General features: G+C 40.5%; 21 protein-coding genes and 1 pseudogene across 41 annotated transcripts in view; 10 read left to right on the forward strand and 12 right to left on the reverse strand.

Annotated features, from left to right (window-relative positions):
• Positions 1-9,170: 9,170 nt before the first annotated feature.
• On the reverse strand, positions 9,171-13,864 carry LOC135936446 (D-ribitol-5-phosphate cytidylyltransferase-like). Of its 2 annotated transcripts, XM_065479254.1 has the most exons (7): positions 13,725-13,864; positions 13,282-13,384; positions 10,599-10,694; positions 10,350-10,545; positions 10,048-10,292; positions 9,843-9,993; positions 9,171-9,779 (listed from the first exon to the last, which is right to left on the reverse strand). In XM_065479254.1, the coding sequence occupies exons 2-7, from the start codon at positions 13,333-13,335 to the stop codon at positions 9,367-9,369; spliced, it is 1,155 nt and encodes a 384-aa protein (XP_065335326.1). In that variant the 5' UTR covers positions 13,336-13,384; positions 13,725-13,864; the 3' UTR covers positions 9,171-9,366. The 2 variants fall into 2 exon arrangements, with proteins under 2 accessions (XP_065335326.1, XP_065335327.1); XM_065479255.1 differs by lacking the exons at positions 9,171-9,779; positions 9,843-9,993; positions 10,048-10,292; positions 10,350-10,545; positions 10,599-10,694 and adding exons at positions 10,774-11,631; positions 12,388-12,988.
• Positions 13,865-15,661: 1,797 nt separating this feature from the next.
• On the forward strand, positions 15,662-16,770 carry Vha14-1 (V-type proton ATPase subunit Vha14-1). The gene is made up of 4 exons (XM_065479931.1): positions 15,662-15,819; positions 15,875-15,956; positions 16,022-16,104; positions 16,356-16,770. Exons 1-4 carry the CDS (start codon positions 15,769-15,771, stop codon positions 16,506-16,508), a joined length of 369 nt encoding a protein of 122 aa, XP_065336003.1. The 5' UTR covers positions 15,662-15,768; the 3' UTR covers positions 16,509-16,770.
• A 71-nt stretch (positions 16,771-16,841) lies between these two features.
• LOC135936919 (solute carrier family 25 member 35-like) lies at positions 16,842-20,927 on the forward strand. Of its 3 annotated transcripts, none has more exons than XM_065479928.1 (5): positions 16,842-16,918; positions 17,671-18,054; positions 19,797-20,015; positions 20,075-20,189; positions 20,252-20,927. In XM_065479928.1, exons 2-5 carry the CDS (start codon positions 17,677-17,679, stop codon positions 20,428-20,430), a joined length of 891 nt encoding a protein of 296 aa, XP_065336000.1. In that variant the 5' UTR covers positions 16,842-16,918; positions 17,671-17,676; the 3' UTR covers positions 20,431-20,927. The 3 variants fall into 3 exon arrangements, with proteins under 3 accessions (XP_065336000.1, XP_065335999.1, XP_065336001.1); XM_065479927.1 differs by having other exon boundaries at positions 16,863-16,954; XM_065479929.1 differs by lacking the exon at positions 16,842-16,918 and adding an exon at positions 16,972-17,463.
• A 429-nt stretch (positions 20,928-21,356) lies between these two features.
• On the reverse strand, positions 21,357-23,168 carry LOC135936917 (retinol dehydrogenase 11-like; annotated as a pseudogene).
• Positions 23,169-23,374: 206 nt separating this feature from the next.
• Positions 23,375-26,375, forward strand: LOC135936914 (mitochondrial outer membrane protein SLC25A46-like). 2 transcript variants are annotated; one of them, XM_065479922.1, is made up of 8 exons: positions 23,377-23,613; positions 23,739-23,842; positions 23,915-24,093; positions 24,155-24,211; positions 24,281-24,426; positions 24,478-24,614; positions 24,677-24,798; positions 25,778-26,375. In XM_065479922.1, the coding sequence occupies exons 1-8, from the start codon at positions 23,388-23,390 to the stop codon at positions 26,211-26,213; spliced, it is 1,407 nt and encodes a 468-aa protein (XP_065335994.1). In that variant the 5' UTR covers positions 23,377-23,387; the 3' UTR covers positions 26,214-26,375. The 2 variants fall into 2 exon arrangements, with proteins under 2 accessions (XP_065335993.1, XP_065335994.1); XM_065479921.1 differs by having other exon boundaries at positions 23,375-23,613; positions 24,281-24,614.
• On the reverse strand, positions 26,275-28,698 carry LOC135936916 (triadin-like). The gene is made up of 6 exons (XM_065479925.1): positions 28,512-28,698; positions 28,289-28,420; positions 28,074-28,229; positions 27,953-28,027; positions 27,069-27,895; positions 26,275-26,567 (listed from the first exon to the last, which is right to left on the reverse strand). Exons 1-6 carry the CDS (start codon positions 28,575-28,577, stop codon positions 26,402-26,404), a joined length of 1,422 nt encoding a protein of 473 aa, XP_065335997.1. The 5' UTR covers positions 28,578-28,698; the 3' UTR covers positions 26,275-26,401.
• A 3,972-nt stretch (positions 28,699-32,670) lies between these two features.
• Positions 32,671-47,518, forward strand: Nedd4 (E3 ubiquitin-protein ligase Nedd4). 5 transcript variants are annotated; one of them, XM_065477903.1, is made up of 17 exons: positions 32,671-33,049; positions 39,739-39,818; positions 39,876-39,957; positions 40,014-40,213; positions 40,520-40,685; positions 40,740-40,870; positions 40,977-41,118; positions 41,229-41,519; positions 41,638-41,694; positions 42,412-42,694; positions 44,593-44,717; positions 44,774-45,003; positions 45,054-45,175; positions 45,226-45,466; positions 45,524-45,752; positions 45,809-45,978; positions 47,143-47,518. In XM_065477903.1, exons 1-17 carry the CDS (start codon positions 32,861-32,863, stop codon positions 47,243-47,245), a joined length of 2,841 nt encoding a protein of 946 aa, XP_065333975.1. In that variant the 5' UTR covers positions 32,671-32,860; the 3' UTR covers positions 47,246-47,518. The 5 variants fall into 5 exon arrangements, with proteins under 5 accessions (XP_065333975.1, XP_065333977.1, XP_065333980.1 ...); XM_065477906.1 differs by lacking the exon at positions 32,671-33,049 and adding an exon at positions 33,327-33,349; XM_065477904.1 differs by lacking the exon at positions 32,671-33,049 and adding an exon at positions 37,219-37,393.
• Positions 47,519-49,342: 1,824 nt separating this feature from the next.
• Positions 49,343-55,424, forward strand: LOC135936910 (sodium-coupled monocarboxylate transporter 2-like). The gene is made up of 13 exons (XM_065479917.1): positions 49,343-49,680; positions 51,565-51,724; positions 51,773-51,838; positions 51,896-51,947; positions 52,004-52,071; positions 52,128-52,282; positions 52,335-52,475; positions 52,531-52,639; positions 52,688-52,797; positions 52,850-53,033; positions 53,094-53,180; positions 54,446-54,844; positions 55,284-55,424. Exons 1-13 carry the CDS (start codon positions 49,493-49,495, stop codon positions 55,353-55,355), a joined length of 1,791 nt encoding a protein of 596 aa, XP_065335989.1. The 5' UTR covers positions 49,343-49,492; the 3' UTR covers positions 55,356-55,424.
• On the reverse strand, positions 55,410-58,816 carry LOC135936918 (uncharacterized). Its single transcript, XM_065479926.1, has 7 exons — positions 58,413-58,816; positions 56,903-57,070; positions 56,692-56,846; positions 56,522-56,639; positions 56,315-56,395; positions 56,099-56,257; positions 55,410-55,760 (listed from the first exon to the last, which is right to left on the reverse strand). The coding sequence occupies exons 1-7, from the start codon at positions 58,449-58,451 to the stop codon at positions 55,563-55,565; spliced, it is 918 nt and encodes a 305-aa protein (XP_065335998.1). The 5' UTR covers positions 58,452-58,816; the 3' UTR covers positions 55,410-55,562.
• Positions 58,817-58,952: 136 nt separating this feature from the next.
• On the reverse strand, positions 58,953-61,910 carry LOC135936921 (zinc finger SWIM domain-containing protein 7-like). Its single transcript, XM_065479930.1, has 3 exons — positions 61,579-61,910; positions 60,138-60,284; positions 58,953-60,061 (listed from the first exon to the last, which is right to left on the reverse strand). Exons 1-3 carry the CDS (start codon positions 61,658-61,660, stop codon positions 59,805-59,807), a joined length of 486 nt encoding a protein of 161 aa, XP_065336002.1. The 5' UTR covers positions 61,661-61,910; the 3' UTR covers positions 58,953-59,804.
• A 2,592-nt stretch (positions 61,911-64,502) lies between these two features.
• On the reverse strand, positions 64,503-68,201 carry LOC135936034 (endoribonuclease CG2145-like). Of its 2 annotated transcripts, XM_065478714.1 has the most exons (6): positions 68,060-68,201; positions 66,048-66,209; positions 65,720-66,002; positions 65,127-65,323; positions 64,825-65,063; positions 64,503-64,769 (listed from the first exon to the last, which is right to left on the reverse strand). In XM_065478714.1, exons 1-6 carry the CDS (start codon positions 68,115-68,117, stop codon positions 64,536-64,538), a joined length of 1,173 nt encoding a protein of 390 aa, XP_065334786.1. In that variant the 5' UTR covers positions 68,118-68,201; the 3' UTR covers positions 64,503-64,535. The 2 variants fall into 2 exon arrangements, with proteins under 2 accessions (XP_065334786.1, XP_065334785.1); XM_065478713.1 differs by having other exon boundaries at positions 65,720-66,209.
• Positions 68,202-68,291: 90 nt separating this feature from the next.
• On the reverse strand, positions 68,292-72,084 carry Lsm12a (LSM12 homolog a). Its single transcript, XM_065478715.1, has 5 exons — positions 71,920-72,084; positions 71,452-71,585; positions 71,276-71,385; positions 71,052-71,220; positions 68,292-69,163 (listed from the first exon to the last, which is right to left on the reverse strand). Exons 1-5 carry the CDS (start codon positions 72,038-72,040, stop codon positions 69,047-69,049), a joined length of 651 nt encoding a protein of 216 aa, XP_065334787.1. The 5' UTR covers positions 72,041-72,084; the 3' UTR covers positions 68,292-69,046.
• Positions 72,085-74,664: 2,580 nt separating this feature from the next.
• LOC135936915 (orexin/Hypocretin receptor type 1-like) lies at positions 74,665-188,787 on the reverse strand. The gene is made up of 7 exons (XM_065479924.1): positions 188,612-188,787; positions 176,707-177,105; positions 115,321-115,468; positions 109,542-109,811; positions 85,954-86,119; positions 76,940-77,052; positions 74,665-75,184 (listed from the first exon to the last, which is right to left on the reverse strand). The coding sequence occupies exons 1-7, from the start codon at positions 188,765-188,767 to the stop codon at positions 74,994-74,996; spliced, it is 1,443 nt and encodes a 480-aa protein (XP_065335996.1). The 5' UTR covers positions 188,768-188,787; the 3' UTR covers positions 74,665-74,993.
• On the forward strand, positions 88,390-91,137 carry LOC135936913 (uncharacterized). 2 transcript variants are annotated; one of them, XM_065479920.1, is made up of 7 exons: positions 88,390-88,497; positions 88,574-88,653; positions 88,797-88,943; positions 89,000-89,134; positions 89,190-89,311; positions 89,631-89,835; positions 89,884-91,137. In XM_065479920.1, the coding sequence occupies exons 2-7, from the start codon at positions 88,579-88,581 to the stop codon at positions 90,877-90,879; spliced, it is 1,680 nt and encodes a 559-aa protein (XP_065335992.1). In that variant the 5' UTR covers positions 88,390-88,497; positions 88,574-88,578; the 3' UTR covers positions 90,880-91,137. The 2 variants fall into 2 exon arrangements, with proteins under 2 accessions (XP_065335992.1, XP_065335991.1); XM_065479919.1 differs by having other exon boundaries at positions 88,400-88,497; positions 88,559-88,653.
• On the forward strand, positions 93,384-95,512 carry LOC135936911 (uncharacterized). The gene is made up of 6 exons (XM_065479918.1): positions 93,384-93,513; positions 93,645-93,788; positions 93,838-93,978; positions 94,034-94,155; positions 94,215-94,419; positions 94,467-95,512. Exons 1-6 carry the CDS (start codon positions 93,400-93,402, stop codon positions 95,457-95,459), a joined length of 1,719 nt encoding a protein of 572 aa, XP_065335990.1. The 5' UTR covers positions 93,384-93,399; the 3' UTR covers positions 95,460-95,512.
• A 3,537-nt stretch (positions 188,788-192,324) lies between the features above and the next one.
• Fer3HCH (Ferritin 3 heavy chain homologue) lies at positions 192,325-199,838 on the forward strand. 3 transcript variants are annotated; one of them, XM_065477774.1, is made up of 3 exons: positions 192,325-192,525; positions 199,118-199,336; positions 199,391-199,838. In XM_065477774.1, exons 1-3 carry the CDS (start codon positions 192,418-192,420, stop codon positions 199,583-199,585), a joined length of 522 nt encoding a protein of 173 aa, XP_065333846.1. In that variant the 5' UTR covers positions 192,325-192,417; the 3' UTR covers positions 199,586-199,838. The 3 variants fall into 3 exon arrangements, with proteins under 3 accessions (XP_065333846.1, XP_065333844.1, XP_065333845.1); XM_065477772.1 differs by lacking the exons at positions 199,118-199,336; positions 199,391-199,838 and adding exons at positions 193,057-193,275; positions 193,340-193,600 and having other exon boundaries at positions 192,327-192,525; XM_065477773.1 differs by lacking the exon at positions 192,325-192,525 and adding an exon at positions 196,850-197,062.
• A 33-nt stretch (positions 199,839-199,871) lies between these two features.
• Ufm1 (Ubiquitin-fold modifier 1) lies at positions 199,872-202,824 on the reverse strand. 2 transcript variants are annotated; one of them, XM_065477770.1, is made up of 4 exons: positions 202,669-202,824; positions 202,498-202,557; positions 200,591-200,721; positions 199,872-200,146 (listed from the first exon to the last, which is right to left on the reverse strand). In XM_065477770.1, exons 1-4 carry the CDS (start codon positions 202,671-202,673, stop codon positions 200,070-200,072), a joined length of 273 nt encoding a protein of 90 aa, XP_065333842.1. In that variant the 5' UTR covers positions 202,674-202,824; the 3' UTR covers positions 199,872-200,069. The 2 variants fall into 2 exon arrangements, with proteins under 2 accessions (XP_065333842.1, XP_065333841.1); XM_065477769.1 differs by lacking the exon at positions 199,872-200,146 and adding an exon at positions 200,830-201,928 and having other exon boundaries at positions 200,587-200,721; positions 202,669-202,818.
• An 81-nt stretch (positions 202,825-202,905) lies between these two features.
• Positions 202,906-206,665, forward strand: Edem1 (ER degradation-enhancing alpha-mannosidase-like protein 2). Its single transcript, XM_065477605.1, has 9 exons — positions 202,906-203,173; positions 203,243-203,353; positions 203,406-203,591; positions 203,652-203,933; positions 204,413-204,705; positions 204,767-204,858; positions 204,914-205,078; positions 205,138-205,327; positions 205,796-206,665. The coding sequence occupies exons 1-9, from the start codon at positions 203,070-203,072 to the stop codon at positions 206,560-206,562; spliced, it is 2,190 nt and encodes a 729-aa protein (XP_065333677.1). The 5' UTR covers positions 202,906-203,069; the 3' UTR covers positions 206,563-206,665.
• Positions 206,657-209,269, reverse strand: LOC135935342 (protein tumorous imaginal discs, mitochondrial-like). Of its 2 annotated transcripts, XM_065477607.1 has the most exons (9): positions 209,042-209,269; positions 208,774-208,982; positions 208,451-208,714; positions 208,230-208,398; positions 208,046-208,177; positions 207,405-207,598; positions 207,137-207,350; positions 206,942-207,073; positions 206,657-206,884 (listed from the first exon to the last, which is right to left on the reverse strand). In XM_065477607.1, exons 1-8 carry the CDS (start codon positions 209,214-209,216, stop codon positions 206,967-206,969), a joined length of 1,464 nt encoding a protein of 487 aa, XP_065333679.1. In that variant the 5' UTR covers positions 209,217-209,269; the 3' UTR covers positions 206,657-206,884; positions 206,942-206,966. The 2 variants fall into 2 exon arrangements, with proteins under 2 accessions (XP_065333679.1, XP_065333678.1); XM_065477606.1 differs by lacking the exon at positions 206,942-207,073.
• Positions 209,270-209,858: 589 nt separating this feature from the next.
• Positions 209,859-216,004, forward strand: wal (electron transfer flavoprotein subunit alpha wal). The gene is made up of 7 exons (XM_065477608.1): positions 209,859-209,912; positions 213,781-213,948; positions 214,010-214,162; positions 214,398-214,662; positions 214,714-214,929; positions 215,462-215,613; positions 215,718-216,004. Exons 1-7 carry the CDS (start codon positions 209,874-209,876, stop codon positions 215,892-215,894), a joined length of 1,170 nt encoding a protein of 389 aa, XP_065333680.1. The 5' UTR covers positions 209,859-209,873; the 3' UTR covers positions 215,895-216,004.
• On the reverse strand, positions 210,927-212,243 carry LOC135935344 (uncharacterized). The gene is made up of 5 exons (XM_065477609.1): positions 212,153-212,243; positions 211,616-211,828; positions 211,357-211,557; positions 211,214-211,297; positions 210,927-211,160 (listed from the first exon to the last, which is right to left on the reverse strand). Exons 1-5 carry the CDS (start codon positions 212,198-212,200, stop codon positions 210,939-210,941), a joined length of 768 nt encoding a protein of 255 aa, XP_065333681.1. The 5' UTR covers positions 212,201-212,243; the 3' UTR covers positions 210,927-210,938.
• An 850-nt stretch (positions 216,005-216,854) lies between the features above and the next one.
• Positions 216,855-281,097, reverse strand: part of LOC135936132 (methyl-CpG-binding domain protein 5-like) — a 76,012-nt gene continuing 11,769 nt past the window's right edge. For 2 of the 7 annotated variants that reach the window (XM_065478833.1, XM_065478832.1), the window contains exons 4-13: positions 247,076-247,199; positions 241,304-241,463; positions 227,401-227,639; positions 225,914-226,939; positions 224,564-225,256; positions 223,922-224,197; positions 223,592-223,876; positions 222,202-222,634; positions 220,470-220,710; positions 216,855-219,480 (exon numbers count right to left, since the gene is read on the reverse strand). In XM_065478833.1, coding sequence (XP_065334905.1) covers positions 219,381-219,480; positions 220,470-220,710; positions 222,202-222,634; positions 223,592-223,876; positions 223,922-224,197; positions 224,564-225,256; positions 225,914-226,939; positions 227,401-227,639; positions 241,304-241,463; positions 247,076-247,199 — 3,577 coding nt within the window. In that variant the 3' untranslated portion in view covers positions 216,855-219,380. The remainder of the gene's footprint in view (positions 219,481-220,469; positions 220,711-222,201; positions 222,635-223,591; positions 223,877-223,921; positions 224,198-224,563; positions 225,257-225,913; positions 226,940-227,400; positions 227,640-241,303; positions 241,464-247,075; positions 247,200-281,097) is intronic. The other 5 variants (XM_065478835.1, XM_065478834.1, XM_065478837.1 and 2 more) reach the window with 5 other exon arrangements.

The following is a 281,097-nucleotide window of genomic DNA, read 5'->3' on the forward strand; positions in this document are numbered from 1 at the left end:
CAGTGCAGAGGGGAAAGTTTTTCATGGAAAATGTGATTACAATAGAAATTGACCTGCGCCCTGTCAGTCAGTTGCAGCTAACTCTCTTTACAATTGTGCCGGTGCGCAGTGACTACTAACAAAGTCAATTACGAACTGGAACGTAGAGCCAGCGAGAGAGATGAATTATAATCGCGCCAGGCCAACACAAAGGGCACAATTATTTTGCAATACATGCGTGCGCGCGCGCGTCGGTTTGCAAACGCAAAACGCAGCCCATCATCGGCCAGTAAGCATAGTAAGTGGCTTCGATCGCACGCGGCGGCGAAAATTAGCTGCAAACACAAAGCTACACTCCGCGCACTAATCAGCATGCGCGCAGCCGGAACTTTGGAAACGCCGAGCCGGAAAGAGAGAGAGAGAGAGTGTGTGTGTTTTCCCGGTTCCCGGTGTGCGTTGGCCGAATTTCCAGCATCTGGCCACATCAAACATGCCGCAGCACAAGCAGCAACAGAGCGAGAGAGAGAGAGAGAGAGAGAGAGAGAGAGAGAGAGAGCATCCCGGCATTAACGCAAATTTCCATCCGGCCGGACCGAAAAATACGCTGCTGCTCCGGAGCGAGAGAGAGAGAGAGAGAGAGGCTCTATTTGAATTTGGCCAGAGAGCCGCAAAATGCCGCATTGTCGCGGCGGCGGCGGTGGCAAAAACGCACTTGAAGCACTTGGGCGCGTGGGTGCCATCACGATGTCTCGCCGTCGACCTACAGTGTACGTTTTTTTTAAATTATTGGTACTTTAGAAGTTAAAACCAGCTTCTACCTTTTATTTTTTCTATATTTTCTTACAATTAGCAAATGATATTGTCTTTTATAACGAATAAAAAGTGCAAATTCGCCATTTGCGAAAGCCCTGTGGTTACTTTCAATTTTAATGCACTCCCGCTGCGATTTAAGACGCAATAATGTGTTACAATTACTTGCAATTAAGGCTAACTGTTCTACTGTGCATTCTTCCCTAAAATGATTTCTCTAGCCAAAATCAGTGCAGCCAAACGCTGTAGAAATGCCGTGAAAGATATTTAGAAATATTGTTTTCCCGGCGTTTCTTCGGTGATTGGCAGGACCACCACAATTTTGGTTTTCAACGCATCAAAATAAATCATTTTAAGAGAAGAACGCTCAGTGGTAGGACTGAGTGTTTAAATCGAAAGTATTTATTGGAGGCTTCCGGAAAATCTTTTCCTATCATAAAAATTTAATGAATGATCCAAACAATCTTTCAAGAATGTTCGCAACTCGAATCGCGGCCCGGAATGATTGCGAGGCGAGCAGCAGTCGGAGTCCAAGTTTGAATGTATAGAAAACGCGATGGCGGTAGCGGTATGCATTATCAGCGCACGAGATAGTGTATAGACGCGCAGCCGACTATAAATAAAGCGGCATGACGAGTGCTTTGCTCCGGTCAAAGCTGCAAAGAATGGTGCGTGTGCTCAAAATAATGGACCGATGATTTACGCGCCATGCAGCCGGCCGTTTTTGCCGCTTTTTCCATTATTAATCGAGATTGCCAGGCCGAGAGTGCGCTGATTTATGGCGTGTTTCCCGCCCAAACTTTTGCTCGACATATAACGAGTTGCGAATGTCTTTCCCCGCATCTCTAAAACACATACCTACAAAATTGTTTTTGCAAGCGAAAATCTATTCAAACGCGCAATAAAAAAACGCTTCATTGGCGTACTTTTTGAGGCTGCAAATCGACACTGCATGCGGGATAAATTTCAATTTAAACTCCTTATTTTGCAATCTCTAAATTCGTAATTGTTAAAACCTGGCTGACTGGTCGACTTTGCTGAAATCGACATCTTTTTGCCAAGAAAATGAAAGATGGTCCATGGCGCGCGGGCAGTGGCGTGAAACCACGTGCGCGGGAACTTGAGAAGAGCGAATAAGAGGCATATATTGATTGCTTCTCGACGCCTGGCGGATTTGGTGGATTCCGGAGATGCCCCTCGCAGACGTGCCTAGCCTAGCAATGCGAAATCGCGGCTGTTTCCAATTGCAGCGTTCGTGTCTCCGCCGGCGAGTGCAAGCCAAGGAGACAGCTTGTTCCAATTTCCTCTCGTCATTCATCCCTCTCTCTTTAATCAATACGGTCCAGTCCAGTCGACTAAAATCTGCTCTGCTCTGCTCGCGGCGAACATGATGATCATAACTTCTAATAGATTATGCAACCGTTCAATTGGAATGGATTATCCAATTTTATCCTTTAAATTCTACTGAAACACTGTTCGGCAGCACAGTAATTCCTCCGCATGCAAGGCGTTGCCCTTTATCCTTGCTTTGGGATACTAATTATGAGAATAAACATACATATACGAGAAGGGGATGTTTTCCTGGCTGCTAAAGAATGAAATTATGTTAAGTAAGAATTTTGACGGCTTTCCGGATAAGACTGGCAAAGTGCAAATCGTGATTTTGTTTTGAACCCAAAATAAGATTAACAAAAGCTATGCAGTTTTTTTTTATTTTTTAAGATGGTTGGGCGAATATTATAAATAAACTGGACTGGAACAAGTGAACGTGTGGATTGCTCAAATTTCGCATCCCTATATTCACATCTCTCTGACGTTTTCAGAAAACTCAATAATAACCATCACGAGAAATTACATCGCCACCCTCGCCGTACGAATTCGGAGTAGAAAGAGTTGGAAAGAGAGACAAAGAGCGGCTCATGAAATAAGCATCGGACGGGGAGGGAAAAGCTGGGCTGCGCATCCCGGCAGTACATTTTCCATCATTAGAGTCATAGCCATGGTGACCATGCGGCAAAAGCGGCAGGCAGGCAGGCAGGCAGGGAGGGAGGGGGTGGCAGCGGCGGCGTAGGGGTGGCGTCTGTGTAGTAGTAGTGTGTGCGCGCGATGTGATGTGATGATGCTAGACCGCTAGAGAGAGAGCGAGAGAGAGAGAGGGATCGATCGTTTTTCGTCTGGGCCGGCACGGGCAGGAGCAGGGGCAGGGGCGGCACCGCTCGGCAGCCGGGGCTCGCATGCAGGGGCGGCAAAGATGCTGTGCCGGCGCGCTGCATGCATCTGCCACTCGGCGGGCGCGTACGCTGGCAGGTGCACGCGGGCCGAGTACGCTCGCTCGGGGTCAACAAACTGCGCGCCGGGCCGCTGCTGCATGCACCCCCTCGCAGGGGGGACACACCCATGCAGCGGCCGGCGGAGGCAGCGGATCTGGTGCATCCGATCCCCGCCCGCCCGCCCGCCCGCCCGGCCGCTCTGCAGACTCTCCCAGCGGCGGCGGCGGCGGCGGTAGCGGCGGCAGCGGCGGCCCGGACGCTCTTCCCGGCAGCCTTTGAGCTCGCCCGCTGCCGGGGCTGCCGCTGCTTTTTTCCCTATGTTTCCCTTTTCGAAACGCGCGGAATTTCGCGAGGGGCGTCTGCCTGCACGGCCTCTCTTTGCTTTGCTCTCTGCACGCGGGGGAGTCCGATCGTCGCACCGCACCCCCATATACATAGTTATGTCTGCAGCCTCTCAGATTCAATTTTCTCTCGCTCCGCTTAAAATTCTTTGCTAAATACAAAATTGCCATCACACAGCGGAGTAGACGAAAATAAATATGGTTACTTTTTGTTTGCTTGCGTGAGAGGCGCCCTTGTCAATAATTTGAATTCATAAAATAACAGCACGAGTTTTAAATCACGTATACGCATTTTGAATATTGATTATTTTCTAATGTCTCTGCTAAATCAGTAATTTGATAACGGAATTGAGATTTCAGCTGTTAATTTTACGATTTTCCCGCTCTTTGTGACACGCCTTATTTTCTAGTTTTCCGGGGAACCACGTCCCCATTTCAAAATTCCCGCGAGTAACGCCCTCATCCAGGGGTAAATTTTCACATACAGTATTATTATTGCTCTTTTGTTGAACACTATAATCAATCATTAACACATTAAAATTGCAATTTACCACTTGCATCCTGATTTGCATATTGCACCCCGTCCAGAGATTGATGATTTCAAGTGTTGTGACCTCGCCAAAAGTGAATAAATTAAGATCAATTTGAATACTTCCCTTAGTTTCCTTGGAAAAGATACTGACCGCATCGAGCACACGGTGTGAGAGCTAATTAACCAGATTTCTTTGATCGCGTAAATGAATTTTCGCATGCAGCTGCGGCTCAAAACTCGAGCTGAAACCATTTAGGTAGAACACGTATAGCTGCGCACACAATAGCAAGCAATTAAAACGAAAAGTTGACAGCTCATTGCGAGAAATAGACTTAGCAGTCGGTTTAATATGCTCGTATACCCGGCGAATAGTGCAAATTTCGCGCGCAGAGGCGCAAGAACCCACTTTGCTTTCCACTTGCTCCGACTGACTAATGAATTTCTCGTTTTAACGCCTGCTTCGACTTGCGCCTCCGCCCTCTAATCACGATTTATTAGCACGAGACACTATGGCCAAATTTCTCTCGCGCGCGGCACGGCCACGGCATTGTTACACACCCCGTTATTAATGTCCCATTTTCGCATTTAGGCTGCTGATGTCGGGCCGTCTTACCATCTCATAAAACTAACGAGTCCAGAGGCCGGGAATGTGTAGAAAAATTTGCACGCAAATGTACAATTTTGCCTGCGGTTGCCGAAAAAACAATAGCAAGTTTTCCCTTTGAAGCCACGAAATTCAATCAGCCTTGAAAAAGAAATACAAGAGAGTAGCTTTTTATCTTTTCTCAGCAAACAATTCACTAAAACTGCAGCCCATCCACGAATGTCGAGAATTTCTTTCGGACACGAGAATGTGTCCCCTTGCTGCAGAGTCGATTATTAAATAGCGATTTTGTTTAATACGTCTGGTAATGTGTGTTTGTAGCGAGACGTAACTCGACAGGGCTGGCCTTATGGCAAGAGAGAGAGAGAGAGTATAAAAGCATAACCGCCTATGCTCTTGGTATACGCGCGCGTCTTGTGCGCCAATGTGTATACATATATGTAGACGCGCGCGGCCGGGCGTCCTTCAAGGGTGGTTCTCTTAATTAAGGAGTTTGCTCGCGTATGCTCGGTCGGTCGGCGTCATAACAAGGCATTGCAGCGAGGCACGCGTAAAATTGACTGCCGCCCTATCGTCATTACGTACACTCGCCGACTTCACACTGCAACGGAACGAACTTTTAATCAAACCGAACAGAATTAATTTCAACAAACTTTTCTGATGATGTCAAATTTAATAAGGCGCACAGAGGGATGCGTGTGTGTCGAGTTTCTCGCGCGCATTATTGGCGAGCAGACGGCTCGAGCAAGATATTTTAATTATTATCGCTTGCGCACTGCGAAATTATGAACATTTTGATTAGAATATTTTTTAAATGTCACGGTTCGGAGAGCAAAATTTGCATGAGGCCAAAAAAACTCAACGAAATTTACACAAGATGTTTTTCCTTGCTATACTAATAATAATAATAATCTTTATTGGCTTTTGGCGAGGTCATTTAAATCAGATATGTTACATTATAATAATATGCCCCCCAATTGCAATGCACACACAATAATACAAACAAAAATCAAAGCTTTGTTTTAAATGCAAAGAGTTCACCCGAATCGTAAAATTTCTTTAAGTGAAGAAATTCAGTCAAAGATATTGCGCCATACATTATGTTTCTTTATCTTCTTTGTTTCATTTAATTTTGTGTGACATGATTTGTAAATACGCGATAATAGGAACTGAGGAGCTTCAATTTCTGTATCGTTGTACAAATATAATAAAAAATAAATAAATAAAATGTGTTCAGTGTCTGGAATGTCTGGATGTTTGAAATTTTAAAATGTGCTTAACAGGTTCTCCATGGCATGTGTGAACTTGTGTGAAACTTTCATAGTGGTGATCATGTCTGTTTCCGAGAAATTGCACTTCAAAACTGAAAAAAAACTTTTTCAAGCTTTGCAAATATTGTCAACTCCAAATCTCGGGTTGCTATTGTCAGAATTGCAAAACCAACCAGACCTTCCTTGACCTGCTGAAGTGTCTGAATTGTATGACCTCGCCAAAAGACAATAAAGAGATATAATAATGTTAAGGGGGGGGGGTGCTCAACCTCCACCCATTTTTACTAATTTAGGCATTCTTCCTGAGTGCTTCAGATTATTTTGAATTATCTTAAAGTTATTCTAAATTGCCACCTCTTGCCTTATTTAAAAATTTGAACTGTATATTTTTAAATAAAAGGCAAATTTAAGAAAATAAATTCAAGCGATGTATAAATTTCTCAAATTTTTTACACGAGAGTTGAAATACAGCAATTTGGGGGGAGGTTAACACCCCTAAAACCCTTCAACTGGTCAGGGTTAGTCGAGACGCTTCTAACGGTGTGCATTTTTTGCTATTCTGATGGTTAGAACCCGAGATATAGAGATCGCAATACTTGTAAAACAAGAAAAAATCTTAAAATCTTAAGTTTTTTAGTAATTGATTAGAGGTGTCAGCCGCGAGATTTAAGGCGGCGGCTGGCGCGGCTGACAATGTTTTAATCGTGGAGTTTGATAGTGCTTCACGGCCCGAAATGTTTTTCTCCTGTACTTTTTAATGTTTTGCCCCTTCTCACCGGCGGCTGGTGGCTGCCCACGTGACCCAAAATTTGCCGGCTGGCGCGCCGTAGCGCGGTTGACTGAGACCTCTGCAATTGACGAGCTATACCCATCACAATTTAATTTAAATTAAAAATAATCCCCCACATTTGGAGACTGGATTAACAAAACAACACAAAAGATGAAAGTGGTTGTTTTTTTATCGTAAATTACAGCAAAATAAAATTCTATTCATATAGGGTTTATGGCATTTCTCGGCCGCGTTCCGATCGGCAGCCTAGGCTAATTGGCAGTTGCTTCCTCGGCGTTCACAACAAGACATTTATTTTGTTCCAATAAGACGAAGGTCGCGGTGATTGTATGTGCGCGCGCGGTCGGGGCAATAAAATTTGCGTAATTAATAAGCGTAGATCCTGCGCGCGCGGAGAGCCCATAAAATATCGCATTCACGATATATCTGGTGTGCGCTCACGTGCCGCAAATGAAATTATGTGTGTTCGCCCGCCGCGCGCGATGTGCACTCACGCCGCGCTCCCATTATAAGTGTGCTGACGGCTGACGGACGAAGAATTCTCTTTAAAACTTGCTTCGAGTTGATTTGGACACGGAAAAACGCCTGGAAATGAGGGCAAAACGATTTTTCGAGTCACCCTAAGCAACATCCAGTCCCCATCACTGGACACGAATGCGTTGCGTGTTTCAGGGTTAATTGAGTTGGAATTTAATTTCCAATATGGTTGTTAGCATATAGGTAAATAGTTCTGAAGACCTTGACAGGTCTGAAGTGTGTTTTTGCGCCTTTGTTTCTCAAAATCATCCGTAGGGGAGCCGTTTTGAAAATTGACTCTTATTTAGTTAGCCAATATAATAATTAGCTGTAGTTAGGTTTATTTTGACGTATTTTAATAAGTCACCAATGTAAATATTGAATTAAAGAAAATAAAAACTATCTGAACTGAGGCTTTGAGTATATCTTGGAAAAAAATTAAAACTCTACTACAGGCCGTGATTTTCCAAGAGCACATTTCCTTAAGAAAATGTTTGAAAATCTCACCAACTTATTTAGCACAAGTATGAAAATGACACATTCGATTTTTTTTATGACTTCAACCTGATCTATTTTGTAGTGACATGCCGTAAGTTAAATTAAGATGAATTAAATTGAATGAACAAAGTTTATTGAAATTCGACCACTTATTTTCAAGACATTATGCGTCCGAACTTTCATAAAATTTTAATTTTTAATTACGGAAAACATTCCTTTTATTAAGGTGAAAGAACTTTCGGCTCCCCCTCTGTTGGTTCCAAGTGTCGAAAATGAACTTGGCAGGCGAGCATCCAATGAAGTAAATACTTGAATATTTAGCAGAGCCAATTGCAATGTGCAGCACGCAAAAATCAATCGGATCGCAATTTAGTGGAACAGGTAGGCCGCGCGTCGCATGAAAAATTGATGTTTGCAACACTTAAGAAAGAAGGCATGCCCCCCCGCGGGGCGTTGCTTCGGATTTGAAATCCCCTGGCTAATTCCGCAGACTGAATCGATCCAGGTGAGAGCTGCCGGCCGCGTGTGTGTGATTAAAAATGCATTTTTTTTCTCTCTCTATCTCGCTCCGAGTGAGGCGGCGGGCGGTTCTCGTCCGAGCCCTCGCTCGAACCAAATCTCATTACAATGGAAGGTTGGCTGGTTGTTCATCTTAATAATCTCACGAAAAATGGGTCAACCTGCTCGGCGCGATTATTTATAATCCGAGGGACATGCACGTATGCACAAAGCATGCCGCGTATAATTTTAAAACATCCCCTGCCGTCGAAAATGTGTGTATATATACGGACGCAGGGCAATAATTTGCCTCTGCGTCTCCTTGAGCATCGAATTTGAATAGCGAGTCACGCCAGCCGCCACTCACAAACTGACTCGATCGCCAGACACACACTCTTTTATTTTATTTCAACTCTTTCGAACATGGCAACGCGGCGGGATGTGTGTTTCCATGGTTGTGGCGGGAATGGAAAATACGGAGAGAGTGGCTGGCAGCCCTCGCTCGGCACAGCACACACGGCGAGGGCGCAGACTCTGGCGAGCGGGAATCGATTGCTCTCCGCGCCCCACCGCATCCGCAGCCCATGTTCGAGCCAGCCAGCCAGCCTCTGCCAGCGCCGGTCGGCCGGCCGGGCAGGTAGACACCGCCGACAAGCCATGTACATGTGTGCTCACTGACACATTCAACTCGGTCTATGTGCACTTCAATGAAGGATCTGATTCACGAAAAGCTGCCTGCTCAGCACATCACATATATAATTTCCAAACTCGACGAGCAGGCCCGACAAAAGGTCCGAGGCTAAATTTTCCTCACGCAATAATAAACGCAACGAAAATAGTTTTATATTTGTTGAAATGAGAAACCATTTTGAAGTGGAATTTTTGAAATAGTAATGCGCTGATGCTGAGATTTTGGTTTATTTTCAATTTCCTCCTGCGCGTTCCTCTGATGAATTAAGACTTCTTTTCAATGAACTTCACACTTTCCCGCGAAAACCAAGGCAAGCAGCAAGGGCAAGCCATCTATCTCAGGGCAAAGATATTAAAACTCCAGCGCGGGATTAGCCTTAACTTCGAGTTTTATTTTGCAAAAGGCAATTGTATTTTAATAAAGTTGACACTCACTCGAGCAAGAGAGCCGAATGAACTTTTCTTATATATACAATTTGATGAACACGATTGAGGTAACGTTATAAAAATCGTCTGAAAAGAGTATTAAAAAAGCAGTCCGATTTGAATTGAAGCCAGAGATTCATTCTAACATTTCAATACTTGTCCGTAAAAAGCGTTTGGATACTTGATAATACTGGCAACGAGCTGAGTCAGACACTCTGTTTGTCCGAGATTGGGCGCGAAAATTGCGGCACATTTGTTTTCTTTCAAAACGTCAGATGTGCTAAAAATTGTCGCAATTTCGCCACGACTTGCTAACCTCAAAATGAACACGGTGATTCCACTCTGACGTTGGTAGCTTTTCAACGCTGAGTTTAACATTTCCAAGGGGAGGAAAATGATTTGCCTGCTGGAGAAGGTGTTTGTTAAATCTTCTCGATATGTCGGCTCGGATTTTGTTTTCCAAAAGAGGCCTGCGGAGAGCGCTTTCGCCGCTAGCGACACCTCTTCACCGCCTTCGCAATCCAGGTTGACTATTTCCAAATCGCAATTCAGCGCTGCAAACATGGCGAACGAGTTTTGTAAAAAGGCGACAGCAAGGTTAGGTGAAATTTGCGAACCAGAGAGGGTGCCTTCGCACACGTGGAGATCCCTGGGGATGGTGACCTTCCAGAGGTCGCTCGGACCCGGCACCAATTTGGCGCGAACATTGCAGTGCCGGTGCACCAGGTCGAGGCACTCCGTGCCGTTGATCCGTTCCTCGTCAGACATCTGAAACACACACACATTATTCTCAGTGGTTAAGTTATTTCGCTGGCTGCTTACCTTGGAGTAAGCAGCTTTGAGGATGGCTGCAGAGAAGGCCTGCGGGGTCTCCGAGTTGAGGAAATTTTTCCGCACCAAGGTCGCGTGCAAAAAGCCATTCGGATCAGGCTGGACAACCGTGGATACCAGAGGCCTGGTGAGGCCGGCCGCTCCGTGCTCTGCTGCTTCGAGGACGAGCCCCTTCCACACTTGTTCCGACACGATCGGACGAGCTGCATCGTGCACGATCGCAATCTCGCATTCGTCTGAAAAAAATCTCAAAACGATTGGGACAATTCTTTGTTTTTGGTCGTGTCACTCACCTGGCAAGACCTTGAGCGCCCGGTTGATCGACTCGTGCCTGGAAGTGCCACCGAGGGTGACCACAACTTTGGACGGGTCGTCGAGTCTGCTCAAAAAGTGGCGCATAGTGGCGACGTCGTCTGCTGCCAGCACCACCGTCTTCACCCACGAGAACGAGATCAGTTGTTCCACGGCGTACAGAAACAAAGGCTTGCCCTGGAAACGCGCCTTCAGCTTTCTGCTGCTGCCAAGCTCAAATGAACAATTACCAAAATTGGAATGTACTGCTTGGGAACGGCGCTTCCAAGTCGCTCTCCGCTTCCGGCTGCAGGGAGGACCACGCCAACGCGACTCATTATTTCCTGCTGCACCAATAATTTCCATCACCATTCCAAGCATTTTATGGTTTTCATTTCGTTTTGTCAATACGAATTATATGCTAAGGAGTTAATTTAAGTCTGCATCTTTATTTGATGGGCATACAGCGATTATACATCTTCTATAATTCCCGTCAGTTTTATAAAAACCCGTTTCAATCTGATTACGGTACATTCGACTTCTACTGAAGGAATCATTTAAGTGCGCTTTTAGCTTACACATTTTTTCAAAAGTGCAAAAATTTCCAAATGCCTTTGGCTCGAAATTATCTTGCACGCAGATAGAAAACGGTTCAACAGCAACAAGGACAAAGTTCCAAAGTGAACGAGAACACGTCATGAGATAAACAAGAGTAAAAATGGTAACGACTGGAACTGTGCAGTTCTGGTTCCGTAACAATCTGGACGATTTTCTCAATGATCACAATAATCGTAATAAGGCGAATAAAGACCTCCAGTCTTTACTTAGTTTGCTCGATCCTCCGCCTTTTCTCTTTTGAATCAACTCTGTCGGCACTGTGGTCTCTTTTGTTGCTGCCCGCGATGTGCGCGACTCTGACATTGGCCTTCAAAAAGTCCAGAGCCATGGGGTCGACGTCGATGTTGTGATCGGTGTACACCGCTCGGTGCACTTGCACCGCGATCGGCCCGTCAAACTGGATGTTGCAAGTGTTGCACGTTTCTTTCAGGTGCGTCCGCAAGTGCCGCTCGAGTTCTTTGACGGAGCGCAGCACCTCAGCGCACTCCTTGCGGCCGCACGTGTAGCTCGTTGCGTCCATCTCCTGCCTCCGGTTTGCGCCACTCGTCGACGGCTCACTCGTTTTCGCCGTCATAATCACGTCCACATCAATCGGCTTTGAACCGGCAAGTTTGGTGTGTGGTGTCTCGTCCGACATGTCCTCTACCAGGTCAATGAGCGGAGTTTCTGCAAAATCGCATTCTTTGTGAGATAACAGTGTCTCGTTTCAATATAGAAAAAAATAAACACTCGCGCTGGAAATTCAGAAAAAAATTCCTCTGCTAAAAAAAACTGGTTGGAAATGTCCAATATTTGTCGTTGCTCCATTTTGATTTTTCCATATGGATATTTTTCAGGGTGTTTCCTGGGCACCCTAGTGGCTTCTAAAGAATCGAATTGGACATGTTATACTGAAAGCTCTCGACTTGGCCGTTACATCGGTGTGCAGATCTTGCAAATCGATTCAGGGCCAGTCAGGCGTCGTTAGAAAGGCCATTTCATAAAATCGATCGTGTTAGAGGGCTACCCTGACGCCAGGGTTCGATTTACTACCTGTTCTGATGGCCTTGTCCGGCTCCAGCATGTTCCGAGGGTAAAAATCATCCAATCATTTTGATTTTCTCAAAATTTACCTGAACTCAAAATTAAACGTTTTTCAACCTTTGACCTTGCTTGTCACTTTTGTGTCTCGGAAAACTTCAAATTTTTTTCACCCAAAAGATTTCCAAAGAATATTATACTAAACACTATGGACAACCTTTTGTAATTCGGAAAAATTTATTCAAAATTAAAACTTAGCAAATGGAAGAAAAAATTGTCCCAAATTTAAATTTCAGCCCGATTGTCCTGGTGATTACGCGCGAATCATCAAATTGTGGCAACAACAAGAGTTTTAAATCGTGCTGGAAACAGGCAAAAGACGTTTAGAACGGAAATAGTCACCTTGGTCGCTGGGATAATTGTGGTGGACGTCGAGGGGCGGGTGTTGTCCTGGGAGCGCGAGCATGTCGTCGAGGGAGCAGAGCAACGAGCGGCAGACGTGCTGCTCGACTTGCGTGTCGTGGGCGGCGGCGGCGTTGAGCTCGTACCTGTCGCCGCACAGCAGGCACACCATCCACGACTTGATGCTGCGCTCGGCCAGCAGCCTGGGGATGCGGTGCGTGTCGATGACGTGCTTGAGCATCAGCTCGCGGTCGTCGCAGTGGTCGTGGCAGCTGCCGCACAGGTTGATGCTCACGATGGCCGAGAACTGGCCGCAGTGCATGCGCTGCATGTGCAGCTGGAAGTCGCGCAGCTGGTACGACCTGTCGCAGTGGTAGCACCGCACAGTCACCGTCCGCATGTAGCGGAACGCCGCGTCAGGGTGCGCCACCTGCATGTGCTCGAGCAGCTTGCTGAAGCTGCACGTGTGGAAGCAGAACGCGTTCCGACCCGCCGCGGCCCCCGTGCCTGGACGCGTGCCGCAGTACGCGCACAGGTAACGCATGCTGACGCAGAAGTCGCCTCGCCGACGCTCCTCCTCTCCGTCCGGCTCCGCTTCCTCCTGCACCGGGCAAATCGCGCTTTAGCCCTCGCGTAAAATATCAACACCATGCAAAGAAACGACCCAACAGCCAGCCGGAGAGGAAGGAGGACAAGCACACCACCACCAGCCAGCAACCGACACCATGATGGCGAAAGAAATTCACAGGCATTATTTGGAATTAACTCTCTCGCCTTCCAAGCATTCCCTGGCTAGTAAACAAAATTTACTAAGCCCCCTGAAATACCTCATCAACGACTATGTGTGTGGTATAATTATCGATTGTTGGCGCAAGAGGTAAAGACAAAAATTACCTTTTTAACCGAGTCATTTGAAAAAGTGGCAGGAGGATGGTCGATTTCCATCATATTAGCTTCGTTCAAACGTCCCGCGGCTTCGGGTTACAAGGCAGCAGTCCTGCGAAGAATGGCCAAAACAAAAATTTGAAGCAATTAAATCAGATCATAATAAAAAGCATACACATACCACCCAACTAAGTAAACCATTTTTTATATCCGTGGTCAACACTTAAATTACCTGGTGCATGATAGAAGTGGAAAACTCGCTCAACTACAATTAATTTGCATATGTACATAATTATGTATGGAAAAGTTAAAGTTGTTGTTCTCGCCGAGTTACAGTTTTCGCCTTTCAATGTTGTATAGGGACAGCAGATTTGATGCGTGTAAATGGTAAAGTCGGCGAGAACTGTACCTTTTCCATATTTATGCTGCAATAAAAACTTGAAGCAATTTACCCTCCAATCTTCTCGATCTTCAAGGTCCTTCCTCGACAGGTCCGGAGAAGCAAAACAAATCTGTTCGGAATTTGGTGTATTGCGGCTGCTGCTGAAGCTTTTGAGTTTGTTTATGTTTATCGTACAGACAAGCCCTCTCATGGAACGGTATAATGAGTAATGAGCAAGAAGTACTGTGAGCACTCGTAGGAGGCGCGTCGGTCACGGTTACTTGCGTTGAATTAGCGTTGAACCACTAGAAGAAGTGGGGGAAACTACCACGAAGTATGCGAAAAGGGGGTGTAGCCGTGACCGACGCGCCTCCTACGAGTGTTCTCAGTACTTCTTAGTTCTTAGCATACTCACGGCTGCTCGATGGGAGTGAACACGAACAGGAGCTAGCACAAAATTAAGTTTCAATCGTCTCTGATTGGTCAGAGGACTGTGCGCGGGAGCAGTGTTTCTCTGCTTCTCCACGACGTGACTCGAAATAGATTCAAACATTTTATTTATTTTTGATTTCTCTATCTTTATGTCATGAAAATGAATATATTAAAATTCGTGTCTCCTCCGTTTTGTACGCCTCGCTCCACTTCTGCTTTGCTGCTACCAAAACCACGAAAGATTGAAGTAATGTTATCAAAAATATTTTATGGAATATAAAAATACTAAAAATATGAATATAATTCTTCTTAATTTTCCCCTATTCAGAATTAAAAAAGTTTGCGAATTGAAAAACCACCTTTGTTCTAATTCTAATTAACGCGATAATCTAAATTAACATTATTTTTTCCTGTTCAATGAAAATTTGAATGAAGCTCTCTATTCGATTCAACCCTAAAAGAGAAAAAAGCCCCGAATAGAATGCTTTGAAAAAATAATAATATTGGAACTCTACATAATACTTTGGTGCAGCTGACGTGACGCCATTCAGGTGGAGGCACTACAATACATTTATTGGCGTCATTATGACACAGAACGAAACAACACCAGAAATTAAATACAAATGAAATTTATTCATTAATCTTTGAAAGAATAGTGTAATAGTATCACTTAAAAACCTACAATTAGCTTGGGAGAAAATTTACACGAACTATAATTTTGTTCGTATCAGATCAAGCTTTGCAGCTAAAAAGTTATTTTCAGCATTGGAACATTATTTTTTTGTTGTGCTTGTGTGTGGTGTAACACACACGCGCGCGCGCGCAACACTGAAGATTCGTATAACACTGATTTGATTCGTATAATACCATCTTGCTCCAAGATGAAATCTTTTCAAGGCGTTCGTATGACACAAAAGATAGATTGAGTCACGGAGAAGCATTGCTCAAATTTTTGCTCTCAGCGCTCATCTCGACCACGACACGGGCCAACACGTCTGGATTCGCCCCTTGTTCGATCAGTTTCACGCAAGTTGCGAGCACTTCCGGTTCCATGCCGGTATGCAGAATGTCGGCGATCTCCCTGATGACCCTGAAGGCCTCCCTGATGTCCGCGATGCTTTTGTGGCTGTTGTCGTTGCTACGGCTCATCTTTCCGACCGGCTAAGCAAACACAAAGACGGGTTGATTTTTAAAATGAACTTCACGGCATAAAAAATCATGATGCCTTACCAATGTACAGGGTCCGAAATGATCGAAAATTGGTCTGAAACCGGCTTTTCGGGCTTTTCAGTAATTTCAAGCAAGTATTCCAAGTATTATCATTTATTTTGTTTATGTTTGATAGATTTTGGTAGTGTTCGCTAGATGTCTCCTTACCAACAGTGATATTGGAAAGGAGTTAAAATTATTTTGTAAAAGTCAAAGCAAAAATGAGTAAAATTGAAAGATAAAAGTTCAATAAAAGTCTAAGTACTGTTTTAAATGCAAAAATGTAATTGATACTGTACATACGAGTTTCTTAATCGTGAATTTCCGATTTTTCGTCAAGTATTCGAGCACTACCAGTTGACCTTCGGTGAATTGACCACGCCCCCTTATTTAATCAATCACCTGACTCGACTCTGACTTAAAACTTCAGTTGCAGCTACTCGTCGATCCCATATTTTGGCCAGTTTTTGACCATGGCCATCCACGCAGCCCGCGGAAAACTAGTGTCCGTCATCGGAGATGAGGTTTGTTACCAACCGAGCATAAATTATCTAAACTGAAGCGAAATCGTGCTTGTAGGACACTTGCGTCGGATTTCTTCTCGGAGGTATCGGAGAGACAAACAGGGAGCGCAAGACCAACTTTTTAGTAGTCGAAAAGAGTACGTTTCATCGAGAAATATAATGTTATCTCAGTTATTCACTCAAACACTGTCTTTTTCTGTAGATACGAGCGTGAGTGAAATTGAGGAGACCTTCAAGAACTTCGTCAAGCGGGATGACATTGACATCATCCTCATTAACCAGAACGTAAGCATGACAGAATAACGTTTTTCACTTTAAAAGAGTAAAAACAATGAGCTATTTAGAAGATAGTTTGGGATGTTGTGAACATTCTTTTAATTACTCTGTTTTCCAACTGATATAGATAATATTAATTGTAACCTCATATTTGGACGGTGTTCATTAAACCAATCGTTCAGAAAATGACATTTCTGATTCGAAAAAAATTTATTTAACATAAATGATAAATGCTCTAATTTTGGAATGATTGGTTTCAGATTGCTGAGATGATTCGGCACGTGATCGACAACCACACTCAGCCGATTCCTGCCGTTCTCGAGATTCCCTCGAAGGACCACCCTTACGACCCCAGCAAGGACTCGATCCTGCGCAGAGCCAAGGGAATGTTCAGCGCCGATGATCTCAAATAATTTCCTCAGCTCGTTATCCTGACTGTTCCCTCACTGTATTGTTTGTTGAAAATGTGATCAAAGTAGAGCATTTTAGATTGATGGGTATTTAAGGGCCAAACGTTTCAGGAAGGGATTATTTTGGTTAATCTTCTGACGAGGGGATCTATAAAATATGAGAATATTGTTTTTTTCTGTAAATATGGGCGTTGATTCTTCAAACATTTAAACGAGTTATCATAAATGTAGGTGCACATAAATTAAATAAACACGCATTCCTCGATTTCACTGATGTTTCATTCAAAAGTCGGCAACAGCCAGTCAGCCAACAGCCAACCAGTTTGCTAGAAATGTGGGCGTGTCTCTCGCAGGCAGGTGTGGAGTGTTTTCCCTGTGATCGGACAATGAGAGCTGATAAAATGCCTCATAAAGTAAGGAAATTTGCAAACATTTTATTAAGGCAGCAGGTACGCAAATATCTACAAACACATTTGATTTCTTAATTTTCACAGCTGAAAATCTGTTTCCACGGGCCGTGTTGTCGTATGTTTGTGGCGCAGAAACGTGTGTGTTATCAGGGCTCTGGCGGGCGTGCGTTACCGTTTCACCCCGCTGTTCCGCACAAGCTTTTGTTAGAGCGATTCAAGCTGCTCCCTGTCTTGTGTCTTCTCCATTTATTTACTTAAATTGTTTGAGGCGTGCAAGTTAGTCAGGAAATACCTAGCCTAATTATTTAAAAAAAAAAACTATAGAGTTGTGCATTCGCACAACATGCGGAACAAACCCGAACAGGTCCTGTTATTCGCGGCGCAGATAAGGATGATTCCCAAACATATATAATCCGTAATCCGCTAGCGTGTGCTTCTCCTTTGTATTATATAACGCGCTCTAGATAGATCTGCCAGCATCCCTCTACCTAGAGCCTTAGATTCTAGCAGTTTGTGAATATGCTGCACACCTTGGTACATGCGAAAAGGTATTATGCTGATGCTGCTGAATATTTTTTTGTTTACGCGGTTGTACAACAACGTACATACATACATAACCTGTTCTGAACTTTGATTTTTGTGTTTTGCGTATTTGCAATTGGATGACACATAAGAAGATGTTGTATGTGTAAATATTTATCTGTTATGGTGATGCCAAAAGACAAAAAATAATTTCAGTTCCAAAATTCAAACAGTGAATAATGGAGTTCCTGCTCGGAGGGGTGGCCGCTGTGTTAGCCAACGTAGTCTGCAACCCACTGGATGTGGTGAAGATCCGGATGCAGCTGCAGGGCGAGCTGCTGGCACGGGGCGAGTACAAGGTGCACTACAAGAACGTCTTCCACGCCTTCTACGCGATCGGCAAGGCGGACGGCGTGCTCGCCCTGCAGAGGGGCCTCGTCTCCTCGTCGGCGCACCAGTTCATCCTCAACGCCACCCGACTCGGCGCCTTCCACTTTGCTGAAGTCCGCGGCTGGACCACGGACGAGACCGGAATGCGTACCTCGCTGCCCAAGAGCGTGCTCGTTTCCTCGGTGGCAGGAGGCATCGGTGCCATTGCAGGAAGTCCGTTTGATTTGGTAAGATGCTTCCAAGGCGCCTAGCTTTTTCTCCCATAGAAATTTATTGTGGTAAAAGGTGGTGTTGCAGTGCCGACGAAGCACGGAAGCCTAAGGGGAAAGGTGCTTTTCTCACGCAAACGCAGGGTTTGGCAAACTGCAAATTAAAATCAACTTCAAAAGGGCACAATTTTAATTTGTTAAATATTAAATATATAATTAAAACCAATTTTAATCTTAAACGAACCATACTTTGGACATATCAGCAGGTGTTGCCTGAACGAGAGTGCCCTTTCATGGCGTCCAAAGGGTCGAGTTGTTGTATTATGAAAGCTCCCAGCTTGGTCTTACAATTTGAATCACTACAGAGCCAGTCAGGCGTCGTTAAATTGGCAACAAAGGGGAATTGAGCGATTTCAAGGGCTACCCTGACGCCAGGGTACAATTTCTTACCTCTCCCGATTGGTCTTGTCTCACTTCAGGAGGGGTACTCAGGGGCAAAATTTAGTACCACGTACTTGAAATAAATAATATAATTTTACACCATTTTTAAGAGACGGTCAAAAAAATTACTCAAATTTGAAAAATTCCAGATACTTTGGTTTTTAGTTAAAATTTTGAAAGCTTTCTATAATATGTTGGGCATCTTTTGGCACAAAGTTGAATGTTCTAGCCGTTCTAGCGTTATTTTCATTTAACCTGTTTCAACAGATTTCACCTAAATTTTTCGGAAAAGTGCATTAGATTAGATTAGATTGATTTAGATTTTTCCAGAAAACTTTGTTATTACGACACCTCTATAGCAACCTAACAACATACCAAAAAAATCAAGATGGTGGTCGAACAATTATTATTAAAACTTGCAGACCATGTATATACAATTTTTCATGGAATCACCCAATCTGCGGATTTTTTTATTCTCCGGATAATTTTACAGTAGTTTTTATTCGTGTCACAAAATGGCTCTTTTTTCGGTGAAAAAAAATACTGAACAAACAGAACCTGTGCCTTAGACTCTCCATTTGTGAGAACACGCATTTTACCCTTGGCTGGACTGCTTTTTCTTTCGCATCACAATTATAATATTATATATTTCGCGATGAGCACACACGTAATTTTCTCTCTCCTTTTAGCATGGATGCTGTCGCTTCAGCTCCTGAAAAAGGTAACCTTTAGCTGCTGAAATAAGTCTATACTCTTTGTATTTCATATATTCATATATGTCACTAATTTCCCCAGATTCATGACAACACCTACCTAGATTTTTGTCAACTCTGTATAGATAAATCTCTTAATTTTAACAGTCTCTTAGCACGAGTTACATGGTTTTATAGGGCAATAAAAAAATATATATTTGGATCGCGATGGAAACAAACAAAAAATTAAATCTTTCCTGGACCTTTAAAAATTATGAAATGTCATCCTATCAAAGAAGCTGTAGAAATGGCATTTTAATATATATATATATTTATATATATATATATATATATATATATATATATATATATATATATATATATATATCCTGTGCAAATAAAATTCAAGTGTCTGAATGTCATGCACCTAATTTTATCTAAAATTCGGATTCCGGTTTTGAGAAAAAAAAATTCTTGTTTAAACTAGAATAATGCAGCATAATTACTACTTTTTTGCTTCAAAGCAGAGTTAAAATAATATTTATGTTCAAAATGAAAATTTAACCCAATTTGTGAAACACCATATTACTTGATTTTCTAGTATTGTTTTTTATCCTGGTATTTCAGGTGAAAACGCAGATGCAGTCTTACTCGAACAGTAATATCGCAGTCGGCCACCAACACAGGCACCTCGGGATGGTGTCCACTTTTAGACAGATTTACTGGGAACACGGCCTAAAAGGTCTGTGGCGCGGCGCCAACAGCACCGTGCCCAGGATGGCCGTCGCTTCGGCGGCTCAACTCACTTCGTTCGACATTTTCAAAAGACACTTGAACCAAACAAAGGTAAAAAATAATCTTTTTGCAGCCCGTGCGATAATTTTCCTCTTGAATTTGCACGGCAGCTCTTGTCGGACGAAGTCAAAATCAACTCGTTGGTGTCCAGCGTGCTGAGCAGTGTTGTCACCGTCATAGTGAAAACGCCTTTCGACATCGTCTCAACCAGAATCTACAACCAAGGTACGCTGCTAACGAATTCATTGCAATTTTCTGTTGATCTGTATGGCATTAAAATATTTTAGGAGTGGACGCTCGAGGAAGAGGTCTGCTGTACTCGGGGGTTGTCAACTGCTTCGTCAAGATAATAAAAACTGAAGGATTTTTCGGCCTGTATAAAGGTGGGTCTGCTGCCTACTTGAGACTCGGCCCGCACATAGTCTTAAGTCTCGTCCTTAGGGATTGGTTGAGACCGTCGCTCTAAACAATGCTCTGATTTTATCTGATGCCGGAATTTCTCCGCTGAGAGTACAAAGAACTGACAGTTCAAAATATGCCAGGTTGCAACAACTCTTTTAGCAAAAATATTTGAAACTTTTAAATCGCAATTGAGCAATTTTGTATTAAAAAAGTATTGTTTTGAAAGTATTCCAATAGTATTAATTGCTAATGTCACGCTTGCACAGTTAATACTTCTGAAGGCTCTTGATTTTTTTTTAAATGAGATGGAGTGCATGTGAGAACATCATCACCTCAGTGTACTGCCATGCTGAACGCCAAAATAAATTTGAATCTCTTAAAATTGAATACAACCTTTAAAAACACATGCGATTGTGATCGGCGTCATGCAAGGGAGGATAATTATTAAAAGTGAATTAATCTGAATTTGATTGCTAAAATTGTATCACTTTAAAGTTGTTTTAATCCTCTGTGCGCTTGTAAGCAAATAAATTATTATCCTAAGAAATCGAATAGGGAATACTCACGCAGGTTTAATTTAAAACTCTCAGACCATATCCAATCTTTCATGGAATCACCAAACTGTCTGCGGAATGTTTCTATTCTCCAGATAACCGCAGGGCAGTTTTTTTTTAATTTAAAACAGGAAGGGATTGTACTGGAGCTGGAGAATCTGGGAATTGCTATTTTTTATGTCATTTATCGGTTTTCCATTTTTTATAAGTTCAATATGCGACCCGTTTTCTTCTATTTGCTGCAGTGTTTGAATTTATATGCGTCGCGTATCATTGCCCCTATTTTATTATTATTAATAAATAAGCAATAAACTCCTATCACTCATAATGAATTGTAAGCGCTTATCAAGTGAGGAGAAATTTATTTTTAGACCCGTCCCTGCTTTTATCTCTACTCTCACCCATTTTTGATGCAAAATTATAGTCGAAGCGGTGCTTCTTTTAATTTTCTTATTGCATTATTTGGCTTATTAAATGTACAACTTTATTTCTCCTGGGGTTAGCTTGACCAGCTGCAGACACTCGCCCCACAGCTTCTTGGCTAGCTCTTGGTTTTTAGCGTTCTCTGACATTTCCGATTCCTGCATCCGAGTAAAATCAGTGCAAATCAAGAATAAAAGAAGCACACGAACCTTGCAGTCGACGAAGTATCTGCCAGTAACCCCCTGCACCTCGTCTGACACGGCCAAATGGATGCTTGTTTGGGCTCCTTCGAACGCGTTCTGTTCAATATAAATTTTATTGAAAACAAGGCAGTGTTAATTTAGCTAGAATTTTAATGTACTTTGAAGAAAAACGCCGTCCCGTAGCCGAGGAGCTTGTAAATTAGGTAAGGCAATCTGCGGGCGATTTCCGTTTTCACTGCCCCTGGGTGCAGACTGTTGCTTGTCACGCCTGGAAAAAATTCATGAGAATGCGATTATATTCTTCCGAGTCAATTAATTACCTGTTCCCTCCAATTTTCTGGCAAGTTCGTTTGCAAAGAGGACATTGGCCAATTTGGCATTAGAGTAGAGTTTAGTTCCTCCTGGGAAGGACTTTTCGCAGTTCAGGTTGTCAAATTCGATCTTGCCCATTTTGTGTGCTAGCGAAGACACGGTGATTATTCTGCTCGAGCCTGTTTTCTTTAAAACGTCTGAAAATTAGCAATAATTAGTTTAGCCATCAGTTGCATTTAATATCAAAATCACCCAGTAGGAGAATGGTGAGCAGGAAATGGGCCAAAGTGGTTGATTTGCATTTCCTGCTGCAGTCCGTCCCTGGAAAGTTTGTTTTCCAAACCAGTGGCAGCGGCGTTGTTGACGAGCACGTCCAATTGTTTTTCCTTGGAGAGAAACTGCTGCACAAATTCGCGCACGGACGCCAGCGATCCGAGATCTAACTTGAGGACCTCAACTTGGTGGTTGCCCGTACTCTCAATTATTTCCCCTAGAGTTTTTGAAAATAATTATATAAACTTGCAAGTTCTTTTTCTCAATTCAACATAAGCTTATTATATTAAGTTCAGTTAAATATTACAAAAGGATGAAAGGAGAAAAAAGGAGAAAATTTGATAAATTTATGTATGATTTTACTTTGAGCTGCTTTTCCTCTGGAGAGATCTCTGCAGGCGAGGTACACGCGAGCGCCTCTCCTCGCCAGATCCCGCGCGGTCTCCTTCCCGATTCCTGTTACAATTAATTCTTTTCATTTGCACACCCGCGATGCCTTGTCTTTAGAATAAGAAACCTGTATTGGATCCTGTGACAATGACCACTTTGCCATCGGAGCGGCGCGTGCTGCGGCACATTCCCATGGTGCTTTGGTACCAGACCTTGAGGGCCAGCATGGCCAGCCCCAGCACCACACCCACGGATGCCAGCAAGCCCTGAGAAAACCTTTTAAACGAAAAAAATCTAATGGGCATTCAAAGCTTTATTACCATATTACTGCTGCTGGCCTGAGCCTGGAGAGAAATTAGTCCTTACAATTTAAATAATTATACGCGACACGTTTTAGTGCAGATAATAAAATCGTTCGCTATCTCTTTCGAGTTGAATTTTTATCTTACAATATGATCGTGTAGTCGCTGCGAAGCGAAACCAGCGAATGCGGCTTTAAATTGTTTTGGCGATATTAATAAAACGCTTGTGCGCTTGCGGGAAAGGAGCTCGGGGCCCTCGGGGGCGGCCAATAGACATTTTTTGTTTGACACTTTTTGGTAAAGGCGCCATCAAATGATGCGGCCGCTTTAAAAGTTGACTGAGATTATTTTATACTCGCACTTGCAAATTATAGTCGAAAGCGAGTGCTTCTTCTATATTTTTAATTTTTATTGCAATATTTGACTTATTATATATATTTATGTACATGCAGCTTTATTTCTTCTATTTCTATCTGCCAGTGACAGAGTGACAGTGACCCCCTGCACCCTGGATGCTTCTATTGGCCTTCATTATTTTTTTCTGAGCCCGCGCGTTAATTTAAAATGGTAAAATCCAATATGGCGGGTATAGAGGATTATCAGATGTATCTGGCTCATCAATTGTCCCAAGAACAGCGCGAAGAATGGGAGAAAAAGCACGAAGCGGAGATACAGTTGGACAGAGGAAGACCCCGAAACCTCCGTCTGCAAATGCAACCCCAGACTCCGTTGTTATCACGACAGCAGCTTCTTCAAGAGGTTGCCCTTGCCGAGGCGGAGCTACAGGATGGTTTGTGTTTTGCTTAATTATTGCGACTTAATTATGCTTATTTGCAATTCGTAACATCACTTGAAACTAACAGCACTGACTAAATCAATACTTAAACATGCAAAATCATGTAACAATCATTTCAGAGTTGGTTGTCAAGAAATATGTCGGCATTGGGGTCGGTTGGGCCAGTTTGATAACAGAACATCTGCTCAGCCATCCGTTTGTGGTTTTAAGACGACAATGTCAGGTACGAACTATAAGCACAAAAATTTACTATTTATCATTGCTAACTATAATATATGTATTAATTGGTTTGAAGGTCCACAACAACTCAATTCGATACCACTTAGTTCCTCTTACGCTCATCCCAGTCATCTTAAGGCTTCACCAAAGACAAGGAATTACCACCCTTTGGAAAGGTATTGGCAGCGTCCTCCTCATACGAGGGGTCAACCTGGCCATTGAGGATATCATATCAAAATTCACACCCTGGCCAAAGTAATTGTCATTTTTTTAATTCGCGCGGTATTTTTAAAATAAAGAAAATTATTATTTCCAGGGAAATAACCGTGAACAGTTCCCTTCGTTCCGTGGGACAACACATCATGCTTAAATGGTGATATACATAAATACATAATATATGTTATTTCATATGGGATTGTAGTTAACATTTGAATTTCTACAGCATAAGCTTCGCTCTTGTCACCCCCTTCTATTCGGCCAGTTTAGTGGAAACAGTTCAAAGCGAAATCGCGAGCGAAAGACCAGGAGTTTTTGACGTCTTCAAAGAAGGAGCGTGCAGACTCTTAAGCTGGGGCAGTCCTCAGAATGGTGAGACCCTGACGCTGGTCCGAACCACAAGCTCATTTAAGAAAAATGTAGGTCGGATGCTCCCTGTTTGGGCGTTGGTACTGCCTACCGTCACCTACTGCGTACTCAAGTATTTGTTTGGACTCGTCATCCAAGGGGCTACCAGCCGCATTCTGGAGGTGACCCAAAAGAAGGAGCAAAAGAGAAGGGTAATTTTTTTGTATTGTGATGCGCGTGCTGTTTATTTGATTTGTGTGTACAATTTGTCCAGGGTGCTTTTCCAAAGGATCTCACCAACCAACCTCCAAACCAGGATATTGAACTGGCGTCCTGCCTGGTTAGGGACGTTGCGTCAGATATTGTTTTTTATCCTTTTGAAACAATCCTTCACAGGTAATTCAATTTATTATTACTTTCCGAAATATGCATGATGTGAATTTAGAGAAAATTATTTGTTTGAGGAAGAAAATTGCTAAAGTTTTCAAACTAGTTTTAAAAATTCAGTTTTTGCTCAATTTAGAAAAAAATTGAGCATTTAGACACTGTTTAATGGTCCATCGTCGTTGAAAAAAAAACTGAAATCAAAAGCTGATAAGATGTTGTATTTTTTAATTGATATCCAATTTTATCGCAGTAGATGAAAATTATCTGATGTGTCCCTAATCTCGTTTCTGAGCACCCTGATGTTTTCCAAAAGTTCAAATTGCAGAACATATTCCTGGCCGTTCCATCAGCTTGCAGATCAAGCCAATACAGAGTCCATTAAGGCGTCGTTAAAAGTGGCAGCACAAGGGAATAATTAATTGGTCACTCAAGGATTACCCTGACGCCAGGGTTCGATTTCTTACCTGTTCTGAGCAGTGTTCGCCAATTTTGTTCTGAGCAGTGTTCGCCAATTTTCAATGTGCAAAAATGGTCCACTGAATTTTTGCGCAAAAACCAGCTGGAAAAACCCACCAGTTTCGGGTTTTCCGCACTTATCCGAATTTAACTCTGAAAAGGTCACATTTCGCGCCAAGAAAGTCAGAAATTTGGAAAATTACGATTAGTGTTAGAATTTTTGGTCTTTTGTTGAAACCAGAGACATTTTTTACTGATTTGTAAAAATCCCAATTTTTGATCATCCATCATGCCAATTTTTTATTTTCAGTAAAAGTGCATTTGTTTTGGAAAAATGCGCGAAATTGCAGAAAAATCTGCAAAAACAGTTTTTTGCAATGCAGTGGGTTTTTCTTGAAAAATGCGGGTTATTGCAAACCCTGGTCCTGAGGGTCCTCGGGAGAGACCCATGAGATTTGAATTTAATGACTTAAGTTTTTGATTTAGCCTGAAATATAGTACAATGGTCTTAATTATTTATTTAATTGTCCAGGTTGCATCTGCAAGGGACGAGAACCATAATTGACAACCTGGACAGTGGCTACGAAGTGATACCGATCCTGACGAGCTACCTCGGCACCAAGGACTGCCTTGAGACGGTCCAGCACGAGGAAGGCGTGTCTGGCCTGTACAAAGGGTTTGGCGCCCTGCTGCTGCAGTACGCGGCGCACTTTGCCGTCGTGAAGGTCACCAAGCTCGTTTTGACCGAACTCACGACGCTGCTGCGTTCTTCCAAGGGCAAGCAAGAAGATGGCTCTCCGGTGCTGCAGGGTCCACCCTCGGTCCAGATAAATAGGGGCGTCCCACCTGGCTACCCTGGCACTCCCGCTGGCTACTCTGGCACGCCGCAGTACGTCGAAACACCGAGAACGCCTCGCACACCGTACGGATTGTCTAATGACGAAGTCACATATTTCTATCCTGAATAGACTGTTCTTTCTCATCCGAACAAATTAGCAACTTGTGAACTAGTCTTTCGTTGGGAGATTGGAAACTGTTATGCACCAGGCAACTCGAATCGACTGTTTTTTTATAACTACTGGATTTTTTGGTTCAATGTTACTCAATTAAAATAACATGCTTAAAGAGAATCGACGTTTTTTAATTAACATTAATATTAGTCAAACTTGATTTTCTTGTTGGTTGGAGCAGAGTCGATTTTAATGGCACTCTGCTTGCGTTTTGCCTCCCACGATGGATGCAGCTTCTCTGGTTCTGGATCAAATGACCTCTCTGGCTTTGAAAATTCCTTCTTGCCCGATTTTGGTCTTTCGTCTCCAAAGCTGTAGAAGACAACCATTAGGATTAAATTGTATGAAAATTATTTATTAGGGCTGTGAATTTATAACAGTTTGGTGGTATACAGTCCACAATTATTAATCAGATTTTGGCTCAGTTCACAAAAATGTGACTCTTAAAAAAACATGTTAATATCACACATAACCTGATATCAGCAATAGAAAATATGAAAAAAAATAACGAAAGAATAATATGCTACAAGAAATGGTTATTAGCGAAAGTTTACGAGGAATAAATATTATAATTCAATAATACGTAAGCAAATCATTAATTTGAAATTTAAAAAAATTTATTTTTTCCTCAAAATTCTGAAAAATTCTAACATTATTTTAAATTTTAGAACTCAACAATTCAGTTGATCACGGACTTTGGAGCCAATTTAGGTTATAATAAACGTTGTAGGTGTGGTTTTAAATTTAAAATTAAATGTTTCACCAAAAACTGAGTTTCCTTGTCGGAGAAAATAGTGTTCATTTCACACATACCTTTTCTTTCCCATTTTCCTCTGCGGAGTTTCTCTTTCCTGGAATTTGGCTTTACGGCTTTTTTCAGCTGACTTTCCATTGAATCCACTAACTGTCTCTTCTCTGCTCCTCATGTGGTACTTTCTGCTCACGTAAGATTTGTCCTGGAACTCTTCTTCACTTTCAGACGCCCCCTCTTCAGCCTCATCCTCGCTGGACATTTCTAGGCCGTCGGATGACAGGAAAAATGAGTCTTTCTTGTTGGTCTGAGCAGGCTCTTTGTCAGGAACCAAATTGGTGGGCTTTTCCAACTCAACCAGGTCGTTAAGGCTTGCCAGCTTTTTCACAACAGCCGTTTGGATGGTTGTTTTGACTGCCGTGGCAATCTGGAGCTTTGGCGTTTTGGAAAGGTTGTCTGATTTGGGCTTTTCCTTCTGCTGCGCTTTGACGACCGGAATCTCAGCCTCTTCCTCGATCTGCTTTGGAATTTTTTCTGCTTTGGGTTTCTTGATTGGTTTAGATTCCTCAGCTTTCTTCTCTTTTGGTGCTGGAGCAGATTTGGTCTCCACTTTCTCCTCGCTATCCTCGACCTTTTCAGTTTCCTCAGGCTTCTTCTTCTTCTTCTCTGCTTTTGAGGTTTTGATGCTGTTGGATTTCTCCTTATTTTGCAGAGCCTCCCTGAATTTCATCCTTTTGGCCTTCCTCTTGGCACTCTTGGCTCCTGGGTAAAACTTTGTGATCATCTCATCCCAGTTTTGGTACTTCTTAGCCAAGGCTGCGATACATTCACGGACTGAGTTTGTATTGGCTACTCTCGCCATGGCAACGTATTTCTTCGCAGCAGTCTCCTAGAGAAAAAATTACTATCTCAAATTTAATTTAAAAAAAAATCAATATTCACTCACTGTGCTGATGATGCTCATGCACTCTTTCTCATCAGTAATGATGGCAAACTTGACTGTCTCGTCCAAGCAGAGTCTCTGTTTGAGCTCAATTAATTTGATTCTGGAAAATTTTGATTCCTACCTTCACAGCTTCAAGGAGTGCAAGCTGGTTGTCAGCCTTCTCCTTGCTTTTAGGTCTAGTGGCTTCCTTAGCACTTTTCAATTTTTGGATTCGGCGAATAATTGATTGAATAGTTTGCATCTTAATTCTCTTCAAAGTCTTCCGTAATTTCACAACCTGAAAAATTAAACGACGTTGTTAAAATTTGCGTTGAAATTTGATTTAAATATACAAACTTCAATATTGAGCTGCTCGTTGGTCAGAATTGAGCTGCCAGTGTTTTTAGAAGACTTCTTTTTCTGCTCCTTGGGAGCAGATTTATGGATGGACAATTTCGCACTGCCATTAGCCTTCGAATCGTTTTTCGACTGCAATCCAATAAAAAAAAGATTTAAGTGAACACTGCATTTTATTTCATTGGCATGACATTTTTTAACCTGCAAATTAAAATCTACAAACCTCTCTGCTGCTGGATGGTACCTCCTCCCCATCACTTGAATCACCACATTCTTCGTTTTTGGCCATTTCCCGCGGATTTAATTGATGACAATAGCAAAATGTATTGTTTTAAATCCACAAAAGAGTGCAAATGGATACAGTATGATGTGCTGTCTACTGCTTCTTCACATCCACATGGGTTTGTTGTCGTTTGCTCTTTGCTCACGATCCCACCTGACTTGTTTGTGACGTCATCATCTGAACGACCAATGAGAGGAATGTCTGGGGATAAAGGCGGCAAAATTGTTTGGGATTCTTTTGACTTTGTTTCCTATTTCCTATGGATGAGAATCGAAAGGAAATTCTACCCTGCCAAAAATCTTCATTAGCCAATAATACCAATGATATTTCAATCATTAGCTTTGTTGGAATAATATTAATAAATGATGAATGAAAAATGATTGCAACACAATGTTGCAGTAATATTAAAAAATAATGAAAAACAAATATAAATACTTTTATTATCTTAATCTTGTTTTAATATTACACCAATGTTAATCCAATGATATCAGTGCGCATGCGTGAATGCGTGCGCATCCACGAGTCGCACACTCTGTCACTCTGTCCGCCATCACCGCATAAAGAAACAAAAACACCGAGCGGCTAACGGCCAGTCGACTACGCGCAATTTTCGTTTTGTCTTCGTTCTGCGAGTCGTTTGTCTGCTCTTAGAGTTTAAAATACACCCATGTAAGGATCCTTGAGATTATCAACACACGCACCGTTCAGCAGATATCACAGGTAATGAGAATTATTCGTTTTTAACTTCGTTTTCATTCCAATTCGCGGCTACAAATTTTTAATGCTCCAAGCATAAGTTAGAAAATGAGTCATGACTTTGATAGAACATCGAATTTTGATGCAATTTTTCGTTGACAGGCCGGGCGAGGATGGCTTTGACCCTGTGGAGCAGACGATGAGCGAGCTGAAGAGTGACATTGAGCGCGGCTGCGCAAGAAGATGGAGAAGTTCGTCGGTTTTGAGCCGGGCCGCTTTTCACGTCGCCGCCCAATGCCCAAGGACATCCACGACTCGCACCCGTTTATCTTGTGGACTTTCTCTTTATGTTTGCAGCTCTAATCGTCTTATCTGATCGAGAACTACCCTGGACTACTCCTGACATCCACCTTACATGAAAAGGACCCCACGTACCGCCGCACCACATTACTATGGAACTCTTAATTAATTTTATGTCCTTGTCATGCATCCTTGCAGAATTGCATTTGTTTTCACCCTGTATTTTTCTCCACTACTGGTTTTTTACTGTTTGAGCAAATCAATTTTTATCAATTTCTTGCGCATGAAATGAACTTTTGTCATTTCCTCCTAGGAATTAAGATATGAAATTAGAGGTCGGAAGTGGTCAAATTTTACATGCAGTATTTTCCTTTTAAATTTTCATTTGCTGCCTCAATTTCAATAAATTTATCTCCGAATTTTTCTAGTCGCATGAGCAATTAATTAGAAAAATATTGAAAACTTAAGTGCGAATTTGGCCTGCAAGAAACTTGTAAAAATTGAAAAAAAGTTATTTCCACTTCACTGCATAATTTTAATTTGGATGTTTTGGAACCTTTTGTCCTTGACTTTAATAAAATATTAATGACTTATGAGCACTGGCACGAAAAAGGGCGGCCAGAAATTAATGAGGGACGTGATTCATGTGCTAATGGCCTGAGCTTTATTTTATACAGAGCCGTCATTATTGTTTCCCATTTTTGTCACTGTCAATGCGACCCATCGGGCCGAACGATTCGACAAGCTTAAAAGTGGCACACAAATTAAAATTAATTTTGCATTTAAAAATATTCAAAATTCGTTAATAACAAAGCTAGAACTGACAATTATTATTAATAAATGCAAAATTAATTTTAATTAGTGTGCCACTTTTGACTTTGTCGAATCGTTCGGCCCGATGGGTCGCATTGACAGTGACAAAAATGGGAAACAATAATGACGGCTCTGTATAAAATAAAACTCAGGCCATTAGCACATGACACACGTCCCTCATCAATTTCTGACCGCCCTTTTTCGTGCCAGTGTCGCTGTGGCTCGCCGGGACGACCATTCGATTAAGTGGCCAACATGTTGTATTGTCTAGTGCTGATTATAAGTATTTCCCTACTTAAACCCAACTTTGTCTCAATCCCTGCTGTACGCTGAATGTATAATACAAACAACTGAATGCTGTGACTGTAATACATAAACCCAACTGCTTATATAATGTAAATAATTTTTTATAAGTTTTAAATTACTCTTGTGACTCAGGTGGTAAAAAAATATGTCTTGATATATAAATAAAATTTAAAAAATCAATGAAACAATTTTTCTAATTCAAAAAACCCTAAATTACCAAAATTCTACGGAAATTAGGAGATCATTTGATTTTCATTGGAAATTAATAATAATGCAATGATAGCGGTCAATATTTGTGGCCAATATTAATACAATGTTAAAAAGCGTCACATTTTCACATTGATGCAATATTAAATACCAATATTAAAACAATAATGATCATTGGGAAAAAACAATGGCCTAATATTAAAACAATGAAGATTTTTGGCAGGGTATGCTTTGAATTTCTGAAAAAATTCACAATTTATTTCCCAACTTATTTTGTAAGGGAATGTTCCTCATAGATTGCGACGAGAGAACTATTAAAATCCAGAGAACGCAATAATTGAAAACACGATCGTTTTATATTTTTTAGTATTTTATAAAAAAAACATTCTAAGCAATGTCTTTTTTCTACAGTGCATAACTCTAAACACTGAATGAGAAAAATGTTGAGCCTGAAATGAGCTGTCATTTATGGTAAAAACATAAATAAAAGAGTCAGCACATGAAAACACCAACAAGGTTTCGCACTCGCACACCATAATATAATCTGCATATGCAATTTAAAACCTTTCGACGTAACGTAACAACAACATAGTTAAAATAGTAGTTCAAAGCCGCAAGGTCTGCTGTCAGTAAGTATAGCGCTGCATTATGATATTTATTTCCCTTGTGGCGAGATATAAATTAATGGAAAAGCGCTATACCGTATAAGGGATTATGTGTTCATATAGCCGCGAGTATGTTATGCCGGCAAGGGCTCTCGCGTCGCGCGATCGAGGGGGCAGTTGCAGTTGGTGGTGCGAAAATCGATGACGTGCGCCGAGTGACCGATATGTGACATGTGTGCGTTACGCCGTGTGCCAATTGTGTAAGTGCAGACTCAGCGGAATAACACATAACACCTATATATATCATGGCTCTCGCAGGCGTGGGTGGCGTGTTACACAGTGTATGTCCATCACAGCCAATATACCTAGAGGGAGGCCATTTTCCGGATTTCCCAACGTAATATTAATTTTTAGTAGAGGTCTGACTGAGCCGCGAGATTTAAGGTGGTGGCTGGCGAGTGCCGAGCCGGCTTAGCGGAATTTTTTGTCCGGCGGCAGCGGCTGGCCATTTTCACCGGCGGCTGGCGCGGCTGACCATATTTTAAACGGGAAGTTTGATGGTGCTTAACGGCCCTAAGACATTTTTTTCTCCTACACTTTTAATATTTGACCCTTTTTCATCGGTGGCTGGCACAGGTTCATAATAGCGGCTGCCCACGTGACCTTAATTTGCCGGCTGGCTCGGCGTAGCGCGGCTGGCTGACTGACTGAGACCTCTAGTCGGATTTCAATCATCTTTACATTTTTAATCTGTAAATCGAAATAAACCGAATGATGTATTATTTTCATAATTTTGTAAATATTAATTATTTTGTCATTTTCAACCCTCCTATTATAGCGTGCCGTCAAATTGATGGGCATGAAATTTTGAATATTTTAGAAAACAAATTTAAATTAAATTCACCCAAAAAATCGGGCAATTTTTAAAATTTTGATCTGAAATTTTCAGGTGGGCCGTTTGGGTTTACTAGGGCAGCACCCCCACCAAAAATGACTGGTTTGATAAATGGTAAAATAATCTGAACTCTCGGATATAAAACAGCCTGAAATCCTCTAAATTCGCAACCCCTTGTAAAATACACCGAGGTCCGAAATCGGCCGGCCGGCGGTCTCTGCGCCGACGCCGCGCAGCAGTTGAGGGAGAAGAGAGAGAGAAGAAAATAACAAAAAGTAGCAGCTGCGGAGAGACGGAAGAAAGCGAGCGACGTCAAGTGTCGCAGTCCAGTGAGCCAGGCGAGCCCGAGAAGACGCAGCCCGTGCCTCACGTTCCGTGCAAAATGACACAAAATTTGCGCAGATCGGCTGAGCACTAGAGCCCCTGGAGAGCAGACCTCATCGTCAGCGCAGTGGTGTTGTGAACAAATGAACACTGACGCCGAGATGGAAGTTGGCATAGTGGAGCCGGCCGAGTACCCCAACCCCATGGCCACGCAGGAACGCCGCAATTCCTCCTCGTCGACGCACCGCACGCGCGTCAACTCGTGGTCGCGACGCAGGTCCAGCCTGCTCGGCTGGAGGATCCCCGTCACCCAGATCAGGGAATACGGACCGGTGAGCGGATTTTTTTTCTTAATAATTCAAATATTTTTTGTTTGGTGGATGAGTTTGACTTATACTAATTTATTTCGTTTATGTTTTTCTGCGTGAGAATAAATTGCATCACTCTGGCTAATTTGCCGTCAGTTCGGGCAAACAGCACTTATAGGGCGTCATGCGGACAGTCCATCCCAATTACATGAGCGACAAGCTTCGTGTTTTTCTGTCAAGGCTTTTCTATGTTTTTGCCCCGCTCAGTCGCGATTTTTGCTTCTGCCTTGACACAATCATCGCTGAATCTCTCGCCTAAGTACGGTAATGATCTCAATTGTGCAGCTTGCGATATTGATTTTGTGGCCCGGTGGGTTTCAATTACTTGCACCAGCCGCTCTCGTGATGTGTATGTGCACTGAAACGCTTTTGCCTCTTTTAATGTGCTAATTATACCTGTGTGACTTGTGCACGACACTCCGCTGCTGCTTTGTTCTATAAATTTGTCCCTTCTGTTTGTGTGCCATCACGACACACCACGCGCACACCGAACACTGAAATAAATTCAATTAGGCGCGCTGACGGTGTGGCCGCGGCCGACCCACACACCAAAAATATAATAGCTGCTATACAAAGCGAAGGAATTCGCGGTAGTTCTAATTTTAACTATCGTGAAGTCGGTGGGAAAATATTTTTCATCTCTTCAAATTTTTATTGAGCTAACAGAATTTAAATAATTTTTAATGCACTTATTGCGTGACTTGTGTGTAGAATGTAGCTATTTTAAAATTTGTCCTTCATTCTAAAGCAAATCTCACTGGATATGAGATCGAAAAATCGTTTGAGACTAAAAAATCGTCTCAATACGAGAGGGAAAATTTTCACTTCTGATTTTTCGATCCCATTGTAGGGATGTTTTTATACTTTAATCATATGATAAGTAGTGTAAAAAAGGGACATTGAAACAAAAAGCCATAATTAATTATCTGGATTTGTTGAAGGCAAAGGCAATCAATTTAATGACACAGCTACGTTTATTTTCCTCATTATTTGGCGATTCTGTTATTTATGCTTTGCGGTGTACAATCCGATGCAGCCATAAATTTATCTTTATGGTCTCCCGAGTCGCAATTCTCTGATATGAAGCTCAGTGGTGTGTCGGGTGTCACGGATGTGAACTGAAAAAACAAAACCACGCGTGTTCTACATCATTGCGATAAAAGTATCACGTTTTAAGCAAAAATTGTCTTGTTTAAACGGTTGTTGACAATAATGAAATTCTATATAAGATTCACAAAATTCACCAGAAATTTTAAAAAGGGAAAAGGAACATGTAAAATCCATTTAAAAAGAGGATTCATACTGCAAAATCCTGGAAAATGCTTGTTTCCAACATGAACTCATCCATTGGGATTCAGTTGAGGCCAAATTTGACCTAATTAGCAGAGAGTATTTTTGAGAAAGTGGCTGCAAAGTTAGAATAATACTTTTCAAATGGTGAGGTATGTCTCCTTATTTGAAATCTTATTTTATTTTAAAACAAAAAGTTTCCCTAAAAGGTTTCATACGCTGTTAAGAGAGATCTCGACGAGACGAATCGAAACGTGCCAAGAAAACATGGTCAAGCGCTGTAAATTTTGGGGAATATTTGAAATTTTTAATTTCTGCAGTAGCAAGGGCCTTTTTTGATTAGTGTAAATTGTAGAACAAATGGTTTATCGACCAACTGCTTCAAATATATTTTGAATTTTGTTTGAATTTTGAGCTAATTGTCTCTCCTGGCGAAACAAATTGTGACTTTCAATAAGGAGACACGAAGTAATCGCCGCTTGATTAGCTTGCAAACTTTTGGATCAATTTTATCCAAAATTTTGCCGGTATAAGCTTCGAATTTTCAGAAAAAAAGTTGAAATTTTCATTAAATATTCACTTCAATTTAAATGGCGATCGAAGCGTTTCCAAAACGATTCTCGTGATTTCTGGGAATCTTTTGACATTCGAATAATCTAAAGAGAGTGCACATAACTGCAGAGTTGGAGCATGCACCGCGAACGTGCAGCTCGATCCAAGCTGAATGACATATATTATACAGGTCTATTGTATAATGAAAGTCCTTGGTGACGACAAAATCGGTTCTGTGGCGTCACATGCACCCCGGCCTCTCTCGGACAGCCAGAATAAACTAATTGAATCAAGAGCGCGGCTCTCAGTGTCACCCGGCAGCATATATTATATGCATTCAGAAGCCGTCACACACACACTCACACACACACCATTGCGTAATTATTATTATGATCTTTGAGCATAAAAAGCTGCTTCTTCGTAACCTCTGCTAATTGACACACTGTGCGCAATTTCCAGCTGAGGAATCACACAAGACAACATAGTCTATACCAAGATTTTCTTCTCAGACTGCTTACGTAATTTTCATCCGCTGATGAAACATTACAGAGACGTGACTGAGATAGGCTTAGATAAATACGAGATAATATGTATTTTAATATGCAACAGAGAACATAATATATAGAATTTTAAATGCCAGACGACAACATAAATTTACAATACAGGAAGAAAACAACAAAATGAATAACAAAATAGAATAAAGAATAATCTGTCTCTGAAAGGTTCAATATTTTATTTTTTAACATTTGCCTACAGAGAAATATCACCGTTTGTTTAATCTCCATTTTTTAAATCAATAAATAATTTATCGATTTCCACGAGAAACCCGGTGAAAAATTGACAGAATTTCTTAAAAAATTTGCATTTTGTTTGCTTCAAGCACGTTCACCAGTTTCCCTGTGTGCAGTAACCATTGGAATTTTGTAATGGTAGAGTGGTTTCCTGGTGAATTATTAAATTAGGAGTGGCACGTGTCGCAAAACGCGCGTGAATCCGTAATTTTGACGATTTCATTGAGATTTTCAGCTAGAATATCGATTGATTTGTATTGCAGAAATATGATTAAATTTAAAAAAACTCGTCATGATTCGTGCTCATTTGATGGATTGGATATCATGACAGCCCAAAAAATCTATAAAATTGGTTTGGCACGCCTAAAAAATAATAAAAAAAAAAAACAGAAAATGTAAGTAGAGTTAAATCTAATTTTTTTATCATTAATTGTAGCATATTGAGAATTAACTTAAATTGGTATTTTAAAATATTGGACTCCCGTCACCTTGTAAAAATGGAATGACAAAGCTTCTTTTCATGGATAAAAATGCACTTGAAAATTTGTTTTGTTTCAGCTGCATACCGTCTCATAAATCTTTTCTGGATCTCATAATATTTCCTTGTATAAATTAACATTTTTATAAACAAAATAATTCTAAGAAGCGAAGAGGGTATACAGATACAGACCGCCAAAATGTGGTCCTGGTTTGACCCAGAAAATCACTTTTCAAGAATGTTATGACCGTGCATCATCTTCGAAATTAAAAGCATTCATAAGATATTGCCTCATCCTAGCGCATCGCAATCATTTCTTTTTTATTTGCGTGCAAAAAATCGCATGAATTCGTGACGTGACTCGAGACTCGAGTATATTTTAGATTATAAGCACCTATGAGCACCCACATTTATTTGCTGAGCAAAAATATTCCCTGCTTGTCCGTTGTGTAGCTGCGTGATGACCGTCATAATTCACGTTACTAAAATGATAAATATTGCGACAAATGGTAGGGAATTGTTTAACAAGAACTATAAAATATATGAGTTCATTCAAATCAATTCTTGCCCATAATATTTTTTCTGGTCATTCCATTAAAATATTTTTGTTTTTGAGAGTTTTAATCTGCATCAAAGTTCTTTAAGATGCGGGAAATTCAGATTTCTTATCATTTGAATTACTTCTTATAATTTGTAGTAAGCTTAATCAACGTGAATTTCAACACGGCCTTTTTATTCCGCTTACCACTGTCATCAACACGCATTGCCACGATGAGCAACTTTCAAACTTTTCGCGGCAAAACCCGTGAAGGTCCATCAGACAACATCAATCAGCCACTTGTCGGGCCGAGTTGCCCACCTGTCGCGGGGATAAAATAGCCCGAACCCCAATTAAAATAGCGAATCTATCAAGCTGTTGGTGGCATTGGCCTGCCAAAAATGCGGAACGAAAGTGCGTGCGTTGCAGGCTGACGATTAGGCAACCACGCACGACACTCGTTCAAGTGGTGCGCGAGTGAGGTGGGAGGGGTGCACGTCAGAATCAGTTGTGGGTAATTGAGAAATTCGCTCGCTGCTGTTGATAATGTACTCGGAGTAAAAAGCGATAAAACACCAATCGCCAGTGGATTTGGTTTTGTGTGTTGTGTCGGCAAAATGGCCAGCACTCGACACGAGTACGGATTCACCCCCAGCACGGTGAGCCAAGGGCTGCGTCTAGCTCTTTTGTTTATCCCTTCAGGTGGTCGAGTGTGTGTGTATGTGCGAAATTCAAGGCCTCGGATCTCACACTCGACATTGCTCATTTTTATCGACTGATAGTGCAATAATTAAGGCTGATCAGCGTCGAATCACTCCGAATTTGTAGAATTTGACCGGGAAAAGGGCGTCGAGTCGAAACCGAGAAACGAGACGCCCTGTTGTGAGCTTTGAGTTCACCTGCCCACCTGCACTTGACACAGTTTTTTGCAACGACGTGCAGATTATTTATAATGATGCATAAAACTTGTTTCGCACATTTGCGTCACACACCAGCGCTGAGACGCTGGCTTCCAAATTAATTAATTGATTGCTTTTTTAAAATCAAAATGGCTAAGTAATTTACTTTGCTACGGAGTGGACTAATTTGATTTTTATAATAGGGTTACATAATGGTGGTTTTTGTATTTTCTCGTTTTTCGGGAAAGGTTGAAAGTCACTAAACACACGAAAATGATTGTCCTCGTCGCTAGGTTTCGACGAGTTCTACTTTACGTTTCATCATTTCCTTCTAAGGCTCTCTGATAATAATTGATAATTTGGCTTGTGGCCTTGCAAACTCATTGTTAACCTGGCCTGAATTGGAAAGCTGAAATACATATTGGAATTAGAGGAAGATATACATATATTATGGCTTAAATTCCTTTGAATAGAAAACGAGATTACGGCATAAAAATAGTGCATGACAGACATTTCGAACGGAAAGTAAGTTCCACTAATTTATCAAAAGCTGATTTAAACTGCTTATTTTGAAATAAAGAAACAATAATATTATCAGGCTTATTTTTCCTGATTAGACACGATAAAGGAATAATCACGTGAAATATATTGAAAATAAAATACTGCTTTATATTTTTCTGGCTCAAAACCTTTGCGCCTTTAACTTCAAGTACTTCCTCAATAATTTTCTGCGTCACACAAGATGACGCGTAATTTCTTGTGGGTTTATTTTAAAACGAGAATTATTATTTCACGAATTAGTTAGCACACTATTTTTTAAGACTAAGTGGCGCTAATTTTGGTCTAAACGTGTGAACTGTCTTCTGTATTGACGCCATTTCATGGAAACAATAATTAATTGTTGCAAATCATTAAAAAAATATTCATGATTTTGAATCGAAATGCCGGACATTTGCCTTATTGCGCTCTACATTTTTAAGTACATTTTGGTTTTCTGGTAAATATTTTAATAATTAATTGCTTCAATCGGACAAACTAAAGTTAATTAGTACTGGGCTAAATATGATATTAAAACCGAGTTAAATTTATTGCCAATTAAAAAATTAAACGATTTTACGCTTGATTTTGATCTTTCTCTTCGCGATGTATCCAATAATGTGCGAAATATGATCTAAATTTCCCTAAATTGTGAAATAAATCGTGGTTTTACAGTTGGGAAACAATTTTCTCCGCTCAATTGCTATAAAAATTTTGGATTCAGAAATTTAAACTGCAATCTGGCAAAATTTTATCTCTCAATATATCAGATAACATTTAAAGTCCAAGTATATTTTTTCAAGAGTTTTGCAGTACTAGTTTACGTAGTGCTTTTCAAATGATATGATTCTTTTTATTCGTTTAGCTGTTTATTCTCACAATTTGTCAAAGTACATTCATGTTATAACAGGTCAGTTTGCAAATAGAAAGAAAAGCATGTGAGAAAGGGCGACACTTCTGGAAAACAAGTTTCTAAGACTTTGTCCAGGAGGACATAGCCGAAGTGAGCCCAGACTAGTTAAATCATAAATAATAATAATAATAATTTTAATTTCTCAAAAAATTCAACATCAACCCAAACAATTTCCTGGCATTCCAATTTCGTGTAAAACACGCAACACCAAAAATAATAGTAGCAATAAAAAAAAAACAATGTGAAGCAGCTTCACCACGCCTCTCCAAACAAATTTCACGTCATGCATTGAACGTCGAGTGAAAACCAGTGATACAAATTAGCAGAGGAGAATGATAATTTTGCCCTTTGGCATTCTTCAGCCGCAAACAAAACGATAAAACACACGCACGTCAAGTCCAGCTTGTTTTGCCGGGTCTAAATTTAATTTTCACAACTCACACAGCTGGCATGATTCACATTCGCTCAACGAGTTCTAAAAGGGTTGCATATTTTTACCACCTGGATTTTTTCATCGCAGGATTAATTTCTCGCGTAACAATTCCTAAATTAACGGTTGAAGGGGTAAATTGCTTCAAGAAAAATATGCCCTACACTGCTACGTTTTACTTTTTCAACTCTGATAGCAAATCAATTTGTGAATTTTGTGTTTCAGTTAAACGACTACACTCAGCGGCTTCGGCTACGTGTCGTAGCGGGGCACAATCTTGCCAAGAAGGACATTTTCGGAGCCAGGTAATCTCTCTCACGCTCAATGCAAATAGAATTGATCTACAAAGCTCTTGTTTCCAGTGACCCTTACGTAAGAATAGATCTCAACACAATCGAAGGCGATGAGACGATTGACTCGGTCATGACCAGGACAAAAAAGAGGGTGAGCTCTCGATCGATTCCAAACATTTGCACTCGTCTTATTTCGCCCTCAAACAGACTCTGGAGCCACAGTGGAACGAGGAGTTTATCTTCAGGGTCAAGCCGTCCGAACATAAATTGGTGCTGCAGGTTTTTGATGAGAACCGACTCACCAGAGACGATTTTCTTGGTGTTGTCGAACTGACCCTGCAGTTTTTGCCAAAGGAGCAGGAAGGCCGTGTTATTCTGCCCAAGCAATATATTCTCAGGCCCAGAAGGTGAGCAAACAGACAAATAAATAGTTTTTTCCGTTAGTATTTGACAAAAACAAAAATAATGATTTCCAAAGGAATAGCTCCAGTTATTTATAGTTCGCAGAGTCAACATTTAATAAATTTTAAAACTGCCATAGTCTTTTAAAAAATGGTTGCATTTCTATAAACTTAACATTTTTGCAATCTGCTCAGCGAGACGAATCGAATGAGGTGCGATTTTCATACTTTAGCAAGAACTAGTGATATTTCTTAGAATAGTTTGAATTTTTTCTTGACATCAACTCTTTGTTAAAACAAATTTATTTTTAGTGCTAAGTCGAGAGTAAAGGGCTTCCTAGAGATTTACCACGCGTACATTCGAGACACGAACGCGGGCAGCACCGACGAGGAGGAGCCAGCACCAGTGGAAAGAGAACCAGGCTGGGAAATGGTCGATTCGACCAACTCAACCGGCTCTGTCGAGACTCCGGCGCAGGTACAGGTGACTGATGATGAACTGAACGAGAGGATTGCACCGTTTGCATTGCAGCCAGTCAATGTTCCCAACCAGGAACAATCTTTGCCCCTTCCTGCTGGTTGGGAGGAGAGACAAGATGCCAACGGCAGGACCTATTTCGTCAACCACAATGCCAGGTCGACGCAGTGGGAACGCCCTACACCGTGAGAATTTTTTTAATTTCTAGATATTACTGGAAAAATCCAGATGAGGATAACTCAACACATTGTTACTCCCAAACTAAATATTTAAAAGAAACTGTTTTGGCAGGGAGGGCGGCATCAATACAATACAAACCAACGCAGCTCAGCATGAAAGGAATATGGAGTCGGCAGCGACGGAGTTCCAGCGCAGATTCCACATAAGCGTGGACGACCTTGAATCGAACAGGAGTTCAGGGTCCTTGTCTCAGGTACTTAACTTTGCATTTTCTCTTCACTGTTGCTTTTGGGTTTGCAGATTTTTCAACTAACACGCATGATTTTACTCTAACATTTGCACGCTGCATGCTACTTAATAAAGGAGGATGAGGAGGTTGAGAATCAGGGTGAAATCAGTAGTGATGATGGTAGGGATGGAGAGGAAGACAGTGATTACGACGAAAACTCGCCAGAAGTGGAGGACGAGGACTTGATTATCGAAGATTTTGAGCGGCCGGCCACTCCCGAGTCGGTTGAACAGGCGGAGGAAGTGATTGCCGAGTCGGATTCTCAATTAGATATTGCCAGTGCGGGTGTGAGTGGCAGGCGTGAGTCGATCATCGATTATGGGTTGGCGAGATTAATGCTGACTGATGAAGAGAGGGAAGCTGAGGTGAAGGGGTGTTTATTGTCTTGCTTGGCCTTTTAGCAGCACGCTCTATTGGCTTTGAAAGCTCCGTTTCCGTTATAGTTGCATTTTGTCTTTATTTTTCTTTTTTGTGCATCCTCAGGGTGATGCAACTGACTCTGGTAATAACGAACCTCGGCCAAGAAGTGACTCTGAAGCTGTGAGTATTTTTTTTTTAAATTTCACCAAAGGAAACTACGGATTTGATGTTTTAGTTTTTTTTTGCAAAATCATTTATTTTGAAGTTAAAACAATTTCCGATTTAATGCAGCTACAAAAATCCCCAGAGTACGAATTGTAAAGTTCAATAAAAATTATATTTTATCTATTTTTTATTTTGTGGAAAGTGTCCCTGAATTTTTTACATCTTAGCTGGGACAATTGCTAATAATAGTTCTTAAATTGGTTTAGAGAATGTATTTTCAAACTTTCTGACTTTCAGTGCATGTAGTAAAAACTCTAAAAAGTAAAATACACTTGATTTTCCATAATTATTTTTATTAATTAAAAAATGAAACAAAAATACCAATTTAAATTAGGAAATTTCTTAATGTTTAGCTTTTCCTCTACCAATAAAAAAATTACAAAGCCCAGGACGAACAAGTAAGGGTCACTAATTGATTTATCTCATTGAAAAGTGAATTTCAAAACGAATTTCATCTAAATTGAGCAAAACTTAATTTTTAAACTAATATTGAAACTTTTTACCCTGTTTCAAAGTCGCGTAAATCGCTAAAATGTTTGAATCGAAAAATTCCCCCAAATTGACGTCATGAATTTGAAAACTAAAACGTTGAATCCCTAATGTTTCTTTCTCAGTGTTGAGCCGTCAAGTGGGTATAAATTTAACCCATATTCAATTTTTTTGTTTGTTTAGGTGCAAATTCCTACTGAGGCAAGACTACAGGCATTAGGCCTGACCTCCGAAGGCCTGCCGCCTGGCTGGACGATGCAGATGGCGCCAAACGGCCGAGTTTTCTACATCGACCACAATGAGAGAGCGACAACCTGGGTGGACCCTCGCAGTGGGCGCGCCAGTCCGATGCCAAACCAAGTTCACAACCCCTCCATCAAGAAACCTGAGGACGAACTGGGACCCTTGCCAGAAGGCTGGGAAGAGAGGATTCACACTGACGGTCGCATTTTCTTCATTGATCACAGTGAGCGATTGCAGATTTCTCATTTTAAAATTGACGGCGAAATTTACAACCGATTAGTAAATTGTGTCAATTTTGTTGAAACTTCTCATATTCTGGCGGGGTAATTTTAAAAATAGGCTATGCTTTTGCCGAGAGAAAACAGAAAATTTGAAATGAGCTCTTTTTTTGCTTCGGCAGAGGGGGAATTTTCTGCGTGCATAATTTTTGCGCGCGAGTTGTTACTGGAGATATATTTTCGCGAGTTGCGAGATGAATATGAGCAAAGGTTAGGAGCAGGGTAAGTGAATGAGTAGCGCAAAGTGAGATAAGAAGACGATTCCGTGGGAGAGGGAGAGAGAGAGAGCGCGCGCGAATAGGAAGTGTGTTGTTATGTTGCACAGTTGCTAGAGACAAGGAAATATTATTTTACTGGTGGAAAATTTATGTTTTAGGCAGGTGTTACGATCGTAGAAACTATTATTATCATAAAAACTGGCAACAGGATTTTGGGGCATGTCAAGATTCGCAACAGGGATAAAAAGAGCTGATTAAAAATGGATGGGGCAAAGAGAAAATAATAATTGGACGTCGTCTTGTAAAAAATTGGGGAGATATGACAAAGAATCTGAGTTAGAAAATTACGGTAATGACTACACATGCTTGCTGGTATGAGGAAAGTAATACGAACCCCCCTTAAGGGGCTACCAGAAATAATATAACGTGACGTATCAATAGTCTCGAACTCGAAGATCAGCGGTTGATTTTAAACACACGTGGAGCCCAGAGGAGGATAATGCTGTGCGCACGTGGGCAGCTTAATGGTAATAAGTTATAATAATTATTATTATCCGTGTATTATTTTTGTACGGGTTGCAAAAAAACTGCAGTAGTTGTAAAAACTGATTTTCAATTTTTACCAGTTTCTTGCAGGCAATGTTTGCACCTCGGTTTTAATTAATTTTCTAATTATTTTCTCATGACCTCGATTTGAAAAATTGTCAGATAGAAATTGAGGCAGAAAATAGCAATTTTAAGGAATAAAATCTGCACACTAGAGGAAATTTTGACCACTGTGACCACAAATTTTAGATTTCCACAGGGGAAATATGGAACAAATTTGTTTCTTGCTCAAGAAATTGTTAAAAATCGAGTGGTAGGAAACCAATTGTGAAAAAATCGGGTGGCAAGCAAATGCAACCCTGATTTTTGTACTTCTATACATACAGACAGAAATCGTGAGCTGCGGTCTCACTCTGCGCGACTCATCCACGCGACACTCCGCTCCCAACACTCGCAACTCGTACAAATAATTAAAAGTTGGAAATTGTGTTTTTCTTCAAGTATTGAAGCATAATTTCTCATAGACAAATAATAACACCACACACAAGTCATCGGACAAATTTTTAAAATTACAAAATCCAGAGCTTAGTTAGAAACCAAAATTTAGAGTAGTGACCTTTGACCTTGACATGCAATTTTTCAATTTGGCTTCAGTTTGATTGGGCTCATCGAAAGGAATCTAAAGCAAGTCTTAATTTTGAAATTGCACCACGGGAAGATGAGATACTTTGGTCTCAAAGCTCCAAAATTGTCCCATAAGTTACAATTCCACCTGCTAAAGGATTGTTTTTTTAATTCATCTTTTCGGGTGAATAATCATTTTGAGAAGACGAAAAAAAATTTGAAGGTGCACACAGCACTAAGGAGTAATATTTTGCTAATTTCAAATGATTTTTTTGTAAATAATTTTACTCTTTTACTCTTTTTACCGTTAAAACCTTAAAACGGGCCTTATTGTCTGGCAGTGTGTACTTGAACCGTAAAAATAATCTAATGGCGAGGTGTTGAGTTTCAACGCCTACGTCCGCCGTCCAGTCGGCAATGGAATTACAAAGTCTCATGCTGTGAAACCAATACAGATACAAGAACGACTCAGTGGGAAGACCCTAGACTGTCGAATCCAAATATAGCCGGGCCTGCCATTCCTTACTCAAGAGACTACAAGAAGAAATACGACTACTTCAAATCGCAGTTGAAAAAGCCTGTAAGTGCTTACATTGACACTGAAATGTCTTCCCCGCTTACGGATTTTGTTTTCAGAACAATGTACCTAACAAATACGAAATTAAAGTGCGCCGGTCGCGCATTCTCGAAGATTCGTTCAACGCCATCAGCAACGTGAACAGGCATGATTTGCTCAAAACCAAACTGTGGATAGAATTCGAGGGAGAGGTCGGTTTGGACTACGGCGGCTTAGCGCGAGAATGGTTCTTCTTGCTTTCGAAAGAAATGTTTAACCCCTATTACGGACTCTTTGAGTACTCGGCTATGTGAGTTGACGCAAAATTATAACTTGCCACGAATTTATTTTCTAATTTAGGGACAACTACACGTTACAAATCAACCCGTTTTCCGGCCTGTGCAACGAGGAGCATTTGAATTACTTTAGGTTCATCGGTAGAATAGCAGGAATGGCTGTTTATCACGGAAAACTATTGGATGGTGAGGCTGATTGGAGCCTTTTGCCATTTATTCACCTTTTTCCATTGCAGCCTTTTTCATTCGTCCATTTTACAAAATGATGCTGGGAAAGCAAATCGACTTGAAAGACATGGAGAGCGTGGACTCTGAATATTACAATTCGCTGCTGTGGATCAAAGAGAACGACCCATCTGAACTGGAACTGACTTTTTCCGTTGACGAAGAGAGCTTTGGCCAAACCTCGCAGCGGGAGCTCAAGCCGAACGGAGCAAACATTGCACTGACAAACGAAAACAAGGACGAATACATAAAGTACATAGTGATAGATAGAGCCTGCGAGCAGACCTTTTATTTTTGCAATCATTGCAGCCTTGTCATCGAGTGGAGATTTGTAGCGCGAGTGAAAGAACAAATGCAGGCCTTCCTGGAAGGATTCAGCGCTTTGGTGCCTCTGACCCTAATCAAAATTTTTGACGAGAATGAGCTCGAGTTGCTGATGTGTGGCATCCAGCACATCGACGTCAAGGACTGGCGACAAAATACCCATTACAAGGGTGACTACCACCCCAATCATCTTGTAGTACAATGGTTCTGGAGGGTAAACAGTTGAATCCTATTTTTTGGTACAAAATATTGACGACTCCATTTTTGTAGGTGATTTTGTCTTTCAACAATGAGATGAGAGCGCGTCTCCTGCAATTTGTGACTGGCACTTCTAGAGTACCGATGAATGGCTTTAAGGAGCTCTACGGCAGCAATGGACCACAGTTGTTTACCATAGAAAAGTGGGGCAGTCCAGAAAATTATCCTAGAGCTCACACATGGTGAGTAAATCGAGTGTATTTTTAAAATAGTCTTCAAAGAAATTTGTTAAGTGTTAAGCTTAACTAAAAATTACTAGCGACGGTGCGGGCAAAACCGCAAAAAACAGTTTGGGGTCGGATCTCAGGTCACGTGACCTGAGGAAGATCTGTGAAGGGCAAAGGTCACAAATCGCTGCCAAGTGTCACCAAATGTGATCGAAATTATTGAAAAAAAGCATATAAAACCAGCCTGGGATCGGATACCATGTCGCGGGGTACCCTGAAAAAGGATGTTAGGGCCCCGCAGGATAAAGCCCCGTCCAAGACCTGTCTGATGAGGGGTCATGGTCAATGATCGGTCAAACGGCCAAATCTTAACATAAATAATACCATTTTCGCATGAGAACGTTGAGTCACGCGTCACGCGAATTAAAAAAAATAATTTTAATTTTTGTATGGACGCGAAAATCTGGAAATCGGTTACCAGACCGGCGTTGGACCTGCGCGTGCGATGGAGTTGATTTTGAAAAACCGCACACGGGCGGACGCATCTCCTTGAGGAGAGTGAGTCTATTGATACAAAAATCGGTGCCGTCCGGCCCATAGAGCCCCAATAACCAAAGTTGTAACTGTCACAAGTGGCCCTTGAGTGGGCTGGGTCCCTGTGCGGCCTGGTGCGCCCTTGTTATCCGTTCGCGGTGTTATTGGGACCCGGGTTTCAGCATTCTTCCCGCTCCGAGAAGACAGGGATAAAAAGAGCAAAAAAACGCGTTTTTTTCGACTTTAAAAAGTAATAGCTCAGCTCACATGGGCCGTACCACGGAAAGTCAAAGTTTAATAGATTCGCCGTTAAATTCTGCGTCTTCCAGACCTTATTGCCTCCCACCGCCCCCAAAATCGTCGCTATTTTAAAAGTGTTTAGTTTTTTTTATTTACCTACTTGTTGGATTTGGTTTCTGACTTTCAAATACGCGATTTTTTTAAAACACGAAGGTAGGGAAGGGGTTTGGTCGAGGTTGGGCCAGAATTGTAATTTTTTTGGCGCAGAGGACAATTTTCTACTTTGCCCCTACCCTGCAAAGGTTGTGCCAAAACTTGAACAAATTATTTGAAAGTTACTTTACTGCATTATATGTGGAGAATTTGGAAAAAAATTAAAGCGAGGTCAATTTTTCTAATTTGCAGTTTCAACCGAATTGACTTGCCGCCATACGAGTCTTACCAGCAGCTGCGAGACAAGCTCGTCAAGGCCATCGAAGGCTCGCAAGGATTCGCAGGAGTTGACTAAGAGAGGTTATTGCACCACCTTGCCGTGATGCTTGCCCAGAGGCTAGATTTGTTGGTTTCTTTGTTCAGATTTTGATGTGAAACGGTAAAAGAAAGTTTTAATATCCTAAATTTACGCGCGAAAGGTGGTGATAATACGAGATTTTCATTTTTTATCAATTATGTGTAACTCGTTAAGTTAATTGGGCAATGCGACAACAACTGTGATTATTTCATTTACCTGTTTTATAAATATACAGTACCATGTTAAAACTTTAAAAATACTATATATATATGTAAAGAAAATCCTTCCACAATCCTCATTAGAAGACATCAGATGTCACGTTGAAACGGAAAACGAACACACTACCCAGTCATTCCCACTTTTGCGATCTTGCAGTTACAAAGAAAACAAAACCAGCTTGTCATTCTGGAAACTTTTGAATAGCTTCTGCGAATTCTAAAATTTGAGCTCATCTTGAGGCACGTTTTCTACATTTTGTGCTTTGAGACTGAATAATTTTTAGCATTCAGCCGTGGAACAAATAATTTGGTTTTTTTAACAGTGCAGCTTCTCCGAATATCATTCCTCTGGAGCTAATTCAGTTAGATGTGTGGAACAACGAGTGCCTCATTAAATATTTTGCAGGTGTACGATTGAATGTACAATGCCATTTTATTATCTATTATTTTGTTTCCTTTTTTATTTGTGTTTTTGAAAAATTTCTTTAGTGCTGAACCAAAAAAAACGAATCACGTGGATTTTAACCTTTATTAGCTATCGCATACACTTGTGAGTAAATTCCAGTCAAAATCACCGCTTTACACACGCAAATGTGCTCGCTTTGTAAATAATAATGAATTTATAATACCTCGTTATGATATCAACTAAACGAATAAATAAAAATCTATATCAAATTTCAAAACTGCATTTTAACCAATATCAACCCTAAAATCCACTTGAATTTTGGACATTTCAAACAACTCTACTTTTCATGCTTGCTCTTTAAGTCTGAAATCTAACAGGTTCATAAATCTAATTCCTTTCTTCCCCTTCAACCCCTAAACCATCCCACATTTAAAGAAAATGGCAATTAAAACGTTTTGACAGCCAAATGTGCATCAAATTTTCAAAAATCGTCTTGTAATCTTCAATTGCATAGTGAGGGGGTGAGTTTTAAGGATTTGTTTTAGAGAAGAAAACAAGAAATTAGTGTAGATTCATTTCATTATGAGTTAATACTATACTTTCATGCAATTATTCTTCTAGAGAATTGACTTTCTCTTTTAAGGGTAATTTCTAGGGAATGAATATTGCAGGGATGTGGTAGAGCGCTGGTAGCTAATAATCTAATTTTCCTACCCTAGATCTCGTGATGGGGGTTGAAAAGGCAAAAAGTAAAAATAAATTATTTTTGCTCATTTTCCGGGGTTGATATTTATGATAGTTACGTTGTACATCTAACGATTATTTTGTTTCAAGAAAAGACGCTAAGAGAATTATCCGCAGTGAATAAAAAAACAAGAAAAAAAGTATCAAAAGGGTGGTTTTTAGGCGGGTAAAATTATATTGGGGTTGTGGGGTATGCGAAAGACTCATTCCTTCTTCAAACAAATATCATTAAATCACGACAATGAGATTTAAAAATAATTATTTTTCTTGAATTCATTGAAAATATACATGACTTAGCATTAAACAGGGTTGAAAGAGGGGATTCAAATGGAAAGTGGTAAATTTTGACGGAAAAATCTTATAGAGAAGGGGAAAAAGAGGCAAATGGGGTTTTTTCAGATGTTGTTCACACAATCTTTTCTTAACTCCAAGCTAAAATGCTCATCTTAGAAGGTTAATTTATTTTTTGATAATTTAAAATTATTACTTATCTTTCGTAAAAAGGTTAATAGTGAAATAAAGCGATTTTTAGAAATTTCTCACATTTTGCGAGAGTGCGGCGCGGTCTATTTCGGAATTATACCGTCGCTGGCTGCATGATTTTATTTTTATCCAAGCATCTGCTCCTTGACTCTAATGCAAAATTTGTCTGTTTGTTTACACTTTGGTCGGGGTGGTTAGCACGCGTTCGATTCTTTTTTGAATTTCTCAACACCACGCCGACGGAAATAGCACGGGCGTCGGGCAGTCGCGCACATCGGATGTTCCTTTAAGACGGCGGGGGAGTAGCGCTAATTTTCCATCGAGTTGCGATTCAGTTCAACCTTGACTCCTCCAGGCCTTCCTTCGGTGTCAGTCCGTCGGATCAGCATCAGCATGACGCAGCACGGCGGCATCTTCAGCCCCATCGACTACGCGCTGTTTGTCGTGTTGGTGGTGTCTTTTTCGCTCATCGGCATTTACTTCGGGTTTTTTGCCAAGCAGAAGCAAAACACGCGCAATGAATACCTCATTGGCAGCAAGGACATGGCCTTTTTTCCCATTCTCATGTCCCTCGTGGCCAGGTATGTTGGTTGACCTTTGTGCGCTTCTCAGCTCGCCTCTTTCGAAATTTAAATATGTATTATGTTTTGGCAGCTTGGAAATGATGCCAATGAACTAGAATTAAATTAGATGCAAAGTTAATTTTAATTTGTCTACTGGCTACGATTTCGTTTTTGAATACCCGATTACTTGTAATTAAGAAAAGCAGAAAACCTATTTTAAAGTGGATCTATACAGAGTGACAATTGAAAATTATTCTAATTGTTGGATGCATAATAATTAAGCAGTTGATCGATACACAGTTTGTTCTAAAATTTCTAATAATCAAAAAAGGACCTTCTTACAGCTAAAATTCGAATTTTTCAAACATTTTCTCCAAAATGTACAGCGCTTGACCGCATTTTCTTGGCAGATTTCAAATCGTCTTGTCGAGATCTGTCCAACAGCGCGAGGAAATATTTTAAGGAAACTCTTTGTTGTGAAATAAAAAAGTAGACATTATTCCTTACCATTTAAAAAGCATGCTGACTTTGCAGCCACTCTTCTCAAACATTTACATTGCCACTTTCGTCTTCAACTGAATCCTAAGGGACGAGTTCATGCATTGGCAACAAGCAGCTTCCAGGATTTTGCTCTATTAATCCTTTTTTATTATCATGAACTTATTTTTCTAAACTGATCTGCTGCCCCTGCAAATTAATAAAAATTGAACAGGTGTCATAGCTGCTCTATTTGTGGGGCTGCACAAAAGAACGTGTTCCAAGCTGGAAGCAAAAATGGAACTAGAATCGCCTCTTTTTTCAACAACTGTTCGCTTCCACATCGCGGCTCTTTGTTTTAACAAAAAGTTCCTATAACATTCCTAAGAGATGCAACCCTTGCGTTATTCCCGCTTCCAACGCCAAGTGGAGATGCGAATTCGCTTAAAAACCGTTATTTCGCTGTCAATCCGCTTCTCTGTTACTTTTGGAAGCGTTTTATTCCGCAGGGATATTTTCTTAGTAGCTATGCAGCTTGCTCGAGTCTCGTGTGCAGCAGGTTGCATTCCCACCTTTTCAGGGGCTGATGAAATGATGACTGCTGCATTCACATTGACACAATACATTAAATTTTTAACAAATTTCAGCAATCGGCAACAATAGGAATTCACAGTTCAATTCATTTCCTGTGATGAAAATCGATTTTTAAATAACATTTTTTTCAATCAAATTTACCGGTAAAAAAATTATTAAAAAAAAGATAGTGACGCGTAAAGTGGGAAGAAAGTGAATTCAATGATAAGATAATCTATCAACACTTTTAACTTTATCTGAAGTAACATTTTATACCAAACTTAACTTTTGTGACAGAAAATATTTTTCAAGATAAAAATATGTCAAGGCGACCAATTTTTTTTCAATTTAGAATTTCAAATAATCCAATTTCGAAAAAGAATAAGCACATAAATATATTTGTTATATCAAATTGCGATATACAGCATCTATCCTGGAATTTTCGCTACGTTCGTTTTTGAGATATTTCAGGTCATAGGTAAAAGCCTGGAAATCGAAATATGAAGTGAACGCGAGATCTCGGCTTCTGCTGGTCAAAAATGCAAAAAGTGCAGCACACCATTTAACTCGTCACGAGTCCCTCTGACAAGCCAAAAAGGTTTCAGGCTGGTAACTTGAACCGTTTTCATCTCTAATCCCCCACACGCCTTAAAGGAATTAATTTTTCTGCGCTAATTGTAGCCTGAATATTTGAAATTAACGCACCCTCATCAACCCCTAACTCACCCCTTAAAAATAACCGATGGAAAAATGAGGTTAGTGGTATTATGTTTTTTTAAAGAAAAAATAGGCAATAATCGCTCAATCTACAGATTTGTTGTTTTAATATTTTTTGGTTGAATAATTTTGCAGTGCAACTTCCGGAGTTACACTCCTCGGCGTACCGACCGAAATCTACACGTATGGAACGCAGTACGTGGTGCACATATTCACGGAGGTGCTCGTCTGCGTCGTAACAGCCTGGCTCTTCGTGCCTGTCTACTACAAACTTCAAGTCCCGACAACATACGAAGTAAATCATTTCCAGCTGTTGATTATTGAATTAATTTGAATTTACAAGTACTTGGAACTGCGGTACGGGAAATCCGTGAAATACGTCTTATCTGGGATGTACTGCATAATGACGGTATGCATGGCTTTAAAGTCCATATTGATTAAAATGCTTTTATATACGTATTTGCAGAATTTGTACACGCCTATGGTGGTGTACGCCCCGGCGTTGGCACTCAGCCAAGGTATTTCAATTATCAGCTTGTTGTACAATGGCAATTAACAGTCAATATTTCGCAAGTTACCGGCGTCAACATCTACCTGATAACCACTGTCACCACATCTATATGCATTTTTTATACATGCATTGTAAGCCATATATATTTTGGTTTTCATTTCGCGGAAATTATCGGAAAATTTTCAAGGGAGGATTCCGAGCCGTGGTTTGGACCGACACCCTGCAAACGTTTGCCATGATCATTGGGGTGGTCGTTGTGGTTATTCTCGGCACAATTGAAGTCGGTGGAGTCACGGAAGTTTTTAACAGAGCCGATGAGAGTGGTCGCTTGGTATTTTTCAAGTAAATTATTCACACACAGAGGCAGTCCGATATTTAATCTCAAAATCTGCAGCATGGATCCAAGCCCATTTGCTTATTACACCTTTTGGAACGTGATGGCCGGCGGATTTTTCGGCTGGTTAGCGGGTATGGCCAGCAACCAGGCGTCGCTCCAGCGGTGCCTGGCGCTTCCCACACTGGAAAAGGCTCAGAGGTGCAATTTTTTTAACACGCACACGACGAATTTATTCAATTTCTTTTATACACAGGGCGACGATTATCACGTCTTTTGGCTCGGCGACGTTTGTGCTGTTCAGCGTGTATACTGGCATCACTTTGTACGCAAAATACCATGACTGCGATCCTCTGGTTTCAGGAGTAATGTTTTATTTAATTGCTTCAAACAATTGATCAATGATTCCGCAGCAAGTGACGAAAATGGACCAAATCTTGCCCATGTTCGTCGCAGACATCGGATCTACAATTCCTGGTATCGCTGGAATATTCGTTGCAGGAATTTTCAGTGCGGCATTGAGGTAAAAACATTATTTTGTGATCACTTCTAAAAATCGAGGAAATTTATTTCAGCTCGCTCTCGACAACGCTGAATGCCGTGTCCGGCGTCTTTTTAAATGACGTTATCAACCCGTTGTTGAAAGAGCCCCTGAGTGAAAAGCACTCCAGCTGGGTTTTAAAGGGAACCGTTTTAGTGCTGGGATTGCTGGCAATGGGACTGGTCTTCATTTTGCCTCATCTCGGAACAATTTTCCAGGCAAATATTAAAAATAAAAAATATTATCTCTTAATAAGATTTCATGGTCGTCTGACTCAGGTTACGAGAATTTTAGGCGGCGTAACAGTTGGAGCACGACTTGGAATTTTCCTCTTTGGCGTCCTTGTGCCTTGGTTTAATGAAAAGGTGAACTTCATTTTTCTTTTAAATTTTAATACACAAAGAAAATTCATATGTGAATTTAAAAACCAAAAAATGAAACCAAAAATCTTCACTTTAGCGCCGATTTTAGGGCGTTGGCGGGGGCGGCGGTGGTGGCAAAGGGACTTTATAAAAGACGCAGATTTTTTGGCGAGTCTGATTAACAGTTTTCCGTCGTACGACCCATAGGAGCCGAGTTATTAATTCTTAGAGTCGAAAAAACGTGAATTGTGACACTTGCCAACTGCCCCTATGGGCCGGAGGGCGCTGATTCCGGTACCAATCGACGTCTCTAGATTGATGCACGTTCACCGTGTGCTATTTTCGAAAATTTTTCGCATTTGTACAATTTTTGTTTCTACCAAAATTTCGGTAAACTCAAATTTAAAAATAAAAAATCCCCTCGACACAGATTTTCCCGGAAATTCCACCTAGTCATCTGAGCCATGCAGGCATTACATAGAAAAAGTTTTATCAAAATTGGTCGCTCTCAGTTTATTTTTTACGGTATAGTGGAACTTTTCGGTTTTTACGTCGACTTCCGGATTCCGGTCACCACATCTCGCGATCGGGGGAAACATTCGACCAACCCCATACAGTCGTTGCGCAATTTATCTGGTAACATGTTGAGAAAAACATGATTAGTGGACATTCCCCATTAAGGCGAAAAAAATCCCAATTTTTCTGAACGGGGAAAACCACCGGTTCCATCGCACGCGCAGGTTCACCAGTCCACCGCCGGTCTACATAGAAACCGATTTTTAGATTTTTCGCACCCATAAAATTTTTTAAATTAATTTGTTCCGTTGTTTTACTTTGAACGACTCGTAACGTTTTCGTGCGAAAATGGTTTTCTCTTTGTTATACAATTTGGTCGCTCGTCCGATCGTCGACCACGACCCCTCATCGGACACGCGTCTTTGACCTACGGGGTACTCTTTTCAGGGTGGTTCATCCCCGTGGCCTTGGATCCGCTCCCAGACTGGTTTTTAATGCTTTATTTTCTCACCAATTTCGAGCACTTTCGGCGATAATCAGCGACGATTTTGTACCCTTGCCTTTCACCGACCTTCCTCAGGTCGCACGACCAAAGATCCGACCCTGCATGGTTTTTTGTGTTTTACCGGCGTAGTCGCTTATAATTTAGTCTTTTTGTCCGTTTCACCCTCGACGGATAGTTGTTTGAAGGGCCCAAGAGGCGCTTGATAAGTCTGTTGTGCGGTATAGATAAATTTTTAATTTCTCTCTAGGCTGTGATTTATGGCGGAATAACAAGCGCCCTTCTGATGTCCGTCGTGGTCATTGGACAAGGGCGCGCGGCAGCTTCCAAGGACCTCGTGTGGCCGAAGATGCCCATCTCCGTGGAGGGCTGCGCCCCCTCCCTCATTTCCAACCTCAACACCAGCTACATTTACGAGCCAGAGTACACTCAAGGAGTCAACAACGACGTCTTTTGGCTTTTCAGGATCGCGTATAGGAACAACGTCATGATCAGCTTCGCTCTGATGATCGTGGCCACGACGATCGCGTCGTTCATCGTGGGGTTCAACGACCCCAGGGATATGAACCACGATTTGTTCAGCCCTTGCATCAGGCGCTTTTTGCCAGCGTCCAGGGTGAAAAAGGATCAAGAGCAGGAGCAGGAACAGGTTGACACCAGAAAAATCAGATTTTTTTTAATTCCTTCCTTGACATTATTAAAATAATTTAAAATCTTGAGCTCATTTCCAAATTTTGAATTACAGCATGACCTTGGACCAAGGTCATGCTGTAATCAAGGCCATCAAATTTTGTGTCTCTTTGATCGGGCTCTGTGAGAGGAATCCAAAGCACCTTATTTTTTAAATTTATTACGGGAAAATGAGATGTACTATTGTAAGGTCTCAAAGGTTTTCAAAACTATCCCGTAAAAATGAATATTTCGCGAAAAATATTATGATGCAATCTTCTACAAAATACTGAGGATTAACTTTCGTTTAGCTTGCATGAACTCATGCCAATTGTGTCCTCCAAAAACCGTGACATTTCGTCAAAATCCTCTGCTCATAAGGGATTTCATCTAATTCTTGCAATTCTAAATTTTTCTAGGAATTGGAGAGTCCTATCAGGGGAGAGTTGGAAACAGAAAAAGGACGACATTTCACTGAATCTTCAGTTTAATCACCTTTCCAAAACAACGCAAAAATATTTTGTATAATATTAAGACAATAAAAATTCTTAAATTGAAAACATTTATTAAATTAAACGTGCATGATGTTAATATTAGTCAGACTCTTAGTGTAACTTATTGAATATCGTATAAAACTAGGATTGCAGGAGTAACATAGCATAGAATAAATATATAATTTGAAATCTTCCAGCCTCGACTTAAGCCTTAGCTCCGGGGAAGAGGACGCGCATGGCGGCGTAAGCAGCGCGGGAATCGTTGATGGTTTTCAACAGGTTGGCACCGACCTCAGTCACCTCTGCTGTGGTCAGCGCGCTCAGTTCCGCGACGGTGGCCTTGATGGGGTCTACGGCGGCAGAGCCAACGATCTTGATCAATCCTCTTTCGATTCTCTTCCACTAAAAATTAAAATTTCTTCGTGTTAAATATATGACTGCTAATTAAAATGGTCCTAAATGAATTTAGCAAAAATATATAAAATTACAGATTATCGGACCAAGGGAATAGTGAAATTTGAGATTTTTCAAAGAGTCAAACGGTTTGTTAATGATTTTTTTGCTCAATTTCGATTCCTCTCGTCGCGGTCTATCCAACAGTGTGCGATTTTTGAGGAAAAATTCTTTACATTGTGAAATAAATCGTGGTTTTACAGTAGGGAGCATGCAAACTTTTTCTCAAAAATTTAAACAACAATTATTTAAGCTCTTTCCCAATTTTCAGAGTAAAAAAAACCCACCTCATTTCTCATGGAAATGGAAGCATTCTGGGCATCCCTGTTGAGCTTGTTGAAAGCCTTGAAAATGGCCATCATGTCCTCGGCAACTTCATCCCTGTTGTTTCCCATGTCTCCAAGCTGGTAGGAAATGAGTCGGAGGATATCAGCAGAGTCGGAAACCTTTGATTAATTCGTTAGGCGCAGGCTCAAATAATTGAAAAAACTGGGATAGATAACCTGGAGGGAGAACTGCTTTTCGAACTCCATGGCAAGCTCCTTCACTGCAGCCTTGTAAGCGATCAGCTCTTGCTTGTTGGACTGTGGAGTTGTTATATTAATCATTGAACTTAATTTTAGATGGCAATCAGCAGTTAGAAATTAGTCAAAAAGTATTTAGATAACCATGTGCTGTCAAAATGACACTTTAATGACATTGTGAATTACCTTCAAATCATTGACTTGTTCTCTGATACTGGCGATAAGGTCTGCACCTTGCTTCTCCATCACTTCCATGGTGTCAACAAGACGGGTTCGCAGGTTGATAACAGACAAGCCTTCAGACCTAAATAATAATAGATCAAACATTTGACCTTCACGCAGCGAGGCAAGCAAACCTGAGGGAAATAAGGAACTGCCAGGTCTCAGGCACGACGTTGTTATCCACAGCGAGCTTTTCCAGGTCAGGAGCCAATTCCTTGAGGTCCATGAAGTTCTCGCCCAGCTCCTTCTTTCCGTAGAAGTAGCAGCTGTACGCCATTTCTTCGAAGAACTGTTTTTTTTTTAATTAACTTCCTGGCGGACGAAAAGAGTTTTGAAATTGCATACAGTGGCGATGCAGCCAGCGAGGTCGTCGTCAGGCCTGGAAGGCATGCGTGCCAGTCCTGGGGCGAGGTCGACAAGTCCATCCTCAAGGGCCAGGTTCAGTCTGGTGAATCCATGGAAGTTGAGATCGCCTTCCGGCTTGAGCGGCCGCTCGATCGGAGAGGCAATCCCCTGCAATGCCCACAACAAATTAAAAATTTAATAATTTGTCGAAAATTGAAAAAAGGTTTTGCAACCCTGTAAGAGCACGAAGTATTTTTGAAATCAAAGAAGATAATTTTGATCGCTGATTATAATATGAAATTATTCCAAACAACGAGCATGTCTTATCAAAACTTGTAAGATGTTGAGCAAGAGTAAAAACGAATGTAGGTTTATCTGGAAAATTCGCCCGTGTTCTTTTACGCACGGACTTCTGTTTGACACAATCTGACACCTTGTAAAATCCTAGTTTCGATGTGATTGAAATGCTCTGATAGCAAGATTATTTTGTCCTGTCGGCACGAGCAAAGAATCATAAACCAATGACAAATCAATTCTTGCATTCACAACGCAATAGTTTCCGTTTTATTTTCAAATCAAGTGATGATGATGATTACAAATTTAGAGTTGTGAAGATTGAGACGAACATATAAAAAAATCGAAACTGCTCTTTAAAAAAGACAATTCCCAATAATTATAAAATCGTCGAATTTTATTCAAATAATTGTCTGAAAATAGCTAAGTTAAGACGAAAGTTTTAAATTAAACCTGTTCAGTACATGAATCTGAATTTGAAAAAATACGTTTTGCTAATTGACAAAACCCCGCATATAACGGATAAGGCCCGTGCCTGTACAATGTTTGTGATTTTAATGATTTTTAAACGTTTGCAAGACCCTCTACAAGAAGAATAAACTGTGAATTTTTCGTGTTACGGGAAAATGTATGAATTATTAGAAAATTTAAGAAAATCACAGCATTTTCTTTGCTAGATTTTACGTCAAATGGAAATGAAAACTGTCTAAAGAGTGTGAACTGCTCTACCTGTTTTTAACAATATCTAAAAGAGCAACAGGCCCCTTCTTTCTTTTGCGCGTGAAAAAATATTAATTTTCTGACGAAAATTTTTCATTATATATCCAGGTTTGAAACCGTAAAGTAAAAATTTGCGCTTGTCCATGGAATAGTAGACACGGTTTGTAAGAAATGGTTCAAATTATGTAATTCCCGTGCTAATAAAAAGCAATTCTTCCAAAAAATTTTAAAAATAGACCATTTCCTCGTGAAGACCATTGCAGAGAATTAAATCTTAATTTGTTTTCACCCTCAAGAGTTTATTGAGAAAAATATAGAATTAATTTTCAAAAGTCAATCATCTCAAGATGGAACGAGATATTTTACCAAAAAACATAAATAAATAATAAAAAGTAAATGGATATGAGAAATATCCAATTTTCTGGCCGCATCTATAAAATAAATCTCTTAGAACCATAATATTCAATTTTCAAATAATTAAAAATATGAAATTTACCTCCGCGACGCAGAGAGCGATGATGAGGGCCACCTTCATGTCCAGTCTCCAAGTAAGTCAATCAGTGTGCAGGCAGTGTCAATTCTTTTATACCGTGCGGCGTCACTCGCCACTTCCTTTATCTGAAGTGTCCGCGCCGCGGTGACGACAAGATCATTTTATAATGCGTTCGCTCGTCAAGGAAATTACACGCGTCTCGAATCGCATTTTTCAGCAGCAAAAGTTAGCACTCGCCTAGTCAAGATGATAACGATCTCAAGGGTCAGTGATAACAAATTTGGCGTGGATTTTCACACATCGATTGATTGACAAATGAGACGGCCACGAAATTACAACAAAATTAGAAATTGACGAGAGAGAGATATGTGGGGAAACTAGGACGGCATTGAATTCTATAATTAGAAGCCGTTTGCAATTTTTGAAGCAAACATCTCACTGCAGTTTAATTTTTTATTAATAAAAAACCCTTCTTGGAACCAAAGTTTGTTTTGAAATTGATTCACTCAAAGAAAGTTTGGTTATTTTTTTCGAATCTAAACCAAATTTCAGGCAGTGAATATTGATTAATAATTAAATTACTCATGCATATAAATATAAGTAATTAATTGATAAAACACAAATTATATTCTTAAATAACAAGGCAAGCACACGCGAGAATTAGATCCGTTTTCGTTGCGCATAGTGGACTCAGCCCCTCGGTTTGAAAACCAAAATATTAGGTGAACGCGAGATCTCGGCTTCTGCTGATCAGAAATTAAAAATCTGCATACCATTTAACTCGTATTAATGCCCATTGACGAGCCAAAAAGGTTTCAGGAAAGTAACTCGCACCCTTTTCCCTCCGTAGCCACACAAGAATTGATTAATTCAAGCGTAGAATGTTTGCAGGGTTACATTTGCTTACCACCCGGTTTTTTCACCACCGGTTGTTAACGGTTTTTACCACTCAATTTTAACCAATTTCTTGCGCAAGAATTGCGAGCAATTAATTTATTCCATTTTTCTTCTGTGAAAATCTAAAATTTCGGTCGGAGTGCTCAAAATTTCCTCCACTGTGCAGATATTTTTTTTTAAAATTGCCATTTTGCTGCGTCCATTTCTCCAAAAAATGTATCTCTTTTTGCAAGTCAAGGTTATAAGCTAATAATTAGAAAATTATTGAAAAATAAGGTGAAAACATTGCCTGCAAGAAACTGGTAAAAATTGAAAAAAAACGTTTTTACCGCTGCACTGCATTTTTTTTAAAAAATGCGCGTTTTTTGCAACCCTTTATGTTTGAAAGCATCCTAAATACGGATTTACATACCCTTTCTCTTAATTCATCCCCTCTTTTTGAGTAAAAAATTCAATATTATTTCTACATCAAGTAACGGAAGGAAGGAATAATCAATTTTACAATTTAGCACCGGCAGTTGGTTCAACAGAGTTCGGAGCAACACTTTTTGAATCGTCACTGACGAGCAGAGTCATGAGCAGCGATGTCATTTCCTCCTCAGTGATGGTCCGTTGTGTGGCTTTGCCCAAGATTCGTGCGAGCCAAGCGGCCAACACGTGCTTGCAAGTCAATTCGCTGGCATTGGCGCCGAGCACGAAATAATGAAATGCTTCACACGGGCAGTAATTCTCTTCGGGGTACAGGGTGTACAACCCTAAAATTTTAATGATGTAACACCATTAATTAAAAAAAACAATTATTATTAGAGTTCATCTAGGTAGAGATCCTACCTTTGGAAGTTCCAGTAACTTGGACCAGTTTGCGGCCAAAGGGCGAGTGCAGTTCGCACACGGAATAAGGCTTCTCCACGATGGCGATCGCCCGCTCGAGGACAGCGCCGAATACAGAGTTCAATGCCCTCATCGCATTTTCTGTTACTGTTTCAGCATCGATTTTAGTTAACATTTTCTAATTAAAAGAAAACGTTGATAGCATGCCATGCCGAAACACTAAGCAATAACCAGCATTTTCCGGAAAAAACACTTTTTTTGTGTTTTAATTTCTTCAATTAAGCGCATTATTTCCGAAACGCGTGCATTATTTTTATTGAAGATCAGAAAATCCGATTTTGGACCAAAAATAAGAATGTTTACAAAATCAGAATAAAAGCCAAAAGACCGAAAATTCCACGTCATCTTAACTATCCAAAATATCTTACTTTTTTGGTGCAATATGTGACCTTTTCAAGGTTCAATTCGTAAAAATGTGGAAAAAACGAAACTAGTGTTTTCTCTTGCTATTTTTTGCTAATTATAGAACAGTGGTGTACTTTGTGCAAATTGGCGAACCCTGATAACCAGTTGCGACTGACTACCCCTTAGTGTTAGAAGCTGCCAACATATGGCGCCACCGCATACTTCCGATTTTAAAACAATTCAGTTTCCGTTGTAATTATATAAAGACTCAATCCCGTTGCTGTGCATCCTGCACTTAAATAATTGGTTTCTTATGATGGGCTGAAAACAAAAATCTAATCGCCGTAGAAACGTCGAGACGAGAAGGATTTTTTGTTATTTGAAAAATTTGCTGTTCACGTTTCTACGACGATTGGCTGAGCCGATTTTGGATTTCAGCCCATCCAAATAAAAAGAAATCGTTTTCGGTGAAGAATGCACAGCAGCCGGATTGAGATTTCTGTCGCAGTGAAAGTGAATTAAAATCTGAAGTATACAATGGCGCCATCTGTTGGCTGCTTCAAACACCAAAGAAGGTTTCTTAACCTCTGGTGAATTGCAATCATTATTTATTTAATTTACGGAATTTACATTTGCGATTCACACGTTTTAAAATATACGTCTGCATTTTTCTAATGTCTATGGATGCTCTTTTTAACTAGCAAATTAATTATCTATTTTTTAATATATTAAAATTCGTCCGGCACATTATTTATGTATTCTTAAAATTGAAGGTTGCATCGCTTGTTTATTTTTTTATTTTTTTCTTGAATTTATCATAAATTATCACTTGTCAAATAAAAGTTAATCATTTATTTAAGCAAAATATATGTCAGAAGGTAGAATAATTGCTACATATCCTGAATTTTAACCAGTTTTAAAAATAAATATGTACTGTAATAATAAAAATAAATCATTTACATAATAGTCGCACTTCATATTATATATTACATGTACACGTTTGATATTACTAAAATACTTTGAAATTTGTACTCACGCTCGTCCTCTTCGTCGACAATAGCTTCCACTTCTTTCAAGACACCCTTTGAAATGTTGGAAAGTAACCACCGCTGGCTCATTGCTCATCTGCTTATTTGCGATAAAACGGATAAAACGCAAAATCCAAACTGATGCGGCTGTTGCGACTTTGTAGCTTGATGGCATAAAATAGAACGAGATGCCCCCGATACACAACGTGCTCAGGACCTAGCTGTTCGAGTGTTCTATCCAAAACCCTTTGATTTGAACCCGATAAATTGTGGAAATTGCTCTCCTGCCAGGAACACACGCCGCCGTCACATGGGTTTGTTTGTTTACATTCTTCACTCACATGCCATCGATATCCCATAAGCGATACTAATCGATTATCGATATTTGTTTGGGCGGAGCGCGGGTAAGACAATAAATTTTGAATAAAATATCAACGTGACACGTTTGCACTGTGTTGTGTGTTAGATGCTCCTGCATGATGTCACATATTTGGAAAAATCTGTGAATTTCGGAAATTAAAAAATCTCAATCAATTTGTTTTCGTTATAAAGAGTATCTTTACAAAAGAAAAAAATATTACGTGATTTTAACAAAAATACTATCCCGCGTAGAAAAATTTAGTCCAGGATTGTTCTAGGAATATACCTCTTTGGTCGAGGATCAATCCTCAGGAACAATTATGGGCTGATATTGGTGACGCTTTTTCGTGTTTTTAGATTAATCCGAGGATTATCCCAAAAAGATAATCCTAGAATGTCCCAGGGATGTTCTTAGGGGGATGTCAGAAAACTCTTGCGTTCCTCCTAAGAATATTCCTGGAACATTCTTCGGTCTTTCTTAGGAACTTCCTCAAATTAATCCAGGATCAATTTCAAACGTGAAAAAAATTAGTCCTTGGCTCTTTATTTTAATAAAATTTAATTTATTATTGTCTTAAATTTTAATTGGGATTTACACAATAATTAAACATATATATTTATTCCAAGAATAATTATTTTATTTTTAATTTCACATACAGGCAGTAGAGCATAATAATTATGGTTTCACAATGACAGAGTGCATATACATACATCCAAACATTTTGGGCACTACACAAATATCAGTATTTAAGATTAAACACAAATCAAAATACTGCTTTTGACAAATTAATCGTACAGTTCATGTCAATAAGAACAAGAATGAAGGACAGGCTGTGCAACAAAATGATTTGGTTCAGGCAAAGGCAGCATGGCAAGAACAGATCCAGAAATGCCACCGCGATTTACATAGAAAAATTACACATTTTTCATCACCGACTTACAGTTTCCGCCACCCAAACTTATTTATGGGGTTCTAATTAATAACTTAAGGACTTGCGAGAATCCCACATCAAAATATTGGTGGCGAAAACTGCGTAAGTAGCAGCAAAAAGTTAAATTTTACCATAAAACCGTTGGATTTGAAAGTTGCGCGATCTTTACTAATTTCTTTGGACGCTAATCTATAAAATGAGACATACCCTGTTAACCGCAAGATCCAGGCCATCCGTCGGAGTCCGCGGGACGTCCGTGATGTCCCATACTGGCGGCGTCCGGCGTCCTGCGTCCGTTAATAACTTTAACTTTGAACATTGGTTGACCGTTGACGCGTTAGACAAAGAGATGAGCGAGGCAGGATTTCGTCTCTTGCTGCTGCTGCTCGCCAGTCCTGCTGCCAGCGCCCGTCGCCCCTCCCCCACTCCACAACAGAAGCAGGCAGGCAGCAGGCATTCCATGCAAGTGCGTGCGTGCATGTGCAGCCGCCGCTACCACGCGCACACTAAAATCGCCCTTTTAACCCTTTTTGTCCTTCTGACCTTTATTTTCAAATTTGCCCGTTTGTCGGTAGCATTAATTTAAGACTCTTTGTATTAAGAAATTAATTTATTTAATCGAATTAATGATTTTTACCCTTTTTAATCTGGGCAGATTCTTTGAAAAATAAAGGCATCATATTTTTTGTTAAGATAATGAAAAATTTGTTAGGTTTTAATATAAAAATTTAATCCATTGCATTAATTAAAAAAATATTTGCGAGAAAAATTTTTTTTTGTGATAAAGATTTCAAAATATTTAACAGTATGGCAGTTAATTTTCTTGTTTAAATTATGTTTCATATTTAATTTTGTGTTTTTAATTGTAAGAAAAATATCTAAGTTCTTCTCTTTTAGGGTTTTTTAACGAATATTCCAGGAACATTAAAAAATATTTTTGGATTAATCTCAGAATGATCCATAGAATAATCTGGGGATAATCTTTTAGCTATATTCAAATTTCCACTTTGGGATTATTCTAGGGATATTCTTGTAGATTAATCTCTAGATTGACTTAAGAACATTTTAAGGTTAATCAGGATTCATTCCAGGAACATTCCAGAAATTAATTTTTTGGATTAATCTTAGATAGATCCAAAGAATAATCAGAGGATATTTCCTGTAGATTGATCTCTAGATTGATCTTAAACTATCTTAGGTTAATCTTGATTAATCCAGGATTAATCCTGGAACATTTTTTTGGATTAATTTTTTCAGATAAATTTAGATTAATCTAGGATTAATCAGGATATTCCTGGGTTTTATTTTTTTATGCGGGTATATTATTATTAAAGGTGTTGTCCAAAAACACGGTCCAGTTTGTAGCTCGGAAATAAAAATTATAGAAAACTTTGACGGGGAAAAAATCAAATATATATATCTCTATGACCAAGCAGGGTGAAAAAAACTTGAATTTTGAGTGTTTTTTATTTCAGTTTATTACACATTTAACAAAAAACTAAAAATATTCGCGATTATAATTGAATTTTTACCATTTCACCTCGATTCCTATATTTACTGTTCAAATTCTCAAAAGTTCATTCAGTTTTCAAGCAAATAAAATGTTTGAAAATCTCGAAAATAAATAAAAATGGAGATAATTTATCATTTAACATTTTTTATTTTTTAACTGTTCAAATTTCCGGATAAGCGCTTCCGATATATTTATTGCCTCTGTATGTGAATGAGTGCGTCTTGATGAAGAAAGGCTCTCCCCCGAGTCGTACGGGACACTTGTTGTCCGGCCTGGTCAAGAAGCAGACTGTGTACAGGGCCATTTCCAGTTCTGGACTTGTCCCGATGAACATGGAGCCCACGGGCTTCGTCACGTTATTCCACGTGAAATGGTGCTTCACAACCGATCCACGCTGATTTTTTTAAATTAATTTTTCAAATAAAACAAAATTAAGATTTTCAATGTACCCCTGCTAGATCGACGTGCCTGATGTATCCGAGGTAGTTCATTTTCCCCGTGTTTTCTTCATGGGCAAAGTAGAGCCAGTTGTGGAAGCCGGAAATTTCGCCCTTCCTGATCTCCGCCAGGAAGACATGTTCAAATGCGCTGGAGCCGATCGGTGATTGACCTCCGAGTCTGGGAAACATTGTGAACCACAGCATGTTCAGCTTGTTTTTCAACGAACCAGCCGCGTTTTCAATCAAACCTGCGCATAACATAAAAAATTAATTATATAAATTTGAATGTAACCACCTATAATGTATTCCACCTTTGTCAACTAGGAATTTTTTGGTCTTGGCCATGACCTGAGTAGCCATGATGGCGTCCAGCAAAGCTCGGTCTTCGTCTCTTTCGTAAGCAGTGACAACCTCAGCCTGTCCAACGTCAGGCACGTAGTTGTCGTACAAGTGCTTCAGTTTGGAGGTGGTTGACAGTTGGAGAGCCCTAGCCTGCAGGACTAGCAGTCTATATAAGGGAAACAAAATCATGATAGTAAAAAATGTACATAAAACATGCAGGTTTTCGCTAGCACCTGTATTGATCCGTAAAAAATGATATTTTTCTAGAGGTCTCACAATCAGCCGCGAGATTTAAGGCGGCGGCTAGCGGGAAGAACGGCATAGCCGAATTTTTTGCCCGGCAGCGGCGGCTAAGAGTATTTAAACGTGAAGTTTGATAGTGCTTAACGGGGCCCAAAGGGCCACAAGACATTTTATTCTCCTACACTTTTTAATTTTTCGACCTTTTTCATCGGTGGCTGGCTGAGACCTCTAAAAATGCTGCATTTTTTTATTCATTTTTTAAGGAAATTTTATCATTCTTTCGGCTGAAAAAATGGCAGAATATTGGAAAATCTCTCACGGTTGGGAAGCAACGTCGGCGGTGTTGGAGCCGTGCGTCCTGCCCTGCCAGTTGGCCCTGACCAGGCTGGCAGCATTGTTGGAGTCGCTGCGGAGCAACTCCTCGCTGAAGCTCCTCAAATCGTCATCAGACACGTTCGAAACGCCTGGAGCAGAAGTCGTTTGGCCCCTGGACTGATAAACCCTCGGCGGATTGGTGCCTTGCTGGATTCGAGTTGCGGTGTTGCTCGGCCCGTTCTGTGACGCTTGCGGGAACGATCTTGGAGGAGAAGGGGTTGTCGTACCTGAGGGTGGCCTGGCCGCCTGAGCGTACGAGAATGGGGTCGTACCTGAGGGTGCCCTGGCCGCCTGAGCGTACGAGAACGGGGTCGGCGAAGGCTTCGCGTCGGACGCTCCAGCGGCAGACGCCGCCGGGGCTTGCGGCTGATTATTGTTAGCGGCTTGTGCGTACGACCGCGTTGGACTTTGATTGTTGTGCGTGGCCTCTTGACCTATTTTATCGAAATGGCATTTATAATTACTGCAGGATAGGATTGTGGCTTTCAGTTTTGAATTATTAAATAAGTTCAATTTCAGACGGTCGCATCTCTTTCAAACCACATTTATAACCGTTTAAAACAGTCCAAAACCGTCAAAGTGCACAACTATGTTTCGCGTGGGGAAAATCCTTTCTTTAGGGTATAAATCCAGCAAACGAGTGACGTTCATACCCACAACACGCGTTCGAAGCAGGAGCTGTATGCATGCGCCTGTTCAAACCAGCCAGTTTTCTCGTTAAAACCCTTTGATCGCAATAATTGCTACTCTGTAAAATGCCTTGCCTGTATCGTTACGCCTAGTGCCAAGATATTCTGAATTTTTCAGTGTTTGTATATAAATTTGTATATCTTAATAAGTTTTATGATGCGGAGGACTACATGGCGTTTGTCAACAATTTGTGATAATTGTGCCCAAATTTTTTGTTTCTTCCTTTGTTTCTATTTATATTGTGTGAGTATTTATAAATAGATGGCGATTTCATTGTGCGGAAGTGTAACCTACTCCTGTTCTCTGTATTGACCATGCTATAAAATAAATAAATTGAATTGAAAGAAAATGTTTGCCTCTAAATGTTCTCTAGAAAGAAAATGAAGTTACTCTTGGATATTTTAATTCATTCATGAGAAGTTAAAAAAAACAAGGAGAATCGTGATAGTTTGAAAAAAACTAGTAAATATATATGATAAAATAAATAAGTAAAATGTTGTCCAGAAATTCGCTTATAAATTTTATCTATTTTGCATAATTTATTTTCACAAATTTTTTTAGCATAATATATTCGATTTTAGACGGTTTCCAAGCACATTTCGCAGGTAAAAAAACTACTAAATTCTGTCATATTATTATCAAAAAGGTTTAAAATTTGTTAATAATTTTTTATTGTGGTGTTTAGGATTTTTGTTTAAATTTTTTCAGAGGTTATTTCATTAATCATTCTTATATGGAATTAAGAGAATGAAATGTTCTGCGTCCCAAACTCAAATAAAAAAGGAAGCCACCAGGATCGAGATTATCGGCACATCAGGGCGTTTCCTCAGGGCCCTGATGGCTTCCTAAGGGTCAAATTGAACGTATTCTGGCCGTTCCAACAGTGTCCAGGTCTTGCAAATCGAACCATTACAGAGCCCGTCAGGCGTCGTTTAAGTGGCTACCCATGCGAATTCGTGGGCTACCCTAACACCAGGGTTTGATTTCTTATCTGTTCTAATCGTCTAATCTGATCTCAAGAATTATCTGAGCTATTTTGATTTTCTTGAAATTTAACCCCAACTCAAAATCACCCTTTTTGGCCTCTGACCCTTGTATCTAAAAAAACTTACAACCTGAAAATTTACAGGACCCGACGACAGCATGATTTTCCAGAAAAAACAGCCCTTAATTTTACCGTCAACCTTGGTTATTTCGGCACCTCTGTATCCCCCCAACATACTAAAATAAAGAAAAAGAAATTGTAACAAATAAATTTTAAATTTATAGCAATAAAATCCAATATTTTGTTTTTAGACATTTTCGTTTCTGTATTCTTGCATCAAGGTCTCAATAAGTACCAAAAATAATTTTGAATAAAACACTTCTGGTTGGAAATCTCGTCTAGAATGCTAATACCTCAAAATCATTGGGGACCCAGTTCAATGAAAGAACTTAATTATGGGATAAACACGAACCATTTCAAAGTGATTTGGGCACTTGGAAGACATTTTAAACGTTTTTCATGCTCATTTGATGATCCATTGACCAAAACGAGTCAAAATCTTGTAAATATCCACAGTCCTAACGAAAATGAACGCTTTTTTGATCTCACCTAATGCTGCCGCCGATATAATCAGGGCGAAGAGGCAACCCAAGAGTGCCCGACTCATTTTGGCAAGCTGCAGCACACTAATCGTGAGTATATTTCTTGTTTTGCTGACAACAAGGCCAGAGGGCACTTCTTGTCCCCACCCTCGTCGCCTCAGATGAGTGAAAGCCAGAGTAGTGTTTATATAGAAAAAATAACAAACGGCAGTGGTGGGGGGTGAAATGAAACTCACATGTGGGCCATTTTAACAATATTATCTATTAACAGCGATCATACAAGATTCATACTACATAAATTTGGTATCTGACCTCTGGTTGAAAGAAAAGAACGCAAAGAGTGGAATCAGGATGAGACATGACTCGAATTATTCAAAGATACTTTGTCGAGGAATTAAAAAGAAAAGAAGGGGGCGGATGCTATCCTGGAAGCGAACGGTCGATTTCCCTTGATCGAAGAAGACGAAATGATAAAGACTTTTGGAAGATGTCTCACACAATCACGCACTCGAATCATTGCAATTGTTTGGAATACTACACGGGGGATAGAGTACTTCTTACTTTGGCCACTAATTAGAAAAATAAAACGAGAATATTGCTCTGTCAAAGGGGCTCACAAGACCAACCAAAGAATTAAGCCTAAATCATGGTCAACATGGCCTACAAATGCACCAAGTAAGGATTTTCTGTTTCTGCGAACTCGACAAATCTTTGTGTGTGTGTGAGAATTCAACAAACTGCTGGAGCCCTGGATAGCAAAACTTGAGTGAAAAACAATTGCAATGAAGGAATATTATTTTTTACTTCAATCGACTTGTCCAATACAAAATGATGAGTGTTGAAGAGTCGGGGCCCTAGGCCGGAGCGGCTGGTCGGCGGCCGACCGGTCCAGCGTAGGGCCCCGCCACAGATGGAAACGAGAAGGGAAGGTAAGCTTGCCAGGTCGTTGCTGCGTTCGTCCGCGCCTCAGTGCCGGACGAGAGCTGCTCACGCTTTACTGCTTGGCCGGCGGGGTCGGTGTCGCCGACGCGGTGCCACTCAAGTTTCCCGCAGCCGCCGGCGTGTTGGCGTTCGCTGACTGCAGCTGCAGGTCTTTGTAATACTTGTCCACCTGCAACACCAGTGCACAAAATTATTTGTCTTAGTTGCAATCATGTTAACAAAATAAATAAGCACTGCTGACACTAGAGCAGATTCCAACACAGGAAATGGAAACAGGAATTCCTACATTTTCCTGAAATTCCGGCAGGACAAAACAGCAATTTTATTTCAAAGCAATTTCAATCTTAAGCTATATATATATATATATATATATATATTATCTTTCAAATCAGAAAAAATTGGACTGGATATAATTACATTTTACAACGGTTTTTAATGGGCCTGAATGCTTGGCCTCAATCATGTCCACGTCCAAAATTTTCCTGAAAAATCTCATTTTAAAATCATAACCCTAGTATAGCAGCTACTAATTGCTAAGACCATTTTTGTAATGTAGTATTGAATTAGAATAAAATAAAACTAGGAAAACACAGGAATAAAGCTGACAATAAAATCTACAGGGGGTTGCAAAAACCTGACTTCCACTTTTAATTAAGTTTCATAATTTAAACCGATAACTAGCAGACATTTTATGCACTTGAGTGTTGAGTTGATAGAACATTGTGGCAAAATTAAGTCCAGCGGAAGAGCATTTTAAAATATAATCTCTAATTGACAGTTTTCTTGGCAATATAAGAGCACAAATTTTTGTCCGACTATTTGAATTTTTAGCATATTGTGTCCGAAATTACTTGTTGGATGTATTAAGCTGTTGTTTGATAAATAAAAAAATCAGATTTTTTTTTAATCAGATATTTTTAATTCGGTTTAGTGGTAAAAAAGTGGATTTTTTCTATTTTAACCAGTTTCTTGGTAGCAACGTTTCACCTTAGTTTTCAATAAATTTCCAATTATTTGCTCATGAACTCGACTTGAAAAATTGTCTGAGAGAAATTTTGGAGAAATTGAGGCAGTTTAATAATGACAATTTAAAAGAAAAATCTGCACAGTGGAGGATATTTTGACCACCCCAACCGCTAATTTTATCTTTACAATGGGGAAAAACGGAAAAAATAATTTCTTGCTCAAGAAATTGGTAAAAATTGAGTGGTTAAAAACCAGCAGTGAAAAAACCGGGTGGTAAGCAAATGCAACCCCTTGTACAGGAGTTTGTTCTATAATTTGCAACAGTAAAAAACGACATGACTAGAGTTAAAATTCAATTTTTCAAATTTTCTTCAAAATTTACAGTGCTTGGCCACATTTTCTTGGCAGATTTGGATTCCTCTCGTTGAGATGTTTCCAACATTGTGTGAAAACATTTACAGGGAAACTTTTTTTGTGAAATGAAATAGGATTTCAAATAAGGAAACAGTCCTCACCATTTGAAAAGCATGCTAACTTAGCAGCCACGTATCTAAAAAAAATACGCTGCTACTTATAGTTAGGTCAATTTAGGTTTCAACTGAGTCCACAAGGGATGAGTTTGTGTATTGGAAACAAGGATTTTGCAGTAATCCCCAATTTTAATAAATGGTACAATATACAAAAGGATTAAACTCTGAATTAATATCCGATTGCAAATTTTGGGCTGGGGGTTCACGTAAACATTACAAAAGTAACACATTTGAGGCAAAAAATCTATTCTCAAGCGGTTCCCTTTTAAGTTGAGCTTTGGTTGAAGAAAATCTTAAAAAATTTGAACTTATAACTAAGTTTTCATTTTAATTATTATATTATTAGTGCAGGAGCCACCGTTCCCCCTCTTATCACCTGTCCTACTCGACCCCTCTGTGCGCTAGCGAGCGGGGGGTCAAGTCCCGGACAGGCCCCCCAACCCCATGCTCGCTAGTGCACAGAGGGGTCGAGTTGGACAGGTGATAAGAGGGTGAAAGGTGGCTCCTGCATTAGTTTTTGGCCCCGTCAAAAACCCTCCCTTTAAATTAGTATGTCATTACCATCTTTTTGACGTGGCTCACAGCTCTTGACTCAGTGTGGGTTAAGGGAGCGCCTCCTCGGGAGTCCTCATTGTGTACTCTGACGTCCTGCACTCGGTAGGGAGGGCAAACACGGACTTGTTTCATGACGATAATATCTGCATTCGACCACGTGACTTCATGATGCATGCTACAGAGGCCGGGTTTTAATTAAAGCACCCTTTCCTGCGATTTCATCATCTCACGTTTTGGATATATTTAGGAAAAGGTTCTGTCCCTCGGGCGAGACTCCCGCCTTTAGTGCCGAGATCACCCGACGCTTCTCCTCAACCTGATTCCGCGCTCTGGTGCTGATCTGCCAGCCAAACAAAATTTTATTAAAAGTTTATATACCATATTATGAAAATCATCCAAGGCATACTTTGAACAAATTTAAGGGCTGCGGGGATTCTGAGCTGGACGTGGCGTCTTTCTTTTCTTTGATATCACTGACCCTGGCGAGGTTGATCATGTGGATGTCGTTCAGCTTCGCCTGGCCATTGGAAGCAGAGCTTTCTGGTTCAGAGTTAAGGAAAACACCCAACTGGGACAGGAAAATGGTAAAAATGGCTAAACAATTTGACAATAACAAATCATGTCGGTGACCTCAGTCCGATGCGCGAGTTGCAAAACGCGCCGGCAATGGTGAAAAAGGTTTGTCGGCACCGAATCTGACAGAGTGGCGGCTTAGGCGACGCGAAAGCACGGATTCGTGACAAGCAGCGCGAAATCGGCGAAAAAGCACGCGTGAAAAGGGGCCGACATGGAGGACGCATTGCCAGGCGGGTCGCGACTTTGCGACCGGTTTGCGGACAAGGTCACATGAGGTGGTCACTTTTGTCAAGGATACTAAGAACTAACATCTTGGTCTGCTGGTCGAAGGCCAAAACTTCGCCCTCCAGCTCTTTGTTTAGGCATGTAACGCACGAAACTATGCTTCCTATGGTAAAACACTCGCTGACTTGAGCCATCTTTAATCACTCACTCGAGTTAACGACCGACGCGACATCTAGCAACTGCGGACTGTGAAAAGCAAACACGAAAGGAGCAATGCTGCGACGGTAGCGCCACGCCCGCCGGCCCACGCAGGCGTAACAAGCGTTGTTTGTGTATGCAACCTGTGTAGCACACGTGTGTTGGCTTTGCAGTGGTTGCCAAAGTTCTAAGTCTAAGGCGCTTCCGTAAATGAAAAGAAGGAAAAGATAACAAAAAATTGACTTATCGCGATCGCAAAGAAAATTGCGCGTGGGAAGATCTCATTCAACTGTAGGATGGGAAATAATATTTTATTCGTAAATAATGTCTTAACTGAGGAACAACAATGTTGCCAAATTAAGTGATTGAAATTCGCATCATTTTCCTATTGTTTTGATTTTGAGAGAACCAAAGTTTATTTCCAAATTTTTATGTTTTACAGCCACAAAAAAATAAATAAATACCCATTTCATAAGCATTCAGCGAATTATACCGTCCTCGACGAAATTTCTGAGCACACCAATCGATTCATGAAGGTCAAATTATAGGTAAAGTGGATTTTTTTCCGACCAAAAAGTGCAGCGCGGCGTGCGTAGCACAAGTAGAACTTTTTTACCGCCAAAAATATGAACCTAAATGTGAGAAATGAGCATGCGTCAGAGCTGGCACACGCCAACCGCCGGCTGCTAGCGGCTGACGTGACGCTTCTCCTCGGCCACACCCCAGCTCTGGTGCATGCGTAGTTCTCGCATAAAGGTTCATATTTTTGGCGGTAAAAAAGTTCTACTTGTGCTACGCACGTTGCGCTGGACCTTCTGGTCGGAAAAATATCCACTTAACTTAATTGGACCCTCAAGAATCGATTGGTGTTCTCAGTAACTTCGTCAAAGACGGTCTTTAAAGCTCTTCCTTTTCTTAAAACATTAATGACACTAGATTTCAACATGCAGCTGGAATCAGTCATAAGATGACTTTTGTTTATACATATATATATTTTATCATTACAATCAGTCAGTTTTGATTTTTTTATACGTCCACTTGCCTAAACACACACACTGACGAAACGCAATAAAATTTCTCGTTTTCGGTACAGATAAAAGAATAGATGACATCCATCTGATAAAAGAGTTTCAACACTTGACAATGATATATAACACCAAGAATATCAATATCCAAATAGCGTCCCATTACTATAAAGTAAGTTTGCTTTTGTTATACATTCAATATAGCATTTCACTTTTCCCCATTTTAAATGCAATTTCCTTGCACACGCCACACACGTGGTTTTAAAAACGCAACATTTAAGACCCTGTTTTGAAGTTTGATATTTTCGCACAAGACAATTGCAATTTTATTCACAGTTTCACATAGAACGTCTGTTAAATAATACTGTCTCTTATCTGGAAAGACGTCTGATTGATCCCACCGCGGCCATTGCTTCTTTTAACGCGATGCAATGGACGGTACAGACCCCTCCAGAGATCAATCATTTTTATTTGCAGATGAGACAGTACTCACACTGGATTTTTATAAGGTATAACATTGAGATCTTTTTCCAATTTAAAGAGTATTTCTAAATTATTAAAATGGTGAAATATATGTACGTTTATTCAAAGCTGATACTATTGTTTAACCAAAACAAAGCTTTCATTCACTTAAAGAAAACATGGTTTAGAGCAGGAAAAATGACAAAGGGTCTAACAAAAGTTAAGGCACTATATATTCTCCGCTGCGATTTCAGACTCAATCCTGCCTGCTGATGTGCATTCTGCTTCTAGAATTATTTTTTAAGACGTGCTGAAAAACAAAATCAGTCCAGCCATTCGCCGCAGAAACGTGGGAAAAGATTTTTTTTAAAAAAAAATAGTGGTTTTCTCTATTCTACGGCGATTTGCTTAACCGATTTTGGTTTCCAGCACGTCAAAAGAAGCATATTAATAAGTGTAGAATGCACAAAGACATGATTGAGTCTGAAATCGCAGCCGAAGTTCCTTAAAATTAAATTTATTACGGAAGTATACGGTGCCGCACCGCAATCTATTGACGCGGTTTCGAACATTAAAGGATTATACAACTGGTGTATGTTATTCTATTGTAAATTTCGTTGAGTGTGCTTGTCCTTCAACATTTCACCATATTAAAGAATTTTCCGAATTTTGGGTCTAATAACCAGTTGCATATAAGGCCACAGTGTTCGAATAAGCTGCTGACAGATGGTGTCACCGTATACATTCGTAATAAATTTAATTTTAAGGCATTCCCGCTGCGATTTTAGGCTCAATCCTGCTACTGTGAATTCTTCACTTTATGTTTTCTTTTGATGTGCTGAAAACCAAAATAGGTTAGGCCAAAATCGCCATAGAATAGAGAAAACCACTATTTTTTAAATATAAAATCTATTCCCACGTTTCTGTGGCAAATGGATGGACTGATTCTGGTTTTAAGCGCGTCTGAAAAAATAATTCTAGAAGCAGAATGCACAGCAGCAGGATTGAGTCTGAAATCGCAGCGGAATAGTGCCTTTAAAAATGTGAATTCATTAGCTTAAACCCTTTTTTCTTCCCTGTGGATAAGCTTAAAGTAAAAACTAATAAAAAATATGCATCAAAAAAGATGAATATTCACCGATGCAGCAATGCTGTGAGCGTTTTTTTCTGAATTTTATTTTGAACATACAGAGTTGCATTTTCGAAAAATATTGTTAAAAACACTTGAAAAACTCAGTCAGTTGTAGGTGTCGCAGATCTGGTCTTGGTCGGGCTGACAGTGTCCGTTGCTGGGCTCGGCGCTGTTGGCCGACTGTTCGGCGATGTCCGAGATGTTGCGTGGCGGATGCGCGAGGGCCGGCGGCCGCAGGTGGCCGCGGGTTTCGGCCAGCTCAAAGGTTACTCCGCCGCTACGGCTGCCTCCGGTTGAATCGCGAGTGAACCAGACCCGCGGGGCGCGCCCTCAATCCTGGAAGGTGACCGCCGAGAGGGGCACCACCTCGGTCGAGCGCGGCATCCGCATCGACGACGGCACCGGCCCCGCCAAGTAGTGCTGCGAGTTGGCGGCGCCGCTGCGCGACATGTTGAACCGGTGCGCCCGCGGCCGCCGCGACAGGCACCCGAACGTCCGCCGGAACTCCTTCCGGAAGTTGCCTGAAATCCATTGCCAGCGTTACTATGCGCAGTTTCAATTGCAAATATAGGGAGAGAAACAAATTTTCTAATAAAAATAATATTTAAATATATAAACGCGATGTAGTGGAGCTGAAGAATTATTTAGAAAATGATTACTTTCTTAATCATTGTTCAATATTTAACTCACGGGATTGTTTTTTTTCGCGAAATGTAATATGGTTATAATTTATCTGATATGGTTAATATTTAAATATTTATTTATAATATATTAAATATTTAAATTCTAACTTCAAATTTGAGCTCTACTGGGTCAAAAACCTGTAGAATAAACACTCTATGATTGAGGACATTTTTTACTTGTTACACCCTTTCAAAATAAAACTTCCTTGTTTTAGTCTTTTTTCAGACTTTGGCAATGGCAGAGGCCTTTAATTGAGTCCTTTCAGAGTAACGCGGATTAGCGGACCGACGCGCATATGCGCCCTGCGTAGATCCACGTCCCTATCTTTTCCCATGTTTAATGAGTTTTCGTTAGCGGCTCTGTGTCAAAACCACACTGAAGCCATCCGCGTCTCAATTGGCGTGAAACGAAAGCGCACGAGTTTATCTTCAACACGTAAGTCGAAACCATGACCGCAGGAAATAAAACAACCGAGAAATTCGCGTTCGAAAAGTGCCCGTTTTTGTCTAGGAAGAAAGCTACATCTGGAGCAGGCGACAGTAGAGAAACAAATTCAATTCAAATTCAAAATAATTTTTGTTCCATTAATCTGAAAAATGTACTGGTGCGATTTTGGAATACGTCGAAACATCAATTTAAAACAGCCAAATTAATTCCATCATCTGCTTTTTCGCTGAGTATGAGCATATGTCTGTACTGTCGCCTGCTCCAGCTAAAGGGATACTTATATCTTTTCGAACGCGAATTTCTCGGTTGTTTCACTGCCTGCGGTCATGGTTTCGAATTATATCTTGTATAGATCAACTCGTGCGCTTTCGTTTACCACTAACGAAAACTCATTTAACATGGGAAAAAATAGGGACGTGGATCTGCGCAGGGCGAATGCACGGACTGACGGCTAATCCACGCGACTAATAATAATACTATTTATTTGAACTTTTGGCATGTACACAAATTGACATAGTGTGGAGCAGCATCAAAACGCACCACCCAATTGCAAATATGGCAAATATACACACACAAAAATAATACACAATAATAATAATAATGACAGTCTGTCACGCCTCTTTTACAAAATTAAAGTTCTCATCAACACTATAGAAACGTTGCACGAACACAAATTAATGCAAAATAACATAACATATAAGTTAAAAATTATCTGGGATGATAAATATTTAAATTCTAACTTCAAATTTGAGCTCTGTAGGGTCAGAGGCCTGTAGCAGGATGTCACCATACTCTATATATGATATGACATTTTTTTCTAATTTTATATACCTACTCCTACAAAATGCAATTTTCTATCTTTTAGTCATTTTTCAGAGTAAAACAATATGACAGGAGAAGCCTTTAAAGAAGATGCGCCTGGAGACTGGAGCGAGGCAGAGAGAGCCTGAAATGAAATTTGCATTATATCATCCCAAGGCAATTGAGAACAGATTGCCCTCATTACATACATAAGCAGCGCGGTTTGATCTTTAGCGCCTAATCAAATTACTCGCAGTGAGGGAGTGTTTGCGAGAGGAGTGACACACGGCACGTCGTGTTAATTGGTTGCGTGCGGACGGACAAAATCGAGAGCACGTCCTCACCACTCATGAAGTTGTAGATGAGCGGGTTGACTGCGCTGTTGGCGTAGCACAGCCAGTGCGACACCATCGAGATAGCGGCCGTCACGTTGTTCTGAGGGATGCCCGTCGTGTATCTGCGAACAGAGAGAGAGAGCGGATCGCGTTAATGAGGCTTTTCCGCAGGCGTCGCTTTTAATGAATGAAAAAATGTAACGATGAGCGTTCTTTATTTTCACTTTCACCTCCTTTTCACCACTTCATCAGTGGTGAAAAGAAATTTCCTTAATTGACGTATTAACAATGTTTTCTTATAAAATGGTAGCAGAAAATAACATTGCTTCCAACCTGCAAAATATGCCCTTTGCGGTGGGGTGTGGGACCTTTAGACTGCTTCAGCTATCTACGGGAGGTCATGACGTGTCGAACGGTGTGCAGTTTTTGTAAATTTGATCCTTTGAAGCTGCGAGATTTAATGAGAAACGTTTTTTCCTCCCGAGGACGTCTTCATTAAATAAAGTGTGTCAACTAAATCTCGGGTTCTAGGAGTCGTATTAAAAAAAATTCCCAACCGTATGACTTGTCTAAACATCCCAAGATGCACTGAAGTGGATTCAGGATGAAAAACACTCAATCCCGTTGCAGAGTGAGGTGCGAAAATGCAAACTTTAAAATTTGATGTGTTTTTTTTTGGTACCAAATATGGTGGTTGAATTTTTGGCATCCTTATATGGACTGCTTAAGCAAATTTGCCTATCCAGGGGAGGTTTAGACTAATCTATTAATGTGCATTATTTGAAAATCTGTCCTTTAGATACGGAGATTTGGGCGTGTAAACATAAATTTCGAAAATCTAGAAGAAATTCGTAATTTTATTAGGGTAAAACGCCGCTATTTCACATTTTGACAATTCTTTTTCTAATTTTTTGCGCACTAATAGTACTAGATGGCAATTAAAAATCCCCAAATCTTATGTTTCAGGGATGATAGGAATAAAATAGCGACCATCATAAAACTGAAGAAACAGCCATTAGCGATGAGCCGATGTATGCTTTTCAAACAGCAGCAATCTCTCCTATTTGCAGCGACAGAAAGCGTAAAAAAGTAAAAAGCAATCCGCTTCACCTCGCGTGTTTTTTCATAGCATCTCACTGTCGGTCCTATGGAACTCGGTCTCTTTATATTCTTCTTTTCATACGTGCGCTCGCTCTCATAATCCAGCATCCGAGCAATTTTCTCGTGAGTATACCTTCTTTCGCTTCAAGTGAAACGAGGATTTGGTTTGATACACTCCGAGAGTGAACGCCAGCCGCAAGCTGCTTGCATGAAAATAATTTCTGCTATTTTATAAGTCGTCGACGCCACCGGCTGGAAAAGGCAAGGTCTTTTTCTGTGGGAATGGCTCCCGTTGCGTCATCTTTCTAATGGAATGTGCATCAAAAGACAAAAGGCTTCACACGAATATGCAGATTTTATTGCACCCTCGAGATTTGCGGAGCTTGTTACTGAAGAGATCAAATCAAAAACTTCTAACTATTTGTAATATTCTCCTCCTTTTTAGTTTTAAATTAGATGTACATATTATCCCTTTTATTAAATGCCAACCAACAAACAAGCAGCAATTTAAATTTTCTGAAATCTGTCATGAAAATGGGATAATATATATTCTAGTTTTACAATTTTAAAGCTAAAAACACAGGTTAATTCGGTATTTCTGGTTTAATTCTTTTTAGTTTTAAGAACGCAACGTTTTGAACCAACATTGAACCATTTTATTTTGCAAAACCGATCTATAATGTAATCGCTATGATGTTCAAACCATCAACTGAGCACGAATTTTGATTTTTTTTGCTTTCTGCAAAACATATAAATCGATTATTTTATCAGGGTTTTAGCTGAAAATCCCAGCAAACACGTTGCAATTTACGATTTCCCGCGCTGTACGACACGTGCCACGTCTTCTTTTTTAATTCTCCAGGGAACCGTGCCCTCATTTCAGAACTACTCCTTCTTCAAGTGGGTAATTGTTCACAGAGAGTCCACTTAACGTGTTTATCGAAATCAAAATAATTGCAAAAGTTTTAAAAAATTTCAGTGTTTTTCCAACGGCCAACTCGTGGAAATCAATTATTTATCGTTTTAATTGGGAAATATACAATCGGCTATTGTATTGATAACTTTTAAATTAAAATCAGGCCTTTTTACAAATTCTAAATTTGAAAGACGCAAAGGTTCAAACCGAAAACACTGAATTTTTTATTCTGTAGATTCCTCCTGCGAAAATAATTCTGAAAAATTGTAACAATGAATCCCTGGTAGAAGCGTTTTAACACAAGCTAAAATATATGAAAAGACTTTCTGCGCAAAAACGACAAAAAAATCGTCTTTACGGCAAAGCCAAACTAAAGAACTGGAAAGCTTGCAAAAACCACTTGGCTTCCTTTTGTAAACACGCGCAAAAAACTGTATGCAAACTCAACAACTCCAACACTTCTGTGTGCAGCGAAGTTTTCCAATAATAGTCAAATAACTGCCTCTTTAAAAGTGTTTCCAACGCAAGGAAGTGTATTTGCTGCGTGAAAACTCACGGCGACTAGCAAACTTTGACCAAGCACAAGTGCTGCGTGGAAAAAAACTTTCGCTGAGGATTCACCTTGCCTTTATAACTCATTGTCAGCCACTTATCGGCGGTGCGCACGCCACTAAAATAAATAGAGAGTATTTTCAAGTGTTTACGCACTCATGACTGGAAAAAGGAGTTTAATCCACGAGGATTAATCATGGACGGGAGACGTAATTTCTGAATGACGTGTGCAGCGTTGCGCAAAGCAGAGAGCTGCGTCAACAACACACGTGTTTTAATTAAAGTTTGTCTATTTTGGATTGATTGGTATACAGACTTGTTTTGCAGCATAATCAATTTTCAAGGCTTGACACATGACATTGTCGAGGGATATGGTCTTAATAATTTGATTTGAATTTTGTTCGACACTAATTATAATTTGTATATATCAGAAAGCTTTCGCAGTTTTCGCTATATGGCATTCTATGCGTGTTAAGTGTTGATAAAATATGAAAATTCGCATATGAATCGCTGGATCCAAGCAACCGTAATTTAAAAGACAAACATTTAAGTGCCACGACTATGTAGCTGTTTATTCGCACAATTTGTCAAAGTACATTCATGTTATCACAGGTCTTCTTTAAAAAGAACTGATCGAGGCGAATCAAATGATATACCATTTCCATACTTTTGCAAAAGTTCAGGATTTGGGAAGATAAATTTCTTTCTGATAGATTTTAGCTTACCGTAAGTGCAAAGATTTTTTTCTCTTAAAATAATAAAGCATTTTGTAAATCTAAGATTAGAGATTGCGGTTTACAGCCTGAAAAGTGTGCTTTTTTGCTGATGTTAACTATATAGAGAACGTTTCCAGTAGAACGGCGCGATTGCCTCTATACTGTATTGACAAGTGCTTGCGTTAGTTTGAACGAACTCTCGGAAAACTCCCCGGAGAGCACCTACAATCCAAAGGGGGAAATTATCACACCGTTTACTTGATTTCTTTTGCCACAAGTGCCTTTTTCCTTTCATGCCGCTAGTGTTTATGAGCGCGCGTGTGTGGTATGCAAAACCATTGTTCCTCGGCGGTGAACCATTAGCTGCCTCAAAGAGCTGTTCTCGAACGACGCGCGGCCTTTAGTGTTCCAGCTTCAAAGCGCCGGTCGGATTTTGCCACCGGCAGATGTTGCTAGGAAATTGGATTTTGCAACCAACACGTGATTGTATGTACCGCGACACAAGTCTACATTGCAATAATATGCGCCTTGACATGGAAACTATATTGGGATTCGAGGTTGCTGTTTTTGTGTGTAATCATTGCCTGTGTTGGAATCGTGTTCTAACTCAACAGAGTTGTGGGTTGTGGGGCTCTGAATGTTAAAAACCAGCTTGACAGTTGATTCAGCCTATTTCTAGTTTGATCATGATGGTTTTTATTCTAATTGATGACGTGTCAATTTTCATTTCCTGAAAGGTCTCTGATTTTAAATTTTTTCTGGGATTTATGCAAACAGCTCACAAATAATATTTGAAACTATCGCTGGGCTGACTATTGGATCATAGGGAGCTCAATTTCCAGATTTTGATCAAATCTCAATGCTTTTGAAATAAATATGTAACGTTGTATTGATTAATTGGCACTTGACGAAATCAACACGTAAATTATTCAAACAGACGAGTGATTTATTTTAATTTTTGTAATTTTCTTTCTCTCTTACTATCTCCCTTTTTCTCAAATTGCACTTATCTAAATCTTATGTGAGTCGAATGACGATTTTAAAGTGATGTAAAATAATTCTCCGCATGCTGAGAACCCCAATTATTGCGATATTTGGGATACCTCGCAGGCGCATGAGGGGAGTGCAATGCGTTGCACTCACGGTGATTTAATAGTCAGAGGCCCGAAAACCACCAACAGGCATATAGCACGCAAGCTGGTGTGCTATCTGCCAACCAACGATCTTTGTCCGATCGGATATATATATATTAAGAAACATATTTTTAAAATATATTTCTTTTTATCTAAAGTATTCGCCAATGTTATTCCTCTTTCGCCTTTTCAAAGTGAGCTTATATTTGATATTTTCCACGGAACCAAGGCATGCACCGAACCCAGTTTCTATCAATTAGGATTAAATCTGGTTTAGAATCTGGTTCTGCTTTTCCTCTGCTTTTGGAGTTTCAATAGCTGGCATCCCTAAATAATTTAGTTGAGCAACGTTTGCGATAAATATATTATAAAAAATTAATTGATAAAGGAAATTTCCAGATTCAGAAAAAGTTTAGTTTTTTACTCTACGATTAACCAAAGCAAAGGACAAACACTTCAGGGACATTGTTTTCTCAGAACGTCATAAATGACCCACCCATTGATTTGTCTCATATCAAACCAAATTTCATCCAAGTTTTATGGGAAAACTGACGCCTCATTGAAACAAGCACAGCGCTCCAAGCCAATCGCTAGAAGCGTTGAATCGAAAAATTTCCACAAAATTCCCATCAAGAATTTAAAAGTAAAATCCCTGGAGTTTCCTTGATTGAATGATCTGTGTCTTCACTGCTTTGGAGGAGCCAATACACACGAATTGATCCTCAGAACTTTTAATTAATTTCCTCATCACGCTCTCCGACTTTCTTTCCGCATACCGACTCCAAGTCCGTGCGGCTTTTCCATTTTGTTTAATAGCTTTCGCGCATTATTAAAAAACTTTTGGCCCAAACTTTCGAGCCGGTTTGGAACGAAATTGACTTGTAAGAAATTGTTTGCGACGAAACATGTCAATATCCGAAAATTGGGTTTCTTCGAACGTGTTTCAATTAATAATTAAAATATATATGTTGACATTTACAATAAATACTTTTTTCGAATGAAACGACACGTGGTTTTATTTTAACAGACAACTCTATACATAATAGAATGTGCAAAACCGACTGCTACGATGTTCAGGCCATCAAATGAGTACGAATCATACAAAGAAATATGGCATTTCTTTTACATGTTTTCGATTATTTTTGCAAAACCAGGATTTGGCTGAAAAGATTTTACAATATCGTCAAAATAACCAGCCCGTTGGCTTGCATTGTTAAGGCACTCTCAGGAGTGTCAAAGCAATGTGAGGTATTTGAGCAGTTGGGAGATCTAATACTGGCTACCCAATGTCAGAGATGGCAAAAAGTGGTTAGTTTAGTGACTCGAAATGCTCAAATTGCTCAACGGGCTGGGAGGCGCACCGGCGCCGACTCGTTACTTGCTGGTTTGCACCTTTCCAGCATGCGTGATTTGGCTTCACGGGACAAATGTCTAGCGTTTCATTGCAGTCCTCGGTGCGGAGGCAAGTGGCCCTTGAGTGGGCTGGGTCCCTGTGCGGCCTGGTGCGCCCATGTTATCCGTTCGCGGTTAAATTGGGACCCGGGTTTCAGCATTCGTGCTAGTGCAGTGCGCGCCCTTCCCGGTCCTCCGGTCCTCGGACAGGGATAAAATGAGCAAAAAAAAATACGATTTTTCCAACGTTTTTTTTAATTTTCCGGGGAACCCCACACACATTTCAAAATTCCCGCGAGCTTCGCCCTATTCTAGTGGTCGCTGCTAATAGAGAATGCATAATGGACGTGTTTTACAGCATCAAAAAATTCATTAATTTTTTCAACTGTCATTTTAAGTGGAATGAAAACCACCGGCTGTATGACTGATGCCACTTGGCAAAAATGCTGAACCTTTTAGAAACTTCTAAAAATCGTATATCGTGCCTGAACTGATTAAATGAACCAAGTATTTTTGAGCCAAAACGGTATAATATTTTTGCACATCCTTAGGTTCTAAACTGTTTATGTCGATTTTATTGAAATTTCCGCCTGCATTAGATTATTTTTAAACAAAGCATGACAGCAGGCTACAGAGCGAGAGGCAAAAAGGGCGGTGGAGTGTATCGTGTATCCTCACTCGAATGGATATTATCTCATCTCGCGCGAGCGCAGCTTCCGATGAGATAAAATGGCACATAATGTACGCTTCGGAATAAATAAATAAATAAGCTCATCCTGTTGCCGGCGTGTACTTTACGGTCGTTTACAAAAGGACGTCGGCGGTTGCTCGTCGGCGGCGCTCTCCGTCTCGGGAGAAACTATTAGATGAGATATGCGCTTTGAATCACATGAAGTTGCAGCAGCTGCTCTGAATATCAAGTGAGCGCGGTGAAATATCCGGAATATGATGGTGAAATCACCTTCTCTTTGCAGCAAGGCAAGAAATCACGACGTGCTTGCAGCTCAAGATTGAATCAACAGCAAAAAAAAGGAAAAATTTATTAAAACGACCAGTTTATTTACGAGCATAAAAGCACCACACATATCTGAAAAAATCTGTTTTGCTCTTTTTTCAATAAACTGAACAGAAAATATAGGAAAGAGATTAAAGTTTTCCTAGATTGCGTTTAATTTGTTGAGCAAATTTTGCGTGCTAATCAAGCGGAAGCACAGTATCCTTATTGGAAATCATGATTTTTTTAGCAACAGGGAAATTTAGCTTATTATTTACGCACAACTGGGAAGATCGCAACGAGAGCGAAAAAATCATTGACACACCGAGAAATTGGGCAAAATGTGAAGTTTGACTTCCTCGGTCTTGATATCATTAATGTAATGTGCATTGTTGAGATAAACTTTTTTGAATTGAATTGAGTTTATTTGTCTTTCAGCAAAATTTCAAAAACAATCAACTAAATGAACTACTTTTGCTATAGCAAACAATGCAAAATGCTCTAAATTGTCCTGTAAAGCTCAACTTAAAAGCATTTAACTGTATTTTTTTGTATTTACTCGTCTTATCTTCTTTTTGGCATTAAATTAGAGATGAGTACAAAGTATAAAATTTTCAGGCTCTTGAGCGTTTTTTAAAATCTACTATTGTGGGTTACGATCGAGGAGCCCATAATGGAAAAACGTCTTTTGATTCCACTTATCTTTTTAATTCACGTCTAAGTTTAGTAGTAGTAGAGTAGTACAGGACTGTAAGACATATAATTCACAATTACAAATATTGCACATTACATAAATAATTGTTCACAACGAAAAATAATCTATCACAATGAATATCTTACCCCGATCAAATGCGGGTCAGTTACAATAATCTCGTTGTTGCTTCAAAATATTTCCTCGCACGGAATTTCCTATCCGGAGTGAGCGTTTGACATGACCATCGTCGTGCGAGGTGGAAGGGTCAGTGCAGGTAACGCGCTTATCGCACAATTACACTGCCCTCTACCGATTTGGGAGAATATAAGTTTAACTTGCGCCAGTAAGTGGCGGGAACTGCCACACTATAAAACATCTGCAGGGTCTATATAACATGTAAATCCTCTTATATAACTGAAAACGCTAGAAATTATCAAAATATTATATAGGTGTTTATTTTTTCTGACGGTTTTCATAGAATTCAAGTTGTTCGCCCATTAATTTAAAAAAAATCAGATTTAAATGGAGCAAAAAATATAAAAGTCTATATATCTTGTGTTGAGATGTTGAAAAATTAAAAAATCAACGATGTAAAAATTATATCAGGAAAGTTCTTTTTCAAGAAAATTTTGCCAAATTTAAATAAATGTTGAGCGACGACCAGTTGGTGAGCTTGATAAAGAGTCAGGAAATATTTATTAAGGTTTCCAAGAGCAATTTTTAGACACCAAATCCAGTTTAAAAAAAAATAGAAAAATAGGCATCCCCTGAAATTTTGGCATTGTGTGGTATGAAAAAAAATCGTCTTAAATATGGGTTACAAAATCCGGCTGATTTGATTTCTAAAGATAAATATTATCATCGGAATTAAGAACCGTTAACAATTTTCGTTAATTCAGGTGAAGACCCTGTCTAAAAATCCCAACCGTAATGAATGAGCTTATTATTTATTACTAAAAAAACGTTTTCTATATTAGACAGCAATAATATTGTCAAATTAAAAAAATAAACCTGTAGTGGAAGCCTTTCTGCTGGTCAGGAGAGGTCAATACGAGTCTAATGGTGTGCTAATGCTAATTTTATCCTCCGACCTACAACATTTCGTCATAGCTCTAATCATGTAATCCTTAAAATAATAACTTTTATGGCTATTAAACCCCAGAAAAGGCGACCCTTTCGATTTTCAACCACGCTGCTTGCAATTTTGCGGCGTAAAAATCGCTAGACAAATGAGAAAATATTAGCCAATTTCTGGGAGCATGTGCAAAAGCCACTCATTAAAGGTTGGGTTTTTTTTATCAGCTTTTAGGCACGGAGCGCAAAGAGGCCGGGGAAAAAACACGCGGACAAAAAACTAACTTTCTTCTTGTATTTGCGCGTGGCGTGGCGTGGCGTAGCGGCGGCGGCAAAGGGGCAGACACGAGAAAAGTAACAGCAAAGTTTACCTTGGCTGCTCTCTTTTAATGAAAAAGTTGTGTTTGGGGCCGCGCTCTCGGTGGGTGGCCGTGCAAACAAAATTAATTACCTGAGGATGCTGAGCAGGTGGACGGGCAGATAGCACACAGCGAACATGACCACGACGGCCACCAGCATCTTGGCCGCCTTCCTGCGCGCGGCCAACTGCGTCTCCGCGCTCCTGTTCACCGAGCACACCAGCGGCGTGCGACGGGTGCTCCCGCCGTGGTTCCACCCTGTCAACACGTAAAATACACGTTTCATTATTTTATCTTGCTGAGCACAGAAATCTATCTTGCTCGTCTATATACAAGCCGTTTCATTTCTGCGAATGTGATTTTTCAGTCGGAAAATTTTGGAAAAAATCAAGAGTTTTAACTTGGAACAACATTCGATTCCTTTCGCTCTAAAATGTTAAATTTTATTTAGATGCAACAAGTTTTAGACAAATCGTTGCAGTTTAAAATTAAGCAACAATGGAAACTATTCCTTTGGCAAACTGTCATCGTCATCGATCAAATGGAAGCGAAAAATCCTCACTATTTTTTTTATTTTATTAAAAGGTGCACTCCCCTCTTGTTAGTACGAGATCATTAAAAGAAATAACTGGCGTCGAGAAGTTTACATTTTTCAAGGATGTTGCCTATCGGTTTATTTTTAAAGCTGAACAAAAATACGAGAGAGAACAAGCAAGTCCTGAAGCAAATATTTTTCTCGATAATGGCTTTCGATGTCCCGTATTTTCTGCATAAACTTTGCAAAATCTAACTTGTAAAGTCAGAATGATTGAAAATAAAATAGCGAAATTTTAATCCACCGAATCTTTTCCATTTGGGGCCAAAACTGGAAATGAAAGTATAATATCTCTATTTAAATTTTAAAAAATAATATTATTTTCAATTATGTGAATAAAAGAAACCGATTAATTTTTAAATTTTCAAATGAAAAAGCCTACTGCAAAAGGACCTCGATCAAAGTTTGCATTCGATTTTACGCTGTGAAAGAGTGAAATAATAGGCCAGCCGCACTGAAGAACCGTTCTGCGGCACAGTATCCCTCTCCTTGAAAGGCGCATGTGAGTGCTTGGCAATCGGGACTAATCGGGACGGGACTCTCTGGCCCCACTCGGACTCGAGTTAGTCCAAGACAGTTGCTTCCATTTAGCAGAAATAAGTTTGGCTCAACATTACTGATTAATATGGGATATAGACTTATTTTTTGAGCCGGAGCGCAACCGGTAACGCGTTATGCAGAGACGCAATAGCAATTAAAGGGCTTTGTCTAGATAACTTACTCTTTTCTGCGCTGGCACAACTAATTCGGGTTTGGAACGAGTATTATAGTCATGCCTCAAACAAGTAGATGTATATATGACCTCGCCAAAAGTCAATAGAGATATTACAGTATTATTACTGTCAAAGTAGCATTGATGTTTGAAAACATCAACAGAAATAAAAATTTATAAATTTGCCCCAGACTTTTATGTTTGTTTACTGTGCATGATTAAAGGACGCATTTTTTACTTTCTCTAAAACCATAAAGAAAGTTTTTTTATAGAGCTCAATAATTCCATCGGATGAAGATTATTTGTATAAAAAACTGAGTTTAAAAAGCATCAGCATCACGATCAGGGGCGTTAGGTCAATTGATTATTTTTTAGCTGCTAACCAGCCTGTTGGTTCGCATTGTTAAGGCACTCTTAGGAGTGTCAAAGCAATGAGAGGAATTTGAGCAGTTCGGAGATCTAATACTGGCTACCCAATGTCAGAGATGGCAAAAAGTGGTTAGTTTAGTGACCCTGTCCTCCCGGACCGGGAAGGGCGCGCACTGCACTAGCACGAATGCTGAATTCCGCGTGCCAATAACACCGCGAACGGATAACATGGGCGCACCAGGCCGCACAGACACCCAGCCCACTCAAGGGCCACTTGCCTCTGCACCAAGGACTGCATTGAAACGCTAGACATTCGTCCCGTGAAGCCAAATCACGCATGCTGGAAAGGTGCAAACCAGCAAGTAGCGAGTTCCAGCCCGTTGAGCAATTTGAGCATTTCGAGTCACTAAACTAACCACTTTTGCCATCTCTGACATTGGGTAGCCAGGATTAGATCTCCGAACTGCTCAAATACCTCCCATAGCTTTGACACTCCTGAGAATGCCTTAACAATGCGAGCCAACGGGCTGGTTTTTAAATTATATTAATTTTAAATTTTAAATTTGTGAATATTTTGAGCATTTTTGTCTTTTTATATTTTCTCATCTCATGAACTGCATTAAAGATAAGAAAAAACGAAGAACATTTATTGCCTTTATCGAGTTATACCTATACCTAATCCAGCCTTGTGATGAGGAATTTTTGGTAAATTTTATTTCTCATTCGCCTTAAAGCCATACATACTTTTTTTAACAGCTTTTTACTTGAAAATATACTCTCTGAAATTGGGAAACTATTTTGGGTACGTGTGGTGAATAAATAAGCTCTTGTTGTGTTTTGTTACTTTTGAGAGGAAGAGTGAGCGCAAGGTCGGCAGCAATGATCTGCGGACTCGCCGCTGACGTTTCATCCATATCACATAGCCGAAGGCAAAAAAATCGTACTCTAACTCTCGCCAAGGTTAGCGTCCATAATTACGAGACTGAAAATACAGCTGTGCGCTGATTTAAGCCACATTTAGCACATTCACTTTTAGGCGATATGACGCCGGATAGACTCATCTCTCTGTATTTCGTTTTGCTTGTTCTACTCATCGCCCATGAACTTCGTTCAGAGGTAAATAATAAAATAAATATTTAATTCCTTTATTAAGGTGGTTATCATTGTTCACTTTTTATTAAATTTTTCTTGATATATTTATTTTTTTATTTCCACACGTATTTATAAAAACACATTTTTGCAGTAATAATTTGTTTTAGTGTGGGAAGCTACCTAAATCAGAAGCAGCAGGACAAAAGAATGTAGAGGCGAAGATTAAAAGTGCTGATTTGAAGGCCAATAATGTGACAACGAATGACTCTGTGCCAAACATTGACCGTCTGGTCCAACAGTTCAACGCCAAAATGGTTGTTGTTGTTTGAGAATGCATTTTAAATCATTTTAATATTTTCATTCTAATCAGCAAAATATGACTGGAGAAAACGAACCTAATTGGCGTGCCGGGAAATCATCACTGGCCGAAAAAATGAGGTATATGTTAAAGACGAAAAGAATGACTGATTCCAGCCTAATTGTAGGCCCAAACGAAAATACTAGGGTAGGTCGATTATAGGGTCTAGTTAAGTTTAATTTAGAGTTTTAACCATTTCCAGACGTTTGAGGCGCACTCTGTCGTTTTGGCAGCAGCAAGTCCCATATTTGAGTATGCCCTGTCAGAGAGCCGGAGCCTGCGGATTCAAGGATGGCTGCCCGACGAGTTTGAAAAATTCCTCAAGTGAGAGTTTAAAATTTAAATTAATCTAAATAAACAAATGAGTTACTATAATTCGACGTGCGGCAAAAGTGCAAACAATGCTGTCAATTGTTTCTACGACCTGGAGCAAAATCATCGTTGTTGCAGATTGATTTTGATTGACATTAAATATAAAATATACTGCTAATGAGGCCTGATGGTCCAAAACAGCTGCAGCACAGTCCGAGGACATGCCATGTTTTTTTTTATTTTGCAATCAATTTTTTATTTATTTCAGCCATCGAAAGCAATAATTTTATTTGATTTAATTGTAATAAAAAATATGTGGTGTTTTCGTCAGTTTTGTGTATTCGGAAAATCTCTGCTTCGATGGATTCGACGAGGCGTGCACTCTGCTGTATCACGCTGCAAATTGGAAAATAGAAGGGGCGAAGGATGAGGCTCGGAAGTTTATCTACCTAAACATGTACCCCGACTACATTTGGGACGCGTTTTACTGCGCTAAGAAAGCTCAAGATGAAGTAATTCAGGAGTTCGCGAGTGAGGTGAGTGCGACAAGCAATAAATAAATCCGATGTACAATTTAATTTCAGCTCATCAGCGAATTCTCGTCGCAGACCCTAAAAGATCGTAAGCTCAACGATCTTTCGAAAACAGACTTGGCGAATTTGCTGGCTCAAGATGACCTCAACGTGCAGTCCGAGGTTGAGGTTTTCGAGGCCGTCGCTCGCTGGGGATTGATGCAAGTGATCAACAGCGGCAAAACACCCACGACCCCGGAGCTGATAAGAGAAAAAATCGGCCCTGACGTCTTCAGGCAAATCCGTTTTCTCACCATGACAGGCACCGAGTTCGCCAGAACGCACACGAGCACACAATTATTGAGTTATGAGGAGGGTCTCGCGGTTTTGCTCAATATTAATAGTCCCGGATCGATCCAGTTGCCAAATACCGTGTGCAACATCACTAAAAAGAGAGAATTCAAAAAGGACTTGAGGAAGACGTTTATTACTTTGGGCTCGAGCAAATCGAAATGTGCGGATGACGGCTCTAATTATTCACCTGACACTTTGGACTTGTTCACTGTTTCGATTATTCCAAACGCTGACGAGTGGCAACTTGTCGGAATACAAATCCCAAAAAGCTTAGAAGCCACGGCGAACTGCACGATTTCAGAAAGCTTCGACGTCTTGATTTTGGACCTTGATAACCGCACTGTGGACAAATTTTCTTACAATTACATTATTCCCTCTTGCAGCACTCTAAGGGTGAAATCAGATTTGCCACCTGGCCGCATATTTGCTGTAAATGATAGCGAGGTTATGAATGTCAAGTTTGAAAGAACGGTAAAAATTCCATCAGTCAAAACCGTCAAAGGCCCGGAAAGATACAGAATTAAAATCGTGTTTAAGGAAGCAAGGACGTATCCTGTTTTTGTTGACGCTGGCACGAAAATGAAAGCTAAAGACAGTAACGAGATGAAATACGAGTTGTACAGCAGTACTTTTGATTTTGAAGGAGATAAGACGAGCAAGTACCGTCTGTTGCAAAACCCGCAGTTTGTTTACGCACTCATTACAAAAAGTTAAAAGTGCTCATCATAGCACAAAATTTGGATAAATTAATTTGTATTTTGAATGACATTAACTTGGACAATGATGGCAAGCGCTTTTAAGTGGTAAATTACTTGCTAAACGTTTTCGACTGGCAAAAGAAAATGAATATTTTTGGATTTTTACTTACATGAAAATACCTTTATTGAAGAATGAGACCTTTGAATTTCCGTTTTAAATGTTTTATGACCCAAATAATTAAATGCCTCACAACTAAATGTGTATGACAATAAAGCTTGTTGATTTTATTTCCATGACACAAATATTTTACGCCTATTTTGGATTCTGGTAAAATGTATAATAATATATGCTATAAAGTGAATACCCTCGCCGCACATAATCCCTTTTGGAATGTGGATGTGGCGCAGTTAAATAAACACTTTATGCCCCGATAAATTGAAAGCATTCAATTCAATCCATTTATTTGAATTTTAGCATAGTAATTAATATATACATTCAGGTGATGATCTTCTTACAACATATTAAGGCCCATTCCGGCTCTTCCCTCCTGGGTAGAGTTTTAGCGAGATGTTTGCCAGGAATGGTGCCTTTTCTCACTATGTACTTCCTATTTTTAATTTTTGACAAATTGTTTTTTTAACATGTATGTACATCTTTTGGTGAGAATAAACAAGCAATAAATAAATAAATATTCCATCTAATTGCAAATTACAAACACAATATACAATAGAAAAAAATGAACATACAACAATATCATAAGTTTTTGACAAAAGGGAAATACTCTTGGGATGAGTAAAATTTGTGTTTACAAAGGAAATCTTTCAACGCGGTAGTAAATTCTTTGACTCGGGGCTCTAGGCGTAGTGAAACTGGCAAGGCATTTTACACGCTCGCAACACAAGCAAGGGGATTCAGTATTAAATTAGAGTGCCACACTCCAGGATCAACATGTTCTGTCAGTTTAGGCTCTAGCTGGAGAAAAATTCGATTACAAATGATCGAGACTTGTGCCATATATATATGAAATCGACTCTTTAACAAGACATTATATATATTTAAAACGAAGCCTGGTGAAAAATAAATATACACAATGAGGTAATATTCCATAATAACTTTATGGATGTGTGCTGATTTGGGGCAGAGTTGCCCTGTCAGCCCATAATAAACTTAAATTTTGAAACTAATATTTTCTTTCACTATACACAAAGTTTAGAGTTCGATAAGTTTTTCCTTCAGTTTTCTTTAAAATTTTGAGCTAGACCAGATTTTAAATCTTTTGTTAATTCAAAAATTAATTAATTTTTTCTTATTAAATTATTCCGTGTTCGCCAATTGTCACCTTGGAATAAAAGAATGAAGTTAATATTTCAGTGGAAATATTTTGTGACTGTCGCATCCCTTTAAAGCTGTTCAAACAACATAAAGATTTCTGCTATCTGCAGCACGCGCCAGCTGTTTCCGGCAACTGACAGATAGATGGACGGACGCCGCCCGGTCATGAAAAGAAGGCCGAATCAATTTCAGCCGAAGAATGAGTGTGACGACGATCGAAGGGTGCGGCGCATGCAAAGCATGTCCATTCTCAATTCAATCTTCGCTTCGTGTTAGCAACAAGCCAATTTCAAGGAAAGTCCAGCTGAAAAGAACGCGGAAACTTGGCAGGGAGTAATTAGCCGCGTGGAAAGATTGGAGTCATTTTGTCAGTCAGCGAACGCTCATTAGACATTTTGACGCCTCCGGCTGAAGCAGACAACTTTGATAAGCCCCTATGAAATATGCCGACGCGGGCGGCGCACAACAAGAACTTTTTCGAACGCATGCATTATCGACGAAAGCAGAGTTTGCCTAGTAGCGATCTATAATTCACAGGCCTATCGTGCGTGTGGGTGTGCAAAACCTAAATCAGCATTCGGGGCCAATAGTACCGGCTATAAATTCTTGAAAGACTGGAGATAAAATTAAAATTTATTTTAAAATTTTTCAATATGAATAAAATTTATTGGCTATATATAAATTGCCTTGGCTACTGCAAAAGGACCATGATCAAGGTTTGCATTTGATTTTACGCTGTGAAAGAGTGAAATAATCATGAGGCCAGCCGCACTGAAGAACCGTTCTGCGGCACAGTATCCCTCTTCCTGAAAGGCGCATGTGAGTGCTTGGCAATCGGGACTAAATTTTTTGCTGCTCTAGCCCCACTCAATGTTAGACTTGAGTCATTTAGCAAAAGTAATTCCATCCTCCATATTTTTGGAGATAAATAGCTCAACAATATTTATCAAAACGGGATAACCTAAATTTTTTGAGAATGAAAATTTGAAAATATAAATAGTGTAAATTTCACTTAAAATTATTTTGTATTCATTTTTACGATTTCGAAGGCATCGTCTTTTTTATCCAAGGGTCAGACAAATATGTATGTTCTCATTGCTAGCCAACAAATCTTGGGGAACCACCGTATTTTCCAAAGGGTGAGATTATCAATAGGTTAAAGATGACGCATATCAAAGTTCAAGTCGAGCAAAGTATATATAAATGAGGCCAGAATTGCCAAGGCAAAGCACTCGCTCTTCAAGAATGGACCCAAATCGTCTCGTCTCAGCGTCACTGCTGATTTTCACTTTAGCGCTGCTCTCACATCCTGTTCAGGTACAGAATTTGATTCCTAGTTACTCAAAGCACATTCAATGTCTTCAAATTTTCAACTCCGGGTTAGTTCCGGAAAGTGAAATAGTTGGAAATTTCAACTATTTTTCAATTCAACTTTTACTATTTTTTAGTGTCTGAGCAGATCAACATTGAGTGATGAAGCATCTCCACTTCGTTTTGAGGTTACTGAGGCGCCAGATCAGAGTGAAGAACTGGAACTTGAAATTTTACCCGATTTCGGCGAAATAGTTCAAGCCTACAACGAAAAAGAAAAGGTACAACAAGTTAACTTAAATATCATTAATTTATCTGAGTTTTAAATAGAGCAGTAAAAATGAAACTGGTAAGACGGAGGACAATAGCTGGCGCATCGATAAGAGTTTTGCTGAACGACTGGAGCACATGAGGAACATATCGAAATTGACTGATTGCTTGTTCATCGTGGGCGATGGTGGGAACACCACGGTAAGAAGGATTATATTAACTGTCGGATCAGTATTAATTGTGTTAAATATTCCAGAAATTCGAAGCCCACAAGTTGGTTTTGATGGCAGCTAGTCCGGTTTTTGAGGCTGTGTTTGAAAACAGCACGAGCGTGCGAGTACGAGGCTGGACGTCTGAAGAATTTTCGGCTTTGCTCAAGTAAAACGCTTATTTGTCCTTTTTATCAGATATCATATACGTAGTTATATTTATTCCAGTTTCATTTACTCCGGTGATCTCTGCATTGAAAATTTCGAAGTGGCCTGCACCTTGCTGTACCACGCAAATAGTCTTCAACTAAACGGCGTGACTGACACGGCAAGAGGATTTATCTTCAATCACATGTACCCGGATCACCTTTGGAAGGCGTATCACTGCGCAAAAAATGCAGCTGATCAGGACCTTTTGGAGGCTGCGAAAGAGGTACCTTGGTGAAATAAATATTAATCGAATACTAACCAAAATTCCAGCTTATTAGTGAGCACACGTCGCAAACATTCAAAGACCGCGCCTTCAACGACCTCTCGCAAGACGATTTAGCCAGCTTGTTGGCCCGAGATGATCTTAATGTGAAATCCGAGGTTGAAGTGTTCGAGGCAGTCACCCGCTGGGGTCTAATGAGGGTGCTGAAAGAGGGCAAAACACCGTCCCCGGAGCTGATCCGCGAGAAAATCGGTCCCGCTGTCCTCAAGCAGATCCGATTCTTGACCATGACCGGGATCGAGTTCTCCAGAGTGCACACCAGCGCCCAGCTGCTCACCTACGAAGAAGGCCTCGCCATTTTACTCAACATCAACAACCCTGGCGTACTGGAAATGCCTAAATCTCTATCTTCTCTCACTCAAGGCAGGAAAATTCGCGCCACAACGAGAACCTTCAAAACCTTTGGTGTTAATACCAATACTTGTAAGAGTAATTCGCTCAACACAACAGACATATTTGACCTCTACACGACCACTGTTATACCAAATGAACATGAAGGGTGGAATTTAGCTGGCATTCAAATTCCAAAGAGTTTAGAGGCAAGAAAAGATTGTACAGTCGTCGAACGATTTGACGTTCTTATTTTAAACGGGAAAAATGAGGCAGTTGAAAAGTTTTCCTATGATGACGTTACGTCATGCGATTTGGTTCAGGGGTTCAAAGCAGATTCAGCACAGAGTTACAATATGCAAATATATCACGACTCGACCGACTTAATGAACGTTATTTTCAGCCCTACAGTCAAAATCCCACCCGTTTCTGGATCGAATAAATTCAAAATCAAAGTGGTGCATAAAGGTAAAAACACTTATCCTTTATACGTTGATGCGGGGAACGCAATGAAAGAAGAGAAAAGAGCTGCTGGTGCGGCAGAATACTTGATGTATCCATATGACTTTACGTTCCATTCTTACAATTACGGCAGCAGATACCGATTGCTGTACAATCCGAATTTTGTGTATGCCATAGTGACTGTCTAAGAAGCATTAATGTTTAAAAAAATTGAAATAAAAATAAATAAATTTGCACCAGACTTTTATGTTTGTATATTTCATGATAAAAAAAAAACAAATTTACTCTAATCCCCTAACAGTAAACTGTATACCTAGAACTCAATTAATTCTATCCGATAAAAATTATTTGCATAAAAAACTGCGAAAGTTTTAAAGGCATCGCGATCAGGGGCGTTACATGTACAATATTCAATTTCAAAAATTTTAATGGCTTTTGTTACGTTTAGAGTCTGGGATTAGCAAGGATGAGCGACAGTGCAGCTGCAGTCACTGGGGCACCGAGTGTGAGAAATAATCTTGCTGGAATATCGAGGATCGGAGCTGTGACAAAAAACATCATTTGGTTTGTTAAGGCAATCCGAATTTGGTGTATGCCATATTAACAGTTTGATTTCGGCATTGATCAACAATTTCAAGCTAATAAGTCATGAAAATTAAATGAAAGCACTATGCAATCCGGATTTTGTGTATTCCATATTGACTGTCTAATTGGAAGTAGCATTGATATTTGAAAACATTTGAAATAAAATAAATTTGCACCAGACATTTTGCTTGTTTATTGTTCATGATTAACAACATTAATTTTCTCTAACAACCTAAAGAAAGTAAAAAGCATAATATCTACAATTAGAGCTCAATAGTTCCATCAGATGAACATTATTTGTATAATAAAAAACTGCGAACGTTTTAAAGACATCGCGATCAGGGGCGTTAGGTCAATTGATTATTTTTAGCTGCTAAAATGATTCAAGGGTCACAAAATCAATCTTGCCTAAAAACTTGGCGAAATAATTTTTGTTTTCATATCGATAAAAGTAATAAGTGATGTGCCAAGACTCAAGGTTAAAAATCAAGATAAAAATGCAGTTTGGATTTCAGCACTCTCTTCCGTCGGATCTCCATCAAGAATGGACCCAAATCGTATTATCAATTATCATCGCAGCATCACTGCTGATTTGCGCCGTTGCGCTGCGCTCACAACCTGCTCAGATACACGTATTTTAAAGCGGATCGATACAGGACGACAATTGAAAATTATTTGCATTGTTGGATGCAATAAGCAGTTGATCGATAAACAACTTGTTCTACAATTTGCTACACAAAAATTCATTTTTTTTTATTTTCGCCAAAAATTGCAGCGCTTATTAATGGCCACAGAAGAAGGTTGATTGGCGCATTGATATAATAGGAGCTTCGCGGAACGACTGGGTCACATGCGTGAGATTTCGAAATAAACTGACTGCTCGTTTTCGTGGGCGATTATGGTGGCAAAAAGGATTGACCACCGTCAAAACCCTGTGGCTATCTTTAGGGGGGGGGGGGGGTTGAGACGAGTCTAACGGTGTGCAGTTTTTGCAATTCGGACATTTACAACCCAAAATCAGGCCTTTGCAACATTACCAAAAATTAAAATTTCCAATATTTGCCAACATTTCAGCACTGCGGACGCGTGTGGCGCACAACAAGTACTTTTTCGATCGCATGCATCATCGACGAAGGCAGAGAGTTTGCACATCGATCTGTAATTCACAGGCATATCGTGCGTGCGGGTGTTCCAAACCGAAATCGACATTTGAGGCCAACAATACAGGCTATGCAATCTTTAAAGACTGGAAATATAACAAAAATAGCTCGATTTAAATAATTGCCAAACCCAAATCGACATACGCGCGGAATGGAATCACCTGCTCCCCATTCGTGTCGATGAACAATGAAGATAGAAGACGCGAGCTGATAGCCAAACGATGATTTTATTGCCTAACAAGAAACGAAATCAGTCCGAAACCATGCAGGTGTGGCGGAAGGGAGCTTAGACTACTAATTAGGGAAGCGAGGGCAGAGGAATTACCTGCGCAAATTTGCCCTCGGGGGGTTGATTTGTATGATAATTAGTGCAACTGTAATTTGATGGTTGAATAATGGTGAGAGAACTAATTTTGATCGCTTTTAGATTTCGGAATATTCTATTAGGTTTGAGGCCAAATGGTTTCAACTACTGCAGTTTGAGACCAAAATGGTTGTGTTTACGGAATTTTTATTTGAGTTTCTTCATTCGCTCAACAACCTGCAATAAATTTTATCCATTTAAAAGGGGCTGGAAAAAGGGGTTGATTGGGTAAACACCCTTAAAATGCTTCAGCTATCTTGGAAAGATCATGCTGAGTCGAATGGTGTGAATTTTCCGTAAATCTGACAATATTTAATGATAATTATACTGCCTTATTTCTTCTCTTATTAGTCTCACACCAAAATGATTCAACCGTACGGATCCAGAAAAATGAAAACGGATTTTTTTGGGGAGGGGTGGGGGCAGTAAAATGCCGGTGTGGTAAAAATTGTTTGAATAAAATTTTAAAGCATTTCTACATCGATTTATATCTACTGAGCCCAAATTTATTTTCGGTATTACTTCTATAGCAAGTCTATTTGGGGGGTTTGCGAACCACTCTCCGGCACGATGTATAAAAAGGGGCAATTGACGTCAGGAAAATTGAATCTCGTAGCATTGAGTAGGTGCTGGAGGGTGCAATCATTCGAGACGCGCCACGATCGGGTGTCGGGAAATATATCTCAAAATTTCGTAGATATCCAACTGCTCTAACTAGCATTATATATTTTTTCCTTCAAAACAGTACTTAACATACACATTTATTAAAAATTTTTCCAGAGCTGAAGAAAAAAAAACTATAAATCAAATACGAGAGTTAACAATTTGTTGTTGTAGAAACGTTAATGACACGTCGCAGCTTCCAGGAGAAAACTTTGCGCGTTAAAAAGTTACTTGAGCGCATCTTGTTGCGCGTGGACTCCCAGAGTAAAAAAGGAGCAAACTTGTGCGCGCCCAGTGTGCGACCGTGTTGTGCGTTCGTGCTCCCTGAGAAAATGCTGTGTCGTGCGTGGGAGAGTGAAACGCCTCTTATTAAAGCTCTCCGCAGCGTAACCAGCATTATAAAAGCTGCAAAAGCCCTGCCAATTTGCATACCAGTTGCTCCTTTGCCCAACACAGAAAGCACTCTTTGCAATTCAAATTAATACACACAGATGACGGAGGAATTCCACTAAATGATGACGGCGCAGACACTTTGGAAAGCTCGGTCCTTTTCTTTTTCTCTTAAAACTACGGGAAAAACGAGGAAGGTGTTTTTCTTTTCCCCATTTTCCAGAAAAACAGTTTTAAAATAACCTGCAACTAAAAAAATGAGATAGCCAAAATAAAGCTCGAGTTATTTATATAAAACAGCTAAATATAAAAATCCCTAGTGAAACCATCTGAAGACTTTAAAATGAAGAAAAATTTTAATTGGCTGGATAATCGATAGGAAAAAATGGGATAAAACCACCTTTTTTGATTAGGAAAAAAATCATCTATGATTCACAGACATCGGAATGATGAAAAGGAGCTCTTAAATTTGAATGGTATTTGTCCTAAATCGCTTTCAATGCTGAAAACGAGCTTCAGCCGAATAAAAGGGCCGAAGCTGCGGTTTCAGATCACCGGCAATTCCTCCTAATGAGCTGCAATTCAGATCTCAATAGACGAGACATATTTTATTCGCTGAACGACCATCGCGGCAGGAAAATATTTCGCCGACGGCGGTTTGCTGCTTCACCTGACGAACGCAGCAGAAAACACTCGTGGGATTACATTTTGATTGACGCCGCTGGCTGGTGGATTAACTGACGTGCTTGGTAGAAATACGGAAACGTCTCGCGCTGCTTTGAAGCGCAAATTAACCGGGCGGAATCCGCAGGGCCCCCCGAGACGCGGCGAACGCACCTAAATTCGAGTTCTCAGAAATGCGCTCTCGTGAGTGGCGTGTATATACGCGCATTCCACCGGCTGATTTTCCGCCAGGAAAATGAAAAGGTTATTGAAATCGCGCTTACTGATGCCGGCTAATTGGGCTGGCTTAGTTTTGCCAGGGCATTGAGTCAGCCAGCCGCCTGCAATGGAAGTTACATATATGCTTTTCAGTGCGAGAAACAATTGCTTTTGCCTCGAACTCGCTTCATTATTCAAATTTGGAGCAGCGACGCGTGACAGCATGTTTAGTGTGACGTGATATTAGTCGTAGAGCTCGTTTTCCCTTATCAACAGCCTCGCCTGCTATATTAAAATTGAGGATTTAAATAAAAAGAAAATGTTTCTGAGTCCTTTCATATCAAGCTGTTGGAAGATTAAAATATTTATTTATGAAACTTTTTTTCAAACAATTGTTTTAGATTTATCAAGGTTTGAAATCACGTTTCGTCCGTTACTTTTGCATCTTAAATCGAATTTGACTGTGATAAAAAAAATTATGGATGTTTTTGGACAGTGTTTTAGTATGCATATGCCCTCCAATTTCTAAATTTCTCGTTATTGAGTGGGTTAAAAGGGGGTTGGGGGTTGGTGGGTCTCGCACCCCTGTAACGAGTAATTGTAATCACTCGTTTAATTTCTTGTATGACTGTTATGTTTCGCCATCTAAAGGATATATTTGGAAATATTTGTAATTCGCTATTGAGAATGTTTGTGAGCCAATGAGCCGGCAAGAGCGATATATTTATTCAGGGATAGAGTTCATCATATTTTTCAATCTGCACCATATTTGCTAGCAAATATTTGGAAATCTGTGTCCTCAAGGCATGTCGACACCTCTCTTTTTACAAACGGAATATTGTTATGTACCAAGAAAATTTCTTTCGAGTCAATTTAGTCGAGTCAACAAATATTTTATAATGATCGAGCTGATCAAAGTTGGATTTGAGCAAACATCAAAGCTTGTTTACCTTCAGAAAATTATGTAATTAACCGTGCCACCCACCCTACATTATTGATCAATATTTTATTAGCTACCAAAAGCGAGAGAAATTAATTAGTTAAAATATCAATTTAATTATCAGCTCGTATAAACGTTGTTTAAGTCTTTCATCATCTGCAAATTACAAAAGGGCGACGGATCTGCCCAAAAGTTCACCTGTAGACCTCACGCACAAAGAGATCTCTTTAATTTCATTGAGCAACGCGTCAAAGAGACATCCATCTGCCCCACTCGGGCCGGCGGGCTCCAAAAGACGAGTTGTATCGCACAGGGGGCAGGCTGGGGGATGGGAGATGGGGCCTCGCAGGGTGGTGCAGGCTCTCATTTGGGCGCGACAGCTTTTCTTTAATCACATTGTCACGCAGCGAGAGGAGCGCATCAAGGAGGAAGCTCGCCGGCGCTTTTGAGCGAGTGTGACTAACTATAAAGCCCGGACGCCGTTCGCTCGTCCATCTGCATTTGAATACGAATGAGGCGATGGAGCAGGCGGAGGCGGAGGCGGCGGCTGCGAAATTTCGTTCACACGTTTGTTTGCGTTTGCCTCAAAGTGGCAGACACAAAGCGGTAATAATATGTTTACTGCGGCGAAATCTCGTAATTCGAAAGGAAATTAATTGCTCGAGAAGCCTGTATTGTGTGCATACTCGCGCGCGCGGAAGAAAGTTCCCCGCGAATGTACACACAATGGAGCTATTCGTGTGCACATTGCTTTCGCCGCAAAAGTGTATTCCCTAGCGAGAAAGACGAAGGCGTTTCTCGGTAGATCAAAGACGCTACTGACATCACTCCGTCAAGGTTTCGTCAATGCTTTCAAGCCGGAACTTTTGGGCAAACTCTCTCGCCTTTTCTGCCTAACTTTTTGTCCCCACAGAAATCAGTTTCGGGGAATATTCTGTTGATCCCTATATTTTACCAATAAGAGCTTTTCGGAGAGTAATGAGTTTATGTAGTTTTAAGTAAGGATAGATTAATTAAGTTTCACAAATCATCTTCTAAATTGCATGTATTAACACAAACACATAAGATTTTGTACAATAATTGCCCTGAATATTTAAAATGTTATGTTACCCCCATGCGCGATGTTGACTTGATAGGCAGGTCCAGAGCTCATCGATTGAGTCTTCTGGCTCCGTGTGTAAATGTTATTGTGCCTGAACAGTGCTTCCAAGTGCAGTGCTATCGTCATTGGAATAGTCTTTCACCAAATTTGTGTATGAACGAGAATTCAAGTGCGTTTAAGAAGAAAATTGAAGAAGCAATATTCTCAAGCTACCATTAATCATTGCTTCCTTCCAAATGTTGTTCCTACATAATTGCATCATTACTTTATGGATGTGTGCTGATTTGGGGCAGAGTTGCCCTGTCAGCCCATAATAAACTTAAATTTTGAAACTAAATTTTGAAACTAAATTTTGAAACTAAATGGAGTTAATATGCAATTCTGAGAAAAGTTTCCCATCCCTTGGCAAACATTCCTGAAGCTCCTATCGTCTGCTAATCGAAAAAAATTGAATCACAAATCCCAGAGGACTGCAAGCGGTTGCCGTTATTTCTCCAGAAATCGAGGAAGCCCGCAGCACCAGATCTGTTCCTGTGAGCAAATGCTCCAATCAAATTGTTTCTTTCCGGCGGGAAACGGCCCCGGCAGCGAGAAAACCGCAGCTTGTTTTTCTATTTGCCGCCGATACTCGGGGGAAATCCATTTGGAGCGGTGAATGAGTGTGTCTTGTCGCACACGAAAGCAGTGTGACACCCTTCATTTCCGCGCCGAATTTCGTGTCTAGTAGCCCACTCGGTCCGACGACAGAGAAAATAACGACGAGAGACCGACCTTCTGCCAAACGCAGTCGGTTTATTATATCCGCGGTGTGCCTTAGCTTTCAGGACTGGCTTTTCATTTCGCACATGTTGTATAGTGCGCCGACATCAAAGAGAGAGCCTGATTTCTATTTCCGCTTTCCAGTTAAATAGCTTGTATTTGGCTTGATTGACGAGCCCCGGCGAAACAATGAACCGGATATCACTGTCTCGGGTCCGAAAGTGTCTGAATCGCGGCCTTTGATCTCAAAAGGAGCGCAAAGTGCTTTTCCAACGGTAGCTAAATTGCAAACTTGTTCCATTGTCATGCCCAGGAAACTTTGTCAGCTCCGAAATTTACTTGCAAATTGCCCCAAAGTAGAATATCAGAATTCCACGATGCATCCTTTTACATTATTACTCAAGATTTCCGCACTGTAAAGCAAACTTGTCAACTCAATTGCAACAATCCCTTTTTCTTTTGTTCTTTTCAACTTTTAACCAAATTTCCCTTGATGGCACCCGCGATGAGTGTGTGCACTCTTAATAATTCAAAATTTATGGTTCGTGTTTTTTTCTCGGGATGAATTTAGCAAGAAGGGCATTTTTACTTTTGATATTGATATAGATCCTGATAAAATTGCTTGCAATGAGTTCTTATGAAAGGTATTTTGGCATAAGACCTGGGAGCCTTAATCTTTTCTGTGAAAAAGAGTTAGGGAAAAGTATGTTTATACAAGTTTCAACTGTTTTAAAATAATTTCATAAGCCATTTTCGTCAATATCAGACGGATATATGTAGGATTTCCCATTTTCATCTGATGATTTAGTTGCCGATCTGACAGGCGGCAGGCAGTTCAGCTAGAAACCAGCCTTGTCGCTTCCTCTGGCTGACGCTGTGGCGCTGTTGTCTCGGTGTTATGTGCCTAAGAGCTAATCAGAGAACCGCAATCCCTTCTCTGATCGGTAGCCAGCGTTCTTGTTGCACTCTTTTTAGCTATTTCCATACCAAAAACCGCCAAAGAAATGATTTTGACGTTTCCGCCGATTTTCGGCTCGTATTGATAAATATTCGCCCGAGTAGATCAGCTGCCTAACCTAATTTTACCCTCAGAAATCGATTGACACGATAAAAAGCATAAAAATAAATGAAATCCCAGTGCTGCTCTCCTCAAAATATCTCTCCTCTCCACAGATTTTTTTTAGCTAAAAAAAGGTGTTCAAAAAAAGAACGCTTTCCGAGAAGAGGCATAAAAAACATACGCCAGCTTCAATCATCCTAAAAAGCGGCAGTGGAACGCGGGCACGAGTGAATTCTTCCTTCCTTTCACCCAGGAAAATCATCTATTTTTGACACTCTCACTCCAGCGACGAAGCGGCTTGAATTGGGCTAGCTGCTGTCGTACGCGACAATCGCAGCTGGAAAGTTGTGGCGTCCCTCGTCCGCAATTATTGGATTCCGGCCGGTCGTTGCGGTTGTGTGCTAGTTTTGTTGCTCAACGAACGACACGCAGACTTCCCTCTCGACACAAGTGTTGCGCGGGTGGTCGCGTCTGCCCCTTGACAAATGTCACCGATCTGTTGCATGTTTGCGGAATAATCAAGCAGAAAAGGGGTGTATTTCGAAAAGCCTGCACTGAGTCGGTTAATGTGCTTTGCAAGTTGGGAAGCGAAAGTGAAATTATTCTCCGTCGCACGGAAATTAACGCCCATCCTGCACTCTACGAAGCAGTAAAAAAAATACGAGCCATTAAATCTACGTGAGTTTGAGCGATGCAATAACTTTGAATGCCGCGCGGTGACGTGACACGAGCGTGTGGAAAATTGTCGTTTCGTCCCTGTTGGCCTTTCTATTTACGGACGCGCAAAACGCAATCGCGTGCCAGTCAATTGAGTTGTCGCAGTCGTCAGAGGAAATTTTAGTGATGCATTTGACAAGCTGCGCGTGATGTGCCATGTAAATTGCTTAGTCAAAAAAGAGCTTGAGCTTCCGCAATGAATTTGGTAGGTGCGCAGAGCGAAAAAAGCTCTTGATTCGAGTGTCTCGCCAAATATTATGAATTTTTCTCTCTCATAAATCCGGCTATTTTTGAAACGGTTATTTTGGAGCTGACGCAGTGAACTTCGGCCAAGTTCAAGGACAATTTAAAAGTAAACAAAATTTTCTCCGCATCTGATTTATTAGCTCAAATCGGAAAATTTTATTAGTTCTCCTAATCGAACTGACACCAAATTTGATACTGTCCTAGATCAATCATTAATTTCGATACTTCATTAAAATTTTGGAAATGAGCTCAAAGGTTGTTCCCTGAAATAATGAATGAAAGTTTCAGAGTAGTATTCATTTTTGTTTCCAGGAAATTACGGTTCAAAACTTAAGAAAACATGATTATATTATATTTTTTCATATTTTGCAAATATTGGCAACTCAAAATATTGGGTGCAAAAACTGCACACCGTTAGACTCCTCTCGATCTTCCCTGAACAGCTGAAAGGCGTACGGGGTGTTACCCTCCACCCTAAACTGATATACATATTATACACCGTTGAATTGAAATTAATATTCTAATTTTATCCTTTTGTACGGGAGGTTATGGGTCCCGAAGCTCGCGAGCACCGAAACTTTGCTCGGCGAAGCCGTTGTTTAATAAATTTGATATGTTACCAGTATTCTCAATTCACTTGTTCGAGGCGTGCAAATTTGTAAAAAAAAATACCCAAAATATTTTAAAAAGACGAGTGACGTCCATACCCACAACACGCGTTCGAAACAGGAGCCGTATGTGCATGTTCAAACCAGCCAAGTTCTCTCGCCAAAACCCTTTGATCGCAATTGCTACTCTGTAAAATGCCTTACCTGTATCGTTACGCCTAGTGCCAAGATATTCTGAATTTGTCAGTGTTTTGCATTAATTTGTATATCTGAATAAGTTTTATGATGCGGAGGCCTACATGGCGATTTTCAACAATTTGTGATAATTGTGCCCAAATTGTTTGTTATCTTTGTTTGTTTCTTTCTTTATTGTGTGTGTATTTATAAATAGATGGTGATTTCATTGTACGGAAGTGTTACCTACTCCTATGTTCTCTGTATTGACCATGCTATAAGTAAATAAATTGAATTGAATTGAGTGGGCAAATCGCAACTCTGAAAAATTGCCCTGAGCCCTGAGATGCTCGCACGGGTAAAAAAATCTAATGCAAATATTACAATACGCTGAACTAACTTTTGGTTATATTGAAACAGGTACATATAAGATCTCAGAACTAAAAACTCCAGCCATAATTAACATATTTATTAAGACACATGCTGTTTGCTTAGAACGTCAGTACGAGCACTTTTGCGATTGTCAACGCACTAAAATTATCACGCGAAATTATGTCATTTCCGACTCACAATCGTCCCAATCCAACCAGAACAGTTATCAGATGTAAAAGCGCTATTTAGATGCTTCCCGGACAGCAAACAGTTTTCTACTGAGACTAATATAAAGTTGCATTTTAACGTATAGTTAATTAAAAATAATATCAGGATGAACATAACTCTGTACATAGTTTTTCGTCTTCTTAAACATAAATATTAAATATCTTTTATTTGTATGGAAGGATCCATATTAATTGAACCACTGTTTGGCAAGTGGTCTTCAGATCTTGATGAAATTCGGTGGAGATGTTGCCCTAGAGGACTTAAGTTGAACCCTAAAATATTAGGTGAAAATTCCAAAAATTGCCCATTTTACGGGGGTTCAAAATTTGAGATTTTTGAAAAAGGTGATGTTTTCGGCGATTTGTAACATTGACTCTGTTTGTGGTAAACACAAAAATTTGGTATCCAAAATATTCTACGTTTGATGCCAAACAACTTTCCTACGATGACCAACTTCGTAGGTCAAAGGTCATGGTCACTAAATTTATCAAGATCTGAAGACCACTTGCCAAACAGTGGTTCAATTAATATGGATCCTTCCGTATAGGAATACTTCGAGATAAACATAAATATATATTGCATTATAATCCCTAAATAAACTGTTCGTTTTCTTATCTAATCCATTTTTAAATCTAGAGATGATGGTCTTGTCAAAAATCCTTTTCAATAATTAATTTTCTAATAAAAGTTTGAATGAATTTCTCGAGGGTTGTGGCACGTATTCTTAAAAAATAATTCTGAAAGTTGGCTGACATTTTCTCGGAAAGATAGAGCTTAGAATTTACAAGGCTGCAACTAAATTAAATTTTTATAAACGCAGAGAGCGGTAATTTTGTTTCCCTTAATTTAACATAATCATTTCAAATGCTTCCATTACGTTTGACATTTAAAATTAAACAGCCAGCTTGATATTGCTGTGCGATAGACGAGACACTCATTTTTTTAATTGTTCGTTAAAATTTGTTTAAAATTCAACTTTCTTGGTAAAGCTGAAATTTAAAAATGGGGTCATTGGTGCGGGTACTTCAACTATGGGTTTGCTGACAAGGCTTGAGATTAGCTGAAACAGCTATATACAATTGATTCTGTGATTGTTCTCCTTGCATAAATATTATAAACTTTCTCGTCCTGATCGCAAATGGTTAATTTCGAACGCAGAGCGCAGCCTCTATCACTTTGTATCAAATTTCCTTAGCCCTTTCAAAATAACTATAGTAATAGTTAAAATTGCGTGGACCTCATATTGGTTACCAAAGCCAAATTGGGATCGATCTATAAAAAATCAAGAGAAAATTTTCAAACGGTGGAAAGACCGACCCTAATTGCGAAAACTCGCTCAACAGTATTCTGCGTTTGCTGTCACAATAACACACGAGATGTTATTAATAATCCCTTTGTGAAACAAACGCCGCACATAAATAATTCCGTGTTGACGTTTCAAAGATATCAAGTCAAAAAAACACTCTATTAATAGCAAAGAGAAATCGGCTTCGTTTTAACTCTTCATTTCCTTTGCGGAAATAGCAGAGAGTGCGGTGGCTTTTAACGATCATCGGATGGCTTGCTGCTCTTTGAAAAAATGCTCTTGGATGGATTGCAGGGAAAATGCCACGAGAGAAAAACACCAGCAAAAGTCTTTGGCACCGACTCAAAATGTGACTGGCCATTTTTCCGCAACTACGCGCCGCGGATGGATAAAAGCTCTCTCAAGATTGATGGGCGCATTATGCGATTGCGCTCGTCGTGCACTTGATTATTCAGCGAATGACGCAAAGAGGAAAAGGATGGCGCGTTAAAACACACTCATTTCGCTTCGCAGGCGCTGTAAAAACACGTTGTAATGTGAGACGGTGCATAATTCGCGTCGCAGCTGCGCAGGGGTGTAATTCACGTGGGGCGGAGGCGCGTGCACACTGCAGCCGCATACCGGAGCGAGTGAGTTATGCACCCTGAGCAGCCGCCATTAATAACCGTCCGCCCTGCCACCAGAGAAATTACTCACCTTGAACCAGCCGAAATTCCTGCTCGGCATTTGGAGCTGCCCTCAAAGATTCAGCCAATTTAAATTGGGATTTCTGGAAAACCACGTCAAAGATGTTTCCGCATACCTTTCAAAATTCCAATGCCTGCGCGAATGGATTGAAAGGATTCCAATATTGAGTTTTTGCTTTAAGGGACAAGATTGATTTTGATCAAAGTCAGCAAGTCGTCCGTAAAAGCTGATATGTATTACCGAAAGAAGAAAAAATATTGAATTTTTAAGGTGGAAAAGAGAGCAGAAAGGAAGATTAATTCTGTGAGAGAGGATTTTTGCTAATTCCCTTTTTTTAACTAACGCCCCTCAAGGGCAATAAAGGATGTTTCGAGAAGGAGGCATGAATTTAGCTAATTTGTTAAAGATATTTTATTGCAATTTTTTCTTCAAAATACCTGTAAAATAAATTTAGATTGAAAAAATCTCAAAATATAAAATTAAAACTGTCGAGCATAAAAAATTCATGAATAAAACGTTATTTAATATCAAACCCTCTCTTTGTCTCTACACGCATTAAGCCCACTCTCGTTTACCTTGTGAGAAGCATCGTGGGAGTGAAATTTCCTTTTCGTCCTTTTCGTGCACGATAGAAGGAAGCGCAACGCCTAATTAAGAGTTAGCGTGAAACGAGCTAATTCCTCGCGTGTTGCTTATCAGCTCAAAATAAAAGAGAAGCGCGCTTGTGTCTCATCTCATCTTTAAAGAGCGAAAGAGAGAGTATGACTAATTAATCTTTTCTTGTGCCAAGATCAACAACAGCAGCAGGTCGGTTGGAAAACAAGAAGACTCGTCGGCTTGATCAACGTTCTTCTGCGCCTCGAACGGAGATGAAATTCCAACCTCCTCTTTTAATCCGCTGAAATGACGTGGGAAGCGTGATTGTTCCAACAATTGCCGCCGTTTCCACTCTGTGCGATGAGGAAAAGGTACTTGTGTGCTAGACAAGCCTTGGTTGCAAAGAGGATTACTTTCCGCAAATTCCTGGAATTTGCAGGCCGTTTGATACTAGTATAACAAACACATGATACTGTTTAGTAGTTGTTTCATCCTTTTACATTCAAGTGATTCAAGTGGGTGTACTTCCAATTCAGCTTTTTCTTGGGCATAAATAACAAAGTCATTAGAATCAAATTGATATTTTCGTCAGAAATTGTTTGTGTTTGTTAAAAAAAGCATCTCGATTCTATCCTTGCAGACACATCATCAGTTATGAGACAAAGAAGGTTTAATCTTTAAATTTAATAGTGTTTGGGATGGTTTGTAATATAGAAAATTCTACGACGAATGCTATTTAATAAATTCCTGATAAAATTTTCACTATATCATCAATTCTAGGAATATTTTTTCACGCAGAGAAGTAGAGCCATTCATAGTTTGTTCTTAAATTTAACATCAATAGTTTAAAAAAAATATTTACGAAGCATTAACGAAAAATAGCAATTCAATTTATATCGTGTAAATTGCGTCTTTGAAACCTCATGATGAAGGATCTGATTAGCTTAGTAAATCGAAAATTTAAACAGTAATTTAATTGACAGTCTTGATAGTGAAAACAAGTTAAAACAACAAATTTTTTAATTTTCCCACGCTTTTGCCACACCTTTTGAATTTTACAGGCAACCACTCCCCAATCACCATTTCAAAAGTCGCACCTTGACCCAGAGATCTCTTTGCACAGAGAATCCGGTAAACGTGTTTTTCAATATGTCAAAAACTCCAAAATTTTCAAAATGTTCCGTCACTTTTCCAAATTCATCGTTTTTTCACTGGATGACACTTTTAATTTTGAACGGTTGCAAATCGATAGCAATTATTCCCCTCAAAGTCGAATATTTAACAGATTTTTGTGTGCTCAAACCCCAAATAATTAAAGCAAAAACTAATCGAATATTTTATTATTTGCACCCTCTCATTATGTCAGAATTTATATTTTTCATCCAAGTTTACAAAATGAAATATAGATCAAATAACCGGTTTGTACTCACTCATGCTGGATCCTCCGGAGGCGAGGGTGGTCGACGAGGAGGAGACCTCGGACTGTCCGGGAATGGCGTCTGAGCGCCAGAGAACGCGGACAATCTGCCAGTAAGCGACCGACATGAGCAACAGCGGCAGAGAGTACAGCAACACCACTTTGACGCAGAGGAAAATGATTTCGGTCTCGGTGGTCCAGTTGGGCGCGCACTGGGTGAGCAGGTGCGAGGACACACGCAGCTCCGGAGAGTGCGTCTGCAGGGCCAGCAACTCGGGAATGTCTGGAAATAAGGAATGAACGCATAAATCAGCTGAGTTTGACAAGAATAAACTCGTCTAGACATTTTACTGATATTTATGAGGATAATAGAGTGTTCCTGTATTTTATCGATCGAGGGATAAAAAATTAATTATATTCAGTGAAAATGAGAAAGCCCCCTGACAATTGATCGTTTTTATGTAATTTCTATCAAATAAGCTGTAAAATTGTCCGTGGAAATGTTACGGGTCGGAGGACAAAATTGTCATGAGATCAAACACCCTCAATAAACCCTTCAGCTGGTCAGGGCAGGTCAAGACGAGTCCAACGGTGGGCAATTTTTGCAATTCTGATGGTTAGAACCCAAGACACAATTTGCAGAACCCAAAAATATCGATAAATTCATGTTTTTTTTTTCGAGTTTCCAAGTGATTTTTCTGGATAGAGTTCACAAATGTTATGTGATAACTTTTAATCACATTTTCTAAATTCTTAAATCCTGAGCTCATTTCCGAAATCAACAGTAGACCTTTGACATCAAATATGGTGCACACCCTATATTGTTGAAATTGAACCACGGGAAGATAAGCGACTGAGGATTCAAAGTTTGCCACATATATATTAATAATTTAAGACGCAAAATCGTCTAGTAGAGACTGTTTTCTGGTGTAAATTTTGTTGAGCTTGCTTGACCTCAAGCTAATTCGACCCGTGAAACTATAAAAATCAATATTTCTCTCTGACTAGTGGGAAAATTTGCGTTTGGTAGCCGCACAAATACGATGTGATTTGATTAATTCTTCCCGAGCGCTCGATAAACACGTCTTTGATAAATGATTCGAATCAGGAAACTCGCCTCATTCGCACCACCACGCTTTTCACGAATAGACAAATTGCACGGACTGCTCTTGAGAGAGGAGCGGCAAAAAAAAAAAAAAAATGAATCGGTGGCGCGCAAATGAAGATTAATCATCGCAGAGCATCTTTACGCCAGCGTCCTTGGAGTTCTATCCTCAATTACGCTAATTGTTCAGGTACTCTAACGCGCGGGAGCGAGCGAAAGTCGAGTCGCGTAACGAGCACAAACATTCGCACTCTCCAGCAGCAGTTGGCAAAAAGCTGCAGCGGCTCAGAGCCCGGCCTCGAGAGCCTTTTTCCTTTGTCGCGAACGGCAGGCGTGGCAAGGAACTGGGAGACAACGCCAAGAACGTTATGCGCATAAATGAATCCGACTCTGTTTTGCAATGCAGAATGAACATATTAGTTCAAGCGAAAAATCAGCTACTTCACTGTTGAAGCAACAGGAAACTTTGTCGTAAATACGTCTATATCATTATACGATACGAGTTTTGAGAGACGTAGAGTTTGAATTCCTGAGAACGTTAGCTAGAATTCGCTATTTATCTCTGAAGTATAGCAACTTTGGTTGCTGAAATTTCTTTATCAACAATTATACTATCCATTGAGCCACCCCAAAATTTGAAATTTCCCATTTTTGTATGTTTTACGAGTGTCAAACGATCAAAACGATTAAAAGGAATTTTGAGTAATTTCCCTTTAAATTTGTTCAGGTTAAGCGTAGAACAAAATCTTGTGCACCACTGAGCTCGTCTCGTCGATTTGATCAAATTTTCTGTTGACTTTACAGGTTAGGTAAAGAAATCGCTTTTTAATATATATATATATATATATATATATATATATATATATATATATATATATATATATATATATATATATTTATTTGTGACTCTTAGAACACGAGATTTAGTTCACGCACTGTTTTGAGATTTCGACAACCATCTGAAATAAAAAGACGCTCTTCACCAAATCTCGCCTTCTAAGCGTCAGATTTACTAAAACTTCACGCCGTTCGAATTGTCGTCATGACTTCCCCAAGGTGGTAGAAGCAGTCAAAGTGCGCCAATCCCTTCAACCCCTTTTCCACCCCATCAGAAATGGAAAAATGCATTTTTCGGCAGTTTCATGGAACCTATATAGTGCGACTAATGGAGTGTGTGGCTTGGATTCAATTTGGAAAATCATCCCTTTTCTTACTCCTAGAATGAATAATAATTGCTTAGATGCAGACAACTTTGGTTTGAATTAGAATAATTTCTTTTTTATTGCTTAGATTTATTGATTATCAACTTGATCGAGTGATCACGTTAATCAGGAAACTATTTTACACCCTCTTATTAGCCCCTCATTATTTTAACTCTTCTAATTGGAAAAAATACTTATTGTTAGACCTGGTGGTTCAACAGTCAATTTACTTTCCTTGAAATCAAATGAATGACATAGGAAATCTATAAATCGGGAACGTTAGGAGGAAAATTCACCGGACCTAAAACAGATATTACATACACTTGATCCACTGCAACACAACGATTTATGATTCCTCTCTCTCTCTCTACGCACTTTCCACTCTCTGTGGCTGGATAATAGGATGGCTGAAATTGCCAAGGGACGCGAATGCAATGCTGGGCCAAGTACATAGTTTATGTTGGCCATCATCTCGTTATTTATCGGCCAAGCCAGTGGCCAACGCATGTACATGTACGTGACGCGCCAGCTGCGAGCCGAGGGAACCGACTGGACTTCATGAATAATTTGCTCGTCTGGTAGTAAATAATATTGTTTACTGTGCAGCCAGCAATTCGCAATTCCGAGCGCCATTGCCGACTCGGTGCCCTTTACGATCAATTTGTTTCACTGCTGCTTTTTTGCAGCGAGAGAAAGTGCTTCGACTTTAGTTTTCAAGTGATTTAATCGGCACAAAACGAAGCAGGGAGAAAGAGAGAGGGAGAAAATTGCTTGCCGGCGCTGATAAAGAGGGAAAACGTAGAATGGTAAAATGCCTTTAATAGACTATTGTGAGGGAAAAAAGAGTAACCTCCTTGATGCGCGAAAAGACGGTTGCAGACAGAATAATTCTGTGAAAGAACTCGTCAACTGTGCATAAAAGTTACTTTCATGAATTGAAATTCAATGAACGAACTGAGAAGTGCTTTAAATGTTAGTGCGAACTTGAAATAATGCAGGTTTCAAGCTCAATCAGCAGGAATATTCATTTTTAAAAATTAGAGACTGAATTGGGTTGGCATTTGAGACGTTACATTTGAGAACGTCGTATACACGACACCTCTTTTTGCTTCACGCTTCACTCTTTTATGGCTCTATTTTTCAGAGCGTGACAAAAAATAGAGTGAGAGCAGCTTCGCGCCGCCTCCAAATTGAAATCTGCCCAGATTATCTGTCAGCACCGCCGTGAAACCTTTTAACCTAAATTGATGAAGACGCAGTTTTCTTGCCGAATGACTGCTTTTTAGATTTTCTCCTTTAGAGACTGATACACTTAATGAACTCGAAGCTAGCGTCTCATCTAAGTTTTTTTGTCACCCCTGCTGTGGTCGATCAAATCTCTTTGGTAGCAGACACAATTTTTTTTTGCTTTTTATCCCTGTCCTCTCGGACCGGGAAGGGCGCGCACTGCACTGGCACGAATGCTGAAACCCGGGTCCCAATAACACCGCGAACGGATAACATGGGCGCACCAGGCCGCACATTTCAGGGACCCAGCCCACTCAAGGGCCACTTGCCTCCGAACCAAGGACTGCATTGAAACGCTAGACATTCGTCCCGTGAAGCCAAATCACGCATGCTGGAAAGGTGCAAACCAGCAAGTAGCGAGTCAAAGCAGTCCGTTGAGCAATTTGAGCATTTCGAGTCACTACACTAACCACTTTTTGCCATCTCTGACATTGGGTAGCCAGTATTAGATCTCCCAACTGCTCAAGAACCATAGCCTAGTCCGTATTTATTTAAAAAAAATAGTGCCAAAAATTCTAATTAAAATAAAACGATTTTGTTTCGATCAATTTGTTGCCACATGGGGGGAAATTACACACCACAAAAATATCTGCACGTGACGTGGAGCATATTTACGTTGGAAACTACGTGCGGTGTGTGTCAGTGTGGCCACACCGTAGTTGTCGGCACTTGCGTCGGACGTTTGCAATTAGATCCAGGCTTTATTCTCACCCTCTTGGTAATTTGTCCCAGAGAGGCGTATATAGAAAAGGTAATAATAGAACGTGCGTTGCAGACAAAGTAGATTAAATCACACGACGATCATCGCGTCCACTTGAAGGCCCAGACAGTTTCGTCTCGCCACGAATCCGCTTTCGTCGATTGATTGCATTCCCTGCTAAAAAAATTGACCCGTCGAAAATGCTGGATTCGCTTTGACTGCCAGTTTATTGGAAAAAGTGAGGAATTCACCATTCGAGTGCTCGGACCGAAGCAGCCAACAGATTAATTACGATTTAAAGGCACTCTATTCCACGGCGATTTCAGATTTTTTTATTGTCTGAAAACAAAAATCCGTCCAGCCAATCGATCACCGTAGAAACGTCAATATAGATTATGTTATTATTTTTATGTTTCTTCGGTGACTGGCTGAACCGATTTTTTGTTTTAGCACATCAAACGCCGAGTCTTTTAGAAAGCCTTTTAAAATCTTAAGTATACAGTGGCGCCATCCGTTGGCTAATGCAACTTATATATTATGCAAGGGCTTCTACGTAAAATGGTGAATTGTCCTATGTTTGTTGACATCGGATTGATATACATAAATTCTAAGAAGGTTCGCAAAACCTAGCGTTTTTCTGGACACAGTGCAGCATGTAGGAATAAAGGAGTTTTTAGCGGGATTTTGCGATTTGTTCCGAAAAAAAGGCATTCGTATGGAAGATCATGAATATTTTATCACAAACGGCCAAAAAATGAATTTTAACAGTGCCAATGGTTTCACATTTGACCGCTTCAATGTGCCGTGTCCCAGACTAAGCCATTCCTTCGCGTCGTCACTGCATTTTATCATCAACTATTTCTTAAACGCTTGACACTAACAGATATGAAATAGGGCTGTGGAATTTAGACGATCGAGCTTCCAATCGTTGCGGGACCATCCAATGAGCACGAATTATGCAATTTTAAGCCGTTTTAAACACACTTAGGACAGTCTGAAACCGTCTAAATTGACTCAAAATGCATATAGATAATAGATAATTTTTGGAACATCCCTGCTCGTCAAGAAAATGACATTTATTTAGTGGCAAGAAATTCGGAAAAAGCAAAATTTTACCCGAAAAACCTGTTAATTCGACAAAAATTATGTATAAAAAACCGTCGGAAGCCGTGTCTAATTTGCACGAAACAACAGTTTAAAAGTAGAAGACTATTTCCCGAAAAAACCCATCTTATTTTCACAGCCCTATAGATATAAGTAATTTGAAATTATCCGAGTAGGAATCAAATGAAAATCAGCGTACGTGTGATTTTATCACGGTTCAGACACCGACAACCCACACATAAGTGGCAAAGTAGACACTCATTGCTCTCCAACAGCTTGCCAAGTTTCAAGGGTCGCAATTTACGGCCGAGCGCGCGAAGCAAACGTGCAATAAAACGAAAGTGCAAATCGTCCCATAGTTTACATCTTGTGCGACGAAACGAGCATTACTTACCAATTGCCAGGGCCACGAGCCATATCAGCAGGATGGCAGTCTTGGCCCTTCCGGTGGTGCTCTTGAACTTGAGGGGGAAGCAAATGGCGTACCAGCGGTCCACGGATATGAAGGTCAGAGTGAGCACGGACACAGCGACAGAAACCGTCTGCAACACACATACAGGGGGGCTTTTGTTATTATTTCATTAGGGTTTGTGTGAAGTTGGGCTGTGCTGGGCCTGTGTTTGCTCTGTGAGCGCTGGAATAACGCCCGCCGGAATCAAAAGCCGCGGAATGTCTCCTCGCTCCCAGGGCTAAGGGACGGTTATATGGATTTTCAGGCCGGGAATGCCTGTGTTTCCAGAGCGATATTGGTTTTGCTTCGAGCAACGAGATAATGAGCATTTCCAGAAATAACATAACTCAGTGATTGAGCTTGTTTTAGATGCGAATCTGCACGCCAGCCACGGGCTATTTTTTCCCATCCAACGCTCCCCGCGTCAATATATTTTTTATGCATTATATGTATGATTGGGGCGGATGCAGCAGTTTATGTGCCTGAAAATGTTTTAAACCAACGGATAAATTTTAATCTTTAAAAATTCTGCTAATATATGCGAGACGAATAGGTTCCGTATAATATATATCAAACCAGCAAAAATCAACCGTGTTGATTTAAAAAAAAAAATTTAATTTAAATTATTTGCTTCAAGTAGCTTCTGGAGACCCTCAGAATATGAACTGTTTGATTTGCTTTTTCCTTGGTGGAGAACTCAAGATCAGAATTTGAGTTTTTAACGGGGGGCAACATTTTGATCAACACCAAGAACGCTAATTTCGTTTAAAATTTAATAGAGCCCTTCAAAAATACCTCTGGAGAATCTCTTGAGGGGTGAATCAATTAACCCTTTCCAAATTTTTGTCACCTAATGTAAAAGCCCTTAAATTCATAAGGATTTGAAGAGTGCAACAAAGTGATTTTCGCCGATTGTTTTGGTTAAGCCAGATTCCTTTGTGTGCGCCTCTGTTAAAACAAGGCATATCTGATTCAAAGGGGGATGGATTTTCTTGTTTTCTCCATATTTGAATGGGGTTTTTCTGGCATTTGCATCCATTTGGCGGCTGGCCAAACCACTAAATTAGCCTATTCTTTTTTGTAATTTTTCATCTAAATTCTATAGCCTATAATTCCATCTCCAGCTGGCCCTAATTTAAGCACTCGACAGGCTGTCTGCATCGCTGCAACGTTGGCATAATGAGAAATAATTGCAATGTATGTTAAGAAGGTGCTGCCTTGGCATCAGAATAATCTTGAAATTTCACCAGGAACGCGCGTCTCTGTTTTTTCAGCTCCACGGCCAGGCTTGTTATCCGCGTTCACAGTTCACAGGTGGTGGGTCGTGCAGCTGTCATGTGCCGGTTTTTGAAATAAAAGCCTTGCTGCTGGTAGAAGGCAGAAGCAATCACAGAGTGGCTGCCGCGATAAGGGGATACGGCTTAAAGCCTGCAAATTAGTCCGCAATGGAGCCTCATCTTTTCGCCGCCAGCAGCAGAATTATTTCGAGGGTGGTTAGGCGTCGACCAGATAAATCCAATTTCCACGGGGGTCTGTATGAAGAGAGCCTGCGCGGTTGCCTGCTCTTTCCATGTGAATATCGTGAAAATAAATGACCCAGTTTTTTCCACTCATGCACCATCTGATCTGATCGCTTTTTGCTGTTTCTATACTTTTTGCATTTGTCTACAGATTTTAGTACAAAGCTCCAACATCAAAGTGATGTTGTCCTGATGGAATTCGTACAAGACGTGAAACATGCCTGGTTTTATATAGCAAATATTAATAATAAAATATTAATATATTATGGTTGGGTTTTAAATTCAGCTTTCATTTTGTACGTGGCATCGTTAGGGAATTCACGTCATTATAATTTGAGACGTGCAAAAATACTCTAATCCGGCTCAATATAATTTTGATCTGTTTTTCAGCATAAAAAAAGATTGTGAGGTTATCATTTAAAAAAAATCAATCAAAATCAAGCCGCTTGATTCTTCTCCGCTTAAAACAATAATCAACCAATTTCAAGTTAACCGTTGGAAAAATGACTATTTTTTGACAATTTTGCTATTTTTTTATATCGAAATACATGGCCACCAGATACTCTGTGAGCAGCGACCACTCGAAGAGAGGGATTCATTCGCGGAGATTTAAAAATAGGAGCGTGGTTCCACAGAAATCTATAAAAAAAAGGTGTTGCGTATTTTGCAAAGCGCGGGAAAATCGTAAAATTTAACATTTATACGTATAATCCTGGTTAAATTATTGATTTTGAAGAAAAGAAACAAATCGATTTTAAAAAAGCGTCATAATGCTTAAAACTCATGTTTTGTTATTCGTTCGATGGCCCGCTGTTCAGACGTTCAGAGAAGTCATAGAAAATATTATTTACTGTATCCATACTAATTTTTGTTTTTAATTCGGTCTCCAGGTGAATGCCATTAATGTTCCTGTATTTAAGTAAAAAAAAGCAAATTAAAAATGGCCCCATTTCAAAAACATCAAAAGCCCCTAGAAAATTTCCATTCCATTTCGTCCGATTTCCGGTTTGGCTCATCTGGGGAACAAAAAATGTTGAGTTCGTAAAAAGCCCCCAATTCCTCCTGCTTTTTTCGCAAATCCCATGAGAAAAATTGCCGGTTCCGGCAAAATAAAGCTTGCGCGGCTCACGTGCTCGCCATTCTGATGGCGATGGCACTCACAGATAAAAATCTGCCAAGGGCAGTTCGGCCGGCGCTAGTTAGGGGCAGGCACGAGAACGACGTGAATTTGACCGTAATTCGTCTCGCAGAGTCGTCGTCAGATGAATTATCGAGCCGTTTCCTTGCCCATTGATTCCCGTGCGCGCGGCAGCTATGGCCTCTTTTGTTGGCCCTTACATGTATCGGCCGACTGCCAACGGTTGCGGCAGATCAAAGGACGCCGCGGCGACTCCGTTTGCCACAAAGCGTTCGAAATTTGTCATTTTCAGTGAGAGTTTCTAGAGTCTCTAAAGCAAAAACATAATATAATTATGACAAAAATGACGATTCCATCTATTTTATTCAAAAAGCTCAAAAAGTTAATTCATTGTGCAAAACGCGTCAACAGTAATTCATTTTTATATTATATTTAATTTTTAGTGGCATCATCAGAGAGATTATTTTTTATCATTAAACATTGCAAAAATTAGAAAGGCTATAAAAAACAACACCCCCTTTACCAGTTCAATAATGAAAGTTTCAAATTTCGTTATTTTTGCAACTCCAAATCTCGGGTTCACCACCAGAATTGCAAAAACTGACCACCATTGGACTCGTCTCGACCTGCCCTGACCAGTTGAAGGTTTTAGGGTTACCCTTCGCCCTTAAGTTGCTATACTTCAAGCACTTTGATGAAAGTAAAACATTTTATAACCCTGGATTTTTGTATTAATTTACTTTTAATTTAAGTATGGTATTTTTTTCTGTTTTAGTTTTTGAAGTAGCAAAAATGGGGTGATAATTTAAAAGGAGTTTTAGATAATTTGAATTATTTTTAAGCCTAGAGGGAGGAAGCATGCTAAAATTGTAGCAATGGGGTTGAAAGGGGATGGGGGTGGCCCCCTTAAACACTTTCGCTGGTTAGTGGAGGTCGAGACGAGTCTAATGGTGGGTAACTTTTGCAAATCTGACTGTTAGAATCCGAGATTTGGAGGTGCTAAGAACCCAAAAAACTAGAAAAATGTCATGTGTTTTTTTTTAATTTTTTAAATGGAATATCCGAATTAGTCTAAGCGTGCCAACCCTTCAACCATCTCGAAGCTTCGTTGTTGGTGAATTTTGATCCTTCTATGCAGATGATAATTCTGTTGAAATCGAATTCTATACTAAATATGGGAGATTCAAACAAATAAAATAAATTTTAAAATAAACCACCCTTACATATAATTTTGGCAGAAATGAGTAATTACATTTTTTAACGCTAAACGCCTCAAAGTCGGTGCTTGTGCAGTTCCGAGGGCAGAATTAGAACGAGTCCCCTCAAATAGACCTCGCCGGCCAATTAATTCAGTGTGCAGATCATGCCAAATTTTCGGGGCTCCACGTGCGGCAAGACTGCAAGTGGGATGACCACGCGCAGTACGTTAGTGGCTGCCTGCACACAACGGTGACAATGTTAAATGGTCCCAAAGGAAATGTTGATGAAAAAACTTTGTTAACTCATGCTAATTCGATAATGTCATATGGTATTGTGATCTGGGCAGCAAGCGATGGGGCGCTGCGGACCGTGTTCGTGGCCCAGAAGCGGCTGATTCGAGCCCTGGCGGGCGAGAGGTACTGGAGGGTGTTCTGCGGGACCACATTTTGAGCGGTACAACCTGCTTCCAGTGTTTTCAATTTATCTGTTCGAGGCATGTAAATTCGTTAAAAAATACCCCGCCTATTTTAGAAAGACCAGGGACGTGCGTGGGCATGGAACGCGCCGCGCGCCTGAATTGTATATCGCGCCTCAGAAATTGATGATTTCGCAGCAAAATGCGTTTTCAAGTGCTGCAGTTTTGTACAATGCTTTGCCAGTTTCGCTGCAGCTTGAGCTGCGATACGATAAGTTTGTCGTTGCTTTGAATGAATTTCTTCACTTAAAGAAATTTTACGATTCTTGTGAATTCTTTGCATTTGTAACATAGCTTTGATTTTTGTTTGTATTATTGTGTGTGCATTGCAATTGGGGGGCATATTATTAGAATGTAACATATCTGATGTATATGACCTCGCCAAAAGTCAATAAAGATTATTATTCTGTATTTATTCTGGATGAACATTTATTATTATTATTATTATCCAGCCTGATTTCCGGGTTGAATTCAAATTTAAAATCATTAGCTCTTGTGCACACTTGAATTCCACTCACGAAACATGCAGTCAAAACATGCCATTTTCTACTCGATGCCAATCAAAATGTTTGTTTTTGGTCGATTTGTTTTGTTTGCCTTTCAGGACCTCAATTTCCTTGAGCATAGCAAAGCAAGTTTGTTTGATAATTAACATATCTGCGGAATAATTTATGAACTATAAGAGCTAACAACTAAGAACTAACATCATTTGATTTATGACTGTCACGACACTTAACCAAAATATCTCTAAAATTTGAAATCAATCTTATACACTTTGGTAATGAAAACATTGATGCGATCAATCGCATGGCATGAAGGTATCTCTTCTATTTGAAGAGATGCTGCAATCAAAAGCACGAATAAATTTTTAATAAAATGGACAAATGAGAAATTCAATCATTTCGCACCGAATTTTGGCTCTGTTTTAATTACCATGGCACACACGAATTTCGAAATGAACAGCGCACACCTCTATCTGTGGCACATTGGGCAGGCAAAAAGTTGGGACGGTGGATGGGAGGATCCGAGAGGCAAAGGAAATTGACTCTCCGGCTCGCAACAGCAGCAGCAGCAGTGCGATCTACTAATTTGGTTTGCCAGGCATTTTTCTCTGGCGCGACGCTTTTTGCTTTACCGAGAACGCAACCCCTAATTTGTCGCTCATTTTAGCTTGCGCTGTGTTTTTGCAAAATAAAAGTTTCTCGAGCAGAGAAAATAAAATTACTACCTTTTGTCGGCACTGTAATCAAGGCACGTGGAGACAAGCATAGGAGACTATGTATTGATTTGTATTTCCCTCTTTTTTTTTAATTTAACCATTTTACCAGCACACACATGTGTATTTTGGCTAACTAATAATTGCGGAACATATCATAGAGATGCTACTCAAGTTTTCCAAACGGGGAAAAATTGTTTAAATGTAATGCGAAAAATACAATTACAATTTTTAAGATGTTCCTGGATTTATTATGCAATTAAAACGTTAATCTAAAAACTTGAAAAAATAGCACACCTTTTTAGCAGCAGTTGTCAATTGAAAAATTAATATTTCCTCTACTTAAAAGGATATAAAATAATCGAAATGTGCACACTAATTAGGATGATTAATAAATTATTCTATCCTCTATGAGACAGACTTTATATTCAAATACATATTATGTCATTATGTTCAATACAATTAAAACCAGGCTTCATCCTCGTTGTCAAGAGAGATTCGTCGTTTTTATTCCTCGACCAGAGAACGAGGATTTAATTTTATTGAACATGAATACAACCTCGAGTGGTCGCATTTTTCAAATATGTCAATGATCTTCGTTGCTTTTTTGCGTGATTCCTCCTTCCTCAACTGTTGCTATGGCTGTGGTATTTCTTATTTTGTATTATTTGCCGAGCTGCATGCACTATGTTTGCACGCGATGATGGTTATCTATCATCATTGCAGTGAACAAATGAACCGAGATTGCAGTGCTGTGGTGATGGTGAGTCTAAATATCAAGGCTACGCAAACACACACAACACAAAGCACGACGAGTGAGCATGCATTGCGGATGAAATACACTGCACATTATTGCGAAGGTAGACCACAAATCAGCAATAAATTGAGACCAAACAAGCTTGTTATCGGGGAAAACTGTGTGCTTCTCGTTAACCGAATGGACTTGAATACGCGCAATCAATCACGCTTCGCGGGTAATGAGTCACAGGTACGTAATGACATCGCGATTGGAACCATTTTTGCCATTGTTGTTTGAGATCAATGCAAATGGCTGGAATGGCTTTTGTGAGTGATGGCAAAATTTCCAACAACTTTGTTTTTTTTAGATCATTTAATTCTTGTGGTTATATATTGCATATTTTTTGCCAGACAAAAATGAATTCTACTTTCCGCAGAAGGAACAGAAGCTTGACGTTGAGTGCAAATTTAACCTTGTTTGCCAGTCTGAACCTGAATAACAGAATTTACTCTACCAAAAGATTAAATTTAGCCTTTGAACAGGATCAGAATTTCCCAGGAGAAGCTCAAAAGTGTCTTACCATCACGAAAGATAATTATGACAACGAGGAAAGTCTTAACTTTACATCTTAATTATCCGTCAAGAGCTGCTGCTGACGTAGATTGATTTCATTTGCAATTTTCCCTATTTAATTGCACAAAATGAACAAATAATTTTCGTTTCCCTCGAACGCCCAATCAAATTACTGTGGAGAAGTCGTTGTTTTCCTCACCAACACAAGCAGAGAGGTAATTGCATCCGCCGGTTCTCCTTCAGGCCTTGCGTAATAACAAGAATAGGTATAAAAATATGGCCTCGTTTTGATGGACGCGCAATGTATAGGCGCGCAATACAGCGATGGGGCGTCTTGTTTTCGGAAGAGGTGACTGAAAGGCTTCTCCCCATCTCGGTGGCCCGGCTAGCAAAATGACCAGTGAGTAAAGTAATTTGTCGTGAATATGCCGCCGCCCTTTCATTTTGCCCATCGATCCTGCTGTCGCTTGCTGTAAAAGAAACTTCACTAATAAGTGGCGGAGCGAGTGAAATTTGCATTTTTAACGGTGGTCCTTTCATCTCTCTGGAATAGACATTGAATTTCATTTTGTGGCTGTCGGAGGCATCTATTTTTTCAGCGTAATAAAGGTACGCTGAAAATAAAAGGAGATAGTAAATTATTTTTTCATTGGTTGTAATAACTGAATTGTTTATGGTGGCACATATATATCTGGGATGATATGACCTTAACTTGTATTTCAAAAGGGTCGAAAACTTAATGAAATGACACCAAACTGAGTTATTTAGAACATTTTTCGTGTTTTGACTGTCACGGTCCCTGAAGGTTTTATACAGCCTCAAACGATTCAATTTGGTTGCTTAAAAGGTTGGACTCGAAAATCAGCGTTTGGCCTGTTTTAAAATTTTGACACTATAGCCTTTAATTTGGAAGATATTATCGCTTTGAGAAAAACAGTCGTAAAAATTTGAAAAGTTACAGTTAATAGCCTCTAAATTTAAACAGGCTTGAGTATAGCCAAATTTACGCTGTTTTAATTTATTTCTTGAATATTTGTGGGAATCATCTTTTTTAAACATTTATCTAAAAACACAATAGAGTAAATTAATAATCTTTATTTAATTTTTTGGGAGCACGAAAAACTTTTCCCTCTTCCTGTATGAACTTATGAGTTGGTTGAAATCCGCACGTTTTGTCGCTCAGGCGGGTGCGCAATTTATTCACTCGAGTAAATAAAGTAAATTGAAAATAAATTTTCTTTAGGGGGAGGATTTAAAACTCGTATATTTCAGCACCTTCAACAGTAGAATCAAGTTGTCAAGGAAAAGGGAAAATCGCGCTCATGCTGAAACTGTTTCCGTCGCTGAGCAAAGCGACAACATATAAGAAATAAGAAATTTGGCGTATTTTTAGCGAATATCCTGCAGCCACATCCAAGGGTGAACTTTTCTTTTTACAGGCTGTCTGCCAAGAATTTCACTCTTTTTCCGCTGCGTGCGATGCTCAAAATAAAAATTGAGGATCTCTCTTATAATAAATCTAGAACTTTTCACGAAACTCTACGACGAAATGAATCAAATTTCCAATAAGTGAGGCATAAATGAATTAGCAAAAGGGGAAATTTGATGAGTGATTATGGTTCCCTTTCTCTGAATCGCAAAAATAGGCTGATTCTCGGAGACACACAAGTGCGGTGTGATTTAGTGAAGCTGCTGTATCAAAAGTAGTTCTAAATTGAAACGGATGGCTGGAGTGGCAGGGTTGGAATGGCCCTTTTGTTCTCGAGCCGAGGGACAGAGACAGAACTGCCCGTGCTTAATGGACCCTGAAAACGCTTGGCACTCGTTCAGAGGGGGAATAGATCACTCAGCAGGCCCAGGAGCGGCCTTGCTGTTTTTAGATTTCGAAGCAATCGTCGGACATAACTATTCATGCGGGCGAGCGGGCGAGCACGTCCTCGTCGTCGAAACAACACCCCCGCCCTCGTCAAGCACACGACGTCATCCATGCGCAGAGTGCTTCGCTCCTGATAATGCGTGTGTGTATGTGTGTGAGAAAAGTCGTTCCTCGCGACTCGCGAGGTACGATCCGCGCTGGCACAATGGAACATGGAAATCGCTCCAACTGCGAATGCTTTTAAAAACTTCTTGTGAGAGAAACGCTCTAAAAAAGTGAGGGATTCAGAAATGGAAGTATAAAAATCTGAAAACTTTAAAAAAAATCTTAAATATCTTGATTTGTTCTGCAAAAGCTCAGTTTCTATTTTCTTCAAATTTTGAAGCATTTTAAAAGGTAAGCGAACATTTAAATTTTGACTTCGGAAAAAGGATGGGAAAAAATATTGTACACCCTAAAATTCCTGGAAAATCCGCTTTTAAAATTGATTAGTATTTTCCAGAAAAATGAAATGGCTAAAATAAAAAGCTTTATTTTACGAAAACCACCTTAGAAAAAAATAAAGCCGTTTTTCCAGAACACTCTTCTGTGGGAAAAATAATGAACTGATGCAAAAGTATGAAAATATTTAAACATCATTCGAATCGTCTCGCTAAATTTTATTGAAATTCAACCAATTTTCAAGAAGTTACGAAAGTTTTTAAATTTCCTAAAATTTTGGCTTTTAAACTACGGAGGCGAGAATAACTAACAATAAGCCTTTAGCAACCTGTCATCTTTTATCGACAACTATCAAATGGTATTGAAAACACCCTATATTAATCGTTCTTGTTGAGACCAATCCAACGGCGTGTGCAGAAATTAAATTTGATTTCTTTTAGGTGAGACAAACTGCTCGCTATTTTAAACTTGGCCGCCAATTTTAAGAAATGACACTAATGAAAGTTAAAAAATTTAGCACCAAAAGTCTGCGAAGTGTTGCGAAAGAAAAGTGCCAAGTATGCCAAAACGAATACGCTACTCGTGTTGAATGCCGATAATTAAGCCGTTTACCAAGTTGGTTGCCGTATGGCGGTGCACAATTTCTTTCATTCCTGGAAATTCCCGACATTCAGTGTTGCAATTTGCTCCCCTGCCTCCAAATCTGTTAATAACAGTCTGTCACGCATTATTAATATGTGTTACGGAATGAGTTTAAACCAGTTTTCGAGAATGTCTCTGCCTCACGAAACAGATTTTATTTGACAAAATGTACCGCTTGACTGACACGCGTATATACACCGCGTTCGCGCTCTTATGTTAGTTTGCAAGTCAATTTTGCGTTTTCATTGGAAATGTCAAAACGTCAGAAAGCACTCATCGCAGCCGTGTGGTTGCTTCTCAGTATGATTTGCACGCACCCTCCACACAAATACAAAACGAAAACCCTATTGAACCGTGCCCCGTGCCAAGATGCGCATCGAATAGCAGAATAGATGTGCTATTTTTACGAGGAGAACACGACAAATGAAATATTCATGCGTGTTTTTTTAGCGGGAAATATCTTGAATTTGAAATCTTCCATTTCCAAAATAAAATTTTAATCCCTATATAGGGCTGTATATTTTTGACCATCGACTGTTTTTTTTCTAGACTTCAAATCTTCATGAGGGTTTGAATCATGCCATTATAAATAATAAGCCTATAAAACCATACTTGAGACAGTATAAAATCGATTAATTTGTTCAGCTTATGGCACAAAACTTGTCTTCCAGCATAATTTTCTCTTTAAAAATAAATAACAAAACCCTCGTGTGTGAGAACTGGATTATTTCACCGTGACAGCGACAGATCTCAGCAACCTACCGTGGAAGCCAGCGACATAATCCCTGCTGGCAACCAAATCCCAGGAACTGCAGTTCGTTTTTTCCCTTAGAACCATGACCGAGGGCTAGACCAAATTAACTCTCAGAACTATATATAAAACTATTCGGCCTTTTTTCAATATTTACATACGCACGACGAGCGACATTTTTTCCAGTGTTGTCAGCATCAAATCTCGGGTTCTAAGTGTCAGAATTGCAAAAATTTCAAACCATTCGACACGTCTCAACCTCCACTAGATATAGCCAAATAGTTTTGAGGGTGATCAACCCTCATGCATTGAAGTAACAATAAAAATCGCGTTGCTGTATACATTTGTATAGTCTCATTCATTAATCAAAAATCTCTTTAATTAGTAAAAATATCGACCCCAAAAATCCATCGGAAGGTTGAGACGAGTCGAACGGTGTGCAGTTTTTTTTCAATTCAGATGGCTCGTAACGATGACAATGTTGGCAAAAGGTTTTAATATAATATATAGTGGTGACGATTATGCTTGATTAGTCGGTTCGAAATAAAATCATTTTTGTCTTACTAATTGTAAGCGTTCAGTAATTTTTATTTAAAATGCAAATGGTTTCCCATAAATGGTAATTGACTTAGCTTTTTCAATACATCTGTAAGCGCATATATTATTTGAACCATATGGACAGTAAAAAGCGTTGGAAATAATTTCAATAACGCATTTTTTAAGCAAATTACGCACAGAAAATAATAAAAAATTACCTAAACCAGTCTAAATTGACTAAAGCCTGGCAAAATTGATCAAAAAACGGCCTAAAACGTTTACATATGTTTCTCCTGCAATTTATTATTTATATTATCATAGTAATGAGAGGTGACCGCAAAGTCAAGTGCCAGCATGGAGATGCGTTGTGGTTTTGTGTGAAATTGAAATATATGGTAACCTTTCCCGAGTTGGGGAGCATTTCAAAAATTATTTCCTGCGCCTTTAGTCTGTTTTAGTATTCACAAGTTTCAACACGATTATGCGAAGATTAAAGTCTTTCAGTTATGTCAAGAAATGGAGAGATTAAAAACAAATTTTAGAAACACGTCGTTTCAAACTCTCATAATTCCTTGAATTACTCGCGCGCACAAGCTACGGTCCGGATGTAATAACTTTCGTTATAGTAAGGGTTCCATTAGTCAGTGAAATTGACTCTATAGAACATTTCTGTTTGCTGCTTGTCGTAATTAGTTGAAGCATGAACTAAACATAATAATATTTAATATTTTACCATTGCTATTCCTCCTCACAGAAATCAAAGAGCACCCGGCTTTGCATTTTGCTGGAAGGTCCAAAGAGCTTTATGCAAACAAGTCGACAATCACTAAAATTCCTAACAGGCGCATTCCCAGCATTCGAATGCTGCATACTTTGCAATTAAATGCGCCTCTGCCTGGGCTAGCGGAAAATTTTCATTGCTCTGCAGCTGGGTTAATAAAAGCGCAAGCCATTTTCCACGCAGGTATGCAGCCCGGGAAAAATAATTTTAGCAACACCGGCTTTTTAATGAATAACACAACACTGGCTTTTACGCTGCGTCCGCGTTCGCATAATTATCAGCCGCAACGGCTCTCGTGATTTGAGGCACAGCGCGGGCACCAACGCGAGCGTCAAAAACGGAGATTGCCGAAAACACCCTTCGATCTTTGTTTGCTCATTAAAAAGCGCCGCCATCGCTGCTTTTAATGAAATCTGCAGCGTTTTCTGTCAAGCAAATGAAAAGAATCTCATCGATTTGAAAGCGAGAGCAAAAAATAATCCTCACCGCACTTGTCACCGCGAGGCAGGCGAAAAATAATCTGTTTGCGTATTGATCTCGGCGATGACGAGAATGAATGGTAATCCTTGGTTTGGTTTGGTTTGGTGGGTGACAACGTGAACTTGCGCCTCATGAAAGGCGAGAGGTGCGGCGAAAACGTTGTTACCTCTCCCTTGACAATTGAACAATTGCACATTTCAAACACAAACCGTACTCTCGTGACAGCTAAATTCAAACACGCGCATTAATCTGATGAGCCCGACGACATCCGCCAAAACCATCGACATGCGGACGAAAAAAGATTTGTGGCCAAACAAACAATTCAATTTTTAGAATGACAGACCCGATTTCATGTGTGTATCGTGCAATTATAGAGAGGTGGAAAGAGGAGTGTAAGGGGTGAGGGAGCAGGTTATTGCAGTCAAACAGTTTTGTGCTTATAACCCAAACATGCTAAAAATCGACTTGAGCAAGTTGAATTTCTACCTGGTGTGTGTACGATGTGACGACTTTTAAGGCTTCAGTGAGAAAGCAACCGCATTTATGCCTGATATAGCACGCGCGCGCACCGACCTTAGCAACCAAATGACGCAACGCACCATTCCAAAATTTTCAGGGAGGATAAATTTGTTTTGCATGAGACGAAATATGGTACGGGGGTGGCATTTCACCCTGAAATCAGTGATATCTCAACTACTGACCGAGATATTAAAAAAAAACTAAAACCCTTAAAAATACTCATCATTTTTCAAACTCTTTTGGGTTTAAAGTGGATTGATACTGAAAGATCCTGGAAAATGCTTGTTGCCAATGCATTAACTCATCCCTTAGGATTCAGTCGAATAATAAATTGACTGTAAATTTTTTAGAAAAGTGGCTGCAAATTTTGCATGCTTTTCAAACGGTGAGGACTGTCTCCTTATTTTTAATCCTATTTTATTTCACAACAAAGAGTTTCCCTAAAAGGTTTTCGTACAGATCTCGACGAGAGGAATCGAAATCTGCCAACAAAATGGGGTCTGGAAATTTTGGACAAAATTACAATTTTTACTGTACCCTTTTTTATTATTTCAAGTTGTATAACAAATTGTTTATCGATCGACTGCTTATTGCTTGCAAGAAATCAAATAATTTTCAATTTTCACCCTTTTTATCAATCCACTTTAAATCATGGTGCCTTTTCATCAACAATTTTTTTTAATCCCTTATATCACTGTTATCCAGAACATAATGCACATGTGTTAAAAAATTAATTGATGAGACTGATGTCAATCGCCAAAATTATTGATATGCAGATGAAAAAAGGGTTTGTGCACGAACAAACCATTTTTAGAATGACAGTTCTGATTTTATGTGTACTCGATCAAAAACTCGCGCCAGGGGAATGTTATTCTTTTCGTGCAAACAAGTTTGAAATTTAATTTACGCGTGCTTCGAGAGGGCGGCATGCCCTTGAGGGAAACTGACGTCACTGCGCTCCTTGTGCACTCCGCATGCGATTAGTCGGAAGGCAAACAATGAATGCTTACTCGACTTCCTTTCCTCAAAAGTGCATTGTAAACATTCCTGTGCAAACAAAAAGCGGTCCCGCGCGGCGGCGGCGGGCGTAACGAGAAGAAAGAAGCTCAAATTAGGCCCTGTATTTATATTGTAGCAGACTGTCGGGATTTTCATTACGAGTTGCCAGACAATTCATCTGTGCAATATTTGAAAGGAAAAAGCGAATTAAACGCAAATTTGCTGTCAAGTGAGCTCTATATTTAACTGCACTAACAAAGCAGCTCCCGGCGGACATTCAAAAGCCATCTCACGGCTTGACAAGGCGTAAGTTACATGAACAAACATGAATCCTCTTCGCTTCTAGATTTACGTCCTTAGTAATAATCCCCCAGACAGAATTTCAGGAACGCATGAGGAAATTTTGCGCGTTATATCAATAGAAACGCCTTTGGGAAAGCTTTTTTGAAGCAAAAATTAATGAAAATTATAGCTTCCTCTGAGCATGTTGTGTGATTAATTACAGGCTAGCTTTTTTCCTGAAAAGCTTGTGGCCGCGTTTTCTTTTTTGGAATCAAAGGACCTCAATTTCGATCTCGATTTTCCCACAAAGCATGCCACCCATTTGTGATATATTACGTTGTTGCTACACGTGCATGGGGCTATTTTATGTACAAGAGTATAGTCACATTTTGTAATGATTCCACCTGATTTTTGTGTCATTAATCTATGACCTACGAAGGGCAACTTGTCAAATTTATTTAGAGCACTTTTGAGACCAATTTTTTTAAATCTACCTCAAACTAGGCAAAGGCAAAAGTGATTATTCTCTGAAAAAAAACTGTCAAATAGGCGATTTTGGTACGACATTAGCCTACTAGGACAACCCCTCCAGCAAATTTCGCCCATGCAAGCAGGGTGTCCACAATTTCAGACCAACTAGAAATGATGTATTCCAAATACTGGTCAGCAAAATAGAATCTGATGAATTTTTAATATAAAACTAATAGATAAAACTTGATGAACGTTCAACTGGCTCAAAAGTGGGACAGCATCCGTCTGTTTCAGCTCTGTTAATAGCGTCCTCGCTTAGCTGTGCCGCTTCCGGAGTTAGCTGAGCATGAATTTTTATTTTTCACATTGATGCTGTAGGATATATCTCGTTTTAATAACACGAGCTACACAAGCGAGTCATGAATAATTTCTACCGTAGAATATACGCATGAGCACACACACGCAAGGGTGGACACTGTCAAAAAGCGTCAATCACCGATGCGAATGCACTCGCTCCCCTGGCCCGACGAAAATCTGCACCTTTCCTCGTGTGCAGATTGCCGGAATGACAGAGTGCGATCGTCAGTCACGTCAAAAAGGGAAATCTTTTATTTTTTTTTCAAGGAAACCCGATTGCTTTTGATTTACGATTCCTTCCTGACGGTGCATTTGAATATGAACAGAATTGATTTTAAAAAACGTCGTTGAAGAAAAAGTGTTTTTTAGCGATGTCTCAAAGATGTAATCAATTTCGTGTTAAAGGAATAGAGAAGAGACAAATCGCATTTTAACGAGTTGCACGATTGGATTTTTACGCGCCTGCTCTCCTCGTTGAGGATTTGATTCCAATCTCCGTCTCCCAAACGATTTCAACCTATTTTAAATCATAAATAAATCAAAAGGGAAGTGCAAAATATCAATTTGTTCATCTTTCAATGGACGGTTCACTCGATTTGGAGGTGTAATCAATAAATAACCAGTCACTAAACGTTCACCAACATTTTATTTATTTTGCCATCTGAGTGATATAGTCGCTTATTTCATTTCAACTTAAAACGATAAATTATCGAATTCCATGAGTTAAACCGTTGGCAAAAATGATTGTTTGCAATTTATAATATCGGGAAACACGTCCACCGTGACAATTTTGCTGAGAAATCCAGGTCATTTTAAAATGGATGCGTGGATTCACGAAACGTTAAAAAAAATGAGGCGTGGCACATGTCACAAAGCGCAGGAAAATCGTTAAATTCTATCTATACTAACCGAAAATTTCAGCTATAATTTTGATTACATTATCGATTTGTTGGTTTTGTAAACATGATCGATTTTGAAAATTTGTCAAGAATCATTATTTTCAATATAGTGGCCACAGAAAAAATAATCGATAGTCGGTTTTGCACATCCCTAAAAATTAAATGCAAAACGCTCAGATATACACACTGCAATCTGATGATTTAAAGCCACTTTGAGCGTTGTTCGGCATCTCTCCTGCTAATATACACTTTGCTGGCTTTCGGGAAAACCAATTTTCTAGCTGGCGAGACTCCAACCTTATCACGGCATGGGCCAGCAAATAAATTGGCCCGCTTGATTTATCCAATGGCTTCCACGGGCGTCACGTATGAATGAATGTAACCCACGCGGCCAAATATGTCCATTTCCACCGCTCAGAACGTGCGACGCCGCATAAGTTTCCCGGAATTTCAATAAAATTGCGTGTACACAGAGCACACAGTGTAATTTTCCAATTTGGGCCACTATGCTAAACCCCTGCTAATCATTGAGCAGGCAACCGGGCGGACATATCTGCCGAGCGTGATGCATAAAGCTAAATATAACAAAACGATTTGTGGTTAGGTAAATAGTCGGTTTAATTAGATCATACATATCTCTTTTATCTTTCAACAAAAGGCATCGAATAGTAATTACCTTTAATGGCCTTATATAAGTAATTATATCCTCTTAAAAGACCGCCCAGCCAAGGGCTTTGTTGGCTGAGGGCTTTATCGATTAATTGTGCCTGTTTTTGGTGCTGTACGTTAAACAATTTGCCACCATTTATTACTCTCTGCCGACTCTTCAAATCAAGCTAATTGGCATCGTCCTGTGTCTAGCCTTATTTTTTTATGAATCCCACGCGCTGCTAGTCTCTTCCACGGCACGTGCCTGGCGAAGCGAAATTGAAACACTGAATTGACACAATTCGCTGGAAAAGCTACTAGCGATTCATCAGTGCGGGGGAATTTATCCGATTTCACATGTTACTGCTGAGATAATGAAATTCTTTGCGAGCTTTGTCTTTCTTTGAGTACCGCACGTCCTATGCGTTTCTTTGTTAATCATAGTTACTGTCCGATTCAGCTTCTCTGTACGATAAATGTATTTTATATTAAATGGGAAGCTACAATCATTTCAATATGTTATACATGAGATTTGAAGATATAAGCGTAAACTTAATGCGTCAAGTCTTGGATTTTTTTAAATTAGCATAATCGTGAACTGAAATGCAGCAATTAATCTAAATAAATTTTGAATTGGTCTTGTTGAGCATTAATTTTACAAAACTGGCTAAAACAGTTTTAAACAAATTAAAAAATAAAATAATTTATCTCATCTTGATTTAATTTAATTCAGAAGTGAAAAATAAAATACTTAAAAATGAAAAATGATTAGTAATTTGTCAAGGGGTGAGTTAGGGATGTGTGAGGCGGGTGTTTTAAACCATTTAAGGGAATTTCAAACTTTTCAGAACCAGCTACGGTAATTTTGCATAATTTTTATGGCACGTTTATTTCTCCGAGACGTGGGGCGGAGGAGAGATGAAGAGGGTGGGAGTTTCCACCCTGAAATTTTTTGGCTCGTCAGGGGGCATCCGGGCGATTCAAACGGTATGCAGTTTTTGCATTTCTGACTAGAAGAAGCCGAGATCTCGCGTTCCATTGATATTTCGATTTTCGGGGTTTGAACGTTGAGATGAAATATTTCAAAAAACAAAAAACATGACCGTCGCAAATAATACAGGGAAGATTTATAAAGTTAGCTAGGGCTACACGAGTTGCCTAGCCAAGGTGTTATAATTTCGAATTTTTCGAAAACACAACAAGGGCGGTGGGTCCGGTAATTTTTATTATAAAATATTAATATCCACGTAAAATTAATTTGTCTTACAATTTTACCATTATGTTATAATTAAATTTACCCAAAATAACTCAAAATCTTATTTAAAAATCGACATGAAGTATATGGAGAAAAAATTCAGAAAATGTTTAATGTTAAAATATGTTAATTTTTAAGCAATAATATTGGAAGGAAGTCAGTCTCCAAAAACAATGCGTCCTCGCAACGTCGCAACACAAATTAATGAAGAAATTTTTCTGTGTACCGGCACAGTTCGTCGATGAGGGGAGCCGGGGTCGAAAGCTAATATCGAATCCCATCCATAACGTGCACGCAGCACGCCGCAAGCTTATTAAATTTTCAGCTCGCAACACTTGGCCGGGGTGAGTGGGGTCAATTCTAATTTATGGTGCGCTTGTGGCTTCAATCGAAAGGGCATATTTCAGCGAGGCGCCTCACCAAATGGGCTGCGAAATCTTTTAGACGTCGGGCCTCGTTTCCGTTTAGCCAGCTCGAATTGATCCCTGAGGAGTGACTTTGGCGTGCGTGTGTCGCCGCTAATGATGAATCGCACCGAGGAGAAAACCTAATCAGAGTTTGTGGCTAGCCCCGGTTTTTGAAGAGCGGAAAATCGCCTTTCACGGCGTGCGTCGCATGGCAAATTGTGTACTTGTGTGATTGCGACAAATGGCAAGTGGGTTTTTCCTTAACCCTGCCATTTTGCACCGTCACGTTTTCGAGACAGAGCTCGAGGGAGCGTGTCAAGAGCGGACAATCCCACTCGGCGTATGTTACCTATTGGTTTTCCAGATTTTCGTTTCTCGCGCAGCAACGCTGGATATATTGTGAAAAGACTTTATTCTTTGAGCATTTGTAACAGCGCTCTCCTTTGAGTGATATATAAAAAGAAGTGCTTTGCGTAATGAAACTTTTTCTGAAGGCACGTTTTTATGTCCCCAGGGTGGAATGAGACGAATCCACACTCAACGCTCCGTCAGATTCAATTTGAATCCGGAGACGGCAACGGTGAGACAAACGGCAGGTTGCATTAAACGAAATGAAGAATTATTCTGCCGTGCTTGATATTGAGAGTGTTTTTAATGCACCAAAGGTAATTTAAAATAATCTGGATGTAGCGGTGAAATGAAAAAGGACGCCATCTCTCCGGACAGACCAGACACGTAACTCAAAGTTTAAAGAGGGTATATAGGATACGCGCATTTAAAGATTTATGTCCACTACGTTATGGTGGATTTTTTATAGCAATTTTTCCAAATTTTCAATAAGATTTGTGACTTAATGCATGATTTATTTTGTTAAAAAAACAATAATTATTATTATCATTTTTAGACGGGGAATCCGTTTACATACCAAATTGTAGTATTATATATAAGTGATATTCATGAGAGTCAAATAGGTTTAAATCACTCAGTCAACAATTCGATACAACGAGCAAAATCAGTGGAAACATCAAAACCATCACTCAAGCGGATTTTGGTGAGAACCTAGCAAAGAACTTACAATTAGGCGACCAACCAGAGAGGGCAGCGGTTCTCTGATTGGTTGGCCTAAGATCAAGACAGCAGCGCCACAGCGACAACCAGCGGGAGCTTCAAGCTGCTGGCTGACCTGAATTGTCGCTTCAAAAGTTCCCCACTTGCCTAGTCTGCTATAAATTTGTTCAAATCTTTGAGATAAAATCGACATTTCTGTAAACGAACCTGGCATTTCTATATATGTTAAAGTATGTATAAGTGTATAGTCACCTGATTTGTATATTCTCTAAGTGCTGCAACTTTGTATAATGCTTCACCAGTTTCGCTGCGGCTTGAGCCGCGATATGAGCAATTTGATATATTGCTTTAAAAGAATTTATGTGAATACCTCAAGAATTGTTATGATACTGGTGAATTCTTTGCTCTGTAAAATAGTATATTATATTCTTGTATGTATTTTTGTGTTTGCATTGCAATTGGGGGATATAAATTAGAAATGTAACCATGTCTGATGTATGACCTCACCAAATGACAATAAAGATATATTATTATTTGAAATATTTAGCGTCACAAATGAATTTTAAAGGTTTCCCTTCCAACATAATTCGAGTTAAAAATTACAAAAAAGAGCGACCCTATTTTTGTTTCAGTGAAATCATTGCTAATGAAATCACAAAATGCCGAAGCAATAACAATTTAGCGAGGCAGCCAGTCGGAAGCAGGGCGCGCGCGCATATCGCATCAGGATCGAGGTAATAAACAGGCAGCAAATTCAATTTTTCCTCGGCGGTCTCGCTGTAAAAAAACGAGGTTAGTCGGCAAAAAAGGAGGAAGAAAAAGACGTCTATTTACTCTCGGTTGCGATCTCAAATTGCTGCTCCAAGAATACGATTTTGAATAAGCCGCATTCCCTAAGTATCGCTCGGCCGCCTGGGTATAAAACAGAGGGCTTCTTTTCTTTGTTCGCCCGCCGGCTGGCTGGCTGCCTTAAGTTAGATCAATTCAGCGCTTCCAGAAACTTATGGACAATGCCTCTTTCGACTTTGATGAAGTTGACTTCGTTGTTCTTGTTGCCGCACAAAGATCCATTGTATAAAGAGTGTTGAGCACGGAAAGATGCCAAACAAAGCTGAACCAGCATGAAAAGCTAATTGTCTGTGAAGGTGTTTCAACTGAAATTTAACTTTGAACTGCTTCAACCCATGTTAACTCGAATGATTAATATTGATTATATAGAACGCGGGAATAGAAAAAGCCTATGTCACAATTCATCCTCGTCTTATTAACATAAAATAGCTCTTTAATTAATTATTTAGACCGTGAGAGGAGGCTTGGAAAAACTCTTGATCAACTAAGGAGGCATCAATGAGTTGTTTCACTTAATTTTTCGAAACGGACTATTTGAATGAGAGCCCTAAAGGTGTACAAGAGAGGCAAAATAAATACAAAGGATCGCACTACCGATCACTGCTCGTTTTTTATTTAGTGGCTAGAGAAAGGGTAAAATTGTTCTAATCACAGTCGAGGGAATGGTAGAAGTTAGTGATTTACCAACTAATTTTCACTCACAGTCGATCCTGAAAATTCACTTTTTTAAAGTTTAAATTAGCGATATTCGTGGCAAGCAAGTCTCGTGAACATGTGTTTATCAGTAAAACAGGCTCCCTTCCCATTTTGCTTTGTTTTGCTATGGTCAATTTCGGAGTCCATAAAATATCTTGAACAAAAAAAGCACGTGTCTGCCAATTTATACGTCAACTTGGATTTCATTGATTTTTTTTTTATATTTTGTCAGAAAAAACAAGTCTATAGAGTGAAAAGCTGGAGATATAACTACATGAAGTAATTTTCCTGGCTCTCATCCCCTCCTTGTAAGCAAATAATGAATCTTCACACCTCTGCGTTCGAGAACGTGATCCGCTTTGCGGCCGAACTGTTAACAGAATCATAAGCATGAGTTGTGTGCGCGACTCTTGAGCGGTGGGCTGGCGCACACGTGTGTGCGGGCTGTAGATAATGAAGTGGAAATTTAAGGAATTAGGCCGGAGAGGAAGGCACACGAAACCAAGCCATCGCCGGCCTCAGTATTGAGTTTCGCGCGCGCACGAGCGTCCAATTAATTCTCTTGGCGAAATTCGTTATATTCGATATGAAGCAAAAGCTTTTGTTTATCGGCAGCACTCTTTGAAAATAATAAACGGAGCGTGCAGCGGGTGCACGCCGCGAGAAAAGCAAACACACACCGTTTTTGGCACTCTCTGCGCGAGTGAAGGATTTGGACGAGAGCAGCGAGCACAATGGATTGTCTGCGAATGCGACTCCTGAAGCGAAAGGAAAGCAAAGCCGAGCCTTTTGTGCAGCTTTCGCATAGAATCGAGATGGCTGTGTGTGTCTCGTCTTCTCGCGGGAAACCACAAAGTCGCGCAGACAAACACACAAAGTTTCAAATGACTAATTAGGTTAATCGCTTGAGCAAATTCCACGACAAACGCACGCGTGCACACCGAGAATTCGGGAGTGTAAAGCTTTGATTATAATTTACCGCCCTTGTGGGATCTCGAGGAATTGGACTTATATTACTTGCTAACGAGTTGGCTAAATTATTTTTACTTTTGCTTCTTGCACTGGCTCAGTTTAATTAACCTTCCTGGTGCTTCCAATGAGGGCCCTTGGTGGCCTGAGTGCTCCAAAAGCCACTCTCGCCGTGTTATTAGTTTTTGAGTTGTAACTTCTTCAATTTGATGTTCCATGTCAATGCTAATCTTGGTCGCTAGATTTTCAATGAGTTATTTGCAAAATGCATCAGTATAAACTTCCAAATAGTGCAGGTTAAAAGTTGAAAGGGTAACAAACCATTCCAATTATTTATTATTTGTATCCCATTATCTAGAAATGAAAACAATAAAACAACGCTAACGTGTTTAACAATAAAATCCCCATGACAGCCATGGAAAAATGTACACCTGAGAAGGATTAACTAAGTGAATTTATCAAAAAATAAAATAAAAAAATCTTTTTCCCCAATAGGTGTTTATAATTTTGCCAAAAGAAGTAAAATATATACTTCTGACATGGAAATAAGCGCTCCATTGCGCCAAAAAATGTATATTGAGTGGTCAGTGAGTCATGCGCACATGCGCCGCAAAATGCAATCTATTTTCGTGAGGCGGAGGACCGCGAAAGTACTGATTGGCCGGCAGTAGTATATACGCTACTATAGGCCAATCAGAACGTCCATATGGTCCTTCGCAGCGCAAAATAGATCGCTCTTCGACAACACATAACTTAACTGAGCACTCATAACGGGGAAGTTTTGCTTTTGATAAGGGAAGGGAACTTATGGTCGATAAAAAGCACACAATTATTTGTTGAAATGGCGTCCTTCCCGTTTAAGCTAAAAAATATAGTCATATTTTATGTCTCACAGTTACATGGGCTATAAAAATCAGTAAAATTCGATTTGAATCTTTTCAAACAAATGAAAGAAGCGTCTAAATTTTAAGCTGAACTAAAATGGTTGATTTGGGCACAATTCTTCATGATGAATTGTTTAAAATAGATAATAATGTTCTCGTTAACAATTCGGTGTCTTGCTAACACAGAAATGGGAAAAATTCAAAATTAGTGGCAGAGTGAGTGGTCTAAAATAAAAATCATATTTCCTCCCTTGCATTTATTTCTCATTAAAACTCATTTTAAAATAAATTATCAACGCGAGCTCATTCCTAATAGGAGTGGTCTCATTAGCGGAATTCGACGATTTGCGAGAGGCCAAAGCTGCGAGGAGACAAGCAATTGCGAGTTTAATGAGAGGGATGAAGTTTTGCAGCGCTAATCTGCACAGCAGGCGGACGACACATTTGCCCGTGCCGTGCGCATAATAGACTTTCTAGGAATATTTAGTCGGCTCAAGCAACACACAGGTTTGAATTTCCGATATGAATAATACATGGTCGCCGCCGCATAAAAGAGACAAGCAAAGGCGCACGGGGCGCAAAAAAGTTTAATAAGCTCACGTAGGCACACAGGCCGTAAATTATTTTCCGAGATATAAAGTTTACTACTTTTCCTGCCCGATACCGCTCCGAAAATTGCGCAGAAACCAAATTTAAAAATGCAAAAATAATGCTCTTTACAAAAAGGAGCTTTGCAGCACACTTTCAAAACAAACGGAATGAAAGAGCAGCGAATCGTTAGTTGGACCATGAAGCGAAAATTCCGCTCTTTTCATCGTCTTTTTTACGAGAGTAACGCAAACGGGATTTTTATTCCCAAGGCTTTGCGGCGTCCGAAATCTATTTGGCGTAATGCTAGTTGAGTGAATAAACCGGCACCGCAGCGTCTTTGCAGAGGAAAAAACCACCTATCGTGGACGTATGGATACAAGAGAAATGGATCCGGGGAGAATTGCAGAGCCCGGCAGCCCAGCCCAGGGTTCATATACGAGCAGCTACCGCATCACGCGAAAATGAACAGCCTTGATACATTCAGCCTGCGTGGGAGGCGAACAGGCCCGGGGCACACGCGCGAAAAGGGTGCGAATGCTGTTTATATTATTTGTGCTCCTTTCGCTTATATGTATGTGCTCCTGCGCGCAAGTATCAAATTTCTACCAGAGAGTGCTCTCAAGCGAGGAAAAATCGAGTTATTTGAGAACTTATTTGGCAAACGCAGACAGTAGACGAATTCTGATCCGCAGGTGAAATGGATTCTAAGCTTTGGCTCGTAATTGGAAGGGTCGGATTCCAACCTTGACGTCTGATATTATTTGGTGGTTGAACTCTTTTTGGTGGTGAAAATCGATTCCTGAGGGTGAAATTAGGTAAGGCAGCCGAATTATTCGGTCGATAATTCTCTTCGACGTTCCGTAAATCGGCGGAAACTTACAATCCGTTATTTAAGCAGTTATAAGTCAGTTTTTGGTGCCACAAGAACACCCCAATCAGAGAAGGGACTGGAGCTGTCCTAACAATAAGATAGATGTCCTAACAGACTGCTTACAATTAGCAAGCAGCCAACCTAATGGCTTTGGCTTCCTCTGGCTTTCACTGTGGCGCTGCTATCTCGATCTCAAGCAACAGCCAGCAATCAGAGAAAAACTCCCTTCTCTGATTGGGAGGCACTTTCGGAGCATAAACCGCTAAACTAACGGTTTTTACGTTTCCACCGATTTTGAATTGTCGACCGATTGATTGAACTCCCTAACCTATAATCCGACCCCCCAGGAATCGATAGGCACTTTCGAAAATGAAATTCCAGAAATTGAAATTTGGAATAAATAATTGAAATCCAAATTTAAGGTTTTTTTCTCACCATTTTTTACTTGCAAAAGGGAGCTGACGTTTAAAAACCCCTTGATGCACTCAAACAACATGAAAACCTCTGTTACATTTTTACATTTTTTGAATTCTTATTATTATATCTGTTGTACACGGAAATAGTGTTTAATAAAATTATTAATTCATTGACATTTTTCATTTCAACCACTGCCATTTGGCAAACTGGTGACTTGTATGAGAATAATGAACAGAAGTATATAATCAAAAATATTTTTAATTTATAGTCACCCTAATTTCTAAAATACACAAAGGATTGTCTGTTTTCCCCTCTCTCTTTATTTGGTGTATCATTAAAATTACATCAAAAGTTTGCAAGTATAATTATATGATGAGTTTTTCCTGGGATTCTAAAAACCCCAGTCAGCATTCACAAACAAACAGTGCTGTGTAATTAATTTATTTCGGAAGTCTGGCTGAAACTGTAGAAAAGAGAGGATGTTTTCTTTCTTTTTCTCTCTTTCTCTTTTTCTGTGTTGCAGCAAAAGTCAAAGTTGGTCTGCTGGGAAGGGGAGTTATGCTCGAGTTTGGTCGGAGCCATACACCACTTTTCCAATTCCAATTTAACTTGTGAGTGCGAGATGGAAAGTTTGAAAGCCGCTTGCTGAAATTGAGCCCCAATTGTTTATGAATCGAGAAGTAAAAGGACACGCATGCATTTTTACTGCCGTTATTGTGGCAAGGTTGACGCGTCGCAGATGCCGCAGAAGTGGCTGTTTTTGCACACAAAAATCGGGCTGTGCGCGCGCGAATTCGCGTCGTAAATTGGTGGCGGCCGCATTTCGGTGCGCGCGGCGTGTTGCACGCGCGATGGCACATTAACGACTCTTTTATGCTATTTTACTACTTCCTCCCGCCGCTGCAGCCTGGCGAAACAACAAACTCGGCTTTGGCCAAAGTGTCGTCGACGGAAAATGTTATAAATTATTTCACCCTCTCCGCGGTTGCGTGTATTTTGGAATTGGTGCCATGTGCCCGCGCCTCCACACTGCCTCTCCACGCGATAAAATCGAGTGTCTGTCTGTCTGTCTCTATCTTTGCTGCTGCTGCTGCTGCGAGGTATTGATTTGTTCCAAGATGTGTGACGGACGAGAGAGCAGATTTAATCTTCACCCGAGCCAAGGTTGAATTTGTTTTTGCACCAGAATATGAACGTGTGTCTCCACGACGGAGGGGTTCGGTGGCAATAAATTTGTTCGCAGCACGTGCGGGCAATAAAATGCAGCTGGATTTGCGTGCCAATACGTGATAACACAACAACTCGCTAAGCAAGTGCCCGAGAACATCGTTTGCCATTTTGAATCGATGGCTCGTTTTGGCAAGAAATGCCCCGTTTCCAGCGGTTTTATAGCTTCGACGTGGCATAATTGGATTTTGCTGGCACAGCGGATAAAATGTGAAAAAGTCAGCACGTTAAATATGCTGGTCTATTGCGTTTTTTGCATTGCTAGCACAAATTTAAACATCGGTTCATTCATGCTAGTCAATGAATGGACTGCTCTTATCTATTTGAGGGAACATCAGTTTCAGTCGAGTCACGTTCGTTTTGGTACATTTGAGAGATGTTTTTTTTAATGGTTCATTATCATTACCTAAAATATTAACAAATTTGCTGACTTTTCCAAAATATCACCTACTTGATTTTCTCAAAATGTTAAATTGTTAGTCTGAGTAATTATCTCTAGTGGGCAGAAATTAAATTAAGACGAGAGTCAGGACTATCAGGAGTCGCTCGCCTAATGCCTTATTCATCTCCCAAGAACCCGATGTTAAATTATTAAATGCCTGCTTGTCAATCGATCACCATTCTACTACCGAGATGAGTAGAACACCAATCTACTTTCAGCTGAAGAGTTGATCTATCCACAGCATCTGACATATCGGTCAATCAGCGTCGAGGGTTTCCTGCACAGCATAATATGTGGTTTTAACCAAGTTTCGGCGTGTTTCTATGATCATAAATCGATAGATTAACTCTTCAGCTACTCGCAAAGATCAGGTTAACAATTATTTAGTTTCAGGTTTTGCCAAATTTCTAGAGGATTTGTCGAGGATTTTTCGCTTGACTCAATATATCCAACGGTGTGCAAACTTTGAGGAAAAACTCCCTGAATTGTGAATAAATCGTTATTTAGCATGCAAACTTTGCAGTCGATTTTCTCAGAGCTCTAAGAACTTTAAACGGCCACGTGGGAAATACAGTATTAGCTCCTTCCCTATCAACATCAAGAATTTTACCGTTGTGCGGAATCTTTCAGCTGCTCATTGTTGCAAGTATTGGTATAAGGATGAGGCACTACAATTAGAAATGATGACTTTTCTTTTTTGCAATGCTTTCCAGAGATTAAAACCGATCCGCAGAACGTGCTCCTCTGAAATGTAATCAGTTTCGCGCTATGTATTGGGTATTGATGGCTTTGGAACGGTTTCATTTTTCATCACGCTGATAGAAAATTCAACCTCTTCCAATATGCCCTAGATTACTTCCAGCCCCTGCGATTTATTATCTATTTCCGGTAAATCCTATATGTTGCAATGTGACCAATCGGTATTCTTTAGAAAGAGTCGGTACATTATTCGAACATTCCTCTATTTTCAACGCGCCGTCACAACGGGTGTTTATCCCGAAAAGCTGTTCCACTAGCAGATGACACGCTCCAAAGGCCGAGCCGCAATTGCGAACAGCTTCGGCAAGCACGCTTTCCTGACTCGCAAAAAAGGGCAATATAAAAGAGTCGCTGATGCCGATCAAATGCAGGGACAGCAGCACGAATTTACACAAACGCCGGTTGTACTATTGTGATGGGACGTTTTTCTATTGATTTTTCAAATCACTCTAATGGACGGAGTGGCGCCAGTAAAAGGCGCAAATTTGGAAGAACACAAAAACTGCTTGTTGGCAGAATTAAGCCCCGACAGTGTATTATATCGCAAAAGTTGCTTCCTGGCAGTTTTCCTCGAAGCAGAGTGCTGGTTTTTCGTGCCATATATTGCAACTAAGTGAGCTGGCAGGTACACAAGAAACAGCAAATCCGTCGGCCACTTTTGAGAGCTCCTTTGTGCAGCCCCGGCGATAAAAAGCACCGAGCTCGAGTAGACCAAATTGGGTTTGCAAGCATTATTTGCTGCGCGACCATCTCGTTCGTGTTGTTTTTTCCTATCCTCCTATTCAACACGAGATTTACTGCGGAATGCGTTAATCGCTTCACCGCCATTTCAGCCGGCGCAAATCAATTGGCGTGCCGCTTATCTCGACCCTTTTTACCGCCGAGCAGTTTGTTTAATCCGCCGGCTGTTGGCATGGGGGCGAGATTAGCCCAATCGCAGCCCACACACCCGTGAAATCGGTCTTGAGATGAAATCTGACCCCTTATACCTCTCGCAACAACGCTCGCAGAACCTATTAATTTTGCATGCCCTTCCTCTGCGTCGCTCAAACAGCAAAAGTCGATTGATCAACTGTTAATTAGAGCTCTTTGAAGGCTTTTTAGGGTTTGATGAATTTTAATTTGATAAATTGAAATTATTCGAACGGGAAAATCAAACTGAATTCTGAAAGGATTGCGAACTTTAAGACGGTAGACTGCTCTTTTCTGTGAGTTTGACTCACTGATGCACGGTTCATTGAGCACGGACTTATGAACTTGTGAGCAAACGTTAAAATCAAAGTGAATCGATACAGGGTGAGAAGTGAACGTTATTTGAATTGTAGGATAAGCAGTTGATCGATAAGCAATTTGTTTTACAATTTGCAATAACAAAAAAGGTCCATGCTGCAGTAAAAATTGAAATTATTCCAATTTTCTCCCAAATTTCCAGCGCTGTGACCACGTTTTCTTGGCAGATTTCGATTCGTCTCGTCGAGATCTGCTCAACAGTGTATGAAACCTTTTAGGGAGACTCTATTTGTTATGAAATAAAATATCGGATTTCAAATAAGGAGAGAGCTGTCCTCACTATTTGAAAAGCATTTGACTAAAAAAATCACCATGCTACTTTTTTGCTTCAACTGAATCCTAAGGGATGAGTAACAAACATTGTTCAGGATTTTGCTGTACCATAATCCTCTTAAACTGTCTTAGAAGCCTGTGAAGCATTCCTAAACGCCATAATAAACTTTTATATTCTTTACTTCTGAATAATCGTGTTTTTCCAGTAATATTTCATTTGTTTTTTAAGCCATGTTGGTTCTTGCAAGAAAAAAAGCAATTATTTTGTTTAATATCGTATTATTTCATTGAGTAACTTTTATATTTAAATTTATTCTGTGTTGCTTTAGTTTAAAGAAACAATTTTGAAAGCAAATTTCACTGGTATTAATCCTGTTGTCGACTTTACGCAAAACTTACACAAAAAAAAAAACAACTCAGTTTAACCTGAAAACTCACTTTCGAAGCAGAAAAACCAATTGTTGCCTTTGAAAATGTGTTTATTTGTCTTTTGGCAAAAAACATTTGGCACAAAAACCGTCTAAAATAAACCTCCTTTTGTCAAAACACAATTCATGTTGCTTTCCATTAGTTTATTGAAACAAGGAAATCTCAAAATTTAAATAAAATCCAAAGTCCAACGTGAGCGTTTTCAACAAAAGCTGAGTTAATTGTGTCCATTTCCACGAAGAACAAACGTTTGCTACCCTTTGTTGTCCAGTCTGAGTGAGGGTTCACGTTATTTTCGTTAATTAAAATACATCTCTTGTTTGTACAAACTAATCACGACGAGTGGTTCGCCTTCGCCACTCATCCAAAATATTGACATGTTTGGTTGGAAATAATGAATATATAGAGGGGCCGCAGACGCAGAGTTCTGAGGAAAGCCGAATATAAAGCGCGGACGAGGCTGTCTTGGTTAAATAAACAAGCCGAAAAGCAGAGAACGAAAAGGAAAAGCAGGCAGGCGTTCGAATTGGTGCATGCCAGGCCGACGACCTTGGCGCGGCTTAATTTCTTGTTTATGGGGGGCAATTAGGCGCATATAGGAAGTGTGACAAGTGTCTGTGTAAACAAATAATAAGTCAGCCGGACGGACGGACGAGGCTCTCAGCGAGGGGAAAAGTTTATTTATGTGTGCCAGTGTTAATATACGGTCGTGCTCCCTCGGCGGGGCGGCAAACACGAGACCAATTGGACCGGCTCCGTCGTCGCATCGCGCGCGCGGTCGCGCACCAAACAAACTTTTCCCCGCACCGGTCGACCACCGCAGAGTGGACAAAAAAACACGGAAATTATGGTCTCCCTCGCGAGAGAGTGCAGGCACAGGCACACGATCGCACTTTGCAACCCATCGGGACTCGCAAATGGCTAGCTCAGATGTCCGACGAGATTTTACAGCCGTGCTGATGCTTTTGCTCTCCCTGAGCAGTGATCCGTGGAAAACGGCTGCTGCTGGACAATGATAACATCAGCTAAATGCGGCGCACGTCCACTTTTTGCCAGCGTCTCTCGTCTGCTCGATCCTTTTTGCGCTTGATTTATTATTAAATAACGGAGCGATTCATATGGCTAATATGACAGACAGGATCATTTCTCTTTTCAGCTTGTTAAAAGTTTATGAAAAGGCTCGTTTCTTTTTTATAACCGAGACCTTTGCGTTTAGATTGCGTGATTCCTGATGTTTATTCTCGTCCGAGAAAAAAGTACGTGTTGATCGAATAGGCCAACCGCTGAGCAGGAGCGATACACAGGTTGCATAATTTAGAAAAGTAGGTGGAATAAGGGCTCTTAATTCTTTTATAAAAGTCAAGACGAGTTCCGACCATTTGTACATGAATGTTTGACTGCGTTATTGGCAGTAGAACTTGGCCCCTAGCATAAAACATAATCAATAAAATACATCGTATAGACAGAATTCTTCAAGTTGGTGATATAAAGTTGTCATTTTCACAACATCGATCCGATAACTTTCTAATTAAATTCTGGGATAACCAGCGCGCCGAGCCGTGTCGTGTCGAGGAGCGTCGCCATCGAAAAGCTGACAGACGCAGCAGCAAAACAAGCAATTGGGTCGTCCGCCACCCTTAATTAATGGCGAAAGAAAGGAAAGAAAAGGGGGAGCCGGAAAAGAGTGCTGGAAAAATCGGCGCTGGCCGGATTTGCATGCAAACAAGGCAATTAGAGTGGGGCAGGCTGATGAAGTGTGCCCGGCAGGCGAACACGCGGCCCCCCGGGAGGCCATCTTCCGACTAATAGGCTAAATCGCATTTGGTCATCAGCAGGCGCTGACCGCAACTTGGTCCGCCGGCCGCTGCTGCTGCTGCTTCGATTCTAATGCATTCGCCGCCCGACCGACCGCTCCTAATTCGATTCTGAATTACGGAATATAATGAGATTGCAGGCGCCTTATTCAAATGCACACTCAACACAGCTCTAACTAATTTATGCTTCTGAGGAAAGTATAGCTTCACTTATGTAAAGGTTTTGCTCCCTTTACCTGATGGAGTGCTGCAAATTCGTTCGACGCCACCCTCGTTACTTCCAGCAAGTGAAAAAGATCACTCGCTCCAGAAATTTGTACTACGTTCCCGCACAAATATCATCAGCGGTGGAGCGAAATCCAGAAGTGTATAAATATGTTCAACTTGTATAATAAAACTCCGGTGGTGATTTATAATGTTGAGCAGCAGCAGGAGTTTGAAAGAAAGCTCTAATCATTTGTGTACTTGAACAAATTTTACAATATGAATGATTTTCTAAATTTCAAATGTGATGATATACATATTTAAATTTATGTGATTTATATATGCATATTTTTTACATGCTTGCAAATTTTCGGACAGCACTAGGTGATATTACAACGTTGTACCGAAGATAAACGCTAATAAAGTACAATTCCAACGAATTTAAAAAATTTGCTATGTAAATAATTTAATGAAATAAAAAATGATCTATCTAATTCCAAAACATCACCGTTGGCATTGGTCCCGCAGATTTAGGCCAAATTTTCTGGAGCGATACTGTGGCACATATTTATTTTAATACTATCCGCCAATGAATGTCTTTTAAACTTTCTCTTACAGACACGTTAATATATTGGGCAAGAATTCCCGAAATTGCCTATTTTACAGGGGCTCAAAGTTTGCGGTGTTTTTCAGTGAATTATAGCTTTTGTCCTTAATTTGACGCCAAACAAGGACCAACTCTATTTTGAGAAAATTGAAGCCAATAAAGTTGAAAAAACAACCTGAAAATCGAGATTTCTTATATAGGGTAATTTTTGTGTAGATTTCAAGCGGTTTTGACCCGAATTTGATTGAAAATAATTTATTTTGATTTTTCGAGGTCATGGTTGGGGGCTGAGACTTACCCCTTGCTCTCCTGGGCGGAATTTTTCGATTAAATTAACTTGGTCTGAACTGAGCATCGTTTTAAGTGTTTTTTTCTTGCCACGTGAAACCCAATTATGAACTTAGAGAAGATTGATAGTGAAAAATCCTGTTGCCAATGCATGAACTCGTCCCTTACGATTCAGTTGAAGCCAAAATTGACCTAAGTAACAGTGTAAATATTTGAGTAAGTAGCTGCAAATGGTGAGAACTGTCTCCTTACTTGAAATCTTATTTTATTTCACAAAAAAGACTTTCCCTAAAAGGTTTCATAAGCTGTTGGACAGATCTCGACGAGAAAAATCGAAATCTGCCAAGAAAGTGTGATCAAGCGCTGGATATTTTGGAGAAAATTTGAATTTTTACCTTTTTTATTATTAAAATTTGTAGAACAAATTGTTTATCGATCAGCTGCTTATTGCATCAAACAATTCAAATAATTTTCAATTGTTGCCCTGTATCGATCCACTTTTTCATGATATTTCACTCCCAATGGTAATTGCCATAATTTGTGCACAGGGTGGTTTAATTATTATATGCTTCTATTTTCAATTCAACCCCCACGCAATCGATTATTAAAATTGTGTTACTGGATGACGCATATTTCATGTGTAATTTAAACGCGAATTTACATTTTTCCCGTATACACGAGCAAAATAAGCTTGAGTATACATATAATTTAATGCGATTTGACCGATGAACACCCACACTAATGTATTGGATACGGATTGCAAATGAACAGCGCTAATTCGAATCCGCTTCACGCCACAACACGATTTTCACATATTGACCGGAACAAAACGGACACGCGCCGATGAACTTTAATTCCCAGTTCTTTATGCAAATCGCATTCTGCACCAATTTTCGACAATTTTCCGTGCCACAGAATCCCCGCAGAGCGCATAAAGTTGTTTTTTACAACCTGCTGGCTCGATTGTTAATTTGCAATGCGCCCTGCCCGGCGACTACACTCTTGCAAGTTTGATAAATGAGCACTTGTGTTGTTCGTGCGTTTGGTGCTCAAAGCAGAGGCGCGAACACAGAAAAACTAATTTCGCATCAGGGAGCGCAAAGAGAAAGGAATAAAAGCAGCGCTCGCAGCATTTTTCCATCTCATCTCTCGCAATCCAATTTGCAATTTTAAGCCTGATGAAGCGTGTCTCCGCGCGGCGCGGACGCTCCCGTCAACGCCAAATTGGACAGGGCGATATACGTATACGCAAGCACAAGCACAAGGTCTATAGATCAGCGATAATTTGCCCGCGAAAATCCTCCTCAGGGAAAAGCCGCCGCCGCCGCCACGCCGCTTCTGTGAATAATGAGTTTCATAATTTTACGACACATTTTGGCCCCTGTTGGTATTCGCGTGCTTTGATCGATATTCAGTAGGGGAAGATTGTCGATATAAATATACATTTAAAAACCAGCATGCATAATTAATTAAGCGACGCCTCCAGGTGAATTTATTCGACGCACGGCCGCGTTTTGCGTGGCTTGTGAATTTCGACGAATATGCAAATGAGAAATCAGCGTAAGAGATTAAGTGTTTTCCCCTGAGCGGAAAGAACGTGATTGTGATTACAAAAGCGAACAGAATGGAATACTATTTTTCCAGGAAATATAATCAAAATGCTATCAAAGCGAATCGACTGGAGCCCGGTGGTAATTGTACTTTCAGCTGGTTTATTAACGTGGATTGTCAAGGCTGCCACACTTTTTTTATTTCTGATTGGGTTTTTTTTAATTTTTTATTTATTGAATCGAACTCTTATCGACCATATACTGCATTAATTTCATGATAATGTGTACACGACTGTATTAAATTATGCTGCCTTGTGCAGCTATGTATAAGCACCAGCCGTTAATTCTTCGGAATTGGCTGGACTTCCAAAGATTACAAATAAATATTCTTCTTTAAATATGATTTTTGATGAGACAATGGTTCATTTTTAGAGGTTTCAAGCCAGCCGCTGTGAACCAGACTAAGCTGCGCCAGCCGCCGATGAAAAAGGGTCGAAAAGTGCAGGAGAAAAAATGTCTTCCGTTATAAGCACCATCAAACTTCACTTCTAAAATATTGTCAGCCACGCCAGCCGCCAACCGCCGGTGAAAATGACCAGCCGCAACCGGGAAAAAATTCGGGTAAACCGGTCACATCAGCCGCCGCCTTAAATCTCGTGGCTCATTTTTGACAAAAAAAAATATGTATTAAAAAATACTCCTTGGAAATCTGCGTTATTGATCACCTAGAGCAAAAAGCTCACATATAAAAACTGATTGATGAATTTCCATTGTTAGTTTAAGTACTTGAATTCAACAAATATACCCTATAAAGCAAGTTCTATGGCATTTAAAGTGTTTTTTCTTCTTTTGTTTTCCTTGAAAAACAGCGAAATAGCTTGACAAATCCAATTTAAAACGTTTTCTTGTTAACTCAAAGAAAGAAATAATTTATTTGAAGTGCTCTTGACCATGTCGTGCATATCTGTGGTCAATCTAAACAAATAATCTGGGTCGCTTTCGTATAAAATTGTATGTGTTCTTGAGGCAAAACAGAGCTAAATTTGAATAAAACAACAAGGACCCTTTTAACCGAGGTTCATGAAAAATTGCTTAAGCTGCAAGATCAAAATAGCCAACATTTAACAACCTTTTCAACGTTCATATTCCTCTCTTCTGTCGGCAGGCATCTGCTTTTTCCCAGAATTGTCACTTTTCCCTATAAAATGACATATATAATTGACCAGCAAGAGAAGAAATTGAAAGATGAACCATCCTTTTCTAGTAATTCAGCGCCTGTCAGCCAGGAGATTGCTTCTGACAAAGAGTTATTTGATTTTCACTCCCCTACTCACGTCAAACGGGCAAATCCTTGCGTACATGTGTCACAAATCGCAAAATATCTCAGTCCCCAACGGCCGTCATTAAATCTGGGTGTGCCGCATTTAATTGTGCTCCAAACCACCATAATGGGCGGCTGTATAGCTTTAATTGATTCGTTTCCAAACCATGTTAGCAAATCCGCGAGTGCATGCAACACAGTATAAAGCAGATTGCATTATTCGTTTGCCGGAATAAATAAATGGCCGCTGGCGATTATTCACAGAGCGTCATGTTTAATTCAATATCGCTCTCGAGTGCAGTCGGAACAGTAATGCACGCCATGTGTGCACTCGGATTGTTTCCAGCCGAGAGCCAGAGCAAATAAATTTCAGCCAGCGCGAAGTGGCGTGCGAGCAAAATAATTGAATCCGGCGCTTTGTGCGCCCGGCGCGGGCGAGAGCCTTTTCAAGTGCGCGAACACGTCCGCTTTATTCGTTTGTTCGGAAATAACTTTTGCTAAATTAAGGAATATCGCGACGCACTGCTCTTACTCGCAAGTTATCGAATATAGGCTATTCGAAACACTTTTGTTGCAGACAAAACGCGAAATGGATGTTTGGTTTCGAAATTACGCCGTCACCATCAATTTTGTGAATTGCTGCCAGGAAATTGATTTTGAAGTGATTCGCTCTGGATTCGCGACATAATATTCTTAAGAGTGGAAATTTTACCTTAATTCAACAAAAAATTCAGGAAAAAATGCTCTTTCCTGCGTGGTTTTGACATGAATGTTTTTAAATAAAAAATAATGCCACAAATTTTTGCAATGTACAGCCTGTAGTTTTGACCCCTTAGGCCACATCAGCAGTATTTAACCTACAAAATTCCTAGTAAAATCTGAATCACCTGAGGATTTTTGCTAATTTTAATCCCAGTCATAAATTTTGGCTACTGTAAGCAGCTGGTCAAATTGTTCTACAATGTACATCATGCTATTCAGAAAACATTCAAATTTTGCAAACTTTATCCCTAATTTAAAGGGACCATATTTTCTTTACAAATTTCTATTTCATCTCATCGAGATATATCCAACGATGTATGACGTTTTTGGGGAAACTCTTTGTTGTGAAATTAAATAAGATTTCGAGCAGGGAGACAGTCCTTATCTTTTGAAAAGCACTCTAAACTTAATTATAAAAAATTCAACTGCCAGCTACAGGCTAATTTTGGATGTTACTAAATCCTTCCAAAAAATCTGCGCCCTAGGAAGACAGCTTTAAATTAAGTAACCCCTTCGCAGCACCAGTCAAGCTAAGTGATCTAAAGCTGCTACTTTGGAATGTTGAGTCTCTCAAGACCATTATTAATTTAGTTGGTGATATATATTTTCGTGCTTTTGATATTATGGTGCTGACAGAAACATTTCTACTAAATGACATTTCAATCAAGGGGTTTTATAGTAAACATATTTTTGGGGTTAAATATGACAGAGGCAGACCTTTAAGAGGTGTATCAATTTTTTATAACTCTAAACTTGGCAAGCTGGTAAATTATCATAAACTAGAAAATTCTCTGATCTTAAATTTTGATAAATTTTCAATTGTAGGCTGCTACTTTGAACCACACACCTCTTTAAATAATTTATGGGATGAATTAGTTGAGGCTTATGTGTACATTGATAATCCTGACACCACCATTTTTTGTGGAGACTTTAACTGTAGACTTGACACGAGCAACTCGAAAAGTGATTTAATTTCTTATTTCGCTATGGTCAGTAATTTATTTTTAGCAAATCCTACTCCTTATGAGAAGACATATGTCGCTAAAAATGGTTCGAGTGTGGTTGATCTAATATTTTGTTCTAAAAACATTCATCAAATGAAATTAAAAATTACTGACTCTTTCCTTAGGAAACACAGATTGCTCTGCTTTACTTTTTGCATTTCAGATATCTCTCCTTTAAAATTAGCAAATATTAACAATGTGGTAAAAATTGATTTCGATCGAATGCACGAACTTGCTATTTTCCCATATAAGAGTAATTTAAAAGACAATATTAGCTCTTTAGAAGTGGATAAATTTTATGAGAATATCAAACAACTTATTCAAGATTCCAGAACTAATATCAGCTACAAAAAGCGAATTAGTCAGCCTTGGTTTGACGCTGACTGTTATTCTGCGAGAGCAGATTTATTGTTTCTGAGAGATTTCACAGATAATTTTTCTAAATATCCGGGTAAAAATACTGAAAGAGATGAAGTCTTAGAAATTTTCAACGAATGTAAGAAGTATTACAGAGGTTTATGCAGAGTAAAGAAGTCTCTCTTCATTGATAAAAGTGATGAAAAAATAATTCAGGACTCCGAGAAGTTTTGTTTTAAATTACTGAATAAAAATTGTGATACTACGCAAGTCAATAATGTTCCTATGCATGAATGGGAGGCTCATTTTGGAGCGATTTACAACAATGCCAAATTAAGCGCATCAGATTCTCTAAATCTAAAAGACCTTTTAATAAATTACACTAAAAATCCTACTGTTAAATGGTTCCTAGAAGAGGAAGTAAATTTATCTATTAAGGAACTAAAAATTAAGAAAGCACCAGGGCTTGACTTGGTAACAAATAAATGTTTGAAAGAGTTAAACGTAGTTTTAAATAGTGAACTAACGAAATTTTATAATATATGCCTTCAGAATGGTATTTTTCCCGATTCCTGGAAACTCTCTAATTTGAAGCTTTTATTTAAAAACAAAGGTAGTCCGGAGGATGTAAACAATTATAGAGGGATCAATTTATCCTCCTCTATGTTTAATCTTTTGGACAAAATGCTTAACAAACGTTTGTATTCCTCTCTAATCAGCTATATTCCATTAAATCAATTCGGCTTTATTAAAGGGAAATCTACTGTACAAGCTGTAAATTTACTTATTCAACATATTCACTCAACAGTAATTGTAAATAAGAGACCCCTGTACGCTTTATTTTTAGATTTACAAAAAGCATTCGATTCTATTAGTAGAACATTTATCTTTAAGAAAGTCGTAGATACAAAAATCTTTTCTTTTGAAGAGCTAAACTTGCTTGCAGAAATTCTTGACGTAAATTTTCTATTAATTAATGATGGTATTTCCGTTTCTGAAGAAATTTTACAGTCAAACGGGGTTAAACAAGGAGGGTGCATGTCACCCTTCCTGTTCATTTTTGCTATCAGTGATATTAACGATATTATGAAAGATTTCCCTGGCGTTAAATGCATTTTGTATGCAGATGATATTGTACTTTTAAGTGAAAATTTAAATGATTTTTCCATTTTACTGCCCAGAATTACAGACTACCTAGCTATAAGATGTTTAAAATTAAACGAAAAGAAATGCCAAATCATGAAATTTAGAGCCGGTGGTCATGGTCGTTATAGCAAAGTAGATTTGAACTGGGAAAAACAGAATAAAATTACCTTCTGCTCTTCAATTAATTATCTAGGAGTCACTTTCCAAACTGCAGGTGTATGTTTTAGTAAACATATTGATAAGAGAGTTAAAGCCTCAATATTTGCTACAGGCAAAATTAAAAATTTGTCAAAAAGTTCTATTGTTACAGCCAAAAAATTATTTGATTTAGCTATTTCTCCTGTTGCCTCATATGGTATTGAAGCTGTCTGGAAATACTTGACTTTAAAAGACTTAAATAATCTTGAATGTGCTAAGTCTAGATTTTTTAAGAAAGCCTTATGTGTCGATAAGAGAATGAAATCAAGATTTGTATATGATCTAGTTGAGACTGATTATTTTGTAAATGACTTAAAGACAAAATTCTCCCTGCCGGACACACCTGTTTATATTAAATTCTTGGATAATATGATGCATAAAAAACAAAATATTCACCCTAATTTTTACAGTACCCCAGCTATGACAAACAAGAACTGGTGGCTACCCTATTGTAAAGATCGAAGTTTTTTTACGAGATACTCTTTCCATGGTTATCATTTTCTGTTATGTAAAGACAAACGTTTCCATCTTGATGTTTCTGCTAATTGTGTTTGCCAATTCTGCGATGAAAGCGGTATAGACATGTATCATTTCCTCAATTGTAAAAATAATACAACTACCTTATTTCAAGCTGCTAAATATAAGAAATTGCAGTTAAATAATATCGTTATATAATGTACTCTGTGTTGTACACCGTTGGTGTCTAATATAATAAATAATAATAATAAATCCTTCCAAGGGTTTCCAGTCTCAATCCTTTTTAAAATCATCGTAGAAATGAAGCAAAAATGTAGTCTATCATATTTCAGATTTCGAGAGGAAACAAATAAGACGACACAGACGAGTAATTATGGGCATCATTCCTGCGGCTACATCGTTCGTCACCGCACTACTAAGCTCCGAACAATTTAAACCACTACAATTTGCATAGCACAAGTCAGTGGCCAAGCTGCGATAACCATAAATGAGGTGAGTTTGAGTTTGCTGATAGTGAAGCGTGTGCAGAAACTTTGAAACTCTATAATAATTACTCTAAATATGCACACTACAATAGAAGTTGCTTTGCCGCAGAGTGTATTAAATTGGCTTTGATATCAAACCAGAACAATAACAGAGCTTGCAGTTGCAAGAGAGGATTATTAAACAGTACTACGATGTGTAAAATTTTTTTTCACAGCAGCTGAAGCTTCTCAGTAAAAATAAAAATAAAAATGCCGAAAGTCAAATAAAGATATTATTAATATTATACGAAAGAGAAAAAATCATTAGTTTCTAACGTTCAACATTTTGTTTATTTTGTCAAGTGCCTAGTGGGATATCCACTTGTTTATTTTCCACTAGTTAACCGTTGGAAAAAGACTTAATTATTTGAACATTTTGCAATTTCTGGTATCGAAAGCATGTCTATCGGATTGTTAATGAAAAGAGACCCAATAGGGGATAGGAATTTTTAAAAAAAAATGGCGTGGTTGCCAGAAAATTATTATAGCTATTAAACTATACAGGTAATATTTTAACATATAGAAAAATGCCCTCGCGCTCACTTGATTGCCTGAACTTGAGTAATAACTTAATCCTGTGAAACCCCTGCGACAGAACCATATTACAAGAATCCATCCTTCTTTTGAGGCGATATCAACAGGAGAGAAATCCTGCTTCCAACATCACGAAAATTTTGAAGGAAAAACTTGTTTCGTACTTTTTCCACTTTTACAAATTGGAATAAATAATGTTCACCTTTTTTTTACATCATACCTAACATTTTTCCGCATCATTTTCCTCATCTTTTTCGTAAAGCCTATTATCGGTTTGTTTCAAATTGCTTTTCACCTTTAACAAAATCAAAACCGCTTTTGAGCACTATATTGCTTTTCTGGGAACCGCAGGGTCGTTTATTTATTCAGTGTTTTCAATCTGCATTCACTTCCAGTCGACAACTCCGCACGCCCAACACGTAGACTGTACACTTTGCGCTCATCGATAAATACAGCGACTGTATCAAATTCGCCAGTGAGTATATGTACAGAGACGCACGATTGAATGCGAGAAAGAGAGATACGAGTCTGGCGTACGTTAGAAATTGAACTGGCTTCTTGCTCTTCTTCCATTTGGATCGGACTGACACACGGAGAGCGCTGTGGGTTCGAGAAGTTCAATATTGAGATCGGCCACGTCGACGTCGACAAGCAAGATAAATAACTTGACGCCGACCAACTTTGATGACTGTCCGTCCGCTCGGCAAAAGCAGCCTCTATGGAATTTCTTCCTGGCCGGAATGTGCATATGCTTATTCGAGCAGGAGGGCCACTTCACTTTATTTGTCTGTTTGCGGAAGCCTTCTGCAAACATTTTTTTGCACCGGCTCCAGGCGTGATGATATACACGCTCGCGTGTGATGAATGCGTTCATTTTATCCTGCACACGCCGTCGTAACTCATCCATATTTATTAGCACATTTTTTCAGCGTACAAAGTGTGTGAAAATTTCCAAATCCATTAGCTCGCATCACTCGTTAGTTTCCACCAGAAGAGAGGATAATCATTTTTTTCCTCCCGGGCACTTTGTATCTGAGTCTGGACGGAAATAGCCGAGGCGAATGTGCGGTATCTTTGCACACATGAGCGGGATAATCGTTTTATTAACGCGAGAAGTTGGTGCGCTCCCCTGGGCCCGAGTTTATAGAGCTCTCCGCGTGCGGCTGTGTTTATGCAAATCGCGCCTGTCACAGATTTGGCACCTGGTAATAATTTTTGCGGCGTGCGTTGCCAAACTTTCTAGACGACGAAGTAGCGTTCTGTGCCTGACATATCGTCAGAAGTTATCGTGGAAAATTCATTGCTCCATAAATTCTGCGTGAAATCCACCTGAAAACTTTTCTTTGCTTCGCTAACTTTTTCGTACACACTGTACTGTCTTTCAAAATTCCGGCTCTAGTCAGTGTTCATCATAATATAAGTTTGTTTACAAAAAATTAAAACTTGACTACAGGCCGTTACATTTTTGCACGCAAGTTTCGCAGGGCACTTTCTATTGGAAAAATTATAGAAAATCTCCAACATTTGCAAAAGTATGATAATTAGTTGGTCTCGCTGAGTAGATTTGAAAACTGACCTCTTTCAAGAAATGATGGCAGTTTAAAATTGCTCAAAAGTTTGACTTTTTAATTGCGGAGGCGTCGATCTAGCGAATATAAAATGTTTTATTTAATTTTGTAAATTTATTGTGATGGATTATGTACATGCCAAAAGTCAAATAAATAATATTATTATTATTTATTGGACAAATAATTGCCATATTTTAACAAACACTATCGAGTGATAGCCATAAACACCATAAGTTTCTGATTAAAATTACGCTATTAATTGATTTGTTGCAATTTCTTATCAGTCGACAAAGAAATACAAAGGAATAAATTGAGTAAATGACACCTCCAGACGTCAGCACTCAAAAGTAAAGACTTTTATTATGCAAAAGACGAATTGACTTCTGAGAAGAGAATTACCCTTGTAAAAACTTCACGGGGATAATAATTACGTTTATGCTAATTCTTTTCCGCTCTCATTCGTCCCTGTCGTATTCAGAGGACTAAACGCAGCCATCCATGGGAGCGAGCAAATTTAATTAGACCACTTTATTGGCTGAAAGGGCGCCGCCGACGTGAACGTGCGAGAGCTCCGGTTTTAGGTGGGATTAAAATGCGCGCACCTTATCAACGATCCATCCAATCAATCAGCGCACTTAGCTCGATTAGCCCATCCATCAGCTGCAGCCTCTTCTCTTTTCACTGCCGAAAGTAAAAAATCAAATTTCCGGTGTTCGCGATATAAAATAATGGCATTATATCAATTTATCGATTCCTCGGCAAATCTCAGGGACTGAATGCCGAAATTAATTACCGTGTGCAAACGTGTTTCTTCGTCAGCAGCCCTCTTAGTTAGACGACAGAGACAAATAACCTACAAGCTCATTAGGTACTGCCGACGGCGTTTATTTTGTTTGCTGCTGCATAATGGAATTGAATTGTCAGCAGTGATGCCTCACCTCGCTCACTAACACCCCCGCACCTGAATTTCAACACCGCTGCACAGATCGGATCATCACCGCACGCCATCCAAAGAGGGAAGTGCGAAATGTTGAAAATAATATGTAGTCTATTTTCCTGATGTGAGTAAATCTTTTAGTATGAAATAGCACTCTAAATAATTTTCTGTGAATTTTATTCAGGGTCAAAATTGTTGTTTAAGATGTAAATTTAATCCAGCGTGTTTTTAATTGTTGGGTATTTCCAAGAGAACTTTTTAAATTTTTGATCAAGCACCATCATGATTCTTTGGTATGTTGCTTCGGGGGTATAGAGTATTAGATGTGTTGAAATAAATCAAATAACCTTGTTTGCTGGAAAAATTGAATGCAACAGCCAGTCGCAATATCGTTCCTGTTTCAATATTTTTTCTTAAACACAATAAGGTAGTTGATTTTCCTTATTAGACCTCAACTTTACACGATTACAAGTATAAGCAAATTCTCTGTATTGAAATGTTGATATGCGTTCATTAAGGTCGTCACATTGAAATTTTATTTTGCCGATAAAATATTTAGCTCAGGCCTCTGGCTGGTTTAGAGCGTCTGAAATCTGAAAAGCCATTTTTGCTGATGAATCCTTTTGAAGTGCATATTTTGCCTTCAGCTATCAAATCTAATATATCTTCTGCCGACAAGTTGGCAAAGGAAGGAAATTTTCCTTCACTCCCCCTGTCAATATCGCCCACGGTGCGGATTTTGGCTGTTTTGTGACGCACTTCGGTGCCGGGAGAATTCGAGAAGTCTTTTATGTGTTTAAGTCTATATATATGGCATTTGGTCAGTCGTGATGTAAAAGGAGCGAGAGTCTCAAAACCGAACTCAGAGCTAAAATGGTGTCTTTTCCCGTTGAGTTGTGTATTATTATATACGCATCAAAAGGGTTCGAGAAAAGTTTAAAAAGAAGAATAGAATTGGGTAAAACAAACTTTTCTTTGTGAATATAATGATCACAAACAACGCGGGAGCTGCTCTGGCAAAAATGAATCAGTCTTTGGAGGTAACGATCCTGCGAAGGAGTACGCGCGTTGGCCGAGAACATTTCCACGCGGATAACAACGCTCGCAAAAGCTGACAAAAACAGAGACCCTTTTAGGTTGTACAACCGGCACAAAGGTCCGAGTGGAAGTAGCTAAAACCACCGGCACGTTGCAGTGTCCATTAATTTAGCTTACAACCTTATCCGCCGCATTGTATAATCTGCTTACGGGTTGATCCCGCGCGGATCCACTCTTCAAAAAAATTTTTAGCGAATTTCTGGCACGAAACAAAAGCAGCACTCACAAAAAGATCTCATTTCCTGAGAATCTGGATGGGATGAAGTTTAGATGGAACGAGCCAGGCCAGGCGGTGGACTGAATTAATCGCTTTATTTTTGCACACTCGCCTTAATTATTTAATGCTCTTATGGCCTCCGCTTTCTGCGGAAAATAATTTCCTAGCCACGCACCCCTACGAGGAAAAACCGCTCGGAAATTCCTGCCTCGTGCCGCACACTTCCCCTGCGTGTTCATTAAACTCGGCGAAACGTGCAAATATTTGCAATGCTGCTTGCAAATGTTTGCGTAAACGTTTTCTTGGATATAGAGAGAATAAAAACGATCGTGTGTGTGTATGTGTGGCTTGCTATGGAGCGAAACTGCGAAGTGACAGGAAGTGATGTGCTTGATTTTAATTATTGCGGGGCTTCTCACATGACATATCATATGTTTCACACTAAACTTAATCGATCAGATCGGTTTTGAATGCATGCGTGCAATTTCAATGGTGTTTCTACCTCTTAAAAAAAGGAATGTTAATCAACTCTGTTTAATGCATGAGGAAACTTTCAAGTGGTGAGCACTGTCTCCTTATCAGGATTTAAGAACAATAAAAATCCCCACATTGAAACGAAAATTCCCCATTTAATTTGCGGTCGGGACGAGAAATGTTTGAAAATCGTGCAAGGAGAACATTTTCATTCTAATTCGGTTCAAGGCAAAGTTCCATAACCTCCAGCGTGATCGGGTGAAATTTTAAATGTAACATCAATACTTAAGTAGAACAACTTAAGAAAGGAAATTTACCTCAATAGTCTCGATCAATTATGCAGTTCCTAAATTATTTTTATCAATAAGTCTATGTGGCGCAAATCTTTTACATGATTTAATTCACTGATGCAAACAAAAATTTTACATTTCCCCAATCAAGTTCTAGTGGCACTTGTCTAGATTTTCCTGGAAATCCTTTCCTGAATAATCGAATGAAACACTTTATCGCTAACTTAGCGATTCCGCAAAACTCTCACGACACACAGTTCAGTCTTTCAATTATTCATAGGGGATGATGACACACACAGTGGCTTTTCACAATGCAAATGCAGCCCTTTTAGCCGCAAATGTGCACTACACAATGCAAATTTGCTCGAGAGTTCGTCCTCCAACTGTGGAGCGGCTCTTTTATCTCGTCGTGTTGCAGTACAAATACAAACTCCGACATCTTGGAGTGTGCTAATTCCTCAAATTAGCCTTTGAGGCCTGAGAGCGGCGCGATGAATTTAATGAGAATGCTGATTGCACTCGCCAGGCTAAGTCAAATTGCATAGCCAACTTTTCCATCTTCCGTTGCCGGCGGCGCAGCGGATGGCGCTCCGAGCAAATTGGAACTGCCAAAGTTAGTGTTTGGCCCGAGAGAAAAGTAACATCTGGCTTACCCAATAAATTTCTTTCAAGAAAAAAAGAGTCTCGCAAGTTTCACGATTTGAGAAGGTTCGTGAATATTTTAGAGCAGAGCACAGGTGCCGATCGGTTTTAATCTGTGTCGCGGACGCTTTTTGTTTTTCACGGTAGAGTTTCATATAGGGCCGCAAATGAAATTAATTCTGATTTTCTTACGCAATACTTAAATTTAAATATATACATCTGATGCATTGATAGCAAAATTTTATTTGCCCGCCTGTTTTTCAAAGCTGCCAACAGATGAATTACTTTTGAATCTAAGAATAGAAAACATTCTTTGGTGCCGTTTCTACGGCAATTAGCTGAATTAATTGTTGGTTTAAGCACGCCAAAAGAAATTGTTTAAAGTTCAAAATGTACAACATCAGGATTGATTCCTAAAGCGCAGCGGGAAATCATCAGTATATCTGTTGTTGGCTTCAAACTTTACGCAAAAGCTTGCAGAAAAAGAAGAATTTGTAAAAGTAAAAATAACTCACAGCCTAAATGTTGTTCTTTGAGCCATTTTTCGTGCAATATGGTTGATTAATTTTTCACTTCAGAGAAAATTTTTAATCTGGAAGGCACATATTAATTCAAAATTTGAAAATTACTAAATAATATATACTAAAAAAAAATTTGATGTGTATTGCATAATAAATAATTAATCTGCTTCAAAATCCAGATTTTGCTAGGTTTCTAGAGAACTTAGGGTTTCGAGTCCTCTTAACCCAACAGCTCTTTCCTTCCTGAATAAAGTAATAGCGAATTTCAGTCATCAAACAGTGTGAAAAACATCAACTTTGGAGCCGATTTTCCTGGAAATTTTCATGGAATATTAGCTTGTACCTAACTTTAAACACACATTTTTTTGTAAAAAGAAAGTATGTTTAATAGTCCTGAATAATTCATAAAACTCATCTGATTTTTTTGTCCATTTATTTTTGCGTTGTGTTTTTTAACGCATTATTCATCAGCATTTTTGTTCAAACTGTTGCATAATTGACGAATGATTATTTGTCCAAGCCCTCGACAAAAGCCGGAAACTAAACAGCTCGATATACAATTTCCAGCCGCAACGAGTTTGGTTTAATGAAAAAATCAGCCGCTAGAAGATTGGTTGGCTTCGTCTGAACAAAACGCGCGCGTCTATTCAGCGACTTTCTGCCTCGACTCCATTGTCCGTGCATGGGTATTATTGTCCGTCGCGCACGCCATTGTGCGGCTGTGTATGCAATATTTATCCTATAACAAGTCAGGATGATTTTTGCGCGAGGCGAACACCACACTTTGCAAACTGCGGCGCAAACACAAATGCAGAAAACAATTAAGCTACGCGGTTGGCAAATTGATTTTAAAAAAAAATGCGCTGCTCTCTCGCTGCAGCCCTACTTTCCGCGTTTCCCGTTTATCGGTGATTGCAGTCAGAGCGGATAATTGCACCAGCGCGAATAATAATGGAATGGGCCATCAGCCGCGGGGCCCATTATGCAGGAAATATGCGAATTGCACGTGTGAGTGCAGTGCAATCTAATGGCCGGGATCAAGGAGGGCGAATTCAATAACGATTAACCAGCCGCTGATGACCTACATATTTACTTCTGTACGATTCAATGTTCTAGAATTCATATTGCGATGGATAGGAAACCAAAGATTAATGTATGGGATGAAATATCTCACATGTCATCCAGTTACAACTGCAATAATTGGATCAAAGTTGGCTCAGGTTAATAGCAGCAGCTCCTGCGGGGAAATTTTGTCGATCGTATCTTGCAATGCAACATGATTGGTTGGAGAAGATAGTCCTTTATTAAAGTAAAGCTGTACGCAGGAACATTTTGAATCCTTCCTTGAAATACTCTCTGAGAATTAGGAAGAGCATTAAATTTTCCTACGTAGATTAAATTTTAGACAAAATCAGCTCCAATCAAGAGCAGGTGAGCATTATTTGTCTCCTTACTGAAAATCATGGTTTATTTTGCCAGAAGGGGGTCTTGTTATTACTCAGTCTTAATTTTCTAAATTGAACGAACAATTAAGGAGGAAAATCCTGGAAAATGCTTGTTGCCAATGCATGAACTCACCACTTACAAGGATTCAGCTGAAGCCAAAATTGGCCTATAAGTATAGCAGTGTACATTTTTGAGAAAAGTGGCTGCAAAGTTAGCGTGCTTTTCAGATGGTGAAGCGACAGTCTCCTTACTTGAAATCTTATTTTATTTCACAACAAAGAGTTTCCCTAAAAGGTTTCACACGCTGTTGGACAGATCCTCGACGAGAAGAATCGAAATCTGCCAAGAAAATGTTGTCCAAAAGCGCTGTAAATTTTTGGAGAGAATTTGAATTTTTCAAAAGATCCTTTTTTCGCTATCGCAAATTGTAGAACAAATTGTTTATTGATCAACTGCTTTTTTTGCACCCAATAACTCAAATAAATTTCAACTGTCGCGCTGTATCGATCTACTTTAACCGTTGGCCTGTAAAGCTCTACTTAAAAGCATTTTTATCCCCGGCTTCCTTTGAGAACGACAGTTTTTCCCACTTAAAAATTTCGAAGAGCCGTGATGCTTAATTTCAACGGTTATACTCACTACCGTTCCACGCACTTCAACGTTAGTTACCAAACTGTTTTAATAATGCACATAGTACACCTGACCTATTTTGTCGCTCATCTCATGACAATTACGTCAGTGGATATCACAAGTCAACAACGTAGCATATTAAGGCCATTTTTTATAGTGTTGTTGTCAGCGCACAAGTGTTACGTTGAAACCGTGTGCATACAGTATAATACTAATATAGGAATATATTAAAATCACGTCAAAAAGGTGACGGAGAGTATTTTTAATCAAAAGCCCACACATGTCATGCACAGAAAAATTATTCTCGATTGTACACTTGACTCGTTTGCCATCTCCGAAATCATTGCAACTTAATTTATGTGCCCTTTTATTTAATACCGAAAGCGACGTATTCAAGTATCATATGCTCTAGTTTTGAACAATAAAATTTGTGGTGGCTCTGACTCTCTCCCCCACTTTGTGCTAGTGCGCCCTGTGCTCTTGTGACTTCTCACCCCCACTTAAGATGGTGCTGAAAACCTCCAGAAGTTTCCCCCATCTCAAAATGTACTTTAATTAACAACATTAATTAGCTGACTAATTGTGTCCTCAATTCATCGATATTACAATTTACAATAAACTCTGACAATAAAGGCAAACCCAATTTCACCCATATTAGTAATGCACAGCAATAAATATGATTCAAATAAAACTCCACTTCGCGACGCACTTTATGGCCAGCCGTTTTGGCCAGTCTCTGTTCACTCAGTCTAATAAAGCAAGTAAGAAATAAAGTTAAAAATCAGTAGTTGAGTGTTTTACTTCATACGACTACCGCTCCTACATTTTGGTGACCCCGACGCTCCGACTGCACGGACACCTTACCTGGAGGACTACCTGGCCGCACCTGGATGTCTACCTAGGACTACCTGGCCGCACCTGGATGCCTACCTAGGACTACCTGGACGCACCTGGCCGACTACCTAGGACTACCTGGACGCACCTGGCCGACTACCTAGGACTACCTGGACGACTCCCTGGATACCTGGACGACTACCTAGGACACCGGGACACCTGGACGACTACCTGGACGCCTGGAACACCTCGACGCCTACCTGGAGGATCCCTGGCCCAGCATACCTGTCCGGCTACACACCTGGATCGACGCCCAGCTGCAAAAGCAATATTTTCGTCTCTGCGGACTGCCTAGCAACAGAGATGCAAGGAGAAGACGTGGAAGCCCCCTCCGTCCAGAACATCACCCAGCTTCGCCTACCCGACTTTTGGAAAGGCGACGTCGAATCATGGTTCGAGCGTGTCGACGCATTTTTCACCCTCCGGCGGATCAGAAATGACGAGCAACGTATCGCCTGGCTTACACAAGGCCTTCCAGCAGACATCTACGTGCAGACGCGCGACATCTTCAGGAACTTACCAGAAACAGACGCCTATAATCACGTAAAGGCGGAAATTTTGAAACGCCTTGGTCCAACCAAAGACCAAAAACTGCAACAGCTGCTGGCTAGAGAAGAACTGGGGGACCAAAAGCCCTCAACCTTTCTCCGCAAATTGCAATGCCTCGCTGATAAGGAAGGTACTGACGACATGCTGCGCACAATCTGGATCAACCGGCTTCCGGACGAAATCCGCAAACTCCTTGCCACACAGACCGCCTGCTCCCTGACGGATCAAGCAGAGACCGCAGATCACATTTGGAACATTCTTGGCAAACAACAGTACACTTTTGCTGCAACCGCGACCCGCCCACCACTAGTGGCCCTTGATCCATATGACGACTACCGACGCCTCATCGAAAAGAACCAGCGCGACATGCAACAACTGGTGTCTGGCGTGCTGGACAGCATCCAGTCCTTGGCCATCAGCCTCAAACAAGACCGGGGACGAAGTCCTCGACGCCACGACTTTGTTCAGAATGACAGAGTGGACGACAGCAAGAAATTCGATCGTCGCCGCAACCGCAGCCGATCTCGTCCTCGCTTCAACTCCGACGGCACCTGCTTCTACCACGGAGAATTTGGCTCCAAGGCACGGAAATGTCTCGAAGGATGTAAATTCTTCCAGCCGGGAAACTTAAACAGCAAGTGCTAGAGGCGGCAACCACTTGCTCCTCTCCATCTGGCCGCCTCTTCATCAAAGACAGGCAAACAAATATTGAATTTCTGGTTGACACAGGCTCTGACGTGTGCGTTTTCCCACGCAAACTTGTGAAAAACCTTGACTCCCTCGCTAAAACCTTCTTGGACCTGACTGCGGCCAACGGATCTGCAATCAAAATCTACGGTGTGCTTAACATCAACCTCAACCTCGGGCTGCGACGAGAATTTTCTTGGAACTTTGTCGTTGCGGACGTAGGAAAACCAATCATCGGTGTCGACTTTCTAACTCATTACGACCTCCTGGTGGACATCAGACGGCAGAAACTCATTGACAACCTCACCAGCTGCTCCGTTATTGGTATCAAGCCAACAGGTAACTGGCCCAGCGTGAAAACTATCACCGGCACTGGCCCCTTCTTCGACATCCTCAAAGACTTTCCTGAGTTGACCCGCCTGCCTTCCCACGACAAGATCATCAAGCACAATACCGTCCACTACATCAAAACAACCGATGGACCACCTGTCTTCACCAAACCTAGACGAATGGATCCACAACGAGAAGCTGCTGCTCGAGAACGTTTCGCGTCTTACATCAAGTCTGGCAAGATGCGTCCCTCACGCAGTCAATGGGCTTCACCTCTCCACACTGTCAAGAAAAACGATGGGACTTGGAGGGACTGCGGAGACTACCGCATGCTCAACGCTAGGACAGAGCCCGACCGCTACTCCATCCCGAATATCCAAGATGCCACTGCCAAACTCGCTGGCTGCAACATCTTCTCTGTCCTGGACATCCCAAAGGCCTTCTACCACATCCCTGTCCACCCACCGGACATCCCAAAGACGGCCATCACGACACCATTTGGTTTGTACGAATTTCTGTACATGCCTTTTGGACTTCAGAATGCAAGCCAAACTTTTCAACGCTTCATGCATGAAGTAACACGAGAACTTCCCTTCGTGTTTGTCTACATTGACGACATTCTTGTCTTCTCACGGAACGAGAGGGACCATGCAGAACATCTACGCACTCTGTTTCAGCGTCTTCAGGACTATGGCCTGGTACTCAACGTCTCCAAATGCGTCTTCGGCGCGTCAGAGATTGACTTCCTGGGCTACAAGGTTTCTGCGAACGGTATCCTTCCTCTGGACAGGCACATCAAGACCATCGTCGACTTTCCTGTGCCCCAGACGGTCGACCAACTACGCCGTTTCCTTGGCCTTCTCAACTTTTATCATCGCTGGATGCCTCACATTGCCCTGGACCAGGCTCCAATCAACGCAATCATGGCACAACCAAACCTGAAGAAAAAGTCAAAAATTTACATGACTCCTGAAGCCATCAAAGCCTTCAACACCTGTAAGAAGAAGCTGGCTGAAGCCACCAAACTCGCTCATCCTCAGCCAAATTGTCCTTTAAGCATTGTTACCGACGCTTCGGACATTGGCATGGGTGGCGTTCTTCAGCAATTTGTGGATGGAGCTTGGCAACCTCTAGGTTTCTACTCGAAGAAGCTCTGCCCGGCTCAACAGAAGTACGTGACCTACGACCGTGAGCTGCTCGCCATCTACTCAACCATCCGCTACTTTCGTCATCTACTTGAAGCAAGACCATTCACCATTTACACCGATCATAAACCACTAGCATCTGCCTTCAAGGAAGAAGGAAAGAACCGCTCTCCCCGTCAGATACGACACCTCGACTTCATCGGACAGTTTTCTACGGACATGCGCTACCTGCCCGGAAAAGAAAACATCGTGGCAGACGCTCTCTCCCGCATCGAGGTCGAGGCTCTGTCAACACTTCCAGTGGACTTCTCGGCCCTGGCGCTGGCTCAAGAGACTGACCCTGAGCTACAGAGCTTTCTTAAAGGAGGGACTACGCTTCAGCTGCGACAAATTCAAATCCCTGGAAAAGACCAATCGATCTACTGCGACATTTCTACTGGTCGTAACCGCCCATTCTTGACTTCTGATTTCAGATTTCCCGCATTTAAGGCACTTCATGGACTTGCCCACCTGGGAATCAAAGCTTCTGTGCGGCTGGTATCGCAACGTTTCGTCTGGCCTGGCCTCCGGAAGAACGTCATTGCCTGGACTCGGGCCTGCCAAGACTGTCAACTCTCTAAGGTCTCTCGGCACGTAACGACTCCGTGGCAGACTCACCCCCTCCCTGAAGCTCGATTCGCTGTTCTCAACCTGGACCTGATTGGCCCACTCCCACCAGCTAACGGATACAAATACTGCCTCACCATCGTGGACCGCTTCACTCGTTGGTGTGAGGCCATACCTTTAGAAGATGCAACCGCTGACCACATTTGTCGTTCTTTCCTGTTCAACTTTATCGCCCGCTTTGGCTGCCCTGTCAAGATCATCACCGATCAAGGACGACAGTTCGAGAGTCACCTGTTCCGTCAGTTCGCCCAACGCTTTGGCATCACCCTGGCACGCGCAACTGCCTATCATCCTCAGAGCAACGGCCTGGTGGAACGTATGCATCGCACCTTGAAAGCTGCCTTGATGTGCCACAAAGATGACACTTGGTACGATAGCTTGCCACTCGTCCTTCTTGGTCTCCGCTGCCTCTACAAGGAAGACATTAAAGCGACCCCTGCAGAACTCGTCTACGGTGAACCACTGCGTCTGCCTGGCGAATTCCTTGCAAAAACCGATTTCGATGACATCAGCGCCTCTGAGCTGCTGCGTCAGCTTCGGCAAAACTTCTCCACACTCCGCCCCGTTCCTGCTGCTCACCACGCTACAGCCAAAGTCTTCATCTTCAAAGACTTGGACACAGCACCCATGGTCTACCTTAGAACGGACGCAGTTCGGACATCGCTCCAGCCTCCGTACACTGGCCCGTACGAGGTGCTGGCGAGAACCGAAAAAACTTTTACTCTTCGGATCAAAGAGAAGGAAGTCGTGGTCTCCAAAGATCGCCTCAAACCCGCATACAGCCTGCCTGACGACACACCAACCGTCTACACTCAGAGACCATCTCGGCAGACTCAGCCACGGGCACCTCCACCGCTACCTCCACCGCCACCTCCACGTCCTGAGGTTGTAACCAGATCAGGTCGGCGTGTACGATTTTTGGACCGTTATCAAGCGTGACATCCTGTCTTAAAGGAGGGACTCCTGTGGTGGCTCTGACTCTCTCCCCCACTTTGTGCTAGTGCGCCCTGTGCTCTTGTGACTTCTCACCCCCACTTAAGATGGTGCTGAAAACCTCCAGAAGTTTCCCCCATCTCAAAATGTACTTTAATTAACAACATTAATTAGCTGACTAATTGTGTCCTCAATTCATCGATATTACAATTTACAATAAACTCTGACAATAAAGGCAAACCCAATTTCACCCATATTAGTAATGCACAGCAATAAATATGATTCAAATAAAACTCCACTTCGCGACGCACTTTATGGCCAGCCGTTTTGGCCAGTCTCTGTTCACTCAGTCTAATAAAGCAAGTAAGAAGTAAAGTTAAAAATCAGTAGTTGAGTGTTTTACTTCATACGACTACCGCTCCTACAAATTTTTAAAGAATTATAAAAAATAAATACTTGGAAAAGAATTTCAGTTTAAATAAATAAAGAATCCTAATACCCCTCCTCGGCCCAAGCAAATTATTTCTTTAAGTTAAAAAAAAAATATTAAATACATTTTTCACGAAGGCTTCATTATCATGTGCAGAAACAGACCGTTCCATTTAGGAGGCTTGCATAACTCGTATTTTCCCATTGAGTTCTGCGTTTCCTGAAATCATTCCTAATGAAAAATTGGGATAATAATTTATCTTGATGGTTCATTTTGCATTACCTTTTTTAGTGCGTGCGACGAATTTAAAATTGATTTTTGACATGAATAAGTATAATCATCGTAGATAAGTATAAAATATCGGTACCAAAGATTCTATTTTCTGTAAGTGAAACTTTCCCCAATCGCCAATTCTATATATTCGAAACTACTCATCATGTTCAGGAGAGCCCTTGAGGTATAGATTAAAATAGATATATCCCCTCCAAGACTTAACCATCAAACGTGTTTCAACCAAGAATTTGATACCTCTACATATATATACTCTTCGGTTTGACGACACAAAAAGGCTTACGCACTGAAATGCAAGCCGGTGTCACTGCTGCTTCGCTATTTTTTTGCACTATTAGCCCCGCACACGCTTGGCGTTACGAGCAGAGGTGTGTGTTGCGGCAGCTAAATTGCAATGCCGCTCTTTGTCGGGGTTTATTGCCCCGAGGGAGATTTTTATGGGCAGCACTCAACCCCTTGGCACGCTCGGAACTTTGTCGTCTTTTCCGCCCGCCGTAAATACAGATAAGGGCTGAGCTCCATCGGATTCACTTTACCCCGACGCTTTGCGGCGATGAATATTGGATGCACGTCGCCGCAGCGTAAAAAAGCAGCTTTGCTTTCATTTAGCCCGCAGGCCGACCTAGTTCAACCTGCGGGCTGCTCAAATTCATCCGTACTTGGAAACTGCTGGACTTTGACGAGCGTCTGCGATCAGCAATTAGGTATAGCTCTATGGAATTATGTTCTCAATAAATTAGGTCACGAGAGTCGGATCCCTTCAGCTTCAAAGCTATTATCCTGTTCAAGTGGCCGGGTATTGTCTACCTAACAGCTCAGAGACAATAAAACAGGTGAAACAGAGAGTGAAAAAATGGCTTCTCTCGTAGGTGATTAATTATTTTTCGTGTTACGATTTACCTTTTTTGTGGACACAAGAGACTATGTTTGTTGTTAAATTAGCCGATAATTCGTCTGAAATGGCTGAACTGGTAATGTATAATGTTTGTAAATGAATATTTAAAAAAAATAAAACTGGATAATTATAACATTCACAAGGAGCCGCACAACTTTGAATTGATTCGGTTAAGAGGAATTGAAAGCAGATTCACTTTGACAAATTTGGTTTTGATTGTTGCTTTATAATTCACGACTTTTCGTTATTGGTATATAGGTAAAATCAATGCAGCTGAAAAGCGCTGGAAAAGCACAAGCAATTAATAAATTCAATCACATTGCACGAAGGAACAGGCAGTGCATATTCTTTTTATTTCCTTCTTACAATGAGATACAGTCTTTGCAGGGTTGAAAAGTGCTTGCGAAATCTCGGGCGTAAGGTTTTTAATAAATTATCTCTCTTTGTAAAAATGCAGCAGTTTTAACACAATTTTTGTTTTCATTTGTGAATTAAATTTGAGCCAAAGCAGCAGAAAGTTGTCTTGTGGTACAGCTATTTTGATAAAATTTTTTCTGTGCTATGACTTTACCCCACTGACGGTTGAGAGAGAAATTCCAGAATTTCCCATTTACGCGGGTTTTTCAGGACTTAAGGACTTTGCTTTCATCAGGTTGAATGAAGAACAAAAAATTTAGACATCCTTGAACTCGTCTCGTCAATGCAATCAACTTTTTTCTTGACCTCAATGCGTTAGGTAAATTTTCAATCATTAAATCCGGTTTTTCAATTCGTAAATTAAATTTTAAAATCATGCATGGTCGCATTTTTTTTAATTTTGACACTTCTATTATGTATAGCGCAAAATATTACAAACCAATTCGGAGTGGTGTGTGTTGTCTAATTTTTTTAAATATAAAAATAGAAACGACTAAAAGGGTGCTTTTTCCCAATTTTCAAATAATTTCTCACGCCCAAATCTCAGCCTCTAATCGTCGGATTTTCAAAAATCACATACCGCTGATTTAGACAGCCAAAGCAAACTACGGGTGCCAAACCCTTCAACCCATTTTTTTGCACTCTAAAAACTTGTTTTTTTTTTACACATTTTCATTGTTTCTTCCTCACTGTGCTACGGAGTTGAGTGTCAATCACCCTGAAACTACTGAAGTTCATCATGGGACGTGGAAACAAGTCAAACAATTTGCAGTATTTGAAAAATTGACCCGCAAAACCCATTTGACACAGTTTATTTATTTATTACAACGACCTCAGAAAGAACATACTGTTCACCAAATCTCGGCTTCTAAGCGTCAGATTAACAAAAAGCGGTACACCTTTCTTCTCATCATGATCTCCTCTAGGTAGCCTAATAGTGCCTACCCCTTAAACTTCAACCCTTGTTCCACCCCAATGGTCGGAAAATGGTTTTAGTATGTGTATGTAAGTCTCGATTCTCGTCTCAATGTGGAAGACCGCTGAGGTGCGCAATGATGGTCAAAAGTGCATTTTTGGCAGGTTGGAAGCAATTGAATGAAATATTTTGACATGCAAAGTATGGTGACCCGGAATTTGCGCTGTGCGGCAATCGGCAATAATTGTGGCATGTTTGATTGCTGCCGCATAACTCAAGCGTCCAAACAACGAATAATGGGCTACCGATTTCATCACTTTCATGCAAAATTCTGTTTGAAATCTGCCCCACTCGCGACATTCCAGGCTGGTGCACATATTACACTGGCATGATTGGATTTTTAGATGCCGCGAAAAACCGCACGCAGATCAAAATCATTCACGCGCATACCACAAAGTCTGGAGCTGCGGAAGTTTCAACCCTGGCCGTGGTGCTGACGCTGACTGCTTACCATTGTTGATTACGTAGTGCTTTTTAGCCAGTCTCGCTGCTAGCTTGATGAATCTATTTTTAGCTCGGCTTCAACGCTCACACACATTTTCGGTCAGGGTAGGCCGCTTTGATAAACCCGTTAAGCCGTTCTTGCCCGCTTCTCCGCTGCGAAACAGGATTATTTGGCGCGCGCGAGCACGCCTAAAAGGCTGATCTTGCTCCAGCAGCCACAATCCCATCAAAATAAGGAGGATCAGTGCTGGCAAATTGAATAACGTACGCAGCAACGGATCTCCTACTCGCTCTTGCCTTCCTTTGCATTGACCAAACCGACTTGTGGCTGGCTGTCATGACAGCCGGCAGACGCCAGAGAAGAATAGTGCCATTTTTTATTTGCCGAAAAATGCAATTTCCTTGTGCGCGAAGGGAAATGGTGTTGCTACGGTTTCTCCCAGTGAGGCAAATTTGAAATGGATATATAGAATTCAACTCCCTTTAGCATGGTGTATCTTGCTGACTGAATACTGTATTTCAAAATTTATAGACATATTTTTTAATGGAATATGAATTTTAGACGGTATTTTATTCGGAAATTATTCGGCTAGGTTTTATGGGACGGTTTTGGAAAACTTTGAGACCTAAGTATCTCGTCTCCCCGGTGGTGCAATTTCAAAATAAAGTTTGCTTTGGATTCCTCTCGCTGAGCCTGATCAAACGAAGACCAGAACACTGCTGTTTATTATAGTTATAATTAAAATTTTGGTAATGACATGATTTTTTTTAATTTTGTGTGCTAAAAAGTTGTTCCATGACATGTGCAAAAATTTAAGTTGTTTTTTATTTTAAATTTATTTTATAAATTAATCAACAAAAAAAGTTTTCGATTGTTTCAATTTTACAAATCTCGGGTTCTAACCATGAGAATTGAAAAAAAACTACCCACCGATAGACTTTTCTTGACTTTCCCTGACTAACTTAAGAGTTTAGGGGGCTGCTTTTGCCCCTGAAAAATGTTCTTCTATTATTGTGTTAAAAAATCAAAAAGATTTTATAACACTTTTATTAAGTTGACAGGGACAGATGAGTTTACATTAAAGATTTAATCAATTCCAGCATTCATTTGGAAAGTCAGAAACCATTCAAATTGAGTTGGAAAGCAAACACTGGCATTGAGATGCTTTCGCAATCAATCAACCAAAATTGTGCAATGTTTGTTTATTTTAAAAAATGAGCTAATAAAAATTCCTAAAAAAAAACACGACATTATTTGGTAATTTTGAGACAACAATGAGGTTTGCTCTTTCAGCAAATTTTATTCAGAAATTAATTATTTTACCGCCTACACCTCAGCGACAGTGAGTTAATTATTTGAGAAGAGGCGGCTGCAGCAAAAATTTCGGCGCAATTGTAATAAATCACCAGACGGAGTGGCGACGAGATGGGAAGGTGTATTATGCGGCGAGGATTGCTTTTATTCCAAACAAAGCAACGAGAAGGCCCTGATAAAAGCGACGCACGAGAGTAAACGCGAAAAGTTATGAGAGAACACATGCGGAGGGTGCACGCAGTGGAACAACAAACAAACCGACGGCGTGCAAACACCGCGCAAATAAGTGATGAATAGATAATTCACCACCGGGCGGCCGCACGTTGCAAATATATGCATAATAAATAATTGTGGCGCCCCACACAGCTCTTGTTCGCAACAAAAGCCGCAATTAACGCTCTACTGCCTTTCTCCAGCGAGCTCTCTAATTTTGAAAAATTATACCACCCCTCCCATGAATGTGCACAAATTTGTGATTTTGTTCAAACTGCAAACGTGGATTGATACAGGGTGAAAATTAAAAATTATTATAGAATTGTTGGATGCAGTAAGCAGTTGGTCGATACAAACAATTTATCCTAAAATTTGCAGCAGGATTGAAGGAGCTTCACTTTTTTACCGTTGTACATAAACAAATAAATATAACTTAACTTAATTTAATTTTTTTAAATTGACTCTGTCCAATTTTTTCACATTTTCTCCAAATTTTACAGCGCTTGACCACATTTTCTTGGCAGATTTCGATTCCTCTCGTCGAGATCTGTCCAACAGCAAGTGAAACCCATAGGGAAACTATCTTTGTTGTGAAATTAAATAGGATTTCAAATAAGGAAACTTTGCAACCACTTTCTCAAAAATTTACAGTGCTTGCTAGCTCAATTTTGACTTCAACTCAATCATAAAAGGAATGAGTTCGTGCATTGGCAACTAGGAATTTCCAGAATTTTACAGTAGCAATCCTCTTTAATACTAAGGATGCGAATTCCACTGACAGCTTGTACTGGTGAGATTGATGTCAAGCTTTGATAATTACGAGTGATGATGTAGCAGCAGCAACATGTACGTGCACGTGTATTGACTCGATTAATTAGCCGCAGCAACCTCGGTTCTGCGAGTTATCATCTTCTGATTGCAGGATCATGCTGCGATATGAGACATGCGATCGTTAATCAGCGCTGTCGACGCGCAATTTGCACGTTCGTGCTGTAATTTGCCTTTGAGAATCGAGTTCATACACAGCAATCAATTGCTGACAGCCGTCAAGCAGATCAGCGAGTTTGTTTATTATCAAACGATATTTAAAGCCTGATTGGATCTTCTATATGCGGTGCAGTGCATTGATTTATTTTTATTTCACAACTGGTAATTAACTTGCTTCAGAGTGATTTATTTGAAATATTTATGGTTTTTTTTAATAACAATTTGACTTAAATCTCCCCCTAGAAAGTCGAAGCAGTATAGGGGTACCCTTTAAACCTTAGAGTGAAAGTTCTTAGACCTATCCAAGGTAGGTTTTAATCAAAAAATTTCCGCTGTGCAATTAAATAATTCTTTTATTTAACTAATGGCATGTCACTACAAAATAGATCAGGCAAATCATCACTACAATGGAGGCATCCATTCGTAAATATAGTCATACAAATAATACACACAAGAGAGTAACAAAATATAATACAAGCATATTTTTTTGCTTTTTTATCCCTGTCCGAGGACCGGGAAGGGCGCGCCTGTAGTGAAACCCGCGTCCCAGTAACACCGTGAACGGATAACCTGGGCGCACCAGGCCGCACAGGGACCCAGCCCACTCAAGGGCCACTTGCCTCCGCACCGAGGACTGCTGCTTGAAACGCTAGACATTCGTCTCGTGATGCCAATAACGCATGCTGGAAAGGTGCAAACCAGCAAGTAGCGAGTCGGCCTAGAGCTATAATATAGTCGGCAGGGAGGCTCTCCAGGCGGTCACGCATCCAGCTACCGGCTATATAACGTATTTTGCTCTCTGCACTTATAAATTTTTAACATATCATAAATAGTCTTAAGTATCATAAAACTGTTTACTGTAGACAAAGTTATGCAAAGCATTCGAAAACTCATTGAATCGGGGCTCTAGACGGAGCGATGTTGGTAAAAGGCATTATAAAGAGTAGCAGCTGTGGTCAAGGGGGTTTGCTTAGAACGACGACTCGTTTTAGGCGGCACGCAAAATACTATAACTCAGGTTTAGTCCGTGGTCCGTGTGTTATGTTCATGCACGTCCCTGGTTTTCGCGAAGTAATGGTGATATTTCTTCACAAATTTACACGCGGCGAACAAATCAATCGAGAACACCGGAAGCAGGCCAAACTTATCGAAAAATGGCTTTGCCGAACAAAGTGGGCCAATAATACCGTTCGGCCGCCAGAGCCCTGACCAGCTGCTTCTGCGCCACAAATACTGTTTACAATGCATTTTTGTCGCCGGCCCAAGTGACAATACCAAAAGACACAATCGAATAGACACAAGCATAATATACATTGAGCAAATTTGTATCAACGGTGCCCTTCAAGCTATTCACCATTGTGACAGCTGTGTGTAAGCGGCCAACAATGTACTCCGCATGCATGCACTTACAATTTTCCTGCACATACAGACCCAGGAATTTTGTCTGTTCATTATATAAAGAATTGGCGACAACTCAATTTAGCATGAATTTACCTATTAAAACTGCATTTTTTCACTCTGGATGGGGTTGAAAAAGGGTTGATGCCCTGAGAATATTTTCTCTATCTAGGGGAGGTTATGACGAGTCGAACGGCGTGCAGTTGTTGCAAATCTGCGGTGCTTAAAAGTTGAGATTTGGTGAAAATGTGTTTTCTTTCGGAGATAACAGACTAAAAACAGTGTAACAACTAAATCACGGGTTCTAAGAGTCGCATTTACAAAAATTGCATGCCATTCGACATTTCTTCACGTCCCATGATAAACTGAGGTAGTTTCAGGGAGATATAAATATTGAATTCCGACATGTGTGAGGTGCAAACAAGAAAAAAGTGCAAAATATTCCGATTTTTAGAGTGCAAAAAGGAGGTTGAGCATTTAGTAACCTTATAGACTGCTTCGACTATCTAGGGGAGGTTCAGGCTAGTCCAGCGGTGTTCAGTCTTGGAAAATCTGACAGTTAGAAAGTGAGATTTTGGCGTGTAAACATTTTTTGATAAACCGAAAAAGCATCATTGATGTATTTTTTAAAAAAAAAAAAACCTTAGACAAAGTACTATTTTAGTTTTTGATTGATCTAATCTAATATTTAGCGTTATGCAAAATGGCGGCAGTATGAAAATTATAAAATCAATTAAATCGTTTGAAATTTAGATTTTATTTCAAATATTCAATTTTGACTTTGACCAACAACTTTGAGGTCAACAGGAAAGTTTTTCATTTGACGAGACGAGTTAGACGGTTTTCTACGACTAGTTTGAACCGATTTGGATAAAACTAAGTTTAGAAAAACCCCTAAATGTGGGAAAGTCAGGGTTTCTCAATGGCGTTTTTTTTAATTTCTGTAGAAAAAATATCATACCTCTGACAGACCTATGCACCTTTTCTTGGACGTTAAGCTCAGCTTTATATTTTCTTAGTGTCGGAAAAATCGCAATAGCGTAAAAAATCTACAATATATATAATTTATCAAATTGTTCGAGAGGTAATTTAATTGGAATGTCGTTAAAGGAATGTCTCTAAAAGAAGACACACTATATTTAAAACAACATAAGCCACGATTGCGAATTTAATTCCTACCTGAGTGTAGAGGACGCCCTTGCACAGCGTGTCACCGAGGAACCAGGTTTCGGTGACGTCCCAGAGGACGGTGGGCGGCAAGCAGAAAACGAGCACCATGAAGTCAGCAACAGCCAGGTTGACGATGAAGTAATTAGTGACGGTGCGCATTCCCGGATTGCGGATGACGGCCGCGCAGACGAGCACGTTGCCGATCAGCCCGGCGATGAAGACGAGCCCGTGGAAGGCGATCAGGCACCACTCGGCCGGCGTCGGAAAGATGTAGCTCTCCATGAGGGCCAGGTAGTCGTCGTCCGGGATGCAGTAGTCGTTGGTGCAGTTGGCCGTCGAGTTGTCATCGTAGGTCAGGTTGTCGTACTCCACGCCCATGGCTGCTGCGAGAGGTTTGGACTGGAGCGTCTGCGGAGCAAGAGTGAGGCAGGGAGAATATCGTTAGTCGGGTGTTTTTGTGAGAATCCGGCAGCAGTGTTTAGCCCACAAATCTTTTTGCTGTCCAAATTAGAGGAAGGGAAAGCTGCGAAATTCCTCTCTTGTCCGCTAATGTAATTTACGTATTGCAGACGTTGCTTGCTTGGCCATCTGTTTTTCTAACTGGTATAAGGTCCAAACAGCATTTATTTGCACAAATAATTGGCTGTTTTATGTGGCAGACACCACGATGAAAAGCAATGATTTAGTATGCTCATAGCGAGCTGGAAACTCTGCCAATTAAATTACTTGGTATTTAATTTCTTCCATCGGACAAAAAGGTCGAGCAAACAGCTTAAAAGAGCAAAACTGGCAATTAGCAGGATGGTTTAGAATCTCACAGCAGGAAAAAATTGTTTAAATTTTCATTTTTGCGTGTTCCACGTGCCTTTTTTGCTAGTTAAAACGCAATATCTCTTCTCCTCGTAATACGATTTAAAAAAAGTAAGTACTGGATTCCTCTTGTCAAGGGCATTCGTTCATGTTCGGAAGATTTTCTGCAAATTTGGGTCGTTTTTGTGGAATTTAAACCCTACGCATTTTAACGTGGATTGATAGATGGCGACAGTTGAAAATTATTTTAATTGTCAGATGCAATTAGCAGTTGATCGATAAGCATCTACAATTTGCAATAATCAAAAATAGACTCAAATGTTTAAAATTTTCTCCAAAATTTTCATCACTTGACCACGTTTTCTTGGCAGATTTCGATTTGTCTCGTCGAGATCTGTCCAACAGCGTATGAAACCTTTTAGGGAAAGTCTTTGTTGTGAAATAAAATAAGATTTCAAATAAGGAGACAGTCCTCACCATTTGCAACTACTTTTCTCAAAAATGTACAGTCCTACTTTGGTCAATTTTTGCTTCAACTGAATCCTAAGGGATGAGTGCATGCAGTGGTAAAAAGTACATATTTTTCTGTATTTGCAGTACCAATCCTCTTTACGGCTCTTCAGGTTTTTTTAACCAGAAAAAACTCCTTACAACCGTTGCATGCAGACTGCGTTGAAGAAAAGTCTCTACTTGGATCTACAATCGACAGTATGAAGTGTAATCGGTAGTCTCATTTACATACGCAATAAAATTCATAGCCAGCGTGTTATCGAGAAGAGAAAAAAATTGCAAGCGATAAAACACAGGCTGCACGGCAGGGAGGAGAAATAGGTTGATGTGCACTTTGAATGCAAATTGGCGCGAAGTGCGCTCGAAAAGTTCCTTTATTCAAACTGCCACAATGGCTCAAAATCTCAGTCAGCGTACAATGAAAGAGAAAGGTCGTTTCTGCAAGACGTGACCTCTCGTCTAATTCGCGTTAAAAAGCGGTGGGTGCATCGCTCGCGGGCTCGAATAATGCCGCTCACGTACGACACGGCAATTGGAGAGAAATTATGCACCGCGCTCAACACACCCGTCAAGCAGGTGGCATAACCGTGAAAAGTAACAGACTCTGGATGCTGTCGTCGGTTGTCAATGTGCAGCCCTCGAGACGAGATGGAAACTGCAGCTTTTGTTCGGAAAGCAGAATACGAGTGGCATTTTCGCAACCGTGCGGAGATAAGAGCTCTCATCTCGGCGTCGAAATGGATTTTTCAAGAGAGCGCAATACTATTTGCCGTGGGTTATCTCGGCTCAGCCCAAAAAGGATCGGATTTTCCGCACACACCCAACTTTGAAGCTAACAATAAAAAGAACAGTTGGAATTTGTCTTCACTGTCTCAGCCAGGGTTTGCAGTTTTCCTAAGACGATGGTAATTGTTTTACATTTTTTTCTCGTTTCATTTGTAAATAAAAATAAAATAAAATTGGAAGCTCAAGGGATGGATCTTTAAAAATTTAGCATTTTCAATTTATGCTGGACATGGAAAATTATCAAATTACCCGTAGCCACACGAAGCATTCAAATTATCATTAAATTTTCCTGACAAAATAAAGCAAATTCAGAGACTTTAGCAAATAATAAATATTACGCAACACATCGTCAAGCAGAGTTTTTTTTTTGTATTATTTTTAACCTTCGGGACTGCATAACTCTCAAATCGAAAATTTCACCTGCTGATATTTCTTAAATCGTTGAATATAACCCGATATTAATAAAATCTCCAAAAATGCCAAACCCTATAATAAAGTCGAAACCCCAAAGAGAAAAATATACCGGCTCTTATGAATAATCTTTGACTGTTCCTTTCGCTGGAACGGTTATTTTTTGATTGATCGTTTAACTTTTGCACTTATGCATACAGAAAGAAAAACACGCTCTCCTAACTCTTAAAATTTAATATCAAATCGGCAAAGTTGCACCTCTGCGTGAGTATTTACGTAGAAAGGCCCGGCAGTCGGCTATCGTATTAAATTCGATTCACATAACTTACAGGCGAAGCGTGAAAGATGCTGTTTTCTTTGGCGCTGAGCTCCGCCAAGAAAGCCAGCAAAGTGCGAAATCGTTTCAGGCTGAATTGCACGCTTTTACACTTGCCAATATATTTTCCGCTGGAAATGTGTCATAACATGGCTTTCAGGCCTCGCATTTCGCGCTCCATTAAGCCTGGAGCGGCTCATCTTGCATCGTTCAATTACTTTGTCGATTGTGCCGCTCAATAAGCTCAGATTATTGTTTACCATTAATTCAGCTCGAATGCAAATCTGCGAGGCAAATCTAAGGCCGCTCATGTGGATTGAAATCCGCGATTTGTGTAATGGATAAGGAAAAACGAGGGCACTTATTCGACTTCCCATCTGTATAAATTCTATTTCCAGTCTAGTGAACGAAGAACTGATGTGAATTTTTAAAGAGGTAGGAATCGATCAAATTGTATGAAATTTCAATTTTTTGACAGGATTAAGCCAAAATTTACCTTTTAACTCGAAATTATGGTGATATTTTTGTAAATCGCTAACATTTTTAAACAAATGTAAAAAGTAAATGTATCCATATGTACTATATTTTGTTTTGTACAAAAAATTTGGCTCTATTATATGTTTAACCACACCGAAAATTTTGGAATAATACGTACGCCTTGCTTTTTTTTAGAGAAAATTGATTGCAAAGGTCGGTACAAAAATGTTTGCTCCCTCACTGCAGCCTTAATAGCAGTCAGATCGCTATGGAATTTTCAGAGGATGTTTATGAGGGTATTTTCATTAAAATGCAATAATAATTCCCCCTACGATTTTTCATCCCTAAAATATGGATTTTCAATGGGCGAAAAACATGGAATTAATTCAATAATCATTTTCAGTTGAATTTCTCTCAGGTTTTGTTCTTATTCCAGCCTTACAACACCTCCAAACAACCCTTTTACAACCCCAAACACAAGCGAATATTTACCGAACCAGTTACAAGAAGTTCAACTTGCTCTCACGTCGATATTTTGAGATTTCATTCGATTTGAGGGTGAAAAGAGGAGTTAAAGAGGGTGAGGGGGGGTCAGTCTGTCAGTTGAGTGTTCTGACTGACAGTGAGTAAAACTTTTTGTTTGAATGCACTTGAGTTCCTTGAATTCATAATGAAGCAGAAAATTTATTATTTTCTCTTAAATATCCAAGAGTAAACCGCACTCATTTGAATTCCAGCAACAGAAAATTGCGAGTTTTCCAAGTGAGAAGTTTTTTCTTCCTTTCAGAGATATATTAAACCCAATTGAACGTGGAGAACAAATTGCGAGTAAGCCTCTCCAACTTTTACGCTATACTGACTGAGAACACAATTTAATTCTTCAGTAGACGATGAAAACTATTTTTAAACTTTCTATTCCGGGCAAAAGTTATTGCCTGAAAAGAAATATGGAATTATGCGAAACGAAAAGAGTGCATTTCTTGAAAAGACATCATCTGCCGGATTGATTTACATTTACACGGCACGTGGCTGTGCAGCCTGCATTGCAGATGAGTGAATGGCATCTGCTGCGCTGGCTCGCAGCAACCGCGAGCTAATATAATGTGCGCTGATTTCAGCAGCAAATGTAATTTGCGTTGCATCCCCTAGCGTGTCACTTTCCATCCGATGCTGCTTCAAAGGGAGGGTACAAATGCTATAAATTTATCGTACATTCGTTCCACTCGGCAGCACAAAGTGGTGGTTGGCATAGCGATTTGGACTTGTCTTTTGTGTCGCACCTGCATGCAGCTCTTATATCTTGTGAAATAATTGGCACGCTCGCGCGGCAAAGGACATTCTGGGTGCACGAGAGAAAGGATTTCAAACATTGCGAGCTTTGCAGACTGCACCAGCTCTGCAAAGGAGCTTAATTAAATATGCCTTTAATTAAGAGCGGGAATTAAAATTCATATCTGCTGCACTCCAGAGTTACGATTTGTTATACACGCTGTAAAAAGGTAGGTTCTGCAATAAAAATGTGACGGTGCATTTTTTTAATTAGAAACAATCATGTCGTAACTAGTATTAGTCTTTACTAAATTATACAGAATTTTTCCTCTTAATTTTTTCCGTATCTGATGAAGAGAGGGCCGCATTAGACAGCCAACGCATCTGACAATGAAGTGATAGACTGGAAGATTCCTGATGAGTAAAGCCCAGCAATCAAATTAAATTAAATAAAGCAGTAAACCGCATTGTAATAAAAGTATTTTGAACATAAAATTAAAAGTAAATAAGTTAAATAGAACATCATTATTGAAAATCGCTTTTCCGGAAGACGCCGAGTTTCGGTCATTAAATCGTCTAATGTGGCTTACGTCTATTCAAAAATGTATTAAATCATCCTGTGTTCAAAAAAGAAGTGTCTCATTTCCATACTCAAAATTCAAAAGAACAAAAAAATCGCGACAAATAATAGTACTCACTTTTCGACTTGGGGGATGAATTTATGATCAATTGGGGTTGAGGGGTGAAGGGTGAGAACCCCTGCTATAACTTTTCAGCTCTCCAGGGAAAGCCAACCCAAGTCGACCGGTGGATAGTTATAGCATTTCTGACAATTAGAACCCGAGATTTGGCGCTCACAACATTTGCTAAAGGTGAAAAACGTTTTTTTGTATTCAAAATTTAATTTGTCGAAAACGAAGACGAACTTCACCTTGAAACTTTCAGAAAAATTCACACGTACCCTGAGACCACTTTTGAGGAGCATTTCGGATTTTTTTATAATTTTCATAATAGTCCCTAAAATCACCCGGAAATTTTCGAAAATGATTTTTAGCTTTGTTACGAAATTGTCATTTAACTTCAAACTATATAGAATATGGTAAGGAAATATTTATTCAACTGTTTTCCAATGATCCAATTGATCTTAATTTAACTTAATAGATTCCACAGAATTCTCTGCTTGAACGCATTCTGTCTAATGCCATGTTTAATTGTAAATCCAATTTTGTGTAATTAAAGTTGTACGCAGTTGTTACTTTCGTGTCGAGTGAAAATGAAAAATCCAATTAAACTCTCGTAATTGCTTTGAAAGTCGAGAATCCCATCCATTATAACCAGTCTTGAACATTTGTCACAGCGAAATGGGTTGCTCCAAATGAGTAATTGCATATAGTGCTCAAAGGTCGCGAGGAAACTTATTTCCACCCCCTTATTGCACCGGAGAAAAACGGCAAAGTTTGCACATAAGTTCAGCAACTGATGGCCAAGGAAAGAATCCCTTTAAAACAAATATTATTTTTTTTCAAGCTAAACACAGAAAAATCCTATAAAGCATAAAAATAATTTATTTGGAAAGTGTTGAAGCCTATATATTTACTTGGAAAATTTTAAAGAGGATTGCCTTTCGACGAGAGGAATCGAAATCTGCCAAGAAAATAGGGTCAAGCGAGGAAAATATAGGAGAAAGCTGACTAATTGAATTTTAACTGTAGGAAAGTTCTCTTTATTTATGATTATTGCACACTGCAAGACGAATTGTTTAAATTAACAATGCGATACACTTCTTATCGAAACCATCGCATATCTCAAGAAATTTTCAGTTGCTAATTTGAAAAACTATTATCAAAAAATTTAATTTTATAATATAGGGAATGTTAAAAAATAAAACGAAATATTTTTTGTGCATTAGTAAGGTTGAAAAAATGTAATGTTCTGGTAACTTTGTTTGAGGCTTTCTAAATGTCACTGAAAATTAAAACTTAGCTTTTTTAACTTTCATTTGAAAGCTTGAGGAAGCACTTCTTGAGAAGCCAAGTCTGCCAGAGAAGAGTTGGATAAACTTTTACGGGGGAAACTCGCGGATAAGAAATAACAGGGAAATAAATGTCAATTCATGAATTTCGCATCAAAAGCATTCGTGCTCCGGCCGAGCCAAAAACTTTTCATCGCAACAAGTCAGTTTCATCCAAATTGAGCAAGCAACTCTTTCGTGACTTGTCTCTCGCAATCTCTCAATTAAAAAGTTTGGTTGATAAACGGGGCGTGAATAATTGCAAGTCGCGAGTTTGTCGCAAATTGCTAATTACGACCCTGCAGATATTCCCCTGTGCCATTTTTTTCATGACGCGAGGCGCGTGCGAAAGGTCAACGACGGCACAAAAAATGTGCTATTGCAAACAGAATTTTTAAAAACGTGCGAAAAGCCATAAAAGGTCGCACAGCGTCCTGGCAATTTTAATTAAAGCCGGCAGCAACGGTCACGGCGGCGCTGCGTGGCACCGTTTTTTGGCTCTCCTTTCCAGCCAGAATACATAAAATATTTCATATATTGTGCGCGGCGAAAAGTGAAAAGGGCCGAAAAGACGCACAGCGGCGAAAAATAATTACAGCCAACTGCTTTTGATAGCCCTCGTCTGCTTTTTAATATAGTGTATCGTGTATTATTCGCCGCGGTGTGCAGCTTTCGGATGGTCGGACGGGCTGAATAAAAAAGCGCTGGGAAATGAAATGCAAAACACAAAGGCCGCTCGCTCGCTCGCTCACTCACTCAGCAAGGAAAGTAGGACGCCTTTCCTTTCCTCTAGATAGCCCAGGAAAATGCAAAGAGCGCGCGCCTTTCTTTTTTGCTTCTATGTGTAGAGTGTGGGCACCGTTGCGTCCGATGTTCGCCGACCAGCCCGGCGGTATATATGGAAACGCTGTGGATTGGAACAATGATTCTTCATGCTTGACTTGCCACCATCCTTTGATGTCAGTTATTTCAATTTTAAAGTCTGATCGCAATGTGTAGCTATAGGCACGTGTGCACTTTTGCGGCGCCACAATATTAATTCCACGCCTCGTGGGCCCAGCTGCTTTTGTGGATTTGAAATTGGTGTTTAATGCAGCGCTTGCAGATTTTCGACCATGACTTTATTTTCATCCGGCACATATGTGGCACAAAAGCCGTGTTGTTTTGTCATTTTCAACTGGACGCCCGCAAGTTAATCTGTGTAAGAGCTGAATTGTGTCCATTCCGAATCCAATCACGTAATGAAGGACAAACATCCACTCTTTATTTGCCAGTATTAATCTGCAAAAACATTTTATGCTTTGTTGATGGCTCAGGAAGAAAAAAATAAACTGGGTTTTCTAGCACTCGAACACAAATTACACGAGAGAAAGAGAGAGATGGAATAAAGGAGGCGAATTTTAGACGGACTTTTTTATTTCTGACAATGGGAATGCACATCTATTAATCCGAAAAATATAACGGGTTTTCGCTACAATTCGATAGTATTTTGTTAATAGATCATAATTTTCCGATGGCTTTTATGGTTTGCTAAAACCACGGTGGCGCCTAGTGTTCAAAATAGTTTACGTTAGTGTAAAAATGGCTCTACTTCGCGAGGAAACTAATTGATGACTCGTAATTGACTCTCATGTGAACTGTTTTTTCAACTAGCCAAATTTAGCTTGATTTTATATAAAAACATTTTAGAAATATTTAAAAATCTTCCACAAGCCGTTACATTTCTGCAAGCCATCATCCCCAGATTATTTTTACGTTCGAATAATTGCAAAATTTTGCAAAAGTATTAAAATGGTACGTGTGCATATTTCGATTTGACAGTTTGAAATTTGTTCCAATAATAGCGGAAAAATCGGATTAAAAAGAATAAGCTGTGCTTCTGTGTATATTTTAACAACCTTTTGAACCATTTTTATTTTATTATTTGAGTAAAATCGACAGCGAAAATATGATTTTAGTTCTTCCTAGAAAAAGGCCTATTATATTGATATTATGATGCATTTGATTTTTCCACATGTGAACGCATTGAGTCGGTTTTCCCTGTTCATTCACGATAAACAAAACATGAAATCGCATTTTGCGCTATACAAATGAAAAATAAATATGAAATGGTCTATTATTTTGACCTTGTTTGGATTAAAAATCTGCAGCAGTAACCTTGGCAGCACACATCGCAAATGATTATATTGCGCAGAGGCTGCTCTCGCGTTCACTTTTCCGCCTCACTATTATACAATGAAAAAAGTACTGAATCACGCGACCCGTGCAATCGACGGACGAGGGAATGAGCGCGAGCACGGAGCAGAGCAAATATTTGAAGCACCATCCATGCTAATTGGTGTCTGGTTGGGCAAAAACCTAAGAGCGCACTGCTGCTCTCTCTCTCTCTCGCTCTATGAAAATCATTCAAAGGAGGGATGTAGCAAAACAAACTGCATGTATCGCCGTTCAAAAGGGGGATTGCTAGATGAGAAAAATATTTGAATTCATAAAAACACGACCGGCCGCGGCTTACAGCGATCGTTCCAGCGCATTCATCACATTTTTTGCATACAATTTATTTCTACGGAGAATGTTGCACACGTTTGATTGCTATTTTGCACGATTACAATTTTTCATCCCTCCCGACAGCATGAACAGGAATCATCATCCGAGGACGAGAAAAAAAAACGGTTTGACAGATAAGTTTATGCGTTGGGCAGCGTGTGAATTGAATTTGTAGCGTGTGCTGCGAGTTCACGGCGATGAAAGGCAATTGGCGGTGAGCGTTCAATCTGGTAAAAAGCTCTCTTTACGTTGCTGATGCCACGCATAGTAATTTTTTGCACTTTGCATCCATCATTTAATCAAAATGATCGGAAAAATCCTACGATATATCTCTCATTGCTTAGATTCAATGAAATCTACACACAAGTGATATGAAAATCTAAATGGAATGCTCTTTTAAGTGCATTCATATAGGACAACAATTGAAAATTATAGGAAATTTCGGCTTAAATAAGTATGTAGTTGATGAAATTGTTAACAATTTGTTATACTTATGCAATAATCAAAGGAAGTCCTCTTTGTGCAGTTAAAATTTCAAAATTTGCTCATTTTCTCCAAAATATACTTAGTTTGATCATATTTTATTGGCAGATTTCGATTTCTATCCGACGGTGTAGGACACTTTTTGAAAAAAAACTTTATGTTGCGAAATAAAATAAGATTTAAATTAGGGAGATAGTCCATATCTTTGAAAAACAGTATTTTAATCTTTTTACCAAAAATGTTGGTCAATTTTGGCTTTACTGAATCATTATATGGATTACTATATCGATTGATAAGCAAACGGATTTCCAGGGGTTGGCGCAGAATCAATCTACCTTAACAGCAAGTAGAAAAGTTAAATTCACCAGTTTAAAATCTTAAACTGAGAGCTTAGAAAGTTAATAATTTATCTAAACAACATCAGGCATCAAGGAAATAGTTCCATTTTTTGGAAAAACTATTAAAATCATAAAACTAATCCGTAATCTGCCCACAGTTTCACAAAATGAGCAGCCCGAGTTGTGTGCCTCACACAATCCAAGAAATTCTACAAATAATGCCAATAAATGCTGTTTGTAAGGAAATTTTGACAATTGTTTTTGGGTGTTAAATGTATTGCTATTGCGAATAAATGGGCAACATCGGGCGAAAATCGCACCTACTGTGTAATCAATAACGTTATTCTATGCCCAATTTCAGTTTCCGTCCATGATTTAACAATAGTGGATTGTTTTCTTTTAATTTTGTTTTGATTTTCAAACAAAATTTTGTGTAAATCGTTTTAATTCAGTTGAATAGTGTTAAATGTAACTATTACAACGCTTATTTGAAGTCCAAAATAGATTGAATTTAATTAGCGACAACAGAGTGTGCTAAAACGAAAGAGTAAGATTCATATTTAATGACACATAAAATTGTTTGGTTTCATAATTTAATTTCAATTCGAAAAATTTTTAACGTTGCAATGCGTGTGGAAAATTTTCAAGTTAGGAAATACTCTAAAATTAAAAATTAAATTAAAATTTTTATAATAACCATCCTAACTTTTGTTGACGTCTCAAGTAAACAGTTTTGATTATTTATATAACCAAATTATCGTTTTTATTCGGTTTCTAATATCATTTTTTTCCATTCAAATCCCACATAAACAGAAGTTTGTATATCATTTTTCGAACATTTAAAATATTCCGTTTTAATTTTGGTATCCAATTCACGCTTATCGTTTCCTATGTCAATTTTCAATGATTTTTAATTATTAAAAATGGTATGAGTTGCTTCACTTTGTAGCAATTTGGGGTTGGAGACCATCACTTTGCAATTAAGCACATCATATAGCTTTTAGATCAGTCGCATCCTACAAACTAATGAGACTGTAACGATGGGGTCGGTTGGGTTATTAGTTTACAATATAAAGCTTTTATTATGTTCTAACCACAAAACCACACTGCGTTTAATTCTACGAAAAACAGTAAATGGAATTGTGTTGTTATCATGTTACCAATTATCTGTCATATTTTATGCACACTGTATTTTTGTAAAGACAAAATTATCATACACATTTTTTTTTCGTTAAATTGCTGCACTGATGTAGCAGTTGAGCGAGAACCCGCCGATAATTCACACTGAATTGGCTGCACTTTTAAAAAATTTCCAAATAAATAAACATAATTTTAAAAAATTATTAAATTTTTTATTGGAGGAAGTAATTGTAGTCATTTCCATGTTACACATAAATATGTATATTATCTGTGGATATTGAGAATTCCATGAAATTTACGCAGGAGAGATCCGTGAGTGCAACAAGAAAACTTCAAAAATAATTTGTGTGCATATATGCTCAATTCAAATATTAAAATGGTTTTGATTTCATTCAGTTAGATTCAAAACTAATTATTATTTATCAAGGAATAAAGATTTAATTTTAACGACTTTATACGTAAAACTTTTTCCAATATAATTGCAAAGACATAATATATCAGCTACTGCATGACAACGTTAATGGTCAAATATTTCAAAAATGACCAGACGTTTCTTTTGCCGGGCATTATTTTCATGACTACAGCACAACGTTTTAAATGTTTGCCTAAAAAAGTTTAATTAAGAATAACGATTATCTGCTGTATGGAGCATTTTCTGCCACTTGTCGATAAATTTAATGAAAACCCCGCATATCAAACTATTGCATTGTGAAAACTTCCCATCAAAAATGATCCGAAATGCAGAAAACAATACCCTTGACGTTGTGTGTTTTGTCTCCAAGAAACTCGGAAACCAAAAATTGTCAATGTTCTTACCTGCTGTTGGTCAGTTGGGCTTGGCCGGCAGCGTGTGCGGGCGGCAGATAATGCAAGCACAGTGCAGCAACTGCTTGAGGATTGAGACTGGATCGCGGCGACCCTTTTGCCGCGGCATTCTGTGCGCTTGTGCCCCGAAAAGACCGAGGGGAGCATGCCCCATACCAGCCCAACCGACGTGCTCGGCACAACAGGCGCCGAGCTCCATTCATGCACATTATTTATGTTCCGCTTTTTACAGTTAGTTGCACTGCAATATTTGCCTATGCAAATTTAACGCGTTTTATTAGTTTAGCTATCAATATTTGATTTTGGGGTTCTGCTTTTTACGACTCTTTTTATCAAAATTTGCTCTCCGACACGGCGCTTCAGAAATCATTCCCGGCCACAGAGAAAGAGAGGCGAGTAGTTCAAGGCGCAAATACTTCTGCCATCTCCCGTGCAGCTCGCGAATCAAGTCGTTCGAGCTCGTTTGAACTTTGAGCAGTAATTATTATTGGTAATGGTAATGAACTGATTGTCAAGTGCAAAGAGTCTGCTGTTCAGTGAGATAAGCTTTGGATAACAATTTCGCAAAATATATATTATATTTCTGCTACACAGAGTTCAGATAGTAATTTCATTAAAACTTTCTTAAAACAAATTATTTTCGGAATTTTAGATCGCGCAAAAATATTTACAAGTATATATATATGTCTTATATACGCATGGTGTAACTTAATTTTCAAGATTTTTAAAAACTTTTCCAGTTGAATAATTATAAAGTAGAGCACAGAATATTAAACCCCCGTGGAAAAGTAAAAACCTTTATAACACAACGTGGAATTTTTTAATATTTTGCATTTAATTTTGAAAGAAGATCTGGAGTGGTAAATTAGAGTTAGTTTTGGATAATTTAAAATATTTAGAAGCCCTGAAAAAGCATGCTAAGTTGTACATTTTTGCTAATTTTGTATGGCAGGAAAGTTGAAAGAGTTGGAGAGTAAACTCCCTCTAAACCTTCAGCTGGTCAGGGGAGGTCGAGACGAGTCGTAACGGTGGGTACTTTTTCCAATTCTGATAGTTAGAACTCGAGATTTGGAGTTGCAAATATTTGCAAAACACGACAAAGTTAAAAAAAATCGTGCGTTTTTTTCAAATTTGAGGTTAAATAGATCGGAAAACTAAATCTTAGACGTTTTCGCACAAGTTCACACGTGACAACTTATGAATCATTTTAAAAATTACAAGACCCTGAGCTCTGAGTTAAGAAACCAAATTTGCAGTGACCTTCGACTTAAACTTAGGTGTCTGTTTGATTGGACTCGGCTAAAGGAATCCAAAGCACACACACACACACATACACACCTTATTTTTCTAATTGTACCACATGGGGAGATTAGCGATACTGAGGTTTCATAAAAAGTATTCCAAAAATTTTCCATTCATAAGAAAAACGTAAAAGTGAATATTTTGTTGAAAAATGTTTATGTCCGGTGGATATTTCGTTGAGTTGCTTGAACTCATGCAAATTTAGTTCTCCAAGCTCGTGACATGTCGACCTTCTCTGTAACACCACGAAAAATGTTATGCCCGCTGCTCCCTGTAACTTTACAGTTCACGCTCAGAGCTGGGAAGGCTGTCTCGAGCACTCCGTCGCCGCCGCCGCTCACTCCATTTCTCTCTTTCTGCTGCTGGCCAAGCCATTCTCAAAAGCGCCTCTCTTCTCCAATGTTACTAATTCTGCCTTGCTAGTTATTATCTTTGCTCTCTCTAACTATGCTTCCAATAAAATCACTCTCTCCTCAAACTGCGGTCCACTGAACTAGTATTCAATTCGGCTAAATAATAATGCCAACAATAATAAGTCATAATTGTTATTACCCACTCGGCTGCTAATGCGCGGCAGCGAGTTGGAATAGTTAAGATACTTTAGAAATGTTAATTTCCTTACTGCCTGTGAGCAGCCAGAAATCCTCAGAATAAGGTCTGCGCCTTGCAGAAATTATATACGGCGGTTTGAGTTTAAAATCAAGATTAATGACGTGGTTTATTGAAATTGAAGTGACTCTAACAGATTTTCAAAAGGCTTTTTCAATCGCGAAATTGGCCATATTTACTAGTACTAGTTTTTCTCTTTTTATTTTATTAATGTTTTTGTTGCAGTCTTTCAGCAAGAGTGTTCTTAAAAATTTAAAAACACATGGTCAAATAAATTTGATTAGTGGTTATTATATGATATTTATTTTATTCTCATTAATGAATCTTCAAAACGTTATTATTCGTTCGGGTCAAAGGCAAAAATTATTAACTGTACAACATAACTGGACTGAGGAAAGAAAAACCAATATGATAAGAACATTTCTCGCTCTTGGAGCACTTTTGAAAATTTGCAAGAATATCGCAGCAAGCAGCTGAAGTGACTCACAATCAGCATGTTGTGTCTCGTGATGTGCCGAGCAAATAGTGCGTCTTTGCTTGTAGGTCGACTGCAAACTGCAACCAAGATTGCTATAGCGAAAAGGGTTATCAAGTTACGATTCAAGGAAGTCTCCGCAATATCTAAACGCGAATACAAAGACAAAGCCGTTTAGCGCAAAACGGCAGCAGTATCAATTTGCTGCTGAGAGAAAAAATGGTTATTAATTTGTTTAATTTTAGTATTAATTATAACGGCTTTCTTGATAGATAGCAGCAGTAAATTGGCTGAAAAATATTTAATATTATCAGTTTTTTAGATTTAGATATTTCAAATAGAAAATTATTGTTCAAGATTGCTTAATTTGATTGAAATATTTTTGATTATCTATGCAATCATCGTGGAACCTCAGATTTTTTCCTCTCTTCATTTCACATGGGAGGTATTGACCAAACTACCAATAACCTTTTAAGGGTTTGTACCTAAGTTAAAAACTTATTATGTCATTCTGGCCTCTCTCTCTCTCTCTCTCTCTCTCTCTCTCTCTCTCTCTCTCTTTCTCAAGAGTGCGTCTAGCAACTGTATATTGTGTTACAGTAGGAGGTTGAAATGGATGGAATATTTTTTAACTTCAATCCAACACTCTGAAGCTCAGAATTCCTTTAAGCATGTGGATCTTACATTAAATCAGAGCGCGCTGAATGGATGAATATTAACCAGGCAAATAACTGATCAAAAATAAAATTAATTAATATATTTTTAACTTTTAATTTATCGAATTTTGATGATTCAAAAGAGTTAATAAAGAAAATTTGATAGATGATGATGAAATGAAGTTGAGAAATTACATTACAATGTATTTTAAAATTCTAAAAATTATTTCCGGTAAAAACGTGCTGTACTCAATGATTTCAATTTACAAAGAAAATAAAAAATTCACTTATTTTTTTATTCCATCCATAGCTAGAGTATTTTTTTAATCCTACACTTCCTATAGATTTAAATATTTATTATCGAAACAATTAAAATTTTGTGATGGAATTTTCAATTTTCCGAAAGTATATTTCAGATATAATCGCAATTATAGCAAAGTTTAACAGCGCAGTTAATCAATAATCCTGTCAAAAAATAAAGCCCAATTTGCACCCGGATTTGGTGAGCATTCCTAAATATTTCCCGTACTACAAAATTACTTAACACATCAGAAAATGCACACGGCCTGCTCCGTGTGCACAGAAAGCGAGGGGCGTTCTCGACTGATCTGGCTTATCAGCGCTGCTTGGCGCGTTCAGCTATATAAGAGGCGAGCCATCGCTCAGGAAGGCAGTAGTTGTGTCGCGTCGCCAGGGTGTGAACGTACAGCTACCTCATTAAACCCTCTTGTCCGAGTTAGAAGAATAGAGTCGCCATGGCTTCCACCTCCGCTTGTCGCCAGAACTTCCACGTCGATGTGGAGAGCGCCCTGAATAAGCAGATCAACCTGGAACTGTACGCCAGCCACGTTTATCTCACCATCGTAAGTTATCATTATTTGTAAAATTGCGTGTCACAAAAGGGTTTCAATTTTCATACCAATCACTACCATCGAAGATTTAAAAAAAAAAATCGAGGAAAGTGGAAAAGGACACCATGGTGATTAAACTTCCTGACAGATGTATTTTTGACTTTTTTTATCATCTAGCTTTGTTTTCCTTTTCGGCCAACTAGTTAGTAGATGAAGACAGTTATTTTTCTCCAAAGTATTTTTAGTAGAATGAATCCTTTCTCTTCGTAGAGCACCTAAAACATTTGTAAATCTCTCCATAAAGGAAAGGCTTATATTCAAACAAAATATTTTTCAATTTATTGAACATCAAGTTGCACGACAAAAATAACAATTATAAAAAAGAGTTGCATGCTGGAATTATAAGCTGCTTCTGTAACGTTCTCGAACATTGCATCAAACTTGATGGCTGCTTTAAATGAATTGTTTGTGCAGTCTTTGAAGCTATTTAACAAATTTCACATTCACGACATTCACAAATTCCGTGCATTTTTTGCTTTTTAGGCGTCCTACTTCGACCAGGACGATGTGGCTCTGAAGGGCTTCCACAAGTTCTTCAAAGAATGCAGCGATGAGGAGCGTGAGCACGGAGAGAAAATGATGAAGTACCTCAACGTGAGGGGCGGCCGGCTGGTGATGAAGGGCATCGAAGACCCTCCCTCCCAGGCCAACTACAGTTCCCCCCTGCTGGCCCTCCAGTTCGCCCTTTTCCTTGAGAAGAAGGTATAAAAATATTCTCTAGTAAAAAATCTTGGGACGCGTTTATGATTTTTTTTTTGTTCTTCAGGTGAACCAGTCTCTGTTGGACATGCACAAGGTCTCGTCTGATCGCAACGACCCTCAGTTCTGCGACTTCATCGAGTGTGAGTACTTAAAGGAACAGGTGGAGTCGATGAAGAAGCTCTCTGACCTGATCACCAACGTCAACCGCGTCGGCGAAGGCCTGGGCGTCTACATGCTCGACAAAGAGTTGCAATCCTAAATTTTGCTGGCTACCGGTATCCTTGACTCGTTCAAGAAATTAAATAAAATGAGTTAACTAAAAAAACATCTGAATTTTATTTATAAAATAAAGCCTATTTTTAGCTATGGTTGAATAATAGGTGTGCTCAAAAGAGAAGCATTTCATTTCCCAACTTTTTGAAGGGCTCTAGAATATTTCCTTTAATAAATATAGTGCTGGTTTTTATCTCGAAAATATTTACTAAAGAGCAACATAAAGTGGTTAAGTTATTGGGCTAGAAACAATCTTATTTGATCAGACGACTGCTTCGTTATATTTGTCAATAATCAACACTATCAATTTTTTCTTATCCCTCGTTGGTTTGATTATGACAAAAGAGAGTAAGAAAAACGACATGAACTTCAACGTTGAGAGGGAATTTCCAGGTCAGACAAAGGGTGCTGGCCGGCAGAAAATGCATTACTTTTTATGGCGACCGCATCTTTATAAATTTTAGATGAGGAAAATTGTACACAAAAAGCGTGTGATGAGGAAACCTCAATATTTATTGCAACACTTGCATCGACATTCTATGAGCTGGTAGATGTCGGTGGGTGAGTTCTTTTCCATAATGTATATTACATATAAAATGTTACAAGGAAAAACTTTTTATGCTGTGAGCACCGGGAAATTAAAACAGAAACTCGATTTTACAAAACATCTTACGAATATTACAGCTGCAATACAGTACAGCACGTCATGTATGCATGTTATGACAATTTTTAAATAATATCTGTACATTTTGAGATCTGGTGGCAAGATATAAATTTATTATTTTCGCCACCAATCAAAGGTCGTTTAAAATTGCACAGAGCTCTCAACCGAAGTGATAAAAATATATGAAATAATTATTTATATATTTCCGTCTTTCATTAGTAGAGGAAATCCACAATAAAACAGTCCAAACACGCATTGAGTTCTGCAAGAGGCGGCTAATGACTCACAATCAGCGTGTCACGTGATGCGACAGAGCAAACAATAATAGTGCTTCTAGTGGGTTAGGTCGAGTGAAGAGAAAGGGTTATCGATTACAATACCATGGAAGCGATCTGCAATATTTCCGTACACAGATTAATAGCAGAGTGTATTTTGCAACGGCTGCAGTCATTTTCTTAATTCTTGAAAAATACACAAAGGCGTCATGCAGCAACTACCACGTGTCGTGATATTAGGCCAGTTTGAAAAATAAAATTTCAATGCTGTACTTGTGCTTTCATTGCCTGATCATAATTAAAACAAACAAAGAAATACGCATTACACAGATTCAATTTTTAAATTACGAAAAACCGAATGGCTCTACTCTGAGTGAAAAAATAGCTAATTTTGCGATAGTAAAATATTATACTAATTTCTCGTACTGTACAACAACTGTTTCGGCCCCGCAGCAAAATTTCACCTCTAAAAAAATTTATAAGCGAAGTGTTAGCTGCAGGAATGCTAAATCAGAGCGATCGTAATTTTTTCATAATTAAAATTTTGATGAATTTTGAAAAAATTGTTTTTAATTTTAAATATAATAAAAACGAGGTCAATCTTGTATCCCAGTCCTAGACGCATGCAAGGAGAATTTTCTAAAACATTTAATGTAATATTAATTGAGCCTTTTCTATTTAATTTTTCACGGATTTAAAATAAACCATTTATTTATTTTTTAATTTTGGAGTCAGTTTTCTTCTACACTCCGGTATATGTTCGATATTTTCGTTTGAAAAACTTATTTAATATATTTCCTAAATAAACAAGCACTACACTGTTTACCCAATAAAAATATGTAGCTTGAGGAAATTGATGTTAGAAAAAGCTTGTGACTCAGACTGTGCTCCAACGGTTTGAAATTTTAAAATTTAATAAAATTTTATCTCTAATTTTTTGAAATATTATTGTAGCAGGATTTAACTATGATTTGTTTGCCGTGAGCATAAAAAATTCTCTGTCCTCTTCGAATTAAAAATCTGAACTCAAAGTGACCCCACACACGAAGAATATTATTTACACTCACAAACACAGTAAGTTATATATTGCATGCAATGTGTTCACTGTGTAAATTACTTAACTGTCGTAATTATTAGAATTCTAGAAAAAATATATTTCCAGTTACTTGAACGAAAACCTTCAGGCAGAACTTAAATGTTCATATTTCAAAGAAACCAATTAAAGAGAGAATTTTTGACAGTGCAAAATCCTGGAAAATGCTTTTTGCCAAAACATGAACAAAACCTTTAGGGTGGAGTTGAAGCCAAAAATTACCTAACATTAAGAAGCACTGTATATTTTTGAGAAAAGGGGCTGCAAGGTTAGCATGCTTTTCAAATGGTGAGGAGGACTGTCCTCTTACTTGAAATCTGATTTTATTTCCCAACAGAGTGTCTCCCTAAAAGGTTTCATCGCGCTGTTGGACCGATCTCAACGAGAGGAAATGCCAAAATTTAATGTGGTCAAGCATCGTAAAATTTGGAGAAAATTTTATTTTTTTCCTTTTTGTTTACTACAAATTGCAGAACAAATTGTTAATCAATCAACTGCTTCTTGCGTCCAACAAATACTTATAATTTTCAAAATTGTCCCCCCAAGTATCGATCCACTTTAAATACTAGAAGGAAACTGAAAATCTTAAAAAGGATAAGCAGGAAAAATATAAAAAATTTATAAAAAAAAACACATACAAAAATAAACGGTATTTATCTGTAATAAATTGACCTATCACTCCTGCGCGAGTGAGGACTGCGAGTGCAAATTCTGTGATATTAAACAAATTAACTTTTACCATTTTTTTGAATGTGTTAAGAACAATCTGACGTTGTGCCAAGCCGCCAAAGCAAAAACGAGCATTGATATGTGATTTAATTACTCTGTATATTATGTCTGTTGTACACCTTTTGGTGTTTAATAAATATTTCATTTCATTTCAAAAATAAACGGTATATTGAAACATTTTGTCAACTTATCAAACTTGTATAATATACCACTTTCTTAATTGATGTTAAAAAAAAATGAGAAAACTCGCGTTTAATTTCTTTCCCACGACTACCAAATCTGACGAAAGAGTTGATTTATCAGAAAAATGGGGCAATTTAATGTATTAAATCTGAAGAATTTCGAACCACTCGCGGTAGCAACTTTTGCACCCGCGCTTCGTGCGCAGTGCGTCCCGCGTTATTTCACATGTTTGTGTTATTATTGTGCACTCGGATGGTGCGCAAAAAGAGGCCGTGTGCAGTGCACTAGCAGCAAGTGTTGTCGCTTCTCGACCAATCAGCGCCGCCAACCGAACCTGGGTATATAAGCAGCGAGCCCCCATATTGGAATTCAGTTGTATCGCGTCGCCAGGGAGTGAACGTACAGCTGCCAAAACATAACTCATTGAAAACCCTTTGCGTCCGAGATTGAAGAAGAGTCATCATGGCTTCCACCTCAGCTTGCCGTCAAAACTTCCACCTGGAAGTGGAGAACGCCCTGAATAAGCAGATCAACCTGGAACTGTACGCGAGCCACGTTTATCTCACCATCGTAAGTTGTTGCGCGGTACAAAATAATAGTGCGTTGTTATGTTATTATCCTGAATCAATTTTTTACCTTTGACTGGACACGATTTAGGTCACTGACCCGGCCGCTGCTAATGTCTTTTTAATAATGCTTTTCAGCCTCTTATGATTCGAGTTATTTTTTTTTAATTGGGCATTATGTAATAAATTCCTGTCAACAACTCATTGTCAGCTGATTGCAGTATCAATTTTTAATCTCGAACTGACCGTTTTATTTTATCGACTGTAAATAATACTGACTGCACTAAAAATTCCACTAGTTTTAGTTGTTAAAAACTGCTGCTCGAGAGGGTGCTTGCCTTTGTGCCGCCGCGTAATGTATTTTAGGGATGGATTTCGTGGAAAATTCATGTCATGCGCTGCATCCCTCTTTATGTCGCCGCCAATCAGATGATTATTGTTGTTGAAGGCACCGACACCTTTTTGACCAACCAGACTGATTTATTGCGCGGGTGACATTATCTATTGCGCCGTTTTCCTTATCTGTTCATCTGTCAAAGTGCGGAACAGCCAAGCGTGAATGCCATGCCTGAAATAATTATTTTTCTCTGCAAGGTCAGTGCTAATTCTCTGAAACTTTTTTTTAACAATGCTGCGGGTGTCTTAGGAACGACCGATACCGGAGGCTCCAAGGAAACAACTTGCTTTGTGTTTTTATTATGACTAACACAGTCTTGTAAGCATCTGACGAGTCGGCGTTGTCTCCTTTCGTCATTTCCTATTCTTAGCCAAGCGCTGAGCTGCAGCAAAAGCGATTGTGCGTTGCAGAACGCGTCCCACGCTCGACTAACGAGATAAATCATGCTTCACACAAACATGGTTTCAAGTAAAGCTGCTCTGCAAAATTCTGAAAATTTGTGTTAACCACACAAATTCTCTGCAAAATTGGAACTCTGGTTACTGTTTCAATTTCTGAGAAAGATTTCGTGCTAATCAGGCACTGTCTCCCTTCTGTAAAACAACGATGAATTTCACAATTTAGATAATATATATATTCTCATAGATCGCTTCGAGAGGGATCGAAATCAAGCGAAAAATCATTAACAAAAACCGTTCAATTTTCGAGAAATTTGGCAATTTCTAATTTCAATTTTAGAAATTGCCAAATTTCTCGAAAATATCTGCTAATTGCACTCAACAACTCAAATTAGTGACCTTTAAGTGGGACAAATGAATAAAGCCAAACGCTTTTTCCCTCCAAGAACCCTAATCGTTCGTGCTGCGACAAATTGTCCATCGATAACCCCCATTGGCCAGATGAGTCGCGTGATTGGGGCGACGTCACTACTCCCTGGTAACAAGGTCGTCGGACAATTTGCCGCGGCAACAACGCTACATTAAATGCCACTGTTAATTCGCTGATTGTGAACGGAAAACCGATTTAATTGGTTTCTAATTGCAGCTAATGTCGATTTACAAACGCAGAAACATATTCAAGGTCGATTCAATTGCGAATGGAAACACGGAAATCGGAGAAAGCAGTTGAAAGCCTTTGTTCGGAAAATCCTTGACGCTGATTGGCTGACGTAACGCGCATATCTGCATCTTCTTAACCTTAGCGTGGGAGGTGCCGACGCCGACATAACCAGCGTTGAGAATTTTCCAAGGAAAGAATTTTGCTGCTTTCTCCAATTTGGGTGTTTTTATTTTCATTCTGCAATTATAAATCGTTGGACTAAACTCTTCATGCTCTGCGAATGTGACATTAAAATTGAAGATTATAAAATTTATCGGTCACCGAGATCTGATTTTTTTGTTCTCTTGGTGAGAATATAAAAATACGCATTGGTGCCATGAACGTGAAGATGCCTTGACCTAGAATGGAAAAAATTGAAGCAAACAAACTGTTCGCATAGTTCAGCGCAGAGCGTGCTGAATTTTCAGCTTTCACTTTCTGAGAGGCACGTGTAAAAGTCATGATTCAGGACAAAATCTGATGCTCTTTCTTGTTTTATCTTCCCCTCACATTTCGTCTCGTGTTTGCGCAGAGTTATCTAATCGCATTTTGTGACCTTGACAGGCATCGTACTTCGACCAGGACGATGTGGCTCTGAAGGGCTTCCACAAGTTCTTCAAAAAGTCGAGCGATGAGGAGCGTGAGCACGGCGAGAAGATGATCAAGTACCTCAACATGAGGGGCGGCCGGCTGGTGATGAAGGGCATCGAAGACCCTCCCTCCCAGGCCAACTACAGTTCACCCCTTTTGGCCCTCCAGTTCGCCCTTTTCCTCGAGAAGAAGGTAAAGTGACGAAACAACTTAAAAAAAAACGAATTTTAATATTTTGTTCTTCAGGTGAATCAGTCTCTTTTGGATCTGCACAAGACAGCGACGGACTGCAACGACCCGCAGTTCTGCGACTTCATCGAGTCCGAGTACCTGCAGGAGCAGGTGCACGCGATGAAGGAGATCTCCGACCTGATCACCAACGTCAACCGCGTCGGCGAGGGCCTTGGCGTCTACATGCTCGACAAGGAGCTGCAGTCCTAATTTTCCTGACTCACTGATTCTGGTTCAATAGTTCAAGTACTTAAGCAAAGAGCTGATCAATTTTAAGAAAACATTTTTTTATGTTGAAAGAATTTTAAGTGCTATAATATATTTCATGTGTAGGAATGTAGAACTGCATTTCATTATTATTTTTAGAGGCTGCAGGTGTTATACGTGGTGCATTCCATTCAGTACTGATTTCATGAGAATTTTAAGATGGTCAATAAACGAAACTGTTGAAATACCAATCCGACGCAATAACGTTTTTCATTAAAAAAAACCTTAATTTCATAAACAAAGAATTTATTGAGAACAACTGACTCTTCAGCACAGGGTTATAATGGGAATGCGCCAGAAATAATTTCATGCCATGAAGCAGAGATGTGCAACAATTTTCTTGGCACCAGTGCAGAACAGATATTTCGATTAATTAGGCATATCGCAGGTCAGTGAACAGCGTGAAGCCAGAATTTCGGCTGCGGAATCATCTTGAAAGACATGAGCCAACTCGGTCGCGAGGAATCAGTCGCAGTTCAGAGCCGTGCTTCAAAAACACGTCGCCTGAAATGGTATAAATAGTTGTCATTTCTCATTGCTGATATGTGTTTCAAGAGATTTATTAACTTATTGTTGTGCTTGTTGGTCGTTGTTAAGGGGTCGAATTAATCAAGTTTGACTGGAGAATTTGCGGCCGTTGTCCCGGAAGCCATTCAAAGCTTACAAAATTGAGAATATCTCGAGTTATGATGAAAAACTCAGGGGAAATGAGTTTAATATTTACTTTCGAATAGCTCAAAATCAGTAATTTTATTTTTTTCTGAGTATGGGATACAATGTTGCCCCGAGTGTATGTAACATACATAGACATTTTTTAGGATGTGGAAACTTCTAGTTATTTTGACACACAGGCTCAAAGATCGAAAAAGTCATTTAAAGCTTAAGTGGCTTTAAAACTTGGAAAGCAGCAATATTTTTTTTTTAATTCGGGACCTTAGAAATTTTTACCTGCAGTTTGTTGGGGATTCAATCCAATTCCATCGTCAGTGAGAATTGCCGAGGTTGCCGGGGGAACTTTAAATTCTTCAGCTGCAAACTTGATGACAGCTGTGAATGGTGTGTTTTCTGGCACGCTCAGTCTGTAATAAATAAAGGAATTTCATCACTCTGTACTTCAACCATGATAATAACCTCTAGCAGGCCTACGAAATACAGACAGAAGTTAAAGAAGAGGAACGACAACTTACCTTCAGCTTAAAGAGACGCACCTCTCCTCAACTTCTAACCTGTCTTAATTTCACCCTTCAATTCAAGGAGCAGAAAAAATGTATTTTCATTTCATTGGTTATTTATTTGGCTTTTCACAGCTTGCCAAAAAGGATTGCCATCCATGCTGTTGATAATGTGCGCACAATAATTGCTCAGATTCTGATCGTCACACGTGGTTAGAGCCTGAATTAATGTCACAACGTCAGCAAACTCGAGCCAATTATCAGCAGTCCATGACTGTTGCGCATCATCGAATCGGAATTCATTGGCGAACTTGAGAAAAAACTCGAAAAACTCTTCGAAAAAGTCACTATGGTTTTGAAACATCAACAACAAAAGCGTCTTATCACAACGGACGAAGTTCTGCCAAAACGTGGCCACGGCTCCCTCAACCGGCACAGTGTCGCAGGCCAAATTCAGATGGAACCTGTCGATGACCAGCGAGCTGACCTTGGCAATATTTTCGTCCCTCATGATGGAGAGGAAGATGAGCGTCTCAACACCCTTGCTACTGCGCATCAGCTGTGAAATGTGCTCCTTCCATCTGTCCTCGCCACTCGTGGCCTCCTGCGGCAGCATCCTGAGGATGGCGTCGTACCAGACGGCCTTGCACAACCGACCCTGCGTCTCGGCGTCCTCGTAGTTGCCGTCAACGACGATGAAGTTGGTGAAGAGCTTCAGGAGCAGGCACTCGGCCGAGAAGCGTGTCAGGAACTTGCCCGTCCTTTCTTCGCCGCACTGCTCCAGGTACGCGTCCAGGGCGGTTTGGACAACGTGCCGGTCGCTCATGTTGTCTACGAGGATGGTGTTGAGGAGCTCGTCGCACGCGCTTTTGAACCCGGCGTACTTCAGCTTCGGAAGAGACATGGCTTCTCGCCAGGCGCTGTACTTGACGGCGAACTCGTCCACTTTGTCCTCGGCCTCGAGTCTTGAGTACATGGCCTCGGTGAAGCTCGCCCAGTGGAAAGATTTCCTGATGGCCCCATCCGGGTCGTCGCTCTCTTCGATCCACTTCTTGTTGTTCAAGTACCGCACGAAATTATCACACCCGTCGAACAGGCACTCCATTTTTATTTTCTAGCAAATGAATTCATTATTGTCAGCTGCAATTCATGCTCCTTGAATGGAATGGTAATAATAGGTAATGCCCAGGCATCTAAATCCAAGGAAGCAAATTTTTTAAATCATCCTTATTGGTAATCTACTGAAGAGCAGCTCCAAGATGCGTAAAAAATGTGTATAGACTTTCATATAATTAGAAGAAATTGAAAGTCAATTTTATCTTTTTGCATGCAAAATGTGAGGCAAAAATCACGTAAAACTTATCTGTTGCGTGTTCACGTTGAACACTTCAAAGATTAATAGTTAATTTGGTTTAACTTTAAGTGGACTCTATTCATATTTTAAAAATTTGCACATCATTTAATTTAAAGTGATTTTAATCAGCACAGATAATTTAAACCCGCTAAGACGAGACTGATATCATAACGTTTTAATGCTAAATTAAAAGACAACGTGCTTTTTTAGTCCTGTCCTACCATCTGTGGAGTTTTAGTTATTGATTTGGAAAAGGACTGTTATCAACTGTTTTGCTTCCTGGGATATTTAAACAATTTTTTTCTGATCCAATTCTTTCATCCACTTACACTTTAAAAGGGAGTTTAGGATCTGACGTCAGGGTAATCTTGAAGGTTACTTTGGGCGCCCTGAAATAGGAAAATCAAATTATAAACACTTTCGAAAACATATGGGAAGAGATTGACATTATAGTTAAATATATAACATACATATTTAAAACCCCATGCTTCAAAACTTACGCCATAATTTACGTTGTCAATATGTACTTCTTCCGCCTCTCTAAGAAGATTCAAATAAATAGATTACTAATTTCTAAAAATAATTATTATTTCGGTGAAAGTGTAGCACGGTGTGCTGTCAAGTCCACGACGGCCACCTCAAACAAATACAGTGCTGGCACCTGGGTGAATCAATGAAAAGCTAAAAAGGGGGCGTGCGCATTCAGAGTAGATGAAAATAGTATAGCAATAATATTACGTGTATTTTTTAACTTGTGATGTCAGGTAGAATTATTAATCGTGAGAAAACAGCTTGTGATAGGAAATCAGCATCGATGGGAACGGAAGAACACTACATTGTTCTTAATCTTAATTAAATGTCGGAAATAATTTGCTGAATTTAAAAATCAAAGCAATCTAAAATGTTCTTCCGAAGAAACAAGAAAATTGCCCTCGCTCTCTTAATTCTTGTCAACTTTTCTGCTGCAATAAGGAAATACGATAAAAGTGATCTGGATGGCTTCAAGTATGATACATAAACTGTACTTTAAAGTTTCTAATCTAAATTATGTATGTATTAATTAAATTTTCACAGAGAGGAAGCCCGTCAAATGTTTCAGCACGCATATGAAGGCTATTTAATACATGCTTATCCATATGACGAACTGAGGCCCTTGAGCTGTGATGGAATTGATACCTGGGGAAGGTTTGAGTTCATATATTTTGTATTAATTTATATTTAAGTAATTTTTAAATAGTTATTCCCTCACGTTAATCGACGCGTTGGACACTTTGGCTGTAATTGGAAACTACACAGAGTTCAGGCGAGTGGCGGAGCTTTTGGCCACAAAAGTCAATTTCGACGGGAACATAAACGTGTCTGTCTTTGAAACAAACATTCGAATCGTGGGGGGACTCCTGAGCGCGCATCTTATGTCGCACAGGTCTGCACCCCTCTCATATGTACTCTAACAAATTTTTATTAAAACTGACCATTCTGACAGGGCTGGAGTCGATTTGGAGCCTGGCTGGCCTTGCAACGGTCCTTTGCTCCGGCTGGCCGAGGACGTGGCCAAACGGCTCATCGCCGCCTTCGACACTCCAACCGGAATGCCTTATGGAACAGTCAATTTGAGGCACGGAGTTCCAGAGGGAGAAACACCCATCACGTGCACAGCTGGTGTCGGAACGTTCATCGTTGAATTTGGCGCCCTGTCCAGACTCACTGGCGATCCGCTTTATGAAGAGGTTGCTATGAAGGCGATGAACGCTCTCTACCACCACAGGCAAGATTAAATTTTTTATATATTGAGTTTTCTTTTTATGAATTTCGTCTTGTCTCCTGATTCCATTGTATTTTACTTTAAATTTTTGTTTGATAAAAGATAACCTACCTGGATCTTTGAATATTATCTCGCCTTCTCCTGGAGGTATACTTTTTTTCCCACCAAACATTGAACATTTTTTATCCCCAACAATTTGCATTTTGACACCAAATACGCCAAAACAATTTTAATTTCTCCAATTTTGAATTTTCTTAGCTCCTCGACTTGTCACAAATACAAAGAGGAACTAGCATTTGATATGTCTTTTTAATCCTGATGAAATGAAGGTGTTAGGGTGCCAACTCACTTCTACCCCTAATTGATTTTAATGATTTTTTTGCTAGTTTTGGGACTATCAACAACGCTTTCCTGCAAGCCGACTTTAAAAAATTTGTTTAACGTGTAGATATATTTATTTATGATTTCTAAATTAAATACAGATCAAATATCGGTCTTCTGGGGAACCACATTGACGTCCTCACCGGCAGATGGACAGCTCAAGATGCTGGGATTGGCGCTGGAGTTGATTCGTACTACGAGTACCTGGTGAAGGGATCAGCGCTTTTCCAGAAACCCGAATTACTCAGGGTGTTTATCGAGGCGCGGACAGCTATTGATAAATATCTCAAGAGGGACGACTGGCACCTTTGGGTTTCCATGCACAAAGGACAAGTCACTTTGCCGGTTTTCCAGAGTCTTGAGGCTTACTGGCCTGGACTATTGAGCCTAGTTGGTTAGTTTTCCAGCTATTCCATCCAACCACCTTCTTTGCAATTCAAATTCCCAATTTTCAGGTGATATTAACAGTGGAATGAGATCACTGCACAATTATCACCAAGTTTGGAAACAGTACGGATTCACGCCGGAATTCTACAACATTCCACAGGTATTTTTAACAGTTTTAAAATTATCCTAAAAAAAGTACATACTGTTTTAATCAGGGAGAGGCAGGCACCAACCGCGAGTCCTATCCTCTGCGGCCAGAGCTGATCGAATCAGTGATGTATTTGTACAGAGCAACCAAAGATCCATTCCTCTTGGATGTCGGAGTGGACATTTTACGAAGCATTCAGCACAGCTCGAAAACAAGCTGTGGATATGCAACGGTAGGTGGTGACTTTTGATTTAGTAAAAAATAATTAGTTCTTCAATGTAATTTTGACAGATTAAAGACGTGAGGGACCATCGAAGGGAAGATCGGATGGAATCCTTCTTCCTAGCTGAGACTACAAAGTACCTGTACTTGCTCTTTGACACCGATAATTTCATTCACAACAACGGCGGCCAGGGCAAAATCATCAACACGCCTTGGGGAGAGTGCACCATTGAAACTGGAAACTATATTTTTAACACAGGTGGGCTTATGACTTACACAGGATGCTCTTTTTTTATTCGATTCAACGATTTTAATTAAATTTGGTTCATAGACAATGTTTGATGAGACTAATCAATCAGTGGCTCATTTTAGACATCGGGAGAAAAAATTGATTTTTTCCCTTCAATGTTAGTTTGTCCTGGGTAAACCACAAAAAAATAAACTAAACATGCTATGAATTTTACTCAATGGCTAAATTAACTAGAGCTACGCGACCAATTTTATTGTATTTTGAAAACGTCTCCCTCAGGAGGTCCCGGGGGGGGGGGGGGATAGTTATTTGGCTTTAGTAAACTAAAATCGAAACTAGCGTTCTTGTTGTTGATTCCCGTTATATCATTCCCCAACTTAACCTCAAATCTGAGGTAAAGTCTATCTTGAGTTCTAACTGTCAGAAGAAAAAGATCTAAAGTTATTGATCAATTCTAATAACACTTCTTCCAACCAGAGGCTCACCCAATCGACCCTGGCGCCCTGCAGTGCTGCAGCGGCCAGAGGGACATGGACATCAAGGCCCACGTTGAGTCGCAGTTGCTGGCCAGTTTGGACCCTGAAGTGTTCAGCAGCCTGCGAGGCGAGCGCCTTCCAAAACGAACAACACGCCCTGTGCAGAAGGCCAAAAACAGCGCCAAGCAATTTTACATTCCAACAGCACCTCCGGCGACCAGTCCCACCGTGAAGAAGCAAGAGAGCACGACGGCCGAATTCGCACCAAAGGAGCAACAAGAGCTGAAGGTGGAGGACTCGTTGGTGGTCACCTCGACCCTGAAGCCCACCAATCAAAGTGGTCACCCAGACGGCGACGTGTCTGGCGTAGGCACGGTCGAACTTGTCCGCCGGACCAAGAAGGAAATCCTGGACGTGGACACGAGCACGCCTCCTGCCATTTCCCCTCCGCCCTCGGATGCTCGGCCCAGCTTTTCTGGCAACGAGCAGAAAGGAAACTCGGCCTATCAGAATGACCGCGAACTGCTGGACATGACGACCGAAAGCTCAGCAGCGGTTGAGGGCGGATTCACCCTTCCGACTTTTGTAAAGCAATTTTTGTCCTCGAAACAGTTCGATCCGCAGGCCATGCTAGAGAGACTGCGAGCCAACAAGCGATACGACTTGAACTCGACCTGGAGCATCGACTACCAACTGCTTTACTGCCCCGCCCAACCCTTCTTGCAAAGAATATCTGTCATCGGCGAGTTCTACGAAACCCTGTCTTAATATAACAAAATAATCTCGTGTTGCTTTTATATTTTGTTAATTCCACAAGGCTGTGTTGCACTTTTGTTTGGTCGCTAGAATAAAGTCACGTGCGTTAACTCAATTTATTTATTTATTTATTACGGAAGTAACACTATAGAGGCTGTGCGGAATTCCAACATAACTATATCACCTTTTACAAACATTCAGACCTTCTCTCTTTTCGTTTCTTCGTCGTCTGAAAGAGTTTCGGCGGCTTCAATAGCTTTTCTTCCTCCTCCATTGAGCGCGTCCCGCACGCTTGAAACCAGCCCGTTAGGATCATCCACACATAATTTGGAACCTAATAACAATTTCAAATAAATATTGGAATAAACATTTATCACCAATTGGGAAATACCTCAGTTACTATAACCGGCAGTAATTTAACCAAAAATAGCTTTCTTAATTTTGCTCAGAAATCCCGTTTCCTGTTCGTCTTTTTGTTTCTGGTCCTCTGAACCTGCCATGGGATTGCCTTTCGTTCTCCGACCTAAAACGAAAGCAACGATTGAATCCATGGGCAAGTCAGAGGACCAAAGTGGCTAACACTCACCGTCTTTCTGCTGCGAGACTCCGAGAATGACGCCAGGCGTGTCGTCCTCGACCTCTGCGTAGGCCAGAAGGAGGGCCCTTTGCTTTGGATTAAAACTGCGAGGAATCTTGATTTTCAAGTGCACGTAGTGGTCTCCGTAGCCGTACGAGTTCACTTTCTTCAGACCCTTTCCAGTTAGTCGAATTCTAGTGTGGGAAGACGTGCCTGGCATAATCTAAAGAATTTTCGCTTAATATTTTACGGTTTGAATGCGCAATTGAGCAGGTACCTGTACTGTTTGGTCTTCGTAAATGCCCTGAAGGCGAATGGTGCCGCCCAGGGCTGCTTGCGCGAGGGAAATGTTTGCTTCAGTGTGGATGTCGGAGCCATCTCTCTTAAAGTAGTCAGACTTTTCTACTCTGAATGTGATGAAAATCTCTCTTTTGCCAACAGGCATGCGAACCGTTTGCCCATTTTCAACGCCTAGAAAATAAATCCATCAGCTTTCAGAATAATTCAAATAAATCCCCTCTAAGATTATAAAATGAGCATCCCAAAAGATGACGCAATAGTGTGAGAATTTAACAACAGAAATCACCTTGTAATATCCCCATTATATTTTAGCATAAATATTATAAATAAAATTTCGCAAATTAATAATGGACTGGACAGGTGCTTAAGTTGATTAGAAGGCAATAATTAAATACCAAACTCAACACTTGTCCAATGATTGATGAACAGTTCATTAATCAATTCAATCACTGTGCAAGTATTGAGTTTGGCGTAGTTTGCATATAAGTATAAAAACACACGATTTATCAACCTTATTAGAGAAAGTGGAATTCAATTAAATTTAATCAATATATATATTGTTTTACAATGAATGAACCAATATCCCTGTATGCTATTAGCTATTTAGCAAATTATAACCTGCCGGAACTGGAACAGTAACTCTCTTTCTTTGGACAGTGTTTCCCTTCCCGTGACACTCAGTACAGGGAAATTTGATGAACTTGCTAGTGCCGTGGCATTGCCGACACGTGGCCCTCACGAAGAACGGCCCTGCAGAAGAACAATAAGCACAAGATGGCTAATTTTCCAAATTTTTGTTCACCTCTGTTAACAGTCTCCATTCCTGTTCCTCTACAATTTGGACAATCAATGGCTTTTGTTCCCAATTCGCATTTTGACCCGTTGCACTTGGGACATGTGTCGATTACGTTTACATTAATGTCTTTGTTGACACCTCTAGCAGCTTGGGAAAACGTCAAATTCATTACCACCTTAAAAGGATATTGAATTTATAGTTTTTCAAGTAATAAGTCTTTATAGAACCTCTTGAGCTGCACCGTATCCAAATTGAGAATCAGCAAAATCCTCATAATCGCCAAAGCCAGACTTGAATCCAGAATCTCCGAAAATTTTACGGAACAGCTCCTCAGGATCCACGTTTGATGTGAAGTTCCAGTTGCCGCCGAAGCCTTCGCCCATCCCTGTGGAGCCTCGACCCCCTGCACGCGGGCCGCCACCCATGCCCATTTGCTCTGAGGTCGAGCCCCATGTGTCGTATTCTTTCCTTTTCGTTTCGTCACTCAAAACCTTAGAGAAGTTAAAACGTAATTTAAAACATTGTCGATTGTCTGTGAGGGAAAACAAACTTCGTAAGCCTCCGAGACTTCCTGGAACTTCTTGCCGGCGTCAGGGTCGTCTTTGTTGGTGTCAGGGTGGTACTTTTTGGCCAACTGGTAATAAGCTTTTTTAATATCCTTCACACTGGCATTTCGGGCGATGCCGAGCGCCTGGTAATAATCCTTCTTGGCCGCACTCAAAGGACTCGACTTGTGGAAAAGCCGATACTGGCCTAACTCTGTTGGCAGAAACAAATCGTCAGAGAAATTGCGAGAAAATCAAGCCAGTGAGTGTTACGGGAGCAGGGTGAGGCGAGCGCGAATCGCTTCTTCCACGCCGAGCTGCTGCCGTTCCTGGAGCACGTCACGCAACAGCTGCCGAGGCGGATCGAAAACACGCTAGCCCTCGAAAGGGGAACCAAATTTTGTGTTCTATTGGCGAAAATCCGAGAAATTCTGCACACCCCGGTCATGTTTACTAGATCGACCAAAACATGCGGGCTGTAAAAGAGCCAGTTTATGTAACTGCGCTCTCAGCTGCGCAAGTGCGCAGGTCTAGATCTTGATAAAAATGGCGCGAAATACAATACTCTCACAGTCATGAAACTGTGCTCTGTGCTGTCTGTATCTCTGTTGGTTATCGACCACTGCAATTAATATATCTATATGATCCGCGGCCGCTGGCCTCTCGACCCAAGCAACCTTTTTACCCATCAAAGGTGCCATCTAACATCAGGGCCCGCCGGCCTGTTATTCTAATGCTGCATGGCTAGTTTAACACGCGTTCTTATGGGAACCCAGAGATTAATACAAAATGAGGATTATTTTGCCGCAGTTTTCGCTCGCAACTCGGAAAGTATTAAACGGGTTTTTAAAATCTAAAATTTTTCAGGCAAGGAAGAGCGCGGCTGCCACTTTAAGACAGAGCTGCTGGCAAATGCAACATTATGATATTAGTGGCATCGAGTGATTGCAAATTGCGAGTTGCGACGATTGCGTGCGTGTTGCTGGCAGCGAGCAGACGGAGGTGCATCGGTGCATGGTCTTGGTGCTGAAGCAACAGCCGCGGGATTGAGGGGGCGGAAAGGCGGCCTGCGGCCTCCCTGGACCTCACAGCCTACCCGCGGCGGATGGACACGTCGACGGATGGCCGAAATTCCGGTTTAAAGGTAAGAATTTGTCGAATTTTTGGTTGGATGGAAATTCTTGGAAGACGGTGTGAGCCAAGAAATTTTTGTTATGTTTCACAATTATTGCCTTGCGAAGCGAACCACTTATCCGGCTGAAGTTTTTTCGGTTTCATTTTGACGACGCCAACGCGGCCGACGAAGTGGCCGGCTCACTGGCCGAATTCGACCCGACTGCCGGCCGATGGATCGAATTTTGCAGTGTTAGCATTAGTTTCAATGGGAAAGGTTAAAGATAGGTGAGATGCGGGTGCGATCAAACTTTTTTTGCGATTAACTCGAGAACCGCTAGACGGATTTAACGTAAGCGTTTTTGGTCGCATATTGACTACTGGTTTGACTTGGCCAAACCACCGGCCAAATTCGGCCTGATGGCTCGCCGAAAATATGGTGTTCAAATACCGAGTTCATCGACCCTCGACAGATGTTTTTGGTTTTAATTCAATAACAATTCGACCGTTTATGCGATTTTTGCTCAAGACCCCTCATTTGACGCGTTTATATAAGTACGTGCGAGTGCCTACTCCGATGGAAAAATTCGGCCCGACGGACGGCCGACTTTTCACTGGATTTTAGTATTTGCATCGTCTTTCTGAATGCGAGTCAATGATTATTTATGCAGTTTTTAATAATGCGTGTCATGAAACCCGAGATCCGAGATTTATTAAACACACCGCTTTTAATTCTTACGACGGCGTCGATCTGAACCAAAAAGACGCGTTTCACCAAATCGTAACTTTTAATAAGCGTCATAATTAACAAAAACTGCACACCGGGTTGCATGTCACGAGTTCCTCCAGATAGGTGAAGTAGTCCAAGGGTGTCAGCTCATTTAATTTACATTAATTTAATTTAAAAATAAAAAATAATGTCTCTAAAATTGCGAGGAGCTCTCGACACAATTCCTTAATAACAAAAATGCACTTAACTATTTCTTAAAAAACTTTATTGTAATCATAATTAATAGCATGATGAAATGTTGTGCATCGGCGCAATGCCTCACGATCTTCAAAGGATGATTTTTTCAAAGTGAAATAATGCATTCGGTGTGAGAGGCGTAGTGCTGGGTTGGGGCACCAAGTGAGACAAGACCTTCTTTATGGCCTCGAAGGCGACGGCCCCTGCTTCATTCACTTTGACCAGCTCCTCATCGATTTTTATTTTCTCTCCATTAATTGTGTTCTTGATTTTGGCAATCGCTTCATCAAAAAGAACTCCGACCTCCTCCACCTTTTTAGACTATAATTAATGATATTCTTAATAATATTCGAGTTTATTTTTACATGTGAGTGGATAATCTGCTGAAATCCCTCTTTCACAACCAGCAATTCGTCGTGAATTTTCTTCACAGAAATAACAACGTCGTCCTAGTGGAAACACCAAAATTATAGGAATTGTTTTTTCAACAAAGATATTGTTCCTTTACCTTGAAAATCTGCCAAACTGCTTTCAATGCTTCTGCGTCTTCTTCAACGTGTCCATGATTAAAAATGAGATCGTTCACCAAAGTTATAACGGCTCCCCTAATTTTTCTTAAATCTTCAAGGTTGACTCCCACGATTTGGGCTATATTCTCCTTCGCTTGCTTCACGAGCTGTTCAACAGTCGCCAACTCTTCTGGAGTGAGCTGTTGTAAAATATTTGAAAATAAAACTACGGATTTAAACCCAGTTGTAGTTTAGTACGCCTTGTTTCTTCAATTCTTCAACTAGTTCCTTGATTGTAATCGCAGTCTCTTTGGTGACCGTCAACAGGGAAGCCGTCACCTGATGACCGAAAGAGTTCAGGGCGGATTTGAATTCTTTGAGCGCCTCTTGCGCCTCAATGATGTCGCTGATCAGGCTTTTCTCCTCCTCGATTTCGTCCATCAGTTGGTCGATGCATGGCAGTGCCACAACCTGAACGCAAAAAAAATAGTGACAAGATAATTATTAATTGATTACGATTTTAAAACGTCTTTTGCAATTTTTTTCTTTGAGACCTTAAGAATCTGTACATTTTAGACGCTGAGAATTGGTGATAAAGGGATTAATAATCAATAAATTGTAGAGGTTAGAGGAAAGTGTGTGCCTGCCAACATCACTGACAAATTAAAATAAAACAAAAAAGTAGCAGGTTGTGTTAGAAAGGGTACCAGGCGAAAAATTGAAATTTTCACATTTAAAAATAAAATTGAATTCACTTGATCGTCTGCATATAGAAATTATTTCAATATTTTATACCTGAGTGGCGCAGAACACTGCCAAGAGGATTACTAGCGTGGCCCTCATGTTTGCCGTGATGGGTTAAGATTCAAACAGGTGCAGAAGAAAGAATGACACCGCTATATATTTCATTTTTTATCTAAATTATTGGGGCCACACTTTTGAAAAGCAAATATTTATTAACCAGACGAATCTTTGCTTCATTGCCTAATCGAAATTCCCGATAGTTGTTCTTCTGAGATTTAAAAAATGGGATGTTTGTCATCCGCAAAGCACAATGAGTTTGTGTCACTCTTGAATTTGTTTGATTTTCTATTGTGTAAGAGCCGCGGTTTCTGACTCATAATATCTGACTTCGCCGAGTTTTAAATTAATTGAAATTAAAATAGAAAAAATACTAATTTAATCATTTCCACTAAAAATAAGTAATACAGTAAGATCCTGCAATTAATAATAAAATATTATTTGTTCACTCAGTTGTACAGATCTTTAGAAATACAGTTATTATTATTATTTTGTTTGAGTTTTTTTCAACTGTTTAGCGAAATTCCCAATATTTTACATGAATTATTTTCATATAATCATTTTAATTATTTGAAATTAATTCAGTGAGAGTACTATCCTCTTTTTTTTATTGCGTAACCTGCTGTTCAGAAGGTCAATATTGCAATGTGAAATTATGTTAAGATATTTAAGAAGAAATTGCCCCTATTTACTCAAAATATACAATTATTACATCTCTTTAATTTGTTTATTAAATCATCTGTATTCCATGATATTTGCGTTGCGGGTTTGAGATTTTACCAATTTAACCCTTCCGTTTAACAGTAAGCTGTTCATTGTATGCCGATAATAATTTTAGATTTTGCTTGGTGACATTGAAAATCAATTTCTCCGGAAAAAAACTAATATATTTTCAAAATAAAATATAAAAGTAAAGTAATATTAACGCGTGGCTTGTTTATGATTGATAATTAGCCCATTCTTTATACAGTATTTCAGCTTCATCCTCTAAAAAACACGAAGAAAAAAGAAAAATCATTTTAGAATAATATATTATCCTACTCCTTGAGATAATGGAAAATTATCACAATTTATATTTCAACATTAAAATATTGAACCATTTAATAAATTCCTTTTTGTGCTCCTTGGGGTTGTGAATTTTACTACGGCTCTTTCGCAAAATTAATGTCTTTTTTAAAATAGTTTACGCTGCAAATTAGACCCTTTCTGATTGTGAGTCAATTAAGACGTGTTTTTACACGTTTTCAATTGAAATGAGGATTTTCAGCAAATATTTCATGTTTTTGTTGAAATTTCAATGAAAATTGGCGTCTCATTTGGGAGTATTGCACCGCACGAAATAATTGTATAAGAGAGGTTTATTTCCATAGTAGGGGAGATGAAGTTGATAGTTTTCTTTCAAACGGATTATTTGTGCTAGAGCTCAGACCTTCCAAAATAAATGACGATTGGAAGCTCAGAATTAAATAATCGCCCGTCTAAAATTCATGGCTACTCCATCAAAAATTGAATGCATTTAATGATTATTCATAAAATTAAATGTTTTCTTGGGATTAGGCAACAGTCTGCATCTGCAGTTCTGCACTACGTAGTAATTTTATATATTTTGGCGCCCTTTCAAGTCGAACTGTCACGCCACCCGCGGAAATGTTGCCAAGCTCTCTTCACAACCCAGCTGCCGTCCCCGAAACCTCGGCCAAGTCGAAAGGTCAATTTTCAGGTTCGACGGTGCGGTAAATTTGCTCGAAATGATGTTGTCCCGATCCAGGAACGTCCTGCAGACCAAGCAGGTGAGTTTGCCCTGCAGGAAACCATCTGGTTCACGCTAAATTCGATTCGATTTCCCCGCAGTTCTCGTCCCTTCTGAAGCGGCTTGAGAGCACCCTGGTCATCGCAGAGCACAACAACGAGAAATTGACCCCGATCACCCTGAACGCCTTGACTGCAGCCAAGCAGATCGGAGGAGACATCTCTGTCCTCGTCGCTGGAACCAAATGTGCAGCTGTACGTAGGATTTTCGGGAATTACGGATTCAAAAAGCTACAATTTGTTTTTGAGGGATTCTGTATACCCTTATTCGAAGGCTAAATTATTGAAATTTAATTTAATTGTTTGAAAATGGGCGAGAAAAAATTTATGGAGCAATAACTTTGGGTTGAAATCAAAATTGATTGTAATGGACATGATTTTTATGTAATTGAAGAAATTGTTATGTAACAAAGTTATATTCGAATTCCAGGTCGCGGAAGAGGCGTGCAAAGCTGCCGGCGTGGGCAAAGTTTTGGTGGCTGAAGACCAGGCGTTCCACGGCTTCACCCCCGAGACCCTGACCCCCCTGATTTTGGCCACCCAAAAGCAGTTCAACTTCACGCACATTTTGGCCGGGGCCACCGCCTTTGGCAAAGCTCTCTTGCCGCGGGTTGCTGCTAAATTGGACGTCTCGCCTGTGTCCGACATCATCGCCATCAAATCAGCAGACACTTTCGTCAGGACTATTTACGCTGGTAATTTTGCGACAATTATCACAAAAACTCGACTAAATTAATTTCAAAAAGGAAATGCCGTGCTGACCCTGAAATCCAAGGACGCTGTCAAGGTGGTCAGCATCCGAGGTACCAACTTTGAGGCTGCACCTGCGACTGGAGGAAGTGGAAAGAGCGAGGCTGTTGCCGCCGCCGACTACAAGACCGACAAAATCGAGTTTGTCAGCCAAGAACTGAGCAAGAGCGATCGACCTGATCTCTCCAGTGCCAAGGCAGTCGTCAGCGGAGGTAAAGGAATTTCAATTTTTTCAAATATTTTAAAAATATTGGTAAAATAGGAAGGGTTGCATTTTTGCTCAATTATTTTAGTTTCACCGAGAAAAAATATAACTTACAAATTATAATTAAAAATTTTAAAACAATGAACTTGTATTAATTGACAACAAAAATTTTAAAGCATTTTTAATTGTACATTTTTAGGTGTTTTAAACCAAAATTGCTAGTTAAAATTTGATTTGAACATTGATTTAAATACTACTTAGTTTTTAAATTGTTTCAGTTCAGTTTAAAAATATGGAGAATAATGAATATGAAAAGTTTTTAACTGTTGATTTTATTTTAAGAAAATTTAATAAAATAAATAGACTCGTTAAAAAATAATTGAAATTTGTTAAATTAGTTTTAAATTAAATATCTTAAATATGAAAATTTAAATTATAGAGAAATGATTAAACTGCTGAGCGCAGATACAATGGAACTCTACAAAATATGATATTTTTCCTGCTTGGTGATCGACACAAATGTTTTTGCTTTGTATTAGGCCGAGGAATGAAGTCAGGCGATAACTTCAAGATGCTCTATGATCTTGCCGACAAGCTGAACGCTGCCGTTGGTGCCTCCCGTGCCGCTGTTGATGCAGGATTCGTGCCAAACGACCTTCAGGTTGGACAGACTGGCAAGATTGTTGCACCTGTGAGTAATTAATATTTTGTTCTTAATTATGCATTATTTATGCCATTTTAACTTTGCGAGTAATCGTGGTTTTTCATTTTATTTGAATCAAATTAATGTTACAGGATCTGTACATTGCCGTTGGTATTTCTGGAGCCATCCAGCATTTGGCTGGCATGAAGGACTCAAAGACCATTGTTGCAATCAACAAGGACCCTGAGGCGCCTATTTTCCAGGTCGCTGACTTCGGTTTGGTTGCTGACCTTTTCAAGGCAGTGCCTGAGCTTACTCAGAAACTTTAATTTTGGGTAATTATTCATACTTGAATATTTGTTATTGTTTATTGACTCTGAATCGTGTAAAGGATTTGGCAAGAAATAAATAAATATATTTTTGTTTAGCTCATAAAAAAGCTTGGAATTTTCGTAATATTTTTTATCCTTCCGTTGTAACAGTTGTTAGAGGTTGTTCGCTTCAATATTCATGACCTGATAAAACACAAAATTAACTCATTGTTCGAGTCATGGTTCGCATTTAGCTCAATCGTCTGGCAGAGAAAAAAGTCAGAAATTCTCAGGAAAATTTCTTCTATAATTTTTTTTACACAAATAGGTGTTTAATAAACACATTGAATTGAATAACTAATTTCCGAAAGTTGCTGTACAAAAGCTCTACAGGGAACAAATCTTTTCAAAGTGACCACCACAAATATATTAATTTTTTCATTCCCACGAAAACGAATCATTAAAAATTGTGTGATAGTTAAATTTTTGGATTGATATTAAGACTGTCCATACCCTTTTGATATATGGATCCTCGGGCTTGGACGAAACTTGCTCAAAGGGCTGTCCTAGTTAACTCTGTATGGTTTTTGAAAAATGAACAAATGGTGCGAGTCTTGTCGAAAATAAGTCCAGATTCGATTTTTAATTATGATAAAAAAACACTTAAAACGTCGTTGGGCGTTTAATTTGGAACATTGTTTCAATTTTTATCACTATAAATATAAATTCCAGTGGTAAAAAACAAATTGAACCCCCGTAAAATAGGCAATTATTTAAGGGATTTTACTTTAATATTGAAGGGTCTTACATGAATCCACTAAGGCAACAGCACCTCCAAATTTCATCGGAGGTGGTCAATCTCATTTAGGACTGTATATTTAAAAAATATACAGTATTGTATTGTATTTTTGCTATTTATTTCGTCAGGCATCGTCCTGCTTTAAATAAGTGGGGAGTTAAAATAAAACAATTCGTGGATACTTTGTTTCATCATGTGAGAATATAATAAGCTTTTCCATAAATATACAGCAATGGTTAAAGTATATTTAATCATTAATAGGTAATATCGAGGATATATTACAATAAACTCTGGCAAATAACATCATTCAATTTTTGTCGCCTACCTATAAATACACATAATATGTATTAAGTATGCCAGTGAATGTGTGTGTGTGTGTAGGTGTGGGTGTGTGTTTACAACGAAAAACTCAAGAAGGCGCAACCAAAAAGCTAAAACATAAAAATGTGGTGTTTGTGGCGAAAAAAATTTAGTTTAAAATATAAAAAAGACAATAAAAGAAATGCATTTAAGTATGGCAAACTTGGATTTGTAAAACGAACTGAACAAAATAAGCACATCGTTTCGAGGTAAAAAGGTAGATTCTCAGTTAATAGCCAGCCGCGTGCACAATTGTGTGTGTGTTTAGTTTTAATCGATGGGCCATATCGTATCAGATAACAACATTGATATATAGTTTCTTCCTATTACGGTACAGCTTAAATGACGTCGGAGACAGAGATATTATTTTTTCTTTCTCAATAACAAATTTGCAGCCCCAAATATCCAGCAGGGATTGTTATTACTCGACCACTTATTACTCATTTTAGGCGTGTGATTAATCAAGTATAACACACTTAACATCTTTTTGCGCGTGATTTTCTGCTTCTGCTTCTTCCACCCGAATATACGTGAACAAACGAGAGACAACTAACAATTACATTTATTTATCTACGCTTGCTCTAAAGTGCTTCCAGGAGTATGATTAATTCATTACTTTTTTCATCTCAGGATATAAAAAATACTTTTCTTCGTAGTTTTTGTTTCAGACCTTTCTCGCAAAGTTTTTACTCATTTTTTTTGTTTGTCTGCTAAAAATCTCCTATCAATTTGTATTTAAGTTCAAATCGCGTTGATTTTAATCTCATTTAGTATTATTTCTCTCTATACTTGCGCCCATATAATTTATCTCAATTATCCAACAACAATTTCTTTAGGATTCCAAATATTAAAGCAGAGGTGGGTCTCGATCTCTAGTATTATTATTATTATTTCTTTTTCATCTCAAAATCCCCATCTTTTTGTTAGGAACAATATATTCATACACTCGCGAGCGATGTCGATTTGCACCTAGGCGAGCTAAATTGGCACGTCATAAAAAAAACATTTTGAATTTCACACATGTTGTATGGTTAGATGAAAATTTCAGACCAAAGTATGTTTTACTTCCGAATAAATTCACTTTTTGGCACTTTTCAAACTATTTTACTTTAGAAAATCTGCTCTAACATGAAGCTACAGAGATGAAGCATGAACCAAGGCCTGATTTATTTTTTTTTTCAAATATTTAAATTCAAGTTGTAAAGGAAATTTTTCGTTTTTTTTTTTGCTCAAACCGCATTGCTCATATTTAAAGCGACCATTTTTACAAAATCAAATCACTCAAAAAGTGAAGATCACCAGCAGTACTTGAAATTTTGGCGACAAAACCTCTCATATATATGCAAAATTCAAAATGGTACGTGCCAATTTAAAACGTACCTGATGCCCACTGTTTCCCGAGTTGGCGCGAAAACTGAAATACAAGAGCTGTGATGTAGTTTCTCCTGTATATACCCGCAAATCACACTTCTTACAAGTATTTTATGCACATTGGACGGCTAATACAATTCAAATTTTACTCCTTCCTCCCTCCCTCTTTATTCTCACACTGCGATTCAGAGAACAAAAAAAAAAAAAAACAAAAGCAGCGTAGTAATCATAATAAGTAAAAATCAACCAACTGACTTTGTTGGACTGTTTTGTAGCTTCAAGCTACTGTTTACTGCGTTTACAACCAATCAATTTGCAACAAAAGAACACTCACAGCATCCATAGTGATTTTGTTTTTGTCAAACACAGACATGTGCATAAATATTATGCACCCGACAATACGTAACGTTAAACAAGTAAAAACCGGGGATACTTTACACAAATGTACATACTCTTCTCACGAATCGTCAACCGATAATATGTATGTATATGCATGTATAATTATATTATATTTACAGCACACAATAAATGTCTATTTGCCATCCACCCATTTTTGTATGCGTGTACGTGTATTAGTAGTTTAGCCATTTATTGTCGTAAATCATAACATATTTTCATATTTATACATTTACAGCAATGCTCAATCAGATCTATTAAACGCTCTGATCGCTCCAATTTTATACAAGTTTTGTGGTTCTTAATCGTAGATTAAAAAAAGCAAGAATATATTTATCTGACTAGAGACACAAATCAACGGTTTTGTGTGTAAAAAGTACTTAAATAAAAGCAACTTGAAGTTAGCAACGCTCAATATCTGGTTTTGTTTGTCATTCTTTCTTGGGAGAAAAGAATTAACTAAATAGATAGTAAAAATTACTTTTGGTACCATCACCTGACGTTATTACTGGGTGTTAATCAACAATTATTAAAAATTACTAAAAAAGCAAGGAAAGTAAGACTTGAGAGAGATTCGGTTATCTCGAAGACTGCTGCATGCCGGTAGCCGTCATCTTATCTAACTCACTCATGGCCTCTTGAATTGCATTCTCCAGCAACTGATTCATTTTCCTGCCCCTGAAATTAAAATTTGAAAAATGAGAAAATGCAAAAACATATCATTATTATAATATTTTTAACCCAACCTTCATAAAGACAACGGGACAGACCAAAATATTTTGCTGACTGAACTTTTCCTAATCGGCTAGGAATAAGTATAATGTCACCAAAAGCGTCAACAGTTAGTAAATTAGGAGGAGGAAAGAATTAAACAACAATTTACAGCTCTATATAATTTTAAAATTTTTACCAAGGGAAGAGTACACATTTTAATCCGAAAACTAAGGTTTTTTTACTACCATTCAATAAAGAGTTTGATAAAATATGGCAATTTTTTGCTAGATTCGCGCCTCCGAATTAATAAAAGGCAACATTATACAAAATTTCAAACTTGTCGTAATTTCTTGAAAATTGGTAAGATCTTGATAAACTAGATTTTTTTGGAATGTGCTCCCAGAGACGTATCGAATGGCGTGTCATTTATAAATTTTAGACTCATTCATTGTTTGCAGGATTAATGGAAACTATGTGAGCGGCGTGAGCGGTAGTATTTTAGGTGGTCAGACTTCAATAAACTTTAAATTTTTTCTATTCGCTCTGCGAGGCGAATCAAATTATGTGTAATTTTCTTACGCTTGAAAAAGTAAGTGATCTAACCACAAATTTCCAACAATCTAGGGCTCACAGCAGCAGAATGATAAAGTCAAAATCGTACCTCTGGCATAATTCGATTTTTTTACAGCCTTAGAAACTATAAAATTCGAGATGTGTCCGACCGCATAACTCGAAAACTGCGAATTTTCCATTGGCAAATTTCAAACTCAGTCGAATGATAGCAAAATAAATATTTTTTGCTTCGGATATTTTGGCTCTCGCCTTAAAAATAAAAAAAATTCCAAAATTCTTTGCTGACGAATTTGGCGCAATTGAAGAGACGTTATTCTTGGGAGGGCGAGGCAAATTTCGAGTCTTTAAAATGCAACTCGAAAAAAACCTATGAGACTCACTTGCGGAACTTCTTAGTGGCCGAGTGGTGAGCCTCGAGTCCTTCGGACAAACTTTTCAGGGAATTTAGCTCGACTTGAGAGTGCAAAGTGGACCCGAACCAGCGCACCCACCCCCTGGAGTCGGAGGGGGCGCCGCCGCCCTCGAGGCTCTCGTTCAGGGACACCAATTTCCCGGGCCAGGAGGGCGACCCGTTGAAGGGGCCCCACACCAGCTCTCCTTCCCTCACAACACACTTGCAGTCTACGAAAGCGAAAATGAAACAGAAAATAACAAAACGCCTGAGCCACCACGAGAAAAATTAAAAAGGCGGGACGGGAGAAAGCGGGATTTGCCAATTTAGCAATTGAAAACAGACGAAAAAAAAAACAAATTTCGTATTTTTCACTTCCGAAATTGCTGCTAAGACAACTAAAATTTTAACCTTCTTAATATTAAAACGAAATAAAACAATTTTTAGGGGGGGATGAGAGTGAGTGAGGGGTGGTTGGTTGGCAACCCCAAACAGGTAAATTTAAATTTTAAGAACTAAAAATTGACAGGAAATATTTGAAAACAATAGTAGTTGACCGTCTAGTTCCTGTCGTCTAGAGATATTCCAAATTTGAAATTTCTGGCATTGTTCATTTTCAAAATATCCCGAATTTGACCAGAAATTTTTTCGAGGGCATAATATTATACTCATTGCAACCGTAATAGTTGTCAGTTCACTGTGAAATTTTCGGGGAATGTGTATCTTAATTAAATCGCAATTCTAACCCAACCCTAAACCCACCCCTAAGATTTTGCCAACCCTAAAATGCGAATTTTCGATGTTTTGCCAGCTTGGGACACATGATATTAGTTCATTTCAGGGGTTGTTCTTATTTAGGCCATACCACCTCCAAATAACCCCCCAAAAACAATCAAATACCCCACCAAGGTTAAATTAAATTTGCTCACGTCGATTTTTGCGTTTGGTTTGTACAATTCATTTCATTCCAAACTGCAGAAACCCCCCTCAACCCCTTGAAATCCTGTTTTCTCCCTCTTATCACATGAAATCTAATTTAGAACAAAATTGCATTACTTTGGCTATTCTTAGCTTTGAAGGAGTGCCGACCATCTTTTACGGCATCAACATAAAATGAACGGCCCGAAAAACAACCCCCTGCTCACCTTCATATACTTGAAATCATTTCTCGCACAGCTTTCAACACAACAGTGTTTTCTTAAAGAAAAACTTTTTCAGAAGTTATTTATGATACCTGTGTACTGTCACGGTTATCAACCTCGTTCACCCCCTTCAAATCTTATTAATTAACTAATTTCATGTTTCCCATTGTAGGCGAAACATCGAAAATACGCTTTTTAGAGGGTGGAAAAATCTCAGGGGGCGAGTTAGGGATTGGCTTAGTATTGATTTTCTATTAAGTTACCCTCATGCACCTCTCCTGAAAATTTCATGACCACACGTAACAACTATTAAGGCTGCAGTGACAGTGAGAAAGCAGCCAAAAAATCATAGCTGCGTAGTCATAAAGCAACTAACTCCCGTTTTCCGCTGCAATTTGGATAGCACTCACTCTCAAGGGTCTTGAAGAAAAAATTAAAAACGCGCAGTCCCATAAAATTGCGTTTTCAGAAAAAAAAGTGCATGATTGTTACAACCTCCGCACAAACAAAAATGCATATTTATTTTTGTCCGGAACAAATGCGGGTTTTAGCAAAGGTTGAAAAGCATGCGAGATTTACCTTGCACAACAGGGGTAGCAGAGGCGTCATCCAACTTGCGTTTGAGGGGTCTGCTCTTGTCGAGGATGGTGGAGCTCTCCACCATGACCTCGTCGACCTTTGTGACCCAGCTGAAGGTGGTGGTGGCGTCGACCGGATCGGCTTCCGAGCTGGTGACGCCGCACTCGGTGTTGAGCGGCGTCAGCGACTTGAGCGGCTCCGAGATGGGCGACGAGGTGGTCGTGTCCGGGGGCATCTGCTCCAGCGGGGGGCTGTTGTACAAGCTGGTCGGAATCTGCACCATGGCCGGCAGCAGGGCGGCGGCCGCCTGCGCGGCCTGCGCCGTCTGCGTCGACACCGAGTGCTTCTGTTGCAGCAGCAGCGGCAGGTCTTGGAATTGCTTCAGAATCAGCGGATTAACCTGATAGGGAGGCAAATGATGGTAGTGAGTCATCTAATAGAAAGGGAACACGAGAAAAAGGTTATAGTTTCAGAGCACAAGGATGCAATTCTTACATTTTATTACAGAACGACACAAGACACTTCCTGGCTTTTTCATCTGATTGTGAGATTTTTTGCTTTTTTAATAACATTAAAAAACAGGACAAAAATTGCATACAATTTGAGTTGGTCAAATTTTCAAATTGAACAATTTGCAGTAATCATATTAGGACAGAGAAACAGCTACATTTTAGCGTTTTCCAAGTTACTTGAAAAATTAAACGGTTTGTCAATGATTTTTGGCTTGATTATGATTCCTCTCGCCGCGATATATCAAACAAGGTTGCAAATTATGAGCTTAATTTCCCTACTGATGATGTGCATCTTAATTTACAAAGAGGAGAATTATTGATGCTCGCCGCTTGATTTAAGTATGCTAATTTTGAAGCCGATTTTCTCAAAAACAGGAATTTAAACAGAAACCATAATAAGTAAAAACGATAAAAAATATTAATTATTTTAATTTGCTCAAAATAGGCTTACCAAAGAGAAAAAAAGAAAGACGCGTTAATTTTGAGCATGTGATGGCAGAAAAATCAGCCGTGTCGTGTCCCAATTTTTAAATCCCGCCTGAAAAGAATGGCAGGATATCTGACGAAAATTGATAATATTTGGAGAATTTAACTACGAAAAATTGATTTATGGTATAATTAACATGCAAGAAATTCAATGATTTTTGTGCTCACTTAGTTTTAATATTTTAATGGTTAGTTGTTGTAGAGCAAAAAACTAAATTTATTCTGGAAGCTGCTCAAATCATCTATTATTGGACCATTTTTAAAGGAATCTTCAAAGTAGTTTTTTTTTGTTAAAAAATATCAATTTAAATTTTATGAAAATCCTATGGTAAGTGCTTTTACGAAGAAAAAGTGAGAAATAGCGTGAGTGTTCACTTTGTTGTGATATGAACCTGCATGTGTTGCTGTTGTGCAGCGTTGTTGGCCGCAGCGACGAGCGCGGTGGTGGTCTGCTGCTGAACGATGGTGGTGTTCTGGTGCAGCAGGGTGGTGCTCTGGCTGGTGGGGGTGACGTTGGCTGCCGAGCATGGAATGATCATGGGCTGGCCGTTGACGTTCATGATGAGCTGCTGCTGCTCGGGCGGCTTGGGCGGGCTCATCATCGTCAGGCCGTTCAGGGTCTGCTGGAAGCCAAGGAACTGCGACTGCGGCGAGATCAGCTGGCCCACCTGGAAATGCTGATTGACCGTTTTCGAGTTGCTGTTAGAGACGCAAACAGCTACCTGCCCGGTGGCGGTCACCTTGTTAATGATCTGCGGCGCTGGCGCTCGGATCAACATCTGTGGCGTCGACAGCAGGTTCTGCTGCCCGAATTGCGGCTGCATCAGGATCTGGTTGGGAAGCTGCAGTTGCACCGTGCCGCCGCTGCCGTCCGTCGGGATCAGCGTGCCCTCCGGAAGGGCGCTCATCACCATCCCCTGCAGGCCGGGCACCACCAGCGTCTGAATGGCTGGCAGGTTCGTCGACATGAAGTTGGCGCCGTTCAGCAAATTCAGCGGCTGGATTAACAAATAAATAATTAGTTTAATATTTTCAAGTTCGTTTGGCGTTAAATATTTTTTAAATCAACTGGTAAAACTGGGTATTTCCTGCTTTGAAAAGTTGGTCGAAAAATCAAGAAAATAAAATTTGGTAAATCAATTAATCAATTTAAGCAATGCGCAAAAATGCACTTTGGAATTTTTAGCTCGAAATTCGGTGGTTTTACCCAAATTTTCCGAGTTTTAGTAATTTAACCCCTGAATTGAACATATTTTGTTGCATCAAGCAACAAAGAGTATGAAAATCCTATGTATACATATATTTTTTTTAAAAATCAGTGTCACTAAAATTGATTTTTTAAATTAATAATTTTGAAGCTTCACCTGGATGAGGTTGATAGGGTTGGCGCCAAGCGGCGACTGCTGCGGACTGGCCGTCTGCTGGGGGAGCAGGAACTGGGGTTGCTTGTTTGGCAGGATGGTGAGCGTCTGCAGCAGCGGCTGCTGGAAGTTCTGCATGAAGAGCGGGCTCTGGAGGATCTGCTGTTGCTGCTGGGGTGGCGGTGGGGGCAGCTGTTGCGGGGGCTGCTGGGGCGGCGGCGCCTGTTGGATGGGCCGGCGCTTCTTGGCCTTCTTCTTCAGCTCGTCCGTCGGGAGTGCGGCCAGCAGCTGGCCCTCCATGGTAACCGTCTGCTGCAGGGGCTGGTGCAGCAGCAGCGGTGTGGTGCACGGCAGCGTGTTCACCAGCTGCACCATCGGCTGCTGCAGCGCCGAGAGCATGTTCGCCTGGGCCTGCTGCTGCTGCTGCTGCTGAGGTGGAGGCGGCGTCAGTTTCTGCGTCGCGCCCTGGATGATCAGCTGCTGCCCGTTGGATGAGACGAAAATGTGGCCTGGTGGAAGTTTCAGGTCCGTGCCGCTGGCCGGAGACGCGCTCAGGGTCAAAGGCGTCGCCGTCGCCAGCTTCTGAGGAACCTGAATGCTGCTCACTACGCTCTGTACCATTTCCAGGGGGGATTTGGTTGGGGTGCTGGTCGCCACGGTCACGGCCGCTGTCTCTGTCTTACTCTCCTGCTGCTCCTGAAATTACAAATGGGAGTGCGCTTTTAAATAAGGGACTTGACAATTGAAATGCTTTTTCTTTAAACTGGTCTAAACGGTTTTATTACGCAGGGCTCAAACAGCAATTCAAACTATTTTTTCTGAATAAAAAAATTGATTGTGAAAAATTACAAACCCCGGTTTTTTAAGATCATTGTGAGCAGTTCCAAGAGAATTTGGACAACAATTGGACGCAAATTTTGAGAGAAACGTGATTTTATTTTATGTACTTACTTTAATATTATACAATTCATTTTTGGGGGATTCCAAGACAGCCATAAAATTGGGAACGCCCCATTTCCCGGGCTTCTAGCTCGGAATTTCCCATAAAACAATGTGTCTAAAAACATTTGCATTCAATTACGTCTCGAACTGCACTAGATATTTGATAATTAAATTAATTGCCCTTCTCTGACACTCACAGTCCTTGGTTTTATTTCTTTCTACTCATCTTATATATACTGTCAAGGGCTCCTACATTTTTATTAATTGCCTCTTACTTACAATTTGGAAGGACTACTCATATCATCGGAGATCCAAAATTCTGAGGTAATGCTTTGAGTTAGTGAATTGCGTGGGCGGGGGGGGGGGGGAGTACGAAACAAGTGGATTTTGGCGATAATAAAGTGTAATTACCTGACTTGTGCTGACGGTGCCGCCCTGGATAGGTCCCTTGGGGTCTGGGCTAGCGGTGGAAGTGACTGCCGGGTGCGCCTCCTCTTTGATAAGCGTGCACGCCTGGCACTCGGAGGCGCTGTCCGGCACGACAGGGGTGCTCTCAGGGGGCGGAGGGGCGGCCGCAGGGCTGCTCGAGATTGTCGGGGGCGCCCTGCCGAGGCCCTTGGGCAGGGCGACGTTGCTGGGCAGCGGCACCGGCTTCACCTGCTGAGGGGGAGGGGCCGGCGCGATGGGGGTCGTACTTGAGGTGCTCGTGGTCGTGGTGGGCGACGCGCTCGCGCTCGACACGACGCTCTGCTGCGGTGGCGGAGGCGGTGGGAAGCTCTGCGGCCGCAGGATGGTCGAGTTGAGGAGGGCCGTCTGCTGCGCCAGGTAACCGTTCGGGTCCTCCATGAAGGAGGGTGCCGCCCCCGAAGCCTCCGGCACCACCTGGGGGACGCTCTCCCGCTTTGTCTTCTTCACCTTGAGCTTTTTCCGCTTGGCCAGGTCATCCCAGGCCATCTGGTGCGCCTCCTTGTCGTACTGCCACTGCTTGTCCGGCTGTTGCGGCTGCGGCGGCTGTGACTGCGGCTGCTGGGGGTAGAAGCCGCCCCCGGACGTCGGGGGATAGATGTACGGCGGTGGCGGCAGCCTCTGCACCGGCATCCTCCCGGAAAGGTGGTGCTCCTGGAACTGCTTTGACACGTCCGGCGGGGGGAACGGTGGGAAGCTGGCCCGCGGGGGTGGCGGCGGCGGTGGAAAGCCGCGATACTGAGCGGGTTGTTGGGGTGCTTGCTGCGTTTGGGGTTGCTGCTGCTGCTGCTGCGGGGTCATCAGGGTGGGAGGATGGCACGGCACCCTGGGCGGACCCTGGGGCGGCAGGTGGGGCATCTGGTGGTGAGCGTGGTGGGCGTAATGCGGGGGCGGCATCTGCTGGGGCAGGCCTGCAGGGTGCGAGTGGGGCGGTGGCGCCTGCTGGGCGACCATCGGTGCTCCGTCCCACGTCTGCAATTTTGGCAAAATGTTATTTTCTATTTAGGCGTTTGTAAAAAAGGGGTTGAATAGAACGGAATGCAATTTTCGTACATTTGGAAAAGTTCAGGATTTTTGCTCTGGGAAAATCGAGTGCACAAATGAACTGCATGTAGTGGGGAGTTTTAATTTTTGTCCAAGTATTTTTTTTATAAATTCAAAATTTGCATTGGCCGGCAATTTTAAAAACGGCTTTACCGGGACATTGCGGTTGAAGAAAAAGAAAAATTCAATTTATATATTCAACTCTTTTTTAGTCAATTATCCGCCCTTTGGCCAAGGAGAATTTTAACACCCATATTAAATTTCCTGCCCAGTTGAAAGGAAAAGAGTAAAAAAATTGAAGCGATTTCGGCGAAGCCTTAGAAAAGCGGCTTTGGCATGGGGGTGCCGCAAATTGGGGGCCAAACCGCAGGAATTGCTCAATTGCTCACCCTTGGCACTTGCTCGGGCTTGTTGTTGGCTTGTGGCAGCTCGAGCGGGTTTGGTGTTGGTGCGGTCGGCGCCGCTGCAGTTAGTGGCTGCTGATTTTCAAGTCTTTCTGCTCTCTGGGCCAAAAGTTGCGACACCAAATTGCGGTCGTAGGGCGCGGCCGACGCCACCGCCGCCTCCACCTTCCGCCTCTTTTTCCTGCCGCCGCCGACGTTGACCAGTTGCTGACACTGCTGCCCATCTGAAAATTAAATCATTTTTTGTTTCAATGTAAATTCTTACCAAAACATTTTCATTTTCAAAATTTTGTGGTAGCAATTGAATAATTGTCAGATTAAATTCCGAAAAGGAATAAATTGTAATTTGCAATGCCACGACCGGATTTCTTCTCCGCTTAAATTTCAAATTTCTGCTCGGTAATTTTCACATGCAGCTTTATCAAATGCACATAAATTTGCGTGTACACACACCGAAGCAATTCCAAGAAATAAATATAAATTTAAGCACATACCGGGTAACGAGACTCTGCTCCTTACTAAAAATATAACTGTTTCCTTTTTGGCGCGCGATGAATATTGCATTAGGCAAAATATTCATGAGTTTTCATGAATAATACGGAAAAATAAATACACGCGCAAAACCGAAAAACTAATTTCCATGGTAATAATTACGCCGACAACCCTCGGCGTCGCGCGTTTAATTTAAAATTTCATTACTCGTCCGAGTCCCGTGGGAACAAAAGGGCGTAAAAGTTATTCTCCGGCCGCGCGCGGGCGAGTCAAGAAGCACGAAATTCTTGCTTGGGTCCCCTCGTAGTTGTGCTTTGTACATAATCAGTCCCACTCCCCGCGCGCGCCGCCTGCTTTCTTACTAATTCCACTTCCTAATTCAATTTCTCCCTCGGATATAATGAATGCGCTAAGAAGTGTAACATCCGAAAGAGAGAGAGAAGGAGAGAGAGAGAGAGAGAGAGAGAGAGAGAGAGACGCTAGCAGGATAATAATAATTACACTCGCGGGTTTCGGCCTTTTTAATTTGTTAATTAGATGTAATCACACACCAGGCCATTGTTTTATTGTCTTCTAACTCGAGCTTTTCGGCTAGGAAAAAAGATGTTTCGCCCGATAACGCCGCTTTTCTTTTCCTCCCTTTCTGTTTCGAGTGTGCATTCCTCGCTCTTTGTTTCTAATTTATCAAGAATAATGACAGGTCTAATTAAATCACCAACAAATGGCTTTCGACCCCGCCGTTTTTGTGTGTGCGTCGAGTGACATTTGTTTTCCTTCCGAGACAGCGGTTTTCGTAATTTAACGCTGTGAAACTCGATCTGGAAACAGAATTTTATTCACCAGCGAGCGAGGCGGCTTGCTTTTCTTTCGTCGGTTAGACTGATCGTGCCGCGGGTGTGATGCGTGAGTGTGTGTGTGTTCGAGAGCAGTCTGGTGACAGCTGTAAAAAGATCCGCCTCCCAGCAGATGACAAGTTGTGTCTTTTGCTTTTTAGCCTGCGAGAGAGAAGAGAAGTCAACCCTTTCGCCGACAAGAGCAGTTAGCTTTTTTGCTCTCGTGGAACTGGCGCCCGCAGGAAACCAATTTGACACGAAAGTCGTTTCCAACTAACTGGGGTTTTACTTTTGGCGCAAAATAAAATAAATTTTTCTCATCTCCATTTTTTATAGCGGTCGATTCAATAAAGGGAAATTTTGTAAACTGTGCAAAGAGGTCAATTTCAATTCTGGACTGTACATGAAAATGAACTCTAAAATATAAAAATAAAATAAAATGGCTCTTTTTACTTTTCTACTAGGTGAAAATAAGTTGGAATGTTGCCTCTAGGAGGTGATCAACCAAACGTATTTCATTTTTCCGTAATTCAATAAAATGCTTTTAGCATCCTTAGGGACACAAGTTTGCGGGTTTTGAAAAACACCATTCTCGGCTTCAAAAAGTGCAAAGGAGACAAACTCAACGCTATTTGAAAGCAAATTAAGAGGAAAGCAAATCGGCAATTAGAGCCATGGTCATAGGGCACTAAAATTTGGCCAATTTCATAAAATCGCTGCCAGATATCGAAGGCCCAAACTTTTTCGACCCCCAGTGCACATGAATGTTCCAAATTAAAAACTACGTCGATAGGAAAATTAAGTTGGAGAGCAATTTTTCGTTTTTGAGATATTCAAAGCGAATTAAGCTTTACAAACATGATTTTCGGGCACCGAATTTACGATTTTTGAATTTTCGACTTGATTTTATTTAAAACGACTGTTTAGAGGGTTGGGATTTCCACTTGGTGCTTATATCCTCTTCAATCATGATCCTCCACGTGACAAAGGACGGAGAGGTGAAAATTGAGGCGTTGGCACAAATAAAATACAATTTTCAAGAATAACGTTAGGATTTAAAATGTCTCAGCTGAGCTTTTTGTAGCGTTTTGAGATGCAAATGCGATTTGGCATGATGATCCGAGGAACAAAGGAATCAGTGCCAAAGAATTATTCTCAAGTCCAGTTTTATCGTCCGCAAAACAGTCTGCTTAACTGACAATGATAGTGTCTTTCAAGAAAGATTAAATTATTTCCATTTGTATTATTTGAAGCCAATTTGCTCGGACGCGGCAAGCAATTTTCTACAATGGGCCGTTGAGCAACGAAATTAGATGGACGCCGGGCGTGCGTAATAATTTAGCGGCCGTTTAGGCTGCCGGGCCGATTAATTGAGTCAAGTGGCCGCAAGAGCGAAGCGAAGCGACGACTCGATTTATGCACTCGCTAATTTATCGACCCTTTTCAATCTCAATGGGGCGCGAAAAGCCAAGCACACTTGGCCGGTGCTGCCGCCGGCGGGCGAAGACGACGCGCTGCCGAGAGGGTGAGAAAAGCAGGCAGCGAAAATTGATTGCGGCTAATTCGCCTTCACGGCCGCGAGGTGTAGGTAATGTTTGCGCCCAAAACTTGATTCCTTCCCTCTTTCGACCGCTCTCGGAAAAGAGCTCTGCTCTCTCTCTCTCTCTCTCTCGCTCTCTCTCCAGCTAAATCGATACTTTAGTCAGCTCCAGCTTCGCCACCGCCGACCGACCGACCAACGAACCAACCCTCTCTTTCGCTCACCCCGCCGGGCTCTCTCTCTCTCTCTCTCTCTCTCTCTCCGTCTCTATCGCTCAATGTGCTAGAGTGTGTGTGTATGTGCAATTTACGTGACACGGGTCGGGGAATCGGAGCCGCCGCCACCACCGCGTTTACCGTCTGTCTGCCAGAGTGGGCTTGAAATTTAATCGAGAGGCCCGAAACTTTCGCAATAATCGAGACGCCTGTCAAAGCAAAAATAAATTGCGAAAAGGAACGAGCAGAGCAGAGCAAAGCAGGCGACCAAACTTTGCGCGTGCTGTGGCAACAAGATGCGCGTGAGGCGGGCGGGCGAATAAACACACTTTCGTTTGGCCAAAGGGGATTTCGATGAAGCCACTGAGCCAATTTTAAAGTTTGCTCTTCAACTTTTCCAGCAAACAATTTCCGTGTTTCACTCTTGGCGATTTGTTTTCTTTCACAGTTGAAAAAAATCACAAATAGAAATACAAATTTAATTTTGTGAAACTTTATGTTTATTTATTTTTTTATTCAAGACTACCGGGAATATACGCTTATTGCTTATTGGCCAACATCAATGTTGCAAAATACTGTAAATAATTGCATTCGCATAATTGAAGGTTGATTCTCCAGAGACAATAATGATACCCTCCACTGCGTAACTGTCAATGTCGTTCTATCGACCTATTTCTTGACTATAGTGTTTATTTTTCAACATTTTAATACTGCAAATCATAACAGGCAGGTTCTCTCAGGCATCAAATAAAAGTTTGGCCACTTAAAAAAATCTCCCCACGAAATTGATCAATCGGATCTCACCTGAGACTGACAAATTTTTACAGAACACACTTCTCATGTAGGTAAATTTAAATGGCTCGTTTTCCACCACCCTGGCCACCGAGCAGCAAAAGTGCGGTGGTGGTGCGGCGTGCGTGGGGTGGCAGGCGGTCTCGCATGCTGCCAGGGATGGGTGGGTGGGTGAATGTTCTGGTCGCTTCACTGGCAGTCTCTGGCTTTGCAACCCTTTCGCACGTTGTAAAACTAGGCGGGCGTGCGGGCGGCGGGCGAAAGAGCAGCGCAGTAGATTCATCATTGACACCGGCGCTAATTTATGACGTAATTGCCGCCCCTGGTGGCACTTGTGCATCCAGCGGAGGCGTATAAAACTACCCCCGGCCGGCGGTTTGTGCAAAGTCGGGCGTGTACTGACTGGCTGAGTCAGCAAACGCTGCTTCATGCAGCCGCACAGCTCGTTAATTAAAAATCTCCACCGTTGGAAGCCGGCGGACAGCGTCAAACTTTTATTTAATGCCCTACGCTGATAAGTTTTTAATTTTGCCCGCTTGTCTGCACGGTTTACAGCTTGCAAACTGTCACGTATGTAGTCAAGTTTTTGCGCCGCAGTCGTGCTGGTTTTCAGTTTAATTATAAATTGCCAGGTAACACGAGTTGAAAATTGAAAAGAATTGTCATCTAAAAACAAGAAGGATATCAAGAGTGTGTATATGTCGAAAAAAATATAATATTTTAATGTGAAGCCAAAAAATACGAAAATCAGAGTGCCAAAGAATTTTTTTGCCTCCGCGTCAGCAAACAAGCGCAGAACAAAGAGAGCAGCCATTTTGTGACGTCATAACTGCTAAGGGTATAAATTTGTTTTGCAATTGTTGGCTTTTCTTTAGATTCAAAGTAATTTTATCTATCTATGCCACTTAAAACAAACAGTCAGGGTGTGTCCTGAACATCAGCGGCCATGACACTGGTGACGTCAAAATATGGCCGCTCGATTTGTCAAACGCGGCCGATTCCAAAAATTCAGTAATATCCATGTCTTGTAAGAGAATTTTAATTTTGTCGATAACTTCCATGTTGCAGCACATTTTAAAATAAAATGTTTAGGTGAAACCAGAATTTAAATGATGATGCAGCTGCCAAGACATTGGCGAGCAGCCTTGCCAAAATTCCTTCAGTAAGTCGCGATGAGAGGAGAGCATTATTCTGTTGCCTTCATGCAAATTCGAACACGAGGCAGCAGCAACAAGAAAATTACGCACTCGAGCAGCATTACCCCGTTTCACTCCTTTGGCGCTTGTCAACAAGGCTGCGCCGAAAATCTGAACTGCATCGAAACTCTTTCAATTAACTATGAGGCAAAACCACCCTTCCGACGCCCACGCCGCCGCAACGGGGAAAATTAATTTGCAGCAACACTCGTCGCGTCGATTCTCTCAACTCACTCACGCTCGCGAGACGAAATTCTGGCGGGACGATAATTAATTTGCACGCCTTGATTAATCTCGTTACTATTCGGATTGAAACGTTATTACACGCGGCAGTGGCTCGACTAATTGGAATTAGGTCTGCTTTTTGTCCACACTCACGCACGCACTTTGGCGAATCGAAATAATGCATGCCGCAACGAAACATGCATGCGCGTCCGCTGTAAAACAAGTTTTAATGAGCTGCTTACGTACATGCTCCAGAGCAACAGCAGCAGCATCACATGCGGAGAACAAACTTTTATTATTTCACCGGGGACGTGACGAACAGTTGCGGAAATTAGGACACACAATGATGCAATTTCCGTGCAAGCGTTAACAGCTGTTGTTAAAAGAGGACACGAAAACAAACTAAAAATCCAGATTTGAAATGAAAATGATTAAATTTTATAATTCCTTTCGAACAAAAATGGACGCAGCAGTGGGCTAGGATCGAGACAGCAGCGCCAAAACGACAGCCAACGCAAGCTATATTATAAGGCCTTGTTGATGATTGCTCGCTGTTGTGCTGCTGTCTCGATCTTATAGGCCAGTGCCAATCTGAGAACCGCTCCCTTTTCTGATTGGTCGCATAAGTTCTTGTTCAAACAAAAAACCACCAAAGTAACGGTTTTTACGTTTCCATCGATTTTCAGCACGTCAAGTCCAATCTTCGTCAGAGCATCAGTCCTAATTCGTCCCTTAGGAATCGATTGGAACTGTTAACAGTTAAATTCCAGTGCTAATTTAAACTTCTGGTGAGACCATGAGGAGCAAAAACTGTTACTGTTCCTCTTTAAATTTTCATAAACTTATTAAAAAGAAAACACTAATAATTGACTCATCACAGAATAGAGATTTTCCAATTAATGTGTAAATCCTGGAATTCTAATAATTTTTTCTTTCTCTGTAAACACAAGCTCAAAAAGAATCCAAATTTTTGTTTTTCCAATGAATTTAACGAATCTCCGTTTCTCACACCCCTTTCGACTGAGTATGTTGAGAAACGCCCGTATTGGAAATCCGCGTGAAATTTTATCTCGTCGTCGTCGTCGTCGTCGTTGTAACCGCCGCAAATAATTTTCTCCCGTATTTATAATGTTTGTCGTTACGTACATTTATAGCAGGCCGTGTGGGCGCGCAATAAATAATTATTTTCGCAACCGGCGCACCGCGTGCCCACGCCGGCTCGTCTCGTTCGGGTTAACTTAATCTTCGGTGTTGCGTGAAAGGTAAAGCGCGGGTCGCATTATTAGATTTCATTTGCTCTTCGCGCTCGGATGAGCCGCTTGTTCCTGGCGACAAGGCTCGGCCCGAGAGGAATGAAAGAAGTGCTCAAGAGGAAAATTGCGAAATACAATTGCTCGGATGGCACACAGAAGAATTACTCGGTGTGAAAATGTCATTTCCCAACGAAAACGAAATGCAACAAGACGCTCGATTTATTTCCATGAAAAGTTTTGAGCACAATTACTCTTCGAAATTCATTTGCGACTGGGAAGCACCGCATTTTTCCCCCAACCACTTCTTGCGAGGGCATGAAAAAATGAAGAGGCCACTGCGACTGACTTTTTCCAACTGCGAAACAACTTCTCCCTGCGGTTGTAATTCGAATTAAATTTTCATAAGGCCGCTTTCCTTTTCCACTCGCTTTCGTTTCCGCGGCGAAAGAAAAAGCGGCGGCGGCGGCGCAAACTCTCTTGAACTCGCCGGCCGGGAGTAAAAGTTGTGCCCTTTTGGTGCCGAAAGATGAAAGCAGAGCGAAAAGCACCCCTCTGGGTCGGGACGGGGGATGAAATTGATAGTGGAAGAAGTGGTCTCGGTAGCGGCGTTTTGCTCCAGAGATTTTGCCGCGCACGAATGAAAAAGAACAGGGTTAAAAGCAGATTACGCCTGGCTGGCGTGCGCATAGAGCAAATTCTCCGCATGGCGCTACCATCAGACAAATCTGCCAAATTCACCCCCAGCTGCCGCGTGTGTTTAATTCTCTTGTTTTGCCAGCTTTGACAGCATTTCCTACTTTGAAAAGAAAATTAGAGGAGCTGCTAAATGCCCCGCAGAAAAGTTGGCAGAGTGCAACTTTTAAAAGCGCTGCGAGGAAGCTCTTTCAGCCCTTTGCTCGCCAATTGAGTGGTCGTTTCGATGCTGGAAGTCACCCCTAAATAACTTTCCCGAATTAGACACGCTTGCTGTGCCTCTTGGCCGCGCGCGCCAAATGGGCAAATTTGTGTTTTCTCACCAAACATCCGCTATTCGTTCCAATCAGCTGCTAATGCTCGAGTGATTTTTATTGTTAAAAAACAGGGTCTCAATTTTTAAAATCAAATTTTGTAGACATGTCTCTAAAAATATCTCATTCGTAATGATAAATTGATAAAACAATAATTATTTTTGTGAACATTTTAATTTACAAATTTTAAATACCGACAAAATACACAAAAAATTCACATCCGATATAGTTTTTAGTCCTAAACAAACAAGTTTGCACTTGAATCAGCAGCAACAGCGCAGTCGAACTGCAAAGAAGGCCAATTTCGCACGCACGGCGCGAGCAAAATAATGGATTGCGGAGCCAAACGTCGCGTTGTCACGTGAAATGTTGGCGGCGGCAGACGGATAAATCGACTGGTCGGCCGCGGCGGCGTGGCTGTGTTTTTGCAAAATGAAAAATGAATAATGGCGCGCATCTACGCTACACGCTCGGGCTATATGCGAAAAATGAAGCTCTGCAGCCGAGTGCCCACTCACTTTCGCGGTGAAATATCGCCATCATTACCAATAAAACGTGCGAGAGCCACTCCTCCTGCGCGCAGCAACAGCAATAATACACACACACGCGAATTCATATATAAATAAAGTCGAGCGGCGGAGGCAACATCATAATATTGGCGGCGGCCTGGCGGCGCGTTGTATTAAATAATAATGGCCCGATTGCAACACTCACTCCATCATCGGCAATTAAGCACGCACACGGCACGCCACACACTCGGCCGCCCCATCAAACAAGTTGCATATTTTACCCGGCAGTGTGCGTCCTCATGCCACTCGCTAATGGCTTTTAAAGTGCATCTATCTACCCAAGAATTATAAAAAATTCCTTTAAGGTCTAATAATTTTCTAGCCGAAAAGTTTGCTGATCAAGCATTGTCACTTAATTGCAAAATCAAGATTTATATTACAATGTAGGCATTTTTTCTTCCAAATTTGCGCACCGTTGGGTGTTAGGTAGACGAGAGTAATCGAAATCAAGCGAAAAACTTTCAAGATATTTGGAAAATTTGACTGTCACTCAACCCAGACGTGATTATTGTTAGGTAAAGATATATTTATACTCTAAGCCAGCCGGAAACGGTGAATTTGCAGATAAAACTGAGCCGTCACCCGTACATAACGAATTTCATTGTTGGCAATGAAATTTGTCATTATTCATCAGCGCCACGGGCGAAAAGTGGCAGTTTGAATGCTGACGGATGACGCCGCGCGGCCTATTGTCTTTTGTGAACGTGATTTCATGCGCGCATCGCAAATTATGCAGCGAGTCCCTAATGGACGTAAATGCTACGCGCGCGCGCGCGCGCGTGTGTGTGTGTGTGTGTGTGTGTGTGTGTGTGGCCTTCGGAAACTCTGTGTGTCAGACACCAGCACATGACAGCCAAAACGTGACATTCACTTCCCATTTGCAATATTTCATTTTTCATTATGTTCAAAATCGGTTTTCCAGCACTCTTGCTATAATTAGAGTTAAAAACTGTCACAAGGAAAAATTGTAAAAATGGAACTATTTTGCTGCGAAATGACATCTATTATAACAATGCAAGGGTAAAGGAAGTCCCTCACACCGGATTTATATAGAAAAGTAGAGGAGAGGAGAGGGTAGGCAACAAGCGCAGCAAATCTGTCAAGATTTTGCCTATCTAAACTTCGAAAATTGAATTTAAGCTCCTGCACGTTTAGTTATTTCCAATTTTAATTTCGTCAATCGCCAAGTAGTGCAAATTATCGATTATTTCACTTTGATGCTCAGGCCGTCAAATAACCACACTTTGAAAATATTTTTTCCTGGAATACCAGAAGATTGTTAACGCAATCAGAATTTAGCGGAAATCCCCAGAGAAAAGAGTCGAAATTTACTAGTTTCCCGCACTTTAAAGCACGTGCCACGCCTTCTTATTAGATTTTCCGGGAAAACACGCCCCCATTTTGAAATTCCCGCGAGTTACACCCTCTTCCAGTGGTCGCTGTTCACAGAGAATCTAGTAAACGTGTTTTTAACATGAGAATTGCCATTTTTTTTTATAAAAAATCACTTATTCCAACGGTTACCTCGAGAAATCAATTATTCATCGTTTGAAGTGAAAAATAGAAACTAATAATTTCGGTTGGCAAAATAATTTTAAACGTTTAGAAACCGATTGTTCTCCTCAAAATCGATTATATATTTGATAAATATGCCCGAAAACAAAAATTCATTCAAAAGACAAGAATTAAACAGGTTCAAACGCGCGGGGGAACTGCAAATTAAGCACTTGAGCAACTAAACGCGCTGGAATTACACACCGATTAGCCAGATTATCGCGAAAACAACAACTACACTTACCACCGAGCCCAGGAAATCTATTTCCCAGCTATAAATCCAGACTAGAGCGTGCTAATAATTTGTACTTTACGCAGTGGAGCGTGATGCCTATCGGCTGCATGAATCATTTGATTATTAATTAAACACAGTGCTCGCGCGCGAGCGCGCGTGTTGTGTCGCGTCTGTCGCTCTGTGGGCACATTCATTTGTAAATTGTATTTACGGCCTAGCGCGCGCGTGTCGACGCAAATGACTCAAATCGAAAGCTGGCTTGTCCGCGTGTGTGTTTTCGGTGGCTTTCAGATGGTTATCGGGCCCGAAAAAGTTGCACGCCGCCGCAGAGAGAGAGAGAGAGAGAGAGCAGGAGAGGAGATACGCCGCGTGGGTAAGCCCGGCGCTGCTGATAACACACACACACCCACACCTGCTTATTGCTGCCATGGCCAAGGGTGAAAACGGCACCAGCTGGTGAAAAGTGAATAAGCGTTGTCGCCGCCAAACAGCCAGACAGACAGGCTTGTAATTTTCCAAAGCTGCGAATTTCTCTCAGTGAATGTGCGGCTTAATTGAAAAGAAGACCGCCGAGTGCGAGTATAGCGGTTGAAATTGTTTCGGTCCGTCTGCCAAACTTTCCAGCTGATATACGTGTGCTGGCGCACCAGCTTTTTCCCCTTTTCGCAGGGTGAAAAGGGTTGCTCAAGATTTATTTGGCCAAAGAGAAAGAGTGGTATTTGCTCAAATGCGGGCAAAGGCTTCTCGGAAAAGGCTCGTTCTCGGTTTGTTCACTGCATTGTTGTGCACGAATGAGATAGATTAAAAATTTCCAAACGAAATCCCAAATGAAATTCTACTAGGGGTTTCTAACATTTGAAATAAAAATAACTGCCATGTTTAATTTTAAATAAATTCAGATTTTTCTTTTATTGCATCGTCTGCACGTTCTAGAGGCTTTAAATGACATATATTTGAGCAAAACTTCATTTTCTGGATTGGATATTTGTAAAATGGCTTAAAATTGCACACTTCGTGCACATATGACGATCCTGTAACGATTAGAATCGCTGGTTTACAATTCGCAATTCCATTCATTATTTAATTCGTTTGTGGATTGTAACGGGTCAACAATTGAGGATAATTTGATCAAATCGGCGAATGAACCGTGTCTAGTGAGGCACACAACTATAATTCAAACTTCTAGTTTAAATTGTTTCTTAACGTGAAAATGAGTTCACACTAATTAAGTTTCACGAAGAAAGCCACCCCTTTCCCTTTTGAACACTTTTTGCATTAATGGTGACAAAAGTCGAGTCCTTTTCATTCGCGGCATTATATTCCGCGGAGAGCAATGAATTGCTCAAAGTTTTGCGCGAAAGCAAAGTTTCACGGTGAAAATTGCCTTTCGCCGGAACGATTTGAGGAAACAAAGCAGTCGTCCGCGGAAACCCGGCGGGAAAAGTCATTTTCGCCTCGTATTTTTTTTCACTTTCAACTTGGCTCGCTGGTAATGGACCCTTTTCCGAACTCCTTACATTGGTCGGTGCTCTGCGCGGGCCCTGGAGGCGGAGAGCAATCTCGTTTTGCGGCCGCTCTTGGCTGGTGCGTTTGCAAATAAAATACTACGTGTGCTGTGCAGCGACAATTTACGAGCAAAGCAGCGCGCGAAAGGCGGCATTTCGATATTAAAATATATATCGCCGGTTGATGTGTCTCGCTGCTTTTGTTTCCAGCTTTTCCCTCTCTCCCACCCCCTTCCCCCAGAGGCAGTTTTCCAGGCGAATATCAATATAAAAATAACAGGAGTGAGAGAGAGAGAGAGATGCAGGCTGAGAGTGCTTTTCGCTCGCTTTTATTGTTTTCGCCCCGCCGGCCGACGACAAAAAATATGACGCATTACCGCATTTGATATGAAAACGCCACGCCGGCCGCTCGAGTCAGAGGAAAAGACAAAAAGTGTTCTCGCTCTGCTTTCGTCATCGTGTTTTGCTCTCATCAATAAAATAAGCGGCAAAACAAAAGCCCCCCGGCAGCCGCCAGCAGCAGCATAGCAGCCGCGTTGGCGTTGGCGCACGGGATTAATAGACAAAAAGCGAGAAAGAGAAGGGACGCCGCCGCCACTGCCTCTGGAGATTAATTTTCGCACATGTGCTCACTTGCTGACGCGCGGATGCATATGTATGAGAGAGTGCCGAATTGCGCCCCAACTTGATTCGCCCAGGGACGCACAAATTCGCGATTTAATTCGGCTTTTCGCCTCTCCTGCGCCGTTTTGCACGCACTGTTTCAGCCCCTTTCCCTGTTAGCTAAACGAAAATTGTTTTTCTACCCTTATTGCCAATTGGCATTGAAATATATTACTGCTCTGCCATTGAGGTTGATTTTGTTTCAAAAAGAGCCATTCTAAAGAGTTATTGAAATTTTTCGTCTCAAGAACATTCAAATAAAAACCTTCAATAGTAAATTTGCAATGCACAATTGCACACGACGCAATTAAACAGTATAAATACAGGCTTCGAGACTGCTGACGTTTTCCCAATTCATCAGTTGTGAAATCCCTTTGGGTTCGAATCCGCCAATAGATGGCGCCACCGTATACTTTCGATTTTAAAGAGCTTTGCGCTGCGATTTTTGACTCAATCCCGCTGCTGTGCATTCTGCTTCTATGATTATTTCTTTAGACGTGCTGAAAACAAAAATCAGTCCTGCCATTCGCCGTAGAAACGTCGGAAAAGATTTTTTATTTCAAAAAATAGTTTTTCTCGATCCTAAAGCGTTTGGCTTAATCGAATTTGGTTTTCAGAACGTCAAAAGACAATAAATATATTAAGTGAAGAATGCACAGTGGCAGGATCGAATCTGAAATTGCAGCGAGTGTGCCTTAAAATCGAAAGTATACGGTGGCGCCTTCTGTTGGCGGCTTTGAACACTAAGGGAACTGGTGAATCACGGCCCTTTTTCACATTTTCCAAACAGTCAACACATTAACGCATTCGTCTTTTCACACGAAAAAAGGTGGTGTACAGTGCGCAATGGCGATAAGTTGCGTTATCAGCAGGCGCAGTTTGCGTCACTTCCGACAACATTTCTTTCTTACCTGTCGCCTTGGCAGAAACGTGCGTCTGCACCGACAACATGAGAGCAACAGCGGCGGTCTCTAGACAAAACAACAATCCCTCATCTCTCGACAATCAGCGCTAATCCGCGTGGAATGCTCCAGAATCACGCAAGCCGGCGTGACGAGAAAATGAGCGTGTTCGAGGAGAAAATAGATAAAGAATAGATTGCTCTGTAATTTCGCTCGCGGCGTGATGTGTTGATAAAATTGGTGTGAAAATCGCAATTAGCGTTGCCACGCACGCTTTTTGCTTTTAATAATATATGCACGCTCACTCTCGTCGCTAATTTAACTAGGGCCCAACCAACCAACCAGCTCTCAATTATTTATACGCGTGCGAGTGTGTAATTGTGATAACTAGCTTAATTGTAATTAATTTCCAATTTGCGTCTTCGGCGTCGAGATTAATTGCGCCCTCTTGCCGTGGCGGTTTAATTAGACGACCAATTGCATGCAAATTGATTCGAGCAGGGCGAACGCAAAAAGGAAATAAGACTGCGGGCGAAGCAGCCGCATTTGCATGCAAAACGGATATTTTGAAAGGGTTGCCCTAATCACATTGTGCTGCGGTGGGTGAATCTTGGAAAATGAGAGTGTAATAGCTTTAAATTGTATTATTAAATTGGTTCTCGGCGGAACCACAAGATGAAAATGGGAAATAAATGGAGCCTTTGTTGCAGCACATTGAATCATCGTTCATTTTTTCTTAAAAGGGGAGCGCACCGGTTTTTAGAGTGGCTGATAAAATTATTATAACACATTTGAAACTGTATTTATTTCTTAAAAATTGGCCGGATTTCTATTAAGTTTGAATTTTTTAATTTTATCCGCAGTTAATTAGCAGAAAATTGTTAAATATTAGAGCATTTGTACTCACCTTTGGCAGGGTTGGGGATGAGATTTCTGTGTAGCGGGCTGCGGGGGCCGCCGGGCGCAGAGGCCAGCAAGGCGGCCGGCACTTGCTGCTTTCTCTTGTGGTTGCACAGCCTTGTGTTGTCTGACGGGTCAGGTATCAGAGGCCAGGCCCTGTTTGTCACCTGTCAACACGGCCAATTATGTTCATTGAGCGTCGCACTAACTCGGGTACACACATAATAATAATTGACGCCACGCGCGCATATATGGCGGGCCGATTAATCATCAGCCGGCGGAATATTATCGATTCTGCAGGCGGGAGGTGTTGCAAAATTTTCCGCAACATCCAGCTTCCCCCTGCACGCTTTTATCTCTCCATAGTCAGGGGTAAATTCCATTTATTTGCTCGCTTTCATCCCCCAGCAGCAGCAGCAGTAGCATAATCTCGGGGAAAACCATTCCATTACTGACGGATGCGCAATATATATAAAAACGCGAGGGCTGCCTGCCAGCCTGCTTGCCTGGGAGGAATGATTTCAAAATACTATATACTTTTATTTCCGCCCACGCGTGTGTGCGTGTGTATGTGTTCGCCTCGGGCGCGGGGGTGGCTGGCGCGTAATAATGCATTCCGCTAAACCACCGAGTCTATCGTATGCAAATTCAAAATCTCCTGAAATGGGATTTCTTATTAGCCGTCTTCAGGGGGGCAGGGTGAACGGGATGAATAATATAATATTGAAAGGATAAGTGCCTTGAGTAAAGCTATAAAATTCTGAAAATCAGTGTTTTTTTAGAATTTTCGAACTCGGCCTCCGCGTTAGCTAACAACCGCTGGTCATTTTGGTGACGTCATCATCGCTAAGGGTGGCAAAAATAAGGGTGTATCAAATTTGATAAATTATTGGACTTTCAATTGGCAAGAAATAGCAGAGGTGTCAGCCGCGAGATTTGAGGCGGCGGCTGGCAACACCGGAGGACGCGCGTCTAGGGGAATTTGCGCTCCGCGTTACTATCTGGCGCGGCTTGAAGAGCCAGCGCTCAGATCTCGCCTGTTCTCTTTTGGGCTGCGGGAACTCTCTCGTGGGAGTTCCCGCGATTCAACTGACTTCGGACTCTTTCGGCCGGTCTGCGGCCCCCAGAGCCGGGCACTCACCTTGGTCGATCTCGCGGTCGACAGGCGGTGTCCTCAAACTCCGTCACTGTCAGACGGACAGTGCTCAAATGCGGAGCTTTACGTATTAGACGAATTGCTTTAAGTCAAACTTACTATTATTCAGGACGATCTCAAACAATTATACGACTCACTTATAATTTGAACACTTGAGTATTTATTTAATCACAAACGACGACCGCCGCTCGCGATGGCCTAGCTTACAAATTTTTTGCCCGGCGGCGGCTAGCCATTTTCACCAACGGCTGACAATATTTTAAACGTGAATTTTGATAGTGCTTAACGGCCCCAAGGGCTAGAAGACATTTCTTCTCCTCTACTTTTTAATTTTTGACCCTTTTTCACCGGCAGCTAGCGTGGCTGGCACAGCTTAGCCACATTCACGGCGGTTGGTGGCTTCCATAATGTGACCCAAAACTTGCCGAAATCAGGGCTATCCTAGTCATCAGCGGCCATGACACTGATGACGTCACAAAATGGCCGCATTTTTTTCCGGCGATTGTTAGCCGATTAACGCGGCTGCAGATTTCAAAAATTCCAGCGGCACTCTGATCTTCAGAATTTTTATCTTCACAAATCAAATTAATTATAATTTATGCATCCATGTTCTTTAAGAGCGGTGCAAATTTGATTTCTCGCCGGGGTTTTCTTCCCTTTCAATTTATTAGTAAATTATTCGGGTCGTCTCTCATCATAATTCCCGTGTATATTCCTTTTCAATTACGGGCCGGCAGCGCAGCGGCGGCGGCGGCGCGTCACAAAAAGCGGGTATGAAAGCAGCTTGTCCCCGTCCCCCTTTTGTGCACCCTTCCTCTCCGTCGCCACATAACTACACACGGTTGCTGCATGAAAAGCGGACCGATTCTTTATTTTATTTGATATTATTATGCAAGAGCCAGTTTGGTAACTTCAAACACACACAGCGAGCAGCATCCCCTGCTTTCATTTGTGTATTGCTGCCGCTCCTCTCTCGTCCTCTTTCTCTCCGCTTTGGCACGGCGGCGGCAATGAGTGTCTGCTGAGGTATCTTTTCAATGTGAAAAGCTTTCCCTCCATGCATACATGCTGCGTAATAGAGGGAAGTAAAGGCTCAATGCGCCAAAGGGGCAGTGTGCAACGGGCCGCGCCCGTTTTGTTGTAATATTCTCTCAGGAGTTCAATGCGAAATGAAAAACTCGCCGTCCGTGGGGAATGCACAATTACTTTAAATTGCGTCGCATTTAGAATTAAAAAAGGAGGCACGCTCGTTTGTGGAATTATCATTGGAGAACGGGAAGAGAGCGAAGTGGAAATATGTGTTCGAGATCAAAGAAACGAAAACCGAGCTAAATTAATGGAAAAGGAATTATTAAATACTTGAGATTGTAATATTAAATGTAAAAACCATTTAAGATCCGGTGGAGGAAGAAATATTCAAAATTACCCCCTTTGAAATTCATTTTGATTTAAATTTTAAGGCACTCTCAACCTTTAAATGATTGAAAAATGGAAAGTGGAAAAGTGGAAAATTGTTTCTGTGACCGCTATGACCATCAAAATCTGAGTTTTTAATAACTTTTTCACTTTTAAAATCGAATATTAGTTATTATTTCCGAAAACGCATCGATCCCATTATTTAATCAGGATATTTTTTTTTACCAGAAATCTACAATTTTATCATTTACCGCGCTTGTTGAGACACGTGCCACGCCTTTATTTGATTTTCCGGGGAACCACGCCCCCATTTCGATATTTCCGCGTGTTACGTCCTCTTCCAGTATGGACGTCAGCAGAGAATCCGGTGGACGTGTTTTATGATGTAAAAAATTGCGACATTTTCAGAAGATAAAGAAATTTTCGCATTATTTTTCATTTTAGGTGGAAAAACATGCGGTTATTTCACTCAAAGGCACTACTTGATAAAACAAACAGAAAGTTTAACATTTGATAACCGAATTTTTTTTAAGAGCTGCAGGAATAACCAGGTGTATCACTGCCCGTAGTTTGGTGCATCGGCCGACGAGCGACCAGAATGCGACGATGTGCAAGAGAGGACACACACCATAGTAACAACAACTGCTGCCGAAATATGATGTGATGATGCTCCCCCTCAATATCATCCACGCACGCACGCTAATAAAAAGCAGGCGGGCAGGCAGGCAGCGGCGAACGGCAAATTTCGACGCAGCCACCCCGAATTCCATTACAGCGAAAAGATGAGCAAACACGCTTTGAATTTATTTCCCGGCCGCAGATCGAGCCAGGCCGAAGGAAAAGGAGGTGCCGACAATGCTGGGCTGCATTCAAACCACCCGTGTGTATATTTGTGGATAAATGCGAGAGAGAGAGAGAGAGAGAGAGAGAGAGAGAGAGAGAGAGAGAGAGAGAGAGAACGCGTGTTTGGCGACGAAGCGATTTCCTTGTTCGGGAATTTGACTGGCGCAGGAAACTTTAAGCTCTCGCCAACTTCCTCCGTTTCCCCCAACAGCAGCAGCACACACACACACAGGATCAATTTTGCGTGTCGATGGATGTGCCGGCGCTCGGGCACAATTCGATGGGAGAGCGCGCGGAAAGTGAGCAAGTTAGGGAGAGAGAATCAGCTAAAGTGAATAAAGCATCGATTTTCCAGCTGCGTTTGTCATTTGTCAAATCTGCTGCTATCTCTGCTGGATGAAGCCCGGGATAATGATGCGACGGGATCGCCGGAATGGCAAAAACTTCGGCATCCGGATGTTTGTTCGCCGGATTGGCCCCTTTGGAACGAGAGAGGCGAAGGAAAACTACCAGTTGGTCCAATAATAGTGTCGTAAAAGGAGGCCCAGGATCAAAATACGGAAACTCGAGAGCACCGAAAATTCGGTCTGTTCTTTGGGCTTTGGGATGAAATTTTATTAAGCAATTTCAGGCTACAGAAAATGCAGGATTCACAAGATCATTCAAACGCAATCTTGCAAATGTGTTTTTGCTTTATTAAGGTGTGAAAAATTACCGAAAAAATACACATCTGCGGGTTTGGGTTGTGATTTTTTTAATTATCAAAGGCAATATTTGACCCACCTAAAAATTGTAATACTTCCAATTATATGATAGTTTAAAATCGCAACTCTCCTGAGAGGCGAATTCCTATTATCCGGTTTAATGTAAAAATATTGGTTTCAAATGGTTTGCTTCCCTTTCCATAAAAACAAAACTACGACCTATACAAAAAAGTGCAAAAATTCGAAATTTTACTGACGCTTGCCAAATAATTTAAATTTATAAATTCCTGCTCTTCGTCTTTATTGATTTGATAGTAGATTTAAATAGCCATTAGAGTTACTCAACGGGGTACAGAATCAATTTAATTAAATTAAAAAAAAAACAGAATTTTGCATGAATTTTTCTACCCAAATCATCCAAAAATTGGTCAAATGGATCATTTCTGTTGAACTGTGCTTTCAAACAATAATTTGCATAGTTGCTCACTAAAAGTCTGCATTAAAATTTCATAATTTATATTGACACTGGACTCAATGTGAAAAAATCTTCTGCCACGAACAGCAAAAACGAGAAACCTGCAACCGAGTGCGTTTTTATACAAGAACCCTGTCTTAGTAAAAAACCATAATTCTCCGGTCTTGTAACCAAGCGTAAACAAATCGGACCAATTGAGTTAAAATTCAAAGGCTGCCCTTCTATGCAGGATAAAAAAAGCGAGGACGGGTGAAGTGAGGTATATAGATAGAATAAATGAAAGCCTCTCTTGCTTAATCTCCAACGCAAATTCACGGGACTGACAAAAACAAAATTTCCTAGGCGGCCGCGGAGGTCCTTGACCTTCCTCTTTTTATCCCCCTGCGCTTGTGCTTTCGTCGGCTTGAATCGCTAATGACGCTCTCTGTGATAGCAAAGCAGCGCACGGACTTTTTGCTCCTTTCTCGCGCGCAGACAAATTCGATATATTCCCATGCATCAAAAATGCTTGCTCTCTCACGACCTCCACCATTTTTTACATTGTTTCCCTCTCATTCCCATACGTACACAGCACGTTTACTATTTTTTATTCGCATCTGCGGCGGAGGGTCTTTCTTGTTCGCGCTGCTGCTGCTGAAAAAATGGGCCGTCGAGTGTGTAGTGTGTGCGGTATGCGCGAGAGCGTGGAGAAAATTATCCCCTTAATAGGCAACAATATAAACAAGTTTATAAAGCCGCGTTCGCTCGCTCGCTCGCTTTATTATGTGATTATAAAAGCTGGAGGCGTTATTTTTACAAAAAAAGTGACAATTCACGCACCTTTCGCGGCCGCGGCGGGAACGAGTTCGAACGAAAAAGTGCATTCAAGGCGATGCCGAGTGTAACAATGCGCGAATGCGCGCGGCAGAACACGATTTCGACGAGTGCGATTGCATCGGATTTTAGTACTGCGCGTGATCGTGTTAAATCATTCGAGCGCATGCAATGCAACACCTTTATTATCTTCAGCACAAATTCATCTCGACGGCTCAATCTCCGCGCAACGCGACCTTGACGACGGTCAAACCATATATTTTATTGTCAATCTTCATTAATTGGTGGGCGACGGACTTATGCAACATGAGTGCAGCACCCGACTCCGGATTGTTGCACGCGGGTTGCATAATTTAGAGTTTGGAATCTTACCTTGGGATCGAAACAGAAGACGTTGTCAAGGTGCAAAGGACATTCTAGGCCACATTTGCAGTTGCCAGGGGTTATCAGGTACTGTCGGGCTGCCTCACGGGAACAGATTTCGGCACCACTAGGACTGAAAGCAGAAATTCACAAATTTGTTAGCGATGTCGACATGTTGTGTACAATTTGGGCATTTATTCGGAGTAAAAATAATAATTACTAGATGGAATATTTCATTAATTTAGCAGTAAGATGCTAGGATTTGATGCAATTGAGTAAAACGTCCTTACTCTTTCTATCCTATTAAATCGGTAATATTTATTTTTATTTTCACAGGGACGTGATAATTCAACAATTAAAGTATTGTTTTTTTCATTTATTCGGTTCCCTCCTTTAGTTTTCTGGTAAATTACATTCAAGTTTCGTTCCAATTTTAAAATTTAAATACACGATATAATATGCAAGTGAAAAAATACAATTTTACAAATTTCATCACGATAACTAAAAATAAGGTCATTTTTTTCCTCTGGCCAGTTTAGGCTGAAATTGCGATTGAACGTCAACCTTTTTAACGTGCCTGCTATAACATGCTCATTGCACTTGGCTTAAAAAACAATACCTAATTGTTGCGGTATTTTGATACGATCGCGTCTCAGCTGGCCAGGCACGCAAAACACATGCGCGAAAGGTCAAACAAATTAACGCACGACAATGCATGAAAGGACAAATTGCCCACTTTGGCACTATTCTCGGCCCATTCGCTGCCAATTGGAGACTTTGTTTGTGTATTTTTGTGCGCGGGAATGGCGTAGTTCTGCAAACGCGGAAATGATTTCAAAAGAGAAGCGGGCTGGCGAAGGACGCGCTGAAATGCAACTGGCCGCCGCCGAGCTGTTTTATTTTATTTTGGGCGGCCGGCTCGCTAATAACCTTGTAATATGATTGAGTGTGGCTGGCTGGCTGGTGCTGCTGCTGCTGCTGGAGCCGCTTTTTTAGCATCAGAAATAAAAAGACATTGTGTAATAACTCACCTGCAGCCAACTCAATCATTTTGCTCGAGTAAATCTCCACTGACAGCTTAATTATTATTAATTCAGTACTGAAATTCAGACAGGATTCAAATTGAAATTTTCGTATCACACAGCATGATTAATAGAACATTCGTGCATTAAAAATCATTTTCTATCGGAAATGTCAGAGAAAGCAAACACTGCGCGGGTTGTGTGTTTTTTTAATTAAAATTTCTCACGCGTGCACGACAAAAGCAGCGGACCAGTTTTGATAAACCATTCTGATTCATCAACCTGAAAACTAATTGATTTCGTGATGGAAATTTCGACTAGGATCACGTGCTGTGCGTCAACAAGTCAATTATTTGGTCATTTGCGTGCGCACGAGCCAAATTTCGGCGCCAACGAGCCAAAAACACGAGCCAATGAAGCAGACGAGAGCGATTCGCTTTTGATGTCGGTTTAATGCAATAAATTCGCTCGATGGCACGCTCGATCGCCTCACGTCATTTTTTCATTTCATTCTTCAGGCAACTTGTTTGAGTGTGCGGTCTTTATCCCTATAAACGATCGTTTTAATCGATTCCAAACATTATTTCCATCTATACTGTAGAGTCAGCGGAAAAATCAATATTTACCGGCAAACAAGCAAAGGTCTCCCTCCCCATCGCGTATTATTCTTGTTTGTGTGCAAAAATCAGCTCACTCGCGCTCGTCATTTTTGCTTTCCGTGTTTGCTTTGAAAGGCAAACTCGTTCAGCACTCCACTCTCAGCTCGTGTTTTTAATGAAAAGTCTGCGCTCTGCTCCCTCTTCTTTGCTTTGTGCAGCGGCGCAGGGGCTCGCTCCTTTTTGTCACTGTTAAAAGAAACGGAGCCGACGAGCGAGTCGTTATAATGCGCACACAACTTTTGCTGTTGCTGCGATATGCAAATAACAATAATAACCAAAAACGCGCCACCCGAACAAAACGCGCTCAAGTGAAAGAGCGAAAGAGGGATATACATATACATACATATTATTCGACAAAGGTGCGCGCACTTTTGGCAAAACATTTCGCCAAGCGGCAACTCACTTTTGGCGAATCCGCCAGCTTTTGTCGCCCGCCGGCTAGACCATTTCGGTCCATTTTTAGTTCACAATTTATGTGTATAGTATTATGGTCGGTTGTCGGTTGTTCAGCGCAGACAGTCGCTGCTGTCATTTTTCCTTTGAGCAACCGAGGCCTCTTTGTTGCTTGTTGGTCGCTCTTTCTTTTGAAATGCAAAAATACCACTCGGCTTTTGCATCATTATTGCTTTTCGAGGGCGCACAGTACGCGTTTCGCACACAAAGGACGACACAAATATATAGAGTCGAAATTTGCTTGCGCGTGTTGCGACAAATGACAGCCCACGGAGCAAGCAGCTTTCGTGGGCGTTGTTAATTATTTCAACGGAGCCGCTCTCAAGATGTCAAGAAGACAACAAATAATAACAGGGGAATTCTTCTTACAGATCATCTAGACAAAAATTGTTCTCTTATCTAAAGATATTTGAACGTTCAAAAGAGAGCAATGATTGCATCCCTCCTGTCCAAGGAGGGGGACTGACGTGAGATTCGTCTATTTTAAATTTGGCAAGTTGATCACTTCATGTTGTCAAAGACGGGACATTCAAAGGGATTGAAGACTGATTTCGAAGTTTCTGTCTGTCCTCATTTTAACGTAATCAAGATTTTAGTACATTCAGTCTCTGAAGTTATTTTTGCCACACTATATAATAGCTCTTGAATTCAAATTTTTTACAGTGCCGACCGATACCTGAGGTAGCTAAATCACTTGTTCAGAAATTCGACCAGATGAGGTGTCGAAAATCGGTGTTACTTTAGCGGTTTTTGGTCTGAGAGCCACCGATTGGTCACTGATTGGTCGCCGGCGTTATTGTTGATACAAAAAAAAAACACCAAAATATCGGTTTTTACACGTTTTTGGCGATTGTTATCGGCTGTCGCGTCGAATTGACAGCCGCTTGATTCCTGATTCGGCCTTCAGGAATCGATCGACGCTGTCAAAAACGAAATTCCAGCTTAGTCAACTCTCCTAATAATACATTACCAATCCGCTTCGACCTGCAACAAACTGGAATTTTTGAGCGACAGCCAATTTCGGAAATAAATGAACTTCGCGTGGTGTAGTAAGAGAGTGAAACGAGCCCCCAACTTCCTTTGTTGGTCGGGAGTTCACGCAACAGAAGCAGGAGATGTTTCCTTCTCAAATTTAACAAGCGTGCCGGCGGCTGCCTCCTGCTTTCAGCGTCTCTGTGTGCATGGGCACACAAAAGCGCGGCTTTGGCTCGATTTGTCAAAAGCAGCCAATCCATCAAACCGCGAGCGCCGCGCGATTCATTATTCGTCCGTCCGTATTATTTGTGCATGCGAGTACTGGCGTGGCGTGGCGTGGCTCGTGCTGCTTTTTATTATTTTCATCGCAGACCAACCGCAAATTATTGTTGTGTTGTAATAACTCTGTATGTGTGTATGTTTACGAATGTGCTCAAAGGGCGCGTGTTGTTTGGTGTGTGTATTATATCGAGCGCGCGCGCGCGCCAGCTATGTGCTGAGATGCATTGCGTGTCGAAAGCCATACACACCAAGCATAATAGGCACGCCACTCGCCTCGCCGGCCAGACCAAATGTAATAATATTATACATATATACGCGAAATACAGCCGTCCGACAAGAGGGAAAAATATTAAGTGAAAAGGGGTGTACATCGGAGGAAATCACTATGCGGGGTTTCGAGTTTTTCAACGGCAGCCGCCCTTTTGAACATTTATTTCTACTCCTTATTTGTAATCAAATAAGTGATGGCATGTCTTTGGCGTCGGCAATTGCGGGCAGGAAAGTTAGGGATGAATGGTATTTTAAACAGGATTGGCCAATGCGCCGTCACCTCAATCTTTGAGCAACACGCAGTATTTAACCGAGAAATTTTAGATGGCCGCTCCCAGGGTCTAGGACAAAGGTAGGTCAGGAGTCAGAATCATTGCTCAACAATCAAACTCAAATTTCTTTCTTTGTCACAAAAACAAGGGAAACGAACAATTTGACAATGAAAATTTGGGTGTTTGTTGAGCAATACGCATTTTCTCAAAAGGTACAAGTAGCAGACTCGTGAATATTCCTCGCGGTGGGTTGCAACTCTCTTATTATCTTGATTTTTATGATAAAAGTTCCCTCTGTTATATACGGTTACGTTTCGTGGAGACTGTTGAGGGCGGCCATCATGCGCTGCCTGGTCAGGTGACGGCGCAGAGATTATTTTACAATTTTTTGAGAGGTAAAAAAGATTATTTTTTCCAGGATTTGGTATAGCATCCCGTCTCTTTTACATATAAAAAATTCTAATGTTTTGACAGGAGCAAAGAGTGTCTGCCGGTGAATCGAACTTTTGTTCGGGTATTTCCTGCGTTTTCAAATATACCTCTCCCTATATTATACGACAAGATATGTCATGAAAAGCGGGTTGCCCGCCCGCCCGCCCACCTTTTAATGCTCGAGAATTGTGCGCCGGCTCGATTCATGCATGCATGCATGTGCCTCGTGATGTGTACACATGAGAAATGACGTCATTTGAATCACAAACTCCCCCAATCGTCTGCACTATTTCGGCTTTAACGAGGCCCACTCACTTTTCGCTCGCTCGCTCGCTTGCAGATAATTAAAGAGGCGGATGATTCGCCGAATTCGCGTTCTTTGATCTCTGCTGCGCAGTATGAAAAAAAACCAATTTCACAACTTTCGACAGCATGTGCGCAGGAATGATAATAATTTGACAGGTATTAAATTTTCCTCCTCTCCACCGGTACCGGCAGGCAGGAGACACTTTTCAAAGTTTTGGAAACGCCGCGCGCGTACCGTGTACACCCTCCTGCTCATTTATAATTGGTATCATATTTTACCTATTCGGCGCGTGTATTACGTTACGCAGCAGCTTTTAGTTAATAATGACGACGGAGAAACGAGACGCGCACAAATTGATGGTTCGGGCTGCCTGCTTTGAGAATTAAGTAATATAATTCTGATTAATTAGACTTTAACGTGAGGCACGATTTCAAGTTTGCGCCGAACATGCGCCGGCTTAATTTTTCATCGCGCGGCGCAAGCATTAAGTGAGAGAGACGGCGTTTTAAATTTTATGAGCGGTGATTTGCTCCGCCGCACGCCCACTCTGGGAATTACTTCCACGCACGTTTCGCAGCTCGTTTGTTGTGGGTTGTACACTTGGTGCTGCTGCGCCAAATTAATGTTTAATGAAAGTGTGAAGAGAGATAGAAGGTCTTGACGCTAACACTGTTCGTGCAAAGTGAGAAGATTAGTGCATTAACTTGTGCAGCAAATTGACACCATTTACCTCAACGCGTGATGAGCTGTTTTTTGTCTTTTCGATTGGAATTATTCCGATTCTGACTTTTTAAAGGATTCTTTGTCTATCTCGGCTGATGATAGCAGAAACACATTTTTCGAAACTGAATAGAACCAAAAAAATTAAGTCTATGGAATTGATCCAGAGTTCTTCAAAGGAAATTTAAAGAGGATTGATACTGCAAAATCCTGGAAATCCTTGTTGCCATAATGCCTTAGGATTCAGTTGAAGCTATAAAATTAGCACTGTAAATTTTTTAGAAAAGTAGCTGCAAATATGTTAGCGTGCATTTCAAATGCCTATCCTTACTTGAAATTCTATTTTTTTTTTACAACAAGAGAGTTTCTTTAAAAGGTTTTAAATGCTGTTGGAGAGATCTCGACGGCGAGGAATCGAAATCTGCCAAGAAAATGTGGTCAAGCGATGTAAATTTTGGAGAAATTTTGATTAAAAGAATCCAATTAGAATTCAAGAGCAAACTTTTACGCCTATCTCTTAGCACAAGTGTACATATATACTATATCTAGCAATGTTCCAATTAACCCCGGTGCAAGCATATATATCCATCCTCTATTATTCTGATGTTAGCAGCGTGCAGAGTATGGAGGACAGGACAGGCGTACACACAGATAAATCTATACACAATTCGCATGCACCGACGCGAACATCATCGGCACAATCTTATCTGCTCACAATACACTCGGTTGACGTCACTAAAGCTCTGTGCGCTTGTTCGTTCATCTGAACCGGCTCATTACCGTATAGAGGAGCAGCCATCCATCTCTCGCTCTCGTGTGTGCACTAACTACAAAATGAATACATATTATACGAGCTGGTAACATATTATGTATCGCTTCACATTCGCTACTTACAAACCTTATTGAAACACAACGCGTCCCACTTGCATAATTGTGTGGTGATTAAGTTATATATTTTCCTCCGTAATTTCAACTAGAAATATGTATTATACTCGTTTCGTGCAAAATTTATTGCGGCTTTACTGTCGTGTTTGCAGCACACACTCCTGAGTTTGTGAAGAGATTATAGTCGTGCAGACAAATTTACTCTTGCGTGTGCGCGAGGAGATATTGTTGAACAAGAAGATTAAAAGCTGCCAAGACGTATTTGAATTGAAAATCGCTTGTCAAAACTAATTGACCGAATCACTCGGTAAAAATTCGACAGGGTGATGTAAAAACCATTACTTTAGCGGTTTTTGGTTTGAATCAAGTGGAACAATCGGAGAAGAGAGAGCAGTTCTATGATTGGCTATTATTATTGACGTAGCGACGGCAGCGACACGACGATAGTCAGCGCAAGCGAGGAGGCAGGCAACCCAAATTAAAAAGTCAATTTTGGCGACAAGGTTTTTACATTATCACTCCTCTTTCAAGCCATTTTTAATTTACATCTCAGGAATTTCCGCTCCGGCAATTTTTTAATAACAAGAGAGTATGCCTAATGGGGGAGTTGAATTTCTCTTTTTTTATAATGAAAGCAGAAAGTATCTGTGTAAAATTCAAACATTTTAACCGACGATTCGTCCAGCCATTCAGACGCAATTACCGCGCACAAGAGCCTCTTTTGAAGAAAGCAATTAAGAGATGCCATCGGTGCTGCGCGTCCCTTAAAGTCTCGAGCGAGCAAGAAGGCGAGGAGCGAGCTGGGAGTTGTTTTGAAAACACAATACCAACGTAGAGAGGAAATTCGTAATTACATTCAACTGACATTCGAGCGCTTCACCTCTCGTATAGGAGCAAACAAATGCGCCGGCGGTGGTGATTTCATGATTTTCTGCTCGGCCGGTAAAAAGGTGAGTGCAATTATCATGTTCCAGAGTGATTGTGAGTCATACGCGCGTGTGTGAGTGTGCTTGCTGGCTCGCTTATTATCGTCAAACAACATCATCTCCAACGCGAACGAGCCAGCGCAGAGAGTGGGTTTTTAATTTCAGCAAATCTCAAAGGCGCGAGAACTGCGCAGTAATTGCTTTCCAACCCCCTGCGTTTGAAGGTGAATGCTATTAATTAGAGACAAAGAGCTCAAGGATGCTGATTAAAAGGCACCTGTGCCCTGAAAATATATGGGACACAGAACGTCAATTAAGCGTATGAGAAATAGCAGTGTTTGTTTTGTATGGAGAGGCTAATTAGCGTAATAGCGCGCAGTAGTTTTTTTATGTATATATAAGAGAAAACTATTTTGACGAATGGCTTGTGTGTTTACAGTGAATTCGAGAATGCGAAAGCGATCAAACTCGAATAAAAACAGCGTCGGCAGTAAAAGTTTGCGTCTGGCCAGCGTGAAATGTTTGTGTTGGTAAATCTTCTAGATGCTTCAAATATTCCACGCTGGCGTGAGGTTAAAGAGAGCGCGATCAGAAATAAAGACGTGCGCGCGGGGGCACCCTAATCACGTGGGCCGCCGCCGCTTTTCGCTCTATTTCTGGCCGCATCAGTCAGGAAGGACGCAAGCACCCCGAGACGCTTTAAGAAACTCGATTCAGCTTCGATTGCACCAAGCGGCGTGGATGAGTAATTTGAAAATGTCTAACGTGCCAACCCTTGACATTGAAAAATTTGCTGTTTCTTTTGTTAATGACTTATTTTCCAAAGGTGGTCCAAAAATAACAGTGTTCTTTGTTTTGAAAAGCACTCAGATTTTTTAATCTGAAAAGTAAGACGGATATATTTGGTCTAAAAATACAAATTTACAGTATTTACGATTTCTTTACATCTCAAACACATTTATGTTTAAAATCTGTAAAAAAATAATGTTTAGGACATTGGAAGATTATGATGGTTTAATTTTACAGTGTGACTTTAAAAGTTTCTTGTTTTTAATCTCGAGCTTTGAAAGCTTCGAAAAATAGACACAACGTTGATAGGACCCTGTGCAAGACTGAAATAAAAATTAGATTAAGATTTTTTGTATCATTTATTGTTTTTAGTTTAAAAAGCATTGGCCTAAAACAGGTCTGTAAAATCGTTCAACCCTGCTAAAAACTGCAGAAAAGTCGGTCGTGAATAGAACATCGAGACCAAACGTGACCGTTTATGAGGTTGAATTCGTCTTTCGCAGTTTACAAAAGTATTTGAAGCCATTATTTATTTATATTTGTCGAGCTAATTACAAACAAGCGATGTATTAGGGGGGCGAGCTGCCTCAAGAATTTCTAATTGACGGCTCATTTAGAAGTTCACACACAGCTGCTCTTTCTTCAAGCACCACTCGGCTGAATAGAATTTTTATTTTCTTTCGGCGTGCGCGCAAGCCAACCAACCAACGAAAGAAACAAAACAAAACAAAACAGAAAGGAGAGGCTCATCGTGCCAGCAGGAAAAGGGATTTCATTGCCGCTCTCGCGCCTTCGTTTATAATTTAGAACAACAACGGACGAGTAGCAGTAGCAGTCAATCTGAATAATTAATTCTAATTGCTGCTGCTCTTAACGTGGCTTGCCATACGGAAAAGCTGCTTATTTCGTTTTTTGATCGCGCGTCTGAGGATATGAGGAAAGCGATTTTTAAAGACGATTCATACAGAGATGAGCAAAACCGATTTTCTGAGGTCCGTCCATTAAATTAACACAAAACATTGGTTCTTACGCATTAATTTTGGATAGTATTTGGCAAAACCAGATATTCGAAAATTTAATCAGCATTCCCTGGAAATCGTAGCAAACACATTTGAACTTAACGATTTTCCCGCGCTTCGCGACACGTGCCAAGCCTCATTTTATTAATTTAATTTTGCTAGGAAGCACGCCCACATTTCAAGATTCCCGCCAGTTTTACGCCCTCTTCCAGTGGTCCAAAACAAAAAGTTGCCAAATTCATAAGAAATCCAGTCACTTTTCTAACGTATAACTCATGCAAATCGGTTATTTATCGTTTTAAAGTGAAAAATAAACAAGCCGATTTTTCATAATTAATAAAATGACGAACGTTTAGAAATCGATTGTTTTCCAACACAGTCTAAAAGGGGCGGATTACGGCACCGTTTTTTTGCTCGACCTTGAAACACTGTACAATGCTTGCCTTATGCCCAGCGTTGCCATTTTCTCTCAAGGTTGTGTTGCCGTAATCCGGCCCATGAACCGAAAAATTTGAGCCAAAATTGATTGCTCGTTCACACCCCTAACGGTTCACTTGCTCTCATAGTGAGAAGAACGTTTTAATTAATATTCCAAGGATTTTTCCTAGCATAAAGAATACGGTTTCTTGACCTTGAGTGTCGATTAATTTCAAAATGTAGGCGTCTACTCTGATACGAGGAAATTCGAGCGTTTGAGGGACACCGCGTGTGAATTAACAATTAAAATGAGCGTATTCACGCATTTCGGACGTGTGGGTTTTCACCTGGTGCGCATTGTTTGGCCGGTGGAACGCTTTCCCATGACTGCACTCGGCGGCCGTGACTCATCTCGAGAATTCATTCGGCTAATCTGCGAGTGGAAATCAAACTTCCTCCCTCTCATTTGCATGATTGTTATTATATTCAAACACAGCCAGCCGCCCTAATTACTGTCTGCGGGCCCGGCTCTCGAGACTCGAAACAACAATAGGTGTTGCGTCGCAGACGCGAGAGAGCCGAGGTGCCGGCAATTCGTTTTCAGGGGTGAAACGAGGGTGCTGCCGCTTTTTAGCTCTTCACTTGCGAGGGGGCAGGCGCGCGGAGAGAGCGTGTTTACTTATTTATTGCTGTTATTCGAGGCACGAACATAATGTTTCAAGATGCCGAGCTTGATAACAAGGAAACGCGCACCCCTTTCAGACTCTCCAGCTAACTAACTTAGGGGCTGCTGCTTTCTTTTGTCTCGTTCGCCGGTAGGTATTAAAAAAGTTTATGTATATATACTGAGTGAGCGTTTTGCTTTGTGTGTAAATAGAGGCGGTGATACCTTTTTTTCCCCCGCCCGGCTGGGTCGTTACTTTCAAGGGTGCACGGTTCACATGGAAAGTACGCGCAGGCTAATTATTTGGCTCAAGAGGCACTTCACTTCTTATTTGGCGCCACCCTTTAAAGCGCTTTTTAATTGACAAATGGGAGACGCTCTCAAAATAAATATCGAATGCGTCTGCAACCAGATTTGATGAATTAAAATGTTTTTAAATAAAAAACCAAAAAGGAAATTATTTTCAATTAAATTTAGTTCCACAAAAGTATAATATCACATCATTATTCATTGCTGCTCTTATTAAATGGTAAAGCAGATGCAGCTTGACCCCAGAGGTGCAGAAATGGCATTATCAATCACATTTTCAATGCAATAAAAGCGTTTATTTCACATCAATTACACACAACGCATATAAGAGGTCAGCTGCGGGGTCAGCTGTGCAAGCTGCCTCCGCAATTAGGCCCTTTTCGCTTTGCCCACAGCGTGCACACAGACTGGGAGCAATTAATTTCGCAGACAGCAGTCCATTAGGCAAAAACTCTTGGTGCTCCTCAACCAATTAAATAAATGGCCCGAGTCGAGTGAACTAGTCTTTCGCTCCATTACTCATTTTTCTTTCTTTCTTTCTTTCTTTCCCGCTGCTGCTGCTGCCGCCGCCGCCGAGCACGATTATCTCCTCTGCAGCAGCAGCAATGACCGGAGCTCACATTTAGTTTGGCTCTGGCAGCAACAAAAGAGACACAGAAATAAAGGAACGAGCGCAAAATGATAATGATAACAATAAAACTGCCCAGCCAGATGAAAAATGCTTGCTAATACGCTTTTTGCAGTGTCTTTTGCCTTCCGGGCAGTGGAAAATGAAATGTTTTCTTTGATTAAATGAGTCAAGATGAGCTGCAAGTCTATAAAAATAGCTCTCACCGTGAAATATTTTTTTAATTGTTTCCCTTCCCAAAAAAATATGATTCATATAAATAATATAATATTAAATAATTTATTTCGATTTTTTTCAGACAGCTTGCCAAAATCTGGCTCTGCTCCACGATTTCTCACTCCCCTTTTCGCAATAATGCGTAGAGGCAGATATTTTTAAAAGGGATCATAAATACAAAGAAGGCAGCAAATGAAATCTTTATCTGCAGGAAAAAAATGGACGCAGAGCAAGCCATTCGAGGAGCAGCTGGGCAAAAGAAAGAAAGAAAGAAAATCAAAATAAATCTACTTGGCGGCTTTACAAGTATTTGCGCGCTACAAGCGCATAAATGCAGCGAGCAGCAGACGAAAAACACAGCACAATAAATGATTAACATCAAAGCCCGCTCTAAATACACTTAAGCAGCAGTCCGCCGCTCGCCAGAGCATAAAAGGCGGCGATCCTGTTTTCTTTTTTCTTTCCCTTTTGAGCTGCACTTTTCAAAAAGCTGCTCCTGTGCGAGAAAAACGTTCTGTTTGCTCCGCGGCGACCTTCCCATTCAATATTACACAAATTTTATGTGCATTTAAATTGCTATGCAGCTATGGAAAAACCTCGGCCTCGTGAATAATGCAGACGGAATTGGCGTGAAATCTAAAATCTCTCTGCTCAGACAAAACTTTATCTTAATTGCTGCTGGGATGATTCGGATCGGAAAAGTGACAGGTGCGTCAAACGAATCATATTATTTATCACCGATTTAACGAACGAACCTGATTTCAAGGTCGTTCATTTCACTTCTAAATAAATTTCGTGTGTGCATCTCGTCTCGCACAACAACTGTTGCCGAAGGTACATAATAAAGTATCGCCGCTGTCGCTGCGTGTATATGTATACACATCAACTCGCATCACACACACACATAAAAAGAGAAGCGAGAGAGAGAGAGAGAGAGAGAGAGAGAGAGAGAGAGAGAGAGAGAGAGAGAGAGAGAGAGAGAGAGAGAGAGAATAAATACATAATATAGGCTCGCTCAGTCTCAGGCTTGAAATACTTCTTTTGCTTTTCATCCTCGAGATGGTCGAGACAAAAAAGGAGAAAACTTGTTTTTAATAAAACGAAAGAGAGAAGCATCTCACCAATCGAATAAAATGTTACAAGCCTTTAACAAGTTTGAAGCAGCGCGCATGAGAGCAGGCCGTGTGTGTGTATGAAAAGGAAAAAAAGAACCAGCATGTGTGGTGTACGTATATAAGAGCCGTGCTCGTATTATTATCAATTCTCGACGCTGCTCTCGCTAAGTGAGCAGACAAGAAATGTTAAAATAAAATGCGCCACAGACGCGTCCAGGATCACCGCGCGCGGCAATTTATTTTATATGCCTCGACGGACCAGCCGGATTCCGCATTCAGCGCATGAGCCGGCGACAAATTAAAATTCATCAAATCGGCAAAAAAATGAGCGAGTGTGAGAGACGCTGGTTGGACTGGAACATCTGCGAAAATTAACCAGACACTGGCCTTTCATTTCCAATAGGATGTGCAAAACCAATCGTCGCAGTCGCAATTTAAAAAAATCGATTATTTCCAGCGAAACAGGAAATGGTTTGTGTTTAATCAGGATTTTAGCTGAAAATCTTCTAGTTTTGCGATTTTCCCGCGCTTTGCGACATGTGACGCGCCTTCTTTTGTTCATTTTGCGGGGAGCCATGCCCCCTTTTTTTAAATTCCCGCGAGTTCCACTCTTTTCCAGTGCACGGTTGCTGTTCACCGATCATTTAAACGCCTTATTCACCTAAAACTCGATTAAAATAATAAATTTTTACACATCCCTCGTGGCCACATGCGATCTGTGCGATCGAATCTATAAATACTTAATGCTGTCATTTTCAAGTTGCGTTAATTTCTCGACGGTTTAGGTGATGAATTCGGGAAGAATGTGAAATGTCCCTGAAATTTTCAGGTCTACGTGAATAACCTCAGAAATGGTCTCTCATTAAGAGAAGGTACGTCACACACCACACTCGGGGTCCAAGGTCGAGAGATGAAAGAAACGAAATTCGACGCCTGCAACTTCTGCAGCAGCCGCTAAAAATGAAAATCGTGCAAGTCACTGCAAACCAATAAAAAGTAAAGCACTCGAAATTGAATTACCCGCGAGGGACAACAATGAAGCCGACCTTTTGATTCTCGAGAAGCGCGCGAGCGGCGTTGGAGCGATGCTGTTAATTTATTTCAATGGCGCTGCCTGCATTCAATAGGAAAATTTTCATAAATGAAAATAAACAACGGAGAGATGGAGCCTCAGCCAGCACCAGCAGCATTTAAATAAAAGTTCGGCCGGCCAGGAGAGAAAGAGAGAGAGAGAGAGAGAGAGAGAGAGAGAGAGAGAGAGAGAGAGAGAGAGAGAAATATTAAATAATGATAGATAGTTCGTTGAACCGCGACCTGGTTCGGACATGTATGGAAGGAAAAAACTTCTGCTCGGCCGGAGCTGAATAGATTCGAATGTTTGTTTTGTTTTATGAGCAGTGCTTTGTTGTATATTATTCAAATATTGTGTGCTGGCGTTCGCTCGCACAATCACAATCGAGCTCCAATTCTCTTTCTCTCTCTATCTCTCTCTCTCTCTCTCTCTCGCGAATGTCCGGCGTGTGCTCTCGTTTTTACGACGGAGAACATTGGAAAAGCGGCGGCAGACTGATGACTTCGTCAAGTCAACGGCGGTGGGTAAATACACTCGCATGCGACAGAGTGGAAAAGGGCGTTTTCTGGAGGCTTGTTCGTCTCGTGTCGTGCAAGGCGAAGCATGGAAGCCGACTGCGAAATTGTTTTTACATGCCGTGCAACTCGAGAGTGTCCAATGTTTATTGTCAGCCAGATAAAGGAATTCTTAGCTGTTTTTTCGCCAGGGTTGCAAAAACTACACTGGTGAAAGCCGGTTTATCACTATAACATATTTCAACTAAAAATATTCGACTAGAATTGGATTAGAAAATTGCTGAATATGTGAGTTGAATGGTTGGATTTTCCAAACAGATTGTGTACACAGTGATCCACTGGAAGAGAGCGTAACTCGCGGGAATTTTGAAATGGGGGCGTTTTGTCTCAGAACATTAAAATGGAGGCGTGGCACGTTTCGCTAAATGCGCGGGAAAATCGAATATTTAACTTGATCCGAGATTCTCAGCTTAAATCCCAATTTGGCTGTCGAGTTACTGGTTTTGCGGAGTTATTCGATTTTTAAAACGCTAAAAGTCTCTTCAAGGTGATCCGGACGTGCTAATTTGCACAAAAAATCCATATCGTGATTCACTGTCAGCGCGAAAGGAGTCGATTTTAAGCCTCTGGACAGGAGGAGCGAGCATCTCTCGTGTTCTTTATCTGGTGCATTCCGAATGAAACGTCTGGAGTTGCAGCAGACAGAGTACATACCATGCCAAGCACATAATGTACCTAATGATGTAGTGGTGTGCCTGCCTGCCTGCACCGGCCGGCCCCGAGCAAGCCAGCGAATACATGTCTGTCTGCTGTGCTGCTGATGTGTGTTTGTATGGAAATTGAACGATGCAAAAAGGGTTGCAAAAAGCAGGTCCGCGCGTGTAATAAAATGAGCAATTCTGATGTAATGATCGCGACCGGCATGAATCACATTATGAGCCAGCGCAGCCAGAAGGATAAAATGACGACAAAAGGAAGGGCGAATAATTGTGTTTTGCGAGATGGCAACCGAGGCAGCTCGCTCTTGCGCTACTGCGCCGTCACACAAGACATTTCCATAATGCATAAAGTATGATGTTGAAATTCTTGGCATTTTCTGCCCTTCTGTTTGTGTTATGGAAATGAGAGCTGCGCGCAGCTCTCTCTGCTTATTGGATCAGTGTCGCTTTTTGTTTCGCCTCAGCCTCCACTTAAACAAATATTTTATGCAAATTTTGGCCGACGCTTTGATCCCGCTGAATCAGAAACAAACGTTGAATTCTGCGTGGATTTGTTAGGGGGAGCTTTACTTGATCCACCACCACCGCTTGGTGGCAGCACTGCTTCGCCTTGTTTAGACGCAGAGGATCTGGAATTTAATCAAAAAATATTTCTCTTTCTGGCAGGGTAAGCATTCTCTGGAAAAAACAATTGACGTCAGATAACGCCTTGGATATCTCAATGTTGATTGATTTAAAAATAAAAATCTCTGCAAATACAAAACAAACGTCAGTTTTAAATATTCTGGAGCGATTTTGTTTGCGGTTATTAAATTTTTGGGCCTCCTATATAGGACCCAGGAGCCTATATTTAATTTTGAAGGGTTACGTTTCCATAGGATTTTTGTTAAAGCAAAATTTTCTTGTCTACCTTTTGTTAAACCCACATTTACGTTGTAATAAAAATGCCTTCACGTCTGGATTTTGAAAAGAATGGTTTAGAAACCGCTGTCTCTTTCAGAGAAAGTCAGGTAAAAGAGTGAGATCATCGGATGAGCGCAGGAATTTAATGCATTCTAGATTTCAACATCTCCATCAACGAAAAGGCTTGATTGAATTCCTCTCCAAATGAAGAAACTAATGACAGGATGCTCAGCGCAGCGATTAGTTTGTGGTGGCCGCACGAATGCCCCGAAAATGGTGCAAGAGGCGGTGATCAGGATGCAAGATTGAACCTGGCTGAACCCTGACCAGGGCAAGACGGGCCCACGTGGCGCGAGAATTAGTTAATAGCACACGCAGTGCGCGCGGCTGGGCTGTTCAAACAATGTTCTATGATACAGTATGCTAACGGTACCGGGATGCTGCGCGGCTTTTAAACCTCTCTCTCGAATTAGGCACGCCGGCTGCCGGTCCAGCGCCAGACAAAATTCAATAATTATTCATTTCCTCTTGTGCGTGTATGTGCGTCGCTTTGAAATAAAGAAAATCCTAGCGACTCTTTTAAAAGATGAGATTTATTTGGAGAAGAAAGATGAGAAAAGTCAGCCGAGCGTGGATATTCATATTTTATTCAAAGTCACGCGGTGGCGGCAAAGGACCACTTTAAGTGATGCTGCGCTGCTCGCTCAACTCGCTCTCTCACAAAGGTGCCTAATTTATTTCGCCGCGCGCCGCTGTGTAGATTCCCTTTCCGTCCAATTAGCGCGAAATTGAGACCTTGTGCTTGCGGTTCTCGCGCGGCGTCAAAAAGAGCTCTGATTCAATAATTTATTTGTTTGCTTATCGCCGAAAAGCAAGGTCAGTTTGCGAAGGTCTCGCTCGCAAAAAGGCCAAATGATAAATTATTCGAGCATTTCACTTAACTGACACGGTGCACAGTTTCCAACGTGCTTATTAAGCAGAGACCCTGTAATTGAGTCACTTTTTTCTTTTAAAAAATCCTCACGATTCAGCTATAAAAATATAAACATCCAGTTAGCCAGCAGCTGCGAATATCCAGAATGCATGCAGGGCTAATTCGCTCTTTCTCTTTTTTTGTTTATGGTCCAAACAGGTAATTAAATTACAACGCTTCATTATTTAGGGCATGTCCTTGCAGCCGGAGCGATGAACCCGCTGTTGAAAAACTAAATCCAGCTGCTGACGGTGACGAGCGGAACACACACAAAAAAACTCGGTCTGGTGCGCGGAACATTCAAATTACACACACTGCCATCGAGGATTAGCATTTAATTGAGTGCTGTTGCGGAATTTGGGCACCTGCGAGGTGCCGATTTGTTCAGAGGGGCGCGGGAAATGCGAGTTTAATGTGGAAAATTGCTCGTTATTGATGTCACCGATGATATTATGGTCAAATCGAAATATTACAGATGTCAAAATATAGTTATTAAATTTTAATTTTAATAGTAACTTAGATATTTTAAAACAATTTGTAACAGTAGTTTTGCCAAAAGCGATTTTTTTTTTGTAAATCAGGTATAAATTTATTACATTCTAATATTTTTTAATTTCTGCTTTATTCTTTTGATGTATTCGCATAAATACATTTAAGATGGTGAGTAGATTTTGCTAAATTAAATAAAAGAGCTCCTCGAATTACACAGCATATTAATCTAAATTTTTCTTCATTGGTAGTGCCTCTTTATAAATTTAAAATATATCGTTTCACTCAATCAGTCTATTAGCTAGGATTAGACATTTCACCGCATTTCAATACGAGCAACAAAGTAACACGGCGTGCGTCCGATTTTCAATAAAGGCCTGCTCGAACGCGCACATATCCGCCTAAGCCCAATTAGCCAGAAATCCGATACAATTCGTCGTTTCTGTTACACAAGCGAATCGCCACCGGCCGCTTTTAATGAAGCCTCGCCGTCCCGCTCGCATTCAGTCAGCTCGCCTGGGCATTTCGCAATCCGCGAACCTCTCTCTCTCTCTACATATTACGTAGTCGGTGCGCGCTGTTAGCGTGAGTGCTGCAGAGATCAACATTGCTGCGTTCGTCCGGGTGGAAAATCGGTGCACATCGAGTACACACACACACACATATTTCCCCGGTACATGCCGAGAGAGCAACTAGCACGCCAACACCACCACCACACCCACGCCGAGCGAATTTTCCGAGGGCAACGTCGAATTCGCAAGCGCGCGCGGCGGCGGCGGCCGAGGTCGAGGACCTTTTGCACAGAGTGTGTGTGCTTTTTGCATACGGCGCGTCTGCGAAGGAAGGAATCGCAAACTGCTGGGTGTAAGTGTGTATGAACAGCAGCCAGAGAGCCAGTCACCCCACCTTTTCAGCGCTAAACTGCTGCTCCTCGCCCGAGGACGCGCAAAAACACTGCGAATCCAAGCAGAGAGCGAGTAAATTCGCGCATACTTTATTGTCCGCGCCGCCGAGAGAGAGATAACGGCCTGGCGAATGGGCTGATTGTCCTTGATGTCAATATTTTTCAGCTCCCCTTTTTTTAAAATTCAAATCGGACAATAATTTATGATGGTGTTTTTTTCTTCCCCTGCGAGTCAGCTTGTTACATGAAAATTACTGCAGAAAAAAATCCGGAGCTGGTAGACACTAAAAAAAGGTGAAATTCGAAACAAATTAGTGCATTTTCCGTAAAAATTTATTGGTGAAATTCCAAGACGGTGATATGATGGGGAAATCTGTGCCATTTTGTAATATTGAAGATTCCACCCAAAGAGAACGTACTATATATATAGTAAATAAATTGAATTTAATTATTTTTATTTTCACCAATTCACCACTTACTTTTAACCTCCCACAAAGGAAGAGGCCATTTTAAAGGAGGAAAAATAATACTTGAAATTTTTTTCGTTTTTTAAATTAGGCCACTGCGTTCAAGTCTTAATTCTAAAAATTCCTTGGCGAATAAAATTTGAATTATATTTCAAATCCTTATTGTTGGATATTTTTTTGTACATAAGTCATAATTTAACCCCCCCCCCCCCCCTCCCTGTAAGAAAGTTGTCAGAAAAGCCGCAAAAATATTTCCCACGAGTGTTTTCCGAATCCCATTCGAAGTTTTATCAGCTGCTGGAGAAGCATGTCAAGCAGTCGAGGGAGCACCGTCGGCGGCGGCGGTGGCGGCGGCGGACGAAAGAATCAATTTGCACGGCACCCGGATAACAATCTCGACGGGCGGGAACAAAGTGGAAAAGTGTCAATAGTGCGCGCAACCACAGCGATATCATCAGTCCCAGTTGAGAGTATTGATTGTTGGAGAGTGCTCCTCTTTTACGGGGCACAAAGGATGACGCTGGCTGCTTCGCTCGCTCACAATTCCATCACGCCCGCCGCCCCCCCACCGTCCGCATGCAGAAAATATCATCATCATCATGCTCATCTCCAAGCAGTTCTGGTGGCAAAATAGCAGCGGCGGCAGCAGCGACCAGCCAGCCAGCCAGTTTAAGATTGTGTCGCGCGGCCAACAAGGAAAGCCGAGAGCCGCTTAGCTGGAATGGAAGCTGCTGCTGCCGGCCTGTGCATCAAAATGATCAATAAAACTGCTCTAGAAAGAAGAAGGGCTGTGCTGACTGACTCGTGTGTGGAAAGAGATGTAATGACATTACCGCGAGCGCTGCTGCTCGGGCGAATTGAGGCTAAACGAGCTGATTTCGCTCCCTCTGATACCCTTCGAGCCGGCTACTTGCTTAATCAATTTCGCATTGCTGCGATCTCCGCATCCGCACTCGGCGTGATTGCACCTCTGCTTTGTGTGCACTCGGTGCAAATGCGTGATTGATTTCCGTTGGGACTTTGCTGCGCACTCGCGCGCCTCTTCGCCGATTAGCCCACCGATGCGGCGTTTTTTTTATTACTTGATTACCAACAAAATTGTACCAATTGTGAAGGAATTTCAGCAAAATCAGTACAGATTTAAAATAAAAAAGGCGATAAAAGATGCGAAAATTGTTCTAAAATTGCCGGAAAATTTTTAAACAACGCAAAATACGATCCAAACTAATTTTAAGAGACGTTAATTATAGAATAATAATTGATTATGATGAAATGATAAATTTTTCGAAGATTGCAAGGGCAGTTTTAAAATAAAAATTCGATTAAAAATAAATTATGAAATATTTATTAGACACCAAAAGTGTACACCAGACATTATACAAAATAATCAAATCACTTAATATCAAATAATAATAATAAAAAATGTAGCTATCATTATTCTTTATTATTTTTATCGTATTTTGGAAATTGTTTCCATTCCTTCTAGAGGTTTGTACCAAAGCATTCTTATTTGTTTATCTCGTCTTGTAGTAATTCCCTATTTAATTTTATTTATTGTGTGCAAAAATTTGGGAATCATCGTTTTTTTTTAATTTGCGCATCAACACCCGATTATTCAAATTTAATCACATTTGTGCAGAGCAACTCTCTTCTGCAAAGTGTGTGAATTATATTACAAATGGATTCAACAGCACGCAGTAGGTGGTTGCGCCTTTGGCCGGGCAGCGCGCATTGATTTTCCAATCAAGACGTCTTTATATATACTACTCTGTTGCCAGTAGTAACATGATTTTCCCCTGTTATTCATGCAATCCAACAAATTTCACAGTTTAATTTTTCCCCTACCCGGTTTCGTGAACGTTGCTGCTGAATTAGAAAGGAGAAAGGAGGCCATAAATATGACGGCTGAGATTCTTTTGTCAGCTAAACAGAGAATCTCTGCATTCTGGTGTTTACTCCCGACTTTGAGGTTAAATTCTTGCGCCGTGTAGAAGACTTACGTGTCGTTTTTACGCCGCGCCGCTTGCCAACAAGTCCTCTCTTTCTCTCTCTCGCCGATTTTAGTCTGGCAAACAATTTAATTAAAAAGTTTTTGCCCGGCCCGTGACGCAACGTCCCATTTGCAGGCAGTTGCTAGAGCAGCGATTCAATTATGATAATCGAATGCACGTGTCCCAGCATCAATTATACAATCCGAGATAATAATTGCACTCGCGCGCGCAGCGCATATTTGACTTGTTTCACGTGTATGCTGAAGCGACGGCTGCTGCCGCGTGCTCCGCTTGAGTAATGGCAATAAAAAGGCCATGAATAATCAATTAATTGATTAACTAGTGTGTAATTAATTTGACTCGGCATAAATTATTCATTAAATTGTGCGGTCGCAGATCGTTGTTTTTGATGAAGTTGTATTAGATAAAAAGCGGAGCATTTGTATGTATAAATTCAAATCGTAAAACAGCGGGAGACCTTGAATATCGAGCAGCTTTTGAACGATAAATGATGTGATTGTATGGCATTAAATAGAAGGAGCTTTCTGCGCGCCATTTTCCGCTTATCTGTTGATCAATTGGCCATAAAGTTGATGCGATTGCGAGATGATAGCATCGAAAATGCTGCTTCACTCTCGCTGAAGAGACTTAAAGGCTTCAAGTCAGAGCGTCCATGGTCTCGACTCGACTGACGGACGACTTTTCGGTACTAAACTTGGCCACTACTGTAAGGAAAGATATTACGTCTCTTTTTGAGGTGAAAAAATGTTTTAGTTTGGCAAAAACTGGTCAGTATTTTTAAAGTAAGTGTAAGTAAAAGGTTGCATTAGGTTAGGAAGACGACAATTTGACACGGCATACCGAAAATCGGAGAAAAGGTATAAGCCGTCTCACTTCAGTGGTTTATAGGTCTGAAAGTGAGAAAAGAACGCTGCCGACCAATCAGAAAAGGGATTGGTTCTCTCTGATTGGCCAGATCGAGACAGCAGCGCCACAACTACAGCAAGCGGAAGCGAGTCTAGCGAAAAGTCTAGCTGCAGGCTGTCGCTGTGGCGCTGCTGTCTCGAACAGAGAACCACTCCCTTCTCTGATTGGTCGGTGGCGTTCTCAGTTCTGTCTGCTCCGATCAGACCAAAATCGATTGGCACTGTCAAAAATGGAAATTCAACGGAGAACTAGAGCATTTTCGCCATCCACACACAATGCACTGACCTATTCACAGCATTTTATTCAATTCATCCGCAGAGACCAATAAATCCCGAATCGAATAACCAGCGCACCCATTCAATTAACAGCAGCTACCCTCCAATCAGAAAAGAACTAGATTCATTAACTGGTGAAAATCGGCCAAAAGAAAAGGGACGAGCAGCTAAAGCAAACTCGCTGGCTGGGCGGTGGCGCAGAGGCTTTGCTTTCATCTACTAATGGGCAAAAGCTTGTTTTCCCATTAGCTGGCAGCGGCAGGAAATATTCGCTCGACTGATTTGCTCTTTTAATTTTCTCGACCCAAATACCTCCAGCGCAGGGTGAATTAACTCGCCCCACCCCCATCCCACCTCTCTCCCTCTGCTCTGCAGCAGCGGCAGTGAGTGCTTCCTGCAAACACTCGGTACACAATAAATTTTCCCGGGTGCTCTATCCGCGTATGTGCAAAAAGAGGGAAAAGTACCGAGCGCGCATTTAATGCGCCGCCAGTTATTCCAGCAGCACTCGCTCTCTTTCCTCTCCGTGCTGCTGCTGCTGCTTTTTTAATCGAGTGCTATTTTTTGCGATTCGGTCGGGGTGAATGGAACTTGCTGCGCAACTCTTTGCAAATGAGACCGACCGGTGGCGGCAGGGGGTGCGGCGGGGCGCGAGGCGGGGGCGAGAGCATGCAGATGTGTGTGCAATGCAATATGGATTGCAGCAGTGGCGGCGTCGGCAGCGCAAACAAAACGACTCTGCACAACCGGACCGAGAGCTCGCTGCTTGCAAAGTCGCGCGTGTTTAGCAACCGCGACCTCCTAGCACGCGGGCTCAAGGATATAATTGCAAAATATGAATAGAAATAATGTTCCTTTTTTTTCACTAATCAATCAAATTTTAGGAAGGGGGTTAAATTGGCGTACTGAAAGTTTACTGGTTGTTTGAAGCCTAGATTTGGAGGCAACAATTTTTGCAGAAATTGAATAATTTCAAATTTGAAATTATCGAAAACTTAAATAAAAGCCGAGCTGAATCTTTTCGAATAGTTCATATACGTCACTTAGAATATCTCTTGAGTGTTTCAAGATTTTCATTTTTTTTAACTCCCTTGGACATTATTTTTTATTTATTCCGTTATGTTTTACGCCTGTTTATTCACAATTGAGAAGTGTTTCTCTAATTGCCACAAAATTGAGAATTGTCCCCCAGAAATAAGGGAGCGTCCCCAGAGGCTTGTGTTCCACATTTCGGAAGCTTATTAGCTGTTAAACCATGCGGTGCCGGTCCGAAGTTTGCAGCGTGCAAAACAAACTCGCCACTTAGGCCGGCCAAATATTAGCTTTTGAGGGCGGAATTAGTTAGCCGTGCTCGATTAAATTAGGTGCAAGTTGGAGATGTTTCGACAACATTATGGCACGTTTCTCTCGAGTCGCCTAATCAGATTTCAGGGGTCTCTGAGGTCGGCCGGTCCCGCAGGAGCAGACCGTCGAGAGCCAATTACTGCGCGCCGCGCGAATTATACTGCAGCGCACTTTCCGCCTGCTGGAAAGAGAGAGAGAGAGAGAGAGTCGCCAGTCGCCGGCGGGTCGATAAATTAATTAACCTAATTCAATTAGCGCAGCTCGAGAGCATTCGAAAGATAAATTTCGCTATTGAATGCTCCGTCAAGTGTGAATTAGCAGTCTATTACTCGGCGAGCCAGCGCTGAGAGTCAACAAACAGCGCTCAGAGAGACTCACTCACTTTTGCAATTTCATGCTGTTTGATTTCAGCCGAGAGTTTATACGTCTGAAAATGCGCCGACCGACCGACCGACCGGCAGCATCGAATGGCTGGCTGGCTGATTGTGCTGAGCACCCTGTGGCTGGTGATTCGGAAACGGGCACGTCTCGATGGTCACGCTGCTCAATTATAACTTTTCGTCTCGGAAGGGAAGAGAGAAAGAGAAAAAGCAAAGCAAGGTGGATTTGCATTAGTTTGCAACTTCATATCAAAGGTTTACTCTGCCCCAGATCTCAAAATAAAAATATTTAAACGCAGGTTTTCAATTTCTGATCAAAGGAGGACATTTGATTATTTTCCGATTATTTCTGCAAACCAGTTAATCGATCAATTGATTAGGATTGAATCGCAAAATCTCTGTTAAGAAACGTCAAATTCTACGATTTTCGCGCAATCGCGAACGTGCTCTTTTTTAATGTTCTGGGGAAGTAAATCCCCGTTTAAAAATCCCCGCGAGTTACACCCTCTTCCAGTGGGAGCTTTTCACAGAGAATGTACGTGTTTTTCGATATCTAAAATTGAAACAAATTCAAAACAAAATAAGTCTTAATAAAAAAGTTAAATGTTGAGAAATCGACTTTTTACTCTCGTCCTCAAAATCATTTAATGGTGTGCTTAGACTCCGATTAAAAAATCATCATTTATTTATTAATCACTATCATGTGTACAACGAAGTAAGTATTACAATTTGTCATTTTAATTTAGCTGTGCACTTTCCAGCTTGTGTCAGACTCATCTTGTTTTTATCACAAGTAAGAAAATGGTAAAAGTCTATGCTCTCATCACAAAGTTTACACACACAAGTAGGTAGAGTTTCGCTATGAAATTCTGTTTCTTTACATAGCAAAATTAAAAAATCAATGCTATATTTTAATGGAAGTATATCAATTAATAAATATAGAAAGGGAAATTGTTCTCTAAACAACAAACTAGGTCAACAAACTGACTGGGAATTGCCAAAGTCAATCGGGTTCTAATAATTTTTTGCTTCTTTCTTACAAACAGAGAGGAACAGTTATAAGCTTTTTGGCTGTGCTTTATAAAAAAAGTAGAAATTTACGGCTGTGACAGATGCTAGAACGATTTTCCGACTTTTTTTTCTCTGCGGCGTAGATATCAAGCCACAATAAAGTGATGCAACACAAAGCCCCCCTTTGTATTTGGCGCAGTAACACAAACGATCCATTCTTTCAAGAGACAGACGCGCGGCTCAGACTCAGCAGCATGGCAGCGGCAGCGTTAGATTTTCCCCTTCTGGAGAATCCCGCGAAATCTGTGTCATCACCGCCGGCTTTTCCGTTTGCACACACGCAGAGATAAAAATAAATATAAAATGCAAATGGGCGCCCACATTTGTCTGAGGTCAAAGCACACGTAAAAATAAAATTAGCATTGAAAATCTCGTAAATTATCAACACGGAAGATTATGACGTCACGTTACGCAACCTTTGACTGCGGCCGCGGCCACATTATGCAAATAGACGCGCAGCATCTGTGAGTGTGTGTGTGTGTGTGTGTGCGCAAAAAGTTGGCTCCTCTCTTACTGCGTGCATGTATGTATTTAAAATTGAACGGGCCACACATACACACATAATACATATAATAAATATCCTCTAATAACACGGCACGCATGCAAATTACTTTTTTCTCGCTCGGCACACTGCAGGCAGCATCGTAAAATGCTTGCAAAAGCTGCTTCTGCCAACCAGCCAGCCAACGAGCCAAAGCGTGGCGGGCGAATTAACCAATTTGCGGCTCCCTCTCGGTTTTTGGCCGCTTGGCAACCCGCACCCGCCGCTGCCGTCGCCGATAATGCTCCGAAAAAAATTGTGCGCGTTTAAAATGTCGTAAAATATATGCTGTGTACGCGCAAATACACACATACGCCGCCTTTGCATACAATTAACTTGTAATAGGGAGCCGTCCTTGAATGGGTCGAGGTAATAAAGTGGAATGAGATTTTTCGGTGATGGACACTGCGAAGCGACGTAATTTGCTGCGTGGTAAAATGATGCAATCATTTGCTTTCAGGTATTTTCGCTGTTCATTAACTTGCAGATTTAAACATTTATTTTCTCATTACTCACTTTTATTTTTTAAATTAATCGCAGCCAAGAGGATGTTTATTGCATTCAACTGGCAGTCGAGCAGCACTTAAGGAGAGTGATTTGTTTTTATTCTGATATCAGTACTGGAATTCATAATGCGACGTTTATGCTTGCATTTTCTTAACACTTAAGCCGGATTTAAACCAAATTTACAGTCAAAATGAACCAATTGACTGGCGATTATTTTCTGTGAACGCTTTCATTTTGAGGCCATCAAATAAGCACGAATCGTAATTTTTGAAGCAATTTGACACATTTTGAAAATCGATTATTCCTGCAAAACCGGTAAATCGATTATTCAATCAGGAGTTTTCGAGAAAATCTTTGAGAAAATTCCAAAATTTAACTATTTTCCCGCGCTTTTCGAGACTTGCCACGCCTTCTTTAATAAATTATCCGGGATACTACGCCCCAGTGTCAAAAATACCGCAATTTCTAAGAAAAACTTCAAATTGTACGATTTTCTGCGCTTTGCGCGAAGTGTCACGCCTGCTTTTTTTCTGGGAAACCTCGCCCTTTCCAAATTCCCGTGGGTTACTCCCTCTTCCAGTGGTTGCTGTTCACCCAAAATTCAGTCATTTTTAACTCATGGAAATCAATGATTTAAAGTTAAATGTTGAAATAACTATATTTTAAATAATTTATCCCTTTGCAAAATAAAAACAAGTTTAAAATATTTATCATTTAATTTAAGGCAGGTTATCCGAGTATTTCTGGAACAAACACTGAACAGACCATAAAATTTGTGTTTTTCCAAACTTGGATGGTCGTTTCCTGATTAGTTTACAATTGGAAAATTTGACCTTCACTCCACTTTTGGACAAATTTGGCACTCTCCGTGCTACCAATCACACTGGCACGAGTTTTACGGCCGCTTGACCTATTCAAAATTCCCCCTGTGGGCCGAAATACGCGTCCTCGCAGCCAAGCAGAGAGTAAAAAATAAATTATTCAACGCTCGTATTTTATTACGTTACACATTCCATTATTATTACACGACTACCGACTGCATGTGTGTGTACTTCTCTGCGTGCATTTATACATAACGCAAGACAAACACACAAGGATAAGAAGAGGAGAAGTCTCTTGGGCTGTTTTTATTTCCATTCTTCCGCATGAAATCTCTTGCACGCCGCGCGTCCTCTCTTTCTGCGTGTACGATAGAAATAAAAACGTACATACATATACATCCATTGTGCGCGCGCGGGGAGAAAAAGCAACGTGGCGCGGAGACTTCATTCTTTCCGCTGCTACAGCCGGTCCAGTGTGCTTGAGACGTACGTGCGCGTTTGGTGCTGAAGAGCACAGCAAAAAACAATAAAACATAATGCGAGGAGCGTAATGGAATGCAAGCGCAAAAATAAAATGCAGAGGGGCTGCAGCTCTTATCTCTTGCGCGGACACTTTAGGCCGTCCATGTACAAAAGCACTCAACTGCGTGCATTGCTCTTGCGAATCGTGATTCTCTGTTGCTGCACGATTTGAATGCGGGCGCCGAGCGAAAGAGAGCAACGATTTTAGCGAGTCAATCTGTATCAGCCTTGCAAAGTAGAAATCTCACATTTTGCTCCAACTGACTTAATGGAAAAGTCTTCTGGCGTGCCTGAAAAGCTAGTAGGTTGAATTTTAAATTATTATTTATTATCAAAATTTACAAAAATCGGCTATGAGTGCTAAAGCACTTTTCAAAGTATTATGAATTTTCGGAAAATAGGTTGTTTTTTGGTTTTAAAAATTGCCACCTTTATTACCGGAAAATAAACAGAAGAAATAATACTAGTTGTCCACATTTTATGACATTTTTGACAACTTTCCAGGATAATAGAAGATTCTATTATCTTCACCATAGACTAAATTGGAATATCAGTGATGAAAACGTGTGTTCATTCACCTGTTAAGATTGCGTCCGATATAGCAAAATATTTACCTGGGTCGAACAATAGGGTGTGCGGTGCGAGCGAAAATAGAAGCATGCTCTATGATAATGGTGGCTGAATGGATGGAAATCTCAGTCAGCGGCGTGCTCATGCTTTTTGATGTCCCATTCAAAAGCGAGTTGAGCGCGGCACGCATTATGGAATCAAATTACAGGCACTTGAGAAACACACCGCAATGAATAGAGCGAGCAGTGAGGCGAGCGGGCGGGCGGGCGGAGGGAGAGGCACACAAATGCAACCGCCGCCGCTAAAAGCACTCTTGAGGTTTCCGAACCCTGCTAGAGATTCGATCGCTATCGCCTCCGCGGATGCACGCGCGCATCGCAGGTGCCAGCCATCTCCAATTATTATTGCAAAGGGTGAAATGATCGATTTCTCTACTGATACAATTACAAAAATTAAAAACATTTTCCTCAATATTGAATAAGTTGAATTTTAAAAAGGAAATATTTCTCTAAATGGAATGATGATACAAATTTAATAAAAAAAATGCAGAGAAATGAAAACGCTCTGATGTGTCAAAAATCTTGTTTCTATGCACCCTGATGGCTACAAAAAATGTTAAATTGCACATATTCTGAAAACTCTGGATTTGACAGTTCCGACGGTGTGCAGATCTTGCAAATCGAACCAATACAGAGCCCGTTAGGCGTCGGTAAAATGCCCACATGCAGCAATTATTGAATGAATCTTTACCGACCTCAGGGCTGCCCCTCAGCATGTTCCGAGGGAAAAATCCCCCAATCGATTCACCCCGATTCTCCGAAAAAAAAACGCATTTCCAAAAAATTTCCCAAGTTGATTAAATTTAATGACCAACATATAGAGCAGTTTAAAAAGCTTTCAATGACGAATTGGAAACATCTTGGATGCGGATTTGCCCACGAGACCAGAGTCAACCTTGCAGGTTGTGTCGGCGGGTAGACACACACATATATTTCGTCACAATTAGTCGCAGATCCGAGCAGACACACACACACCCCACGTGCCGACGCACAGATTTTAATCGCTCGGCAAATAAAAAGCCAGATTTCCCTGAACCTTGACGGCGAAATAAATCAGGCCCTTCAGCAGTTCGCGCGCAGCACGATGCAAAAAATGAGCGTGCCGGTGTTATTTGGACAAGTGAAAGTTGCTGCCTGGCCGGCTCATTCGGGGATTATTTGCAATTCCAACGACACAGTCGCCTTGCACAATCGGGCGTCCAGTTTTCATTATACACGCGGCTTTTTGTTCCATTGTCATCGCGTTTCGATGTTGCTCGGGCAATAAAATCGGATTTGCACGCGGCCGTGCAATAAATTTCATTCCACAGACGTACACACACAGCATCCAGCAGCTGCCGTATCACCTTTCACTCGTCGGCGTGGAAATTTAATTAAATTGTTGTTGCCATGAACCGCAGCCAGTACAATCATTTTCTCAATTGTTTAATCAAAATTCCACCTGCTACGAGCTACGAAACAATAAAAGCGTGCTCATTAGCTGCTCCGCTTAATAATAATAATAATAATTGGCTCTCAAGGTTTCGGATTTATTCCCGACTCTTGTCGAGACAGCCCAAGAGACACATGACACGCTGTTAAAAACTTGTATCGCACTATAAAAAGCAGTCATGATTTTATTTTCGCTCGGCGTCTGCTGTTGCTGCTGCCGCTCTCAAGGATTTTATGTAAATTACACATTTCTCCGTCGAGCAAGCAGAGCATTCGCACGTTATAATTTATTTTTAGTGTTCGCACACGGCGACAAGAGCCCGGCTCCCCCGAGATCATTTTCGCTAGCTGCACCGGATAGCGTCACAGGGTTATGTAGTTCAGCCGTAAAAATATTTACATCCAAACACGGCAGTAAAAGTATCATTATTTACTGGCAGCCGTTAAATTTCATACAAAATTGCTAGGCTTGTGCAAAAACCGATGATTGGCCCATTATTAAGATGTTCACGAATCATGAATTTTTAATCTGTGTTCGCATATCTTGCAATGCGAAAAAATGCACCACTGTTTTAGTACCCTAAAAACAGCTGGAAGTTTTTGGTTTTTCCCGCATTTTTCCGAGTGTAACCCCGAAAAGGTCACATTTCGCACCAAAGTCAAAAAGTTTGGAAAATTTCGATAAGATTGTTGAAATTTTCTGTCTTTTGGAGAAACCATAGTGATAATGATTTTGTAAAAATCCCTACTTTTGATCATCCATCGTGAGAATAATTTCTCTCCTATAAAAATGCAAGCGTTTCGGAAAACCCCGCAAAAATTGTTTGGTTTAGTGGCTTTTCCGAGATTATGCGAATCCTGTAATATTTTTTATCTGAAAATCTCAAGAAAATGTCAAATTTTGCTATTTTACCGTATCCTGTAACCAGTGTAACCACGCCCCTATTTCATTTCTTTCAAAATTATTTGGTAGGAACTAATTGTAAGCCCCCGCGAGCTACGCCCTCTTCCAGTGGTTCACTTTGAGAATCCTGTGAACGTGCTTCCCAAAACAAAATATTGCAAAATTCTCAAAAAATCGGTGATTAAGTGCTAGAAATCGGTGAGTGAAAAAAATGGCCAAAAATTAAGCAACGCACGCGAGAGGAAGTGTAAAAACAACAAAAAGCGCGCCGGCACACCACACGATTTAACCTCTGCGTGTGCGTCCGACTAAATAGTGATTTTTTTTCCATTTCGCCCGAGCGAAGCCTTTGAAAAGCACATATACGTACACACCGAATCAATTGTTCGCGCTGGCTCAAGGTGAAAGGCCGGACGGAGTCAAATGCCAAGGTGTACCGCGCGCAAGGAACACTCACACACAATTTGAATAATGGCCAATCCATCACGCCTAATTCATCTTCGCTTCAGACGCTCGCTCTCTCGTTCTCTCATCCAGATCGGAATTCATCGACGTGGAAATTGCTGTTGTTGTGCACGCCTCGCCCGCCGCTTTGTTGCATTCTCTTCTGATAATGATGTGTATCGCGCCACTCGATTGCACGCCGACTTGTTTGCTTTCAAAAATGTTTATAAAAGCAGAGGTGAGCTCTCGTGTGGATCAAGTTATTTGGTTTGATTGCTAAACCCGGACTAAATTTTGATACCTAAGAATAGTTAACAGAGTAATATTCGTTTGCAAAAAAATAATTGGACTATTTTGCTAGTTGGGACGTTTCGTTACCTTGGCAGATCACGAGTCTATTGGGAGTGGGAGAATAATTTAAAAAAAATTGTTACCTTACAATCAATCGCCAAGAAGTGGATCAAATTAAATTAAACCACTGACTTTTTGTCGAATGGCTTAAAATGAATAAAATAATCGCTTTTGAGGCGATTAATTGGTTTCTAAGCTTTCTTAACATTTTATTTATTTTGCTAAGTGGGTCTAAGTTAAAATTCGGTTGTTATTTCTTTACCTTTTACACGTTTTTTTTTAATTTCGCAACTTTTACATGAAAAAAGTCTACTAGCGACCATTGAAATAGGGCGCAATCCGCGTGGATTCGGAAATGGGGCGTGATTCTACGGAAATTTGATAAAGAATGCGTGGATTGTGTCGCAAATGTCAAAATTTAACGTATTCCCTGGATTTGTAGCTAAAATTCCGATTTTATTATTGACTTTTTGGATTAGCAGAAATTGTTGATTTTGGAAATGTTTGTGCCAATTTAATGGCCCATATGAAAAGCTCATCGGAATTTTTTTATCATTTTCTGTACGGTTAAAAATTGCAATTTTCAATCGAAGTTGAATTTAAGTCTCAAACATGGCTGAATTTCTTTCTTATATAGTGAGAACAAGCTTCCAAATTTAAGAATATTTGCCTCGTGACTCACAATCCGAAAGAGCCTCATCAGCGAGCTTTTATATAAACTGGTCGTGCCGAATATGTATAACAGGATTTGCGTTTCAATCCCGTAAATTAATATTTAAGAGCTTTGCTATCGAGCCAAGAATATTCAAAAGGAAACGTACGTTGATAAATTACACGCACGGACAATTGAAATAAATCAAGAAATTGTGGCCTGGAAAGCTGCGCAGATTCCAATCTGCACGGCAAACGCGTTATCGATTTTCATCGTTCAAGCCTCATTTATTCCAATCGCTGCTGCACCGGCAGCACGGCAAAATACATATAACAATCTAGTGCTCTCTCGCAATTTCCATTTACGGCGGTGAAATAATGACGTGAAAGATTCCCGAGATCCGATTGCATTATGCTGGCTGTGCAGCAGGCAGCGCCGCCGGTTGTAAGAAGAAAAGTGGCGAGTTTCTCGGCTCAGCATCTCCGCGCGCATCTCGCGCAGATAAACTAATGTAACAAAGCGGTCTGTGCACCAGATTCGCGCCGTGTGTCTAATTGAATTTAGTTTTGTCATTATTTATAATGAATGTCTCTGGCCGACTGGCAGGGCTGTCCGATTCAATTACCATTACGTATACGAACCCATTCGCCTTTCCATGTGCATAATTCACGAGAACGGCGGCGGCGGCGGTGGTGGCGGCGGCGGCGGGCGATTGTATTAAAATAATCTCTCTCGTGCGAGCGCAATTGAAAAGGCCTTGGAATTAATACTCTTCTCCACGGAGGCTAATTAGGCGTAACATCCTTGTATTATACTCGCGCGCGCTTAGAAAGTGACTAATTCGCCGACTTTTTTCGCTAGCTAGCGGCATTGAGATTCAAATTAGGAAATAATTTGCTGGCTCGAACACGCAGTCGTCAGCAGCAATAAATCACGACCGCGCGGCAAAAGAGAATTAAGGAAAACCGAAATTCGCGACTTATCAAATGAGTCATCAGCAGTAAACAACTTAATGAGCCGCGAGAGAACGTAAATTATAAGCAGCAGCTGTCTCGCGTCATCAGGATTTGGAGTTTCCTCAAAGAGCGTTTCACCCAAAATTTATGGGAGTTTTCACGTGACTTTTGCATTTTTTAACTTTTTGTTTCAGCACTTTCCTGGTTTTTATTTTGGTAAAAACGTGTTGAATTTTTTTTTAAAATGTTTTCCAGTAAAATGGGCCTTTTGGTGATCATAAAATAATCATATCGTTCATCGTCGTTCTTTTATTGCTATAACTTTTAATTTCGTGTTTGAAGATGCCCAATTATAGAAAGCATACTTTTAAATTCAAACCACATTATCACATATTTTGGAACTTATCAAACTTGAGTTTTTAAATATCTGAAACATTGATTTTTTTCCGAGAATGGGATAACATGTTGCCCCAAGTGTATGTTAGAACAGGTTAAAATCAAACCCTGGATTCATGGTAGCCCTTGGGCAATCGAAAAATGCCGCTTGTGAAAAAATAAAAAATAATAATAATTTGAGTAGGATTAAAACTTGCAGGCATCATTTAGCATAATTAAAACTCGGGATAGTAATGAAAATATACTCATTTTTTGCGATTTATTCGATTTACCGAAAACCCTACACACATACCAAAAAATCAGGACGGTGCTCTTAAACAAAATTAAAAAATTGCAGACCATATCAAGTGTCTCGTGGTAACACCCTGCATGTGTAAAAATATAAAGCGAGCAATTAAGAGTGCGATAACGCATTTTCTACTCGAAACACGGGTCATTAAATGCTATCTGGGCTCGTATCACTTTAAAAGAGCTGGACGTAACTCATTTTCCTGTGTCTACAGCCTTTACATGATAAAAGCTCTTCTTCTTCGTTCCTGCAAAATCACGGGAATTTAGCGTTTTGAGCGAAATTTGGTCGCGTTGAATATTAATAAAGCCGGTTCTGCGGCGTGCCCTTTTGAGCCACTGATCAAAAAGACATCAAAGGCCGTCGTGGCAAAACGTGAGTGTGTGTTTCATAGCAACAGGAAAGCCGCTCGCTCCTCGCTCTCCCGTTCGAAAAAGGCTAGGGCCCCCGCTCACTCGCTGGCTGGCTTGCTCATCCATCCATCCATCGCAGCAGCTCGCAGCGACAGCATTTATTTGTCATAAATCCAAATGCGCAGCAGCAGATAAATTACAACATCACTGTCTAAGAATTTAAATGCGCGCATTTTCCTGCTGCTCGATTTTTTCCTTCCTCCAATAAAGCGGCGCACATGTGGCTCCCAATCGATAAGCCAATCACGTTTTCCATCTTTTCAGCCTCCAGTCTATATGGTTGGGAGTTGGTTGGGAAAGCGTCAGCCCCGCTTGCTTTTATCTATGTACTTCCCGTACATGCGCCCGCCACCGACGCTCAGCAGCCAATTTTTCCGCCAATTAGAGCCTGAAATAGTATGCCTGGCGGAAAATGCGTCGCTTTTTCCCAAACTCTGCCTCGCGGGGGTCTATTTTCGCATGGGGATTTATTGAGTTGTGCGTTTATCTCGTTTCGAGCTACGTTACTGCGCAAAATATCAATTGTTTCATTCCAAACCAGTGACGTGAATAATCATTCGAACGAAGGGGGATTTAAAAAAAAAAATCGAGGGCTGGAATACAGTTAGTAATTTTTCTATGCATATGATTTAATTGGAGACACCTAATGAGCAGGAATCACGCAATTTCAACACTTGACGAGATAAGCTTAAAGGTGCATAAATTCAGTATTTTAGCTAAAAATCTATTAAAATTGTCCAAAAACAAAATAAATGTCTTGTGAAGCCTCTTAAAGCCAACTTAAT

The sequence above is a fragment of the Cloeon dipterum genome, chromosome 2 (assembly GCF_949628265.1).
Source record: "Cloeon dipterum chromosome 2, ieCloDipt1.1, whole genome shotgun sequence".
In the NCBI taxonomy this organism is placed as follows: Eukaryota; Metazoa; Arthropoda; class Insecta; order Ephemeroptera; family Baetidae; genus Cloeon; species Cloeon dipterum.

What these genes read in the sequence shown, in the direction of transcription:
- Fer3HCH (XM_065477774.1), top strand. Translation starts at nt 192,418, where the DNA reads ATGGCTTCCACCTCCGCTTGTCGCCAGAACTTCCACGTCGATGTGGAG. An exon ending in GCCACGTTTATCTCACCATC is followed by an intron (nt 192,526 to 199,117) that starts GTAAGTTATCAT and finishes TGACCTTGACAG; the next exon opens with GCATCGTACTTCGACCAGGA. An exon ending in CCCTTTTCCTCGAGAAGAAG is followed by an intron (nt 199,337 to 199,390) that starts GTAAAGTGACGA and finishes TTTGTTCTTCAG; the next exon opens with GTGAATCAGTCTCTTTTGGA.
- LOC135936915 (XM_065479924.1), bottom strand. Translation starts at nt 188,767, where the DNA reads ATGCTCCCCTCGGTCTTTTCGGGGCACAAGCGCACAGAATGCCGCGGC. An exon ending in AGGGCGTCCTCTACACTCAG is followed by an intron (nt 115,469 to 176,706) that starts GTAGGAATTAAA and finishes TGTGTGTTGCAG; the next exon opens with ACGGTTTCTGTCGCTGTGTC. An exon ending in CATCTACAACTTCATGAGTG is followed by an intron (nt 75,185 to 76,939) that starts GTGAGGACGTGC and finishes AATGGATTTCAG; the next exon opens with GCAACTTCCGGAAGGAGTTC.
- LOC135936914 (XM_065479921.1), top strand. Translation starts at nt 23,388, where the DNA reads ATGGTAAAATCCAATATGGCGGGTATAGAGGATTATCAGATGTATCTG. An exon ending in AAATTCACACCCTGGCCAAA is followed by an intron (nt 24,094 to 24,154) that starts GTAATTGTCATT and finishes TATTATTTCCAG; the next exon opens with GGAAATAACCGTGAACAGTT. An exon ending in TTTGAAACAATCCTTCACAG is followed by an intron (nt 24,799 to 25,777) that starts GTAATTCAATTT and finishes TTAATTGTCCAG; the next exon opens with GTTGCATCTGCAAGGGACGA.
- LOC135936446 (XM_065479254.1), bottom strand. Translation starts at nt 13,335, where the DNA reads ATGATGGAAATCGACCATCCTCCTGCCACTTTTTCAAATGACTCGGTT. An exon ending in TCAAAGCTGCTTACTCCAAG is followed by an intron (nt 9,994 to 10,047) that starts GTAAGCAGCCAG and finishes TGTGTGTTTCAG; the next exon opens with ATGTCTGACGAGGAACGGAT. An exon ending in GTGCGAAGGCACCCTCTCTG is followed by an intron (nt 9,780 to 9,842) that starts GTTCGCAAATTT and finishes CCATGTTTGCAG; the next exon opens with CGCTGAATTGCGATTTGGAA.
- LOC135936913 (XM_065479920.1), top strand. Translation starts at nt 88,579, where the DNA reads ATGACGCCGGATAGACTCATCTCTCTGTATTTCGTTTTGCTTGTTCTA. An exon ending in GCCCAAACGAAAATACTAGG is followed by an intron (nt 89,135 to 89,189) that starts GTAGGTCGATTA and finishes AACCATTTCCAG; the next exon opens with ACGTTTGAGGCGCACTCTGT. An exon ending in GAGTTTGAAAAATTCCTCAA is followed by an intron (nt 89,312 to 89,630) that starts GTGAGAGTTTAA and finishes TGTTTTCGTCAG; the next exon opens with TTTTGTGTATTCGGAAAATC.
- LOC135936034 (XM_065478713.1), bottom strand. Translation starts at nt 68,117, where the DNA reads ATGAGTCGGGCACTCTTGGGTTGCCTCTTCGCCCTGATTATATCGGCG. An exon ending in TATATCGGCGGCAGCATTAG is followed by an intron (nt 66,210 to 68,059) that starts GTGAGATCAAAA and finishes TCGATAAAATAG; the next exon opens with GTCAAGAGGCCACGCACAAC. An exon ending in AAAATTCCTAGTTGACAAAG is followed by an intron (nt 65,064 to 65,126) that starts GTGGAATACATT and finishes TGTTATGCGCAG; the next exon opens with GTTTGATTGAAAACGCGGCT.
- LOC135936910 (XM_065479917.1), top strand. Translation starts at nt 49,493, where the DNA reads ATGACGCAGCACGGCGGCATCTTCAGCCCCATCGACTACGCGCTGTTT. An exon ending in GCATTTTTTATACATGCATT is followed by an intron (nt 52,072 to 52,127) that starts GTAAGCCATATA and finishes AAAATTTTCAAG; the next exon opens with GGAGGATTCCGAGCCGTGGT. An exon ending in TGCCTTGGTTTAATGAAAAG is followed by an intron (nt 53,181 to 54,445) that starts GTGAACTTCATT and finishes ATTTCTCTCTAG; the next exon opens with GCTGTGATTTATGGCGGAAT.
- LOC135936916 (XM_065479925.1), bottom strand. Translation starts at nt 28,577, where the DNA reads ATGGCCAAAAACGAAGAATGTGGTGATTCAAGTGATGGGGAGGAGGTA. An exon ending in TACCATCCAGCAGCAGAGAG is followed by an intron (nt 28,421 to 28,511) that starts GTTTGTAGATTT and finishes ATTGGATTGCAG; the next exon opens with TCGAAAAACGATTCGAAGGC. An exon ending in AGGAAAATGGGAAAGAAAAG is followed by an intron (nt 26,568 to 27,068) that starts GTATGTGTGAAA and finishes TGTCTTCTACAG; the next exon opens with CTTTGGAGACGAAAGACCAA.
- LOC135936911 (XM_065479918.1), top strand. Translation starts at nt 93,400, where the DNA reads ATGAGGCCAGAATTGCCAAGGCAAAGCACTCGCTCTTCAAGAATGGAC. An exon ending in TGCTCTCACATCCTGTTCAG is followed by an intron (nt 93,514 to 93,644) that starts GTACAGAATTTG and finishes ACTATTTTTTAG; the next exon opens with TGTCTGAGCAGATCAACATT. An exon ending in CCTACAACGAAAAAGAAAAG is followed by an intron (nt 93,789 to 93,837) that starts GTACAACAAGTT and finishes AGTTTTAAATAG; the next exon opens with AGCAGTAAAAATGAAACTGG.
- wal (XM_065477608.1), top strand. Translation starts at nt 209,874, where the DNA reads ATGGACACGTCGACGGATGGCCGAAATTCCGGTTTAAAG. An exon ending in ACGTCCTGCAGACCAAGCAG is followed by an intron (nt 213,949 to 214,009) that starts GTGAGTTTGCCC and finishes ATTTCCCCGCAG; the next exon opens with TTCTCGTCCCTTCTGAAGCG. An exon ending in CTGGAACCAAATGTGCAGCT is followed by an intron (nt 214,163 to 214,397) that starts GTACGTAGGATT and finishes TTCGAATTCCAG; the next exon opens with GTCGCGGAAGAGGCGTGCAA.
- Lsm12a (XM_065478715.1), bottom strand. Translation starts at nt 72,040, where the DNA reads ATGGCTCAAGTCAGCGAGTGTTTTACCATAGGAAGCATAGTTTCGTGC. An exon ending in AGCCCTTAAATTTGTTCAAA is followed by an intron (nt 71,386 to 71,451) that starts GTATGCCTTGGA and finishes TTTGGCTGGCAG; the next exon opens with ATCAGCACCAGAGCGCGGAA. An exon ending in TGAGCCACGTCAAAAAGATG is followed by an intron (nt 69,164 to 71,051) that starts GTAATGACATAC and finishes CTGGTGTTGCAG; the next exon opens with GTGGACAAGTATTACAAAGA.
- Vha14-1 (XM_065479931.1), top strand. Translation starts at nt 15,769, where the DNA reads ATGGCCATCCACGCAGCCCGCGGAAAACTAGTGTCCGTCATCGGAGAT. An exon ending in TGTCCGTCATCGGAGATGAG is followed by an intron (nt 15,820 to 15,874) that starts GTTTGTTACCAA and finishes TCGTGCTTGTAG; the next exon opens with GACACTTGCGTCGGATTTCT. An exon ending in TCATCCTCATTAACCAGAAC is followed by an intron (nt 16,105 to 16,355) that starts GTAAGCATGACA and finishes GATTGGTTTCAG; the next exon opens with ATTGCTGAGATGATTCGGCA.
- LOC135936921 (XM_065479930.1), bottom strand. Translation starts at nt 61,660, where the DNA reads ATGAGCCAGCGGTGGTTACTTTCCAACATTTCAAAGGGTGTCTTGAAA. An exon ending in TGTCGACGAAGAGGACGAGC is followed by an intron (nt 60,285 to 61,578) that starts GTGAGTACAAAT and finishes ATGCTGAAACAG; the next exon opens with TAACAGAAAATGCGATGAGG. An exon ending in AGTTACTGGAACTTCCAAAG is followed by an intron (nt 60,062 to 60,137) that starts GTAGGATCTCTA and finishes TTAAAATTTTAG; the next exon opens with GGTTGTACACCCTGTACCCC.
- Ufm1 (XM_065477769.1), bottom strand. Translation starts at nt 201,919, where the DNA reads ATGGAGTGCCTGTTCGACGGGTGTGATAATTTCGTGCGGTACTTGAAC.
- LOC135936919 (XM_065479928.1), top strand. Translation starts at nt 17,677, where the DNA reads ATGGAGTTCCTGCTCGGAGGGGTGGCCGCTGTGTTAGCCAACGTAGTC. An exon ending in CAGGAAGTCCGTTTGATTTG is followed by an intron (nt 18,055 to 19,796) that starts GTAAGATGCTTC and finishes CTGGTATTTCAG; the next exon opens with GTGAAAACGCAGATGCAGTC. An exon ending in AACCAGAATCTACAACCAAG is followed by an intron (nt 20,190 to 20,251) that starts GTACGCTGCTAA and finishes AAAATATTTTAG; the next exon opens with GAGTGGACGCTCGAGGAAGA.
- LOC135936918 (XM_065479926.1), bottom strand. Translation starts at nt 58,451, where the DNA reads ATGAAGGTGGCCCTCATCATCGCTCTCTGCGTCGCGGAG. An exon ending in TCGCTGGCTGCATCGCCACT is followed by an intron (nt 56,847 to 56,902) that starts GTATGCAATTTC and finishes AAAAAAAAACAG; the next exon opens with TTCTTCGAAGAAATGGCGTA. An exon ending in CAGTTCCTTATTTCCCTCAG is followed by an intron (nt 56,640 to 56,691) that starts GTTTGCTTGCCT and finishes ATTATTATTTAG; the next exon opens with GTCTGAAGGCTTGTCTGTTA.
- Edem1 (XM_065477605.1), top strand. Translation starts at nt 203,070, where the DNA reads ATGTTCTTCCGAAGAAACAAGAAAATTGCCCTCGCTCTCTTAATTCTT. An exon ending in TGGACTATTGAGCCTAGTTG is followed by an intron (nt 204,706 to 204,766) that starts GTTAGTTTTCCA and finishes CCCAATTTTCAG; the next exon opens with GTGATATTAACAGTGGAATG. An exon ending in AAACTATATTTTTAACACAG is followed by an intron (nt 205,328 to 205,795) that starts GTGGGCTTATGA and finishes TCTTCCAACCAG; the next exon opens with AGGCTCACCCAATCGACCCT.
- LOC135935342 (XM_065477606.1), bottom strand. Translation starts at nt 209,216, where the DNA reads ATGACCGGGGTGTGCAGAATTTCTCGGATTTTCGCCAATAGAACACAA. An exon ending in GCTCGCCTCACCCTGCTCCC is followed by an intron (nt 208,983 to 209,041) that starts GTAACACTCACT and finishes TTCTGCCAACAG; the next exon opens with AGTTAGGCCAGTATCGGCTT. An exon ending in ACGAAGACCAAACAGTACAG is followed by an intron (nt 207,351 to 207,404) that starts GTACCTGCTCAA and finishes AAAATTCTTTAG; the next exon opens with ATTATGCCAGGCACGTCTTC.
- LOC135935344 (XM_065477609.1), bottom strand. Translation starts at nt 212,200, where the DNA reads ATGAGGGCCACGCTAGTAATCCTCTTGGCAGTGTTCTGCGCCACTCAG. An exon ending in AAGAATTGAAGAAACAAGGC is followed by an intron (nt 211,558 to 211,615) that starts GTACTAAACTAC and finishes ATTTTACAACAG; the next exon opens with CTCACTCCAGAAGAGTTGGC. An exon ending in CAGTTTGGCAGATTTTCAAG is followed by an intron (nt 211,298 to 211,356) that starts GTAAAGGAACAA and finishes TGTTTCCACTAG; the next exon opens with GACGACGTTGTTATTTCTGT.
- Nedd4 (XM_065477903.1), top strand. Translation starts at nt 32,861, where the DNA reads ATGAACACTGACGCCGAGATGGAAGTTGGCATAGTGGAGCCGGCCGAG. An exon ending in AAGGACATTTTCGGAGCCAG is followed by an intron (nt 39,819 to 39,875) that starts GTAATCTCTCTC and finishes TCTTGTTTCCAG; the next exon opens with TGACCCTTACGTAAGAATAG. An exon ending in AATCGCAGTTGAAAAAGCCT is followed by an intron (nt 44,718 to 44,773) that starts GTAAGTGCTTAC and finishes TTTTGTTTTCAG; the next exon opens with AACAATGTACCTAACAAATA.